Here is a 256,849-nt window from a genome sequence, read left to right as displayed (position 1 = left end):
TTCTTTCCTATCTCTTATCCTATTTTTCTCTTTTCTGACTGTCTGAGTTTCTGAGACTTAGTTTCTCATTTCTGACTGAGTTTTCATACCTGTCAATCATTTGTACATCAATTTCGACCAGTCTAATTTTCGCACCGAGTGGGATTCGAACCACCACCAAAGAAAGACCTTCAGATTCGGAAGCCAGCGCTCTATCCGTTGAGCCATCGCCGCACAGCAAAACCACGCAATTCATAACATATTATACCGAACTGGCAAAAGATGGGGGTAATATTATTATAATATGGGTAACAGTACCCCTTTTTTAAACCTGACTGAAATTCGAGCCGTTACTAGCAACCCTGCGGGCCCCAAGGCGCCGAGTATGCACCCGGCACAGTGACAAGCCGTTACTAGCAACCCTGACCCTACCTAACCCCCGGAAAAGTGACTATCAGCGATCCGTGGATAAAAAAAAAAAAAAAAATGAAGGTGACTATTGGCCATCCGATATAAGAGCATCCATCCTGAGGCTTACCATAATGGAAAACTACCCTGAAAATTTCAAGTCAATAGCTTTTCACAATCCTGAGAAAAGGCTGACAAGGTGCGCGAAAACCCCCTAAAACGTGTTTTGAGAAAACGGCGCAGAAAGTTGAAAATAGAGGTTTTTCTAAATTTTTCTGCGATACATAGACCGTTTTACAAAATTTTTGCTTTGGTTGACCAAAATGGATTGACACATAACTTTTAATGTTGAAAAGGTACCGTGAGTGGTCTTAAATCCGACAGCCCTGCCTAAATCCGATGGGGTCTTTCAAAGATACAAACTAAAATAAAAACAAACTTTTTGCTGTGACGCAATGATGATACCAAAGTGTCAACTAAACTGAGAGATTTGATACACTGAACCAATTGAACCAAAACATTAATTGCTTCTTATACAAAACATAATTTTTTATTACAAAATTGTTAACGTTTTAAACACGAGCAACTGATTCAGAATAATAGAGGTAATTATTTTTACAACTCGCACTTTTTTTATCACATTAATTGACACCTTGGCATTTTGGTCATCTTGTTAGATGTTTTATTCCGAGAGTTCTTGCAATATGGTTTATTGTTCAACTTGGAGAGAGAATGTTTGTAAACATAGAATTTTTTTTCATAGCTGTTATTTGGGGGGTCAGATATAGGCAGGGCTGTCGGATTTAGGACCACTCACGGTACTGGAAATACTAAAATAGTCCAAGTTTTTTGAAAAAAATGGCCTTCCACGTGCTCCGCTCCGGGAATCTCCAAGTATTTTGCGTCAACTCTGCGTACAACGCGTAAACATGGCTTTAAGTCAATAAAAGTGCATTTTCTCATCAAAAAAACTATTGCCAACAAAATATATCATCTTTGTCAGTTTGTGCTCTCTCAAATCTGTTTATATCATTTACAGTTGAATTTCAGTGTTGATCTTAGGGAAACGTGTCTTCAGGTTGAACGTCAATCATGCATAGTTTTACTCAATTTTCCAGGATCGCCTCTGGCGCCATGAGTGCCATGATTCATCAAAGACTAGATTTCCACTGGATTTAAGACTCATAATGGATACATCATTGAATGTGTTTGGTTCCTTGCTTCAAACTTTATTCAAAGTCTATAGTCCATCACTTTGAAAAGTTTTTTTCGGTGTACAAGTTTTACTGTTCGAAAACATCAGTTCGCAGAATCAAATTGTTGCTTTCACTCAAATTATAGGCTTCCAAAGCTTTCCCAGATGTGAGAAATGAAATGAAACATTCAATAATATCTTAATTCAATGTTAAAAACACAGCTGACTGCCTCCAAAGGAGAGAGTTATATCGGATCACCCAAAGTTACCTTCATTTTTTTATTTTTCATTTTTTTATTTTTTTATCCACGGATCGCTGATAGTCACCTTTCCGGGGGTTTTGTTGTTTGGAATTGATTAACTAACAGTTATAGTAGGGGGAAATTTGTTCGTTTTTTTGAGGTCGCTCGATTTTTTTAGTCAAAGCACTTGTTATACATTTTTGGAAAGCTAAAGGGTAGGGGAATCAAAATAACTTGGTTGCCAATTTTGTTTCGGACACTTTGGTATGATTTTCGGACAAATACGACGGTCTCGGTCAAAAATCATAGGGTGAAAAATTAGTGAAAATTTTAACTTGAGAAAACGGAGACCTGTTGTATATTTTTGGAAAGCTCTCAAAAAATTAAGATTAGTGATATATTGCGAGTATAGGTGATTTCAGTACCTAACTCGAGATATTGAGCTTCCGAAAGCGCTAAAACTGGACAAAACAGCTGTTTCTGGCTGAAAAACACTGAAAAACACTGTTTTTAAGGATTAAAATCTCGAGTTAGGTAAAGAATTTTACAAATTTCCCCCTACTATTAGGTAGGGTCAGGGTTGCTAGTAACGGCTTGTCACTGTACCGGGTGCATACTCGGCGCCTTGGGCCCCGCAGGGTTGTTAGTAACGGCTCGAATTTCAGTCAGGTTTAAAAAAGGGGTACTTTTACCCATATTATAATAACATTACCCCCGTCTTTTGCCAGTTCGGTATAATATGTTATGAATTGTGTGGATTTGATGTGCGGCGATGGCTCAATGGATAGAGTGCTGGCTTCCGAATCTGAAGATCTTTCTTTGGTGGTGGTTCGAATCCCGCTCGGGTCGAAAATTAGGTTGGTCGAAATTGATGGACAAATGATTGACAGGTACGAAAACTCAGTCAGAAATGAGAAACTAAGTCTCAGAAACTCAGAAACTCAGACAGTCAGAAAAGAGAAAGACAGGATCAGAGATAAGAAAATAAAATAAAAACATGAAGGTACTTTGGGTGATCCGATGTAACTCTTTCCGCCTCCAAAATGTGAATGTTTTTGAAAATACCACTTCTTCGGCTACCATCTTTAATTACGTCATCTTAAGAAATCCCGGGGAAAAAAGGCGGTATTGACTTAGACGCCCAAAAAGGGCGTAAAAAGAGCTTTCATTTGGTATGTCATGATGTTATGTTTAGAGCAGCCATACGGAAATGAGGCCCTAGCAACGGATGCGATTTCCCGTTGCTAAGGAGAAAATTGTATACCAGGGCTCATAAGAAACCCAATATATCGGCAGATATTTATGCTACGGCCTTGAAATTTTCAGGGTATGTTCAGGAAGGATAAAGGATCCTAAAAAGCCCTAAATCCCGAAATTGATAAATTTTTCACCAATTTTCAAAATCTCATATGACTACCCCTTAACTGTTTATTTTGCTGTTAAATGGAAAAAAAATAGTTTGAAAGTTGACAAAAAGGATCTTCATCATTCCTTGACTTTTAAAAGTAACTATTAAGTAGCAAATAAGGTCAATAAATGAGAAGTTTTTGCAGGTCGCGCGGACGGGAGGGGTGCTCTTTTTTAAGTGAACTAAACTTACCTTGCAAAACCAAGTGGATGTTCAGAGGTACGGAGGTAATCAAATTTGTCGAATTTGTCAAGAAAACAAATCAAAACTGGCCAAGAACCAACAACAAGCCATCTTTTGTAGATTTTTGCTTTTGTTTACTTTTGATGATTTCGACAGACGATTCGAATAAAAAAATGTCCAAGCATTCGTCGACGAATATCGTTCAATTTTTTAAGGCATCATTTACATTAGAAGAACTAAGATAAGAAAAGAAACAGCGTTTCGCGGGGCGGCCGGGTGTTGTGCTGCCGTGGGTTTTTATGGTGTGTTCGAGGTATTATAAGGCTTAAGACCCTGTCTCTTTTAGGGTTTTATCAGAGTGGCTCTTATTTTTGTTAGCAAGTTGCGAATTGAGGTAGAGTCTGGATCGCTTCGCAACCCTTATTACGAAATGAATTTATGAGCGAAGCAGTTTTGCTATATTGTGTGCACGTACCTTTAACTTCTATCCCAAGCGAAAATTTGCTATAAAATTTGCTATATAAATCACATCTTCAAACCGATGATTTTATCAAAATGACCTTGAATGGTTTGGCTTGAAGCCACGAAAACTTTCTCGGTTTGGTAGCTAGGACTGCGAAAGATGCCGTTTTAAAATGGTGTACCCTAGCAGTGAACAGCAACAAAATTACCAGAAGCCGAAACACGGAATTAGAATCTGAAGTTGATCAAATTACCGCGCGGGCGGCACGCGTCTAAGCAATCTAAGCAGTGGTTCTTCGGTTTTAAATGTAGGTCAATCAATGAAAGGTTTTTGCAAGTCGCGCGGGCGCGAGAGGAGTGCTCTTTTAGTGAACAAAACTTACCTTGCAAAACCAAGTGGATACACACCGATATTCTATGATAAAGAAGTACGGAGGTAATCAAATTTGTCGAATTTGTCAAGAAATAAATCAAAACTGCCCAAGAACTGCCCAAACAAGCCATCTTGGTACATTTTTGTTTTTGTTTTAATTTTATGTTTTGATGATTTCGACAGACGATTCGTGATTCGAATAAAAATGTTCGATCGTTCGAAGAATATCGTTCGATTTTACCATTTACACTAGAATAACTAGACGGAAAAAAGAGAGCGATTCGCGGAGGCGGCGGCGGGTGTTGTGCCGCCGTGGATTATGTGGTGTGTTTGGGGCTCTATAGCGGCTTTATTAGGGATTTTTAGAGTGTCTCTTATTTTGCTAGCAACTTGCGAATTGAGGTGGAGTCTGGATCGCTTCGCAACCCTTATACAATACGGCTAGTACAATTACGGCTAGTTTGCGATATAATCATCAAGGACGACATGGCAACATCGCGTCTTCGCCCCCCCAGCCGAATCGTAGGTCCAGTATAATGGTCAAAACAGCTACGTAAGAGATCGAATTTTCAAAATGGTAGGCGAGTAGTGGGTTTAGATTTCGCTATATGCACAGACCGCGCAAAGCAATTTTTTTCCCCGATAATTTTTCCTATCCATCATTCCGTGATTCAGGGGGTATTGGGTCAGGGTCAGGGTTGCTAGTAACGGCTTGTCACTGTGCCGGGTGCATACTCGGCGCCTTGGGCCCCGCAGGGTTGCTAGTAACGGCTCGAATTTCAGTCAGGTTTAAAAAAGGGGTACTTTTACCCATATTATAATAACATTACCCCCGTCCCGGTATAATGTGTTATGAATTGCGTGATTTTGCTGTGCGGCAATGGCTCAATGGATAGAGCGCTGGTTTCCGAATCTGAAGGTCTTTCTTTGGAGGTGGTTCGAATCCCACTCGGTGCGAAAATTAAATTGGTCGAAATTGATGGAAAAATGATTGACAGGTATGAACACTCAGTCAGAAATGAGAAACTAAGTCTCAGAAAGTAGAATAAACAGGTAAGGTGAAAGATAGGAAAGGGAAAATGGGCCTGCGCGCTCTGAGCATTTAGCGAAATGTGTGGGTTTGACAACACTTCAGTCGGGATTTGGTTTGGAAACACAAACTTTGTGTGCCCAAATTATCGAGAAGTATAATGATGGTCAGTGAATTGTAGAACTCGAAATATGTTCAAGAACTTGAAACAGAAGATTGCAGAGGGAGTGGAAGGTGTTAGTCCAGGTCGTCAAACTCCACTCCAAGCAAGCAGCAAACCAAAGAATCAAAACAACACACCATCAGCTGGAGCTTCAAATAGTATCTTATCAAACAACACACCACTTTCAACCAAGGCTGAGTCAGCTAGATCTGAAAGAAAAAGGGTAAGTATTTATTACTAATTTATTTCATTGTATATAGAGTCAAGAAAATGGAAATGGATGGGAATGATAGCTAAAAACAAATTTTACCAATGAAAAGAGCTGAAACCCTTACCTTTCCAACGATATATGGTAGTCCTGATAAAAATTTCAGGAAAGTGCCGAAAAATCGAAATTTCTTCTTTTTTCTTGATTTAAAGACGGCCCGTAGATTATCGAAAAGGCTACCCACGTGACAAACTAAAGTACTATCTTTCCCGCGTCGTATTATAAAAAAAACCGCGAGTCTATAACTAATCCAGCTCAATAGCGATAGCCATTTGAAAAATCATGGTCAAGGTCGACGGTGGTGCCACGAATTCCAAGTCGCCATTTTTTCACCTTGACAGTTACATCAATATGCCTTCTTACCTGTCTTTAAAAATATAAATAAAAGTAATCACGGAAAAGGACGCGAAAAAAAAAGACATAAGTGTGAGAACAGAGTAATCAAACTCGTTAGAAAAAGTACCATTAGAAGTCATAAAAAAATCAACCTAAATAAATGCAATCGAAATTCCAGAGAACTTCATAATTCCCCAAACAACATTACATCACTATGTCAAACTCCCATCACATAAATTTTACAATTACGTCAGAGTAGACTACGCTCGCCACCGAAGAGGTTTATTTGGAAAGGGTAATTATATTTTATTGTTCGCTTCTTTTTTAAAGATTTGCCGGGTTGGAAAAGTATGAATTTCTTTGTACATATTTTACCTACCCCAAATATTTAGGAGGCTGAGTTTTAAACGAATCGTCAAGTTGAAACGAACGATAAATGTATCAAGGTCTGTTTTATTTACCCCCTGGTGACTTAACAAAAGAGACTTAACTCGATGTTACAATCCAATTATTGAAAGTTTGTCTCGGCCTTTTTATAATGAGCGAGACATACGTTCTCTGATTACGCAATTTTCATATTGACATTTTCGAGGCATTTTGATGTAACTGCTTGATGTCTAATAAATGGTATATCTTTTTATTGAAGGTAGGTAATGGGATGGGGTTTTTTTCTTTGTTTTCTCTGATAAATTCTGAGTATTTAAAAAAAAAGAATGAACAAGTTTGGAGTTGTTAAGGATAAGTTATGATGAATGGAATGTTCTAATTTTGATTTTCGACTTGTACCACGCAAAAAATCCCGAAGAGTGCGCACCCTACCATAAAAACAGAGATACCGCAATGAAAAATAGATGGGCCGTATTTTGATATATAAGGGCTGCGCTGACGAACCGTCTACATAAATATGACAAAACAACGACCCGTTTGTCTGGGGACAAACAAATGTGAAAGTCATAAGTCAAAACCACTTATTTTAAAACTGTGCGAAACGAAGCACAAAAATCAATGTGGCTGGAATATCAATATCTGTAATTCATGATATTCATGATGTAATCTTTGAGCCTAAACAATAGATGTGACGTAACAACTTTTGCAAATTGTTCCGCTAACCTATTTTGTATTGAAACCGGGGGTTTACGAAAAAGAAAGCTTACTATCTTGTGACGTAATATAATAGAATTAAATATCTTTTGGAAATCTGTTGCAGATAATTAAAGAATTTCATTGAAAGAGTTTTTTCTTTGATTTGGAGTATTTGGACTTCTGTATTAAAATCTTTTCTTATTTTTTCCAGGGATCCTTGCTTGGAAAACATTGGGGAACGCATTTGTTTTGCCACCAATAATGGCGGCCAAATGTTTTGATTCGGAATGTCAATCAACGAAAAGATTACATAAGATTACATCATGAATATCATGAATACTGTAATATAGAAGAAAAATTACTTTCATCGATTTTTGGTATAATTATGTAAATGACGCTAAGAAAGGGGGGTGGGGGGGGTTCTTCAGATAGCGTCACAATGACGTTAGTTGCAGGAAAAATCGATATGCAAGTGACCCCTAAGAAAATTTGCGCAAGAAGAGTTCTGAAAATGACTTTCCTCTTTTAAAAACCTGTTATCTTCCATCACACAAAATTTCATTGAAACATGTTAGCTCATTAATTCAAAATCAATAGAAACATATCACCAGTAGTTGATATAAAAAAGTTTCCAGTCCGCGAACGATCCGAACACCATATTCAAAATGAAGACATTGCAACGTCAAAACATTCGATAGCGCTGGCGATCTCAATTAAAAAAGAAGACACCACATTGCCGCGCTTTTCAATGAGCAAAACTTGAAAAAGAAAATAAAAAAATGGACAACAAGAAAATATTTACAAAAATAAACAGCTGCAGTTGAGGAAAAAAAAGCTGAACTCTGCACTTGAGGTTGAAAAAACCGTCTGAACTTGCACCTGAAAACCTCAAATTTTGCACCTGCACTTGACTTTTTCTGAGTTGTGCACACAATCTGCAAACTGGAGAACGCTAACCGTTTACTTGACTCGCAAGCAAAAAATGCGCTGCAAAATTTCTAATGGGATTCATGAAATAATAAACCGGCCCCTTTTATAAACTATGAGAAATAACCTAAATTTTAAGGCATAGGTGAAAAGATTTGAACCAATCAAGCCAACCATGAAAACTAATTTGAAGATCAACTTCCCCAAAAAAAGATCCACGTGGGAGAAGAAACCCACCTAGATTCGCGCACCAACAAAAAGGCTATTTACCGGAAATTCAAACAATGAACTGTTTCAGCCCTGTGAATCCAGAATTGCCGAATGCCGACCTGAAAGCCGACATAAGTTGAGCTGAAGTCGGCTTTTATTTGCCGACGTAATTTACACTCTAATTGCGTGCCGACAAAAGAAATGTTTTGGGTCGGCAAAGCCGACCTAAAGAGGAAAAATATTATTTGTTAGGTTAATCTAATTGTGTTATCATTTGATAACACATGATAATCGAGCCTCATTCCATTCTCTTTATAAAACATAAAACTTATTAACACAATCATTAAGGATAGTTAAACTAACTGTAGGAAATTTATTGTCTTTGCCGACCTAAACAAGCTACTTAGGACGGCTTTGCCAACCTTAAATGACCTCTAGGTCGGCAAAATTTTGCCGGCCTACGCCCGGTTTTGGTCAGCACTTACGTGCCGATATGATTTTGTCTGAATTCACAGGGCTGCTGTTTACATGTGCAAAATTATTTTCACTTTAGTATGTTATTGTAATCAAGGCCTAACAAATCGAAGCCCTGTCTCAGGAATTGAATGAAAAAATTTGGTTGGTTGATTCTGGCCACTTCACGTTTAAAGCAATCGTCATTTTGTTTCATTTCAACTTTTAAGTTTAAATTTATTTTCTTGGGATCTTGAACTTGATTCAGGTAGCTCTCATCCTTGTTGTTGCAAATACATCATGTAGATGGCTGATGTTGTTTTTTCTGAAAGCTTGATTTCCTAGTGTGACTTACTGCCTTTGTGACTTACTGCCTCTAGCTTTAATTTTTTTTTATCTTACTAGGTACAAAGTGAATTCTTGTATCAATTTCTCTATTCTTAGGTGCCTAATAAATGGGGGTCAAGGAAAAATCTTTTTATAAACCGAGTGGAACCTAATTGCAAAGGTTTCAAAAATTGATAAACAGGGCAGGTTCTCATAAGGTCCAAGTGTGTTTAGAAAAATCGAAAAAATTAACTATCATTTTCTATTTCCATTTCTTTATTAGCATGAACCTTTTACAACTATTTTCGCTAATTGAACAAAAAATAAAGAAAAAATATTAAGTAATTTAAAGACTACAAAACAACTATATTATATTAAAAAATTTCTAAGACACTAAGTGTACAATTAAAAAAAAAAGAATTAATATTAAATAAATATATATGCTTTATTCAATGATTAAAAAGTCTAAAATCAAAAGTTTAAGATCGTAATGGGCTAGATTTAAGCAGATCTGAGAAGTTTAGTACCGGGTGACCCACGAAAAAGTTCAGACGTTTCCCGACATCTTGAGGCTGAACAAATGTCCCAAAGTGCTTGGAGTTTTGATATTTAGAAAGTAGATATCCTAACTTAAGATTTGAGTTATCACTTTTTAAATTTGACCAACTTGTTCTCTACTTATGAGCTTTTAAAGTCAAAATTCACTTTTCAGAAAGTGTAAAAAACACGTAAAAAAGAGGTATTAAATTTATGCAATCAATTAGAAAATCAGTTACAAATTGACTTATTTAACGAGTTTTATGACATTAATAATTAATAAAAACACCTTTAAAAGTAATTTTTGTTTAAAACAAGACTAGTTTTTATAAAAATTGGCGCTTTTGTAGATTTTTCAGATTTTTTTCAAAAACTGTATATCAAAAACGTCTAGAAATACCAAATTTGATACCCTTTTTTTACGTGTTTTTTACACTTTCCGAAAAGTGAATTTTGACTTTAAAAGCTCATAAGTAGAGAACAAATTGGTCAAATTTAAAAAGTGATAGCTCAAATTTTAAGTTAGGATATCTACTTTCTAAATATCTATACTCCAAGCACTTTGGGACATTTGTTTGGCCTCAAGACGTCAAGAAACGTCTGAACTTTTTCGTGGGTCACCCGGTAGTATATTGAAGCTGAATATGATTTCTCAGGATTGAACTAAGGATATGAAATTGCTAACAAAAACTAGGGAGTGAATAGTAGATAGATCTAAAAGAAATTTTGATTTTGCTCTGGAAAGATACAGTACACTATATACATACTATAAATAAGTAGTAGATTACATGAAAAAGGTATAAAATAAAAATATATATTTATGAAAAATAAACAATTTGTTCTTGAAATCAGAGGATTAAGATTTATCATTGAGGACCCCTCTGTAACAATTTTAAACAGATAAGCCGCACACAAGTTCTTAAAAATTTTATTCTTTGATGAACCTAACTTAGAGATTCATGCTATTATTTCTTTTTTTATGGGCTATGAATTTGAATTTCCCATGTCCAAATGATAGTTGAGAAAACAGTCAATCAATTGTTTTTACTTTTTCACTGGTATTACTTTGTTGGAAAAAAATGCAAGTTCCTAATCTTGTTTTAATTTTAGTAAGTAAAGTCAGCACTAAATTCGAATTTCCTTCTATAAATTTATTAAAGCAAAAAACTGCATCACAGGTCCAACCTGTCCTGTAATCATCAGATTATTTGAATAAAGAATGGGTCTCCTGTCTATAGGATGAACCCATCTTATTCACAAATGAGTTGCCTTTAATGCATTTCACAAATATCCCAATCAAGCAATGTTTATCAATAAATCTGAAATGAAAATTCTCTTTTCTATGATAGATATCCAGACCACAAACTCCAGTAGACAGTACACCTAGCACTCCAACAAGGACAGATTCTGAAAGAAGACCTTCCACCTCATCAAGGACACCTTCACGATCATCAAGTATCACTGATATTCGTTCAGACATTGAATCAGATGCAGAAACACCAAGGAAAATTGATCAACTTGGAAAACAAGAGTTGAAAGAAAAATACTTAAAACAAGAACAAACATTGAAAAGATTTCGACAAAAGTTCGCAGAAGTAAGAGCTTATTAAATTGACCAAAGTCATAACATATTATATAATACTAGCCGATATCCGGCGTGCAACTTAAGCTGTAGCTGAACGCACTAAAAGTCCTTTGAATGTTGGCTTAAAAAAACAATCAAATGAATAAAAAGATATCTTCAAAGTTTGACTCTAACCCTCTCCCCCTCCCCCGGAGATCTTTTTCTTGCTTCACTCGCATTAAATACGCCGTCCAGTTTTCGACAATTTGAGAAAATGTCATGGTAAAGAGGAGTGAAATGTAGAAATGACAATTCTTCAGGAAAAGCGGGAAAACCACAAAGAATAGTGCAACTTTGTTTTTATCAGATTTGAAAAGATAAATAAGTCAATTCTAAATTGCTTTTTTTAAACCATTGTTATAACTTTTCGAATTTAAACATGTAAAATGACGTACACAGTTTTTAACAGTATCAACCACTTGAATGTTTTTATATGAAGAAAGAGATGGACTAATTTCTGCTCTTGCTTTTTATCATCCTTTGAATGCTGTTATTGTTCAACAAACTTTTTAATTTTCATGTTTTGATTTACATTTGAAATGTTCTTTTCTATAAAAGAAACTTGTTTTGTTTTGAAAAAAATTCGAACGTCATTAATAAATACGATCGTTAAATACATTCAAAAAGATTTCAAACAAAAGAAAAGAGAAAAACAGGATCGGGCAAAGCTGGGCAGAAATTAAAATTACTAAATGTAGATGGGCCTTAAATTTCAAAACAAAGGTTGAATAAAGTCTAAACCAGGCTCTATCCGATTTGTCAATCAAAACAAACTTATCGAGAACAAAACATTGCTTGTGAAATCGAAAGTGGTCACACACAGACACGCAAAGCATCGCTATTAATATATAGATATATATATGATATGCACCAATGCAATGTCTTCCACAGCCCAACAGCTTATTGGTTGAAAGTGACGTATTGATTGATTTTATGTCACTTTCAACCGATCAGAAATGGAAGACATTGCAATGGTGCATATCATGAATACAAGTCTGTTTTCTTATATCTGCCAAGAGTGCTCGAAGATATCAGAGCTTGTTCAAATTAAAAGGAAGACTTTTTTTATAACATATTTATAGTTCATAGGTAATATTATATTATTTGTGTTAGATTGATTTGGCTTTAGTGTTCAGTTCTTTAGATTTTGTTCTCATACAAAGTTCTTTAAAGCTGGATTGTCAGGAGTCTGACACAAGTCTTATTCCTAAAGCTCTCAATCGACCCTTTTCAGTGTCAACTAAAAATTCTAAGGAATTCTAAACAATTATCTTAAACGAAGTTATTATTTTTTTCTTAGGTTGTTGATGCTTACAAAACTATTCAAAAGGATAAAGAAAAGTTAGAGGTATAAATCATAGTTTTGAGAGGAACCAAGACCCCCCTTTAGTGGTAACCCCCTTCTAAGGAAATACATAATATTCAAACTCTGCCTTTTAGGAAATTCTATATAAATTACAGTCAACTTTGCAATAGCGCAGCAGAAAATTTTTATTTTTTAAAGAGACAATTTTCAGATTTGTTCACTTAGTTTTATGAAGACCCTCCTTTAGGTAGGAAGTCACCCCTTAACAAGCAACCCCCTTAGGAAATTCAAACTTTAAACACCCCCTTCTATGGGTTTTATCAAAATGCAAGACCCCTCTAAATCTAGAAGAGAGTATTAACTATATAAATTCTTTATTTCAATTTTTTTAATTTTTTAGGCCACTTTGACTAATGGTCAAGATAAGCAATTAAGAAGAATTAAAGAACTGAAAGAGGTTACTTTACATTTTTTACATTTGCATTATCTTATCAGAATGTTCAAACAATATTTGATTATTTTTATAATTCTTATAATGTGTTATAATTTTTTTTTGTTTGTTATAGTATTGCTATTGATGACTCGTATAGAATTTTACTGGCTTGCCTCTACCAAATGAAAAAAAATTCTTTTCACATTTCCTCATCAAAGCTATGATGTACATAACTTCTACTACCTTTTTTTCATTGTGTAGACTATTCAATTAGAGCAAGAAGGAAAACGTCATTTGGAAGAAGTCCTTCGATTAAACTTGGATGAGAAAGATGACCAAATCAAAGTTTTGCAAACACAGGTTAGATATTTAAAATCTTTAGAATACTTCAAAATTAGATATTTTTGATTAAAAGTTTCTTCCATAAACCTTTTAATATGCATAACTTTTTAACGTCTCCAACAGGATACATCAACTCATCAACGATTATAAGGTCAGTTGTAATTCATGATGTCTATCATTTGAAAGTCATTTCGTAAAATATTCACTTTACTTTCTTTAGGTCCAACTATTGAAAACTCAGCAATACACTTCACCTGATGCTGAGAATGTAGGTAGTTTTAGCCTCTGAATCGAGACAACATTTAGAATCTAAAAACTGGCCTATACGACTTAAGATATTACATACTTGCTCCTGACATAATCTTTATTTGTCCTTAAAAACTTTCCTATATTGCTTGGAGAAATATTAACTCCACGAGGGAAAAAACAAACTATCGTGATGAGAGTTCTTGGCAACTGTTTTCTTTACTAAGTTATAAATTCACATGAAATGATTCTTCATCAATTGTTCTTTAGGCGACGAAAAGCGTAGCGGAAGATGCCAAAGCTTTGGAAGAGGTGAAGTTTTGATCTTTGATCATTCTTGGCTTGGTCTAATTAGAATTAAAATCTGAAACTGAAGTGAAATTATCTAATGAATTATCTGAAATATGGAGTTGATTGTCGATTTTTAAGTGTCATTCTCTTTATTAATAGATTATTGTTCAGAACTTTTAAGTTATTCTTTTATCTCCATAACATTTTATCTCCATAACATTCTAGCTATCGTCGCTGAAAGCAGAGGTTGCAGAATTGAAGGTGATTATTATTATTTTTGAGTCTTTTATGTTTTCTTAAAATTCTTCCACATAGGATTCTCTGATATGAGAAAATCATGCTTTTCTTGAGTCATCCTAAAATGAAATGGAGGTATATAAGTACAGTTGACTCTCGTTAATACGAAATTGAGCAGATATAAAAATTTGTTCGAACTACAGTTAGGCGAGACCAATTTAATTTGTTGTTCTACGGGCCCGACCGACCCTATTTTTGCTAAAACCAAAAAAATAATATTGAATTTCCACTACAATATATTTTACACACTAGTTATTTGTAAGAATCAAATTTGAATAAAGCTGAAAATTAATTCAAGAAATTCAAAAATTTAGAAAATCAAGCATTCCATACACTAAGATTTTATTACGATCTTCGTCGAAGATAAAAAAAGTGAATTTTTGATCCAGATATTTTTTGGAAAACATTTTCGGTACTTTACCAACCCTGATAAATGAAAAATTTATTCTTATTTTACCGACCGACCGACCCATATTTTGCTAACGATCTGCCCGTAGAACAACAAATTAAATTGGTCTTGCCTTACAGAGAGATTGGAATTATGGAAAGAATTCTTTATTCCCCTTGACGGGGACTGAGAATTTTTCTCGAATAATAAAAAGATTCGAATAAATGCGGTGTCATTAAATGTAATCGATTTTTCTCATTTCTAGGAAATCAACCAACAGTTGAATAATCTACTTTTGGCTGAACGAAGCACGCACGATGAAGAACAAACGCAAATGTATCTCAAGATTGAAGTCCTTCAACAGGAGTTGGAGAAGCGTGAAATCAATATGCTCAATCTCACCGAAGAGAAAGACAATCTTGACATGATGGTGGAGAATTTTCAAAACTCAAGTGGAAACCAGTCTGAATTAATGGCAGCCGCTGAACAGGAGAAGGAGAATATGAAAATGATTTACGCCGAGAAAGAAGCTACCATGAAAAATAATTTCGCTAATAAGGTATGGGATGTGTGCAAATCATATAAGCACTTTTTTATGTACAGGCGACTCTTGCTAAATTGAACTCAAGCAAGGAATCTTATTTCTTCGGAATACAGAAAGATTTGATTATAGAAGGTTTTTTGAGAGGGTTTCTCCTTGTCGGGGACTGGAAACAAAGTCAAATTATAGAAATATTCAAGTAAAAGAAGATCGAATAAGTGAGAGTTTACTATATTTTGATATTGAGAGAGTTTTTTGTCTGGTATAAAGTGTGCTATTTAAAATTTGTCTTAGATAAGAAGACTAAAACCTTTAGATCGCTAAGTACAGTACATCAACATGGCACCTTCACTTGAAATCCAAGATTTAAATGTTTTTGACGTAAGATTTTTGCAAAATCAAACAGGTAGTAGGATCTTGTGCAAATAACAGAATATCAAGAACGAGAATGATTTGATCAAACTTTTTTTTCATGATACATGAAGTATTGAAATAATATTGTCAATAATAAAGTAAAAAAATGACACTACAGTTGATCTTCAAGGGACCAAAATATTTATTCGAATTAGAGAAAGATTCGATGTGCAGTATTTACAGAGAGTAATTTTAAAAACCACTTTCCAGCTGAGGGGGCCAAAATTTTAGTTCAAGTTACAGAGAGATTCGAATAATAGAGATTCGAACTAGAGAGAGTTGACTGTTGATAAACTCATCTTCGTTTTTCTATCAGGTTCAAGAACTACAACGAGTATTAGAAGAGAACGAAAACCAAAAGGAGATTGGTAAAGAGTCGTTCACCAAACAACAACAAGAAGTCAACAAACTGCAAAATATCATCCGACAATTGGAAAATGATAAGCTATCAATGAATGAAAACCATGGACAGATCGTTTTCCGTATGTATTGTACTTTTCATGGTCTTCTACCGTATTTCTTTCTCTAAATTATATCACCATTTTTTATTTAATCAAGGATGCCGCCATTTTTGATCATAAGGTTCTATGTCACATTTTTTTCAAAAAATTAAGAGGCCTAAAAAATTTTACTATCGAATGGCACTGTAGACTTGAAAACTATTTATACTTTCTCTTTAATTATATTACCTTTTCATTGAATGTTATAGATTTTCTATTGTTATAAAAGATTTATTAAAGAGATAACTTCATTAAAAATTCATTACATACAAAGTAAATAAACAGACAGGTACTTTACAATAAAACAATAGGAAAGAAAAACCTAATATTTTGTGCAAGTGTGTGCACAAGAGGTTATCGTAGTTTGTTGTGTGAGATGTGTGGAGTGTAGTGTGTAGAAAGAAATTAGATGGGATATTTTTTTCAAATAGTTATTTCATGGATTATAGATATACTGACTTTTTCATTTCAGAAGGATATTTATATGATTATATGAACATAAAATTATGGTTACCAAATGCTCTACTACAACGAAATGCAAGACTGGGTATTCTTGTAGGCCACAAGCCACGAGCCTACTGGTAAAAGATATCTACATTTCATTTTTCTTTGAGCAAACGTAAAGAGGAACTGATGAATAACAAATCATGGATTCGCCCAATCGTGCTCACTGGACTCTAATAAAACATACAGTTTTATGTGAACACACAGTATTCTGAGTATAAATGTTTGACACAAAATCGCAAAAGGGCTTCACTCAACTGGGATTTAGGTCATTTAGACCCTGTTGTTCCAACAAAACATTCTAAGGAGCTTGACTGAGCTTGAAAATCGGTGTATCAACTACAAACACAAACTTGTAAGCCCCTTGTAAGCCTCCATCAAACGAAATGTTTGTATGTTAACTCGATTGACTTTTGCCTATTTCTGTCTATATCTAATCGTGTTTTTGCTTTGTGGACGTTTATGAGAGATCAAAACCTCCTGTATGTACTTTGATGATTCAAACCCTTGAAACACTAGCCCATCACGAGCTGCTTTCGTAAATAATGAGCAGTTGTAATTGTCGGCTACAATTTGGTTTTTAAAGTACGTTTTCAAAAGTGACCCAATCGAACGTCGCTTTTCTCAGTATCGCCAAATGAACAATGGTAAATTTTTGGTGCGTGAAATGATATTACTTTGGAGAGAATTCTAGCATTTTAAGCTTAAAAATCAAAGAGGGTGCTAACTTCTTGGAGGATGATATGAAATGATTACATGTATGAAATTTATGCTGATGAGGCTGTGAAGCTATGAAGTAGTAACCGTAGTAGTTCTGGTTTGCTTTTGCAGAGAAAAAGTGTTTGAAATACTTTGGGAGTCTGCAGGATCTGTGCCAAAGAGTGATGTCTTCCTTTTAATGTAGTATGGTTCAATGTGATATTATTGTTCCATTTTTGATTTGAATTTGGGTTTGACTTTGGCTCCCAACAGCCAGTTAAAAATAATCATGGAAGACTCATAATTCATCATTTTAAAGCTAAAAGAGCTCACAATAACTTGTCTTGCAGCCTCTCAAACACTCTCGTTTTTAAACATAATATTTTCATTCTCCGGTATTTATATTATTCTGTATTGTTTGTTGGATATTTTGTTTACTGTATTTTTCTTTGTGTATTATAAAAGAAGAAGAAAAATCTAAATATAAAAGAAACATGGTTTACAAGCTTGAAAAAACAAGCCAAAACCCTGAGTCTTTCCAGCAAATATGACCAAGATTATAATAGTAATAGTAATAAAGCAACAAATATTAGGCCTCTTAATTTTTTGAAAAAAATGTGACATATATGGCCGTATTTTTAGTAGGCCATGGGTTCTACTATAAAGTTGAGCTGCAATTTTATTTTTGTTTTACTTTCGTCTGTTTATGGATAAAGTATGAACAAAAATCGTTATGTGTTGTATTAACTTCCGAGCCGTGACTTTAAAAGATCTTATGTTTTAATCTCTTTTCAGAGTTGCAGAGTTACCATTTCTGTAAATCAAGGCTTTATGGTCTTTCCAAACATAAGGTTCCACTATTAATAGTTGGTTATTGATTATGTCTGTTTACCTGTACAAATTCTTATCAAAATCATTTCATCAACGTCTGAAAAACTCTTTTGTTTGATGTCTTTTCAGAGTTGCAGAACGACGTGAAGGATATGAATAATCAGATAGAATCGATCAAGGTAAGAAATCAAATGTTTCGGTTTCTTGAAACCATTAAACACGAGGTCCAAAACATCAAATAAACTCTTGTACGTTTGAAAAGATTTGTCTTTTCAATTTGTACAGTGGAACTTTTTATTACTCGAACGCTTACGGTTAACATGGAGATATTTTCGAGTTGTGGAAATTAAATTTTGAGTTATAGAAACTGAGGGTTCGTTAGATAAGGGGTCTAAAAACTTATTAAGGTTCGAGTTATATAGAGAATCTACTGTGTATACCAAAGCAGAGTTTTTTAAACCATAAATTTTATAATTTTAACCTAGTCAGTAGTTCTACAGTTGAAAAAATTAATGATTTTATCTTTTCTTTTATAGATTGCAAAGGACGAGCTTGCCAAGGAGCACCAATTAGCCAAAGAGGAGCTGTTGATTACCAAAGAACGTCTGAGCAAAGCCATTGAGGACACTGCATCTAAAGAAGGACAAGAAATAAGTAGATTGAATGCCGAAAATACTGAGATCCTTACGAAGCTGAAAGAGAATGGTGCAACTGTTGCAAGCCTTGGTGAATCAATCAAAACTAAAGAGCAGGAAGTTATGGATCTGAGTCAATCATTGAAAACCAAAGAAAATGAAATTCAGAATCTTAACCAAGCACTGCAATCTAAAGAGGCAGACCTTAACAAAGCTCGATCTGACATTGATAGATTCTCTGAAGATTTAGATTCGGTCAAGACGGATAAGAGCAACTTAGCAAGTGAATTTGAATCCTTTAGGAATGAATCTCGTGCTGAAAAAGAGCGTTTAAACCAGGAATTAGCATCTGCTAAACAACAATTGACAGAGCAGTTAGAAAGTCAAGAATCACAACACCAACAAAAGATAAACGAGATGGAGAAGAACAGGCTTGAAACTATCGATGAAATCACCAAGCAATATGAAACAACTTTAAAGACTAAGGAAGAGCAATACCGTGAGGAAATTCGATCTGCAATGAGTGAAAAGGATTCATCGGTCAATAGCCTAACAACTAGGTTAGAGGAGATGAGAAAACAAGAGCTTGAGGACCTGGAGAAAAGACACGCTTCTTTCTTAGAAGAAACACGGAACAGTTATGAGCAACAGATCCTAACCTTATCTCAAGAGCACGAAACGAGCCTGCGAGAGAAAAGTGACATGGTTGCTAAGCTACAAGAAGAAGGCAACACGAAGCATAAGAATCAGGGTGAAGAATTGAAAACCGCGGAGAAAAAATACCAAGATTTACAAGCGAATGTTACTAAGATGAAAGAGGAATTCAAAAAACGTTTGACTAAACTAAAGGAGACACACAAGGAGAGATTCTCTAAGCTGGATACAGAGTTGAAAGAAACACAAGCGAAATATGAAAACGAGAGGAAGGAAAAAGAACAGCTTGAAGCTCAACAATCAAATAATGTTACAGAGATGTCGAGGCAGCATGTTGAGGATAAGAATCTGCTGTTACAGGAGATAGAGAATAATAATGGGAAATTGGAGAAAATGAGCGAACTGATCGACCAAAGGGACTTGGAGATTTTGAATATGAGGACAGAGTTGGAGATGACTTGCCAAGAGAAAGATGCATTGAGTGAAAGTGTCAAGCTAAAGGAAACGGATATATTGAACACCAGTTTACAATTGACGGAATCGCAAAACCAACAGGACGCTAAACAGAAAGAGCTCCAAGAACTTCTACAATCGAAAGATGAGAGAATTTCTTATTTAGATGAAGAGATCAAAGCTATGACTGTTCGTAAAGAACAGCGAGACCTTTCGTTTGGCAATATACAGAATGAGTTACAGTCAGTTCAAGAGGAAATCAAAGTCCTTGAAACTCTAAAAGCCGGTAAGGTTAAACTCGAAGAAGAGCGTGCTCTACTTGAAAATGAAATCTCTGAATTGAAAGCACAGTTAGAAACAAAAACAATTGAATTGGGAACATTGCATGAAACTGTTTCAAATTTGCAAAGTGAAAAGAGTAGTTTGGAAGACACTTTGAGAGAGAAAACACGTGCTATCGAAGACTTTGAAAGTCGTGTATCTCATCTCGAAAAGGAGAATTCAAAATTAGGAGAAATCAAAGTCGAATTACAGAAACAAGTGACTAGTCATGAGCAGAGCGTGAACGAGTTAAACGTGCAGCTGCGTGATAAGGAACGTGAGACGACGCGTGTCACCGAAGACCGTGACGAACTTCGTGATAAGGTCAAGGAAAACGAAGAGGAACATCAAATGCTGGTTAAATCCTTAGAGCAACGGATCACGGATATGATTGAATCAAATAACGAGAACAGTATGTCTTTAGAAAACAAAGAACAAGAGATTCAACATAAATATGAAGAAAGAGAGGGAGAATATAAAACAAAACTTCTGGAAATGAAAAAGAAAGCCGAAATGAAAATAGGGAAAATGAAAAAAGATTTCAGTGAAAAGAATAGATTAAACGAAAACAAAATAGATGAACTGAACAATCGGGTTGTGGAATTGTCTTCTCAGATTAAAACGAATGTAGAGTTACATGAGAAATCTCAAAATGAATTTGCTGATAAAAATGAGGGGCAAGAGAGACAGATACACGATTTAGAAAATATTGTTGAAAGTTTAAAAACTGATATTATTACGAAAGAAGAACTGTTGAAAACTTCACAAAACGATTCAATCGAGAGTAATATACGTATCGAAGAATTGACGAGAACAATCGAGGATTTGAAATCGAATATGAAATCTAAAGAACAAACTTTAAAACAGAATGAGAAAACTATGAACGAGAAGAATAATACACGGCAACAAAGAATCGATGAATTATCGGGGGAAATCGAGGAACTTCGAACGACATTGAAGTCGAGAAACGAACAGCAAAGTTTGTATGTAAATGAAATTAATGAACTAAAGCGAACTATCGAAGAATTGAATACAAAGTTAACAGCAAACGAAGAACTATCGAAAAATGAGAAAACGAAACTCGAAGAAAGTCTACAAAATAAATCAAATGAAACCGAAAACACGTTAACATCGATTCGAAACGAGAAAGAATCGTTGCAAAACGATGTGGAACGATTAGAAAACGAGCTGTCAGAGAAATCGAAGAAGATTACAGAATTAGAGGAAACAGTGGAAAATTTTGTTGTTGGGAAGATGGACGCTCTGAAAACACAGAGGGAAGAATTAGAAGAGGAATTTCAAAACAAATTGAAGCAAGAATTAGAAGATAAAAACAAACAAGTCGAAATGACTGAAAAGAAACTCACTGCAAAGGTTTGTCGTAATTTTGTTTTTGGCTTTTTATTTTTCTAAGATAATAGGTTTACTTTTAAGAATGTAAAGATAGCGGTTAGGTTAGGTTATATCGTCTTATGCGGCTCAATACAGCTACAAACTTTTAAATAGCTTCCAAGTCTTTTACACATGTTTCAAAGCGCAGAAAAGCAAGAATATGTTTGTGAAACACTAATTTTATCCTAACATCATGTCAATGAGTTCTTTCTTGAAATTCCATCAGGTGGACGAGAAAGATTTTGAATACAGCTCCCAAGTGAAAGTGATGATGAAGGAATTCCAAAACCAACTCGCCAACAAAGAGAAAGAAATCCAAGAAGCTGTACAAGATGCAATTGAGATTGCTCAAAAAGTAAATGAATTGCATTTCCTACAATTTTCTTTGCACTCAAAACACTCTGTAAGAGATCTCATGCAGCCTCAGAAGATGGTTATTTTATTTCTTACATTAGTGAATATTATTGCCGACATCGTTTCAATACTCCAATCCTTCAAAATCTAGAGGAAAGGCTTTTAAAGGCCGGTCTCCACTTTCGTGCGAAATGGGCGACAGTTTTTTTCTTAACCTTTTTTTGCCTGAAGAAAAGATTACGTCATAAAGTTCCGTGCGAACAAAAAAGTAAAAGGAAGTTCTACATTTTTCATCCGTTACGTCAATTTCGACCAATGGAATTGCTTCATTTTTCAACCGACCAAAAAGGTTAAAACGTTTACGCTCATGTCGCGCGAAACTGGAGACTGACCTTTAGTTCAAAAAATCAATGCGATTCTTGTCGCAACTACTTAATCTTTTTTTTCGAGCTACCTTCCTTTTAAACAAAATGATGCTTCATATTGAACCACTATAGCCAGTACTGCTCCCAATAACATTACAAAATTTCAAGGTCCGTGAAATGATTAAGATCATAACAAGGAAGCCTCGTATAGTCTTTTAAATAAGATATCTTTGAGCTAATCCATCATGTTTCAAAAAAATACTTAGGATGAACGCAGACTTGTGGCCGAATACGAAGAACAAATTAACGAGTTGCAAAAAGAACTAACCTTACGCGAGAAAGATATGATCGAATTCCGCACGGAAAGCGAACACGGGCTACGTGAATTACAAGAGGAATTCAACACTTTAGAGGCTAGTCATCAAGATGAGGTGGTCAGGCTGGAGACGGATTATCATACGCGATTGGATGATCTAGTGAAACGTCATGAGAACGAGGTAATTTTTATCTTTTATCTTCTAATCCAATATGCCATTTCACAGTCGTAAAGCGTAATGGGTAATCAGGACCACTGCCCGCTAATGACGACTTACTATCGGTCCAAAGTTTTGAAAAAATTTGACGATTATTGCGTCTAGCAAACAGAAAGCCGTTACGGAGGCGCAATCAGTCCTGATTACCCATGATGCATTTCGACTGTGAAATGGCCTATTCATGATATGCTACTCTGGTGAAGAATTACTATTAAAATCATCTTTCTATACGCCCTGAGGGAGGGGGTACTAGGGACCTCCGAAAACTTTAGTGAAAAAGTGCCCCTCTCTAGAGACTTCTTAAAATTTTCTTCGATTTTTGAAAATTGGTTTACATTTTTACAATTTCTTTTCTCGAAATCAAAAACGTTTCCTAAAAATCGTGAATTTCCCGACTCCTTTGAAATTTTATCTTATCGTCCGCACATACCCAGCACCAATTTTTGCCTAAGTGCCCCCTGGCCAGTACGTCAGGAAACCAAAAACAGTCCAGTTACTGGTTTTTGTTGAAGCTTTAACCATTATGTATGAACATACCTCATTGTAATTGAAAGATTCTTAACGTTTGTTAATAAGGTTTTGCAAGCATCGAAAAAGGATGCCACTGTTCAAGATTTCGAGATCAAAATGCGTGAAGAAATGGAAGACAAACTGCGCGCGACCGAAGAACAACACCAAACTGAAATGCAAGCTCAAGAAAAGAAGTTCAAAATGCAAGCTAAGAAGAACAAAGAAGAATTTAGGAAATTGATGAACGAGCAGGGTGCAAATGGGGTATGTATGTTTTCTGGCCGACAGTTTTTTTAATTTCATAGACTAAAGTAGCTAGCGCACTCCGCTTGCTTGGCTGTCCTTACATAGCAGATATCATTAATTACAAAAGAAATAACAGAGGTCCTAAAAACGGAGCCTTGGGGCAGGCCAATCGTTTCTTCGCTGATAAAAGAAAATTGGACATCTTCAATATTTAACTACGTGGATGCTCAGTAATCTAGGACTTTCAGACAGTCTTTCAATTTTGTTCACGGGTTCCACGGCCATCTGGCTCGGCTTTCTATGGGCTACTGAACGAGACATTAAAAGGAGCGGGGATTCGAACCGTGGACTCTAACGGAGACTCTAACACTTTCGACCACTTGGCCATCGCTCCTTAAGTCATGGTTAACTTTTCAAATAGTTTTTGAAACCTTTTCACCTTTTCTTTTCAGTTTGATGGTGATGGAGAAAACAAACCCAAGGTATGCTTTTTTTGAAACATGTAATGATCATATGTCAGTGTTTAAGAGGAAGTTCTTTTGGCTCAGAATGCCTCCTCCTCCTCGTAGATTTAACGGTTTTGAAAGCTTTTTCCGTCTCAGATGGATTTCTGTCCCAGCGAAGTAGGCTTTTCCGTTTCAAAATTCTGCATAAGTCACCAAAATTTCAAGAATATGTGCTAATTTGATGTGTAAAATCCATTTCCTTCCCAGATGAAAAAGCTTGCTTTGACCAATAATTAGTTTTAGTGCAGACTATAATTATAAGACTTTATCAGAGTCATTTACTTTTTATACAAACATTTGGATATTATTTTCTTTAACTCTGAGTAATTAATTTTTCCACATTACAGTTGACATCGAATGCGGTTGCAGACTCAATGAATCAACCTCCAGAAAAACAAATGGTAGAGTTAGAGGTAGCTAAATTTTTAATCAGTCTTTTCTACCCATGAAAGTAGGCCATTATACTTTTTATTTGAGCGTCTCCTTTCCACCCGATCGTCTTGAAGTTTATATCTGATACCGTACAGTAGTTCTATTGGAATTTTCTCGAATGTCTAATGTTTTTGTTATGTATAATTTCTTACGTTTTATTCAGGCTCCATTGATGCCATTACTGTTAAAATTTCCAAGTCTGGTTATATATATTATATCGTTTGTTTTACAATTTCGAGAATTGACACATTAACACTTTAAACTTTTTAATTTTTAGTACCTGCGTAATATCCTATTTAACTACATGATGGGGAAACAAAAGTTGGTAAGTGGCGTTACAACTCCAACTTCATATATCATCATTGCTCAGTTGATTGTTCAAATAATTTCTTAATGAATTTGATATACAAATGGGTAAAGTTTACAATGGATATTCTCATTGATGGCAATTTTCCAAGAATTTTTTCTAAATGCAATTTTCCCTATCCTTTCTTATCATTTTTTTTCTTTTTCTTACAGCAAATGGCGAAAGTTTTGACTGCGCTTGTACACTTCCCACCCTCACAAGTCAAACAAATCATCGATAAAGTAGAAGAGCAAGAAACACAAGCGGTATGTGTGCTTGATTTTAACCCTTCAAACCCCGAAAGACGTGTATACACATTTTGAATTTACTAATATACCTAGTCCCATACTTAAGACTATAACTCCTAATCTCCTGATATAAAAGAGCTTTACCCGAATACTTTTAGAAAGAGTAAGCAAATGGTACCAATGGTACCAAAACCATTGTCTCTCAAGTTTCGAGCTTTTAAGTCAATTTTAAATTTCGGATTTAAAAAAAAGTTGGAAAGGTTAATAGAGAGGCATTTTACTTTTTTGGAGTATGGGTTCTTTACATCTTGACATTTTGAGATTTTTTACACTAGACAGCCAAGATCTTTTGAGATAATTTTTTCACTTACCAAATTTTCTTGTATGACTAATAATATCCTATTTTTTCAGCCTGCTAGTTGGGGAGGATACTTCTCTTATGGAAGTAAAAAATAACATACATAAACTTGACGTGACAGAGTAACACGACGGTTAGTTTTACAGTTCTTTTGATTTTGACTGCTCAATATATTTGAAACATTTGACGATACACTTTTTAATGAATTATGACTACTCTAAGACTGTAGACAGGTTCCATATTCTAAGGATATTATAACTATTCTATGGACATATATTCGGCAAAGGCATTGACAACCACATTGACATACCACCACTGAAATACAAACATTTGACGCTTTCATTTCTGACCCATTTGACCCTAGTGACTAAATCTAATCTCAAACCCAAGTTTTTAGCATCTAATGATGTTTTTGCTTCGATCCACCGTCCAATATAAACCCCGACCCCTATGTAACAATAGAACCCTGTGTCACAAACCCAGTTGGACAACGGTGAGAAAAAAACGCTGAAATTTCTACTTTTGTTTCACTTTTAGAAACAGGGGTGTATGATGATGGTGCTTTTAATCGTACTAAGTTATAGGTCACTGATTTTAGATGCTGTGGATTCTTACTTAACTTGTTTTATTTATATATATAAGTCATAAAACTTACCATAAAACAATTTTGAGTAATTATTCAAATATTTATTGCTTCTTTCTTACTATATCCAGGCACGAAGTAGTTCATGGCTGTAGTATTCTGTGAGCAAAGTTACAATGATGAATTACTGGTGGTATGGTACACACGTGTTGTAAATGACCAGTACATGGTGGTACATACTTATTATTATTCACATGATTGACTAATCCTGTTGAATCATGAATATCATGTCACATATCCGGTGGATTCTCCAAGCTGACATTGAGTCTGAAATGATGTCAATTCTCTGAATTAAGTTAACGGCAGCCTACAACAACAGAGATTTAGATTTGCATATTATTGCAATACCCTTGTAAGGAACAGCTAGAAAAGAATTCTGGATCGGAAATTGGCAGATAATAAGTTGAAAATGAATGCTTCAAATTCAATTACATTGTTTCCATGCATACACAATGCGTCATCTTCGCGAGTTTTAGTTTCTTTTATATTATGTTCAGTAATTTTCTTATGTTTTCTAATCGATCATATTTTTTTATATTTGGTGACTTGAATGATACATCAAGATGATGTTTTTGGGGGGTTTATTTAAGTGTGATGATGAGGGCAAAGTATGTCTCTTGACCTCCCCTGTGAATGATTGGCACGGTGCTTTGCTGCATACACGATTTTTTATAAGAACAAACTATATAAGAACACGAGGCTTCGGTAGCCAACATGTTAAGAACAAGTTAAGAACATTTTAAGGCTTTGGGGAGTTTAAAACAGCCGTTTTCTTAAGAAAATGGACAAAAATACTCTAAAACTAAAAAGGTTAAGAACACCCCAAGGCTTCAAAAATTTTGGATGTTCTTATAAAAAACACGTGTACAGTAGGACTTTAACATAAACTAGCAATTAGCTGTCGCTATGAATGCCCCGCCGATAGCAGATATTAGCCCAGAGGAACTTAGTCATGAAGAGAGCAAGGGAATCATAATCAGACTATAAATTGGTGAAATGAGTCTTCATAAAAAGTGCTCAATGTTACTAGAGCTGTTTAAAGTTAAGAAGCACGAGCCGATGCGGTTAAAATTTTCTCAGTAAGATCCATACATAACGAAAGTGTCAATCCAAAAAAAACATGTTTAATCTACCCTTTCTGATGCAAAGTGACTTAAATTAAAACCATTACAGGTTTCGCAACATATTAAGAACTAGAATGATATCAAAGTTGATTTTCTTCAATTACCAGATAGAAATCTAATAAAAACCCAAACATAAGAATGTGTACTGTGAAACTGAAAGTGCTTCCCTTTCATAAAGAATATACATAATGCAGATTAAAAGGTGAATTTGAAAATGAAATTGAATATAATTTCAGTCATTTGATTTGAAATTTAAAAAGTAAGTAACTTTGGACTGGTGGCATACTGTAGATATAATTTATTTGTATCAAAGGTTACTAAAAATTATCTGAAAAACTTTAACAATCTTTATACGTGTTTCTGCAAAAAGTTTTCAGTTAGAATAAAATTTCTTCATGGTTACTAAAGATATGAATTTGATAGTTGCTCTCAAAATTGCCAGGGGAATTTTCAGATACCGTGTCCTGTTGTAACCACCGTCAACATGGTTAAAAACTTTTCACTTCACAGGTAGGTACAACATTGTGTTTGTATTTTATTGGACGTCTGGTTCTAAAAAGTCAAAAAGTTTGTTCAGTTTTGATTTGAGCAAAGTATACTCCTGCGTTCAACATCAATACGGTACAATGTGCCGTGGTGGTATTAGTAGAGAGAGTGTTCGAGTGTGTTCATAATATGAGGCTGAAAATCTTCGGCGTACATTACATATCGAAGTACCGTTCTGACACAGTGACATAAACAGCATTTTCAAAGTTTGCTTTTTTAAGCTTCAATATTGGCGTAAAGAATTATTCACAAAATGGCATCAAATACTTCATAATCCATCGTTTTCGGGTTTTTTTCCGCTTCTGTTTACATTTTTCTGCTCGCTGCTTCCCATGCACAACCATTTTTTTTTGCTGTAACACTGTGCTTCAATGTCCACGAGAATGAATCAGTTCATGTTAGTCATAGTATATTTTCATTGGCATGTCTCACTCACTAAACCTTTTGTAAGAAACTCGATGTTGGTACCAGTTTTTGGCACGTTTTGGCGCAAGGCTTACTCTTTGAAAAATTACTTTCGGCGCATGCAATATCCATATAATTATAGGGTACTCTGGGTTTTGTCTTTCCCCCAAAAATTTCAATTTAATTTCCTTCAAAATGAAATCACTATATAGGTAAACAATATGAATTAACGGTCAATTTCCCTTTTGTCTATGCCTTTATAATATCAGCAGGGTTTCGTTAGAGCAGCGCATAACACTCTCTGTCTGTGTGTGTGTGTAGTCCATCGTCCATTCTGACAATTGTATAAGGTTTGATCTAATATCAGTAGTTTGATAGTTATTCATTCAGTAGCAAACAATGTCCCTCAAGTAAATCCAGTTGAGCAAATACGTTAAAAAGATATTAACCAAGCAAAAATAAAATCTTGTGCGCTGTTTGTTGTTTGTGAAAGCTTTTAGCTGTGTGGACTGGCAGTGCAGACGGGAAGCTACCTTCTCTGTCCGTGCATAGCTAGGAAATCAATACAAGTAGCAGCAAAAGAGATATCGCGCGCGAACATTTTTTAACCGCGCGCGGCCCGCTCAGAATCGGACGAAACATGAATATGAATATGAATATTTTTCTGGCGAGCAGGTCCGCTACGTGAAGCAACAAAAGCCCCTGCGGGGCAATTACGTCATGAACAATCCTTGTATCGTTCTCGAAGTAACGCTATGGCATTTGATTCCCAACAGATTTTATTATATTTGTCTTGGTAAAAATTGTTTCAAGACAAGGCTATTATTAATCATGAAGTAATTTATGAAAATGCCTCATAATGTATTTAAGAATAGATGTTCATATATATTTTTTTGTATTGTTAAGAAATTCATTTACACTATTTGTTATTACCTTAATTATAATATAGTTTATGCAATAATTTTTCAATTTTTAGGGGGATTTCAATTAATATTCATGGATGTATCCTACTTTATACAACACTCTTCGGACACTAAAATTACTTATTTTGAAAGTCTTCAAAATATTATCTTTGCTACCGCTTTTTCTATAGGGTCTATAGGCTACTGGCATCTTCTAACGGGTTCGTTCACCTGCAATTTTCTAGAGGTCTAGGGTTTTTGCATGAATCGAACTTCATTGTGAAAATATTTTGACATATCTTGAGAAGATAGGAGCTGGGAAACAATGTCTTTTTGTCTAAGATATTTAAACGTATGGTGGACTCACTTATAACTTCCAGAACATCAAAAATATTTGTTTTCCCATTTTCAAACGCTTATAAAATTTTCCTAGATGTCTTCTTAACTCTTGATCCACGTTTTAAAGCCCCTTGTGAACAAGTCTCCATAACTCTTTCTATAACTGACTGTTGAAGCTCGTCCCCGTGTATTTAAGGCTTTATTTACGATACTGATGGAAAATTATTTGGCGCTTAGTAAGTATCAAAAAGCTGATAATACTCAAAGAAGAAATATAGTTGGAAGTTATTGAAAGTTCACCATTAATACTTTCTTCCATCATTTTAGTATAGATAGTTATTTCAAATTACATTCCTCTTCAATAATTATTACAAAAAAAACAAAATCATTCACATACTTTTTGTTTTCAATGTCATAATTTGTATAATAAACTCTGACCCTTTGATCTAGCCGTCTATGTAGTGCTGCTGAATTGCTTCAATCTTCAATCGTGTTTTATTAAAAAAAATTCAAAACTAGAACTTTTATGTATCATCATGAATAATCGAATCGGTTTGACTGTAAAAAAGATTTGAGGGGATATTAGCTAAAGAAAGAGCATTTGAATTTTTTCCTACAAGTGTATATCCTATATCCTATTTTGACGTAGTTCTGTAGTTTAGGTGACCAGGCCATGTTATCGTCCGTTAAAAAAGGAAAAGTAAAGGCGGAAAATATTAGACGTGCGGGGTTTACAGCCGTTATTGCGGTAGACGGAAAAATAAATCGGTGATAGAGTTCTTAAATACCGTCATACCGACAAAGATTTGGGTCAAATACCGTAGTACCGTCGATAAAAGAAGCCTAATTACCTAAATACCGATACCGGTAGAAAATGAAATACCGTAATCCCGTCGTTTTTTTCTGGTAATTAATACCGATTTACCGGGGGAAAAAAGGCCCAATACCGTCGTACCGTAAAAGTGAAACCCCTCCCCCCCTCCTAGGGCCCCTCGTTCATTTTATATTTTGAACCAAAATAAACAACTGTCTTCCATAGCTCGTACCCATACTCCGACCGTTTTATTTTATTTTACTGGATTGACGTGTATCACATTTTCTGCGCCGTTTTTCAGGTGCTCTTCTGCTGTCACAAATTTGGGTGTTTTGGGAGATTCCAACTATTAAACTTTTGCTCTAGCTTTGCAAGTATAGGTATTAGATTTTAGACTAATATATGGAAGATGTGACCGCCCCTTTTTTTCCTTTATTAACTGCGAGCACGCTGCGTGTACACATACATGCCTAATCCATTTTATCCAACAGAACAGATGGCAGAATGGCGGTCGCCCCAAGCTAAAGCACCAAAAAAGGGGCGCTTTAGGATTTCCGAAAAAAATTTCCGGTTTCATTCCGAAACTCCGATACCAAATTCTGCGAAATCGAAAGAAATCATTTTTTTCTGGAATCGTCCATCTCAAGTCAAGTGGTTCTGAACAGCTGTACCTTCTGAACACAGTTAAACTTACTGGTGGCAAGGAGCTGGATTTATTTCTCTGTTTAATTTGATTTGAATGGGTATGTGTTCTGAAATCAATTTTAAAGGGGAAGAGCTCAACAAATTTGTCATTTTTATTTTTTTCCTGGTTTTTGCAGGTTCCATCAAGTCAACTTCTCTAAACTTGGGACGATTGATCGAAACATGGGACTGTTGATATATGGCCTGAATTTTCACTTATTGTTAAATCTCTTTAACAAGAAATTTGTTTTGATAACTCCACCAAGGTTATCAATCATACTTTCTGTCATAACATGTCACGATATCTTTCACTGATAGCGCGCGCCCTTTTCAATTTTTTTGCCTACTAATACGCCGTTCATTAACTCAAATCAAATGACTTTGGAGGTTCAGTGAAATGGGCCATTCCAGAATTTGTCTGTGACATACTGTAACAGGGGTGGACGATACAGGATTTCCGAGGGCAAAAGTTTTCACCATGAAAATTCAAAATTTCCAAGGCAAGAAGAGGAAAATGTATGAATTTTTCAAGGCAATTGAATTGAAAAAAGGCCAAAGGAAGTGGAATTTCTGATGCATTTTGCAAAATTACATGGATTTTTATCGGAATTTCCGACCACCACTGGAAAAAATTATTTCTGACAGTCTGAGTAGGCTACAGTATAAAAAATTTAAAAATGCACGGGGGGGGGGGGTAACAAATATTTTCTGGAATGGCCCAATGGTGGCCGAATTGTCGTCCCATGTTTTGTCAGATAGTCCTAGGTTAGAGCAGTTTACGATAATAATCAGTATAAAAATGAGAAAGAAAATACCGTGAGATTGGGTAACTTGCATCAGTGGAGGCTAACATGCATGGCCCTCAAAATAATGAATGACCTGGCTGGTCATTAAAATACAACTACGCANGCTCCGCTATTATACCTCTTACATTTTAACCCTGATCTGCTTTCATTATGCAACAGAGTCAATCCTGACTTGAGATCCCTCCAAACATGGTTGAAAGCGAATAAAATTTCCCTTAATGCAGGCAGTTAGGGAAACCATCCAGGATCTTGCCATTCTATACACCAGCAAAATGACACTTGTAAACTTGAGTTTCTTACCATTTCCCATCGAAAACAACCAAAACATTGCTACTTCCCAAAGCCGGAGACCAAAACAAATTATCTTCCAAGATTATGGCGCTCTTTTGGATCTATTGTTAAGGCCATCTAAAATGGTGGAAAGAGTTGTGGAAAGACAAAGGCGCCCGCTGCTTCAAGGGTGGTAAAGCCAAAACGCCCTATACGATCTTCCAACAGAAGGTGAGTTAGTTGTCGCGCAAGTTATGGCACGCACTCCATCTCAGCGCACAACGAACGGTGTTTCAGTAAATATCATTAATTATAAGAACATCTTATGTGCTTAACTTCAGTAAACCTCAAGTGCTTCAATGAAGATGAAGAAGGTAAGAAGATAAAAACTGCGCTGGATAATTTTCATTATAACAGTTTGGTCAATCATTGCTGAAAGTTTGAAAAAGTTTTTCCGATGCGAAAAAAGATTTCAGCCAATTAAAAGCATAGTGTGCTTATACTTACTTTGTTTGCTACATCGTCTAGGCTAAAAAAAGTGAGAAAAGACACGGACGCCATTTTTTAATGAGTGTTGTTATGATTTTTTTGATTGCGGCCGCGTACAGGAACTCGCCAAATGTTCCTAACTGGCAGGGAAAACAGAATTTTTAATCTTTAGAAATTGTCGCAAACCTCTTCCTTTCATCCCTTTTCTTAAAATCGGAGGTAAGAAAATCTTTCAAAGCTCCCATATCAAATATCTTGGTATTTTGATTGATTCGCATCTCAATTGGAAAGCTCACACCACTTTTTTGTCAGCCAAACTTGCTCGAGCAAATGGTATCTTATCTAAGCTCAGGCACTACGTTCCAACAAAAACTCTAGTTAACATCTACTTTGCTCTATTTCACTCTCATCTCCAATATGGTTGTCAGCTCTGGGGCTCTCTGTATACGTCTCTTAATATTTCATTTGTTCACAAATTCCTGAACAATAGATTACCCCAAGATCTTCTTAATTTTTTTGAATTTGTTCAGCTTGAAGCTGAAGGTGACGATAATCAAGGTACCAGAGGAGCAAGATTGAAGCTCCTTTTTGTTCCTTCCTACAATACCATTACTTTTGGTAACAAATCTTTTTCTAAAATCTGCATAATACAATGGAATAGTATTCAGCGATCTTATCCAAATATTACTCTGAGCTCATCTGATTCTAGCTTGTCAAATCTCTTGCCTTTACTCACTGCCTTGGGGAATACTGAGCACACCCCCTACCCACAGCTTATCTTTAATCCGTACCTAAATAAAAATTTTTCAAATTAATCTACTGAAATAATTTATGTATTTTACAATTGTTACTTGCACTTAGGTGGCCGCATCTTTAAGATTAGTCCAGGCTATAAGGCGGTCTCCTTCCTTTTTTATTTTGTGGATACCGTCTCATGTATTCTAAGTGTTCAAATGGTAAATAAATATTTACTTACTTACTTACTTACTCGAGCTCTACTCTACCATTTTTGTTTTATTTAACTTTGTATTTTAATGACCAGCCAGGTCATTCATTTGAGGGCTATGCATGTTAGCCTCCACTGATGCAAGTTACCCGATCTCACGGTATGTACTGTCCGATTTTTCAAATATATAAAAATCATGAAAAATCTCTAACTTCAGTTAAAAAGATGTTGAAAAAACCACCCCCTTTCTTTTTAAAATAGATCAATTTCTCTTTACAATTTTCAGAAAAAAATACACAATTAAATATGTCGTAAGAGACAGTTGTACATCAAAATGCCTCGAAAATGTCAATATGAAAATTGCGTAATCAGAGAACGTATGTCTCGCTCATTATAAAAAGGCCGAGACAAACTTTCAATAATTGGATTGTAACATCGAGTTAAGTCTCTTTTGTTAAGTCACCAGGGGGTAAATAAAACAGACCTTGATACATTTATCGTTCGTTTCAACTCGACGATTCGCTTGAAACTCAGCCTCCTAAATATTTGGTGTAGGTAAAATATGTACAAAGAAATTCATACTTTTCCAACCTGGCAAATCTTTAAAAAAGAAGCGAACAGTAAAATATAATTACCCTTTCCAAATAAACCTCTTCGGTGGCGAGTGTAGTCTACTCTGACGTAATTGTAAAATTTATGTGATGGGAGTTTGACATATGCTTGTACTCTCTGTGTATTTACATTCGTTGTAATGTAATGTTGTTTGGGGAATTATGCAGTTCTCTGGAAATTCCAATTGCATTTATTCAGGTTGATTTTTTATGACTTCTAATGGTACTTTTTCTAACGAGTTTAATTACTCTGTTCTCACACTTATGTCTTTTTTTTCGCGTCATTTTCCGTGATTACTTTTATTTATATTTTTGAAGACAGGTAAGAAGGCATATTGATGTAACTGAAAGATACATTAGCATAATACAAAAAGAAAACAGTTAGGAAATTAGTTAGTCTTTGTCCTTATAAATAGTAAATATAAATTTATTTATGTGCCTGCATTTCGCTATTATTTCCGACCTGGTATAATATTCAATAGTTCTTTTTTGTTTTTATACGTTAGGATTTCAAGTTTTTCATTAAGACATAATTGACAAGTTTTTGAAATGTTACTATATGCTTTGACTTGCGAAACAATGGACCATTCGATGCGAGGGACAACGTCCTTTGACTTTAATTTCTCTTTAAGGATTATGAAGTCACTGTATTCGAAAAATGGAACGAATTCAGTTTTAAGACTACATACAGTATGCTTTCAGAGTTCCTGTTTAAAATGAGAAATAAATACATAGAATAGTGTGCCTGGTAAATTGTGGATGATTTAGCTGGATAACAATAAAAGATCAAACAGAGAACAGAGTAATTAAACTCGTTAGAAAAAGTACCATTAGAAGTCATAAAAAATCAACCTGAATAAATGCAATCGGAATTTCCAGAGAACTTCATAATTCCCCAAACAACATTACATTACAACAAATGTAAATACACAAAAACACAAAAATATTTTCGAACTACAGTATATACAGTACTTTTTCAAACTTAATGTATGATAGCTCAAAATTCAACTTAGAGAATCCTCTATACTATAAAAAAAAGGATGAACGAAAAATTTAAATCCTGAATCTCACAATATCTTGACAAACCTGTAATGCTATATACTTTTTTGATGTACCCGGTATGTACCCGTTAAGTCTTTGTAGGCTAACCACGAATGAATACTAACTGCAATTGCAGTATACCGCAATTGAAGGATTTCCTTGACTGCTTTCTTTCAGCCAGTAATTTGTTATTCAATAGACCATTGCGTTCTCCCTAATGACTACCGTAATTTGGTCAAATGTTGACACTCCTCTTCTAATTCTGACACCCAGTTTTAGAGGTAGGAATAATGGGTAGGTTGGAATCACTGACTGAAACTTTTTTTCTTTGCTTATTGATTAGAGAGAAATAAATCTTTCGTCTATCAGTGATTCTGACTTTCCTATTATTCCTATCTCTAAAAAGGGGTGTCGACACTAGACCAACTTACAGTAATACAAATGAGATACATTATCTTGTTGTAGGTAACTGGTGTGTTTGTAAATGAGAAAACAATATGACGCTATTCTGCCTTTTTTAAATTTGGCCTGTCATTAAAAAGCATTTTGTTTTCATTGAAATTTTTTTTTTTAAGTTGATAAAAAATAACAAATAGACCTCTCCGGAGTTGAGAGTTACTATGTGAAGATGCCAGACCAAGATTATTATGATTTGCTTGGTGTATCAAAGAGTGTTAGTGATGCAGAACTAAAAAAAGCGTAAGTTTTAAATCTAGTGTTTATTTTGATTTAAAAGAATTTTTTGTTTAAAAGGGAATTATTCTTATCAATAAAATTTTAGGCTTAAATATTTTTAAGTAAGCTAAGGACAATTTCCTAGATATTTTAGCAGTCCTATCCTATCCAGAGTTTCAACTCAATCGAAGAATGTTTTCAGGGACTTTTTTGGGTGCATTACACATATGGCATATGCATTACTAGCAAATGGACAAAAGACTGACATTACAAGCAACTTGTAAGGAAAAATGAGTCAAAAATTGACAATTTTCAAAAGTTGAATTCAATGGAAATTATTGATATCCTCATAATTGAGGAATTCTGAGCAAAACACTATACAGGGTGTCTACGGGACCTTGAAAACCTTGAAAACCTTGGAAATGAACCACCCAACCTTGAAAACCTTGAAAACTATCAATTTTCTGGGAAAAACCTTGAAAACCTTGAAAAATCGTTAAAAACCTTGAAAAGCACTATCCAGACATTCGAAAAGTAAGAATAAGTAAAAAACCGCCTGCGGCGCTAAACCTTTATAACATTTAGAGAATTCCATATTTCCCTGTTTCTGTTGTGATTCTGTCGCAATGAATGCAACATATTCTTTTATCATTAGCTGAGTTTTTGTCACTAATTTCATGTTTGCATGAGGCCGTTCATCAATAAAATTTCGAAGATTCCTTAAAATAACTCTTTTGGAAATTGATTTTTGTAAAAAACAAAATCAAAAACAAGGCGTTTTTTAGCCATTTGAAAGAGTCAAAATCAAAATTTTCTCTCGTCGGCGCAAACCATGGTTGAGCCTCCTCGGTCACTGTAAACAATTGGTTTCGCTTCTATTTTTTTATTTCTACAGTTGGAAGACTAGGGAGCTAGATTATTTCTCTTTGTAGTATTGTTCTCGAGAGGGAGATAGGAATTTAAGGGCTCTGACCATAGTCCAAAAATTGATTTTGGTATTTGAGCATGAGTTATATTTCAGGTTCCTTAACACTTTTAACAAGGAATTGCCTTTATAAATTGCTTTTTAATCGAATCCCTTAAGAGTAATTAAGAATTTAATTGCAAAAATGACGTTATGAACTTTAAAAAGATGTTAATAATATGTTGCTTCACCCTCTTTTACAAAAAGTGCTTAGTTTTAATGGGTAATTAACTTTTTTGTTTCAAAATTTCTGTACACTGTCCGCAAAGAATTGAACTATTTTAAATTTTGCGGAAAGTTTTTCTAAAAAGATGTGTCAAAAGTTATGACTGTTTTTTTTAAGCAAAATCCAGATGAAAAATTGATGAAAAACCACTATTTTGAAGATGTCGAGACAAAGAAGCATTTTTACAAAAAAATTTTCCGCAAAAAATTTTTATTGTTCGGTAAAAGATACACCATCTACTGCGAAAAAATTTTCAAAATGTTTTTTCTTCGTCGGAACTAAGCTCTTCAAAGTTGAAATACTCTTCCTCGCAAAAGTTTTCATTTTCTTCTTCATCAAATTTTTTCAATGCAATTTTTGAATTTTCAGATTCAGAATAGTTTGTCTAACAGAAAATGTATAACATGCCATTATTTTGTTGGTTACATCAGTCAGAAAACACATTTTAAACACGGCAATTATGAAAAATTCACTATGGTCAGAGCCCTTAACTGTGGAAGTAATTCCCCGGGCACCAAAAGCGAATCAATTTTATTTGCTGTCCTCTATTCTGAAAAACTGAGTATCAAAAAAACCTTGAAAAGTGCCAAAGTTTTAGCCAAAAAACCTTGAAAAACCACTTAAAAATGACCAAAAAAACCTTGAAAACCTTGAAAATCCCGAAAAAAAATCCGTAGACACTCTGCTATACTACAACTGGCATGGTTGTTATTGACATCTTTAGCCCCAACGACCCCAACCTGTTTTGGGCTTTTTGGAGGGTGTAACCCCCCCCCAAAAAAAAAAAAACCTGCAGGGGGGCTGACGCTATGTTTTGGGCCCATATTCCTTTTGTATTCCTGACTCTATTTAAACATAAACATAAACATATTTAAACATAGAAAGAAATGTTCTTTGAACTTATTTTATTTACTTAATAATTACAATCTAGGAGTTACATCAAAGTCTTTAAAATGCTGTTCTAAATTTTTCTAGATATCGTAAACTTGCATTGAAATGGCATCCAGACAAAAATCCTGACAACAAGGAAGAAGCTGAACATCGATTCAAAGAAATCTCAGAAGCCTACGATGTTCTTTCTGACAGTTAGAAATTGATTCTTACTGTTTTTCTACGTTTTAAAAATCTTCTAAACAAACAATTTCTGTGATAAAATTTGTAAAGATTGGCTTTACAATCAGATTTGTTTAACAAAGCTAACAATTTTGTGTTTTATTTGCCAATTCAGGGGGTTCTGTCATGTGTTTGAATTATTTTTACATGTGTCATTTCACACAAGCTTTTACACTGCCATCTAATAATGAAATTCTGTTTTTTGCATCTTTCAGAGGACAAGAGATGTGTTTATGATTCTTATGGAAAGGAAGGCCTAAAAGGTAAACATTCACAAAAAAAATTTAAATCCAATCCTTTCAAAATTATGTAGATTCAAAATAATCCTCCTCTACTATGAATATACTTGTTGGTAGTTTTGAGTTTTTTTGTAGTTGGCAGTTTGTGATACTTCCTCTATTATGAGTAAACTCTTAGTAGGCAGCCTCGAACATGTTAACCTTATATTTTTGAGAGAGTCAAATTTTTTGAGAAAGTCATGACATATAGGATTAATTACACATTGTTAATACATCCCAGGTGGTACGGGTCAAAGTCGTGGTGGAGCAGGTCCTGGTTTTCAATCTTCACACTTTTTCCATGGTTTTGATGACCATGGAGGCCATGGTGGCTTCAGGTTTCGATCAGCAGATGAAATTTTCAGGTATATTTTAAATCATTTCATTTATCAGATAAAATCCCTTTCAATTTCAGAATTTCAATTGTCTGGAAATTTGAAGGTTTTCTTTTTTGAAATGACATCTGGACGTTTTTTTTTTCAAATTCATATCAATATTATAGTGTTTTTTTAATTCACAGTATTTTTTCTTAAGAATACGAGATGCAGGGATTTCATATAAAGTTATTAATTGTTAAGACGGTGTTTCCTCAAAAAGCAAGTATCCTTTGTGTTAACTTTCTTCTCTTCTAAAATCTCCAATACATTTAACCACCGTAAAGCCAAAAGGAAATGTTTCCGGAAATGTGGGTGACAAAAGAAAACTCACCTGGCAAGCCACAACATTTTTATTTACAATTTGAGATTTTTCTTACACTCTTTATTCTGCTTTTTAAGCAGAAATACTTATAACTTAAATGTGTGTGTTCTGCTTAGTTCGTTGACTTTTTTTGTAAGAATAGATTGTTTTTATAGCTCCAAAGCTCCACTTTAATGATACTGTGTAAAATATCACATCTTAATACACATTTTTTAATGAACAACCTGGAACAACATGTTTCTGAGGCTTGAGCCAATTTTTATTTTACTATTATGTGATATGATTAAAAAAAGTTTTTGTAGCCGAGTGACTCTCAAAAAAAGTTCATCCGGGTCTATTTCATTCTTTTATTTGTCATAATTAAAAAATTTTCATTTTTGTAGAGAATTCTTCGAGCATGATCCATTTGGAGATGATATTCTTTCCGACTTTTTTGGTAAGCTTAGTAATTCAAAATCACAATTCATCTCTTTTAAAATTGTTGGTTATTATAACACGTTTTTTTCTTTCATAAGTCTATCAATAATGTCAGTAAATTGCGGTGACGTAGAGCCAAATTGACACTATGTCTATAAGAATACAGGTACACAGGAATACCAGGTTGGGATTTTTCAAATTGACAAGAATAAGGGGTGAGAATAATAAAAGATAGGAATAATTCTGACTGAAGATACATTTATAAAGGTATGTTTTCTACTCTAGATACACAGACATAATAATAATGGTGAAAATAAGATCAAGATATACATAAGTCATTCTAAAAATAACCGTTCGAAAAAAGTTTCTCCTTAAATATTTTTCAGCGCAAATATTATATGAAAAATAAAAATATGCAAAGAAAATCTCAACCTTAGTTTGAGCAATTTCTTAAGAGTCAATTACCCTCAGGCAAAAAAAACAACAACACTATTCTCATAAAAATGGTGTTATTATTGAGCTTTCTTTTGAAATATAAGTTCAGCCATGCAGGGTGCCAAATTGCTTTTGTTTTTCAACCATAGGCCCATCAGTCAGACAACACCACAACCATCACCACCATCGAAGTAATGGTGGAGGTCATCGTTCTTCAAATTCGTCATCAAGCCGTCGCATGGATCCGTTTGGTGGGTTTGGTGGTTTTGGTGGATTTGGTGCAAGTCATTTTGGTGGTGGAGCTGGTTTTCATGACGATCCATTTTTTAGTGGAGGGTAACCTTTCTAATTTGGAAAAAGTTCCTACTTTTTTTTGCAAAATTCCTTTTGCCTTGCCCTCATATCAATCACCTTAAAATATCTACAAGTTTGATTAAAATTAAGGTAGTTGGTTTCTCTATTTTTGAATTGATTTAAATTTGTGTTCTGATAAATTTTTCATAAAAACTTTTTTTTTGAGAGGGACAAGTCATTCAGACACTTTATTTGAATCTCTGCGATTCCACTGGGAAAAGAATGAAAGATTTAAACTGGTGACATTGTTGTACACCAAACTCACATAATGAGGTCTTATTTTTTAACAGATATTAACTTTTAAATATTTCCATTGTTATGTTTTTAGAATGTCATCAAGCTCATTTTCATCTTCATCTTTTGGTGGTGGAAGGGGTGGAGGTAATCCTTACATTAATTCAAATTAATATACCCCCTGCCACAGTTTAAAATTACTTAAACTGAAAAGAAAGTTTTGCTTTCAAAGTTGAAGCCTGGAACTTTTTAAGAGTACCGTAACTTGGTCTAACATCCCTCATCTAATCCCGACACCCTTCTTTAGGACTGGGAATAATAGAAAGGTTAGAATCACCGGTGTCTAATTAGCGATCAAAGAGGAAAGAATATTTTTTTCAATCAGTGATTCCGACCTTATTTGTTTATCATATCCAAAAGAAGGGAATTAGTTGAGTGATGTCGACCTCATACCAACTTGCAGTACCAATTAAGTTTGATAATACACAAAAAGATCTGGATTATGATTTCATTTGAAATACTGAGTAAAAAAAGCAATTAATGAAAACTGTCACACCTTCAATTTCATTTAGGTTCTTTTAAATCTACGTCAACATCAACTCAAGTTATCAACGGAAGGTCTGTAACCACAAAGAAAGTGGTTGAAAACGGTCAAGAAACCGTTGAAGTGTATGAGAACAATGTATTGCAATCGCGCAGTGTAAATGGGGTGCCACAATTAACCAATGGCGGAGGTGGACATAGAAAGCGTCTAAAATAATTGTTGCTGTTGTATGATCTTGTCTTGTATTATCAATGATTATGGAATAATGTTATGTGTTGCTATTCTGCTTGTCCTGTGCAGATTTAACAAGGAAGTCTATTTGAGTTTTTAAGAAAAGTAAAAAAAGTTTTTTAACAAAGGTATTATTTAATTATATTTGTTGCATTACTCGTGGAAAAGGAGATTGGCATAAACAGTGGTCCTTTGTATCCTATGGTGAAATAGGATTTACATCAGCCATTGCTTTCTTCCATCGCTATAAATTGTAAGATACACAAAATTGTTGTTGTTGTGATAATAATAAAATTGTTGTTAAATTTATTATTGAAATTTATAATTAATAATTTTTTATTTCTTTGTCACCATTTGTCAAATGCGCTACATTTTGATGATTAAAGCAGTAAATTTAAATATCATTCAATTTTCTTTCCTTCAAAATACAGTTATAGCAGTTTCTGAACGTTAGAATGTGATTGAATCTCTCAAAGTTTATCAAAATAACAATTACTAAAAATTTGAATAAAGATTAGGCCATTCCAGGAATAGTCTGTATCTCCTATGTTGAGGAGGTGTAATGTCCAGGGTGGTCTGAAAAATAAAAAATCCAGGGTGGCCTGGTTTTTTGAATGATAAAATCCAAGGTGGTCAGTATAACGAGGTCGAAAATCCAGGGTGGTTCAAAGAAATGAGAGAAAAAATCCAATGGGGTCCTGAAAAATTGGAAAAGAATCCAGGGGGTCACCTTAAAAAAAAAAGATCTCCTCAACATAGGGGGGTACAAATTTTTTCTGGAATAGCCCAGTTAATGCCATATAGGAATACCACAGAGTACTATCACTGTAAATAATATTTTTCTTAAGTATAAGGAACGTAAGCTTCTTTCTTTATCTATTTTATGATTTATGAACCAATAAGTTTTCGTCTTGTAAATATAATTTTATGTTACGAATCCGCATTTACATTATTTTTAATTTTTATTCTCCCACTACTTTAAACAGTGTTACATCACAAGTATAGGAACATATATACTACCTTAAGGGAAGAAATTTTGGTGGAAGGCCGAAATCTCACATAGAATGCACCCCCCCTGAGCTTAGGGGGGGGGGGCTAAACCATTTTTGCTTGATTGGGGGCTGTATTTTTCAAAAAATACTGGGGGCTAGCTTGCTAGGAGGGGCTGATTGTTGTGTAATAGAACTGGGGGCAAAGATGATAGGTAACATATATTTTAAATTATGTTAAAAGTCTATGCTGTGGGGAAGGTTTTAACCCTCTTGAAAAAGTTTTTTGCCTGCAGTACAATAAATTCATTATTTCTTTGATATTTTGCTTTGTGCAGGCGGGGGCCATGTTTCTAGAATTTAGCCGGGGGCTATTTTCCTTAGCCCCCCCCCCCTGAAAAATGTCTCAGAGGGAATTTGATTTGATGGTTGGCTTAAAAAGTTGAAATTGGCAGGAATTTACTGCCTAAAATAGCACACGTTTGGGGGAATAAATGCAGTAACTTAAATTTGGTGGGAATTTAATTTGGCGAATGGCAGAGATAAATTAATTTTGGCAGATTTTGACCGATTCCACCAAATTTTCTTTCCGTCAAAATTTCTTCCTTACAGTAAGGTATTTTTCTTGAAATTCCCTTAGCAAACCCCTAAAGATTTTCTGTTTATTATAACATACATAGGTTAGTATAGCATTATGATTCACTGACTGTCTTAGGTCTTAGTGAGGTAAACGTCAAGCTTTATTCATAACTTGTGTTATTAATTTCAAAAGTCATTTGGGCATGTCCTTTAAACTTTTGTCAACTGTCAACTTTGTCTGTTATTGAAATTTTGTTTATCAGAGACGCTGTGTGTAGCTTTCAAATAGACTTTTTCAAATGTCTTCATTTTGTTTTTGTTTAAAACTCGAAAATTCTGACGTTCTTTTACAATAATGTAAACGTTGATTTAGGTTTTCAATTTTTAGCATACAGGGGGGGGGGAGTCTACACTTTCTTTTGCATGTGATTAACAAAAGGTATCCCAAAAGATATTATGTGGCGATATTGATACTTGATCAGCCTTACCTCTCTTTGAGATACCATTATATAATAGTCCTTGAAATAACTCCAACTCCCAATCCAAATTTCGTTTATTCGTGTTATTCTTATAATTTAACCTATATTCTTTTCGTATCATTACTTTTCAGATAAGATTTCTTAATTAGAATGTAAAGAGAAAAACTTATAACAAAACCTGCATCTTAAAAATGGCAGCCATGAGGCGAGTCTGTCTGGTTGGCTCAGGAAACTGGTAAATTATTCGTTTTTCAGATGTTTCTATTTTTTGAATTTCATACTATATCAACCTCGTTAACAACTGAAATATCTACCAATGCATCATTTTAACCTCTCACTATATTCAAAATTTCTTGAAAAGAGTTTTCGATTAATACTTATTAAACAGTTTTCATCAATACTATACTCTTTTGTCAACTGAGTTCTTCCAGATTTTAATGAATCAATTCTTTTATATTCAAGGGGTTCAGCCATTGCCAAGATCATCGGTAATAATGTAATGAAATCCAAACTATTTGAGAAGACGGTTAACATGTATGTTTATGAAGAGATGGTGGATGGACAGAAATTAACGGATATTATTAACAAACGTCATGAGAATGTCAAGTACTTACCTGGTGTCCAACTACCCTCCAACGTTGTAAGAATATTTCCGCTTTTTTTACTTTAGTTGAGCTAGAATCTGATAATGTCTGTCTGTCTGTCTGTCTGTCTGTCTGTCTGTCTGTCTGTCTGTCTGTCTGTCACAAAAACTTTAGAGCAGCCTGGAGACTTCAAAAGAGGTTCGTATCTGGCTGAAATTTGGCACACTTTGTTTCTTGGGTGAATATCTCTGCCTGTCTGCCTGTCTGTCTAATTTTTATTTTGGCAAGTTTCAAATTGCTCTTTAGGAAATTTGTCGTTCTTTTTGTCTATTTTTAGTAATACAGGATTTGTTACATAGACCCCTCTTCACCACTGGGTGAAATCATAGAATCAAAAATGAGGAGCTATATAATTTTTGCTAACGTTTAACGATTTTGGAAAAAACAAATTTGACTTTAAATACTATTTCTTTGTATTTCCAAGAATAAGCTCTTTTTTATCCCATAGGTCGCCATTCCAAGTTTGGTTGATGCTTGTAAAGACGCCAATGTTCTGGTCTTTGTTATCCCACATCAAGTTGGTTTCCTTTAGAATGTCATTCAGCCCTTTTCTATCTTCATTGATACCCAAAAGCCTATTTACATAGTTGATCATCCAAAATTTTTGAAACCTTCGGATGTTCTTAGCTTTTTGAGTTTTTAGCCTAAAAATGTTCTTGACATGTTCTTATTTTGACTATTTTCCTAAGAAATAGGGTGTTTTGAGTCTGCAAAGCCTTAAATGTTCTTAATTTGTTCTTAACATTTTGACCATCAAAGCCTTATGTTCTTATATAGTTTGTTCTTATAAAAAAACGTGTTTGCACCATTGCAATGTCTTCTGACATTACATCACGGACCCAATAGCTGATTGGTTGTAAGTCACGTAAAATCAGTCAATACGTCACTTTCAACCAATCAGCTGTTGGGTTCGTGGAAAACATTGAAATGGTGCATATCATGAATTGAGTTTGACAAGTTGTTTAAGTTTCCATACCTAGTGATGCGTTTTTGGTTCAAACGGTCATATGTAGTGAGTTCAGAACGCCGCATACATAAGTTCTCAATCACATAAAAGCTATTATTGATCTCTTTGTACTATTGCGGGTGCATTTTATTCAATTTCGTGAATGGATAAATAGCCTCTCATCACTTAACATATAGTTAACTGCATTTTTTTCTTTTATAGTTTGTGGATCGAATTTGCAATCAACTTAAAGGCAATTTAGCTCCCGATGCCGTTGGTGTTTCATTGATCAAAGTAAGAAATCGTTTGTTTACCACTTTGTGATAACATATTAAACTCACAATGTCCGTAGACGTAGAATGTGACAGATGCAATCATGGGCGAAATATATTGAGATTTTAGTGAATTTTAACGTTTTTTAGAATTTAAAGTTCGGGCGAGATTTGCTATTTTAGCACTTACACTTTCTTTCATTGAATATTTCGATTTTGGAGGGTTCGGTGGTTCGAGGGTTCTAAGCTATATTCCAAGCCTTATTAGAGAAAATTTGAGCTTTTAAATCCTAAGATCCTTAGGTCCTATGTCTTTTTAAGTCTTATGTTAAAACTCAGGGTTAAAATTATACTTTTCAACTGTACTTTAACGCGCTTAAAAATCATTTGTGGTGTTTAAAACTTCGCAGGGAAATCCCCTTTGTCTCAACTATTTTGTCCATGATTATAACTTTCATCTTAGTTTTCCCTAACCAGTACCACCAGTAGTTTTGGCCCAGTTCTTTATTTCACATTATTTGGGAAAATTTCAGGCTTAAATGTTTTAGAGGTATCCCTAATAATGCTTAAGTTGCTTTAATCAATCATATCAGTAATTTATGAAATCTGATACTCAGATTGTTTCTAATTGGTTCTTCAATTTAATGTATTTTTCCAGGGCTTGAGCCAATCATCCGTTGGTATTGAGAATATGTCAGATATCATTGGCCAACAACTTGACATCAATTGCAGTGCATTGATGGGTGCAAATATTGCCCACGAAGTGGCTGATGAACAATTTTGTGAATCTACAATTGGTATACATTTTCCACTTTAATAGAAAACAAAGTTTTTTGGTTGTTCCTACAATGGACTCTATAGAGTTCGAACTCGTGACTTTGAAATTTTCTCGATTTACAGGGAGATTTGAATTCCAATGAGGTTGTTTTTCTTGACGGGGAATGAGAGGAAGTTCGTATTATTAAAAGATTATTATTATTATTCAGAGCACTGTGTATCTCTCCTCTGCTTATGTTGGAAGGGTGATTCAGGCTGCATTGGAGTGTATTTTCTAAGCTATATAATGCTTCAAAGATCTCCCATTGGAAAGCTCGTTTGTTTAGATCAAAACATTTAAAGGAATGAAAAGTTGAAGGATTAAAACAAAAAAATTTAAAATTCATGAAACAATTTTAATTTTTCTCGAAGCTTTTTGGTGATTAATACCATCATCAGGAAAAATAGGGATGATGATTACTTTGAACTAGAAGAATTGATTGGGTGTTTATTTCACAAACTAATCGTAAATAGTTCTCACACCATCATAAATTGTTTGTTTTTCAATATCTTCTTTGTTGTCATCGTTATCTATATTTTCTGGTTCACCAACAATCTCACCACAGACTGATTGGTTCAATAATATATCTTCATTCAAACTCGTATCGTTTTCACAGTTGTTCGATATCCCATTTTCATGAGGTCCTTTTTCACTTTTGCTTTTTTGCTCCATTTCCAGGTCTGTTGTAGAAACAGCAGAATCTTTCCTTGACTGTAAATCAAAGCCTGGATTTTCAATTCTGGGAAGTTCTATTTCACTCATGTTTGTTTTATGCCTTTCTATATCTTTGGAATCAGAAACTGGTTTGGCCGGTCCTGCCAAGTCTTTTTTGCTCTCTTCTTCAACCAAAGAATGCTCGGTAATCTCTTTCCTTTTAGACTCCTTTAATAGGCCATCGTTTTTATCTAGAGCACCAAGATTTCTTGATGCTTCTTTACTCTCATCTTGTTGTTTCTTTCTTAAATCGTTTGAAGAACCATCTCTATCTTTTTTAATACCTTCAAACATTGGTTTACCCTCATTTCTTGGTTTATCTTTAACGTTCAAACGGAAAAGATGTTCACCGTATCGACTTCGCATCAATCCAACATAAATCCTCGGCATGATAAAACAAATCATGAAAACGAAGCCAGTGAACTGTGTACCACAACACAACATAATATAATCATGATAACTGCTTATAAACACATTCCCAATACCAACAGAGATGAGAAGCAATATAACACACAAACATCCTAATGTCAAGAATTGTCGCTCGTAAAAAGATTGTGGTTGGTTTCGCTCGCGGAACGCGAAGAACGAAGCGATAATCACTTTAAGAATAGGTACACATAATAAAACCAAACGTATAGAGGTTAAATCAACTTGACACCATCGTTTGATTGTATATTCATTAATGCGGCTAGCATTCTCCTGGCTAACTTGCGATCCTTCTTTTTCGAATAAAAGAACCAAAAAACCGATGTGGAGAATCATACCGATAATTAATAACATCATTTGAGTTAACGTATAATTCCCGTTAACCAACAAATTAGCATACTCCGTAATGGTCGTTTGTGCTTGCTGAGTCAACAATAAAAGAAACCAACTGAAAGCCATGAGGAGTATGAAAAACAAACAAGTTCGACTCACGCAAGCTCCTTCGGTCGGCTCGACAATCTGAGTAATTGCAAACAGATAGTTGAATATAATGACAAGACAAATCAAATCGTAGATTAAAGGAGATTGGTCATCTAGCGTAGCCAGGCGTCTGTATTTAAAGAAAAACGCAGCAACAACAAGACCAAAGACGAAACCAATAGTACTGATCGCAAACACCAATATACCGCGTAGTTCTTTGAGGCTGACCCATCGAATCGGTGTCTCTTTGCAATTGATATTATCATCAGTATGATTCCCATTGCCGCATTGTAGGCAAGTTTTTTGGTTAAGGCTGTTGCTATAGTTACGAACGCCAAGACATTTTTCACATTCCCAACAACATGTTGATTCTGTTGCATTCTTATAACGTTTAATAAAGCCTTTCTGGCAGTCAGTACTACATTGAGATTTGACAGTACTATTCGTTGTTGCATCCCACAAGATATACCGATTATCTATAGAAATATTTTTACTGTTGGACCAGCTCCCCATCCGATTGTTTTCCAGCAATTTTGTAACCTCGTTATATTGTAACAAGTTGAATCTATAGAATATACTTTCAGGATTGCCGGAGCGATCGAAAGTGAAAGGTTCACCGTTAGCATTGGTAAAATTAACGGTTTTCAAGCGATCAACGATATCTATAGGTTTACAATCACCAGGCGTCTTATCACAAGCTTGATGTATTGCAAGACCCATTGCATGTATCGAATCTATTACTAAGTTCCGGTAGCCACCTTCAGAATCAAACATGCCAGCAATATTACTGGTAGAAACAGTCACGTTCTCTTGGCAAGTGAATGATTGGTCTACGATGCCGGTGATGTTGCAACCATAATTTTGATAGACGAATGTACGTAACCACTCATCGCATTTGAATTCTTCCTGTATCTTTTTTTGGACAAATTCATTTCTCTTGTGCGTCATTAGTCCAGTATCGTACGAAAGTACTATCACGCGTCCCGAGGATTTCATTTTCAAAAGTTCTGGCGAACCACCTTCGTTCAATCTATGAGCAAAGCTTCCCCAGAAATTAACCCAGATCAGTGAAGAATCTGAATTCTTAATAAGCAGTTTCTGAGTCGCAAAACGAACAAACGCGACAACGATTTTCACTTTTGGTTTTTGTTTTAGGGTCTGTAGATATGTGACTACTTCAGATTCCTTTGTGTTAACAATATCGTCAATAAAGCCGTGATAACCCACACAAATTCTGCTATTACTGTTCATCAATTTGTTAAAATCTTTAAATGCCGTTCTTCCATATAAATTGTTTGAACCAATAAACGCGACATAAGTCCAGTTAAAACGTAACAACAGATCAAAGATGGCCTTCACACGTTTTTGGTCTGACGGAGCAGTACGGAAAAATGATCTCAACTCGCTTTTAGTTTGATCCAAAATATCACTTGTTGCAAGCCAGCTTACAATTGGTATTGAATCGACAGCTAATAGATTAGCCAAGGAATAAGTCGTGAAACTAGACTCTGTACCTATCACACCCAATATTCTTTTATTACTCAGACTATTATTCTCATTGACCATTCTTTCCAAACAATGTACACGGTTCTTATAGCAAAATGAGTTTTCATGATACTCTGAAATCGTCTCAAACGCGAACGACATAGTTCTGTTTACATGATCACAATTGGTGTCAACTTGTAACCCGAACGAACGATTGAATTTATTTTCGATCATCTGCAATGCATATCTTGAAGTGTACAATATAGACATAGCATATCTTGTTAACACATAATTACAATCGTAATTTGTAATGATTTGTATATTAAAATCGCCATCTTTTAAGAATGTTACACGATTTTCCGTTTTGGTGAATAATGTTTCATGTCTGTATGTTTTGTTGATAAATTCTAAAGTGTGGCACAATTGTCCTTCTTGGCTGACGACGACATTCATTCCTACATGTTCCAAGAAAAACAATAAAAGCATTGCCATTGTGAATTATTTTGCTCTCTGTTCAGATCATCTAGAAATCGACAAAATTTGGGTTTCGCTGTCGTTGTTTTTTCTCTGCTTTTGCTTTACGTTTTGATTTGAATATTTTTGATTTACTTACAGATGACTGTAGTGTATACGGCACCTAAATATTTGATTCATTAGATTGAAAATGTTTGAAAAGCTGTTTCGATTGATCGATTGATTGATTGATACTAAACTCAAACGTGCCATAAACATTCCATTGTATGAAATGCAGATACAAGTAGTCTTATTGAAAGTATTCATACCGAATTGTGAAAAATATCTAACTTCGGAGTTTCGGAAACGTTTTATCGATAATAAAAAGCAAAACCTAGTAGTAGGGGGCCAAACCTTATTTCAAATAGCCGTACGTTGTTGTAGTATACTATTTTGCTCAGAATTTCATGCTTTATGCGATGGTATCAATAGTTTCTGTTGAGCACGAGTTTCAAAAATCGCCAATTTTTTACCCATTTTTTGCCTTTACAGTTTTACCTGTAATGGCAGTCTTTTGCTAATAAAAATTTGCCAGGCCTTAGCAGCGGACCCCCCTCGCGAAAATAATGTCTTTAAATACATTCAACTTTCGAATTAAATTCATGTGGACGCGTCCTAGAAAAGTTGTCACGGATCCTAAGGTTTGGCCCCCTACTAAAGGGAGTTTTGCCAGTTTTTGTAAAGTACCGGGTTTGTCCGAAATAAGTTACCTTATTATGTGAAACCGTTCGACTCCTATCAATCTAAAGCATAAAGCAGATCCTGTTGGAAAGAGAAAAATTAACCTTAAATTTTGATGTGTGATTTATCAAATTTTGTCCACGACATCAAAAGTAATGCTGAAAAACATCAAAAATACCTATAGTAGCGAGTTTTAACAGAGAAATAACTGCATAAAACTTTATCCTTAGATACCTAAAATCAATAGAAATTCTACTGCCATTTTATTGGAAAAGATGACTTTGAGGCTGAAAAGAAACTGATTGAAGTGAATGTGAAACTAGACGATGCTATCGTCCGTTAGAGTGTCAGTAAACGCGGGAAAATGTATATGCGCAGAGTCAGGGTGCCAGGGTGGTTTACGGGAAAAAAAGTTAAACACCTCCGCTACTGCTTACTCCGCCTGGGCTAAACTCTATTTTCAAATTGATTCCCGCCTCCTAAATTATTCCCTTTTTAGAGATCTTGTGTAGACGTTAGGATCGTCTAATGTCTAACCCACTTATCGGACCTACCCCGGTGAGGTAGAAGTCTATAAATTGAACTGATGTTCCTTCGTTCGTTCGTTTGCCGTTCGTTTGCCGATTTTCATTGTTTTTTTTCCTGATATTTCTTTCTTTTTTCACGCAAAAACATTATTTATAGTAATGTCCACCATCCGGAACTTTCTATTTATTTTTTCCTACTCCCCCCCCCATCAACAATTAATGATGAAATTTAATGCATTTTCGCTAACCGCTTCTTATTACAGTCTCTCAGCATCTAGTTTTCTTTGGAACTGGAATTGATATAACCTCAAAATCAAAATAATAATGAAGACACCAAGGAGCCTTGATAAAAACACTCATGGTCTTAGGGAGTGGTCAAGAAGTATAATCTTAGAGGGGAGTGGATTGTAAAAAGAATTCACTCTCTTAAATGGTGGGGGCAAAGGTTTTCGCACCCCTTTTCTAAAATCCTCCACCCCCTCTAGTAGATACTTTATGCGGACCGCTTCCTAATGTTAGGCGAAGACAATTTCGATTAAAATATTTTTAATTCGTCGATTTCTTCTTTTGTCTCAAACTTCGCCTTCTTGTAGCTGGCTGATTCACAGTTTCAGCTTGACTTGTTTTCCCTTCGCTCTTTTCATGATTTGGTACAATTTCATCTACATGATCGTTTTTTAAATTTGCTGTTCGGCGACCTTTAGTCTAAAAAGAAAGTACAATGATCGTTTAATATCCCAAGAAAGGTCTTCGATTTTACTTTACTATAACTGTAACTGAGATTTGAATGCTGCTTAAAAAAAAACAAAAGGAGGTTTAAATAGCTAAAGATTTGGAAATATAGCTTTTTATTTAGCACAGGTATAGATTATTAAATCATTCTTTTAAAACTAGATTAACAAAGTACTAAGAAAACGATGGTTTAAGCCCTGTAAGGTATTTTAGACATTTACTCTTTATTAGGTAGTGATAAGCGTATTGTGAAGATATCAGAGATTAAGAATAGTCGAGACTGTCCAAAAAATTGTGTAAATGTGTGAATTACCTTGCGTTGTTTCTTCTTTTCTTTTCCAGTCTTCTTATTTTCTTCCTTTTCGTTGGCGTCACTCGATACAATGATACGATCAATCCAGCTTTGATCTTTCATTTCATCGCCCACCTCGATCTCAGCAGTCTTTTCATATGGTTGTGTCTCAACCGATTCGTCTTCAAGACTCGAAGTTGATTCTCGCCCTCGCTTGGGATGCTTCTTTTCATTACTTTCTTGAAGAATTGTATTGTCTTCTTTACTTTCAACACTTACGTCAATCAATATTTCTTCTTTAATAAGATTCTCTAGTGTCGTCGGGTCCGATAAAGCATTATCTTCACGACGGTAGATCATGTCAACAGTCTTCATGTCTACCGTTCCTCCTTCAATACTCCCATCAGGACTATCAATTTTCGTTTCGTCCGACACTTCCTCATTAACCCCCTGCTCCGAAAGAATACCCAATTTAGCATGAACTGGAAGACTAGAATCGAATTCCTTCGCCTCGTTCTCGTCAATCCCCACGTTGTGTAACAATACCGATGCACTGACAGAAATATCCTGATTTTCCTCACCATACAGCGCTGTTTGTTGCTTATTATCCACTATTGCGGAGAAGTCTCCATCCTGCATCTTATTCTCATCAATTTCATCACACGTTGAATATGGCTTATAAGTAAAAGTCTCTTTGCGATCCTCATCATTCGACAGTGCTGCTGGACAACTCTCAGAAATAGGATCTTCAACGATAGTATCTTCTTCCTCGTCAACCAAATCGTAGTAAGAAGTAGAATAATAAGGAGGTGTTAGAATGAACTCATCCACGTATTCTCCATACTCTTCTTCATCTCCTGATTCTTGGTCTCCACAATTCATAGAACTCAAATTGGAGGACTCTAAAACATTCAAAACATCTTTCTTTCGTTCGAGCGCGTGCTCAATTTCGAAATTTTCAACTACTTGATTTTCAACTGCCACATCAATATTATCACTCTTGTTCTTTGTAGTGTTAACTTCATCTCCATTACACAGAATCTCCTTGTCTCCAACTGTCAAAGCACATTCCTTTGCTTGGTGACCTCTAGCAGAACTCTCTTTTCCTTGTTGACCACAATGGTCAGTGACTTGCTTGTCCAGAACACGACAATGCTCTGACAATGATATTGCTCGGTGTATCTTCTTTTTGCCTTTTTCAGCAAATTTATCTTCCACGATTCGTATGTCAGGCTTAAACAAAATGTCAATGAATTGTTTAGCCTTTGACTCCTCCGGGTATTTCCTTGGATTCAAACCTGGAAAATGAAAGAAATTATTTATTCAAGTTTTACGGAGAAACTTAGTAAATAAACAAACGACTTTGTAAATAGCTACACTTCTGCCATTTAGCAGGTTAAAACTGAAAGACTTACCTGAAAATACTTTGTAAGGTCTCGCTTGCTTTCGATGGCTTCCTTTGTATTCCTCGAATACTTCCCTCGGGAAAAAGATTTGTTCATTCATTTTGCGCGTTCGACTTGACAAAATTATTTTGCTTTCTGGTGAAATTTGGAGACGGTTTTGTTTGAGGAAGCTTCTCCATTGCTCCTTTTCTTCGTCACTTTGTTTTGTGACGTCAGTTATTTTATATTTCTCATGATCATTTTTCATAGGCAATTTCACAGCATAGTCACAAAAAGAGAGATCTGGAAGCGCTCGGGCCGTCCTTAGTGTTTTTGCCTACGGCTCTTAGTGATGTTGAAAATCGAACGACGGCCCAATAAACATACAAAATCAAAACAAGCCAAGCGAGCGGGAGGCAAAAAGTTGGAAAATGGCTTCACCAGTATTATTTAGTGCAGATGATTTGGATGATTTGTTAAATTTTTAGAAGAGCTATCATTTGATTTGCTATCAGAAATGGGAGCATGCTCAAGGTGTGAAAATTTTTAGGCGTCAAATTTTTTTCTATTTTGAAGCTAAATAAAAGTTTTATGGCAAAAGCTCTATTACGAGGCCCCCCAGCGGTTCGCGTGATGGCGTGATTGGGACTTTTTTCTTGCGTGATGACGTGATTAGAGATTTTTTTGGCGTGATGGCACGCTTCAAGATTTTGGCGTGATGCGTGATAGGGCAAAAATTTGAGGCGTGATGCGTGATTTGGGCTATTTTTCTCTATTTTTTGCGTGATGACAAATTTTAGCGATTTTCGTGATGCGTGAATCTGACCTCCGAACAGAAACAGCCCCCTCCATAGGACGAATAGGGTTAAGGGATTTGAGGGTAAAACTTTTGATTTGGGTTCTTTGACACTGTTAACAAAAAACTGCCTTTTCAAGTTGTTTGGTAACTTATTCTGTCAAGTGTAATTAAGAATTTCATTAGAAAAATGACAGGTTCTTCTTTTTAGACATGGTAAGGTTGTGTTTGGGGACTTTCTCTCCATTTGTCTTATTTATCTCCATTTCTTAATATTTATCTATGTTTTTTTTTTAACTTTCTGTAATCATCAAAAGTTATGAAGAACGTTCGAAATTTTTTTTCCGGAAAATCGTTATTTTTGAGGAAAAAAGTGACTATAAAATCTCAAACTTATCATGACTTGAAACACCAGGTAATCCCAACTTTTGGTAATTTTAGTCACTTTTCAGGGTGGAAATGGCAAGGGTCCCAAATTTACCAGATATCTGACAGGTTCCATTTTTCAAACTCTAGTGGCATGTCCCCGTTGACCGTCAAGGGCAGTGCCCCCGGGGGGGGGGGTTGCCTCTGGAATCTCCTGCAGGTTTTGAGTAAATCGGTTTTAAGTTATTTGATTGAATTTATTCGGTGTCTCGTTACATTCGATTTATTTGATACTAACGGTTTCAGTGCGAAAAATTGATAGAGAAAATGTAGTTTCGCCTTTTTGAGACGAGAAAGCGTCCGTTTTGGATGTCAGCATTTTGTTTGAAATTTTCTCATAAAAATAACAACCTAACAGTTGGGTAGCCTGAGACCAGATTTGATTGTTTTCTGCACACCACGCTGAAGCTCGAAAGGGATGTGTGAAAACAAACAATCTGAAGAATATGCAATCTCGAAATCGTAAGGACCACGTTCGCGTCTAAAAGGACTAGAATCACAACAAAGTTGCGTGATTGTGTTTATGAATAGGACGCCGTATCAGTTTTTGACTTTCCGGCGCACAACAAGATTCTTGCGGGAGGACTATTTTCCTCAGATGTTTAATTTTCAAGTGTCTTCAGAGGTTTCCGTGCGCGTAAGAAAATTATGAAAAGCTGTTATCAGGTTAGGTAGCCCTGACTTAGTAGTATACAAAAAGTAAATTTCAATGTGTAGATGTGGAGTTTTATTGTCGATATTTTAGTTGAATTGGCAGTTTTTTCAGCAGAAAAAAATATGAAAATTAATGGTTTATGATTTTTGGCTTAATTGGCTTTTATGAAGGATTGAGTAGATCCAGTTTCCTAGTCTACTGTGTAGAGTACTCTCTAATTTTATGTGTTAAAAACTCTACAGGTTGGTGTTTTTGTTTGTATTAAGGTCGTGTGGGTGTGGTCCATCGTTGAGTTTTCGTGGACTTTTTTCGTAGGTAGTGTTTTCAAGGAAAGGATTTCGAGGTCTTCTGTCGAAAGTCTATCACTCAAACAAAGTTTTTGGCCCTTATTTTGATAACTTCTCGTGATAGGTGGGCCAAACTATTTGCTATAGTAGAGTCCTCTCTTTCGCTTTTGGGTTGTCAGAACCTTAGCATGCTAATTCTCTGTAGGGGGGATATCATATAAGTTTTCTTACCCGTCATGTCAAAATCTTCAATATCGCTAGTGCGTTTTATATCATTCATCATTCCTGCGTGTGTTCTGGAGGTAGGTGGTCTTGGAAAGGATAAGCTCGGTGAGGCATTTTCATGTGTGTTCTCTCAAGGCCTGGTTTCTTTTTCGTTTTTGTTTCAAGTCATGATTGGTTGATTGGAGTATGATGTAATCCCATTGGTTTAGTTTGCGTTTTAGGGGATGGTTTCCATTATTGTACGGGTGTTAAGCTATTTTGATTGGTTCACTTTTTTTAGTCTATTGTTTTGCTTTTGAGGGGTATTGTTTTTGAGTGATTATTTTCGCGTGTCCGCGTTTTAGGTATACCGTAGTTGTTGTTAGATACGTATGAAAAGTGTGGCTTTCTTGGGCGTCGTTATGTTTTCCATGTACATAGTAGAGCTCTGTCTTTTTTGTTGAGGGCGTGGGGCATGTATTTTTTCGCCCGATTTCGCTAAGTTGGTTGGTAAGCAAGTGGTAGAAAATGTAATAATGTGTAGGTCAAGTTAGGAGTAAATTTATTAGAAATATCTATTTATTTGAAAATATACTATTATTTCAAAATTGGTTTTATTTGAAAAACAGATTTACAAAGACAGTCAAATTTTTACTAAAATATTTATCCTGATGATATTTACAAGGTTGTTTTTCACCGAATTTGGTGTGAGTGATGATGTTTTTATGTTTTTATGTCTTTTGTATACAATAAATGGTTTTGTGGGAAAGGTGTATTTCAGTTCTTCATCATTATTTATGAGGTGCCAGTGTCTATGGAGTATTTGTTTCAAGGGAGCCAAGCTCTCATAGTATTCTACAATAAAGGGTAGGGGGTTGCTGTATTCACCGTTTTCACGGTTATTAGTGGTTTTATTTGGTATTCTCCTTTTGTGGAAATAGTCGTTTTGGCTAATGTTGTGAAGTTCCTTGAATTGTTCATTTATCAATGTCAGGGGGTAGCCCTGCTGTATTAATGTCGAGCCGAGTTCACTCAATTCTTTTTTCAAAATTCTGTCATCAGTTGTTAAAAGTCGGTACCTAAGCGCCTGTGTGTAGATGAAGTTTTCTTTGCTGTGGTTCGGGTGGTATGACGAGTAGTGTAAGAGTGATTTTGTATCTGTCGGTTTTTTATAAACCTTACTTTTAAATTCTTTTGTTGATTTGTCAGTGTATATTGTTGTGTCTAGAAAGTTGATTTGGTCGGGGGAATATTCGACAGTGAACTTGATGGTTGGGTGGATAGAATTTATGAGGGTTTCTAAATCTTTTAATTTCTGAAGGCTTCCAGCCCAAAGAATAAAGATGTCATCTAGAAATCTTACATAATCTTGTATGTATTCCAGAAATGGGTTTATGAGAATCTTTTCTTGTTATAATTTTCCGAGAAATAAGGTCCCGTACGGCGGCGCCATTTTGGTCCCCATCGCTGTCCCGAAGCGTTGGTGGTAGAGTGTTTCTTCAAAAATGAAGTAGTTGTTTTCTAGGACAAAAAGTGTCTCTAAAATTTTGTTGTTCGTTGTATAAGTAGGGAGTGACTTTTTATGTAATTTTGTATATTGGTGTATAAAGATTTGACATCAATAGTGAGGAGGTATTTTGTTTGTTTAGCCAGGTGTTTCTTTGTCATCAATCTTTTTTAAAAATCTTTTGTGTCTTTAATGGAGGAGTGTAAGTTTGGTGTTAGTGGCTGTATGCATTTTGTTAAGAATTGTGATACGTTTTCTGTTAACGAGTTCACAGACGATACAATGGGCCTTCCTAGAATTCCTTATTTGTGGATTTTAGGTAGGATATAGAAAAGGTTGATTCGTGGTTCATTTGGTGGTAGAAGATACTTAAAGGTGTCTTCGTTTAGTGGTAATGGTAAAGTATAGTTTCCAGGAGGGCAGTTAAATTTGTTTGGATATCTTTTAAATGATTAACTTCCGTCATTCCGTAAGAAGTTTTATCAGCCCGATGATCAAATACTTTTTGTTTGTAATACTCCTTGTCAAGGATTACAATAGAGCCGCTTTTGTCGGCTTTTTTAATAACAATTGATTTATTGGTACTCAGTCTTTTTAGTGCTTTATATTCATGATGTGTTAAGTTTTTTGGACCTACCCCGGTGGGGTGGAGGTCTTATAAATTAACCCATGTTCGTTCGTTAGTTAGTGTGTTAGTTACCAGCTTTTCTCGAGATTGGCTCATTAGTTTTTTCTGATTTTTAGCACAAAGGTGCATGACCATAAACCCTCGAATGTGACGGAGCCCGATTTTCGAGAAAAAAAAAATTTTGGGCAAATTTGGGCCAAAAAACGGCTTAAAAACGGGTTTTTTGGACTTTCTGAAAAATTGGATCATTAATTTTTTCTGATTTTTAGCATGAAAGTAGGGTACAATCATAGTTAAAGGATGGCTCAAGCAGATTTTTGCAAAAAAAAATTTTTGGCTCAAAAATCGCATTTTTATCTATAAGAACCACTTTTAATAAGAATACATCAATGTTCTTAGCCATATTATTATTATTATTTTTATTAGTTTTTTTTAAGATGAAAATGTCACGGTGGAGGGTAATGATTTGAGTTTTCTGTAAACACTTATTATTTTTTTGGCTGAAAAACGAATCTTGATCTATAAGAATCACTATTTATGAGCATAGATCAATATTATTAGCCAAATTGTTTTTTTATTATTATTTTTTCTAACAGAAGAAAATGTCACGGTAGAGTGCGACGGTTTGAGTTTTCTGGAAACCTTATTTATTAAGCTGTGCATTTTTCTGATAAAAGCGCTAAATAGTTTTTTTATTTCTTTTTCAAAAATCTTTTTCAATAGTGTTGATAGTTTCTCTCAATAGATATGCTTTCATTTTCTTTATTTTTTTGTATTTTGACCAGTTATGTCTTATGTGTTTCATTTTTTCAATGTTCACTGATTAGTTTGATAACCAGGTAGGTCCATAAAAGTATCGTTTGTTGTTGTTGGTCTCTTGTTGATTTTTTTCAAAAAACGGGTGAGGTCTGTGGATGTTTTTCGGAAGTAGGTTCCAATTTTTGGATTCTCTGGGATAGGAGCTATCCAGTTTGTTTTTCGAGATTTCGAAAAAAGTATCTTTGGGATATTCGCGTAAGTAAACATTGAATAGTTCGACATTAATTTTGCACCATGAAGCTGTGCGCAAGTGGGAAGTGAATGTTGAGCTGCTAGGGTATGACGAAGTGCTTTGTCGTACAGATAAACACTTTCAAACTTGTGTTTCCTGGCTATTGTGGCAATCTTCTTAAAATAGCTGAAGAGTTTGAGTTTTTTCAGGGTGGTAGTGTAGGTAGGCTTGGCAGTATGTGTTCCAGGCACAGATCCAGGAAGGATAGTCACGGATTTTTTATTTTGTTTGGTTCGGCTTGAGATAGAGATTGTTGTTGTCGTCGAGTTGGAAACCCAGTAGCTCGTTGCTGCAGTTGGTGGAGGCCAGAGGGGGCAATATTTCGTCGAAATCAACGTACTCATGTTTCTTTTTTTTGTTTAGGGTGTTAGTTTTAAGACCTGGTGGGCTGTAGGGATTACTATAATCAAATGTACCTTGTGTTGGTTGTTGTGAAAAGCTTTGTTGAAGGTCAAAACCAAAAACATTTTGCTGCTCTTCGATATTGGGCTCATCTTGTTCGTCATTTGTTATGGGAATGGCAGAATTCTTGTTTCTGTTTTTTTTGCTGAGTAAGTCTTGGGTTGTTTTGATCCTGTGTAATCCTCTTTCGATGGAGGTGAGTAGTGTTATTAATGTTGTTATTATTATGAATGTTGTTCTTAATTGTATCGGATTCGGTTCTCATTGATCGGAATTCCTTTAGTACGTCTGATAGCTGGATGTTGGTAGTGTCGGTAGGAGGGTTGAAATGTTCAAATAATCGTGTTTGTAGTTCGGGTAATAGTTGTAATCGATTTTTTTACCACCATGTGAGAGTTGCAGCTCTTTGAGTTTGTTTCGTAAACCAGTGACGGATAACTTCCCCTAGTAGGCTATGGAGTGGTCACGGTTGGTATGTTCGTTTGCGTTGGACTTCCTTGTAGGCATTGTTGTAGAATATATGTTTTCGTTAAACTAATGATTTCTTGAAAATAGTAAATTTGTAATAACTGAGAAAAAATCTCACGACCGAAGAGCAAGGTCGAAGAAGAAGAAACCACGCGGGGTCTGGGTTGAATAAACACCGGGACGAGAGGACTAGGGAGAGTCGCGGGCGGTCTCTTGTCTACCGCCACTAACCATAATTTCACTCCTTGGCCCGAAACTGCGATAGCGTGGTATGACGAAATTCTTTTGTTTCAGGTCAAATTATGCGTAAACCTTAGGGGCTTATATTTTGGGGAGACCTCTTTTATACCAAAATATACTTATATTTTCTTGCTCAGAATTTTCTAGCGATTCTAATGATATAACGGCATCCTGATTAATCTCCAAGCAGCTCTTCGTGCTCCACGCATGCGCTCTAAAGGGAATGGTTCTGCAAGAAGACCTGCGAAGGTTCTCGGGTTTTCTTTGATGACCGACACTCTGAAATTTCAGAGTACTTTTCACGATTCAATCGCGGCATTCGCATAAAATTTATTGATTTGCTCGGGCCGTCAAAGGATGCGTGGGGTAAAGAAAATCGATTCTACTGCGACCGTGGCTTTCTTGCTCCGAACGAAATCCAAGATGGCGCCTGAAATTCACGTTTTGGCTCTTGGTCAATGTTTTGATTTTTTGACTTATAACGGTTATAAGGAAAGTTCAATGTTTTAAATGTTGTTTATTTATTTGTGTAGCATACACCTACAGAAGTGGCTGCTCATACTTAGTGACCTAAAAGCTTTGAAAGACTGTTTTGAAAGCTGTATTTTGTACAACTGATTTTGCTTGGATGCTTTCTTATTTTTGTTCAAGATGAAGGCTCAAACACCAACCAAATTATTACAGGTATGTTCTCTTATGTAATGATTGCTTCTCTCTTGCTATCTGCTTGATTATTAGGAGGAATGAAGCATTTTATCAGAATAATTACAACTTAACGTGTGCGAAATGTCTGTCAGGCATTCAACCGAAAAAAAATTTGATTCAAACACTTAAGAGGTTGACTAGTTTAGGCTCTCTTTGTATTGTTGGATATTTGGATACTCTTTTTGGGTAAAATATTAGTGACATTTTATGTTTGTTGAGCTTTTTTAAGCGGTTTCGATGATCAGTTTTTTGGGTTGATACTTTTTACAATCAGACTTCAAAAACCTTTCATGAGAACTTTTTAATAGATTTGGAAGATAAACAAATACCAACTCTAAGTTCTGGGAATTTTTGGGTTTGAAAAGGTCTCAAAACTCCAAATTAAATGATATTGTTTATGATTTTGTAGCCATGATATGTTCAGGTGCTCAAAGGGCATTCCAGCAGAAAAATAGTTAGTATTTTTGACAGGCGAAGATTCATATTGTACAATTGTACATATTGTACAATTGCCTGTTATCATCTGAAAAAATTCTTGGAAAATATTCAATTTTTCAAAAGATACATAGGTTTTTGCTACCTAGTTCTTACAAAAAATTGTTTCCTATAAAATGATAAATAAATCTTGAAAACTGCGGGCCAATCGGATACCGGTATCTGGTCACGTGTCATAGTTTTTCCCAGACCCCGCCGAACGCGGTGTAAAATTCCGCTGAATAAACTTTTCAGGTCATCATTTCCCTTAGCAATGGTGATTGGTTATGAGATTACATCATGACCGCATAATTAGATTAAAAGCTTAAGTGCACGAAAATAAGAAATCAAATCTGTCTTTGATGAATTTCTATCAAATTTTTTAGAAAGAATTTGGTATCATTGTGATGAGAATTTTTCAGACTACAAGTTAGTGTAATATTTGTTACTGGATACTGAAAGTTTAAAAAGTAATGGATCAAAAACGAAAAACATAAAACTACTTTTATAAACACAACATATAGAAACCAGCCCTCTTCGCATGGCGAGCCGTTTTTTTTTTCTTAACTTTTTGTAACGACCAAATTAAAGCTAAAACAACGGAGTTTACAATAGACACGATCAGAACACTTCGGGTAATCAGAGAAGCATTTTTTCTATTCCATCCCATTTCTCTGGCTTAATGATAATGTCAAATTCTTATTACTAACAAGCTAGATTAATAATGTAGCCTCAAAACTAAAAATCTATTGTATGGAATCTCGCATTAATCTTTAATCGTGAAAATTGTTGTCTTAATAATATAATAATTAAAATGAATAATAGAGTATAGTGGATGAGGGTCTCGAGCGCTTAAAAGACAAATCAAAAATTATTATTCATTGGATAAAAAAAGTTATTTTATTTGAATTACTGAAATACACATGAAATTACAAAACTGCATAAAAAAGCTTAAATGCAAAACCAGCTTAATATCAGTGTTTGTGTTTAAACAATTCTAAATTTATACAAAGGAATTAACAATGCTCTCTGACATAAATGTGACATGCATATGAACTTTAATGCATCTCACTGACGTGCGAATCACTGAACATTAAAAATATTTTATTTACAAAATTATAGGTACAGGGAAAAATTAATTCTTGCACAAATCATCATTTATATGTTCATACAGCTCCTCGCCAGTCCCAAAAGTCTTAACATTCACAACACCGAAGCATTCTTCGCTCCAGTTCGATAAAAAATATCGGTAATAAAAATCTTGCCTTTTAATAAATTCTGGACATGCACCATCACCATCTAAAATATGGATGTAAACATGGCTTTTGTTCTTTTCCTTGATAAGGGGATGGTTTCTCCAAGCATACTTAGTGACGATCAAATGCCCGTCAGATGATGGCATTACGCCTTCAAAGTAAAGAGAAAAATGAATTTCTAGCGGGTCTTGATTTACTTTCGAACGATGGGCGTTTACTTTTCTTAAGATAGCCGACGCTATTGGAACATAAGTAAAACTTACACGATAAACAGTGACGAATATCTTTCGAACCTCCTTCATGCAATCATCAGTGAAAAAGTTTTTCTTAGACATGACCCAACGGTACGTCATATCGTACACATCGTAGTCCGGATTCTTAATGACATCGAAGAGTGTTTTAATGACAGGGTGTTGCAAAGAAAAACCATCGTAATAGTAATACACAGCATTTGTTTGAATATTTCGATTCAATGGAAGCCAATCTATTGGTTTATGATAAGTGAAAATCCTTAAAACAATAATTGTCCATTGTCTCTCGTTCTGTAATAACTCCAGATTTTTGAGAAAATCATTGGGATAATGGAATTTGAATGTGAGAAGGACAAGAGTTTGTTTAATGTTTACATCATTTCCCATGATCTTCTCATCGTAAAGCTGCTTTATTAGTTCGGCTATTCTATGCTTTTCGTTCTCAGATCGAGAGTATTTAAATTCAAAATTGTTTGTACGAAATTGAAATTGATTAATACTGTAGTTCTTTCTTAATCTCACTATGTCAAAACCGTTGAAGTAGTTCACCATAAAACATGCTTCGTTGTCAAGCAAATCGTTTAATCCTTGCTGGAAGAAATGATGACGAAAAGTATGATAGTAAGTATTCAAATCCTCGTTAATACTAATGAAGGTGACGTTCCTGAACTCGGAACAACTTAACATTGAAAAGTTTTGGAAATTCTGCACAACACCATTTGAAGCAGTAAAATAAATACATTCTGATAGAACGTATAACAGGATTGCAACAAACATGCTTGTCCTCTTCTTATTTTGCCTTTCAAACGTTTTCAGTATCGATGATTTATTACTGCAATGAATCTGATTTAAGGCTGATTGTTTTGTCCTCCTATAAAAATGCATATTTAAAAGAATACCTCATTCTTATCCCAAGTATGAAACTTAAGACAATCACTGTTTGTTGATTGAATAAAATGATTTGCTGTCTGCTTAATTACTTTTCAATTAAGGGCTCTGGTCATAGTGAAAAATCAATTTCAGAATTTGAAGATAAAACCTTATGTTTTCGCTTCTTTGACATGTTTAAGAACAAACTGCTTTTGAAAAAATGAATTTAAGTAATTAACTTATGAGTAATTAAGGAATAGGTGTGGTATGGACCTTAATAAAACGTCATAACGACGCTGTTCATATACTTTTCACAAAAAAGCCTAATCTCCTTTGGGAAATCATTTTATTGTTTCAAAATTTTTTTAAGTTAATGACAAATAATTTCTTTATTTAGATTTTTTCGGAAAAATTTTCTATTTGGCTACATCCCAAGTTATAGCTGTTTTCGTAGGGAAATTTAGTGGAGAAAATTGCCAAAAATTAGGTCTTTTGGTTTTTTGTTTGATTTTTTACCAAGATTAGGGCTTTGAAAGTCCAGAGCACTTAACTTGGAAGCAACAGTAGGAGGTTGCTGCCATGTTAATTAAACTCCCTCAATTAAAAGCTCGTTAAACAGACTGATGCGATGCGATATGATCACGTGGAAAAAAGGACGAAAAGTTATTTCTTATCATGTCTCATTTCTTAAATTGCGCATTGAAACCACAGATATCTGTAAAGCCCGAAGGCAACTTTAAGCTTTCTCCAGCAAAAAAAGTGAAGCAAAAATTTGACTTTTTGAATTTCGTGCCGATGGATAGGATCTAGCATTTTAATTGTTTTCGGAGCGCGAGATAAAAAAAAGTAGGCGGCAAACGCCATTTCACATCTCTCAAACCGGTGATATTGCATATTTTAGTCACGTGACTTTGGTAGGAAATCCTTCCAAACCTAGGCTTCACTTTTCGATAAAAGCCATTCGGGCTTTACAGATCTGTGATTGAAACCCATCCCCTTTAAGTGTGCTTTGCTTGTCATTTTTCAACGAATGCTTCCATTCTAACATACCTGTATTATAAACCGTTGAAATAGTCCAGGGAAAGTGTGCAAAAAAGGATGCAATTGTGCATTTTTAGCTAGTAAGTCTAAAATTTGGTACAGTAGTACCTTAGGGGTAGACTATGCTATAGTCTAAGACGAGTAGTTTCATATAAAAGGAACGACGGGAATTTTTTACGGGGTTGGCTGTTGTCTTAGACTATATCAATTTGGCAGAAAAGCGGAAATTTTGAATTTCATGGTTAGCGGTGTGATCGGCCGGTCCGGTTCGAACAAATGTAAACAAACAGTCGGGTCTGATCGGTAATTGCCCCCACCCAATTCTTGCTGCTAATACAGATTGACCCGACTGGAAAAATGATTCCAAAACATGACGACAAAAAGTTAATCTGTAGGTGTGGAAATTATTTGTGCAATTCTTTAGCATTTGAGTCTTGCCTCCTATTAGTTATAGTTTGTAACTTCTTTGCAACAAGGTGTTTTATGTAAATGGTTTGTTTTGAATTTACTTTTAACAAGCAGAACTCAGATTCAAGCAAGTATATATCATATTTTTTTCAAGAACAAAAAGAGAAAGTATTAGAGAACACCCCTGTGTCACAGACCCGGTGGACCCCCACCCCGGTGGAAAAATAGGCCAAAAAATCGTCCCCGGTGGAAAAAATACCCTACATTTTCAACCCCACTGGAAAATTGCCCTATGATTCTATCCCCATTGAAAATTGAATGGAAAAAATTGAACTCCAAAACCATCCCTACTGGAATTTTTGAGCTGGAAACAATAGATTTTCTATCCCCATTGGGATTTCGATAGAAATTTTCATCCCCACTGTGGGAAAAGGTTCCACCGGGGCACTGAGACAGGGGTGTTGAGCATTTTTCTTTTTGGACCTACCCCGGTGGGGTGGAGGTCCTATAAATTAACCCGTGTTCGTTAGTTCGTTCGTTCGTTCGTTCGTTCGTTAGTTACCAACTTTTCTCGAGATTGGCTCATTCAATTTTTCTGATTTTTTGCACAAAGGTGCATTACTATAAACCCTCGAATGTGACGGAGCCCGATTTTCGAAAAAAAATTTTTTCCGGCCGGTAGAACCGGAAATGTCCCGAAAAAAGCGGTTTTTTGAGATTTTCTCGAGATTTTATCATTAGTTTTTTGCGATTTTTTGCACATAGATGCACATTAGTACTGCCGAAAAGGTGTCGAAAAACCGTTTGCCGAAAAAAAAATTTTTTCCGGTCTGTAGAACCGGAAATGTGCCGGAAATCGTCGTTTTTTTCACATTTCCGTCACATATTTTTCAACTTATTTAATTGTTTCTTTACAGAAAAATGTTCTTTATGATGATGCCCAAAACTTAGCATCGTTTGATTTCCAAAAAAATCATCCTTTGAATCCGGAACTCCTTAAAAATCGCCGGAAACAGCCGAAAACCGGCGTAAAACAACGGTTTTCCTTCATTTTTTCAACTTATACTCGACAGATTTTCATGATTTTTTGCACAATGATGTAAAATGGCAATGCCCAAAATGTGACAGAGCCCAATTTTCGAAAAAAAAATTTTCCGGCCGGTAGAGAACCGGAAATGTCCCGAAAAAAAAGCGGTTTTTTTGAGATTTTCTCGAGATTTTATCATTAGTTCTTTGCGATTTTTTGCACATAGATGCACATTAGTACTGCCGAAAAGGTGTCGAAAACCGTTTGCCGAAAAAAAAATTTTTCCGGTCTGTAGAACCGGAAATGTGCCGGAAATCGTCGTTTTTTCACATTTCCGTCACATTTTTTCAACTTATTTAATTGTTTCTTTACAGAAAAATGTTCTTTATGATGATGCCCAAAACTTAGCATCGTTTGATTTCCAAAAAATTCATCCTTTGAATCCGGAACTCCTTAAAAATCGCCGGAACAGCCGAAAACCGGCGTAAAACGGTTTTCCTTCATTTTTTCAACTTATACTCGACAGATTTTCATGATTTTTCTTTCACCGTTAAACATCGATGCGTTTCTTAATTGCTTTCTCCGTTCCAATAGATATATAAATCGAAATTTAAAATTATACATTATTTCCATTAAATTCTAATTATTCGTTTTATAAATAGGTAGGTCCATTAAAGTATTACTTGTTTGTTTTTATTTTGAAAGACTCATCTTCTCGTAATGCAAACTTGTATCTGCCAGGTTTATCTCCAGTGTATATGGTATGTTTTGTCTGATTGCTCTAGGAAAATTTTATGAAGAGTGACATTTTTCAAATATCACTTCACAGCTTTTTTACAAATTAATGCATTATTTTTCTTTATCAATTTTTTTTAATTTTCATAAAAGGCATAATTGTTGGTTTTGATTTTTTGTCTACATATATAGTTTAGGCGAGACCAATATAATTTGTCGTTTTTTTTACAGACCGCAAGCTTTAGGTAAATTTTAGGTTTGGTCGTGGCGTGCCTGTAAACACAGACTCTATCCGCCGCGAAACATATTACGTTTTATAATATACAAACTATGTTATATCATAATAACATATTATACGGACGATAGCATCGTTTACCTTAGGGGGTATAAAACCTTCTAAGCCTCTGACCCACCATCGGAACACCTGTGTGTTTAGACCAGACCAGAATACCTCCCAGTTAAGAAAGAAATTTTTGTCTTCAAATATTCTTTTTCTTCAAAAACATGTCTATGATATACCGTTGGATTTGAAAAGGTATTTTCGCACTGATTCTAAAAATCATCAGCATACGTGATACACATGTATTTTTGGGCAGCTTGCTGAAGTCAATGTACGCTTGTGATTACCATTTCACTAAAAGTTACTGTTTTTGGTTGATCGACAAAAAGGCTGTTCTTTTTTGTTCTAACATGATAAACAAGTCATCTCCTCGGGTTTGGAATTGACTAGGTGGCTTGAAAGTGAAAATGACTTGGATCCACTTAAAGGTTCGACAACACACCATCCGAGCCTTGACTGGAATGCTTAAGGTCCTTCACCACAACTTGGTATGACCCTCAATAGTTCTTATGTCTTCGCACAATTGGAACCGATCAACAAACACTTCAAACCAATCCTTTAGCGATTTTGGTAAGTGGCGTAAGATTGAAGACAAGTGACTCCACTTCTTGACATTATCGCACGTTGGAACATCTTCTATGTCAACCGGAAATTCCCTTTGGGTATACAAACGCGTGGAAGTTTGATCAAGCTATCGCTTGTTGTAGAAGAGACGCAAAGATTTTCGATCAACTGGGACTTCTTGAGCACATAGTGTTTCTCGCAAACCCAAACTTTGCTCGATTCAATTTTTTTTATTAAATTTATCATCAACAATTCGGCCTTTCAAGATTTGAGCCAAAAATTTTGGTGGGGTTTTGAATAATCCATACTCAGTTTGAAGGCATTTTTAGACTCTCGTGAGCCTAAGTTTTTTAGGTTTAATATTCACTGAAAGGGAAAATAACAAACCATATAGATACTATCAACCTAAATATACTTTCTCTTCCTTCGTTTTGTATTTACTGTTTATGTGTATAAAATTATATATGCCTACCCTCTGAGTACCCTACCCTCTACACTGGCAGACTACTGCACTGGTGCATAAACTTTAAACTTAAATTCGATCTGAAAAGTAAGAAAACTATAAAACAAGATAAATTAAAGTTTTTGCTCGATATATATGATCCCTCCCAAGTCAATAACTTTTATTAACAACTCTAAAATAGGTGAGCTATTAACAAAAGTATACATTTATTTTGCAAAAGACAACCTCCTCCAAGCGAAAAAATCGGCCATATTTATTTACTTTCTGCAGGTCCGATGTCCTGGGCACTAGTATGTTCGTAAACAATAACATCGGCCAATCAGATCGCTTCGCGCTTTCAGACTATCTCTCTTCTTGTGACAGTCTTCTTGTTCACAGTCGCAAAGCGTAATAGGGGGCCAATAGGTAATCAGGACAATTACGCGCTAATGACGGCTTACTATTGGTCCAAAGTTTTGAAAAAAAATTAGGATTTTTGCGTCTAACCAACGGGAAACCGTTATCGGGGTGCAATCAGTCAAGAATACCCTTGCATGCCAATCCCTATCTGGTGTTGCCTTTGGTTGCTCGACGCTGCAAGGTAGTCAGAAGACAATCTTCACATGTTTTTCCTCCCCAACCATCTTATTTTTGCAATGGGGACATTAGTTTTTATGTATAGAAGAAGACTGAAAATGGTTCTTTAGTACGATATTTAAATCATTTCAGGATTCCTGTTAAAACTAGCTTGGCGTTTGAAAAAGGATCAAGGAACTTCTATTTTTTATAATTTCCCTTTCATTGCTTTTCGTCCTTGTAGGGTGTACGGAAGAGACTTTATGGCCAATGTGGAAAGAATTGTTTCACTGTTCCTACTTCAAGATAAATTGTGTCCGAGATGTTCATACTGTGGAGCTATGTGGTGCTCTGAAGGTCAGTGGAATATTTGTCGAAAAAACGGCCAAGAACATAAATACGCCCCCTTCTCGCAGACCCGGTAAGATTTTTCAGACAGTAGAGGTAAAAATAACGGACTGACACTCGATGGGATTGATATTCTCTTTTTTTGCTGGGGATTTGAATTCCATTGTTTTCAAATCAGAAATTCTTAAAGGAGAATTAAGAAAATTACCGGGAACGATATTTTTGCCAATTTTTCCAGTTGGAGGGGTCCCACCGGGTTTGCGAGAAAAAGCTGTATGAATATTAAAGCCCAAATTTCCGGGTTATTCTTGGCAGTTCTTGGTGCTATTTTGATGCCCAAAGGGCCAACTCAATGGATTAGTTTCTTTGTCCCTTCTATTAGAAAAAAACTTTGAACTGAAACTTCATGAAATCAACAATATAATTGATTGAAGTCGAGGCAATCCTTGATGAAACTTATACTTGGTACTCTGTATATCTTACGTTTATGCTGGTAATTTACGATAATGCATTTTGAGTTGGCCGTAGATGTTAGGTGGGGTACAAACATGATCATATGAAGTGCTTCCCGTGGCTTTATGCTACGATGATCAATATGTCGCATTTAGCTCTGAGTATTATCATTAAAGATTGTCTCGGCTTCACAGTCAATTATAGTATGTCAATATATCAAACGAAATCGGGGTACATTCAAATTTATATAACATAAGAAACTCACTGTTGCTCTCGTCTTCTCGGCCTAACTGTGGGTGTTTAATTTTTCTTTATACAGTGGAGTCTCCATAACTCGGACACAATTTGATCGAGTTAAGGAAATTCCGAGTTACGGAGTACGGTCTACGCATTGTTAACTGAACCATAAAAGTTTTTCGAGTTAAGGAGACATTCGAGTTACAGAGGTTTTTGCGTTTCTCTTAGAATGCGGTAGCTGTGGGCGCTGGAATCATCGATGCTTTAGAGTAAGAAATCTTCAAAATGTGTTTTTATAGGTAGCTTGATCAGATTCGTATTCTCTTTTCGGATCTTTCAGTGATTTATGCCTTTAAAGCAAGCTAAAATGTTATATAACGGGACATAGCAGAATGTAAAAAGTGTGAAAAATCACCAGATTTTGGTTGTTTTATCTCCTATCATAATTTAAAATTTATCCTTGAAACGTTACTAACAAGCTATAACCAAGTCCTAAGCTTTTTAAGATTTTTGATCAAACACTGGTTTGAACAATAGTTGAACCCAAACATAAACCGAATTAAATGAACTTCCCTTTTAGATTTGGAGACAACACCAAAGCTGCTGTCATTCGATTGGGTTTGATAGAAATGCGGCTATTCGCTAAACATTTCTTTTCCGGAGTCGAGGAAACAACTTTTTTCGAATCATGTGGATTGGCTGATCTTATAACTACTTGTTATGGTGGCCGGAACAGAAAAGTAGCGGAAGCGTTCGTACGCACCGGAAAGGTAAATACACGTCATCACAGTATCTTAAAGTAACTGATACAATTTTACAAATATGTGAAATTTAACAGTTTTGCGTGGGTATTTTACTTAGATGACTTTTAAGTAGGAAGAAAACTGACCCATGCACCCACTCAACCCACTTCATCCAGGCAACTTAGCCAGCCTCGTATTACAGTGGCGTCTCCATAACTCGAATTTGCTTATGGAGTAAGATTTTTAAGGCATTGTTAACTGAAGGGACCATAAAAGTTGTTGAGGAAACATTCGAGTTAAATAGACTCCACTGGAATACAAATAGAATTTTTTTTTATTAGATACAAAGTAGCTCACATCATGTCATCATGTTTTCTAGAATAATGTCTATATCGCCGTGTCAATTCAAGACAGCCTTAAGTCCATTTTTTCGATTTTGAGATAATTGACTTTAAAGGTTGAGATGTGTTGGACTTAAGGCTACACATTTTATGTCAATGTTTCATAGAAAATAAAATTTGCACTAAAATTTAGGACTTAAGGCTGTTATGTACTTATTTCTTGAATCGATTTCGGAAACTTAAAAAATATTATATAAAAAATATTTTCGTCTAGTCCTTAGAAGAATTAGAAGCTGAAATGTTGAACGGACAGAAATTGCAAGGACCTCATACTGCATTTCAAGTCTACCAATTACTCAAAGAAAAGAACATCGAAAAACAGTAAGTTCATATTGATTCTTTAACTTCTCAAGTGACATAAAATTGCATAACGTGGGAAACTCACACTTACACTTATCAGTAGAAAATTGGATTTTTGCCGGCGAATATTAACTGCCAAATAATTTTTGGTTACTATCCAGTCTAGGTTACTTTGAACATTGTTTCGTTTAAAATTGAAAAGCGCTAAATTTTGGGTTTAACGCAAAGGGTTGCAACAGAAAGTAAAACAAATGCAGAAATGACTCAGTTCATTGTGGTGAAAACACTACTTAATTCCTCTGAAAAAACGACGTTATCTAGTAAATAATTCGTCGGCAAAACTAACTACCGCGTCATTTCTCTAATCTAACACGCCCTCTTTAATGTATGTTGACTATTGAATTTGATAAATTTAGACGAATTCTAATTTTGATTTTGATTACTAAATTTTTCTTAAAGGAAAGAAAGGTCTTCGTTAAAAAAATAAGTAATATCTCGCTAGAAAGGTATTTTCGAGCGGCTGATTTTGAAGCATTTAAATGGTAAACCGATGTACGACGGTACACTATAAAGTGTTTGTATTATTTTCTATCCATATTTGGCTGAAGTATCTGTTTTTTGGACCTACCTGGAGGTCCTATAAATTATACTTTGTCCGTCCGTCCGTCCGTCCGTCCGTCCGTCCGTCCGTCCGTCCGTCTGTTACCAGCTTTTCTCGAGATTGGCTCATTAGTTTTTTCTGATTTTTGGCACAAAGATGCGTATTAGCAATGCCCAAAACATGACAGAGTTTGATTTTTGAGAAAAATTCTTTTCCGGCCGATAATGCCGGAAATATGCCGGAAATCGCCGTTTTTCTGGATTTTCATTGGGCTTTTTCCTTATAAATGGTTATTTTTTCATTCAAAAACATTATTAATAGGAATGCCCACCATCAAGCATGTTTCAATTTTCAATAAAATTTATTTTTGAAGCCGGAACTATTTAAAAATCGCCGGAACAACCTATTTTCGACGGAAAGACAGTATTTCTTGAATTTCTCGAGCTGTACTTTATATTTTTTTATGAAATTTTTCACACTGATGCAATATGACAATACCTAAAATGTGACGGAGCCCGATTTTCGAAAAAACATTTTTTCCGGCCGAAAATGCTGGAAATATGCCGGAAAAACCGGTTTTTTTACATTTTCATGAATTTTTTTCTGATTTTTTTGCAGAAAGATGCGTATTCGCAATGCTCAAAACATGGCTGAGTTCGATTTTTGAGAAATTTTTGTTGCCGTTTTGGCAGATTTTCATTAGATTTTTTTCCTTGTATTTCTATGTTTTTGACACAAAAACATTATTGATATCAATGCTCACCATCAAGCATGATTCAATTGTCAATAAAACTGATTTTTGCGACCAGAACTTTCTATTTATTTTTCCCTACAACCCTTCCCTCTCCCCTTATCAACAATCAATGATGAATTTATTGCGTTATGCATTTTCGCTAAACGCTATATTTTCTGACTGATTTTTTTCTCCTCGCATTGCTATCTAACTTTCATCATCAGGTAGGTCCATTCAGCATCTAGCTTGTTTAAATAGGTTTCCACTTTTCACCAGTGTGTCTTTTTTACTTTCGTTTTGTGTTTTCTTTTCTTAGGTTTCCACTTTTCACCAGTGTGTATCGTATTTGTTACGAAAATGAAGATCCTTCTCATTTGATTGATACTTTACGGGATCATTATTGATGGTGGTTGTGAAGATGGCTAATTGTTTGCATTGTGAATTGGAATGAAATTAACACTCGCTACACAACTACAGTTGACGCTCTTTAATTCGACGTCCTGTTACTATTCGATACGCTCCATTATTCGATAATATTGAAAGTTGTGATCAACAAGAAACTCTCATAAACAACGCTCTACTATTTGATAAGCTCCATGATTTGATAATATTGAAAGTCGCCGTCAACAAGAGATTCTTTTATATGACGCTCTACTACTGGATACGCTCCGACCCAATCCCCCTCGAAAATCGAATGAGAGAGCCTCAACTGTAAACATTAGTGTTCGGTCAACCACTGGTTTATGAAAAACATTAACTCTTAAAGATGCAGAAAACTCGTTCAATTGCGATTGAAATACCAAGTCCTGGACATTTGGTCATTGCTGACCACTTGACTTTTTTAAGGAGCAAAAACCGTTTTCTATGTATGAAAAAAGCTCTCAAGCTAAACAAGCTTTGGTGAAATCTTATAAAAGTTTTGAATTAAAAAAAGAAGAAATTGGAGGAAGGCTTAAGTGCCACCGGAAAAAATCTATTTCGCGTTTCGATTAATCTTTACTTTCTGTAAAAGGTTTCCAAAAACCGTCAAAATATTTTATTCTATGTTTGGTTTTTGAATATTGAAATCCTTGAAATCTAATGAAACTTTCATATCAGATTTGTTGCAGAACACTTTTATAAGTTTTGAATATTTTTCATATTTTGCATTGGCTTCAAATATAGTAATTATTTAAACAATACATTTTTGTGTCATTTGCTTTCCTCATAAATAGACTAGGTGGAAGTATGGTGCGTCCTTTTTTGCTCACATTAGAGCATTTCCCCTGAATTCCGAAGGTGCGTAAGCATACCCTAAACACCACAGTTTAGCTTTCCATTTAATTTAACTCATCTGAGGAAAGACTATGAGATTTTTTTTCGCGTAGAAATAACAACGCAAATTTTCAACATGAAGGTAATAAAGATAGATTGAGTGAAAACCTTTCGGTAATGACTTATCTAGATTTAATCATATAAATTTATTCATTCGTTCAAATCTTTTATAAATCCATTCAAACTTCAAGCGGCTTTCCTAACTTTGATGTACCATCATTGGAAGCAATTGCAATTGCAATTGCAATAAAATTCAGATTATAGCTTTATAAAAACAGAAAGAGGCTCTTCCGGACCCTTCCGTTAATTTAGAGCGTATGCGTGGAATGCGTTGAGCTATTTGGAGGTTAAGTTGAGTTTCGTTGTTTAATCTTTTTAGGCATGCGGAGCGTACCAAAAATAGCAATTTCATGTCCATTTCTCTTTATTTTGAATTGTTCGGATCGGGAAAATAATTCTAACATCAGGCCATAGTCACAAGAAAATTACCATAGTCAGGAATCGAACAATGGCGCATTGTTCTAGCTTATTCATCTCGATTTTACTCGGTCCCAGTCCGCGGGTGGTGGGTACATTTTGTAAACAAACCAAAATGGCGACGGGAAAGAGTGGGAAAATGGAAGAATATAGTCTGTATTTTTGGATGTTTAACTGGGTTTGAAAGTTCAATTCATCTGTTTTGATTTTTTTGAATGTCTGGAAAGGTTTTTTACTCATTTCATAAGCTGTTTGAAGTGGTGATCAAGAAAGAATAAACGATATTAGGTGTTTTTGTGTCACAATGTCAAGTATAACTAGAGTTAAAGAAGATGATTAGTTCTTTGATCCATTTTGATGTTTTCTTCCTCTAATTTATAAAGCTTATGGTGCATTTTTTTGTGAGATTTAACCCAGGGCTCTTCTTTAAAACAGTTTGACTGCCTTAGTGTGAAAATATTTTTAAGAAGAGACCTGTTTGCAAGTAAAATTCAACAGTAAACTTTCTCATATATGACTATTAATGGCTAGTTGGCTAGCATATTACATAGTCTGAACTTTGTTTATATTTTCTTTCATAACTAGTGAATATAAAAAGTGAATCAACTGTATCTGTGAAAGAAGAATATTGTCTTTCAAAATGCCTGGTCGTGGAAATGGGGCCCACTGTGCAATCTTTGGTTGTAGTACATGTCGAAAACACGGTCTTTCATTGTTCCGGCTCCCCACTGCAAAAAATGATCGATTTGCTCAATGGAGATCCGATATGATTAATTCGATTACAAAAGACAGGGTTGCTGATGCGGTTTTTAAGAACAAAGTTGAAAAAAACACAATCTTCATCTGTGAAAAACATTTCAGAGAAGAAGATATGTATCATTGTAAGTATAGATGAATAAATCTACAAATATTAATGAAGTTATGATGCAACATATAATGTCTTGGTTGGTCTAACAATATCTAAGTACGATAAATAATCCAAAAGTATGAAAATTCATACAAGTGCATGATCAGTTTTAGGTTTCACCTTTAATACCTAAGATAAATATTATAAAAGTATTTCAATTTTTCCCTCAGATCCTTCACGAAAAGAACTCAGAGCTGAAGCTTATCCTCTACCAACCCAAAATCTCCCTCAAAAGTCACTACCCATAGCAGACACACCACAGCGATCAACGACATCAATACAGAAACGAGATCAGTACCAGCAGTCCAATGATCAGGGTAGTATTGTTGATAAGAAATATAAAAACTTCCAAGATTTTGTCAAAAGAGCTGACAAATTGAAGCTCCCTCGTGGCTGGAAAATTACCCATCATGAACAGCTGACTGAAGTCGTCAAGGAGGATGAAAGTCTATCCATACCGGCCTTCCAAATATTCATCAACAGTAACACAGACTTGAGCATCAATCTACGTTGCTATGGCTGGTTGCTGCCAAAGGAATCACCAATTATGAAAGAAATTGATTCCTTAAATGACATTTACTTTACTTGTCCGATTATATTCAAGTTTTGGAAAGCTATCATCTTTGTAAAGGTATAAAATTCAAAATAACTTTTTTGTACTGGTATCATAAAAGGCCTAGACTATTATTATTATTATATACTGTCATTCTAAAAGATTTTCTTGGCATGTAGAGAAGTATACAATGATGGTAGGTTATTAAATTTGATTTAGTACTTATTTGAAGTCTAAAAATTTCTATGCTTTTTCTTCTATGTTCAGGGATCAATTTGGTCGAATTTCAGAAAGCCCATCATGTTACTCACCATGTGATTCCAAAGAAATTTAAATTTGAAGAGACTCTGGGTAGCAATCCATTGCATCAAGATGAATTTAAAAGGTCACAAAAGTGTCATATTTTGTTGAAAAATAAAGAAATATGTTCAGAATGCAGTAAATTTGAAATGAAACTACGCTTTGAAATTGGTCAGAAAAGGAAAGTATCTGAGACACCAGCATCAAACTTTGCTCCTCTGTCTGTGACATCAAAAGAACGAGTAGTGTTGACTCTTAAAGCCACCAGACAGGAAAATAAGAAATTGAAAGCTGAAAACGATAGATTGACAAAAACAATTACAAGAGGCTCTGCATAAAAAACTCTGTTGATGTTCAAGAAGATCTCAGTGATGATTTGATGAAAATTTTTGATGGAGTTCCCCAAGAGAACATTACACCTTTCATGCGACTTTTTTGGACTGAGCAAATGAAATATATCCGCTGTACGAACAAAAAGCAACTCAGATACCACCCGGCAATCATTAAATATTGTCTCAATATATGTGCAAAGTCATCTGCAGCATACAAACAATTGAAACTTGACCTTGAAAATGGCACCGGTGTCTTGGTGTTACCCTCTCAGAGAACTTTAAGACAATATCGTAACTATGTCAAACCTGAACATGGGTTTAATCCTCAGATTACAAAAGACCTTGCGGAAATGACAGCTGGTTTTTCTTCTGCTGACAAATATGTTAGTATTGTAATTGACGAGATGAAAGTACAGGAAGACCTGGTATGGGACCGAAGCAGTGGTGAACTGATTGGATTCCTTGATCTTGGCAATGAGAGCATGAACGAAAGCACTATCACAGATAGGGAAAAGTTAGCCTCTCACGTAATGGTATTTCTGGTGAAAAGCATTAAGAACAAATTGTCGTTTAGTTTTGCTAACTTTGCAACTGATGGAGCTTCAGCAGCACAAATTCACTTGCTCTTTTGGAAATGTGTTGCAATTTTGGAAATATCCTGCCAGCTGAAAGTTATTTGTACTGTTTCAGATGGTGCCTCAACAAATCGAAAATTCATAAAGATGAACAAGGTTTGAGTTCACTTCACTTGTTTTTCGTCTTTAAGAACTATTTTATTGGAATTTTCATTATTCTAACTTTGGCCCTTTTTAAGACATTTGTTTAGGTCAAATTTATAAGTTCTTTTTAAAACAAGTGTGTAAATTTTAAGGACCTGTCTTTTGGTTATTTGATTTTGGTGGGGAGAGATTATATTGCTAGCTAACTGGTTACAACAGTTGCTCAAGCTTTTTTTGGTAAATCTATGAAGTTTTCTATGAAATCGTAGAGGAGTGCTCTAATTTTAGTTCAAATAGTCTGATTTACTGTCCTTAACCATGATTTTCTCACTCAACTTTTTCAGGGTGTTGATGATGAGAAATGTACTGATGTAACTTACCGAACAAAGAACTTGTATGCACCAGATCGTTATATCTATTTTATTGCTGACCCACCCCATCTTATCAAGACAGCACGTAATGCATTATGGAAGTCAGGAAACGATATTTCTGGAAGATATATGTGGAATAACGGTACGTAAACATAGCTCGTAAACTTTAATTTAGGCTATTTGGGGGTACTTCTTGGTTTGTACCCTAATTTCATTGATTTAGCCCTTATTTTACTTAAAAATAGACAGTTCCAATTCCAGGCTCAGAATTGTTCTTGAATTTTTTTAGTGTTTTTTAGCCTGACATTGTGTTTATCAAATTGTTCTCATAAAAATTTTAAAAACTATATTTCACTTTTTAGAATGTTACCTATTTTGGAAACACATAAAGGATTTATTCTTTGAAGACCTCGAGTATGGCCTAAAATCCGTCACGCATCTTACGACAGAACACGTTATGCTGAACTCGTACTCAGTGATGAATGTCAAATTGGCAGCCAGTGTCTTGAGCGAAAGTACTTGTGTCAGCTTACAAGTATATGGTCCACCAGGAGCAAAAGAAACAGCTCTCTTTTGTCGCCAATTCGACAAGTTCTTTGATTGTTTTAACGTCAAAGACACCCAGCAAAGCAAAAAGAAGATCAAACCATTCTTGAAAAAATATGAAAGCGAAGATGATGTACGTTTTAATTGGCTGAATTCCTTTATTGCATATCTTGACGAGTGGAAACAAAATATTGCAAAGAGACCAGGCGAATTTACCCAGACTCAAAGGAACAATATGTTTATTTCTTTACCAACATATGAAGGAATCAAGATTTCAATTAAATCATTGCAGGAAATAATTCCTTATTTGTTGAGAAATGGATTTGATTACGTTTTAAGTGAAAATTTTTGTCAAGATGATCTTGAAAATTACTTTGGACGACAAAGGGCTATTGGAAGCCGTAAAACCAATCCTAATTCTCGAGACACTATTCGAAACGATCGGATCATAAAAAATCAATTAGATCCTAGACCTATCGAAGGTGGTAATTGTCCTGCATAAGAACAGTTGTAGATTTGATAATGAAAGCAAAGGTTCTTATATTCTTACATTTTATTTGTTATATTATTTGCATTTTAACTAGCAGTTTTCCAAAATCCTTACAGATTAGTGACCAGAAATTGCTGACTACTTAATGCTACACACAGAAAGTCTTCTTAAATTAATTGAAAAAATAATTTCTTTAATTAAACTAATGTTGATTCATTTTCTTCCAATTAGTACAGGAAAAAATCAAAGCTGCAATCTTTTAACAATTCACGGCGAAATTTCAATTTTTCACCGTAAATTACTGAAAGATTGCAGCTTTTCACCGTGAATTCATTAAAAAGTCTCGGTAAATTTTTTAGATTTTTTTCCCATGTAGTTTATTTTCCGGTTCCAATTTTTTTTGGTTCTCGTTGCTCTTTTTTAAGTTTTAAATCATATTTGAATTTTACTCTCTGAAAGTTCGAAAATTTGTCCCTCAAAATATAGTTCTTCATAAATATTTCACAGATTTTTGTTTGAACAGAACAGTTTTATTACATATATTATATATACTATTTGTTCAAACTGCATTATTTTTTTGTTAAGATTAAAAATAAAACAAAAAATAATCTAAACACAGGTACAACACACTTTATATTATTGAATCCTGATGTTATGAGGACTTCTTCTATCATTTTGAAATATCTAAAGCTATTTTCGGATAACTTAGCCCTGCTACATAAAATTCTTTGAAAAGCTTTTTACCTCTTACAGGGCTAAGGAAATTTCAAATTCTTTTACTTTAAATATTTTATCTTGCCTTAATACTGAAAAGTAATACAAAGTGAAATAATGATATGATTGTCAGTGGGGCTTTATGTATTTCTTTGGCAACTTGTTGACAGAAATTATATTATAGAGCAAACAAAATCATTAAAGATTTTTTCTTACAAAAAATCAACATCTGTAGATTCTCTCATTGATGAAAAATGAAGCTCCAACCGTTCTATTTTTCATTTTCTAGAATAAATAGCAAAAAGTTTAAAGAAACAATAATGTAAGAAAAGTAAGATGAAAACACTACAGTAACACATTCAGGGTATTTTGAATTTAAAAAAATAAAAAACAAACTGTACCCTTATAATCATAAAGGTTGGTGAGTCCAGTCAAAACACAGATTTGATCTGTAGCGTCACGCTTCACCTTCACAAAAAATTTCATAATTAAAAAAAAGTCATTTTGCATTATCATAATATACTAATAATGTTAAAAAAAGGAAAAAACTTTCAAAACAGGACAAAGCAATTTCATATTCATAATTTCCAACAGATTGCAAGTTTTTCAGCGGGAAAATTGTGTTGAGCGCCATTAGAGGAAGCATATTGGGAAAAAGAGATGACTGTACCCTTTTATCTTCCTTTCCTGCTCTTACAAAAGGAAGTTTTCTAAAAAAGTCCATTTCATGGAAGATCAGACATAGTCGGAAGTGCAGAAATAAATTTCTGTGAATTTTATTTTTTTCTATTTTTGCAAAAAAATCGTCAGCATTTCCATAAACCAGACTAAAAAAGTAATTGCCTAAATACTTTATAAAAAATATCAAATATACAAAATGTAATAGTTATTAATATATCAATATAACTAATTTTCTTTCTAACGATATATCAATATAACTAATTTTCCTTCTAACGAAGAAGCAAAACAAATAGTTTTTAAGCAAAATGCAAACACTTTCTGTTTTATTGCTGGGATAAAAAAAGTCACTTTCCAAATTTTTTTCAAAACTATTAAGTAAAGTATCTAAAAAAGTAACATTTCTTTGCAATTTTCTAATTGATAAAAGACTAAATACTAGGAATGAATACAATGATCTCTAAACAACAGTGTAAAATGTAATCAAAATATCAACATCAAGAAGTCAACAAACTGCCTTCAAATAATCAAAATAATATCTATCTAGCATGTAGATGGGTCATCATTGCTTGCCCTTTTCAGCTCCTCTCTCAGGGATTTCTGTCTATTTAATTTTAATGCTAGCTTGAATTTCTCCCTCACATTTTTAGCATAGGAATGTGCTCTGATTCTGATATAAAGACCAACAAGAGTATCAAGCAAATCGTATGCAAGATCTTTTGTAATGGCACTTTCATGTGATTTTAAGACTTTGTCAAAATTGATTCTGACCTCTATATTTTTCACACAATTTTGTTTGATTAATTTGTAATCAATTTTACGAACTGTCATTTTTTTCTTTTTAGTGAAATTTCTGAAAATCAATTCAACAGAGTGAAAAATAGCAATAGCTTCCTTTCGTGTATACCATAATCCTCCTCTATCTTTTGCGTGAATGAACTTTTGCTCCTCTGTAGCTTCAACTTTAAATTCACAAATCAAAGCTATCATTTGCTGGAAAGAAACTTTCCAATAGTTACGATTCTTTCTCAATTTAAGATAAATTTTATGGAACACGTGTCCGGTCAAATATTCTAAAGACTCGATTTCCCGTTTAGCCAAGACAACTTTTGTTTTATTTGTTTCCTGTGATGAAGATTCTTTTGGCTCTTGTAATGTAGCAAGGCAAAGTGCAGCTACTTCAAATAGGAATAATTGATATGCTTGAATGTTTGAAAATTTATTTTTGAGCTCATTGATGTATTTTTGATCTTCTTCTCTTTCCTTTTCTTTCCTTTGATCTTCTTCGTTTTGCTTCTTCGATTCCTTGCTATTATCTTTATCTTTCATCAGTGTGTCATTCTGAGTATTCAGCTTTTCTTTAAAGACTTGTAAGAAAAGTTCAAGATCCTTTTTTCTTTCAAATTTAAGAATATCGTCTTTCAATGTTCTGAAAAATGCCCGTCCCTGATCACCTGTAATTTCATCTGTTAAATTGAATCCTTCTCTGAACGTGGCTGGAAAATTTTCATCACTTTTAATGTTTTCCAGTGCCTTTTTCATGTTTTTCTTGATGTCAAGAGGGTGAAGGAGACGAGCAGCTTGTTGTGACTGTAGTTGTTCTATTTGTTGTTTTTCAAGTAAAACATCGTCAGGATGTTTTGCCTGTTTGTGTCGTTTGATCCCTCCCTTTGTCTTGCAGACTTTGTCACATCCTTGTACATCACATGCAAAACTTGACTCATTTGATAGACTAGAAAGCTATAATCAAACCATAAACTGTTGAAGTAAAGCTTACTCATTAATAATATATGATATACTATGTAAAATTGCATGCCCTCTTCAAAGAAACTCACTGGGTTGTGCTAATAAAGTGCTTAAGTAAATACATTTAAAAAGGATCTTTATAATTTTCCACCTCCACCTATACTCACCTCTATTAGGTAAGAAAAGTTAGGTAAGAATTTTATTATATAGGTACTTCTTCCAAACTACAAAACCCAACCTCCTAAAACAGTCTTATATTTCCAAGATACAAAAGTGCAAAGTATACTGGTATAAAAATAAAGGGAAAGTCACCTCAGATTCCATAGACTCTATTTCGTTTTTGATTTCGTCTACGTCATCAAAAACACCATTGTCCATCATTACTCCTATGGTTTCTAAATCAAAATGGTCTTGACCATCATCTTCTTTTCCAGTATCGAAAAAACCACTCTCCAATAATCCATAAACTTTGTCTAGTGTATAATAATCCTGCTCAAGAACCTCTTGTGCAGCCGCCATTTTGTTTGTTTATCCACTACCCGTGGACTGGGCCCGAATGTCTCAACATCAGAGCCGCGAAAACAAAAGGCCCATTGTTCGATTCCTGACTGATCAGGCTACTGTACTTTGGTGGTGAGATTTTTCAAATTTTTCAAGATGATAAAATTTTTCTGTTTTGTCAGCATATTTAAATTTTCTTCTCAATAAATTGTGTTGTGTGAATGGCATGTAGTATAGTATGATATATATTTTTTGTCTTCAAACTTTGCTCTTGTTAATGTTGTTCTCAGTCTCAGTTAAGGATTCAGAAAAAGCGGAGGAAATATTAATTTTGTATTTTAAATGACCATCCAGCCCACAGGCCAGGTCATTTGAGGGTATCTATGCATGTTTAGCCTCCACTGGATGCAAGTTTCCCGATCTCATGGTACTGACACTGTGGTATAAAAGTGGTCATCAACCTTGTAGGGGGTCAAAGCTTGTCAGTTACATAAAAAATGCCTCGAAAATGTACGAAAATGTCAATAGCAATAGGCGGCAATCACAAATATCTTTGTTTCGCGTCGCCCGACCGACTCTCGAAAATTAAGTAGAATTGAGTCGGTGAGTCGGTAAATTTGTCAGACTTTTTCTGTCATGACCTTTCCTTTATTCAAAAATTTTATTATTGTCGATTTTTTGTGCGAGCGATTTCTAGCGCATTCGCAGCATTTTGACTATGTTTATCATTAGAGTACCCTGCCCAGTTGGCGACCGAAATTTTTGGATTCGAATTTTTCACTTACTTTTAACTTTTTTGAAAATCCTTTTCAACCAACGGTTAGACAACTTTTAACATGTTCTTCGTGTTTGTTTTGATTTTTTATTTGAGGCGATCTTCTTAGAATAAAAAACTTTCGAAGCGAGCGGTACTAGTGCCCAGTTCCCGACCGACGTACCAGTCTGCGACCGATCGTTAAAAAGAGAAAATCAGTGCTCTACTTACAGGTAAGGTCATATTAATTGATCAGGATGATAAAAAAACTCATAAGCTTTCGAGTATTAAATTTATTTACACTCGTTCTTTTGTTTTAAAATAGCTCACTTACATTTCCCTTCGGCATGTTTTTTCAGAATTTTTCTTCAAGTCGCCATTTTTTTCTAAAGTTTGTTTTTGTTTTGTTTAGAAAGTGGCGGTCTATGGAGAGTCTTCATTTGATAAAAACGCGGGAATTTTTTATGCCTGTTTTTTTCTCTTCGCGTCTGGAATTTTTTGATCGCAATGTAGAGTCTTCTTTTTCATTTTTTGAGTTTGGTCGGTCGCAGACTGGACGTCAAATTTCGAAGCTGATTGCATCAACTTTTTTATCAATATTTCATACGAAGGAAACTGTATCGAGCTGATTTTTACAGAAATGCTTTCTAACATACTCATTGTTTTGGACAAGTATTTTTTGGCGTGGGAGTTGAAGCGTTTTTTCTTACGAAGCTTTTTTGTCCACAGGTAGCCATTTTTTATTTTTTTTGAAAAATCCGGCTTTTTCGTGTGCTTCCGTGCAAAGTTGGATCTTTCGGATTCTACTCGTTTTTTTCTAAAACCTTTTTTACACAGTACGGGAAATAGGTCAAGGCAGATAACTACCAAAAGAAATTCTCCAGAGGTTTGTTTTTGTATGACTTTTCTGGGTTCAAAGACGTTCGGTCGCCAACTAGACCGGTCGCCAACTGGGCAGGGGACTCTACATGCGCCATTTTGGGGTCGGAGGTCACAAGTTTAAACCACCCATTACAAGCGGTTGTTTTGGCTGCTGGCTGGACGACCCTCGACATGGCCCGAAAATTCTCGGGCCTCTTCGAGCCATGCTCGGGCCGAGAGACCCTATCAATTCTGTTGGCCCGAACATGACCCGAGTCATTCGGGCCATGTTCGGGCCAAGTTAAATGTTAAATTGATTCAGCATGTCCAGTCAAACAAAATAAGATTTGTCTGTTTTGTTTATATCGCTCAAAAAAACTTTACGAGCTTCCCGTGAACACGCTTCAGTTTAAAACCAGGACCAGTTTACTAGCAAATATTTCCACCCTAAGTATATTTATAACTATGTTTTCATACCAAATAAGACATTTAATATTTATATTATATGAATTTACAACATTCATATATTTAATATAATTAAGAGAAACCAAGTTTTTCTCAAAGAAAATGTTTAAAAAATTCAGTCCTGAAATTACACGCCTATTTAAATCATGTTTTCAAAAATTGGCCCGAGTGTGGCCCGTGCGTGGCCCGAACACGGCCCGAATTCTCGGGCCAGCTCGGGCCATACTCGGGCTTTACGCGAATTCCAATAAAAGTTTTGGCCCGAGAATTCTCGGGCCATGTCGAGGGTCGTCTGGCTGGCTGGCAGTTTACTCCGGTCGTGGCTTCTTCGTAAAGACGAAAGACAGATCTGGACTTATTTCGTACTTTCCAGTCTCTTGTTCGTAGTTTTTCTGACTTTCTGGTTCTGTGTGAGTTATTTACTATGTTTTCTAACTTACTGAATGACTTACCGACAGATGGCCACCGGTGGGATTCAAACCCACTAAATGCAAAGTTCCGCAGAGTTCCGATGTTTTGAAACCCAATGCCTTATCCACTGCGCCACGGATTCATGCCGAAAGAGCGTTTCTGACGGCTATTTATATTGTACAAACTACAGACCTGACTGTATTAAGAGAAAATCATAAAAGAGTGCTTTTTTCGAGCTCCAACCCTAACCCTAACTGATAATAACCAAATTCCTAGCCAATCTGATACGTAACCACACCCAAACCACACCCATACCCAACCCTACCAGGTCGACTGCAGGTCCTGACACTATTCCCGCATGCCGGATCCGAAAAATAGATACATGTCTTTCGCTTTTACGAAGAAGCCTTCACCGTTTACTCCAAGATTGCACTCAAAAAATGGACGGAAAAATGGAAACCCGAAAATTTTTATGACCGACCGACCGACTCACTTTTTAGACCCAACGAGGACGCAAAATGAACATATTTGTGATTGCCGCCATATGAAAATTGCATAATCAGAAAATGCTCATTATAAAAAGGCAGAGTCAAACTTTCAATAATTGGATTGTAACATCGAGTTAAAGTCTCTTTTGTTAAGTCAGCAGGGGGTAAATAAAACAGACCTTGATACATTTATCGTTCGTTTCAACTTGACGATGCGTTTAAAACTCAGCCAGTGGCGGCCTGGCAGGGGGTGCAGGGTGTGCAGTGCACCACCCAGAAAGATCTGAGAGGGGCGCCAAAAGAGCTTTTCAAGGGGGCGCCAAAATTTTGTTCATGTTTAATTGGGCAATTTGGCGCCCTTCGGCACGTTTATAGCGCCTTCTATGAGTACAATGTTAATTTTTTTCGCCTGCGGCGCTTTATTTTACCCTCTTACACCCTTTCTCTTTCATTTTTCAAAACTTCTATCAATATTGAATCAGAAGTAACAGAAGTGTTGTGTATCCACCGAGGGGGTTAAAGAGAATGCTCACCCCCAAAATGAGAGTTTGCCAAAATGATCAAAACTTGTTAATTCTCGCTGTGGTATTTGTGGTCTTATACTGACTAACTTTCTCCGTTTTAGAAGATCTTTTAGGGAGTTTGACCTTTCTTACATCAAATTTTTTTGCCTGCAGCGCCTAAATTACACGGAACCCTTCCTCCCAACTTCTGAATTTTTGGAGCCTCTTTCAGCCGAGCTTTCAGCCTTTGATCTTTAATGGAGAGTAAAGTAAGACCATCTCGCGTTTCAAAGATAATCAAATTGTCTCTGATAGTTTAATATTTTAACTTAATGATGGAGGGCGCAAATAAGGACAAAAATACCAGGGGGCGCCAATTTCAAAGTTTGCACCACCAAGAAATTTAAGCCAGGCCGCTACTGAACTCAGCCTCCTAAATATTTGGGGTAGGTAAAATATGTACAAAGAAATTCATACTTTTCCAACCCGGCGAATCTTTGAAAAAGAAGTGAACAATAAAATATAATTACCCTTTCCAAATAAACCTGTTCGGTGGCGAGCGTAGTCTACTCTGATGTAATTGTAAAATTTATGTGATGGGAGTTTGACATAGTAATGTAATGTTGTTTGGGGAATATGAAGCTCTCTGGAATTTCGATTGCATTTATTCAGGTTGATTTTTTATGACTTCTAATGGTACTTTTTCTAACGAGTTTGATTACTCTGTTCTCACACTTATGTCTTTTTTTTCGCGTCCTTTTACGTGATTACTTTTATTTATATTTTTAAAGACAGGTAAGAAGGCATATTGATGTAACTGCTTGTGCGCCCACGGCACTCGCTTTCCAAACGACGGTATGTGCCGCGCAGCAAAATCTGCTTTTCAAAATCGTACTCTTCTTACAGTGCAGTGCAGTTCAATGTGGCTGAAAAGGTACCCTTTCAGTGCATTTTCTCTTGATCTACCCAACCCTTTTAGTGCACTATATTTCTCAACTGTCTGCGTAAAAAAGAAGATTGGGAAATTTTCTGTTTCAAAGAAAAACTGAGAAAAATATTCTTGTCTTTCAATGGCTTTCATAATAATTTTACTTCAAGGTTAGAAACCAAGTATATCATGAAATATTGGTGATTCAAAAAGTGCGTAAGAATTAGGAGTGCGTGACGATTACCTGAGTTGACTATACCAAAGTGTCAACTAAACTGAGAGATTTGATACATTGAACCAAATGAACCAAAAAGAAATAGCAATAATTGCTTCTTATACAAAACATAATTTTTATTGCAATATGTACTACAATGTCATAAAATGACAACAGCAATAAAACAGCATCATAAAATGTAATTTTTTTTACGATTCACACTTTTTAGATTACCAACATAAATTGGCATCTTGACATTATAGCCATCTTGTTAGATTTTTTGTTTCAAGAGTTCTTGCAATAGTTTATCGTTCAACTTGGAGAGGGAATGTTTGTAAACATAGAATTTTTTTCATAACAGCTATTTGGGGGGTCAGAATTAGGCAGGGCTTTTGGGTTTAGGACCACTCACGGTAATGAGTGTCCCCCCCCCCCGGCAGTAACTTAACAAAAACAGGAATTTGAAAAAAAATCTTCAATCTTACATAACTCCAGGTATGAAAGGTTGTTTTTTTCAACTTCAAGAGAATTTATTCAGCTTTCTTTTGCAAAAAAGCCTTATCAAGATATGTCTTCTTTCAAAGTTTGGAAATAAGTGCTTGCGGCTGCTTGCGGGTGCGTTTTGTTCACAGCACTAACCTGGGTATCCAGACTCAAAATTTCAGAAAAAGAACTCCTACCTCACTCAACTTACAAAGTTTCTAAAATTTTAGAGTCTGGTGTAACTATGCTCACTGTGAGTGAACCCTTGTTGACAGACTATCAAAACTTTGGAAACCCAGACAGACACATGATTAACTTACCATAAAACCTCTTTTACAAACTCAAAAAACTTTCAAAACTAGATTGCAATATTTTGACATAATTTTCTTCAAGGTTCTTTTCTAGTCTTAGTGGTAAAATCTCAAAAGCCTAATTTCACCTGCTAAGAGAATCTTCAACTTCTATGAGTAAGAACCCCCACCCAATTCCCTCTTATTATTTCCTCTGCAATAATGTCAAAAACATTAGAATCAATTTGATTTGACTTGAGTTTCACAACAAGCATCAGCCAAAGTTGCTTCCTCGTTACCTGTTGGGGTCTGCTATTTCTGTCTCTGCAACCCTAATTTTCCCTAAAATTCAGTGAAAGTTGTGCTAATGACTTTCATATTCATATTGCAATTTAAGACATTTACCTAGTCTAGAACCACTAGGAAACAGTTTGTAAAATTTTGATAAAGCTGGATGCTAGGGGAAAACAATGTGTTGCTAAGGGAAAATTAGCTAAGTCTTGACGACTTATAAAGATTTTTGAAGATAAATTGTGCAAAATGGTATTAGAGCACATTGGTTTGAGTATGTGAATAGAGCAGTAAAAAATAGAACTTTTCTAATTTTACCTTTTTTTTGCAAAAATTCTAGGAATGAAAATAAAGGGATAATGATAATTGAATAGTATCCACTGATGATCCGCTACACTATTATAAAGCTAGAATTGCTTTGCATACTTTTTGCTTGAGAAAATGATTGACAGATTAAAGTTTTTCACCCGCCCGCGTTCTTGGCTCAATCCTCAAATGGTAGAATTAGCTGTGACATTTTGGTTTTCATGTTATCAGATCCAGATGCTGTTTTAAAGCTTTAGAGCTAGCCTGAGTAATGCGGCAGCATGGTTTGAAACCTTGCTGTTGCTTGTTAGGTCTGGCAAAAAAAGGTTATGTATTGCACAAAAAATAATCAAAATATGACATATAGTTATTGTGTAAAGCATTTCGATTGGCTTATACAACACAATATAGTCACAGATGTTTACATTTCTAATTTTGTCTATTTGTCTATGCATTTTTTGCCTTTGAAGTAGATATTACAAATCCTGTCCAATCCATCCATTCAGTCGATGTTTATGATTATGGTGTCACAAAGCCAGAAATGGTTGCGTTAATTTGTTGTTTTGGTCTGTGAAATTTTATTGGGGCCCCAAATTGACATATACCGGGTGCATCAAAAAAAAGTATACAACTTTGTCGAGATATTGTGAGCTTCAGGATTTAAATTTTTTGTTCATTCTTTTTTTATCGCATAGAGGATGCTCCAACTTGAATTTTGAGCTATTATACATTAAATTTGAAAAAGTAGTTCGAAAGTTATTTCCAAAAAACTGACTTTTTTTCCATGTCGAAATTTCAAAAAATCATTAAAAACAGCAATCACGCTATAAATAAGACAAAATGACAAAAACACAATTTTATTGGCTTTTTGATTCTTTTTTCTCCTATCTTATATTTTGCAAACGGTTTGTCCATCTTATTTACACGTCATGAATATTTTCAACACCAGCAAACTAAATACAGACCCAAGTTTGACAAACCTGTATCCTTTTTTTTGGTCACCCAGTATTGTGCAGGTCTGGGAAACCAGGGTTGATAAAAACTTTGAGATTTGTTGCGTGGAAATCAAATGTTTGCTTTTGGAAATATGTGAAAAAAGGTTGCATAATACTTATTTGCTTTAAAAGTTCTTTAGGATGGTTTGTTTTTCAAAAAGTTAAGAAGTTTTGCACCTGTGAAAAAATTAGGTTTAATCCGGTTTTCAAAAGCTCAAAACTCTTTTTGATTGCATCTAGAATGCAAGTAGCCTCCCTTGGAAAAATTGAGGAAAACTTAAAGAAATATGAAGAATCAATTGGGTTGGAATTTCATCCATTTTGCATAGGATGGTATAATGACAGAGTTAGCGGGAATTTTAAATTGGACTACCCCAAAGATACACTTGCTTTTTGTGTAATAAGTACTCCAAGCTTTTTCGAAAAGTCGTTTTTACCTTTTGTCAAAAACCATGAGTTTTGTATGAACGATCCTTTTGACCAATGTATGATCAGCAATTATCAGAATATCAAAGAAGATTTTGATGCAGCTATAGATGTTATTCATGACTTTGAACTACACTCAAATCGGAGACCAAAAATTTTGACTCAGACTGCAGGTCATGTATCTGGATCAGCGTTTTATTACCAAAGGAAGGATGTTGTTGATGAAAATAGTAGGTGGAACGGGAAAAAGGTATTTGGTGTGAGTAACCACCCAAAATATGGTGGGTGGTTTGGATTTCGTGGAGCACTTATTTTCAAAAACCACTCAGCATCATTTCTGGAATATAAGGAACCAGAAGATCTTTTATCAAATGAAAAGAAAATTGAGCTGCTGGAGAAATTTAATTTTAGTTGGCAAGACTGGACTTTTCGTGATGTTGCTAATGAGAGTGGTGAGAGATACTCAGATTTACAAAAACAATATTTCCGATGCAAACCATCTGAGCGGAAAGAACTTTTGAATGATTTTTTTCTTGAGAAGAGCTAGGCACTTTTTTTTTTATTAATATATATAGAGCTTGACATTTTTATAATGATACTAAAATATTTATGATGAAAAAAATAAACACACACACACAAAATCATTGACAATATAGATGAATGCTCAAAACGAATATTTTCTTTTTGTTTGTATACTCCTCTTGTCATTTATCTCTGTTTTGTTTATATGTTCTCTAACGTTTTTAGGTTGTGTGCTTTTTTCTTCAATATTTACAAAAAATAACTGTGTTGTCTTATTGCAGTCCTTATAGTTCTTTTGGTTCATTTTTCAGCATGATTATCAAACCAGTTCAAACAATTGATAAACACCAAGAACGTGTTTGGTGTGTTGCCTGGAGCCCAAAAGGAACACTACTAGCATCCTCTGGTGGTGATAAAACAATAAAAATCTGGGGCAAAGAAGGTGAAGAATGGACTTGTAAAGAAACATTGGATGACCAACACAACAGAACTATTCGTTCTATATCTTGGTCTCATTGTGGTAAGCTGTTAGCAGCTGCCAGTTTTGATTCAACTGTATCCATTTGGGATTGCAGCAGTGGCGAATTTGATTGTGTTGCCACCCTTGAGGGTCATGAAAATGAAGTTAAATCAGTTGATTGGAGTGTGTCTGGATCTTACTTAGCATCGTGCAGTCGTGATAAATCTGTTTGGGTTTGGGAAGTAGCTGATGAGGATTATGAATGTGCTAGTGTTCTATCCAAACACACACAAGATGTGAAAAAAGTTGTATGGCATCCGCATTTGGATGTGTTTGCATCCTGTAGTTATGATGATACAATACGGTTATTCAAAGAAGAGGACGATGACTGGGAATGTTATGATACATTAACTGGTCACACATCCACTATCTGGTCCATATCTTTTGATAAATCTGGTAATCGATTGGTGTCATGCTCTGATGATGGTTCTATGAAGATCTGGCAATGTTATTTACCCAATAATGCTGAAGGGATCACTACTATTGGTGGAGATCCTACTTGGAAATGTGTTTGTACGCTATCTGGGTTCCATACTCGGCCTATCTATGATGTTGATTGGAATAAAGAGAATGGTCTTATCGTTTCTGCAGGGGGTGATAATAATATCAAAGTCTTCAAGGAAGACCAAAGTGCCGGAAATAAGAATGAACCAGTTTTTGAATGCGTTGCATCCGTAGATAGAGCTCATTATCAAGATGTCAACAGTGTCAGGTGGTGCCCGACTGATCCCACACTGGTTGCTTCATGCTCGGACGATATGAATGTTAAGTTTTGGCGTGTTATTGATGAGGGGTGATGATGTGAATTACTTTTTGGAAATATAATTTTTTTAATGTTTTGATAACCCAAAAAATACATTTTACAGAAATAAATTTTTTGATTTTATTCTGTGTGAGTTCTCGTGTGTTAAAATACAATGGGAGGAACAGATTTATTCAATATTCCTGAAACTGACTTATCTTTTCAAAAACTTTTCTTTCCCATGAAATTTGACAATAATTTTTTCTCACTATGTCACAGGAATGATTTTTCTATTTTCATGATTCGCATTTTTTCAGTCAAATTTAAAGAGAGACAATATTAAAAAATGTTTACATAATTAATTGGTATCATTATTCAGTATCGTATGAAATAATGGCATGTTGTGGATATATTTTACGCAGGAATCTGTCAAGGAACATTTTAAGAGCAGCTCCTCGGTCATCACATACATTGGTTAGACTGTACAGTGAGAAGATTGAGAACACATGGAAAGATGGTGTTGTAGTTTATTCAACTTCTAAAGCAGCAAAACATAGAGTTAACAGTACGATCGGGCTGGAAAGTGAACGTAAAATTTCTTATAAACCTCTCATTATTGGTGCAATAACATTTACTGCATTGATGTATGCTATGTTTGTATATGATGGCGAAAAAAATGATGTTTTTATGCAGATCACACCGGAAAGTGTTAAGGAAAACTACTTAAAATCTATAAATCCTGACAATAAAATTGATGCCAAAGATGATAGTGATGAAAAGCAATGATTTTTGGATAGTATTTTGCTCTATTTTTGTTTGTATGTCATTTTATAGAATTTATAGATTATGCTACTTTTGAAAAATCATTCATTGTTGCGTCAGTTAGTTCAATGACCTTCCAAGCCGTTTTCTTGTTTGAAATGTCAATTTCCCTTATCACTCTCTTCAAAGAGAAACTCCCACAAAGTTTTACTCGATACAATTTACAAGTACTAGTTATTTACTTTTACCATAAATTTTTCTTATCAAATTTGATTGATCACTGAAAGACAGTCTTTTAAAAATCTGAAAAGTATGGGTTAGTCTATTGATTACGTAATTGTAAGAATGTTAATAAAAAATTCTTATCAGCAAATGAATACTTTAGTGATAAGCCATGTCTATTTTGATCACGTGTTTTATCTGATCCTATTTCAGCAGATAGAAAAAATATTTAAACTCTTACTTTTTATGAGATGTGAAAGAATGTCTGATAATCATATATAAGAGGCACTTTAAGGGAGTAAGAAAAATATTTTTTTACTGGTCAATTTTAAAGTAACTTTCTATATTCTGGATTTTTTATTTCGTGTTTTTTAAGATGTCACTGAAACGCACTTGCGATTATCTTTATATCAAAATTTTAACCGTAACAACTTGTTCTTTTATTTTTACAGAAAAATTGATAAAAAAAATAAAATAAAAAAAGGAGAATACAAAGTCGAGAAACTTTTTTTGCTGGTCCATACACCACACACTCACCAGACGTTGTCATTATCATCATGTTTGCACAAAAGTTGAAATCCAGTTGCAAATTCATTAGTGTCAGTTTTGGTTTCGTGACTGCTTTTGTGACACATCAATATCAACAAACGTTCGGTGAAAAGATAGATCAACATGTCAACAAGAACTTGGATGTTCTTCACCATTGGGTAGAATTGAGATCCAAAATGGCTTACGAGAAAACTGAATCATTCCTTATAAAGTATTGCCAGTGGCTGTCGAAATCAACTTTGTTTCATAAAATGGATATGACCTCATTGCTTATTTTCTTGGCTGAGAATCAAAACACAACATTTTTACATGGCATTTGTATTAAATTATTGTCAACTATTGAATTCCCACAGGACGTGGATATGGAGTATTATCTTAAGAAATGTGATTCCAACACATTGATTGGTTTAGCTAGATCACATGATGTTAACCTGAAATGGTTTTCAAATGAGGATATTTTACCAAGAGAGCTTACTGAGGAAAGTGGGTTTCAATTAAGTCGTGAAATCCAACAACTAATTCACGATATCCAGTCATCTTTAGAGAATGACGAAGACCCTGATAGCCAACCTCAATGCTCAACATGGCTTTTTCAGAAAGTCATCAACGAGCATTTACCAGATGAGCCAATACCAAATCTGATGAATGATTTATCTACAGGGCGTGATCACCATTCGTTGAGCCATGAAAAAACAGATGTTCTATCGACCAATATATTGTTTGATTATCTGAAAATCTTACGCCAGTTTACTGCTAATGATAAGGTTAGTTCCAATCCAGATTTAAGTGCATCTGTTCTTAACGTTGTTAGAGATATCGTTGCTTTTTATGACGATGAAGGCAACCCCGACCGAAAATCAGTGTTGGAGAAGTGTGGTAATATTGTTGCGAATCTCTCGTGTACTGATGCTAATCGAGAAGCTGTTATCCAGAGAGGATATCTACCGCTATTTATGAATTGGAAGTCGTCCACGGATAACACGTTGAAGATCGTAGCCGACCGCGCGCTGACCAACTTGGATTTTCAAACCAGTGTCAAGAAATTGTGTGATGGTATATATGTTTTGCATCCCAACTGTAGATCAGCAGATGAGGCGATTGTAGATGTTGTATTTGTTCATGGTATACAGGGAAGTCCTTTTCATACGTGGCGTCAAAGACAAGCTTTCGACCAAGCAATGTATACAGACTGCTGGCCTAAAGATTGGTTGCCGGAAGATTATCCGAATATACGAGTCATTGGCGTTCATTACGAGTCGTTTTTCTCCGATTGGTATTCTTCATGCCCTGTCGATAACGAGAAACGCTCGCTTGAAAATAAAGCAATAGCTATCAAAGAGAAACTAAAAGAATTCGGGGTTGGTGAGAGACCTATCGTTTGGGTAACTCATTCTCTGGGAGGGCTTATTACTAAACGGATGTTATCCTTGTCGAACTCCTGTGAAGACACGTCCAATTTCCTTTCCTCTACTAAAGGTCTCGTCTTTTACTCCGTTCCTCACCTTGGCTCGCCATTCGCTACAACGACCGGGCGTGCCCGTTTTGTGTTGTTTCCGTCAAAAGAGGTATCCGAAATTGAAGAAAATGCGGAAGGGTTGAAGAAATTGCATCAAGATTTCTCAGAATTGGCTAGGAAATTTAAAATCGAATGTTTAGATTTTGGTGAATCGAAACCGTATAAATTACCCTACGTCCAATATGCGCAAGTTATTGTACCGTCAACCTCATCCAATGTTGGTTACGGTCGGTTCATGTTGTTGGATTCAAATCACCAAGATGTGTGTAAACCAGTCAATAAGGTGGATCCAAGGTACTGGGAAGTTTCGGCAATGATAAGAAGGGTGTTACAAGAAAATGAGAAAACTGAAGATAATGAACTCTTCAAGTCGATGAGCACTGTAGAGTAATATGTCACGTGATTGTGAAACTTTTATTCATTTGCTCCAATTCAGGGGTATTATAATAAAGACTAGAGACTAGTATCATTTTATTTCATTTTTTTTGTCTCATACAGATAATGTAATTTGATACAAAGGCTATATTTTCTTGATTAAAACTTTTTGCGTATTTGGTAAAATCTGTTAAAATCATTCGAATTATCCAGCATCCACTATTTTTGATGATTTCTTTAAATCTGATTAAAAGTTTTTCCTTTAATCTTTGAATTGAAACCAGGGTAAATATTCTAGTGTTACTTGGTCTTGATGAATAATAATTGTAAAATTTGACAAATTGTCTTGAGTCTGAACTAAGCCCCAGAGGTTGATAACATTATTTCTATTCATCATTTAAAAAACTGAGCTTTACACAGACCCTTGAGACGACAGTCTCTCAATCTTGGTCAACCAACCGTTTTTGATTTGAGTTATAAGGATATATTTTTGCTGTATTTTTTGTTGTTTTGTGAAATAAAATTAACTGGGGCAAGAAGGGGTGGGGGTTCAATAATGAATAAAAAATGTAGAAAATATACCAGGGAGCTTATACGAATTTCGACCTGCAATAAGTTTTCTTTTCTTTTGTGTTTCCTCTTTTAACAAGCTTTATTTTTGTCAGCTGATCGCTAACTTTTATAGCTTAAAGAGAAGTTCGTAAAAGAAAATCGACACCATATAGAGACTAGATTTTGCTGGAAATATGGTCAGTTTGAAGGAATTTTTAGAACCCTGACTCGTTGAAATTGTTAAATACCATAAGTATATTTTATATTTATATTTATATTACTACATTATTTACAATAATGTATCCTTAAAATGTTGTAAATCAAATTTATTTTTTGTTATAAATAAGGTAACAGCTTTAATTTTATTTAAAAAAATCTAGTTTACCGGTACGCCTTTGTAAATAATACCGTTAGTCGCAATATTTATTCTGAACACAAAGAATTCTTATGAATATGTTACATTACTATGAACGGGGGCTTTTTCATATATGATGGGTTTAGTCGGAGATAGACCTCTTTTGGCTTTAATGGTCCTTTCCATTTTATACCTATACAGGGTGGTGGACGAGCTTTTCCAGGGGGTAATCCGAAGAAGAATTTCTTGGGGGTTTAAGGAAAGGTTTTCTATTTTTCCAGGGGGTAAAATACTTCCAGGGGGGGTAAAGACTGGTTTTAGTTCGTCCACCCTCACTTTAAAGGTGTGAAGAAGTATTTTTCCATGTTTTTTTTTTTGCAAATTTTGCCAATTTCCAGGGGTTGTCCACACATTTTTAAGAATTATTTCTTTTCTTCAAACGGTTCGTCCATTTTAAATGGAACAGCTAATTACACAATGGACTATTTGGATAATTTGACAATATTTGCCACCCTTTCCACTATACATAAACCAACTATGGACTTTATAGCAGCTTATAGCTTCCAACTTTATAGCAGACTTCAATTTTCCGGTTTGACCTTTAAAAGAATATAGTTGATCGAAATTTTACAAGAATAGGGCACTGCGGCGGGATCCCAATTATGAAATTTTACTACCCTAGAACTAAATCAAATATATTTCATTAACAGGTGAAAAATTTTCTACAGATTACTAATAGTTTTATGCTGCTTACAGCAACAATCATATCAGATGTACACTAGAACTAATAATATTTCCACGAATCAGTATCTATTTACACTCCTAAAATTTATGGTTTTCATTTTTAGTTAAAGTATAAATAAAAGAAAAATACTTCTACAAAAAACTTATGCTCCAACGAATTGTATGAAATTGTAGAAGAAGCGAAGAAACACTTTCATTTTCACGAATAACCAATATACAAGACACTGGGAATCAATTATGGATTTTCAAGTGCTTTTAGAGAAAACGCGTAAGTCTTATTTCGTTTAGTTTTACTTTTTTACATTCTGATCAGAGATTGTCTAGAGATTTTTAAAACACCCCCAATTCTGGAGATCCCCAGTTTTTTTAAATTTAGAAAATGATAGGCCGTTTCTGATACTTTCGGCTGTCGTACAATTGTTTTGTTTATTTACGCAGCTGCCATTGAGAGTTAAGGAAGGCGTTTTTCATTAAAACCCAGTTTACATGAAATAAAAAATCAAGTTTCTTAAGATATAGAAAAAAGGTTTCGCCCACAATCAGGCATTAATGGTTAATTCAAGATGGTAGACAAAAGTGACACCATACAGGCAGAATTGGCTAATAGCCAGGGGTTCTAAACACAACACCCCTGTCTCCATGACGCATTGAGAATTTTCCAAATTTTCATCGAGGTACATGATCTTTCGTCCATCACGGTCTATAAGTATTTTTGGACCTACCTCGGAGGTCCTTTAAATTAATCTACCGGGTGTGCCACAAATAAGTTACCCTCTTTGATTTGATATTGTAGGCAGTAGAAAAGAGATTTTTCAAAGATTGTTTCGGAATCATTCAGAGGAAAGCCTAACTTTTACTATTCAATTTACTTCATTGGTTCAAAAGTTATGTTCAAAAACCTAAAATGTCAGTTTAAAAATATGTCTTCGAAGCTTTCAGACCTTTGTTAATAGCTGGTGATAATCGTTTAATATAAAAAGTTTCTGGAAATTCTAATTGCCACCACGAAGTGCTATTAATTTCCTCAATGCTAAAATTATAAATAACAGCATGCTTAAATTACTCGAGAAACACATCAAATGATTTGTCAAATCATGGCTCTCATGACTTAAAACTTAATCTCAAAATTAGTACCTTACAAATTTTAAAATCTTACTGTGGTGTTGGTGGTTACTCACCATTTATTATAGTTGGACATCAACCAACAGGATCACTTCTTTATTTAATTATTCGACTAGAAGAACAATGTTAACCTGTGTTCACCTTTGAAATTGAGTTTGAGTGTGAATTTGAGATTCGTCATTTGTCATACAGAGGAATATTCAATGTTTTCCTATGATAAAAAGACCAATCTTAAAAACAGAACAGAATTGAAAGATCTTCAATTTTCCATGGCACTTATTTCGCGATTAAACCTTGATTTGTTTGAATTATTAAATTAATTTTTATTATTTTTTTTTTTTTCGAGTATGCAATATTATATTATGCATTATGTACAAATTTTACCTCATAAATAACTTCCAAGATGTTTAAAAAAAAGAAAAGAAAATCTATGTAAAAAAATACTAGTCCGGAGCCAGTCCCGGTATGGATCTTGATATTATCTCAAACGTAAGTAGTCAATAGTAATAATTTAGAAATTTTTCAATAAAGGAATTAAATTGCGCAAATAACCTCACAGTCACTCGAACTTTTCGTGAGTGAAGAGCTCTCCTCTGGTCTTTGTTCCATGGAGTTCTGCTGCCGCGGAGGCACAAGAGGACCGAACTCAATAGTGCAAAGTTCACCTTTCTTCTTACCCAAGTCGTTGTGACTGACAGGTTTTCGTCACGTTTTTCAGACAGAAGTTCACTAAGTCTCTTATAAAAACATTTTGTCTCTCTTCCCATGCCGCCCATGGCGGTGAAAACGATTGGCGTGAATGATCCGTGTTCGATTTGTAGGATACGGGAGCCGTACGTGCGTTTCTTTTCCCTTTCGTTGACATCGCATGCTTGGGAGATGCTGGAGTTCCTGAACCGTTTGGCGATTGGGTTGAAAACCCTTACGCCTTTTGGCCAGAAATCCAAAATCCCCTAGCAGCAATATCAAGACGGGCATTGTCTTGAGTGTTGGTAGATTTCATTTCAAAGTTCTCTCCTGACAGTGGAGTCAACGCTGGCTCAACTTTCACGTCTTTGCAGACTTGCGCCAGGAGGGACGCAGTAATGTCACGAATTTGGTTGTGGCGAAGAGTGACAAAGCCACCCTTCTTGCACGTCAGCGCGTGCTCCAAGTTGAACGAAGATCCACATACACAAACGTTTGGTAAACGATTTACTTGGTGACCGTATCGAATCTTGATCAGGTCCCAAAATGATTGCTTGTCGAGCTGGAAACCTTCGTCTTGAATGGGGAGTGTGGATAACCAGAGGGATGATCCAGGCTCGCGGTTGATTTCGAGGAGCTTTTTCATGTCGTCTTGTGATTGGTTCTTGATGTTTTTCCAACTTCTGTCGATGAGACTGTGTGCGTTTGAGTTTGAATGACGCTTTCAATTTCTTGATTTCATCTTTGTCGATTTCGTTTTCTTCTTGTTTGATAATGTTCTCACGGAGCTGTTCGGTGAGCAATTCTGAGTTTCGGAATTCGGATTCGGCCAGATCGCTGAACTTCGGAATTCCCAAACCACCTAGGCTTGGAGGGAGGGTAAACAACTCGCGCTCTACATTATTTGGATGAATTCCTCCTGTGATGGCTGGGATGAACTTGGTGGTGATGGTTTCGTCTAGCTTTGAGAGGTGGTGTTGAATGTTGGGGATGGTTCTCATGGTGAAGTTTAATTTGTGTTTGTAACCTGCCGTGAAGCAAGTGTAGGCTTCTTGAGGGGCGATTTTGGCAATCTCCGACAATAGCTCAATTTCGCCGATCCAGGTGCTGATCTTCTCAGTGACAAACTCATCGCGGTAGTCGTCTGAACCGATGGCAGCTCCGAGGTGTTTTTTTCCTTCGGTAGTGATGTGGATATTTGTGTCTTTGAATTCTTTTTGGGCTTGTTCTAGGTGTTGTGGTTTGACGATGATCCAAGTTTTGTCTGCGTGCTGGAAGTAGCCATATTTGGGGCCCCAGCGAAGTATCGTACCCCACATTCGTTTGAGCCCACGAATCGTACCGCCTCCGAATATGTCGTCAGCATATCCTGCTGCTCGAGTGTTGGTGTTACGTATCTCGCTAGCAGCGAAGAGAATCAAAGGGATTGTTGCGATAGCGTACAGCAGGCCGGCAATGGGATCACCCTGCGTGGTGCCTTCGGATGAACGGATTTCGACACCACCGAGGACGAAGAGTCTGGAGGGCGTATTGTAGCAATTGGAGGCAAATGTTGCGATTGAGGGGCAGATGACTTTTATGTTGTGTAAAAATGCTTCACGGTTGACTGCGTTGAAGGCGTTTGATGCGTCGACTAACATCACGGCTTCACACTCGTGTTTGTTGAATATCTCCCTGAGGGCGTGAATAGCGGCTTCACAACCTGCATCTTGGCCGGCACATACTTGCAATGAACCGACGGAATCGGTGATGTCTTGTTTGAGCAATCTTGATACTGTCTTGCCGATGATTCTCCGTAGTGTTTCGCCGATACCGATCGGTCTCAGGCCTGGGTTTTTGTTCAAGGGGATCAGCCGGCTGGAAAGGAAGGCTTCAAGAGATCCATCCGATTGGATAGTGGTGCATAGACGTTTCGTAAATTCAGCTAAAGACGTGCATAGATCGTTTGATTCGGTCTTAAAGCTGTTCGAACAAAGCATGCGTCGCCATCCATCGCCATCCAGTCCTGAAGGTCCTGCCCCTCCTTTTGTCCTCAATGCCGATTGTCTGATCATATCACCGTTGATTTCGTCGAATCTGACCGGGTGAAGTTTGATTGGCGTGTCGTCGAGGAGAATATCCGGATCGGCTGGCTCAGGTGGCGGATGTTTTTGTTTCAGCGCGTTCAATGTCGCATCATCGAGAGGAAGGATTCCGTTGCTCATGTTTTTGCTGAGTAGTTTTATTGCGCCGTTTACGTTGCCTTTCGACATTTTCTTGATGAACTCCTTTGTGATCTCTTTAACGGACGATCTATTGGTTTTAGACGACAGTAGGTGCCTTTGAATGGTCTCTCCTTCGTGTAGAAGATCGAAAAGGTCTCCCTTTTCCCATAGATCGAGGCGTTTTGAAAGTGCTGTTGCGTGCTCTTTAGATTTTGATTTGCGCGAAGGTTTCTGCAAAAGGAGGGCTGGCATAATCATGATTGCTTTCAGGGATATGGTTTTGATTGACGAATCTTCCACCCAGCTGTTGATGAGTCGACTGAGTTCGCGGATGAATCTTTTGCCAGCATTCCCGGATGGTAAACGAAATAGGTTTTGACGCCAAAAGACTATTTTCTCGTAGACGACGTTCAACATTTTGGTATACTCAGATCCTTTGTAATCTCCCCAGCGGAAGATTTCGGGTGGGTTGGGTTCGTCCGGTGGATCTGGGGGTTCTGGATTTGGGTTCTCTGCTGTTGACAAATCAGGAGGGCTGGTAAGGTCAGCGGTAGGGTTTGTTGACGACGAAGACGATTTTTTGGATGTGACGTCAGATAGTTTTACTGTTGATGGCAATGCAGGAGCTTCCGTCTGATTTTGAGGATTATTGGTGCATTTATTTTGATGGAGAGTTTTCCCTGGTTTCGATTTCAAAACTTTGCTGCACTCAAACCTGCTCTAGTTCTCGGATACCATTTTCGTCTCTGTGGTCGGTGGCGTGAACGCTTATCTTTCTCTCCGGAGAAAGATAAAGACAGAAAAGGCTGGAAATGCCGGAACACTTCAGAAAATCGGGGGGTCCCCTGTAATAGGCTTCCCGCAGAGCCCGAAATTTCCAGGAAGGAAAAGAGTACGAGAAGAAAGAGAACCGACTCACCAAGAAAAAGAGGGGCGAGTCGACGAGAATGGCTCTCTTTCTCAAAACTTTCAACAACTGGTTGAAAATTTGCGCGTTCACACCGAATATCGAATGTGATTAAGATTTGTTTGACGCACGGTATAATAACAAAGGCTGATGCGATATTTCGTGGTGGACGGTGGTTTCTAGAATTCGGAGCAACTTGAATATTTCGATCTCACCTCAAATTCCGCTTCTGGGATGGCGATTTCTCAACTTCGATTTTTTCCGTTCAGGAGCACCTTTCGTCAACCGTTAAATTAATTAAATTTCTAACAAACAAGAGAGGGGGTTGTATTGTATTGGAAAAATGTTAAAGTTTTGATAAAATTGGAGATAACTGCCATATTGTACCTCCAAGTACTCCAAAATTAAGTTACTCATAGACTAAAACCAGGCTTTTAGAGTAAAATAAGGGATTCTTTGCCAGCTTTTCAAACATCTATAAACAGGGGGGTGGTTCTGGGAAAAATCGAAAAATATTTTGGCAATATTTTTGCAAAAATTTAAATTTCTGCTAAAATTAAGGCCAAATCGAGCCAGTTTCACTTGATTATACAATATCATTTGAAACGTCTCGTGCAAGCATCCTTGAGTGCCTCTTGGTAGCTTACAACAAGGCTTGCACAGACCTGATGTTTTTTGTAAAGCTTGCAACATTTTGTGTGCGTAAAAACAACAAATTCAATTATGTCCGCGCTTACATAATGCAAAGTTTTCTTTTAAGTGGTTGACATTTTTTATTGGAAGAGGCATATTAGTTTAACCATCCTCTGACGTCAGTCTGGAGAGCTAAGCACTAAGAGTTGACGTTCTGAAAGTCAAGGCTTAAGTGATGCAACCCGATATCTAAAGTAAACTCGATACGAAAACGAAACGATCGGTTTCTGATCTGTCGTCGTTTTTCGTTATTACCGACGATAATCGTCAATGAAATTATTCACTACCGCTATAGTGTAGAATTCATCCAATCAGAATTGTTTTCGGTTAATGACTCTGACATTCTAATTAAATTATGCGTGGTCTTTCGATAGACATACGTAATATCTTCGTAACTGTCCAATCACAAACGTCGACTGTAAAGTAATTTAATATTTTGAGTAAATTATGTGCCGTCTTTCGATAATTATGCATAAATGTTACTTAATCAACCACTCGTGGTTTCTGACCGCAAATTTTTTAATATATTGAATAAATTATTTGCTATTTACGCATAAATCATAAAAACTCGGTAATAGCGAGTTTGATGTTTACTTTAGTGTTGAAGCCGTGTCTCAAGAGAACTCCTTGTTTACACTTAAATTTCTGAGGACCTTTAATAAACAAACGGTCAATTCCTGTCCTTAGTGCGTCAATTTACAAAGGTTTACGTTTAGGCTTGAATCACTCTCTCATAATATTTCGAAAGAGTTCCTTTTGAAGTGCCTAGTAATGTGCCTCATAAATGTTTATTCTGTCTCGAGTGCCTCCATAACATTTGGCATGTCCTGCACGTTAATTCTGCTACATGCGCCAAATGTCTCGTGAAAGACTGATTTGCTATTTTGCAATCTGCTTGATCATGTTTCATTTTGTTTATTGAGATCGCTGTCTTTTGAATTATGGAGTGTTGAGTTTTAGCATCATCTGAGCTTATCATTTCATTATTAATAATTTTTTACAGCTAGTTAGTTAGTTATTTCTAAAATTCGTTCCAAATCAAAGACAGACCATAAATCGAAAAATCCCCGCCAAAATTGGAATAAGAACTATCCCTTTCCAATCTACTGAAATCGGTTGTAAAGTAACGGATGTAAATTATGCCTGCTGATAAACAGGCTAGGGCGGAAATAAACGGGTTGTCCTAGTGTCCTAATAAGCGTGGAGAAAAATCGAAAATCAATAGACGGGGAAGGGGCGTTTATAATGCAACCAAGAGAACACTATCAACCACAACCCTTAAAGGTACATCTGGGTACATCTTTAACCTTTCTCAGGCAAGAAAAAGTGAAGCCTTAAAATATGTGCCGTATTTTTGACTACGGATTGAATCTAGCAATTCCTTTGCTTTAGATTGATATCCTTTTTCGAAATTTAGGTCTAAATTTTAGTTTCAATCTGTCATTTGTGTAAAAACTTGGCGGACCGCGCTAGGCGGCGCAACTTTTGAAGCCTGCCAAATCCTACCAAGGAGATTCGATTCTTGCACTTCGGGCTTATACTTCATTGGATTGAAAGGTATACGAAACTACTCCTGCGGACGTAAAGATTTTAATTTCGAAAGATTAGAAACTGATTATATAAATGGGCTATTCCAGAAAAAAAATTGTACCCCCTATGTTAAGGATGTCTTTTTCGGGAAAGGTGACACCCTGGATTTTTTTTTCAAATTTTCAAGACCCACCTGGATTTTTTGTCAATTTTAAGTCTACCCTGAATTTACTTCCTCAACATAAAGTTCTGCAGTCCCACAGTCAGACTTGGATCTTGAGTCCAAAATTCAAAAACCCTTTTGATTTTCAACCTTATTCTACTGACCACCCTTTATTATGCCTCCATTTTAACCCTGGATTTTCCTCCTCAACATATGGTAACCACCCTCGATTTTCTTCCTCAACATATGGTAACCACCCTGAATTTTCCTCCTCAACATATGATAACCACCCTGGATTTTCTTCCTCGACATATGATAACCACCCTGGCTTTCTATTTTCCATACCTCCCTGGTCGTCACACCTCCTCAACATAGGGGTTACAGACTATTTCTGGAATAGCCCAACAGAAGAGGAAGTGGCGGAGAAGCTTAGCGATTGTCGCGACGTTTTGACGCGATTAATTAACGGAATTCTAATTACTGGATATTATTTTCTCGGACACCAATTACACCATAAAATGATATCTTCTGTCAAGACTCTTTTACTGCAATTGTTCTTTTGAAGTGTATGATGGAGATCGGACATCTCAGAATGTGTAGGAGACAATCGATCTTTCCTTTCCAATTAGTCGCAACCATTCTATTTCAAAAAGAAAATAACAATATCTCCGAATTTCTGTCCTCGTGATTTTAATAAAAATTTATGGACAAAGTATTTTGATACACTTTTCTCGAGGGGCGCCAATGCCTTGCGGATCTTAGTTAGTCATTATATTAAATCTCAATGGACGTTCCCAAAAGACCGTTACGAATATTACTAATTTTGCATTGTATTTGTTGAAAAGATAATCAGAAGTGGAATTTTATCAAATAGAAGATAATAATTACATATCATTGTTATTTAAGAAGTTGATTTTTTTCATCTTCAATTTCCAAATGTTTTTATTTTTCAAAATAATGGTCCACTCCTTAATATCTTTTCAACGAGCACAAAACTGCTCTTCTATTATATTTCTATCAGAAGTTACAAGCAATTTTTGTCTCCGCTGTAAATTATTTTGTGACCAACTTTAGATTTACACTTCTGTTTCCTCCTTGAGAAAAAGTTCGTATTTTTGGTTCCTTGCGTTGACACCAAGTTTCTATCAAATACTGAGAAAGAAAGGGGGAGAGGGTTTTGAGCCATGTTTAAGGAGCTAAACCAACGAATAAGAGTTTCGGTAAAGCGATACGCTACTCTACTTCTCTAAAAAAAACATTATGAGGATGTTGAAGGAGTAGCTCATCCTTTTTCAACCCCCCAGCTTACAATTTATTTAGCGGCCCTGTTGATTTGAAGACGTGAATTTTCTTTGATATATTATACCTTCTCGACTAGATGGAATGTACGGACGAGATTTAGGCTTGTCGGTGAATTGTATACTGAAGACAGTATCGATATGCTGACACGATTTCCATTCTTAAATCAATTCTCTGTAAATATTATTCAGATAGGACATTTAGAATTTATTTAATGATGTAAGTACCAGTTATAGTACGCTCAAAAATCCAGTAATTGTCACTCATTGTAATCGCGTCGAAACAAACGTCCCAACCTAATAAAAGAAATAAAGTTTTTGGCTCACTGCCGCCTCCTCTAATCAAGTATGATTATCTTGTTCAGATTATGTACACGTTTTTTTATAAGAAAATCGAAAATTTTTGAAGCCTTCAGATCTGAACTTTTCGGGTTTCAAGCCTAAAAATGTTCTTAACATGTTCTTATTATCAGCATTTTTTGAGTATTTTTGTCCATTTTCATGAGAAAACAGGTGTTTTAGAACCCGCGAGGCCTTAGAATGTTCTTAACTTGTTCTTGGCCACCGAAGCCTTATGTTCTTACATAGTTTGTCCTTATAAGAAAAAGATTTATGTGGAAAGGTAAATAGATCATTAAAGATAATTGCTCGTCCTTTATAACGATGTAACGATAACTAACCACGAGAAAGTACTTTAATACCTTGACTAGGCTCTTGGATTTATAAGAATCAGTTAATTTTAAATTGCTGGGGTTCGGCTGTTCTAATCTTTTTGCACTTCGAGCCTCAAATTGTTAGAGTAATAAAAGCTTGAAACCCTCCCAGCCGGCACACAACGTCAAAATAACGTCCATTTGACATTCATAACGTCCAAATTACGTTATTTGAACGTTAAAACAACGTTGTGTGCCAGCTGGGCTATATTACTAGATTGATCATTCAGAATGATCATTTCAGGCTTTGTTATTAATTTTGATTGTTCTTATTAAACAACAAAAGATTTTGATACAATTCAACAACAAAGATTTTAATACAACTTCCTTTACTGGTTCTTTTAAAATTCAACCGCTTAGGGAATAATCTGTTTGCCTACACGTTATTTTTATAAGAACAAACTATATGAGAACATAAGGCTTCGATGGCCAAAATTTTAACAACAAGTTAAGAACCTTTCCGGATAGGGTATTGCAAAAAAATACTCACAAAATGGTGAAATTAAGAACATTCTAAGAACATTTTTAGGCTTAAAACTCAAAAAGTTAAGAACATTCGAAGCCTTCAAAAATTTTGGATGTTCTTATAAAAAAAACGTGTAGAACCCCTTAGTAGTTTTTTCATATTTTTAACTCCGTTTTGAATATTGATTGGTGATTAAGCGTGATTATTGCATCAAGAAAGATATTTGATTGCTAATTGGGGCCCTATTTGCCAGTGCTGTGTCAACCACATTTTAAGAAATTTGAAATCTGATTTTAATTGTCTAAGGTTCCTCACATTATCTCTGCTGCATCAATTTTTTATATAGTTGCGTCATCTTTTAATTATAAGCTAGCAATGACTTTAGCACCGAAAAATGAGATTGCCTTGACTTGACTAAACTATCTTTTTCATGAAAGCCTTGTAATTATTCAGTTTCAATTATATTATCACTGAAGGAAAAAAGAATAGGCTAACAAATGTTTCGCGTTTATGTGGAGTTTTATTTTTACTCTTAGGTGCCAAATAAACGACCCCCTGCTTGTTAATTTTTCGAAAATTTTCCAACCCCCCCGGTAATTAGGGGGGTCCGTTTATTAAAATTGTCGTTTATTCGAAACCCCCCTTTATTTGGAACTTAAGAGTACATTCATAAGAAAAATTCTTATATCAAATCAATAGCTTTAGGACCGGACCAACTCAATACCTATGTACGACGATTATTATTCTATTGTGTTATGTTTTGGACACAACACGATAACCATGAAATTAATTATCGCACTAATCTTTGCCATGGGTGACCCATGAATGAGTTACCTTCATTGACGTCATAAGGGAGATAAAAATGCCTGAGGCATATCAATGGAAAATGCAAAATTCAGCACAATTTTTTTTTCTTCTCTGTAAAATTATTAGGATTAAAGTGTACTTTAAATAAATACTTATCTTATTGATAAATCATAAAAAAAGTATTATTCTATACTAGTCTTGTTATATGGTATTAAATCCCTTTGAGATTATGTCGGAAGTGACAATGAAAATGCTCTTGTTTATTGAAAACACAACAGGATTAACTTTTTAGATTAAATGCCAAATGGTCAGGACAGAGAATAATGTTGTGATTACCAAGCAATAAACTCTAAAATAAATACACGTTTTTATAAGAACAAACTATATAAGAACATAAGGCATCGACAGCGAAAATGTTAAGAACAAGTTAAGAACATTTTAAGGCTTTGTGGACTTAAAAACACCATAATTCTTAGGAAAATGGACAAAATTGCTCAAAAAACGGTGAAAATAAGAACATGTTATAGGAACATTTTTAGGCTTAAAACTCAAAAAGCTAAGAACATTTGAAGGCTTCAAAAATTTTGGATGTTCTTATAAAAGAAAAGGGTATTAGACATTATATATTTCTGACGCATTAATCAAGCAAAAAATGAACGAAGATCTGTTTTTCTTCAAAATATTTTATATATATGCACGTAAATTTTATTGGGTCTAGACAGGACCCAAATTTCGCTCTAAAATGGGCTAAATATACTTTCTTGAAATTGATTCGGGTCATTGAGTTCTAAATTTAGAACGCTATAAGAACATAAGCCTTCGATGGCCAAAATATTAAGAACAAGCTAAGAACATTTTATGGCTTTGCAGTCTCTATAACACCTGATCTCTTAAGGAAAAAATCCTCACAAAATGGTCAACAAAACGTGTATTTACTGTAGTGTTCTTATTTCAGTTAAAATACGTAAAATCTGGGTTCTAATAAAAAAACTGTACTAGTAATTTAGTGTCGGTTTAAGTGAGATACATTTTTACCATAACTACCTTTTGAAATGTACATGGTCATATTAACTGATATTAGTTCAACCAATTAAAATGACAATCAATCTTCTTGTCATGCAAAATTAAAATGCAACATCATTAGGATGATTTTTAGTTCAGGGCTGCCTTTTTCGTGGTTTCCAATATCTCTAGGTTGACTTTTATATTCTACACGTTTCACAAGACCAAACCATAGAATTATTATCAGATAGAATGAATTCATGCTTTTCTCCTCAAAATGAAGCGTGTCTGTAAGGGGTCCCTTAGTTGCAATGGGAATTCAATTGCACGTGTGCAATGATAATGTCATTTCTTTGTTCTTATCCTATTTTAATTGCATATTTTCTCATGCTTGATTGGATTCTTTTGAATTCTCAAAAATTATGCACATAATTTGATTATTTTCAACTGGAAGTTTCGGGTACTTCGGTCCCCTCAATGCAAATAAGAATTACATATTTGAAATCAGCTCATTTTATAGATTCATCAGTGTTGAAAACTATTTGAAAACGCAATTCTAAGAAAAGAAATTTGGGTATCAAGTTTTCACCTAAATTAGTTATTCTTTCCGTATAGACTAAAATTGATTTTTTAATTTTAGGAGTTAAAATTGATGGAGTCACTAAATATCAGCTCCTAAAATTCCAGATTGTAAGGTAAAATAGATTTGTAAATATCAATCGTTTTCCAAAACTAAAAATTTCGTAACTGAGAAAAAATACGGTGCAAACATACCCTTATAAAGAGATTTCTATCCACGCATCAGATTTTGAGAAACTGTTTTTACGACCAATAATCACTTTTAACAAAGGGAATCTGAATAGATGACGAAGTAGCCAAAAAAAGTGAGATATTATTCTATCTGATAACAGTTCACTGACCAAACTACCGTCTACTAGAGTGGTTTTAGTGTTTTGGTTTTTTTTTATTTTCTAAATAATGCATCACGGCTCAAAAATCTTTTAAATCACGATCACGTTTTGACCTCTGATCACGCAATCACGAAAAAAAAATTCCAAAATCACGTAATCACGCTAGAAAAAAGTCCCTATCACGTCATCATGCAAACGGCTAGGGGGCCTCTTTAAAGGAGAATTTTATTGTGAACAATTTAGATATTATTAAAACCTTAAATTTTGGATTGATAATGACTAAATTGAACCATAAATTTGATATCCTCTACATTTTTCCCTCATCCTGCAGAAGTTTGCCCCGGGGGGCACTGGGTTTGCGGACTGACGGTATGTGCGGGCCAAAAATTGGCTTTTAAAATTGCACCCTTACAGTGCAGCAAAAATCAGTGAAAATCATACCCTTAGAGTGCATTTTCCCCCAAATTTTCGATCCCTTTCGTGCAAAAAATGGTCAAAATTCTAGCATTTTTGGTCAAAATATCTAAATTTTTCAAGAATTTTCTGAAATTTCTACCCTTACAGTGCATCTCTAGTTTTTCCGACCCTTACAGTGCATTTTAAACATATTGGAAAAGGTACCCTTAGGACCCGCACATACCCGTCAGTCCTTTTGCCCAGCTGCCCCCCCCGGGAAGTTTGCCCAGATTGTGATCAACATTTTTCATTTTTTAAGCCTTCTCAACTTAATTTGCATTCAAAAATATCATTCTTTTTAAGGTTTTGTTTTTAAATAAGAGTGAAGTCGTTTGCTTTCTCATCAATTTTAATCGTGTCCTGATATGAAATATGTGGCTGATATGAAACGGGAACACTTACAGTATGTAAAAATAAAACTCTTAAAAACAAAACCTTTACAGTACAGTACAGTAACTATTACATTTGACTTAAATCAAATTACTTACAATAATGGCTCACAGAATGGTGAAAATAAGAACATGTTAAGAACACTTTTAGGCTTGAAACGCAAAAACTTAAGGACCTCCTAAAGCTTCAAAAACTTTGGATGTTCTTGGAAAAAAACGTGTATCTCTAGAGTCCCCCTCCAAAAATTCAAAATTCTAATTCTTAAAGCTTTAGAGTAAAGTCTTGGGGACACGAGAAGTTTTTTTCGCGTTGGTGCAATGCAACATACTCCATCCCACCAACACAAGAAAAAAGTGCCTGTCCCATGGTTTCTTTTTTTGTTTCATGGGCTAAAAAGTGAGGAAAATACCCAAAAGACACACTTTTTATTGGTAGAAAGAAAAGTGGGGTAGAGACACGAGAAAGCGTTTCAGGTTGGTGGGATGGAGCATGTTGCATTGCACCAACGCGAAAAAAACTTTGTGAAAGTCGAGATCGTTAAAGCTCTCCACACATTCAGATTAAAATTCCTGCTTTGAGTAACCCTCGCGTAACACGGCGGGTTAGAGCTACTAACAATTTTGATCATAAGTAATCTTAGGTGCCAAATAAATGGAGGATTGGAAAAAAATTTCAAATTAAATAAACGGGGGGGGTTAATTAGCGGGGGTTGGAAAATTGACCTTTAAAACCCTAAAAAGGGTCAAAATAGACTAAATTTAGGCTTTTTAGAGTAAAACAAGGAACTTTCCTTTTGGTAACTGGGAATTTTTAAATAAACGAGGGGGGGTCCTTATAAGGTCAGAGGGGGTTGGAAAAAAATCGAAAAATTATCAAGTGGCGTTTATTTGGCACCTAATTTATAATTTTCAATTTGTGATTTTATTATCACTGTCCTTTATTGGGCTTTTATAGCAAAAAAGGTCTCTGTTGAGCAAGGTAACCTTTTGGTGACATACGCCCTTGGAGTTCTTACTGACAATACTTTAACCCTTTTAGGCTTAAATTTTTTTCTGGAATTTTTACAGGATTTCGAAAGTTACCCTCGTTGGATTTTTGGTTACTTTTGACGAATAGTTTTTAAAGTCGCGCTTTTTTCTAAGAAAGTTTCAGCAGTAAAACTTTTTAAAGGAGCTTCGGTTATTTGTTTATATCAACTGTCATTTAATATGAGGGAAAATCAAACTAAAACCATGCTAAATCACCTCTACAGATCCGAACGTAACTTAACAAAACGTGAAAATCATTCTCTATCTAAATCCATTCAATTGTTTCCCCGCACTCAATGGTATGGTTTCAAAAATATGGAAAAAATATTTCGATTAAATCTGTTCTACTGACTGTTCTTCTATATAATTTTGGGAGGGCCTTTCGACCTTTTAGATTATAAATTATTGTTTTTAATAAAGAGGTTGTCTAAAACGTTGGAAACACCGGAGGTTGATTTAGATTCGTAGACAGGAAACTATCAAAAATATTGATAAGAACAGAACTTGATTGTCGTTGGTGATTATTCGACCTATTTGCCACGGAAAACAATGAAGGTTCGACCTATTTGCCAGGTGTGAGCGACCACAGAGTTTACCATCACATTTAGCTTTATTTTCTGAAAAATATCAGAAATATAAGTGATATGTGTTTATTTTGAGTTGAAAAATGTATAATTATGAAAAACATCTTTGAAATATATTTTGATTATTCAACTGTGGTATTTAATGAAATCTAGTTCTTAAAAAAACTTTTAAAAAATCTCTGGCAAATACGTCGAGATCTTTCTTGTCGGCAAATGCCGACACCAGTAAAGAAATCGAAAATGCTCTTATCGGCATATGCCGACAGCGGCACGGAAAGGGTTAGCAGGTCTCGTGAAATCATATATATTATATATATTAATGGTCTCGATAAAGTTGATAGTAAGGTTGTGTGCAGTCGATTTAGGAGATTAAAAGTATTCTACTTCCTTGCTCTTCCTATCCGTGCTTTGCTGAGAGAAATTGCCATAACCCTTTACTTCCCAAATATTCCTGCTTCCCTCTCTGCGCTGCGAATAAACTAGAATACCAAAATATTAATCTTGTCTTGAAATCTTTTGTTGTTTTTCTTCTATTTGGTTTTTCATATTTTAGGAAAGCACATAGATAGTTGATATTTTAATACCCTGGACAAATTCGATGCTGGCCAACCTAAATCTTTACTTGAAGTTTTTAAAATTGTTACCCTAATGGTAGCACTACACAATGTGGGTGAAAAATTTCATTGAATTATAAATTGACTCATGTCGAGTGCTAACATTAACGTATCCACTTTTCAAAAAAATTCGATTAAAAAAAGCGAATATAGCTTGGTCCAGGTTTTAACAGTCAATGACTTAGATACGGAAATTAGGAAGCTTTACGCCTTTTAAGTAAAAATGAATTAGTTGTTTATTTCTCAGGTTTTAGTTTACTACATTATATCCACATTATCGATTTCGACATTTTGCACCATCACTGTCAAGAATGGTGAAAATGACAAAGATGATTTTTTAAAGGGGCATAATCAGATGCTTTTTAGATCCTTTGACCTGCAGATAGCATTTATTGTTTGAAGCTATATCAAAACTTTTTTATGTCTCTCTCTCTCTCTTTCTTTTCAAATCGACGAGAGATTTAAACCGAGATTTAAACTACCCAGTTTTAGTAAAAAAAGAGGGTATCATTTATAGTATAAACCGTCGTTTGAAGACCTGCATTTTTTTGAAATTTCATAATTTTGTTTTCAACTTATTATTAAATTATGAAAATATGCTCACTTTGTAGGACAGCCGGCAGCAAAAAAAAGCTGAAACCAATTCATTGGAGTGATTCCTAAAGTTTGGAGACAAGTAGCATTCTAGACTGAAATATTACCTTATCGGCCCTTTTTACGCTGGCCCTTATTTAATGGTTTTGTTTTTAAATAACAGTGATATCGTTTGCTTACTCATCAAATTTAATGTACAAGCTTTTTCACATTGAATTGACACGTATGTGGAGCAAGATTGGTAAGAAAGAGGAAAAGACATTTGTTGCTTATATCCGCACAATATCACAATAGGCAGACACTGTCCTGATATGAAATATATGTCTGATATGAAACGGGAACACTTGTGTAAAAACAAAACCTTGAAAGGTATACCTTCCCAATTTACGAAGAATTTACGCCAATAAAGACCATAGATAACGCTTAAACCTACAAAATCACCAAGCGGGCTTTGAAATATTTATTATGTAATTAATTAAATTGGTATTGAATTTCATATTTATTTTCGGTTGATATAACTGTTAAAATTTCTATTGAAAATCAAACTCTGAGAAATACTAGGCTAAAGAAAAAGAGCTTATAATATTCTATTCCTAATTACACTTTACATAGTTTAGAAATAAATGAACGCCGCTTTTAGGTTAAAAATCCAAACTTTTGGTCCATTTTTCTTACGTTCTTTAGTAATATTTCAACGAGAAGCTATTTTGTGCAATTTTTGAATACATTTATCAGTAGAAAATTGTCGGCAAAAATTGACGGCAAAAATTGACGATAAAATCGTTTGGTGACAACAATTTTCATCAACGTTAAATTTTTGCTTACGAATAATTTTATACTTTAGATATTCTTTGAAATTCTTTTCTTTTAAAACTGAAATTCTCAGGTGCTAAATCTTGGATTTATTCACAACAAAGAAAAAAAGATAAAAGATTAACGGAAATGTAATGATTGATCAATTTATTGGTGTTCCACTGTGTCTCTGAAAACCCGATATTACTCAGCACAACTTTATATTGATAAAATTTATGCTGGCATAAAATGACGGATATTTTTCCGACATTTTTTATGGATGAATTTTTTAACAACAGCATTAGTATTGAAAATAATTAGTCGAATTTTAGACATCGAAAACGACGTTATTTTTGCACGAGGGAGAAATAGTTATTCCTCCTTTTGTTTGCGAAAATGCTGTGTAAGGAAATGGTAGAGGATACGTTAAAGGATACGTTAAAGGATGTCCCTTAAGCAAATTCAAAATATTTAAAAATATCCACAATTTTCAAAGCCATCGGATATTTTTAACTTTTAGAGTTTTGAGCCTGAAAATGTTCCTTTTTTCACCAATTTCTTTATCATTTAGAATTATCAAGCAAAAATATAATTCAAATTTATATTTTCTGGTCAAATTTTATCATTAGTGAAGAAGATAGAATATGATGAAAGATGAAGATCAAAATAATTATAAGTTAAAATTTACTAAACCAATTTCTCTTTTTTACAATCTTTCCTTTGAGATTTTTCAACCCCGTTTTTCAGACATTCTGGTCTGAATTTTATCATAAAAAGGTAAGGCTTTAACGTTATAAAGCTTAAACGATAAATGGTAAGGAAAGATAATGAAAATAGTCTTTTGTCGACTGTTTCATCTTCTTTCAACGGAAAATAACTCCACGATACTTGTTAAAATTACGTGAAAAAAAATCCAGTTGAGTTTTTTCATGATTCAATCTTCAAAATAAATTTCTAAATACTTAAAAAGGCGTTAATTTCCTGAAAAATTGATACATTTTTTCGGGTCTGCAAATTATCATCTGTTAAAGTCACGTGGCAGCTAAAATTAAGTTTGCTTAGGTCACGTGTCGGCCTATGTCACATGCATCAATATTGAAACGTGGCATTGTGTATGGTAAGTTTTTGTTGGAAATCGTACCACCCAGTTTTGAAACACGAAATATTTGTTCTCTTTGATTGAATAATACCAAACGAAAACAAATGCTGAAAGAATAATTCCAAAAAAAAAAAACGAATCCAAAAATTTTGAAGTAGTTGATATTTGATTTCAACAAAGAATACATCGAACCAAAAGAGTTTCTAAACTCGAACAAAATGGTACACAACTTGAAAATAAAATGCAGTACAAACTGTAGCATTTCATTTTGTATTCAATCGTGAATAAACAAAACAAAAAAGAAAATATTTAGGTCTAAACAATTACCTTCGAAAGGAATTTCTTACAAATCTCCCAAAAATATTGTTTTCAAAAGCATTTGAATATTCAAATACACCATGAAATACATCAGTAAGATTTGTTGGCCACACAAAGTCTATATCGTACAGATTATCATAATTTCAAGCATACTCCAGTATAAATATTACAGTTTGTTTTGTTGAAATTTATCACATTGCTGCATTAGTATTTTATGAAAAATGTCATCCTTTTCGTTGTCCGTCTTCCCGTCAAAATAAAACAAATGATGTTTTTTTTTAAAGAAAAAAACTTTATTATCTAAAGTTTTGTATTTTAAAATAAAAGGGAACAAAGAAAACAGTAAGGAGAGAAATTCCAGGGGAAAGTAGTCATCAAAACTAAATAATGTTTCGACTTAATTTGCAACATGGAAACATTAAAAAAAATAAAAAACTATAGTTATTAATAATCGTGGATAAGGAACTTCTATGTCCTGACAAAATTTATAATTTTTTTACCAATTAAACCAAAAACTTCACCGAGAAATGTCCTGACCTGAAAAATATTATTGTTTGGTCTTGACGCTTAATTTAACGTTCGGATGCGGTTTAACCTTAACTTATTGATGTTGTTGCAATTCTATTGCATTTTATATGTCAGGAGTTCGAAGAAAAAACTATTTTCCAATGCATTTTTCTCCTTATTTCATCTTGCATTTCACTTGCTTAATTTCTTGTTGTTGGAAGGGTGATCGTTACAGACAGACTTCTTTGTTTGTATATTTTTCCTTATTATATCTAAAGCTTTATTAATAGTTATAGCACACAGTTTTTAACTTCAGAAAAGTTTACATTTTCTTTATGTGAAGAATATGTGATTATTTCAGTCAGTTTTCATAAGAATATTTAAAAGCGAAAATAATTACATTTATCAAGTTTGTGTATTTTTTATTTGAAGGCTACCATTTTTGTTGTTTTGTGTTTGTCTAAAGGTTATTTACGTATGCAGCTAAATAAGCACTTGTAACATATAACATTAACATTGATGTAAACATATTCTTTTTGAGACTTAGTTATTTTGTTTTGTTTACAAATATTCATCTATCGATTGAAAATTTTTGATACAAAAATGTATTTATCAAAAGCTTTTCCAGGTTATTGTCAATGCTGCTCTGTTTGAAGCAAGCCCAACTGTCAAAGCTCAAAAAGATAGATTGTGAATTACAATAAAGATTTGTTTTGATATCGATACTGAGTTTATATATTTACGTATCTTCATTTAAAGTTGCTAGACTAATTTAAAAGTTCTAAGTTTAGTGTGAGCGATTATTCAAAATTTTAAGAATAATGCTGGGTATTTGTAGTCAGCAGTGACAGACAATCGCCATGTCATCGATGAATGTTAGATCAAATTATTGTCGTTGTCAATTCTTAATTCTTAATTCATCTATATACAGGCTTGTTTAGAGCATATTAGTTTCTTTACATCAAAGTCAATGTGAGCATACAATTAGAAAGTTTTATTGATCTACATGAAATCGAATTTGAATTGCTGACCCGGTCATTAAAAGCATGACCTTCTGACCTTTTCACATTGTAAGAATATGTTTGTTGTTTTTCGTTAAATCTTATAATTTGTTTTGTAGTTTTCATTATCATCAATAGTTTATTAGATGTTTTTGATAATACCTTTGATATTATGACGAATGTTACACCATCAGATTGAAAAAAATATTTCTTTTGGAGATACGATATCAGAGTTGAGTTGAAAAGAATTTTGTTTTATTTTTTTTCAGAGCATCATTGGTACCTACATCATTGTCTCAATGTTATTTTTTGGCAAACGAAGATATTTTTAATGGACATTCATTGTCCTGACCTCATTAGACGATGTACAGTCATTCCACCTCCATATGTATATGAAAAAATTCAGAAACTTCTTTGCAAGTAATTCTTAGTGTCCCTTAACCGCCTTAACCAACAAATCCGAGTCAGAAGATGAAGCTTCTTTTTCGATTATTTTCTCCATCCCATCTGCTCACAACATCTTATCAATGTCCATGCCATCTAATGTTGACAAAGGTTACTACTGAAACCTAAAATACAACAAAACTTATTTTTCTTTCGGCGTCTCTTCTTAAACGGGTTCCACCCACTATGATATGCATATCCCTCTGGTGGCAGAGCTACTATAAACGACAAAGCCTGTAAAATGCGAATCTTACAACGCCGAAAAACAAAGGTGAAATGACGGTTGCACGAAACTCATAGAGAAATTCCAATTGTTTTCTGTTTGAAATATACTGACTGTATCTTGTGGAGTATCTTCTTTCTCTTAGATGTATCTTAGTAACCCCCTTAAAACAGCACTCAAAGACCGTAAATAATGTTGGACACAAAATATTTCAATGTTATTTTTAAATTGATATCTTTTTCTAAATCCTTTGTATATCCCGAATATTATTTACAAGTACTCTGATATTTACAGTCCATAATATAATACCTAAACTACATAAACATTACCTACAAATATAAATTTTCTCTTTGTTTTTTTTGTTGTTGTAACTTTTTCTGAAAATAATTTAGTTTTTTATAACGCGTCTTTGTAATGTTGTCGAAAAATTGTCTCTTTTTATTGGAAAGTATCAACAAGTGATGCTAAGATTGCTCTTTCACAAGCAGTTAACGAGTTTTGTCGTTCAATATAACTCGGTTGTGGGGAGTAACTCGGTTGTGGGGAGTAACTCTGTTGTGGTGAGTTACTCGATCTAGGTGAGAAGTCTTCTTCGGCAAAATAATCAGTGAAGTTAGAAGCTGAATACCCGTTTGGAACCTTTTGGTCATTTGATGACGAGTTGAATGCAGTTGGTTGGTAATTCGCGTTTAATGTTGGTAGATTGAAAACAGCATTTTGGTGGTGGTTATAAAAACGGTTTTGTATGTTGGCATTTGTAGTCTGTGTATTGAAAGACGAGTTTGAATTGTAAAGAGAGTTTGTTGATTGTTGTTGTGTATATGAATTCTGTTCTGCGTGCTGACATTGTGTGACACAGATTTCAAGTTCTTTTTTGATTTGGTCAATTTTGACTTGTTCATAGTCTTTGCTGTCATTGGTATAAGCAGAAGTGTTGTTGTTGATCCTGATGGTGTTGTTTGTGAGGAGGTTTCCATCAGAAGCTGTTGTGATAGTTGGTGGATTCATAATATCAATTGCTGTTGAGATATTGGCATAATCTTCTTCAGAGATGATGGATTGTGTGGAGGAATCTGTAGACGACATTGCTGGTGAAACCGGTGAAGGATTTGTTGATCTGCCAGCTCTGTTAGTTGATCTGATCACTGATCGCGTTTTGGGCGAATCGATAAATTTATAGGTGAATCGTTTACGTTCGACTTTCTCTAAGACGTCTTTACCGTAATAATATCGCATAGCTCTGGCGAATTTAGCCCAAGTCATTGTATTCTTGCCCTTACGTTGGCCCCATTCTTGAGCTAATCCTTCAGTGTCTTCGATTTTGAATTCCAGTTTTTCTCGATCAGTCCATCGGACGCAAGGTGTATGCTGGTCTTCCAGTAGGTTGAAGATGAAACTCCACAATGAGAGACGGTTGAAACATGGATATTCGTCTTCTATAATGAAAATTAAAAAAATTAAGTTTAGAAATTTTGCAATACGAAAAATGTAAGAGCGAATGCAACAATGCACGTTTTCCTCAATGCTTTTATATTGAAAAATAAGTTTATTATCATGGTTGACGAAGATGAGAGTATACGAAAGAACAACAAAATACATTGATACTAACCTATTGGAGGATACATTTGGTAGCACATTTTATTAACAGTATTAGCTGCTGAATAATGGTCTGTATTTAACATTGCTCGTAAGATAACTGACCGGTATCGAAGGATGTTACTCTCTTTTATATTGATGATCGATCAACCGAGACTACTATTGTCTTTTTTTTAATCCAAAAGAAATTTAAAAGCAATCTTTTAATAATTGACCGGTTTTAATTACTCTCCCCCCTTTTTTTAGCTTAACGATTCTCCTCTCTCTTTATCTATATTTATTCTTGAAATTTTGCTGCTTCGTCGTAAATCGAGCGTTTATAAACGATGTCTTTACCTCGCCGAGGTTGTTAAAGGTTTCGGAGGAAGATAATCACTTATATACTTTCTGACAAAACATCTTTTTGTTGATCGAACAATCTGATGACGTAGGAAATAAATAGCTTGACGTTTTGTAAATAACCACTCAAGAAAAAAACCCGAGTGTACGAATGAGTACCGAGAAACGACTTTGAAAAACGAGAATTATAGACATGCCTCTGAATGAATAATTACCATAAATCATAATTCGGATCTAAAAAAACGTAATAAATTATCTATTGTTATAAGATTAACCTATCATAGGCTTTTATAATTGATAATATATGTCATAATTTTTTACTTCCTCTTTAATTCATTCGTCATAAATTATGGCAGCCTGGGAAAGTCTTTAGGAAGTACCCCCACTGTTAAGTTTATCCTTTTTTTGTAAAAATGCATGCGCGGAGTATTTGTACGCGAGCCAAAGTGCACTTATCAAAATTTTATCGTAATTTTTGTACAAAGCAAACGAGCGCTTGCAAAGAATTCACCTCTTCTGCTGGTGTAAGCATTTATGCAGGTTTTTTGTGCCAAATTCTTGACTGCACCCATTCCGGGTCATTAAGAGAATACATAAACAAAAACTCCCCCTGCTAGATTTTTGATGTTTCAACCTCCTGTATGTAACTTTTGATCGTTATTTCACCACATTACGTCTAAGTTTGCCTGAAATGATGCTTTATTGATGCTTTTCAGCCAGATTGTTCTAGTTGAACTTTCTGTAGGCTGACATACTAGACGGCTAGATTCAGACAAGGAAAAAATAATAGGAGGGGCAAATTGTAGCTCAATAAACTACCTTAAGTGTATTAATTTTGGTGGGGATTAATTTTTGCGGATTTGGTTTTTGGTTTAAATCCACCCTGTCCATCAGGGCTGTGAGACAGGGGTGTAATAATAAACGATCTGGTCGAAACCTTCTGGTAGTTATGATCCTTGTTTGTCATCTTCCAAGTGAATATCCCTAAGACTCTTTACGGCGATTTTACCCACATATATCTTATATAAAACACTAGGTAGAGCTACTCTATCTTTTCCAAGCCAAGACAGGTGAAGCAAAATAATGTGTCATTTTTGCTGAAAGTAGGTCACAGTAGGTCAATATACCTTCAATTTTTCATAACGCTTTCATGTAACAAAGCCGTATAGACCGCCTTCCCACTGGAAAAGGTTTGCAAAAAAGAAGAAAAGTTATTCATTGGGTAAACGTTTTTTGGGTAGTAATCACACTAAACCAAGTTTCAATAACATATGATAAAAGTCATACCGATCTAGATCTTTAGCCGTCGATAATGTTGACATAAGCGAGTTTATGTATTTGCACTTTTGAGGACGGCAGAGTGACTGACGCGATTTGGAAAAACCCGCAGTTCTGACCTAGCAAAATCGAGGACAGTAAAGGTGCTGATATAGCGTCGTCCTCAGCTGGTCAGGATATAGTCAAATTAGAACTTACCGTCTCCGTCGCTGAAAAACACACATACATAAACTCGGTATAATGTTTCATGTGCGTAGAGATTACATTATAAATTTCGAGAATGTAGTTGCCAAAAAGAAACTGGAAATGCCTCGTTGACCAATTAACGTCTCTCAACATTATCAAATCAACAATCAATTAAGGTTGTGACAATGATATATTTAATTAGTTGCATTTGCGCATGCAAAACCAGGTCTGCTTCTGCATCACTATGATATAACTGTAAGAAATATTTGTTGTTTATCCAGTATAGATTATTTGGTCCTAACTAATAAGAAGGATGCTAAGTGGGTGGCTGATTATTGGTGATTGAAATTTAGACCTATTTTATAATTTTATGTCAGTACACAGGTATCACGCCAAATTATTTATTTTTACAAAGTAGCCAAATCCTCTTCGTTTGAAATCTGCTTGGCTTGATTCATCCTTGGTCTTCATCCTCAGTTCAATTTTCCTTTTCACTTAATTGATTTTGACCTAGAAATTGATTGTTGAAATAATTTTTTCGTACGAATTTTGAGAAGGTTGACTGATATTTTCATTGCATAGTTTTTAGTTCAAAGTTCTTCCCTTATGAAGAATACAAGTTCGTGTCATTTTTTTCAATACTCAGAATCTAAGTAAGTAAGTTTGCGACCGCAGTTGGAGGCGACCCGAAGGCTCCTCTGTCAACAGCTATATACCCGAAGGCGGGCGCCACTTTACCTCCTATTGGTTGCTCCACTTACCCTTGATCCTTCTCTTAATTGCCGAGTATCAAACTGAGAGGCATCAAGTACCATTTTTGTACTAAGGTACGAAGTCATGAAAGATTGAACTTATCTTGCGAACCGTAGCCGGATGCTCTACCACTGCACTACGGTCGCAAGAATTTAGAAACCTACATTATACGATATGGGTAAATCATCTCTATATCTCTATCGAACGTTAACATCTTGACTAAAACATTTGTATCTGTGATCTTTAGTGAGCAGAGTAGAAAGTTGACAAAGGGCAGCTCATTGACACAGTGAATATAAGACGATGAAAAAGATTTGTCAAGGATATTTGCAATTAGTTAGAGGTATTTCAAAAACTAGAATGATGGAGTTCCTTGTATTGATAAATGTTTTGAGCTAACAATAGTTAGCAAACACCTTTGTTTCAATGTTCGGCGAACTGCTTACGTTATGGACGCTAGTTATTTTGGAGGTATTTTGCCGAATGGGAGGGTGTTCGACCCATCAAAACATTTTATGTACGTTCAATATAGGTTGATTGTTGTCTGCTAGGTACTCATCATCCAAATGCAATCTGAGGTATGAGTTATCGGTCATGACTTGATTTCGATTGCTCATTGATCTAGTTATTGCCTTAATGAAGTATTTTAGTTCCTTACCACAGTTTTGGTTATGATGAATAACTGCTATTTGAATTTAATGTTTTTTATGATAACATAAATGGTTCATCAAAGTGCCTCTAGATGACCGAGAGACACTGACTAACCCTGATGAACGAGGGGTTTTTATTGCTGGAGCTCAGAAAATAGAGCTCTGACCAATACTATTTGTGAACCAATATTGAATTGGAAAGAAAAATTGAAATTGAAAGAAAAAACGATATGATAATTTTTAATCGGAAACTATTTTTACTTGCACCAAAGATTTTTTTCAGAAAATGAAATTTTACAACGTTTTGTGCGGCTTGTAGGGTAAGATAAGGTGTGGGAGGGCTGAAATTAGTAATTCGAGGAGAATTTTAGTTTCTCTTCTCTTTTGCCGCCCGTTTGCTGCAGAGCAGTCCAAAGGGTATTTCTAGATTTTACAAATAATGATAGTTTTAGAAAATAGTGTAGCATTCTTTAACCAGAGCCTCTATATCGCGAATGTCTCCTTAACTCGAACAAGTTTTATCATCCCTCCAGTTACCTCAACTCGAAATTTCCATAACTCGAACAAATGTGTGTTCCTCGTGCGGGTTCGAGTTATAGAGACTTCATTGTACTCTTTTGACCATTCAGATTAGAATTATAACACTACCCTGCTTGCGGTTAAAAAATGGGACATCAATTACGTACGTATTTTAAATTCCAAATTGCCAACTCGAATCGAAATTGTTTTCCCGAATACGTAACAGACTCCTATTTTCATTAGTGGCTGAAAATGCCTCATTACCTTTGATTATCATTAGTTCATCAGAGGTCAAGTAATTAAGTTGTGACATTTAATTATAGAAGCCGTATTTACGTATACAAAACTAAGTGTGCTCTTACTCAAGCACCAGTCTACATGATATAACTTTAGGGCTTACTCTACGGTGCCTAATAAAGAGGCCCCCCAATCACTTTTCAAATCACGCCATCACGCAAAAAGAAATCCAAAATCACGTTATCACGAGTTAAATTTCCTTTCTATCACGATTACGTTGATCAGGCTGGTTCTTCCGATCACGCAATCATGCACTTCAAAATCTTAAAACACGAAATCAAGAACATGGGTGGGCCTCTAATAAACGCACTCCCCATGATTGTGAATTTCTGGAACATTTTTCTAGCTGCCAGATGTAAGAAGTATACGTTCCATCTTTATAACAAATCGGGAGGTTCTTTGAAGATTAAAATGTCCTTAAAAAATCCTTTTGGGTAAAAAAAGAATTGATGATATCTCGTTTTACGTTTTTCATTTTTAGGACTGATCGGCTCTCGACTTCACGTGTGAATCTATTTTAGATTTAAAAATACACTATCATAGACGTTAGCAATATTTTTGGATGTACCAATAATATACTATTGATGTGCTTTCTTGGAAAATTCACCACAAATGCTGACTCCAGCGGTCTTGACATGATTTCTGATATTCTCGAAATATTTAATCGTAATTTCTAAATGGTTTTGACGTCTAAATATTGAAAACAATTTTGGCTTTTAACAAATTTTATACCCTTGTCTCACAAAACTGATAAAACGTTTTCCCACATTGGGGAAATCAAAAGCCCAATTGGGATAGAAATTCTATTGTTCCCAGCTCAACATATCCAGAGGGGATGGTTTTGCAATTTTTTCCATTACTTTCACATGGGGACAAAAAAGTCAATTTCCCAGTGGGGCTAAAACTGTAGGTTATTTGCACATAGAGACGAAATTTTTGCTAAATTTTCCAGTGGGGGGCAGGGGGGATTACCGCACACCGCCGGATCTGTGACACGGGGTTTACAAATAGAAACACAGGCGTTCCCTAAAGGAAGACCCGAGGAGAAAGAGTCGTTTGGATAGAAGAAAACGATTGGAAAGTGGGCTATGATTAACGAGATTAACGAGTTTCGGGGGTAATTTGGGTTGTCCCTATCCGGGGGTCAACTGATGCTTGTCCGGGGTTACCTCTTTTCCTTTATCATATTCAATTCTTTTCTGTAAAAGCCCATTCAGCCATTGAGGTCCTTGTTAGTAAGGTTCGGATTAACGTAAATCTTCTGTAATCCTGAGTGATTTTTTCCAAATATTGATTTTACTATTTTTGACACGAAAGTAGAACTTTACTTGGGCGTAAACCAACACGCAATACTCTTTTAAGAAGCTAAACGCGTCAATATTTCTGAAGGCTTGGCTACATGTTTACTTCTGATTTCACATTTGCAAACGTAAGAGTAATCACTGTTGCACGTTGACAAAGTGTTGCCCTTTCGCATTTTCGTAAAAAACCTTCGTGTTGACGTCACCTATAGAAGTTCACTCTCTATTCACACTCTCCATTAACAATGAAGAGATTTGCGAGTCTGTGAGTGATAGTGTTTTACAAGTGGTTACTACACGAATCAAAATAAACAATTTTGTACATTATTTGATATTACTTTCCTGATCATATTACATAAGAGTTTGTTGATTTTAAGTATTATACATAGTCCAGAGAGTAAACCTCCCATGGTACAGTTTGTAGAACAAAGAAACTACAAGAATATTGTTGACGTCAAGACAAAATATACAGTGACATGTCCAGCACGCGATTTTATGCTTTTCACGTGTTAACTAACAAATGTCACTGTGTTTCTCTTACTGCGCAATTTTTTGAAGGGTTAACATTGAAAAAGTAGAACGAAAATCAAACCCAGGAGAAAAATACTATCATGTTTGGAAGATGAAACGTTTCCTGCGATTCATTGTCATCAATGAATTATCCCATATTTTAATGAGAGTCCGAAATATCCCGCTCAATCCGAAAGATATTTGGCTACGTAGCCCTGAATTCAACTGCTAAATAGTTACCCACCTGAGATCTTCCATGTCTTTCCAAAAACAAACACTTTTATCAACGATGTTTGATGATTAAATTTGAAATTCAGTGACAAATATATTTCAAAGTGGAATTCCTTTTTGGTTAAAGGAATTTTTTTCTTTCATCACTTACTACTGGTGGCTGGCGTATTACATCATGTTCTGATAATAAGATGTTCTTTGACTATAACTTAATCAGGAATGAATGAATCATTAAAGATAGTAATGTAAGTGTCATTCGGGGAGGGGGGGGGTACTTAGGTAAAATGGGTACCGGGTATGTGCGAGCCATAAGGGTCTCTTTTTCACACCCTCGAAAGTCTCAAAGGGGTACAAAAACCGTTAAAACAAACTTTTTTCTCTGTAAGGTTCCAGAAATCACGAAATTCAAAATTTCCTCCCTCAAAGGGTCGTAATCTTCCAAAATTTGGACAAAAATCGAGTGAAAATCGACTAAAGTTTTAGAAAAGTCTCTTTTTGTTTCGGACATACCCGTCACCTCGCAAAACTCAAAAACTTTACTTCTCTCATCCTTTGAAACAACTAAAACACTAAATTTGGTAGTTTATGACTGTTGTGGCTACTTTTCTTTAGCTTCCTATCCTCTGTTACAGTGATAGTAAAGGCGGGAAAATATGGCGGTATGGCGTTATGGCGGTATACGGAGAAAAAATCGGCGGAAGACTGGCAAATTCTACCGACTATAAACTCTTTTCGGTAAAAAGCCCGTTCGCGAATTTTCTTCGGCTTTGGGCCTATTTCTTAGATAGTGTAATTTGTCTTACTGGCAACTTTGCGCACTGTTACAGATACTCACCCTTTACGCTGAGGCAGTACAAAAACTAGTCTGGATGTAAGGTCATAGGTACCTCTGCCAGAGAGGTTGAACTGTAGGATTTGGTGTTAGGCTAAAACCTACTCTAAAAGGTAATCTATAAGGGGGCACCCGGGGGAACCACAGGGAACTAGTTTATGAGCAATAATTTGGAATTTTGAAACGTTGGCCATGGAAAATAGAGGGAAAATTAGATTGACAGAATTCCGATTCCAACTTGGGTTAAATCTTTTTCCCATGTGTTACTTGAAGTGATTTTTAATGTGAAATGATTTGATCGATTTCAGCCAGTGGCGAAATTTTTTTTCTCTGATGGGTCAGCGATAAAAGGAGTATAATGCACTCCCTAGGTCTCGACCACTATCGCGCGTTAATCTCGTTGATTTGAATAGTAATAACGATTATATCTGTCTATAGTACAAGGTACGATCAACATATATGATTTAATTGAGTTAGTACCTCTCCTTGACGTCACTATGAAATGCAAATGTACAACAAGGCGATTATTAACCCTTTCCGTGCCGATGTCGTATATATCCGACATGCAAATTTTCACTCTACTTGCCAATGTCGGATATATCCGACATCAAATTTTTTTACCTAATTGCCGAGGCCTTTAAAAAAGAGGCAGCTCTATTGCCGAGAAATCAGCTTTTAGGAAAATGGTTTTCTTATTTGCCAATGTCGTATATATCCGACATAAAAAAATCCATAGTAGTAGTGAAAGTATATATTAAGTGCTCAAAAGATTTATTTCAGGTTTATTTTAGTCTATCATAAAAAATATATAAAACAAATGTCAAATACAAATGTCAAACATTGGCAAATAGGAATAAAATATCCTTGTCGTATATATACGACATGCGGCAACACGAGTTAAAATTTGCATGTCGTATATATACGACATCGGCAAATCAGGTTACTAAAAAAAATTACCCCTCGGCAAATGGATTGGGGTACAAAAACAAGGTACCGGCACGCAAAGGGTTAAATACTTCGAACTTGTATAGTATCCGGAATTCTTTACAAATTCCGTTAATCCTATCTAAACTTGTAATTTGCACATAGAAAAAAGTGCTGAACTGCACAAAATCAGTTTGCAGAATATTGCATCAAAATTCATCCTTAAAGGCTGGCTTGATTATCTTAGTACTTAAAAATTGAATGGCTTTTTATTTTCTAAATGTACGCGCGTTCAAATACGTCGGCATGACGCTAGACAAGAGAAGAAAAATTCCTCTACTAGTTTTTTTGCTTTGATGCTCTATATAGAGGATCACCTTATAATGGACCTAACTGGAGGTGTTTGAACTAAGTTTTGCCTATCCTAGTTTCCTTGTCAGCTGTTTTGATACCAGCTTTTCTTTGTTCTTAGGAATTGTTAATTGCTTACATTTTGATTGGTTACATTAATTTTTAAAATATTGAAGGCCAAAATGTTCCATTCTTTTTCTTTGCGTCTTTATCAGGTAGGTCCAATCAGCATCCAGCTTGTTATTTATAAAACATTTGCTGCTTAATCTTTCTAATCCATGCAATAGAGCTAGCAGGAGCCTATCGGCTGCATTCTACTCTACCAATACATTTATCTTATTTTTAGAGAGCTTTACGAGGTTCCACGTCAGTTGCCATTAAACATTGCCATAAGTAAACGTGGTTAATTTATTTGATTTATTCTATACTTTCCTTTATATTAAGGCCAATAATTAAGGATTTTTTACTCTCATGTATTTGTGAGAAATATTCTTTCAATCGAATATCAAGTAAAATGAGAATTGCTTTCCCAAGCAACTTTCAAAAAATGGTTTGGGCCTCGCCTAGTCTTTTACACGATACACTCATATTGAGCTGGGATTATCTCTTTATCGATTATACGAACTTATAGGTTAAAGTGCCAAAATTTCTCAATGTGTGTTTAATTGTTTTAAATCCTGTCAAGACCTGAAATTTTGTCCTTCCCTTAAAAAATTGATGCAAGCTAGGCACTTTTGAAAACAATACGTTTCCATGGATCCATAGGATAAATATTATGCTTTCAAGTACCATTTTCTAGCATTCGCCTCTGCTGGCACATCGTTTTAACGTTCTAAGGATGACATTAATTGGTCGTTATTGTAATCGTTAGGCCAGTTTAGGCCCCGTACTGAACTAATTTTTGCGGTTCGCAGTTCAAGATTTAATATTTAATATTTGCGGGAACTTAATTTTGCGGATTTCTCACTTGAAAGAAAATTAGAGCCGTACTGTGAATTATTTGACCTTTGTTTTTCGCATTTGAAAAATTTGGCGGGAACTTAATTTTGCGGTTTGGGCCTAAATCCTCAAAAACCGCAAAATTTAGTCCCCACAAAAATTAGTTCCCTTAAGGTACCTTTTATCGTTTTTCTTATTTCCACCTGTTCTTATTCGAAAACATTCACGGCGAACCCTGGGGGGGGCGGTACTAAAATCAAGGACATCATGATGTTTAGTGACCTGGTGGTATAGTATACCCAAAAAACTTTAAAATCCTTTTAGTGACATGCGGGGTACTAAAATACCAAAAAAGGTGGTATGCAGACTAAAATTTGCGAATATTTGTAGTAAATTGGTACAAAAATTGGTAATTTTCATCATTTTTGAATCTTTTTCAGATTTTTTTTCAGAATATTTGCTGTTTTTCAAAAATAAAATAAGATTTTTGCATTCATAGAAAATTCCCCGAGTTCAATTATTTTTGAATTCACTCAAATGTCTTTAATGTTAGCTCAATTAATTTAAAAGTATCAACAAAAATGAATATTATGTTGCAAAAATCAGCACTCTTGGGAAAAATGGTCCCGATAAGACAAAATTTATCCTGAAAATACCAAAATTGGGTGGTCTTTGTGTCTAAATTTTAGTGCATGAGTACTACAATACCACTTACTTAAAATGGGGTGGTGGTATGCAAAAAAATTTTGCGGAAACCTTTTTAGTACTCATATAATGTCTGAGATTTTAATACTGACCCCCCCCCCCATTGGCGAAAATTTAGCATGGTGTAGGTGTCAATAAAATCATTTTGTGATTTCCTGAAAGAAGGCCGACTGTTGACGACTCATCGGTAAAATGTAGTCAGCGATAGAACAAGATTTGAAACGGTTGTAGACCATGATTTTAATACGACGAAATCAGGAAACTTTTCTACTCGTTTTTTTATTAGAACATTCAAACAAAGTTTTTGGAGACTTCGGATGTTCTTAACTTTTTGGGTTTTCAGCCTAAAAATGTTCTTAACATTTTCTTATTTTCACCATTTTTTGATCATTTTTGTCCATTTTTCTAAGAAAACAGGTGTTTTAGAGTCTACAAGTCCTTAAAATGTTCTTAACTTATTGTTCTTTACTTTCGAAGCCCCTATGTTCTTTATATAGTTTTTTCTTATAAAAAAACGTGCACGACGAAATCAGGAAACTTTTCTATTCAAATCTTTGGACTTCAAGCAATAAATGAACGCAGGTCATTTTTTGATCAAAAATTCCAAAAGAATTACACACTAACAATTCAATGTGAATTATTTAAAATAACAATATATTAATTAATGGTATATCCACAATCATAGATTAGAAAATTAGTATAATTAAGGAGATGGCATTCTTGAAAACATTTGATGATGTTTCACTGCACTGATGAGAATTCATGATATTCATTACGTAATGTTTTCTACGGAAAAACCCCGGTTTTAGCCAGTAGTGGCAAATTTAAACTAGACAAAAGTTGTATAATGTTTCCCACTACTGGCTAAAACGGGGTTGTTTCCGTAGAAAACATTACGTCATGAATATCATGAATAAGCATAAACGACATATTATAAACTATGACATTTTTCTTGATACAGAACTGTATAGGTTTTCCACAATGAAGTATAAGCCCGAAGGGTTAGAAGCGAATCTCCTTGGTAGGATTTGAAGCCAACAAATCCTACCAAAGTTGCGCGGCCTTGAGCGGCTCGCCTGGTTTTTGCACAAATGCCAGTTTGAAACTAAAATTTACCGCTAAATTTCGGAAAAAAATATTACTCAAAAACAAAAGAATTGCTATATTAAATCCGTTGTCAAAAATACAGCGCATAGGCTTCATTTTTTCTTGCCTGAGAAAAGTTAAAGATTCGTTTCTAGCCCTTGGGACTTATACTTATACTTATACATTGGTTTTCCATCTGTTTCTTCTTTTCCCTTCTCTTGACAACACAACAGCTCATTTTTTATTATCGTAAAGATAAAAAGTAGAAGTCAATCTGTCGTCAAGAACAACAAAAATTGTCCCTTCATTGCAAGATGCAAGATAAATGATACACTCCAATCACCTATCCCCTGTCCTTATCCAAAATGACTACCCTTTTCAAAATTAGCAAACATTTCATTTGGTGTCCATATCATAGTTTTTAAAGTAAACTTTTCATTTTTGCTTTTAAGTATCCTTTGAAGACACCTTGGCACCACGAGTCGGATTTTCCTTTACCCCGACAGAAGTTCTCTAACTTAAATCGCAGACCACAGTCCTGGACACATTGTTGCCGTAATTCTGGCTTATCGCATTTTGGTCCACCGCCGACAGGAGCACCGTCGATAGTCTTCTTCTGGTCACAATGACTAAATCTCATCCTGCAGATGAACACACATCGTCTATCATGCTCAGCATCCGCTACATTGAAGAGGAATGCGAAATGACATACTGCAATCAATACCAAGATGTACCTATGAGAGATTAGAAATAGTGAGTCGTTAAGTTTTACTTTTACTTTCCTGTGAACTGTTTAAAATTACTTTAAGCCTAACAAAACCTCAAGGGAAATAGAGCTGAATAGTAACGGTTTTTTGGGATGTAAAGAAAAGTAGGGATTCTAATCCACTCATAAATTGCACGTAGCCTTCTTTAAGCTTTATATTGAAGTGGTTAATTCAAATCTCCTATAGGATCTGAAGACACTTTTTTCCTACATAAGTTGTGCCCACGGTCTGCATGCTTTTCCTACAAACGCTGGATTAGAAGTAACATTTACCACCAGAATTTGAAAATTCAAAACCCCAAAACAAATGAAAACGGTATATTCGATCTGTCTTCTGAAATGCATCGCAAATTTAAAGGCACCACATTTGCTTGCTTTAAAAAGGTTGATGGTTCGTCTCTAGCCTTTGACTAGCTCATGTGATACAAGTATATACAATACACTCGTGAAGTTTTCTACGTATGAGCTTCGCTCTCTGAGTGCCATGTTTAGATCGTGACGTATAGCAGTTTGCTGTTGTTAACCCTTGAAGTGCCACTGGCATAATACCTACGAGATTTTTTCGGCCCTGCGCCGGTAGGCGATTGGCATTTTTTCTTAGTTAGGGTGTGTACGCGAATTTGAAATCGCAAATATTTGAAAACTTGAAGTTACGGAGTGGTAGTTTTTTAGGGCTGGATATCTTTCAGTGGTGGTTTCCCTGCTTGTTTTAGCTTAGAAACCATCGCAAATTCTGCCTGTGGGTTTATACCATATCTGGCTTCCTAAGCAATTGCTACTGCTGTATAAACCAGAGGTTCAAATTACTGACCCCTTTCATGTCAATGCAGTTAAGAGGGTTTGAAGATCCGATTGTCCCTACAACACGTGGGATCAATCGATAGAATGTCTCAATGTCTTTAATACGAAGCTCACCCATGTAATACACTAGCGCTCTAACCCGCCAAACACTTCTCCATTTTAATTGAAACACAAAGGTTGTGGTTTGAAGGATTATCATTATAAAATTATATTTGGATGTTATTTTAATGTCATATTTTCATTGACTTGACAATTTTGGGTTTCTCTAAGCAACAAGAAATGTCTTAACTCGGAAACCTGGAGAGAGAAACCCGTTTGTTGAATCCGATCTTACCGGGTTTTGTGTCATGACGATGGCTTTAGCAACTGTATAACAGAGAGAAGAGTCTCTGTCCTTTTATCGTCATTGTTTGACGATTTATGTGTTAAATAGAATAGATATTGATTTTACGGTGTGTTCCAGGCCCGGGTATGGGGGGGGACTTAGACAAAAAGGGGTGTGGGGATTTGCTGCTAGTGGGTACTTTTCTTTTACCTCCATTATGGAGAATCCATCTCCTTTAGAAACACGTCACTTGGAACTTCCGGGGGTATTATCCTTGTCGACCGAGTGGAGTGTGCTGCTGAGGTCCGAAAAAATAGACCCTACGTTGTGGGACTCTTCCTTTTTTAAAACTTTTACAAAATTTGTGAATGGGACTGAAATACCATAGAAATCCAAGAAAAGCTGAATATCCTTGTCTTTGAAAACTACACAAAAAAGCGATGTCATATTTATGAAAATGAAATTGAAAACATTTGCAAAGTTCCTGAATGGTTTGACGTCACTTGGGTATGGTCTATTATTTCCCTTGTCTGTGTGCATTCCATTGAAATGAAATGTAACAAATCGCATCCTAAAATTTAGCATTCTTTTTACATTAAATGCAGTTTATTGAACATATTTCAAAGTTCCTGAATGTTGAGAAGAATAGGTTGACGTCATTTGGAAAAACCATTTCTCTTTAACCTGACTGGCTTTGGAAACTGTGGAAAATCGCTTTCTCGACAGATACGGATTCACATGACTGCAATACAACTTTTCGACCGTAGCCGCCAATTGCCGCGTGGGCATTTTTTTGTCCGTCTTACCACCATAAAACCGCCCCAGTCTTTTTTTCTATTATTGTCTATAGGTGCGAAAAAATAACTGGGACGGCCTTAGGGTGGTAAAAAATGAACGCGCGGCAATGGGCGGCTACGGGCGAAAAGGTGTATGGACTAGAAATGCAAAAACTCTGACACTTTTCATTCTCATAACTCGTAAAGAGTTGATCATTTTAAGCTTTGTTAACAGCGAAAGAGAGGAAAGTATATTGCCGGATTTTGGAAATTTCCAAGTCTTTAAGAATGCACTATGGTCTTACCTTTCAAAATACCAAATGCCAAAAACAAAGTGAGACCTGCATAGGCTGTATAAACTTCTTCTGATTCGGCAACACTGTGAAGTTACAACTTTACAAGTGCCTTTCGGAGTACCCCATCTTGAAGACTCTAACACTCACTTTTACAAGGGCAATGAATGCAAAATGTACAAGATCCACTTTTTCTGCAACTAGAAAATATCCTGAAAACGCAGATTTGAAAATTATTTGCTGACGTCATATAAAAAGTTGGACGATGATATCGTCCGTTACAGTGATAGTAAAGGCGGGAAAATATGGTCGTATACGGAAAAAAAAATCGGCAGGAGAGTTTCGAAGACTGGCAAACTCTACCGACTGTAAACTCTTTTCGGCAAAAAAAAACCGCTTGCGAATTTTCTTCGGCTTTGGGCTTATTTCTTAGATAGTGATTCGTTTTAGACTATGCATAGTCTAATAAGAAAATCTACACATACTGCTAAGTGTCCACTCTTTGAAACTGTAAAGAATAATATAAAGATCCTTCTCTTGCGTCATATTAGTGCAATACACATTATCTCATCCATGATGTGTAGGTGGAGAGAGGATATCTAAGACAACATGTCCAGGATTTCCTCATTTTCAATGATGTGAATTCTAATGAGAATACACCTCCCCTTTTATTCATGTCTGTGCGTGAATGCAGTTGGCGTTCCGGTAGTTGACATTGTAAGAAACACTGGCAAACGTTTTGGCTTATAAAGCTTCAAATTACTACAGCAGACTCTCCAACCAGTAGCGTAGACAAGGTCAAAATTTGTGAAGGAGAGCAGATTTTTGTGACACTGTAATTATTCTTTTATATTATGAATAGATAATCACAGTGTCATAAAAATCTGCTCTCCTACACAAATTTTGCGTCCCTCCTATCTACGCTAATGCGAACTTACTCGATTTTCTATTATTTGAATCTTTCTATGATTCGAAGTAAATAATTAGTCCCTTCAGTTGGAAAGCAATATGAAATACTCTCTGTAATTCGAATTTTTCTCTAATTCGGATACAGTTCTTGTTCCCTTGAAGATCGAATTGCTTTAAAAACTCTTTTATTTCTCGAAATAACATTTTTGATACGATTATTCTTATAGAAAATTAAAGGAAATTTTATCATGGATATCTCTCGCAAGTCAAATTAATTTCCATCCCCTTACTATTTGTGGACTTCCCATGTTCTTCTTTTTTCGTCATCAAGTTATTGTCTATTTGTCAGGAGAAACAATTGAAATTATCCTGTCACGTCTTCATACTTTTAATCAAGAATGTTGCTATTTTCTATAAATAACAATGTTTTATTTCTTGTGTTGAAATCATTCTTCCCCTATTTCGTTGGACCCTTTAGTACGTCACTCAACAACAAAATAAAGATTTCGCTAAGATACAGCTTTTCGATTTTTGCGGGATAATTTAGCAGTAGTGAGGTGACGTATGGTGGCAGGATGATGCCTCCCACATTTTTGGAGGAACTGAATGACAAGTGTCATAATGATACTGGATCGCTCATTTTAGCGTCGCTTTTCCTTCCCCTAAAATAGCAGTTTTTCAGTCCGAATTTCTCCCCCGCTTAGCTCGCGTACTTTCTTATCTAATATTCACTGGCAACGTGACGCCAAAATCCTTATTTCTACAATCGTTCTTGACAATCGTTCAGCGTGAAACTGACAGTAGTGTAATTTTTTACTGACAAATAAAATTATGATATTTCTACAATCATCAAAATTGACAACGGAGATGGTCCGCTGGTGAGGATCTCTTCTTTAGGCTCTGAAGATAGCTTACAGGGTCCCAAATTTACTAATTTCACGATGTGTATCTGACAAGTTCGGCTTTTGGTCATTTTAGACAACTTTTGGGGTGGCAAATAAACAATAGAGGATCCCAATTTTACCGAACATTCGTACCTGACAGCGTCCACTTTTCAAACTCCAATGGAGTCAGAATAAATACAAGGTGTATATAGACCTTTTCATAAATTACGTCACCAGCAACTCTTGCCTCGTGTTCAAAATATTCCTATGGTAATTGATTCCCAGAGGAGTTCCTAAGAAGTCTACTCTATATTTATACAAATAACGATTGAGCACTCAAGGAGTTTAATCACCTCACCTTGGTAATGGTTTCAAAACGAGACAATCTATGAAAAGGCCTCTCAAAACCAAAACTTTCTCTTCGCCCATTCAAGCTGATTTTCCCAACTTTTAGCGTATAAAACTTAAACTCCTAGATGTGTCATAGAAGAATACCTGCCTTAAGCTTCGATAAGATATAACAGTCGCAATTAAAACAGATTAAATTCTTTACCTGATCGCCATGTCTTTTCTTTCGTAGCGCTGGGATTGTGTTCTCTTCTCGAACTCGTGATTTATGATAGTGTAATATAGTAACAAAATATCACATCCAACATTTAAGGCAATATCGATTATTCAATAATGTATGTAGAATGAAAGAGATTGTCCCTATGGAATCCACCTCTGTTTGCTATTACGATATTTCTTCGTTGTGTTTCTTCTTGTGATATTCTACTGACTACTGTATCGTTGATTGCTCTCTTCTTCGTTTTAACAAGCAGTAATTATTTCTAACAGAGTATATTAGAAGGGTAGGAAAAATAATCTTCTAGATGATATTAACAGCCGTCCGTAAATTGTCCGTAAATGTGCTTGAATAAGAATAGTGTGTTTTCTTTCAAATTATCAACTTTGTTCGGTGTGTTTCTTTCTCAGTCCAGTATTTTGTGTTAAATGTTTTTTTTGTTCGTTGAGTTTTCTTGATTGTAGTTCTAGTGTGCGGTTGATCTCCTATGAGATTCTGTTCTGATCCACAGAACAGACACACCAGCTATGTGGTTTCACAACACATCTTTGAAACATTTTATATCAATTTCAAAATTTCCTCCAACTTTTATTTCAACCAATCAAAATGCAGTTTTTGTTTCTTCATTTTCCAAGCATTTGTATGACGTCAAAAAATTTGTTGTTTTTCTTCAGAAAAGAAGAATAAAAACACGTTAATGACAAAATTTTCTTCTTTTTTTCAAAAACAGATTTTCAAAATGGCGGATGGCTTTTGTTTTGCAAGTCAACCAAAATGATATTCTCATTTATTCGCATTATATTTTTACATCGGAAAATTAATTGAAAGGTGTCGCAAAAAATAAAAACCGGTAAAAATAACTGGCAGCATCGAAAAGTGATCAATCGAAAACTGGAACAGCCCCTGATTGGTTTTTAATGATCCGATTTTTCGAAATAATTCATTGCCTTTAGTTTAAAAAGAGATGACCTTTCCAATCTTTGTCAATGTCTTTCCTAATTATCAGTCTCTTCAAATAAAGATATTTTGGACCAACGGCGGATTTAAGACAATAGAGCAACTACGTTGGTAACATGCGGGGACAAGCTGGAGTTTTTACAAGCTCGAGTTTTTACAAGCTGTTATTTGATTTGGTTGGTCGTTAAGATGTAATAAAATAATCTTATTACTTTTTCTAAAGAACGCGTCATCTCTATCACTTTAAATGACCAATTAGTGAAGTATCTTGTAAAAACTCCAAGGCATCTCAACATGCGAAGGAGTGAAACGCTCGTTAAAAGACAATAAAATTACAATTGCAAATCTCTTTCTCCGATAAGTTCGACAGGGTCTAAAACCGCCTATGTAGAACTACACTCTGCTTGTCTTGTTAGAGCTTCAGAATGAAACATTCTTAAGCTATTCTTAACCCTTTCAGCATCTTCCTTTTTTTCATATGCGGAGCTTTGATCGTTAAGGGCTCTTCGTATCTCTGGATTGAGTAGTGCACTATGAAGTTGATATTTTGATCAATGATAGACAATTAGAAAAGAGGACGACCAGAATGTTTAAATGGCTCATGTATTAGGCGATTGACCTGGTATTTTTTGTCAAATAACGACAACTATGGTTATATGGTAAAATTGGTAGCTTTTGAGTTGAATTTTTGACCAGTGTTGGATCTTGACCAGCTGAGGCAATGTGCAGAATTTCAAAATTGTCACCTGCATGGTTGAATACTGGTTCATGTTGATGAAACTTTGACAGTGGTCCATATAAAGATTGGGCTTTTCCAGAAAAAAATTAAATATGGGGGGGGGATGGAGGATATAACATTTTTTGGAAATTTGCCTCCGGACTGTGACCCCACGGACAATTCAATCCAATTCAATTCAAAACTTATTCATTCGACTGCATATCATTAAAAATTTACATATTTAATTTTGTATAAATTAGGGAAGGGGATGCAGACCAGGAGTCCATCCAATAGACGTTGAATTCCATCCAGTAGGTAGGAGGTCTCAGCCCCCGAACAAGCATCAGTTGACCCTATGGACAATCAAAATTACCCTCAAACAGAGCAAAATTACCCCCGAACAGAGTAAGTTTACCCCCCGGACAAGGCAAATTTTGTAGATTTTTCACCACCTCCCGGACACTTTATCCTCCACCCCGCATGTACGGACATTTTCTGGAAGAGCCCATTAGGCCAAAAGAGAAAATTTGCTTTGACTGAATTTAAGATCTTAAATTCGAATTCTTAGGATCTGCTTTTTATTAATATTATCCGACCCCAAAATGTTGTTGTTCTTGTGATGAAATTTGTTCGTATTTGTTTATGACCAATTATCATGAATTGTTAAGAATTCTTTAGTAATTAAGATAGCGATAACTAAATTGATTTTATGTCATTGTTTTGCCATTTTATCAACATGAGTTTCTAAAAAACGTGATTTAAGTGCGACTGTTATATATTATCGAAGCTTAGGGAGGTATTCTTCTATGACACATCTAGGAGTTTAAGTTTTACACGCTAAAAGTTGGGAAAATTTACTTGATTGGGCGATTACTTTTGGTCAGTTAAATTTGATTTTAATTGAAAGTTGTTTTAGCAAGTATCACATATTGTACATCACTCGATCAAGACCTCCCAGGAAACAGAAATTTTGCAAAGCTAGTGTAATCAGATTCTAAATATTTTACACCAAAAAGCATCATTCTATGTATATGGATATTACACATTGTCAAAATGAGTTTCCACCATTTTTCTTTTGTTGTTAAAGATGCTACATATATGACGTCATTAACGTACACTGATTTTTCCACCGTGACGTACTTGTGATATCCGTTCAGGATCTGAAAAGGGAGGAATAGATAGTTGAAATGTCTTCAATCAGAATCTCTGTTGATGGTGTTCTTCTTATCTCTCCTAAAGTTTGGTTCTGATGAAGCCTTCGCATGTTTTAGTTCTTTCTTCTAGCAATTTTATATGAAATATTCTTTTTTTACCTCAAAGTAAATTTATGAAAATTATTTTTTCCAGGGTTAACTATTAGATTTCTAATATCTTGCAGGTATGATATGCTTTTGAAATCATCTTCTTCTTGATATTTCCTGCATTCTGTCATTTTTTCATCTTGCCATTTCTTTGCACATCAAAATAGAATGATGGCTTGATGAAACTTTCTAAACTGATAAAAATTTCGTCATTGATTTTTTTACAGTGTTATTGGTTTGGTATATTTTAATAAATTTACTCATCACTTACTGCTTAAATGTTTTTACAACCCTTGTTTTAACCCAGTTAGTTATATCTTGACGGTAAAGTTAGACAAAAAATCCCTCGGTGGATTAGAATTCCTATATTGATGACTCGGGTAAGTTATGGCACGTCTTAAAATTGCCATAATTTTTAGATCGCATTAGTCGACAGAAAATGACCAAACAAATGACTGAACATGAAGGGTACTATGATGTAGTTTCTAACCTGATGTGTAACCTAATTGTTTTTTAGCTGATTTTCGTGAAAAACCGCAAAAACCGATTATTACGTAATAATCGATGACGTCGTCAAAACTAAAAATTGAATTTCTCAAGAATGGTTTATCCAATTGTCTTCAAACTTTCAACAAAGATGTATCTTACTAAAGTCGATCATTTGAAAAAAAGGTTTTTCGAAATTTGGATGACGTCAGCAGAAAATAAGATTTTAGTTTTTTACTAATTTCTGCTGACGTCATCAAAATTTCGAAAAAATTTTTTTTCAAATGATCGACTTTAGTAAGATACATCTTTGGTGAAAGTTTGAAGACAATTGGATAAACCATTCTTAAGAAATTCAACTTTTAATTTTGAATTTGTACTTCAAAACCATCCCCACTGGAATTTTTAGCATTGGAACAATAGAATTTCTATCCCCATTGGGATTTCAGTAGGAATTTCATCCCCACTGAGGAAAAAAGTTCCACCGGGTCTGTAAGACACTTCTAAACCACGGTTTGAATAAAATATTTAACAAGAAAACCTGAGCGACGTGAAGACTTAGCAGAGTTTTGTTAGTGACAGTGTCATATTCCCCGAGGTAGAATCTCCATTTATAACTCCTTCTCATGTAAGTGCAGTGATTTCCCTATGCTAGGATAATGAATGAAGATGGTTCTTTACTGAGTTTATTTTCAGTTTTTTAGTTTATTTTTATTTTTTTCTGAGTTTCTTTTTACTTGATAGAGAAGAAAATTATTTTCACCAGTGCATTTTCATCTGAAGAATTCCATCCCATTTGTTGAAATCGAAATCTCATTAAATTGGAAAATCCTCCTCACAACCCTCATATTATTACGAAAACAAGAAATCACACACCTGTCATTCACTTCAATAATTATCTCCATTGTATACCTTGACCACCCCGGATAATTGTACAGGGTGTCCCTAATTAAAGTATCGAGTTTGAATATGCGATTGAGTAGAAAAGTTTGTGTGTGTTATCGCTAAAATATAAGAACGTTCTCCATCACACAGGCTTATTACAAAAGGTAGTTACAACGTATAAATTAATCGTAATGACAAAGAAAAAAGAGGGAGAGCTTAAAATACAATTTTGTGAACACGCACATAAAACTTTCTACTCAATCGCATGTTCAAACTCGATACTTTAATTAGGGACACCCTGTACATGACAGCTGCTATGCGATTGCCATTTATGCCATCAAAACACGTGATGTTAAAACTTTATCATTGTATTGCAATCGACTTACGAACACTTTCAGTTTTATAACTTGAAGTTACAATGGTAAAGTGACTTAACCGTGAATTGTCTACAGAATGGTGTGACCCACTTTCGTTTTCAAGGATTTTCTGTCGTTACAAAGCTGGCATTTTTCATTTGAAAGCGTTTTTGACAGCTGTAAACATCCATCCTTATAAAAATTGAAAAGTATATTGCTTGACTTATTGATAAAGAGATATTGATTTCATTGATAAAAGTAAAATGGAAATATTTGACAAAAAGTAATATTTGTATAATAATGCTAATACACGATGAACAAAAATATTTCTGTAAAATTCAATATTTTAGACTCAATACTCCCTGATATTTTACCTAACACAAGGCCTGACATATCTTTTGATTGTGAATATCTGACTCCCTTTTACATGACTTTTGAATAAGCTGAGAACTTCATAATCAGCGACAAAACTGGTAATGACATCGTTGTAACTCCAAACACCATGAACAAACTAGAAAACATTTTCCCAAGAGGTGTGGTAGGAGATATATCTCCGTATCCGAGAGTCAGAAACGTTTGTACGCCCCACCACATACTATCCGGGACGCTAATAAAGTGTGTATCCGGAGCATCTTTCTCCAGGAAGTATAATACACTTGCTCCGAACACGACAATTATGAATAAACATACAAAGAACAGTTGTAAGTCTTTCAAACTATCTTGAAAAATGATCATAACTGCTTTAAGGCGTCTGGAACATTTGACCAATCGAAATATTCGTAGAGCTCTAAAGAATCTAAAGAATTGTAAGATTTCTAAATATTTGTTATCTGTTTGGTGGTTGATATATAAATACGGTGGTATGCCGAATAAATCAATCCAATTTAAAGATGTAAATAGAAACCGTCTCCAATTTGGCGTACAAAAAGCACGTAGTGTAAATTCTAATAGAAACCACCCTGATAAAATTATTTCCATCATTAACCAAGGGTTTTTATCGATTTTGTTGGTTTCTGTTCCTGCGATTCCAGGGATGGTTTCTACACAGTTGATTACAATTGAAACGGTAATCGCTGCGATTTGGAAGATAGTCATTTTCATTGCCAGGCAAGAGGAGTAAGGGTTCTCGAAAATATTCCATATGCGTAGCCTTCTTGTTGAGTTATCATATTTCGTTGTGAATGATATATTTCTTAGACTGTGTACCAACTCTCTTCCCTCATTGGTTCTCATTGTTGCCATAGCTACCTCGGGTAAACAAAAGAACTCACATTCTTTCTCGAAGCAATCCACGCTGACGTTTTGAGGGCGCGACAAAGTACCATTTGATTGGTAGAAAAATAAAATAGCTTCAAAAGCATGGTGGTTTCTATTGAAAAAGTATTGGTTTAATTTGTGGCAATAATATTTGTTTCGTGACGTGGCACTACCTAATAACGTCTTCGGAAAACGTTGGATTGTTGAAACGTACGTTTCGTAAGTTTGACCACTGACATTGAATCGGATTCGTTCTTTTGTGTCCATCCTTTGTTGTTTTATCACTAAAAGAAATAGACGTAAGAACTTGTACTCTCTTTTTTAAATTTCAAAATTTTAGTCTGCAAAATATTCGAAAAAAAAACAATTCTACCGAAGTGCCACAACCCCACTCGTAGAACTAAGAGTTTTTTCTCTTCCAAATGAACTAAGAAGTACAAAATCGCCTAAAACTTTTAGAACAAAAATTATTTTTAGCATTTTCAAAGTTCTAGCAAATGAAGAGCCAAAGTAGAAAGTTATGTTATAAAGCCTAAGACAGCTCAATTATTTCAGTAAATTAATGATGATTCAATATTCCAGACGTGTATCTCATTAGTAGCCAAAGATGCCCGTTTCCTTCATGTCCTTCATGGAACGTTACTTGTCATGTAGATACACGTTTTTTATAAGAACAAACTATAAGAGCATAATGTTTCTATGGTCAAAAGTTAAGAACATTTCAGGCTTGAGATTCAAAAGATTTAAGAAGATCTGGAGGGTTCAAAGATTTTGGATGTTCTTATAAAGAAAACGTGTACCTCTGGCTCACGAAGTTTGAAAATCTCGCCCAACAATCAAATGGTTAGAAGGTCCACTAGATTCTCTTTTTGAAGTGACAATCGGGCAGATCCTGGTAAGGATAGATTTTAGGAGTGTCCACAATACACCTTTTTTTATAACAATATGCTTTATAAGAATGTTTATGATGTAATTGGCCAAACAATTAAGAATATGCTAAGAATAACACCATCATTGAATTTGGCAACCGAACCTAAAAATGCCGATTTTAGAGATTCTTAGAGCATTTTACCTGTAAATTGCCAATTATCTACCAGTAATGCTTGTTCGAGGTATGTATTACATGCTAGATTTAGGCTGTGGTGGATGCTAGCCTAAGAATATATATTTTAGGATGATTTTTCCCAAAAAATTAAGAATATCTATCATGAAATGAAAAAACACCATACTTATACAAAAAAGGGTACATATACTAGCTACCAAACCAACTAGTCCCTGACCTTTTCTATGATTTACCTGGTCTTTGTCTAAACTGTAGTATCTCTTCAGAGGCTTCATGTCTCCCTAGTTAGGGCCACTCTGAAAAGACGAACAAACTGCTTGCAGAAATGAAAACAAGTCTACCTTTTCATTCTTCAAAATACAAAAATCAATAAAATCGACTCCAGAGATTTCTTAAATCGAAGCCTTTTTCATTTATTCATTATCTTGTATTTTTACGAAAAATTTATCAACTGGTCGTCAAAATTTTGGGATAATGAATGATGATTTTGATGTTGTTTTTTTTTGATTCATTCTTTCATTATTTTCTCTAAATCTTGTGAAGAATACATATTATTGATAAGTGATATTTCATCCTAAGTGATTTCATTTTGGTGTAATAAGCTTATCAAATAATGAACTAAACATTGATTTGTTACTTAACACTTTAAGCCATTTTGGTTATCATTCTTTGAGAACATGATTCTTCTACAATACACGTTTTTTTTGTAAGAACATCCAAAATTTTGAAGCCTTCGGATGTTCTTAATTTTTTGAGTTTCAAGCCTAAAAATGTTCTTAACATTTTCTTATTTTCCCCATTTTTCATGTGCCATTTTCCTAAGAAATTGACTGTTTTCGAAATGTTCTGAACTTGTTCTTAACATTTTGGCCATCGAAGCCTTATGTTCTTATATAGTTTGTTCTTATAAAAAACGTGTACTGTTAAGTTATGCAATAGACAAAATAAGAAAAGTTGGGAGGCGAATTTTTCTCTGAATTGTGTTTTGCATAGAATTACTTAAAGGTAGTCCTAAGCTCTCAAGTTATCCGAGCGCCTCTGGAAGTTTTCAATAACAATCCAATTCGCCCAAAATAACGAAATCCACATTGTTTTTTTATAAGAATATCCAAAAATTTTGAAGCCTTAGGATGTTCTTAACTTTTTGAGTTTCAAGCCTAAAAATATTCTTAACATGTTCTTATTTTCATCATTTTTCATGTACTTTTATACATTTTTCTAAGAAATTGGCTGTTTTCTAGTCCGTGAAGCCTTAAAATGTTCTTAACTTGTTCTTAACACTTTGGCCATCGAAGCAATATGTTCTTATATAGTTTGTTCTTATAAAAATACGTATACGGTATTTTTAAGAACCGTCAGTTCTGTCTACATACCACCCAAATCCATTGTTTTATATTGACCTAAAATTTCTTCAGCTGTCAAACAAACCTTCTAAATAGAACTGGAATGGGTCAAATTTGGTTTTGAAAGCTTTTTTCAATGATTTTTGAAAACTATATCCTTTTTAGGATTAAAGGTATCGATCCTTGAATCGACAAACTTTTCCATCTTAGTGCAAATTAAAAGAGTTCACATCCCATACTCTGGTGCTCTAAATACACGGAAAAAAAAATCTTTTACCGTCTGCAAATATTCGGAAAAAAATCTATTCTACGTAAGTGCCACACCCCAACCAAAGGGCTAGATGGCGTACTTTAAGCCATCGCAGGCAAAAAAAATTGAATATCACAAAAAGTATTGTTGCTATTGTTTTTGAAAACCTGTGAAGCTTCTGAATTGGTCAAGCGCTGAAATTATATTGTAATGTTACGTGGCCTAGGTAGGATTTCCCACGGCACACTTTTCAGCCAAAGTTTATAAATCTATGAGCCCAACTCCCGGGCCAAGTTTTGAAATTATTTAATTTTTCTTTAAGGATGTACAGAAATTGAATAACGAGGAGGCAAAATGAAGAAATTCACTATGAGATAATCTCATTTGTAAAGAAATCATCAGATATTTCAATGTCGCCATACTTTTAATTTTCCGAATATTTTATCTTCATTTTAATATCTACACTGGTCTAATTATAAATATTAATGCGATTCTACCATTAATCTAGTTCGTCAATCAAAAATTATTGGTTCTAATTTTTATGGGGAATCTTTTTTTTTTCCATTTTCATTTCGATAAACTTTTTTCCATTTATCTACAAATAATCAACAGGCTTGAAAAACGGCTTAAAAATTCGGAAAATTTGGAAAAAAATCTAGTTAGATAGTCGAAGTTTAGATCTAGTCATCCAATAGCCATCCCATATGGTGATCTTCTAGAACTCGATCATACCAAGTGATACATTATCAACACAACACACTATTTATTGAACGAGCTATTCAAAACTTATGCAGCAATACTCCTTGTTATTCAAAGCATCAATACACCTTGTTATTCAAAGCAAGAAGAATGGGGACCAAAAAAAAATACAACACTTTGGAACCATACTGTTTTACAACATGTTAAATCATAGAAAAACAGTGTGTGTTATTCCTCCATATTTCCATTTTTATGTGTCCTTTTCTCCTTGTAACAATCTCATGTAACACTTTCTTTTCATTTGGGTCATCCTTTTTTATATCACTACTGGATATTTTTTTCAGCTCCTCCCTTTTCGTTGCAGATTTAACATCACAGTTGTCCCAGCTAGAACACAATGTTGTTTCTACGTCCATATAACGTCCATTAAGGTTGAAGAAAAGATGTGTGTCAGTTGATGTTATACAATGGTGACTCTCTTCTAACTTTCTTATCGCTTTCAGCTCGGAAACGCTTTTCCATTACTTTAACTCTCCTTAACTCCAACAAATTTGTGTTCACTCGATTTATAGAACAAATAAAACTATGTGGTCACGGCGCTAGCGCCTAAAACCGGGGGTTCACGGTTCCTGAAACCGGGGGTTCGCGGTTCCTAAAACTGGGGTGGTGCGGTCTGACGGACCAAAACTCAATGGGGATCGATATTACCATGTTTTTTATTGCTGGGGATTTGAATTACATTGTTTTCTAGCCAGAAAATTCAGTGGGGATGGGAAAAAATAGCACGTTATTTTGCAGTGAGGATTTGCTTATCTGATTATTTTCAACGGGGCCTAAAATCAGAGTATAATTTTTCACTGGGGACGATATTTTGGCCAATTTTTTCAGTGAAAAGGGTTCCCAGTGGGTCTGTGAGGAGGGGGTGTTGGAAACCCTTGTCGTATTCCTTCAACGCCTGTTTTTTGAAAAGTTTGCCAAAATTTTGTTAAAAAGTGACCCTGAATGGGACTGAATTTCTTAAATTTTCTCTAAATTTCTAGTCTTCTACGTTTTCCCAAATCTCCCGAAAAAATACCCTACAGAGAGACCTCTTCTTTTTTGGACCTACCCCGGTGAGATGGAGGTCCTATAAATTAACCTTTGTCCGTTCGTTCGTTCGTTCGTTCGTTATTAGCTTTCCTCGTGATTGGCTCATTAGTTTTTTCTGATTTTTTGCAAAAAGTTGTGTAACTATAAACCCTCGAATGTGACGGAGCCCGATTTTCGAAAAAAAAAATTTGGGGGCAAATTTGGGCCAAAAAACAGCTAAGGTTTTTTGGACTTTGTGAAAAATTGGATCATTAACTTTTTCAGATTTTTTGCATGAAAGTAGGGTACCATCATAGGTAAAATATGGCTCAAGCAGATTTTTTCAAAAAAATTTTGTTGGCCCGAAAAACGCATGTTTATCTATAAGAATCACTATTATTAAGCATACATCAATGTTCTTAGTTAAATTACTCAATTTTTTTATGAGATATATGTTTTTTTGCTCATGAGGGCTTACTTTTGAAGAATATGTGTGTTTAGACATGAAATTTTGGTTTCTTGACGTGTCTTTATAGAAAAACTGGCCAAATTCGATATCTATTTATAAGCACATTATCAATTACTTAGGTATTAGCTTTTCTCGAGATTGCCTCTTTGATTCTTTATGATTTTTTGCACAAAGATGCATAACTATAAACCCTCGAATGTGACGGAGCCCGACTTTCGGAAAAAAAATTTTTTTGGGCAAATTTGGGCCAAAAAACGGCTAAAAAACGGGTTTTTTGGTCTTTGTGAAAAATTGGATTATTAACTTTTTCTGATTTTTTGCATGAAAGTAGGGTGCCATCATAGGTAAAAAAAAATTTTCAAAAAAATTTTGTTGGCTCAAAAAACGCATGTTTATCTATAAGAATCACTATTAATAAGCATACATCAATGTTCTTAGCCAAATTACTCAATTTTTTGATGAGATAGATGTTTTTTTTGCTCATAAAGTCTTGAATATGAAAAAATATTTCAAGAGCATGAAATTTTGGTTTCTAAAAGTTTTTTTATAAGAAGCAAACGACTAATTTTGATACACGTTTTTTTTTTATAAGAACGTCAAAAATTTTCGAAGCCTTCGGATGTTCTTAGTTTTTTGGATTTGAAGCCTAAAAATGTTCTTAAAATGTTCTTATTTTCAGCATTTTTTGAGAATTTTGATGTAATTTCTTAAGAAAATGCATGTTTTTAAGTCTCCAAAGTTTTAGAATGTTCTTAGAATGTTCTTATATTTTTGGGCCTCGAAGCCTTATGTTCTTATATAGTTTGTTCTTATAAAAAAAAAACGTGTAGATCGTCACTATTTGTGTTCTGAATGATTGTTTAATGGTCACGCTCACGTAGATATCAATTATATATGTGTTAAATGCATAACCAGGTAGGTCCATAAAAGTATCACTTGTTATTTTGGTGTTTTTACGACCTTTCCATGTCTCATGGAGATGAAAAAGGCATCCTGGCCAGCGCCCAGTTTGGACTGTACGTGATGTGCGACCCTTGAGGATATTTATTTGCTACTTCAAGGGTCTTGAATTTTCGAGACTTGTGATCTTTCCGAACCCTAGAGCTTTTTCCTCAGTTTTATACCCATCGATGCTCAGAGTAACCCTGTTTGAGCATTTAATCATCGTCACGCCATTACAGCCGTACTTATAACCTTATAATAAAACTGTCAATTAAATAATGTAAACACTAATTAAATATTCAGCGCGCGTGAAAGAAAAGGAAAATAACCGACTAGAAGCTTTGAGGGAAGAAGCTTCTAGTCGTTGAAATTCAGAAAAGACACGCAACCTCGCCTCTTCGATTCTTTTTTTTTTGGATCTTGAATTTTTTGTATATGGGAAAATGGAATTGGGCGTCCGGGGGTTGTGAACACCGATATACCGTCAAGACCGACATCAAAGACTATCCATCTAATCCATAATATTTTGCCACCGCATTGCATGTTTAACACCGAAATATCACCACCCTTCTCTTCGAACACTGAAACATCGACGTAAAAAGGAAACAAAGGACTGATACTGCAGCTGCACTTAATCGTGGAAAATACACGCTTTTTTTATAAGAATGGTGTACATTCAATTCATTCAGCTCACTTCTGTTTCAAATGAGCCAGTAAAATTGTACCAAATCATTAATGGAAGTTTCAAAAAGTTACTTATATTGAGTTGATTTTAATAGGGGACGTGACAACAACCTTGGTCCATTGTAGTCTGTAGTACAAAAATGTTAAGAAAAGAAAAAATTGTTTTTCCTTATAGGCTCATGCTGGCACTTTAACTCACTTTTTTAATCAGGATTTTTTTCAAAATATTTAATTTCTTTCTCTGAATTAGATAGTCTTATTTCAAATGTTTCACAAGAAGTTTTATTAGTTTTATCTCTTATATTTTCAAAGAGTGAAAATGGAAATTAAATGTGACTATTGCAATGGTAAATGGTTTGAATTTCGATTTTTGCTTTGAAGATTTAAAGTGATAGTTGTGATAGTTGCATGAGCAAGCTTCTTTCGGCGCATTTGAGTACACATTTTTGAAAGAGGCTGACGAAAAAAGCTCTAAAACCACCGGCAAATTTATGGTTGACACAATTATTGAGAAATGATGTATTCGAAAAAGGATTCAATTTATTACCGATAGAGATTTGAAACAACTATTATGTATGTCCAAAGTGAGCTTTGCCGATGAATCCTTTGAATAAGGAGTATTCATAAAACACGAGTTTGAATTGAATATTGATGATAATTCAAGCCCCTCTCATATTCAATCTGATTTCGCACGAAAAACTTAAGAAAAATTTTGATAAAATACTTTTTGTTTTCTGGTTTTGTTCCTCTGATTTGGGGAAAATTTTGGTTTATAAGTTACAACAGCAAATAATCGAAGATGAGTTTCCGATCACATTTTCGATGTTCAAATTTGAAATTGAAACATGAAGAATCAAAAGATTTCTATATATCTACGGTAAGATTTGATTTTTTGAATTTTCACTAAATAAATTTCTTAAAATTTCATTCATATCGAAAAACGCTATACAGTAATAAGGCCCCATTAAAAGAAGAAATATTTTCAAACCCTGATTTAGGCGAGTCTTTTTTATTTTGTTGTTTTACGGGCCAAGCTACTTTAATGGGATAAATTTTTGCGGGGATTAAATTTCGCGGTTGAGCTCATCCGCGAAATTTTAAGATTTCGCGGGGATTAATTTTCGCGGATGGCACTATTGGGGGGCATTATTTTCTCGATTTTGTGACTTTTACTGTCAAATCATGCGTATTGGTTGTTGAAATACACATTATTTGCGCCTCTTTGATGCAAGTAACCATTCAAATAGTATTCATTTGACATATTTTGAGTTTTGTTTAGAAATATTTCGCGGATGGGCCTTTTTCAAATTTCCAATGGGACTTATCGAATCTCCTAAAAAAACTTCTACATCTTGACAAAAATGCAAAATATAGAAAATAAAAAGACACAAAAAGCTCGAATTCATGGATTAAATGAAAAATTGAACATAAAACTCTCAAAACCTTGGAAAAACACCAAAATCTTGAAAATTTGGCAGTCTGTAAAGCAATGAAAATAAAAATTTCACTCACATTTGAAGACTTGATCGAAACAGTTTCCAATCGAAAGTGGAAAATAATTTACAATTTGGGAGAGGCTTGTATCTCTATAGAGACTTAATCATACTTTTTTTTTACAGTGCTCGTGTATCAAACCAAAGATTCTGGTCATCATTCGTGGATTACTGGCAATCTATTGTATCACATTGCTCACTTTTAACATGATATATTACTTTCATCATCAACCCAACCCTTCAAGATGGTTCACTTTTTACGAGAATCTAACCTATATCATTCTTACATTATATTTGTCAATGGCTTTTATCGTAACTGGTGCTGAAGTTTTGACATTGCCTAAAAGTCCTGAGTCTAACAGGGTGGATTTAAGTTCGCCAGACCAATGGAATGAATACTCAATGGATCATTTAAGTCACGTGGATATCACCAAAAATGACCAGGATCCAAGCACAGCTGACCAGTATTCATCTTATTCGAGTTTTTCGTCGAAAATTCGCCAGCGACTCAGAAGACGGAAACATATGATGAACAGTGTCTTAACCGTTAACACTGGTTGCAAAATATTTTGGGTGCTCAGAAACATTGCTGCAACTTCAACAGTTGTATGTGTAGGTATCTATTGGCCATATCTACACAACTATAAAAAAGATTTCCAACTCAATTTGTCAGAGTATATTACCATAGACTCGCATGGCATCAATTTAGGTCTAGTCATAATAGACTTTCTACTAACTCGAACACCATTTCGCATTCTTCATTTCGTCCATCCGCTCATTTTCAATCTTCTATACATCATATTCAATTATCTATATTCAACAATGATTGGAGAAATCTACAAAGACATTGACTGGAGTAGCTCACCTCTGGTAACTACTGGTATATTTGCAGCTGTTTTAGTTTTCATGTTATTATCCCATTTTGCGCTCTTCTTATTACATTGCTGTGTGGTGTATGTGGACACAAAAACTAAGATTGGATTTTTCATTGTATTGTTTTGTCTACTATTCATTCTATTCCTAGTTTTCACTTTATTGATATAAACTTTTTTTCTATCGCACTAGAATCATAGAGGTATAAAGAAAACAGGAGTTGAATGTGTCGGTAATTGGTCGTTAAAGTCTTTTGATTTCTTTTATAAAATGTATCAAAAGAAATTCTAAGCTCGCCCGATGAAATAAGACTTTTTAGTAGAACTCAAGTTTGCTTTGAACATTCTAATAATCAGTATTGAAGATTCTAGCCTTTTAATATACGAAAATTAGATAAAACTTCGTCCACGAAACAAATTTATGTTCCATTTCGCTATCCGTTCAATTTTGTTTTGAAAAGATATTTTCTCAAGCCAGAAAATGAAAAGTTCTTTATAAGCACACACGATTTCAGACTCAATTTGTAGACATAAAGTCGCTGGAGAATTTTGGAGGAAAGTATCAAGCAATAGAGTTCACCTGAAAGAAAACATTGATCGAAAAATCTTATCATTTGATGAAGGATTGCCAAGTTTACAGGCCTTTTTTTAGTCCAAATATTTTCTTACACTGATATCAGAAACAATGAATCTCGTCTCATCTAATTTCTAAAGCTTAAATGAGCCAATAAGATTTAACCTATGGATAAAAGAGCTCATTAAAAATGCACGATATATGAGATTATGAGCATGCATACATCGTAACTTTTTTATAATCGTAGGGCGATTTTGGTTACAATAGCATACTTCTCCTGTCTTTCTTTATACCTCCATGCTAGAATACACACTTTTTTGTAAGAATACATAGAATGTGCACATAATGAAACTGACTAAGAAATTAAGAATATGCTAAGACTACCACGAATTGATAAAATGAACCTAAAAATGCCCTATTATTGGGCATTTTACCTATACTATAAATTACCTGATTTTGCTCAGGGCTATATAAAAGGATCCCACATGCCAAATATTACAACACATTTGATTATCCCTTTAAATCTCAAAAGTGCTTAGGAAATCCGGAGGCTTCTCGGGTAACTTGAATAAAGCATATCAAATAAATTTCAAGCCAATCCAAGAAGTATTTGTCCCTCTAAGCCATTTTTTCATGTGAAAATTCTCAATTTTACGTCTTGATTCGCGAAAGTTTATGCTCGCGAAAAATTATTTTTTCGTTAAATTCGCGAAAGTAAATGTCGTGAATTTCGCGATTTTTCGTCCTCGCGAAAATTTCTGCTCGCGAAAGTTTGTTGTACGCCTAAAGTATTATATTCTCTCTCAGATAGGGAATTATTCACTCTTGCTTTCAAAATATGGGACTGCAAAGTCTAATTTATAAGAAATACTTCATAAAAATATATAAGAGAAAACAAATCCTGAAAAGGTGCATCTTTAAAATTTGAAATTCAAATTAGAAAAAGAATGACACGATGTTCTTAAAAATAAGTCGATATTTCGATAGCCTTTACTGCATCATTATCAAAACAAGATTAAAAAATTGAAATTCTACAAACTAGCTTATGAAGAAAAATTGGTACATTGCTAAAAGAACTATTAAATACATTACACTTTATAAGAATATTCATGTTGAAATGGGCAAAAGATTAAGATAAGAATGATTACCATATTGGAATTTGGCAACAGACCTTAAGAATGCCATTTGTAGGGCATTTTTAAATGTAAATTGCCAACTATCCCCCAGCAACAAGACTCGAAACTTTCAAAAAATATCTTTTGAAGCTTCAGATACGTGTTATTTGCCAATTTTGGTTGAATTCGTATCTTAACCCAAGAATACTGTAAGAATATTTTAGGATGATAAATATCTCCCAAAGAGTTAAGAATATCCATGATGAAATGGAAAAATATAATTTTCATCATGACGTAATGTTTTATACGGAAGTACCAAAAAAAATTCCGAATGTTTGCCACTCGTTTTAAATCGAAACAATTCACTGTGCTTACCCAGACGCAAGACGTCACACAACGTCAAAACAACGTCCATGTGACATTCATAACGTCCAAATAACGTTATTTGAACATTAAAACAACGTTGTGTGCCAGCTGGGTACCCATAATAATATACTGCAGTACAGCTACTTTGAAAAATGACAAAACAAAGATGGCGTTTATTCACAAAAAACTTGCTTGCAATGTCTTTTCTAGCCGGGCAGCTTGGTTCGTCTCTCAAATTATTCAGAAATTTTAAGTTTTAGCCGAAATGTTTTCATTTGATTGTTGAGGGAACTTTCGGATTGTTATAGGTAAGTACGCTTAACTTTAGTGAAAAACACCCCAGGCTATTTTATTGGGTGATTCCATATAAAACATTAGGTCATGAATGTCATGAATATAAGTTATTTAACACTTTGAGATGTCCACAAGGGGGTGTAACAGCGAGCTTTTATCTCTAAGGTGTTTGTTATTAATTCGTAAGAAGTAGTTTTGCATGATATGGTTTGTTAAGAGATTACAATGTTAATTTATGGTCATACTATCATAATAAACACGGAATTCGTGTCGCCCTATTTTCATGTGAGTTTATTGCTGTGATACATTTTCTTAACTTAATATTTTATTAAATTGTCATTATAAAGTGGTTGGTTGGTAGTGTTCTCAGGTGATTGATGAATATGACTTTATGGTTTTCAATTGTCTTTCAAAGTAAAGTTAGTTTTTAAGTTTAATCATGAATATCAAGTTTTGGGGTTATTCTTTTCGTGCTGAAAAAATAGCTTAGGGCCTTGGTTGGTGGTCTAAAAAAGTCTAATGTAATAGTGGTGCCCTTTCTTAGTATTTTTGCCTTAAGGAAAAAAATACGTCACGGGGACAAATATGGTTAAAGGATAGGAGGACTTTTAAACCACCAAACGACTTTTAGTGCCTTCAGGTGCAGCTTAGCCGGTATCTGACTCGGTTACCGGCTATTTTCAATAAGAATATACTATAAGATATTTTAAGCCCATGGTTGTTGAAATTGTATGTTGCCATCAGCTAAATGTTGATTCAAACATAAATGATGTCCTTCAATGGGACATTCCCGAAACCTTGGCTTTGTGACATAATCACCCCAACTGCTAGCCTTTGAGGTGCCTCCCTGGGACCAATGTTTAGCATGACGCAACACATCGTAACCATAACGTGAACGTGCATAAAGCCCTGGATTCGCTATTTTGAGACCAATGATCGCGCATGCGTACTTTAGTATCGTTGCCATGGATACGGTTTTTCGGCAACAAGTGTCGGTACACTGGATTCAATTTCCATGGTTGGTACAAGTCTCCTATCACCAGATACCTGCCCCAGGCTTCCAACCGCCGGTTCCGTCCTTTCAGTCCAATATAACCACAACGATAGTCTTTGGTATCTGTGATTTTGGTCAAACATGGCTTGCCTAAATCTCTAGCAAAATACATCCCAACTTTCTTAAACTCGTCTTCGTGTTTGACTAAATCGGCGAAATCGGATGATCGGAATGCGAAATCTTGATCAAGTTCCCAGGGTAGCGTATCATCAAGTTTGACTGCTGACAACCCTGACCCATCCTGTTTTGTGTATCCGTAATTGTACCCAAATGAAAGAATAAACAACTATACGGGTCATATCAAAGATCTTAAATTGGTGCCTCTGTGCTTAATACTCAGCAACTAATGAGAAAGATAAAGAGAATGCAGTAAAATGCAGTAAAAGTATTGGCACCTTCTCCAATTTTTGGATAGACAACTATTGAAAGAGGAGCCTTCAGATCACCCTTGAATACGATTGCAAGTTTCATTTACTTGAGTCCGTAATTAGCTTTTTCTAGCTGTACATATACTTTTCTTTTGTCTTTCTAATTTAAAGCCCCCCCCTTGAAAAAGTAATTCAGAGTATGAATGATTTTTATGAAAATGAATATGAAAAATGAAGAAGAAAATGATCTATAGCAAACCAGCAAAAATCAGTAAGTTGTATACACGCTTTTTCTTTTATAAGAATAACTTCTATAAGAATATCAGGGTGAGATTTCGGGTTTAAAACAATAGGCCTATTGTTTAGAACATTAGAAAAATAAGAATAATGCTCACCCTCAACCAAAGTACACTATTCTTATAAAAGAAAAAGCGTGTAATCAGTGTATAGTAATTTCTTGCTCCCATGTATCGAATTCGTGACACGATAAAATAAATAGTATTTGATTCTTTTACAAAAAAAATCCAAACAATAAGTGTTTCAGAGGCCTGAAACACTTATTGTTTGGATTTTTTTTGCTACAAAACCAAGTAACGTGCAAAAGATAGAGAACGCGGAAAATTTTCAAAAAAAATGAATTCTAAAAATAAAGCGAATTGCTTGGATATGCGAGATTCGAAAAGTAATTCTGATAGCAACATACTAGGCCAGCATGTCCAAACAAAGAGACATTTAAGGCTAGTTTTGTTCAATAAAACAATACAACTCTTTATCTAAAATTCAAATAAGTTATATGCATAAATGGGCATCCATTTTTTACAATTCTCATCATTTCTGGTTTGAAAAACGACGAAATAAGGTAAGAGTCTTCTTTTGTAAATTCTCTTTCAAAAGGAAGACTAGATGAATTGGGCAAAATTATGTATGGGAAATTTCATTGTCGGTTTCTGAGGCCCTGTTTTCTCTTGTCCGAAATATATAGGTAGCGTCCAGGTTCACTAGTCAATGGCCACCAGGCTAGGCAAAACAACGTTTTCTTTGAAAAAAAGAAACATCAAAGTATTAGGTTTCTTTCTTGTATGAAGATTCTTAGCCCGAAAATTCCCAGTTCAGGGCAACACGTTTCACAGTCTCACTACTTTAAGATATTAATATTATATAGTCTTGTTATTTTTTAGAAACAATGGAAGGCTTGACTATCTTCGCTTTGGTCCTTGCACTGACCACTACTACCTTGGCAAATCCATGTTACGTCCATGGTTACTGCGGTGGAGAGGGTGGAGACGAAATGGAACCATCTAAGTCCTGGTCAGATACAGTCTACGATATGACACCCTGTTTCATCCGAAACTGCCCCAAAGGTGGAGACGAAATGGAACCATCTAAGTCCTGGTCAGATTCAGTCTACGATATGACACCCTGTTTCATCCGAAACTGCCCCAAAGGTGGAGACGAAATGGAAGATGGAAAATCAAACGATGACGACACACCTGAAGCCATCTGAAGCCTGTCGTAGTGACTATTTGAAAAATTTACTTTAACTTTAACTTTATTGTAGTAATTTCAATTTCACTTAGATCATTTGATAGAAAAAAATTGAAGTAGTTAAAATAACCACATCAATGTACAATTTTTTGACACCTCCCTGACCATTTCTGTTTTTTATAAAATATAATCCTACAACTGATCTCATTTAAACACCCCCAACCACCAAATATTCTCTCCTTCTCGACCAACTATCTCCTTCGTTAGTAGGACCTTTTCCAAGATCCACCATCGATTTCTAATAAATATTATCTTTATTAAAGAGTAGTGCGCAACGCACCGGGCTCAATTTCTTGACCTTCAAATTATTCAAGATTTTTAGCGCCAGATTTTAAGAAAACAAACGTGCTCAGCCGAATCCCGCCATTTGGGGAGTCTTTAGGCTGCCCAAAAAGTTTTAACCTCGTATTGGAAAACTAGTGCCCAGGCCCCAAAAAATCTAAATTTTTGAAAAATGAAGAAAAAAAACGTCACCAGATATTCAACCAAGGTGTGCCAAATCCGACCATCTTTGAAGTCTCCAGGCTGCCCCAAAGTATTTGGGATATACACACAGGCGAACACACAAAAAGGCATTCCCATTTCTAGTAGACTGCACGCATCTCCTCTGATATGTTTTGATATAGAGAATGCGTATATCGTGAATAAAATTCCCGCTCGAGAATTACCCCCGTCTTAGTGTTCTCGAGTTATAGAAACTTGATTAGCTAGATCTTTAGATTTCATTAAATTTGAATTAAAAATTTGAATGGCCAGAGATTAATACAATCATTGGAATTTTTAATCCTTTTAAAGGAAATTGAAACAGCTTACCTCAAATTTGGGATAACTCTAGGGTGGGGATTTTATACACGATTAGTATCACCTATATCAAAAAATATCAGAGGGGATGCATGCAGCATAAGATTCTAGGTCAACTGAAGGTTGAGAACACTTTCAAAAAATAAAATAGTTCCAAAAAAATCTATCAAAACGCCTTGCATTCAAATTCAAACAGCTTCAAGAAGACGATAATATCCTAGGTCATCGCGGCTAAAAAAAACTTGAGTAAAGTGTTGAAATATCTAAAACGTTATATCTGCAGGAGCAGACGCAAGAGTGAAAGAAGACACGACAAATTTGGTTATAATTTTTTCACACATTCCTTTTGTACCCAGTTTTTAGGGGTTAATTTCAAGTCTTGTTTGACTTTTGACGCTTTTAGTCCAGAAACAGTAATTTTCAAAACTAATTTTTCTCCATTTTTGGGGCGTGTCCGTTTTGGGGGCCATATACTGTATATAATTTGTTAAGATTAAGCTGTAAAGCGTTGACTGTAAATGGCAAGCGAAACAAACTTTAGTGCACATTTAAAGCTAATGGACTTTCATTGTTACTTTGTTAAGTAGATAGCAGACGGTTGGGTCCGCGATGTCCATGGAGAAGCAGAATGGCATTTTAGGGTTTGTTGTTAGACACATTGCACCACACCACACCGTAACAAAATATTCTCTATCTTTTCATTGATGCTGAAAAAACACTTTGTTTAGAAAATCATGATCTTTAACTTTCTATTTTTTACTCCTGGAAAGGACGCTGTGAGCAGGACGGATAGCCCAGAAATGGTGAGCGATAAGGGAAACCAGTGTATTAAGTTTTGGCATTTGTTTATTGGCTAACCACTCCTATACAAATGATTTTGGGGATAAAATATTTCCCATATTTGACAATAATTATAATGTATAAGATGGCCGCCTGCAACCATACTCGCAAGCCTTGAAGGGAGGGAGGGAGGTAAAAAAATGATTTTCTCTGTCTTCACTGTAAGATGAGCTTCTTAGCGAATGGAAGATCAGTGCTCGAAGTCATAGCTCTAAACCACCTATAGATTCTACCGAAAGGAGCAAATGCGACGAGGGCGTACTATGGGCGGACGGCCTACCAAAGCCACTAGCTAGATACGCTAAAGGGCGTGGCGTCGTAACAAAATAAAAGTTAAACTAAAACTTAACCTCTTAAATTAACATTTAATGCTCTACCCCCCCCCCAATAATTTTTGATAAATGCAGGGGGTCAAAATTACTGCGCCGTAAAGTCTTTTTTGAAATTAGGAACATTTGGTAAAAATTAGAGTTTTTTAAGTCAAACGTTTGATTGAGAGTAATATTAAGCTAGAACCTTTTTGTATGCGAAAAACTTTTTGATTATATTGATTATTTTTATTTTTCTCGCCTTTAATATCCATGTATGGGACGATAACATCGTCTACTATAAACCCTAAAATTTGACTAGCACCGATTTTCATGAAGAAAAAAAACAACATTGTGGGTGTGAGATCAGGCCATAAAGATAAAATTGGCAAGTAGATAAATAATAAAATCAGATACTTACTTATCAAACAGCTTATAAGAATTCATCAACATGAAATGAAGATCCCTCATACAAGCACGTGGTTTCAGCATGTTCGCCTTATTACCGCACCTAGAGTTCACTTCTTTGTAGTTGAATTCGTAATGCGTTTCACTTTGATCTTCATTGATAGCTATGATTTCCGAAATCTCATTCAAGGACGAGGACAACTCAAGCCATTGACGACGAGTTAGTTCCTTCGGAGAGTCCATATAAAATGTGTTTGTTTGACTCACAGTCGTGATCGTATTTAGATTATTAAGGTTGTATATCACGTGTAAGTAGAGCATGTGATCAGGACATGTTTTACGAATTTTGGTGCTTAACGTTGTCAAAAGGGTTTCTGTCTTCAAAGCGAATGGTCCATCGAAATAATCACACTGTATCCATAATTGGTTCTCCGAATGTCCACCATCATTGTGACTTATCGTATCATAACCATGTTGTGTTTTATATCATATTAGTTTCGACTGGTGACATCCTGAATGCCAATTACCATTTGGGTATCTAACAGCTCCGGAAATTACATCAACATGTCCACGGAGTAACGGCTTTAAAAATTGATTCCAATTAAAGCTCTTGTCGAAATTCCTTGCACCTCTTGTCAAAAACACATACGGTGTTGATACTTTTTGAATGACATTTATTAAAGTCAAACGGTTAATTTTGTCTGTTCTCCAGAAAGAGTTAACCATTCTAAACAAGGTAGCTTGACTTTGAGTTGTTTCAAATTCACGGCGGCAAGTTTTTCATTTGTTTTGTTATTCAATGCGACCAATATACGAGTCATTTTTGACCAATCTGGTTGGTGCCGATTCAAATCTGACAAGAAGGCTCATGTGTTATTCAAATCCTGAACTCCATTTAAAACCAATGTCACCTTTTGTCCAGAATTGTTTTTAGGAGTATGACCAAGGCTCAGACGATTTAACAATCGAACAATATCCGAAATTTCTCTACGCAGTTCATTGTTCCTTTCAAAACGTTTTGACTTTGAAAGTTGCCTCAAAAAATTATTCATTTCTTCAAAAATGGTTTTTTTCTTCTCGATCTCAATGCTATTAAACAGAGAGTACTTTCTACGATGTGTGATCGGAGATCTTTGTGATACTCGATTGGGTGTGGGTGTGTTATTGAATTGCTTGATTTTCATCATAACTTCACAGAAAACTATTGTACACATCAGTGTAAAGAAGAGCAATAATGATTGGCGGCGCCCATTCACTACAACCTTGCAATTATCCATCTCCAGAAGCACTTGTATGAGGTCTCAAGCATCGATTATCTTCTTTTTCGTCTCGTAAATATTCTTAAAAAGGCGCTCAAAGAGGCGTAGAAGTAATTATTGGCGTAATTAGTTATCAAAGCCGCCTTTTTGCGACCCTTATCTTTCAGTGCCCTCCCAAAAATTCGACCGCTAAGGGCACTTCTTAGCAAATAATTTTGAAACTAATCTAAATAAATAAATAAATTAAAACGTTAGTAAAGAATAAAGAGTAAGTACTCTCGGAAACCTAATAAACCCAATAAACGGGGAAAGGGTTTGAATAAGCGGGCTGAGTGGAAAGATTCTCAAAACGGGGGTCGGAATAAAACGTCCTGGGTGGAAACTTTTTGAAAAGGAGGCTAATACAGCAGAATTAGAGAAAAAAACTTTCAAAAAAATTTTCCTAAAAATTAATAAGCAGGGGGTTGGATCAAAGAGATAGAAAATAGAGGAGGTTGCACGTTTCTCTTTCTATTATACTATGTTAGTTATGATTATGAATAATTAATGAGGAAAGAAAAAAAGAGGGAAAAGTTTACGGAACCGACTAGATTGAGACAATCGGTGTTTCATTCAAAAAGATACTATCGACGCCGTAAAAAAGGTGTTTGAAAACGAAAGTAGAACGAGCAGAGAGACAAATCAAAAAAATGGTAAAATAATGGCTACTGTTTTCTTTGACAGCTCAAGTCTTTTGGAAATTTATTCTTAGATATTAGCTCTCTTGAAATATACTGTTCACTTTCTCACGTTCTAAAGAAAGGTTTACTTCAATGAGAGTCTATATAGCTGCAAATAAGGTAAGGTAAGTATAGGGAGAAATCTAGCATCAGTTGTCCATTTTAGCTTTTTTATGAGCTAAAAAATTTATATTTTTATACAAAAATCATAATATATTAAATCATATAATGTACTATCATCAAAAGGTAAATATCTACTAACAAATGTATTGAGATTGATAATTTTAGATCAGTTTGGACTGGTTTGGAGAGAAAAGAGAAGATATGCAGATATAAGATGATCAAAAACTTTAAGAGATTATAAACTTCAAAATTTTCACCTCATGTCACAGACTGTCACAAGTGTGAAGGTAAGAGGTATCCTTTCTGTCTTTATGTATGTGTATTTACTTTTTCTGCTTAATTATAAATTTTGTTTGAAACTTCACAAAAAACATTTGGAAATCCAAATCAAATCCAGCTAAAATCTAACAAAACAATTGAATAACAATAATTTAACAATAGAAAAATCAGAACGACCTGCCCATAACCATAAGTTGAGGTTGAGGTTGGCTGACTAAGACGACCACCCAAAGTGTAAAATCCAGGATATTCGAGAAGCAGCTCTTGCATCAATGAAGTGAATGTCTTGACTAAAGATGAAAAGTGAAAAAAGTCTGAATGAAAGAATAAAAGACAGAGAAATTGTTGGTTTTCTATTTTGAAAAAAAACCTCCAAGACATGCAAGGCCAGGAGCACTCACAGAAACATTGATTGCTTAAAAGTTAACATTGTACTATTTCATACTAAAAAAACTTTGAATGCAAAATCATTACAAACCTGTAGTTTGCAGCCCTTCAACAGTTTGAATAGCCAGGTACAGTCTCCTTTTTTCTTTCCTCTTTAGCAAGCCAGGTGTGGAAAGTGCCTCTGTTTTCCCACCTTTCAAAAATGTATTCGTCAGCCACTAAAATGATAAAAAGTTATAATTTGGTCACAACACACAAGTAAACTGTCAACATTATCTCTTATCAAATAAAAAATGCTCCTTTAAAATCATGAGATTTCTTTCACATATTGTATAATATGAAGTAGAATTATCTGGATAATAGTAACACCTAACCCTCCCCTTAAAGGGAACTAGCAGGTGGTGAGAATACCTACAAAAACTAATCCCATTGAAGAATATAGGATAAAAATGAAGAAACGTTTGTCTTTTGTTTTTATGTACTGTCTAGAAAAATTATTTAAAATTTCTGTTTATATCAAGCTAGTCATCAAACTAAAATCAGACTAAGAACAAGCAGACTTGTAGCTATAGACTAAATTATTTCAATGTCATGGACAACAACTGAATACATCATATCATGGGATTTTTATTGTCATAAAAAGCCATTTTATTTCAGACAGACCTAATTCTCAGACTTCACCTAGCATGGTCAAAAATAAGAAGGAAAAATACAAAAAAATGATAACTGTTGTATAATTATATGATTAGTAACATAAGCAAAATTTTTAAGTTAATATGGAAGTTACCTGAGCTGCAAGTTTAAATGTCATCCTATTTAGTCGATGTGTTCTCTTCTTAATTTGATCATGTAAAGCCCTGGGATTATGGTATTCTCGAACTCCCAGAGTTGTACCACACGGATCCAACTGATCGAGTGTTTGTCCAGCTAAAAGGAAAGGAGACCTTACAATTTCAATCATTTTTCTGAATTTCAACACCTGGTAGTGATAATACTATTTCAAACAAATCATATCAATAATAATATCTAAGGTATATTATCCTCTGGAAATAATAGACAAACCATTGATTTACAAAAGTTTTTGGTGCTTCTATTTCCATGAGAGTTTTCAAAATTGTTTTGTACTCACAAATGAAATAGAGCTTTCTATCCAAAGCACATCAGATTAATACTGAAGAAATGGACTTTATCTTCCTTATTCTTTGAGTTTATAAAATGAACGATTTGTACAATGCTCCATCAGATACCAAACACCTGACCTTCAAACTCAATATAATTCTAACACTTTAACAGCTCCCAGACTACAGGAAATAACTCATCACTTGAAGCATGCAGATGCAGTAGGGAAAAAACAAAAACAAAAGTAAATCCAGTGTAGATACCTCGTAAGTAGTACAATAAAAGCTAAAACATGTGAGGCCGATTTTCTTGCTTGTTGGCCCTCCTCATAACATTGCCTTTCCAACTTACAGATTTCCTCATTTATTTCACCCAATAATAAAACCAATAACAAAATATAAAGTCTTCAGCATCAATAATTAGACAAGCCACACGGTCTCTTTAATATTGTGAAATTTTTCTCCATCAACAAAATCTGCGAAACCACCAGTATCAATATCTGGTGTTGCTTTAACACGCTGAGTTGAGTTATGCTTGACTTTCTATTTCTTCCTACTTTTTCAGCTTGTGTGCTTCTGGGTGCCTTTCAACGCTGATTCAAACTTCGTACAAATAACTCTACACTTTTCACAGATTTTCTCAGGATGAAAATCAACAGAATCATTAGTATAACATCAACTCTCAAAGCATTGAAAGCATCAAAAGAAGTTGCCTCTTTAAGTTTTCTACGGTCTTTCTTTTTATGATGAATTGGCTTATCATGCACCGGCCGCATAATAATCTACACTACGTTTTTACTAAGCCAAACCAAAGGGTAGGTAGGTTTGTTCGATGAAATTCAAATTCTTCTTCTAAGAAGAAGACTTCCATCTCTTCCTTCAGTAATAAAAAAAATAAATCAAGAAGCAAACTTTTAGAAATTCACTGCCAGAGTGAAAATCAACAAGAACCTGAACCTAGGTAGTCAGTCGAGTTGAGTACATGAAAAATGGGCTGAACTCAAAGAGCCAGACCACAGTGAAAAGAGCCAGACCACACTAGAAACTTCAGATATACATACCTCAAGGCATCCTCTACCAAGGAAAATTATTCCCTACTTGAGAAAAAATGTCCATCTTTTCGATTTCGAGTGATTTCCATCAGTAGGTGCTGTTAGCTACTCAACAAGACAGGCCATCTTTCTTCGATGATAATTTCACTGTATCCTTGGTCAAAACGTAAACAAATCATTTGATTGGTTGAAATAAATATATCCAAAAGCATTTGAGATGTTTTAAACAATGTAGTACTTGCTGTAGACGTTGTTTTAGTCATAACTCGAATAGACATAACAAAAATAACAGCAGAAAAATCACCGCTTCGACCCGCCATGTTTGCTTCCTTCTCGATTGGCGGCATAACACAGCTCGCGTCAAAGGCGATTTTTCTTTGTTGCAAAACAAAGGAAATTGAATAGAAAACAAGAGTCGCCTGGCTTTAAAGCAGTTGCGTGCAACCTCCTCTATTTTCTATCTCTTTGGTTGGATTAGGAATGTCTAGGGGGAAATTTTTGAAAATTAATTAGCGGGGGAGGGGGTGTATACTTATTAGGTACCCGATAGTAAACCCGCTAATGTAAAGGTTTAGCTCAAACAGACATGTAAACACTATAAATAATTCCTTAGCTCTGGAATTTTACATAGAGAGGTAATATTTAAGCCCTTGGTTACCCATAGCAACGGCATTGTCACAAAAAGTCTATACATAAAAAATATTTATCGTGACGTTCCTTTCGAAATTCACTATTCTTGGCTCAGTTTGACAATCGTTTCACAATAGTTTTTGCTTCACAAAAGTTTGTATTAAAAGTATACGGCAAATCGATAGCTTTCTTCAGTTTTTTACATTTTGAGCTTTAAACTCCAGTCTTTTGGAATCCAGGAATCATTAAGCGGTCTTAATCAAGTCCTTGATTTGGATAAGTTTATGCGTGGACAACATTTCGTGAAAGACCATCTTTCATCAATTTTAGTATTTCTATGAATTTAATGATAAGGATCACAAAAAGCAAGCCTCAAGCCATCCAGAAGTTAATCACTGGCGTTTTTTCCTGTATACCAAGAAAAGCAGAAACTGCAGAACGATAATGCATACAAATGCACCAGTGAAATATAGAATCGAATGTCCAATATGATCTTTCCAATCCAGGAATTTATAAATGTTATCTCTAGTATAATACCAGTTGATCAGGTGGAAAATTAAGTAGGAGATACCAAAAGCTAACGGGTAGATAAAATGAAAAATGCGCCACGGGATTTTATTTAGTAGGAATTCAACTAATAAGAAAAAGGTGACGATCCCATGTCGATCGATAATAAAATAACTTCGGATATCGTTAAACGTAAGATTCTCTGATGAATCACGAATGAAAATCCAGTAAGCGATTGTTGACGTAATGCTATTAACCATGACCAGATTCTCAAGGAACCATAAGATTTGGAATCGCCATGGTAACGGCTCCTCAATATCAACTCCGTCATTTGTAGCAATATCTTCGTTTGATGGTTGACGGCTGCTGACTGATGGTTGATCTAGTTCGATATCATCGTACAGCTTTTGGTTGCTTCTGAAACGCCCTTCTGCTGGGATTTCTTCCACTGGTTCTTGATTTTTGTATCTGCAAAAAGGAAGTAATGACCCATTGTTTATTTTATAGTGTTGCAGAAAATACACGCTTTTTTTATAAGAATGATGTAAATCCATTTTATCATGGACATTCTTAACTTTTTTGGGAAAATCATCCTAAAATATTCTTCTACAGCATTCTTAGGTTTAGGATACTAATTGGACATTAGAATTTAGTACATACGACTTAAACATAAAACGGCCTTACTTAAGGGGTAATTGACAACTTCTAATTGAAAATGCTCTAAAAATGGCATTCTTAGCTTGAGTAGTAAAATTTCACGATGGTGATATTCTTAGCATTATTCTTAATTTTTTGGCCATTTTCATCATGGACATTCTTATAAAGTGTATTCTTATTAAAAAAAGCGTGTATCTTGGCCGTAGACTAATCTTTCCTATAGCTAGAGACTGGAGCTTTCTATTTTGTATGCCCCTCAGATTTAGTTTTTTTGACTTGGTGACGTGGTGCAGTAACGTAACATATTATTTAAAACCCGTTTTGGAAAAAACAAGTCTGAATCAATGTATGTCCGATTTGAAGTAGGGGTTCTTTCATCTTAGTATCGTGGTCTTAATCGGAATTATAGATTTCTTGGTTGTAATTTATAAAATAACTTGTTGGGCCATAAACTCTTTCTCTAGTTTACTGACCACGGGTGTCATTATGAAATAATGAAATAATTATGAACGTTTAATCAAAAGTGGCACTTGGTCTTTAGTGGTCCCCAACAACACTGGACAAACCATCAGATCGATTAATGACAAATAAAAAGTAATTACCTATCTTTCCGTCTTTGTTTCTTGGAATCATTGAATTTACATACTTTACAAACTTCCAAGAAACTGATGAAAAAGGCATACGAAAAGAAGAACGTCGCAATCATGTACACCCACGAGGAGTACAATTTAAACCATCTGTATCCATTGTGATCAAGAATGGAGAATCCCAAACTCAATGTCCAAAAGAAGATGCAGTAAACAGCACAGAAGAAACGGTAACCAACCACTGATAACGGATGGATGCATGGACACTAAGAAAAAATCAGGGGGAATGTGAAGAATCCAATTCATGATATTCATGACGTACTGTTTTCTACGGAAAGATCTCGGTTTTTGGCAGTAGTGGTAACTTTTGTCTAGCTTAAATTTGCCACTACTGGCTAAAACTGGGGTATTTCCGTAGAAAACATTACGTCATGAATATCATGAATTCATGAAACGTAATGTCATGTCATGACGTAAAATTTGGTTGGAGAGCAGATTTTTATGACACGGACAAAAAATAACAAGAAGCCGAAGCGGCGTGAAGGTCCAGCTGACGTGGCAATAACCGAATGTCGTTCGTACCGGGCTCCTTAAGTGACGCAAAAAAAAATTCCTTCCCATCCTCCACTCTGAGCTTCTAATCTTTGACACTTTCTTTGTATTGCTAAGTTTTGAAAGTTTTTGATGCATTTCCCGAAATTTCGAAACTTTTGCCGCTGATGGGATTCGAACTATATGATTCGAACGCCAGCGCCTTAACCACTCGGTCATCGAGTCACAACTGCATTAAGGAGTTCAAAGTTCCTTATAAACATGGTATTTACTCCAAACTCTACCCGGGAGCTTAAACCCTAACCAGGGGTTAACTCCCATCCCCAACCCTAGCCCTAACACTACCTGACCCTACCTGAAACAACCCTTTAATCTAACCGAGAAATTTGACTCTACTACCAATTCAATCCAAAACATAGGTCAAACATCGCGCGGGTTTAGCCTGGACTTGTTGATTTATTGCGCGCACAGGCCCCGACAAAGACAAAATCTTTTCGATCAGTTGCTTTTTAAAGGTCCATTCTGCTGCGCGCTGGACCAATTACCGTGTCATAAAAATATGATTTTGATTTTCATGACGTAATGTTTCATACGGAAGTAACCAAAATAGCCTGGGCGTTAGCCACTTGTATTATTGTTTAAATTCAAAATTAGTGGCGGCTCGGGTAAGTTATGGCATGTCTGAAAAACTGAAAATTACCATAATTTTTAGATCGCATTAGTCGACAGAAAATGACCAAACAAATGACTGAACTCGAAGGGTACTATGATGTAGTTTCTAACCTGATGTGTAACCTAATTGCTTTTTCGCTGATTTTCGCGAAAAACCGCAAAAACCGATTATTACGTAATAATCGATGACGTCACTAAAACTAAAAATTAAATTTCTCAAGAATGGTTTATCCAATTGTCTTCAAACTTTCACCAAGGATGTATCTTACTAAAGTCGATCATTTGAAAAAAAAATTGTTTCAAAATTTTGATGACGTCAGCAGAAATTAGTAAAAAACGAAAAATCCTATTTTCTGCTGACGTCATCAAAATTTTGAAAAATTATATTGTTGTTTTATTGATGTTTATCATAAGAGATTTCAAATAAAAGAATGTTTAAAACACAGCTTATTGGCCTAGGTTTCGAAAATCTCTATTGTTTCATTAAAACCTCAGTGCGCATGCGATGTATCCGGAGAATTTCACTATATAAATGAGAGCAGTGCTCATATCCTGAAGAGTAGGAGCTTTACACTCGAAACGAAGGAAGATATGACGTAGCCTAGTGAATTGTAAGGCTTAAGATGTTGAGGCTGTGAGAGAGAAGTACCCCCGGGGGGGGGCACTCAAGGTAAATGACCTACCAGACGTTCGGCCCTTAAGGGTAGGTTTTTCATAGTTCAGCTAGTGCACTGTAAGGGTAGGAAATTACAAAACTGCACTGAACTGCACTGTAAGGGTAGGAAATTGTGATAAAAGGCCAATTTTTTGGAAAAATTGGCACAAAATTGGTCAATTTTGGAGGAAAAATTCCACATTTTCTTGAAAAATTGCAAAAATTTTCAAAATTGGAGAAATTTTGAAAAAGTGCACTGTAAGGGTATGATTTTTCATGGAAATTCACTGCACTGTAAGGGTCCGATTTTAGAAGCCAAATTTTGGGCCGAACGTATGGTCGTTTTCAGATCGAGTTTTCCCCCCGGGGAAGTACCCTCGTTTATCAACTCACCTGTGCGTAGTAGAAATCAGTTGTCGGTTGATGTTGAAACATGAAATTCCAAAAATTATATTGCTCTCTAAATGTCTTCATCTTCTTTACTTTTTTTATACTTCAACAATTCAACAATTCTCTTATTATTCTTGTTGTTGCACGAAACTATCCCACCATTATCTTTCAATTTAATGTGTTCTGAAATCAAAGGTCTCGCTTCTTCATAACGTTTCAAGATCAAAGTCTATGGATACTTCTGTTTCTAATTCACAGTAATTTTCAGTTGCTCATTCAGTTGGAAAGTTTGTTCTGATTTTGCTTCTTGATTCTCCAAATACTCGTAAAGATTCACACTATCATACCATGTACCATATCTTATGACCTCTAACCAAGGTTCACATGAAAGAAATAACCAACAGCAGAAAAAGTCAATACATTTGAAAATGAAATTCTAAGAGATAGCGTTGCTCATACAATTTTGAATTGTTTTTTGAATAGGGGAGTAGGTTCATTGTTATGATGATATAAATCAAATGCTCATTTATATTTTAAATTATTCATAATAGTTCTTCATTTTGATTTTATTACAACATTTCATTCAGATACAGTTAGTGAGTCTCCAGTGTTACATTTTCCCCTCTGCATCTTCAATTATTTAAGGGCATATTTTTCGATGATTTTTTGCATGTTTTCTGTGAGAGATTAATATGGATAGGCGCAGTTTAAATCGACTTATACACTCGCAAACTCAAAGATTTAGTAGGTTTTGTTTTTACATTAGTGTTCCCGTTTCATATAGACACATATTTTATACCAGGACAGTGTCTGCCTATTGTTATATTATGCTGATATAAGCAAAAAATGTTTTTCTTTTCCTATTTCTGGCCAATCTTGCTCCACATCCGTGTCAATCCAATGTGAAAAAACTTGTGAATTAAAATTGATGAGTAAGCAAACGATATCACTCTTATTTAAAAACAAAACCTTTAACTTTAGTAAGTTTTCGAAAAACTTGGTAAAAACTTGGTAAACATATACTCTTTATCTCTAAGCATTTGTTTGGTGTCAAATTATGACCGAGTGAGCTGCTTGAGAATTTACGGCACGCTTGAGGATTTACGGCACGCGTCGACCTATTGCGGCGGAGAGGGGGTTGTATTTTTACGATGTGACGGGATTTGCCCTATTTTAGTACGGTTTTACGAGATTTGACGAAAAAAGAGACGGGAAAACGGTATTTTAAAATCAGACCGTGACGAGACCAATTTAATTTGTTGTTCTACGGGCAGATCGTTAGAAAAATATGGGTCGGTCGGTCGGTAAAATAAGAATAAATTTTTCATTTATCAGGGTTGGTAAGGTACCGGTAAGGTAATTTTGAAACAGAAACAAAAAAGTCTGTCATCGTAAGAGTGTATATCAGATCTTACAAAAGTAACTTTCCAGGGAGTAACCAATCAATCCCTTAGTTGGCGACAAATCATCGATTTAAATATTTCATTAAGTTTCTTTTTGATTACCCGCAGTTTCTTTGAATATTTCATTATTTTGAATCGAAATAATAACATTTCCTTATAGAATTCCCAGTTTTATTATCTGGAATAGTATATAATAATAATCTCTTTTTGAGAAAGATAGTAACCCCTATGTACTGAATCCAAAATTACTTATGATTGATAGTGTTAAATGTAAGGTGTTCTGTACAACCCTGGCCAAAAGTAAATGGAATTCTACTTATACACTTATTCTACTGTTTTTCTGGCTCCTCTCCCCTTACACCTCTCTACAATGTTGCTGAGTCAAGTTGGACTGAAATTCAACATTGTATAGGTGGAGTCGGAGAGGGGGAACTTGTGAATTCATGGTCCGTTTTGTAGACAAAACCGTTTGTATTATTATTTGTAAGTATGGACCTTGTGTACCTTGTGCTTGTTTTGGACAAAGACACGATATAATAATTTGCTTTTCTTCATGGATTTTAACTACAAACCATTTGATTTTGACCAGATTTGGGTTCTTTTATTAGTTAAAAATTGAAAATATCAGGAAATTTTATCATATATCGATGCCTCCATGAACTCTTTCATTGTTTGGCATAACATGTCAATTGAAAGACTCGCCTCTCGAAAGAGCGGCCAATTACAGTTGTTTATGTAATGATCTAACGAAAAGGGGTCAGCTTTCGCGGTCAGCCCTGGTCACCGCCAACTCAGCGAATGAGTAGCTTGGGTTAGGTAATCTGATGTAGGCAGTAACTATAGACTGGAGTCGTTTATAATGCGTGTAATACAGTAGTGTAGGCGTTTTATGATATTACGATTATTGTTACGGGACTTAGTTTTTATAAACTAAAATTGTTCCCTCCATCACTTTTTGCTTTATTTCTACTATGTCTGGATTAGTCATCTGGCTTGCTAGACTAGGCGGTAACTTACTAGGAGCAGAGAGTAGGTGTAGCACTCCATCTCAGTATTCGAGGTCCAGGTCTACCGCAAATAGAAAAGGAAATAGACTCCTACACTCCCAGTTCTGCCGACAGCCACCAGATGAATGTACTTACTTGCTTACTGACCATACAGACACCCCTGATGTCTCACAGCCCCGGTGAGATTTTTTTCTTCAATGGGGATAAAAACTCCTATTGAAATCCCAATGGGGACTAGAAATTTTATTGTTCCAAGGTTAAAATATCCAATGGGATAGGTTTGGAGTGCAATTTTTAAACATTGAATTTCGAATGGGGATAAAATCAAGTGGGGCTGAATTTTCAGGGTATTTTCCCACCGGGGACAAAATTTTTGCCAAATTTTCCAGCGGGTCTGTGACACAGGGGTGTATACAGCAAACTTGTAGAAAGAGGATCTATAACAGCACCCCTGTTTCTGTGACCATAGTAAGAACATGGACGTTTCTAATTATGAATAAAGATCTAAACGTACAAGAATTGGGAAAAACCTTGCTTTCTAGTTTTAGTGTGTATAGCCTTTCAAATTCTAATTTTCAGCTCGAAAATTAAGTAGGTATACCATTTCTCAAAGTTCTCAATATTTTGCGTACTTTCATAACAGATCATCGATTCTGCACACACCACGCTCTGTTTTAAAGAGCATTATATATGGCGAATGTGATGATCAGACCTGGTTGTTCAGCCAAAACAATTTAAACCGCGTTGCTAAAAAAAAACGAAAACGAAAGTGAAAGTGATTGTGTTCTAATGTTTATGTTTATGATTGATGTTTATTTTGGTGTGATTGTTTTGGTTTAACCAATCAAAACACTCAAACACTTATTCAATTTTTATCCCACAGATCTTCTTACGGAGACACGACCGAAGAATCTGATTGGAGATCATGAATTTTAGCGTAGTTTTCATTTGGCATAAATTTCCAGGGTTTTTTTCTCATCGGGGAGAATTCTTGGGCATTTGAAGACACAAAAATAGAATTAGCTTGCATTTGTATATGTGGTGATATATCATAAGGACACTCCCTTCTCACAACTCGGAGGTTGATATAATCAGGTTTTTTATGACTGGGGATTTGAATTCCATTGTTTTTGAGCCAGAAAATTCAGTGAGGATGAAAAAAGTAGTACAAAATTTGCAGTTAGGATTGGCTTATCTGATTTTCATTGGAACAAAAATTAGAGGATAATTTTCCACTAGGGACGATATTTTGGCCAATATTTTTCATAAGAAAAAAACGATATAGAACATTAGGCTTCGATGGCAAAAATATTAAAAACAAGTTAAGAACATTTTAAGACTTTTATGGACTCTAAAGCACTCAAATTCTTTAAATTAAAAAAAATTGCACAAAATGGAGAAATTGAGAATATTTTTTTAACGTTTCTAGTAACATCCGAAGGCTTTTGGACTTTTGGACTTTTCTATACGCGAAGAGAGTTATTGTATTCTTTTTGCCAACTAAGGGTTTACACGTTTAATTAGTTAGTTAAAAAAACTCTGATTTCATCAAAAGTTATTGAAACTTATACAAAATAAACCGACAAGGGAGATTTAACTAAATCTTGCTGTGGACTTTTTTGAATTTTCATTTAAGCTTAGTTCAATCGCAGGGAGATTATCTCAATACTATATGTATTCACTGTATGAAAAAATCTTTTGTTATTGTAATATAGTCGCCTCAAGTTTAGTTTTTCAAAAAAAAATCTGTCGTTTGGTTTTTTCATATCTTTAATAAATTAATCTGAACTCGATGGAAAACAATCTTCAATTGATTTTTTGCTTAGTAAAAAGGTCTCCTTTCTTTACCTAACGTATTAGTTTTGCTTTTGCTTGGTTTATGAAATGAGTATATAGAAAAAGATTCATACATTTTCATAGCAGATTGTCTATTCTGTATACACCACGCACTGCTCATAAGGTATGTGGCGAATATGACAATCTGACGTTTTTCTCCAGCTAAAAATACAATCAAAGGCGTTTTAATTTTGACTTGAAAACGAAAGTGAAAGTGAATGGGTTCTAATGTTTTTGTTTATGATTGATTTTTGTTTCGATGCGATTGTTTTGCTTTACCCAATTATTACAAAAGCTCATTTAATATTCATCCTAAGCCAGGATGAAAAAAAAGATCAAAGCGGTCCGCCAAGCTGACAGATTCGCTTACGGAGCCATGGTCTTTTTGGGGGAATGGGGCGATATGTTTCAAGAGCAGTGTATCAGAATCTGCTCAGATATTTGGTATTTGCTTGTTATTCGTGCTTCACCATTCATTGGTTGCAGCACTGTGGAAAAGCAATTTGACAGATTTGATCACTCTTGAAGACTAAGGGAAGTCGCAAGATTTTGGGTTTTTGCCTTATTCATTTCGGTGGGATTTTCTTTGTAACTTTCAAAGTCACCCCGTTGGGGTTTAAAATACCATCGAGGAACTGAGAGCAGTGTGTTAAAGTTGTCTTTGAAATCATCGTGATTTACTTATCCTCAATCTCCTCAATCTCCAGAGCCAATGGTACCACTTTTTTATTACTGATGACTTTTGTGATCGCTATCAGAATCATCGAAAAACGTACTAAGGAACTAGATACGAGTTTGACTTATAATACTTGGTTTACAATCTGTGTGGGATTGGCTCCATCTCGAATGCTTTGAGGGGACCAGTTCTTTTGTGCAGAGACTTTAGTTTTTAATAGATAGTGAACATTCTAAATTAACATGGATAAAATAACATCAATAATCAAAATCAAAGAAAATCTACTAATTTATTAAAGTACCAACTCTTTTAGATTGACACGCCAGTCGGGCTGGAACGGTATTACGCGGGAAAAGTGAGTGTAGGAAGAAATTTTGTCGGCGGCAAGGGCTGAATCAGCATTCTCTCACGCTCTCCTACACAGCTCTTATCTTAGCAAACGCCCGTCGCCTTTATGATCCCGCCCTCTGGACATGATCAATTAACAGACTAGTTTGCTAGTCTAACACTCTCTCAAAAACCCGAAAAAGCTTGACTTTGAATGAGGTCCTATATAAGTTATGAAACAAGAAAAATTCGTGACTTTAGATTTTATTAGGTTAGGGAAGGAGACTTGTTCTTTCAATATCAAAGAAGTATTGAAAAAGTTCTTATCTTCAAAATCTGTTGGCGGTTAAGGTTTGCAACCAGCTATCTGCGACCGTTTCACTTTATAAACTTTCAAAATCTGTTTCAAGCGGGGTTCGAGCTACTCTGTACCAGAGCTTATCTCACGATTATCGTAGCGTAGTACACGACAATGAATTTCTTTTGTAGGTATAAGTGTAGTGTATGACTTAATGAGACTTAAAAATTGGTCGCTTTTTCTTTGGAAAAAATCTATTTGACGTATCTTGGCCGGGAGGGGGTATCCAAGAAAGTGGGTTTTCTTGTAAATGTAATGTATGAATATCGCCTTTATACGATAGACATTAGATATTCTACTTCGGTTGTTAAACTGTCGAAAATTTCTTTTAAAATCAATTCATTCCATGGGTGTTCAGTAAAAGAAGTGATAATTTTTATATCCTAATCGCACTTTAATTCCTTTAAAATTCTTTTCGCTAAGCGAGAGAAAAAAACTAAATAGTCGCACTAAGCTAGGATTCGGCGAGCGTTAGAGGATGTTTTCATATATTCTATAGGCTATGGAATTTTAATCTATGAACTTTTATTTTGAAATACACCTTGATTCTACTAGGCTTATCCATCGAGCACTCTTTTTCAAAATATGATTCACCTTGATTGGTTTACTATAATGCATATACTCGAGAAAGCGCTCTTAATCGACTCTTAATTCATGATTCATGACATAATGTTTTCTACAGAAAGACCCTGGTTTTTGCAAGTATTGGCAAATTTTCTACAACTTTTGTCTAGTTTAAATTTGCTGCTACTGGCTAAAACCGGGGTATTTCCGTAGAAAACATTACGTCATGAATGGCATGAATGGACAGTGAAAAAGCTAGTGTTGTGAAACACATTATTTTCCCTGCGTCAGCTCGTCACCATTTCTTTTGTCAGCTGAAATGCTTGGTGGGAAAGGTTTATTGCATTTCTGTTGATTCAGTTTTTTGATACTGTTATAAAAACATTATAAAAAATATGGACGTGCTAAAAGGATCATTCAGCTTTACCTTTTATCGGTTTAAAGTAAACTCAGTGAAGGTTAAACGCAAGGTCGTTTTATGGTTTAAGAAATCATATCAGCATTCTTTTCAGTCATAAAAATGTATCGACAGATTGTTCTCAACAAAATTAAAGCCAATTACAGTAGCGTAGACAGAAGTGAAGTAACATTTGCTTAGGAGAGCATTTTTAATGACAAAGTAATTATGTTTTGATACCACGAATAGGTAAGTGCTTTTTGTAAAAATCTATTCTACGCAAATGTTCCTTCACCCCTTACACATATGAAACTGTTTGTTGATGTTGCAAAAAACGATGGAGAATATTTCCTTACAATTGTTTGTTTTGATGATTATTTTTCCCTTCAATAATGCAATGCAGTGTTCTTTCATAGCGATTCAGACCTTAATCCAATCGTTAACCTGGCTTTATGGTATTTTGGAAGATCTATTGCTATTGGATCATTTTAATAGATTTCAGATCTATATTTTAATAAAGATGCCTTTAGGATTAAAAGTCTGTGATTTTTTGGGGGAATTTCGTTGTCTACAGTCAACATGTAAGAGTACTACAAATGTTTGGGAGGGTGTTAGAGTAGTCCGTGATGCAATTTCCGTCGTAAATTGATTTTTAGAGAATAACTTTTGATTTGCCCATTCATTGCTCTTAACTTACCAAAATTTATCGAGGAGTTTATGTCATTTTTCGTCAAAATTTGGGGTTAGGAGCTCGTCTGACGGTGAAAACAGCCCTGTGACGTCACATAAGGATTGAGACAAATCAAGGCACTGCTTCAACCTGTATATCTTACAGAGTAATTATTCGTGTGCATAAGATCTCAGACTTTTCATAAAATGAACAATTACCTTTTTTTTAGCTTTACAAGCCTATAACCCTAAAGAATGACCTACACATACCTTATTACACAAATATTACTAGGCAAGTATTCAACGGCCTTGAAATTAACACGCAAAAAATTAACACGAATTTTATTTACTTTTTCAAGGACACCACGACTGGTTTTAATTAAGGGGGTTTTTAGTAACACGAAATTTTTCAATGACTAGTAATATTCGTGTAATAAGGTAGTTAGTGCTATGCATCTTGAATAAGAATAAAACCTTTGACCTCATTAATAAAAACAACACTGGAAATTTCATAAACAAATCCTAATCGGCTTATGACACATTTTTGACAGTCCATTAAAGGAGACAAAATTCTCTATTTTTTCACAATTTTTTTTATGAAAGGTAGCCATTGATGACTAATGATCTATGAAGGAATTTGAACGGATATCCACGGGGAAGTGTTGTCCTGCACCTTTTTAGTGAAGGAATAAGCGTAGGACAATCCTCTTCCGTATTGCTTTTTGAAATTATGTCTGGTGCTTGAATAGCATAAACGAGGAATGATATTGAAACATTTGAGAAAGTGATAAAAGAAGTGCAGCAATCAAAAACATATTGTTGTTTCCTATATAATGTATCAAGTACTGCTGTGGTTGTGGCAAGCAGCTTTGATTAGTTTGGTCAAAAAATGTTTTTATCGCACTCTAGAATTGCTATGTTTTGTTTTTTCGAATTTCACCTTTCATATTATGGTAAGATATTGCACCACTCAGTCTAGTCTAGAAGTCAAAAACACCGATATTCGCCAATTGTTTCGAGGGTAAATTAAGAGTGATTACTGGTGTCTTTGGACAATAATAAACTCTAAGGAATCAAATAAAAAAGGGTAATTCCAGTAATTCTTGTCTTAACCTATGCGTATCTTTTATTTTTTCAGAAAGGATAAAGATAAAAGTTACTTACTTTCCTTTAGGAAGTTTCTATGGATTAAAAATTGAGAGTTTGTTTCTTGAGGATACACTAGAACTGATACAATTGAAGATACAATATTTTACTTCCATTGGAAGGCATATTTTGTCTGTCAATCTCGTATTTTTGGTGTCACCATGGAGATTGGCAATGATAAAGATTCAAACCTGAATGTAACAGATCCTTGGTCTTTAGCCACCAAGAAGTCTCCTTCAAATGAGAAACAACAACCATTGAACCGTATAGTGAAAAACTGTATTTCTTTTCCATCTTCAATAAACGCTATACAAAATCAAGAAACAAGCGCCATTCAAACAATGGACTATAAACAATGCACTAACTCAACGTCAACAAGACTCCAAACTTCCAAACTCACAACATACTCACATCAAAATTATAACAGGAATTCAAAAGGTCGGACGTTATTAGATTCTAGAACTGGACATACTATTTTAACAAACAGTACAACACACTCACCAATCGTCTCCGTAAAGATTCATTCATCAAACTCATTATATCATCCAAGATGCTCACAACAGAACCAAAGAGAATCTACGAGCACTTACACTGAAAAGATTCAAACTTTTAAAAAATTGATCAACAAAAGAAAACCATACTGGAAGCAACCAAAGACATTATTACCATACCACAACAATCACCATATCTTAGAATCTCAATTATCAATAAAGGACCATTTATTACACCAAAGTTACCAGAAACGTAAAACACTTTTACCAACTCCTCGAAAAACCTTATTGGAACCAGCCAGAGAATTACAACCGTTGATGCCGGAACTTCAGAATAGTAATTTTACAGACACACATTTAATGATGATACGAGCTATCAAATTGGGTATCAAACATAAAATTGATTCCTAAAAACACAGCTATTCGTCGTTTTACTCTGGGGGTACCTAATAGCCGTCACCCCCGCTGATTATTCGAAAATTTTCCACCCAGGACATTGTTATTCCAAACCCCCCCGCTTATTAAAATATTTTTGAAAGTCCCCTCTTTTGTTGTATTAGCCTCCTTTAAAAAGATTTACCACCCATAATTTCTATTCCGACCCCCCCCCTGCTTATTAAGTTTTGAGATTTTTCCAACCCCCCCTTATTCCAACCCTCCCGACTATTAGGTACCCGAGAGTAATCACTAGGTTACTACAGTGGAGTCTCCATAACTCGAACACGCACTGGGAACACAATTTTGTTCGAGTTAAGGAAATTTCGAGTTATGGAAGGTGTACACAATGCTTGGTTAACAGAAGGGATGATAAAACTTTTTCTCGAGTGAAGGAGACGTTCGAGTTATATACAGGTTCGAGTTAAAGAGAATCCAACTGCAGTACTTGGCCATCTTTATTAGACGCTATTCGCTACAGGTCACTTCTTGTTATTCATGACGTAATCTTTTATACCGAACACCCGAAAAACATTTTGATTTAGAACAATGAAACTGTTGTCATACGCGTTTTTGTGTGTTTCCATATAAAACATTACGTCATCAATATCAAGAATTGAATTTCACGGTAGAAAAGAAAAAAAGGGAATCAGGACCAATGGTCTCTTCCTATTGGTTAAACATTTTGTAGTTTTTTCACCTGCCCAGTGTGGAATCGGCTCTGATTACCCATGATCCATTTCGAACTTGAATTGGCCCATATTATCAAGAATCTTTCAGTGGCGTGGTGGGAAAATTTTTCTGGGGTGGCCAAGCAGAATTTGGCGCCCTTTTTGGAGATTTTTTTGTTTTCGGTGCCCTCTCTCTATATACATTTAGTAGAAGAGTGTGCGAGCGAAGCGAGCCAAAGAAATTTTAAGGTGATAAGGGGCGCGATTTTTGGCTTTTCAGTTGCCAATCTTTTGATAGGGGCGTCTGGAAAATCCTTCTTGGCGCCCCTTCTCAAAAGGGCTCCGCTGGTGGGGCCTGGCCCACCTGGCCCCCCTTGCCACCACGCCACTGATCTTTATATTTATTGGAATGATTAAAAAACTGTAAATAATACCATCTTTTACACTATATCCATCACAATTAATTAAAAATAAATATAATGTTCATTTAACCCGTGTCATATATTATTATGATATTAGGCGAGACAAATTTAATTTGTTGTTTTACGGGTCAAGCTACCCCAAAAAGAGGGTCGGTCGGTCGGCGAAAAAAATAAAAAAAAAGTAAAATTTGACCCAGTAAAATCTCCTTAAAAGGCAGCAAAAACTACCAACTCTTGACAAAAATCCGAAATAGAAAATAAAAAAACACAAAAAGCTCGAATTCATTGATAAAATGAAAAATCGAACACAAAATTCTCAGAACCTTGGAAAAACTACCAAAATTTAGCAAATTTGGCAATCTGTTATGCAATGAAAACAAAAATGTACCACCAAAATTTATTTTATTCTTATTTCGATTTTTGAGATTTCAGGGTCGGTCGGACCCGTAAAACAATTAATCAAATTGGTCTCGCCTTATGATATAAAATAGTTGTATATTATAAAACGTAATAAATTGCGCGGCGTATAAAACGTAATAAATTGCGCGGCGGAAAATAGAGACTCTCCAACTATTTTCGCCCGCGTGGACAAAATTTCCGCCCGACTGCTAATTTCCGTGTTTGAGGTTATTTTTTTATTATTCGAATTCGTCCTAGACTATAGCGCATAGTCTAGTAACATTGCTTTGTTCTGATATTTGACCATTGAGTTTAAAGCCCGAAAGGGATAGACCTGAATCTTATTCGATATTTTCCGAATCAAGGAAAAGTGACGCCTTAAGATTTGCGCCGCTTTATGAGACGAGGGATAGAATTTAGCGCTTTCTATATTTTAGAGGGGAGAATATTTTGAAATCCAGGGATAGAGTCTACTTCCAATCCGACTTTTGTGTGAAAACCGCACGGGTCATGCGTATTTGGGTTGTGAAAAAGTTGCTTTATTTTCCTTTAAAGACATTTTTCTTCAATCAGTGACAAAATACTTGGCACAAAAGGGAAATTCACCGGGGTGTTTTGAAACCACAATCGATTTGTAAGTGCTCTAAAGTAGGTTGTAAGGGTAGAGTTTTAACTCTGAGTTTTAACATGAGACTTTAGACTTAACACCTTAGGATCTGAGGATCCAAAAGTTCAAAAATGGTCCAGTAGCGCTTGAAATATAGCCTAGAAACCAATAAATCCCTGCTAGATCGTAATAATCGATGAAATCAAGTCGAGGGCCAAAAATTGACATTCTCGCTCGAACTTCAATTTTCGAAAAATGGTTAATTAGCCAAAAGTGCAAATATATTATGGCACGGATTGTTCCCTTCACGCTTAAACTTGAACTTGTGTTACAGTCTTACAACAATATTTGATTACTGTGTTTGAACAAAGATCGTAAACTTGTCAAACAGTGACACGCAAAATTGGGATGTCATTTAAAACAATTTGTCAAAACATTGTCCCAGGTGGAAAATTTTACTCTCATTCTTGTCCTCACTGCAAGTTTTTGTGCCATTTTTTCCATCCCTACTGAATTTTCTTGGTAGAAAACAATGGAATTCAAATCCCCAGTCATGAGCAAAATGGGAATATTAACCCCCATCGAGTTTTGGTCCGCTATTTTTACCCCCGTTGGGTGAAAAAATCTCACTGGGTCTGTGAGAAGGGCGGGATGTCATTTAAAGTATACTTCTTTACTAATCCAGCTAAATAATGTTATCCATATTAAAGTGTTATGAATGTTAGTGTTTTCATGTTATCTTTCCAACTGCATGGATTTTATTGTCAGTTTTACATAGTAATTTCTTTATGTCGTTAGCATACTCAGCTTTGAACGCCTCCACTTCATAATTCGATTACCTTTCCAATTCGTCGAAATTGACAAACTTTTGATACAGCTCGAATTTGTAATACAACTCTTTGTCGAAGTACATTGAAGAATATTGAAATGTCAATCTTTTACAAACTGTATGTTTTCCAAAAAATCACATTAAAACAAAAATAAACAAAGGGGAATAAGAACCTGGCGATCACATCCAAAGTCGCCGGCTTCCCTGTCACCGGATAATATTTAAAGAAATACGGCATTTTGTTTTTATCAACTTTTGGTTTTTTCCATTGCTCCTTTTTGGCCAATGAGTAATGTACTGTTCGCCCTGTGTTGTCTATTTCACAGACTAGATCTCCTTGTAAGACATTTGCATCCAAACGGCTGATCTTTCGGCGTAATACATGGTGAGTGTGCTTCTGAAATAAGAAATTAAATTAAAGTTACTTTCTATACACCTTTTCGACCGTAATCGCGCGGTCAGGCGCGTGCTACTTTATTATTTAATTTACCACCGTCAACTATCGATCCAATCCTTTTTTACACTTTTGTCTATTGTCTTTAAGTGCAAAAAAAGGACTGGAACAATTTTAGGGTGGTAAAACGGACAAAAAATTCCCGTGCAGCAATTGGCAGCTACGGACGAAAAGGTGTATTTTGCATTGTTATGTTGGGCAGGCGAGGCTTTTCTTTCCTTGATAGGCTTTTTGTTTAATTGCGTCACGAGAAAGTCCTTCCTCATCACTTTCGAAAAGAAATTTCAGAATCCTTCTTTTCATCAAATTATGATTGATCTAAAGTTCTAATGGGAGATAATCACTTCACAATCCTTTCTTGGAGGATTCCGATATCCTTCTTTAAACCTGGGAATAATAAAAGATCGGAATTGCTGATAGCTAATAAAGAGTCGGGGAAAAGGTTTCTCTTTTTTCAATAAGTGATTCCGGCCTTTCTAAATCTTACTTTATGAAGGTTGTCGGAATTACATGAGGGATGAATAGACCAATTTACGGAAGGGTCTGGTCTATGAAATTTTAATCCAAGTTGGCTACCATAAATATTTGCCCACTGTAAAGACCAAGGGGGCTGTCTTTCCAAAGAGCACCTTTTCAACACGAGGGTAAAAACTTTTTCCGCAATAGACAAGTAATGAAAACTTTTCAAAATATGAAAATGGTAGATACATACCGGTAACTGATTTCGTAAACTATTTTCTCGTTTCAATGTGTCTTTACCAGATTGCTTTTTCACCGATTTCGTTTTCAGAGAATCAAAATCAAAATTCAAAACAATGGTGAATTCGACCAGAGTTAACATAATGAATAGGAACGATACTATGAAATAGTAGTCAACAGCTTTTGGATAATTGACACGTGGCAGCTGACGATTCACTGAGCCCCAGAAAGCACAGATTGTTAGCATCGTTGTTACGCATAATGCTGGGAAAAAAAGAATTAGACAAATGGTAAGAGTTGTTTTCATTAGTCTACACAATAGACAGCTCTAGGCTTTTTTAATCCTTACTTTTGGTCTATAGACACTGCTGTGCTATGGGCGGCCACTAGTGACCCCCACCGGGGATTCACTTTTTAGTGGGGTAGCTTTCGAAACTCTCTATTGTTTCATCAAAACCTCAGTGCGCATGCGATGTATCCGAAGCAATTCAATATTCAAAACAAGAGCAGTGCGCATATCCCGAAGAGTAGGAGTTTTACACCCGAAACGAGCCTAGCTTTCATCTGATCAAGACCCAAATACAATGGAGTCTCAATAACTCGAACACGCACGGAGAACACAAAATTTGTTCGAGTTATGGAGTAAGGTTTGTAAAGCATTGTGAACTGCGAAGGGACAACTTGTTATAGAGCTTCGAGTCATGAAAACGATACCTCGATATATATCTTTCTTTTCGTTAATGGCTTTCAGTCTGGTGGCATTTCTATCAAAAGCGACACCTTTTGAATGCACTAACTAATTTTCGTAGGAAAAATCTAAAGTTACAGAATTCGGTGCATACATTGAGAATTAGTTCTGCAAAATAAATATTTACTAATAATTCGTTAAGAAAATGAAAAAAAGATGTTCACCCTGAAAATAGGTTCTGAAAAATTGCATTTTTGTCAGAGTAAATCGACAATATCAACTATGAAACCTCCAAATACGTTTTAAACAAGTTTGAATTTGACTCGATTTTAATTTTTGTCTGTTTTATTTGTTGGTCTAGTAGTTAAAAAGGCTCAAGATTTAGCAGTGAACATATAAGTAGTCTGTGCCAGAGTACTTCAGAGGTTTATATTTTATATCTGTTTATGACTCTGTTTATATCTGTTTCGACTTATGACAGCAAAGAGTTTGAAATTTCCCTAGAGATTTTTGAATCTGTTACATAGATAACCTGATAGGGACCGACCGCCGATAAGATAAAAATAAAGATTTCAACCTACCGACTCTAGCAGAGACACAGTTCTTGTGAATCCACAGTGAAACCCACGATACCGACACAATAGCGGTGGCTGGGAAAAACAACTGGATGATGGTCACTGAAATCTGTCGAGCAAATGTAAATGTTACCACCAATTCTGAAAACGTGCCTAAAAAGATGAAATATAAATGAAATACGCACGAAAAAATTCAAGGATGAAAATAAAACCATATTATTCTAGCCTTAAAACCTATCCCACGCGAGGACTTCAACGATACATATTTGACGCTCTCATAACAAGAAATACAACTATACAATCAAATCATGGGGGTTTGTAGGGGTTCGAAATACCGTTTTCCCCTCAAAATTTTTGCCGAATCCCGGAATCCCAAAAATTGAAAAAAATAATAACACTGTCACGCCGGTTTGTACAGCCTCAAATACCGGCATAATGACAAAAAATAAGGCCAAATACCGTCACCGTCTGATTTTAAAATACCGTTTTCCCGTCTTTTTTTCGTCAAATCCCGTAATACCGTACTAAAAAAGGGCCAATCCCGTCACACCGTAAAAGTACAACCCCCCCCCCCCCCAATCATGGGAAAGAATGTTTAAGACATAGCAAATTGCAGTAAGATTGTAGAAAACAGACCCCCTTACCCCATTGCAATGTTCAGTGTGCACCGCCAACCCACCGTTCATTGAACATTGAAAATGGGGGAAAAGGGGAAATTTGCTTTTGTTTTGCAATTTATGTCCATGACTGTAGCTGCGACACTGAATGGTGTAGAAATGAATATACCTAAATCTGAGAAGTTAGCATTTCTTCTGAGGTTGTATGCACTTTTGACAGTATATTGAGCCATTTCTTCTGACTGTATGCTAACCTTGTCTTGTTTCCATTTGTATTCCAAATGTTCTTTCAAGTATGCATCTAAAGAAGGTAATTTTATAACGTGAGACTGAAATCTGGCAAATTATCTGAAGAATAGATATTAACCCCTCTTGCAGACCATGCCATACTTTTTTTAAAGTTACTATTTTAAGCCATAAAAACTATTATTCTCCCCAATTTAGATAACTTTTTAAGGTGTTTTGAGGGTGTAAAACGTGAAAAATTTTCCTCCTCGCCCAAACATGGTGGACGATATTTTTTTCTCCAAAATATTGGCCCCCACGACTCAAAATAGCTCGCTGGGGCCCATTAAGGACCCACTAAGTTATTGCACTTTAATCCTGTTTTCAGCAATAACTCAGAGAAATTAAACGAAAATTCTAAACGGATATTTTCAAAAGAAATGAAAACCATTCGTGGATGTGAGGAAATGGAGCTATTCCCCTTCCCTTGGAATTAAACGAACGATAAAATGAGCGACACTAGTGTTTTGAGTTGATTGATTTCTTAAACTTGTGTCAAGCTTTATGCTATGTCTTTCGAAGCAAAGTTGTTGGAGGGTGATCTCTCCGAGAAAAGCCTTTTAACGATCACAAGTAAATATACATCACATGGTGATATAGGAGGAACTTACAACTATTGATGACCAAAGAACAGCTTTGGATATCCATCGGGTAATTCCGAAAATCCATTTTGCATTTCGATATCACGGTGATTCTAGAAATAAGAAAGCCTTGATAAATGACCTTCCGTATTGTAAATTCCCTCGTGACATCAACGAAAAACGTTTGATTGGAAGGATTAAGGCGGGGGAAGCAGCAATTGCATTTTCAAGCTGTTTAAATTGACAAATCGATTAAGGTCTAACATCAACTAATTTTACTAACCCCATCCTCAAATGTTGAATTGATAGTATAGCAATATAATACCTGCTTCCCCAAAACACTGTTCCATTTGGGTAAATATCCAATTTCTCATTGTTGGTCGTCACTTTATGTTTGCGTGTTTTGACTGAATTTGAAATCACCGTATCTGGTGTCCATATGAAATCAGTCGGTATTTTCCGCCCTAATAAGGGCGTTAATACCGTCCCGGCTTTATGCTGTAAACGATAGTCTTGCCAGGTTTGTCGGAAATATAAATCAGTGGCAAATGTCTAAAAGTAGTTTTGATACAAAAATAAGAAAGTCTCTAATATAAACACCACTCGTAATTTGTTTTTGACTTTTGCAACAGTATCGTAGGACCAACTCCTTAATTCTCGCGACTAAACCCCCTCTCGGCAACAAGGTCACCTGCTGTTATCTGATTCTATTATCTGATTATTATGGAATATTTATTACGCTGATGGGTTATAAAAAGTCCTTCGTTATCAATTAAGCATATTATTTTTAGAATATTTTGATGGGATAAACTTTCGCGGGGATCAAATCTCGCGGGATCTCGCAGAATTAAATCCCAATGGAAATCAGGTCTTATTTGCAAAGTAATTTTTGAGAAAAACTCAAAAAAATTTTAAAATAATGTCTACTGGCATCAAAGAAGCGCTTATGATGGGTATTTCGACAACCAACATTCATAATTTGGCGTAAAAAAGCTCAAAATTCTACAGTGCCATTCGCAAAATTAATCTTGAAATTTCGCGGATGAGCTCAACCGTGAAATATGATTCCTGCGAAAATTTATCTCATTTAAGTATTCTAAAAATAAGAACAATTTTCGGCTATATTTCAAAGTTTATTGATTCTTATAAAAAAACATTCAAACGTGAGAATACCATTCCTCTCTCATTGATTGCACCGAACGCCATAACAGTCAAATCCACTGTCACCACGATTGGTTTCCCTAGTAACAAACAAAAACATACAAATATTCTACTATGTAGAGATCTCAGATGTGCTCGTGATCAATTTTTCTCTATTTCTTCTAAAAGCTCTACAATCCTGGCCATGATATTTGGAAAAATGAAATTTAAACTGCCTTGAATATAGGTAATGTATTCGAAATTTGGAATTTTACCCGTTGAAATACAACAGAATAGAAAATTTACAAATGCCGATAGATAATTCTGGTCTGAAAAAGGGGACCTCCCCCCCCCCTAAATCGAAAGCAATCTCCCTTGCTCCCTGAGGAATAATTTGACCAATTTTATAATATACAATCTAAAATTACCTGTATAATTTGGTCGAATATTTTTATCATATTGATTGAGCAAGTGATCAAAATTTTGAGCCAAAAATATTTCTTCTCGGTCTATTTTTTCTTCCTTTGTCTCTTTAGTGGTTGAGTTTAACTTTGGCCTGAAACATAATTTTGAAAAATATATATATTCTAAAATCCATTCACACTAACTTTTGTTTTGCCTGTTATTTATCAACGAATGCTTCAGTTGTAACATTTGTACACCGTTAAAAAGATAATTAAGAGCACTATAATTTTTGAGAAAAATATGACTAAGAAGATTTTGAAGATGAAAAAAGAAGAAGAAAAAGAATACATATCCGTTAGTGCTAGAAACATTTTGGCACAGAGATACTCTGAAGCCTACTAACACCCCTGTCTCACAGCCCCGGGAAAATTTTTTTCCTCAGTTGGGATAAAAACTCCTTTTAAAATCTCAATGGGGATAGAAATTATATTGTTCCAAGGTTAAAAATCTAGTGGGGATGGTTTTGGAGTGCAATTTTAAGCATTGAATTTCCAGTGGGGCTGAGGTCCCAGCGGGTCTGTGACACAGGGGTGTGCTATACAGTCTTTTTTCCTTGCATCAAAAGTTATAGCCTATAGAAAGTAGCGTTGGAGTCAAAAAACCCGTTTTTAGTTGTTTTTTATCACTCGAGTGGGCTACCCTCCAAGGCCTACTTTCTATATGTAACGATTCAAAATATTTTTCTCTTTTATTGCATCCCATCTCAAGATGGAAAGATTAAACAAAAATCTATCCCTGGTAGAACTGATTGAAACTTTTATAACACCCCCTTCTCACAGATCCACTGGGATCCCTTCCCACTGAAAAAATTGGCCAAAATATTGTCCCCCGTTGAAAATTATGCTAAAATTTTTGTCCCATTATATTCTCACTGCTAAATATTATATTATTTTTCCCATCCCCACTGAATTTTCTGAATTGAAAACAATGGATATAAAAATATGGGAATATCAATCCCAATCGAGTTCCATTCCGTTATTTTTACTCCCACTAGCTGAAAAAATCCTGTCGGGTCCCTGAGAAGGGGATGTATTCTTAAGACATACCTGTTACAATTCACAAACCAGAAAAAACAAAGGCCCATAAAAACCAAAAGAACTTGATTATTGTGAAGCATTTTATCCTTTTTTGCCGCTAGTTACACTTCTTCTAAAATATCAAACTTTTCCTTTTTTTCCTCCTATCGCTCAAAATATTAACAACTTAGTCCTATCCCATCTCCCTAATAAATAAGGCTTTTTGAATATAAAATGAGCCCAAGAAAGAATACTTATTGATCTGATTTGAATGGAATGAACAAAAAGTTGATTAAAATAATTTAAGAAAGTATTTATAAATGTTTAAATTTAATTATATGTATTATTTATACATGAATGATACTACGTTAGTTATTTATTGAATGACTCAAAACAATTTTAAAAGTTTTAAAAATTTTGAAAACACTAAAAATATTTGTTAACATAATTTTAGGCATCATCTATCTAGCCTAACCATTCAATTTGGACACTTTGCGACTGTTTCCTCTCGTATTCACGTCGTGTATGCATATGATGGGCCATCTGATAACTGTCAGATAAGGGAGGTTAATTTCTGGTGAAACTGTGATCTTTAAAAAACTTTTTTTTCTTTATTTCCTACCCTTGTAAAAACTGCTTCTAAGTTTTGCAGTTGTTTTACCAATTCTCTACTCGTATACCTTTTAGAGAATCTTTGGAAGGTGAAGCTTATACCCCTTAAAAAAGCCTTTGGGACTTGAGTTGTTCTGTACACGCTTGTTTTTTAAGAACGAATAAATTTTGGCTGATCCTGAGATTATTCTTAAATTTCTATTGTCCCAAACAATATAGAACTTTTGTTCTGAGGACCTAGATTTGAATCTGGTGTTCTCTCATATATTTGTTTATATGAATAAAAAAGCGTGTAACTACTTTTTAAACTTGTTGTTACCATCCTTTTAACCCCGTGTAATTCTCTCATGAAATTGAATTTAATGAAAATGATTCTTCCTTTAAATCTATGATATAATTTCTATCTAAAACTATATTGGGCTTTTCCAGAAAAAATTCGTTCATGGGGGGTGGAGGATATATTATTTTTTCTGTGATCTACCCCTGGACATTTCGATTTTTCACCCCCTGGACACGTGTTTTACCCCTGGACAAGCATCAAGTTGACCCCCTGGACACAAATATTTACCCCTGGACACCGCAGATTTACCCCATGGACATGGCAGTTTTTCAGGGTTTTTTCAATACCCCTGGACAATATATCCTCCACCCCCCATGAATGGTTTTTTTCTGGAAGAGCCCATTTATAATGTTTCAACTATATACAATTCTTCCGTTATGGTTCGGGAAATACTAAAAGATTATAAAATTTTACATACAGGGTGTCCCGTAAAGAAGTCCTGTGTCGGAACACCATCACGAGTAAAAAGGCAGGACTGTTTTTCGGGACATCGCGTATAATATGCTAATAAATGAATTAAATATCAAACAAAATTTCACAAACTATATTTCCTGGCGTGGGTCACCGTGAAAAAAATTGACTTGAATGCACTCGATCTAAAACTACCGTATGTGAGGACAATAATTAGGTTCCAAAAATTGAACCCTTACATTGCAGAAAAAAAGTAGTCAAATTTAAGTAGATTTGCGTAAAATATTGACCCTTGCGATGGAAGTTAAAGTTAAAGAGTTAAAAATGGTCAGATTTTCCCAAAATTCTTTTGCCCATTTTTACACCCTAACAGTGGCCTTTCTCTCATTCCGACCCTTACAGTAAGTACGCTTGGAGAAGCTTGAAAACGCACCCTTAAGAAAGGGTCGCTCACCTTGAGTGCCCCCAGCACGGGGCTTGAATGAAAATCCACCAAATTACAATATTGTGCAGTAGTTTTTTAAACTACCAAACATACTTTTATGCAATTTTAGTAACATCGATAATGACATCCAAAAAATATGTACGTTACGTAGATTTTGTTGCATAATGAGTAAAAAACTCTAAAAAATTAGTTCAAAATACTCCATAACTTTTTGTAATAAGACTTGGTCGTCCCAGTCCCATCTCTCCAGCTCCTCTGCCATCTTTGGTATGAACATACGTATGACGTAATACGCGTGTGGGTATGGGCCATCAAGTCCACGGTTTTTTATGTCTGTGATTATACTGAGTGTTTGAATAGAAGGTGGATGTTCATTTTGTCGCCCAAACCTCTTGTGGGGACACGCGGATTGCCTGGAATGTTAAAGATAAGGTTGAGTTTGATAAGATTTTAAGAAACTTGAAACTCATCCCAAACGGATGACGTTCTTTTTTTGATATTCTTGATGTTGATCCTTACAGAGTTAGTCGAAAAGACCAACTACAGCTTGCTTGAATAATAGAACTACTAAAGACACCCCTGTCTCACAGCCCCGGTGGAAATATTTTCCTCAGTGGGGATAAAAATTCCAATTGAAATCCAAATGGGAATAGAAATTCTATTGTTCCAAGGTTAAAAAAGTAGTGATAGTGGAGTGGAGTGGAGTGCAATTTTCACGTTACGGATGTTATAGGCGTTAGATGGACGTTGTTTTAACACATCTTCTGTATAGCTGTCTTTCCAATCAGCTTCTAAAAAAACCCATTACGATCAAACAAATGCAACGCTGAAAACATCGAGAACCAATACTAAATTTGAAATTTTGCTATGTATTTTGATCCTTCATTCTTTGATCCCAAATAACCTAAAAACGCTCCTAAGGTCAGTGGTACAGAGTCTTACAATATCAGTTTACCTTTCATTAGCCTCCATAGATCTGTGTTTGACACCCGAGATGTCGGGTGTCAACTTCGGAGAGAATTTTTAAAGCCGTTTTTAAAATCAAAAAACCCACGAAATCAAATCTTGGTTTCAACAAAATTTTACCAGATTTCAATTCAACCTCTATGAGAGTGTAATTTTATCAAAATAAATTTTTGACTTGTGTGGTTACGTTTCAGTAAATTTTTCATATATACATACAAAATATTATTTTAGCCAATATGGGATAAAAAATTTAACACGTTGTCTTTCAAGGTGAGGGATAAGCGAAATACAATGGATTACCATAAAAGAAGTTTTTTTTTCTTCTTCTTAACTCAATCGCAAAATTCTTCCATTTTGCCCTCAAAATCTCATGAATTATCAAACATTCAATAAGAAATTATATATTGAAAGTAACCTAGTATCATAGACAAATATAAAAAGTTTGCTCATCGTCAAATAATTTTGAAAGAATAAGTAATACAAGTTTTTTTCTATAAGAAAATCCAAGATTTTTGAATTCTTCGGATGTTCTTAACTTTTTGAAATTTAAGCCTAAAAATGTTCTTAACAAACATATTTACTTTTCATAGGGGGCGCCAAAATCCGCCAAATCAAGATTGACTACAATTACCTCGCGAGTTTGCTAGAATTTTAGTCAACCCACCACGCTACTGATCCTTAACAGTTTTCTATATGAGAACGTTTGATTTTTGTTTGCAACAATGGTATTTTTTTGACTTTCTCATTCATCTTATTGTCTTAGCATTTTTTTTACTCTACTGTGTATAAGAACATAAGGCTATCATGACCAAAATATTAAGAACAACAACGGATTCTAAAACACTAAATTTCAAAAGTATTCACAAAATGGTGAAAATAAGAACACTTATGTATTTTTCATGTATTACAGTAATTTGGGATTAAGAACATTTTAGGCTTAAAACTCGAAAAGTTAAGAACATCTACTAGTAAGGGCTTCAAAAATTTTCGAAGTTCTTATAAAAAAATTCATATGATCAAGAATGTTTTCTTGGGTAAAACTATTTTAGCCTGAATCTACCCCCATTAGATAAAAAGTATGCCAAAGCCCCAAGAACCGTCCGTCTTTATCGGTGAATTTGTCTTTTATCTCTATGCAAAAATACCTCACAGAAATCTTAAAATAAAGAATCTTTAGCAAGCAAGCAATTTTATCCGGGGGAATAAGGTTAGATGGAATTAGGCCGGTAAATCAAACCTTTATCGTTTCAATAGCCGATTTACTACTGTTCTTTTGAAGCCAGTTAGGTACTATAACATGCTTCAAGGGACGTATATCAATCAACAGGCGCGCCTCTCGATCAAGAAACGATTTGGACCTAATTCTTCAATTAAATTTAGCGTTATTTAATTTAAAGTTAGATAGAAATTTACAAGCTCGATTGTCCGAGAAAATATTTTGATCCGCATCCCGCAACTGCAATCCGCGAATCTATTGAAAACCGCTCCTCGATCGATATGAAAGTGATGATTATCTGCATTGAGTTTCAAACCCAAATCTAGAGTGGAATCTCAAACTTCTTCCAAGTAAGAAAGTGAAGCCTTGCTGTACTTCGGATGACGGACTGCATTAATTTACATCTTTGTTGTCATCATAGTATTCGGCAAAGTATCTCCGCGGCTTTCTTATACTATGTTGTTATGTTTTATTTTTTTCAAATTCTACAATCAGTGCCATAACATATTGGCAATTTTGGTAATTTTACCATTTTTCGAGAATTGAAGTTCGAGCGAGAATGTCAATTTCGTGGAGAATTTCCTTTTTGTGCCAAGTATTTTTTCACTGATTGTAGTTCCTATCCAGTATTTTTATGAAAACCACGCGGGCTGCGTAATTATTTTGTAGAGATAAGAATCCCTTTGAGTTTACAGCCCCAAAGGGGTTAGAGATTAATTTTTAACCTTTCTCAAGCAAGAAAAAGTGAAGCTTTAATATTTGCACCGCACTTAGAATTGCGGTTTGAATCTAGCCCTTTCTTCGTTTTTAAGCGGAATATTCTTCGAAATCTGGCGTTTGTGTGATAACCACGCGGACCACGCGTTTTGTGTGGGAAATCAGTGGCTTCATCTCCAATCCAGGAGTTTTGGGTCTAGCCCCTTCGGGGTTTTGAATTCAATGAAAAATGATACATAAGAGATTCGACTACGTTAATTCCTTATTAGTTTGACTATTGAGTGAAGAGTAGTCTAAACCTAGCCTAGTGAGGAATCCAAAAAATGCGTTTTTGATGATGGTCGAAATAACCGAAAATAGTGATACAAGATACCCTAAACATAAACAAGGGGAAACAATAAAGGAGACAAATGTATAATTGTGAAATGAGATATCTTGACTATAAAATGAAACGTAAGAAAGTGTGTTGGTTTTGGCGTGATATTTGGGGATGCATCGAGAGATAAATCTTCTTAAAGCCTATAACCGCGGACGGTTGTGAAGACCGCAGCGAGAGCCTGAGCCGTGACATGGGTATGAGCCTATCTGATCTGATGTATCAGAACTAGATGGGGTTTACGTAGTAACCCACACCCCCTAAACTGTAAGTACTAAGGTCCTAGCCTACAAGTAAAAAACTTAAGCCTTACAACAAGAGCCGGAGCTGTGATGTTGTTTAACCCCAAAGAGTGCAACGAGAGCCGGAGCCGTGACGCTGTTCTAAGAGGAGTAAATTAAAGAAAAAAAATCAAAAAAATCAAAACCTAAGCCTACAACGAAAGCCGGAGCCGTGTGACGTTGTTCTGAGGGTAACGGATCGATGAGAAAAGAGGAAAAAAAGGAAGAAAACGACCCAAAAAAAGCAAACTAAGTAGCGCGTGAAAAACCAGGAAAAAACGCTGGGACTAGGATTGATCGAAACGACTTGGTGCGTGTGTCTTCTTGCCGTCGTCGGTGATGGTTGATCTGAAAATAGAAGAGAAAAATATGGCAGCGAAAGGAAACATGTACAAGCAAATGGCGCATAAGAATAATTTGAGGGTGCCAGGGAGGCAAAAATATCTGTTTTGACTGTATGAGAGGATGAGATCAATGACCGAGCTCAAACGCTGCAAGTCGGAGTCCGTGGGATTGGGACGAGTAGAAGCGGGCGTGCAGTTTTAACCCGCCATATAATGTCGGGTGTTTGATTTGCTGATTGCGGAATTAACATGAGCTAAAATTTAGCTCTAATTATTAATTTATTATGTCAATGTTTCACGATTTTACGCCACCGTTTGCAAACGGTGATCTATGATCTACTGATTACATTCCATTGTAAAGCTATCATCGAGGTGCGCTTTTGGGAATTGGAATTCTAAATTCAAACATTGAATTTGTACATGAACTGGAGAGGGCGAGAATAATATTTGATGAACTTGTGAGAGAAAGTCATTCTTTGGATAAAGATGCAGTGTTCACAAGTTTTAGTAATTTCCATTGCAGCTTCCTTCATATTCCATGGGATTCAATCGAGACCTCTTACAGATAGAGAAATTGGTAAGATAAACTTACTTATTTGTGTTCTATTTTATTTTAGAATTACATAAATCGAAGTGGGCTTCGTGATTCTTTGAGTTCTCAATTTTGAAGTTTAGAATATTTTTTTCAGAGACTCTTAAATTTCAAAAGAAAATAAGGTATGGCAAAGCCTGATTTTTGCAGTACAGATAAAAAAGCGGAAAACTAAAAAATTAAATCTGAAGTAAAAAGTTAACAAAATATTTTAGCCTCAGAATATTTTTGATATAATTCTTTAAATATTGAGCCTTTTAAAGTAATTTTATATTTTATTTCATTTGGTTGTGTGTTGTCAGTCTTTAGAAAATTGCTACCTCTGTCTCGACTAGCCGGTATGAACTTTGAGGGGTAGAATGCATGTCTTGTATTAGGACTAGGGAAAAAACATTTTTTACTTTCTTGGTGATGGTACCCACCAGATTTCTACGACACAATGTCAGAATTATAAAAACTAATCCATTCTCCAACAGCAAAATATTTTCAAGAATTGGACCCAAATTATATAAAAATCGATAATATTTGATGTGGGATAATATCATTCAAAGTTTCAAAAACGTCAGCATCTTTCTATCTTTTGTTCAATTTTGAATTTTTCGGAGAGTTGACCGTAAGTATAATCCCTCCGGAACACAGAGACTTCATCATATTTAATATTTTAAGATTCTTATGGTTTTCCTTTTACAGTAAAGGTGTTGAATGATGTACTTCAAGATTACTCCAGAACGTTGACAGCACAAGACCATTCGAATGACGGATTTGCCAATTTGGCCGACCCTGGAGTTGCAGTACGTGGCCCAGATGATCCACTCGAATTCTTTGTCATTAAAAAGGATGGAACATCATCAAACACAGATAATCGATTAACTAAAATCACATCGACACGTCCGACATTATCAACCAATGTTGCCTCTTCTACATCGACCGATACAGTAACGACTTCTCGACCAAAGACATCTCGAGCTACGATATCTCAATCTACGATATCTCGATCGACAACATCTCGACCAACGACATCTCGACCAACGACATCTCGACCAACGACCTCTCGACCAACGACCTCTCGACCAACGACCTCTCGACCAACGACCTCTCGACCAACGACATCTCAACCGACGACATCTCAGCCAACAACCTCTCAACCAACGACATCTCAGCCAACAACATCTCAGCCAACAACATCTCGACCGACGACTTCTCAAACAACGACTTCTCGACCAACCACATCTCGACCAACGACATCAACTGACATCACAATTACAAAAGAAACAACCGCCCCTAAGACGCGCCCAACCACCCCAAACAAGGCACCCATTGGACAAAAGTTTCGCCAAATTACCATGAATTGTGGACCTGGTGACAAAGAAGGACAATATGTCTCCGGTGAAGCCAATAGTGTTGTTGTTAATATTAATGTTTATAAAAAGTGAATATTTAGTTTCTTACTCGTGTATAGAATTTTGTTTGTTAATTTTCCTGAAGAATAAGAATCATTTAAAACTTTGCAGTTCTTTTATCTCCGTTCGTTTAATTTGTATGTATTTTTTCGGAATTAAAGTAATGAAATTTATTTTTCAATACTGGCAGTTTCATGTTTTTACAAACAATCCTCAGTTGAAAAGTATGTATTTTTTCCAAATTTTGTCGACTACATGCAGGGAATGGCGAACAGACATTGAAAATATCCTCCTTTCGAGCACTCTTAAGAATCTTCTTATCCATTTCTGCAATTTGAGGCTGGAATTATCTCCAGTTTATTAGGTTTTTGCCAAGATTGTACCTAGTGTTCGAAATCACGTGAAAATTATCAATTATCAATTATTATCAATAACTTTCCTTCAGCCAGGCATCGCCCTCCGTCCTGGTCTGGGAGTCCATTTTTCTCCATTGAATACACTCGATATGCATAAATTTATTGTTGTCCTCGTTTTCAAATAGATTTCATTGCTATAAAACTACATACAGTATATGGCCCCCAAAACGGAGACGGCCCCCAAAACGGAGGTTTTCATTAAAATGAAGATTCTGACTTGTAGATTTATCAGAATTAAACGATTTTTGTTTATTTTGAAAGAGTGATGGTTATACTTAAAAATGAGCATGTTTTTGCTGGTTTAAGACTGATTCTAAATAACATATTTGCGTCTGAAAGAAATATTTTAACACCAAAATTAGGTAACAATTGCATATAACTCACTCTAGCTCCTTGGATATTGAAAATAAGTTATGAAAACGGGGTATAGGAAACTTTCTACACCTAATGCAGTTCAGAAAATGCAAATACATTTGTGACTTTAGAAGCTGGGTAAAAGATATAGCATCTTGAAGGTCAACCAGTATTTTGGAGTCAAAAATCAGCATTGACAAAACCGAAAATTCTAAATATGAGAAAAAGAAAAAATCTTGGAATTCCATTCCTATCACCTTGAGTTAATAGTTTATAACAAAAAATTATCATTATATATCAAATTTTTCGCTGAATCAGCAAAAACGACAAATTCTGTCATTTTTTTGCAAAATATAGGAGAAAAATATCTTTAAAGCTTAATATTTTCAGTTTCAGTTAAGCTTTTTTTCTAAAGTTTTCACAGCTTATTCCATACATGAATGGAACTATTTTCAAAAGAGATTGGTTTTCAAAAACTTGATTAAGACGTTGTTAAATCAAAATTGTCATTTTGAAAATTTCTAAATTTTCAGTTTGGACTTTGCAATATCGAAAATCTTGAAATATTTCATAAAAATCATAAATTTTACATCCATCGGGTCGTAAATTTAAGGGAAAACACATACATGTTCATAGTTTTTCCCCCAATTACCACTGGGCTTAATAATTTGATTTTAACTACACCTCCGTTTTGGGGGCCCCAAACCTGCATTTTGACAACCAGGGGTATACTGTAAAAATTTTATCAAGTAAATTTATGCCCAAAACCCTCTAAATCATATTTCATTGGGAATTTAAATAGGTGTAAATGTATAATTTCATAGCAATGAAATCTGTTTGAAAACGAGGACAACAATAAATTTATGCATCTCGAGAAGAGTGTATTTCATGTAGAAATGAAATCCAAGTCATGAAATTGTAGGAATTTTCTTCCAGGGAATGAAATTTTGGGCAAATTTCGGTGTATAAAATAATGTTGCCGATTATACTTTTTGAGATATTGTTATTTAGTAATTTTTATTGACATTTGTGCACAAAGCTAATTAGCTAATTAATTTCAAATAATAAAACCAAAGGAAAAATTCATCAAAAATTAGGAAAAAAACAACTCAAAACATTTCTATCCCTGGCAGATATAATAAATTCCTAATGTGATACAATATTTAATATTTTAGAAATTATTTTTGAACTTTTCTTCTTTTTTGGACAGTAGTGCTCATCAATGGATATACAAGAATAACAGGTAATTATTCTAAGTTAATTTTTTAAGTTTGAAAATAAGAAACGGTGAAGGTTGAACCGATCCCAAAATAATTAGCGTTTAGTGAAACTCCAGTTATTCACGAATGAATTTTATCTTATTGAACAATATCCTCACTGGGTTGCTTAAAGATGCTTAGAAATGAACGAAACAGATGAGATTGAGTTTCTAGATACTTAGATACTTTGATAATTGGTCATTTGAATAAAAATGACGCGCTCTTTAGAAAAAGTAACAATATTGTTTTATAACTGGTTAACGACCAACCAAATCAAATAAGAGAGCTTGTAAAAACTCAATCTCGTTCCGAACGAAAGGGGTATTTTTCCAATTATTAGATACTGTTAAACTCAGCTATCGGTATGAAAAACAACATGAAATAGAAGGGAGTAAAATTTATTTGTTTCCATATAAGCACAAAGTCAACACTCCATCTCATTGTTTCAATATTCTTCTCCTTCATCACTTTCATCATCCCCTGGTTGACTATCTGCACCAACTTCTTCGTAATCTTTCTCCAAGGCGGCTAGATCCTCACGAGCTTCTGAAAACTCTCCTTCCTCCATACCTAGAAGAATCGAACAATATATAATATAGGTAGTTTACATCATTACATCATTAAAAAGTAGGGCAAAATAGGAATTTCACAAGCAATTTTGATATTAAGCTGGGGTTTTAAGTCTCCATAATCCGAACACGCACAGGCGTGAAACAAATTAGTTCGAGTTAAGGAATTTTGAGTTATGTTTATAAGGCATTGGTAAATGAAGGTAGCATAGGACCTTTTGGAGCTAATAAGACACCACTGTAAGGAAGTTTTGAAAAAATGATTATTCGAGGTCGTCCATGCCTTATAACCTATACCTAGTATGGTGTTGAGAGGGTAAAAGAAGGGAAGTTATACCAGACAACAATAAAGCATAAAACAATTTCCACCCACCTTGGGTGTTGTTAAAAAGAGCTTGACATTTCTTACCTTCGCCGACATACCAATGTACAAAAGCACGTTTAGCATACATTAAATCGAACTTATGATCAAGACGAGCCCAGGCTTCAGCAATAGCAGTTGTATTGGACAACATACAAACAGCTCTTGGAACTTTAGCGAGATCACCACCAGGAACAGCTGTCGGTGGTTGATAGTTGATTCCAATCTTGAATCCAGTTGGACACCAGTCGACAAATTGTATGGTTCGTTTTGTTTTGACGTGTGCGATAGCGGCGTTGACGTCTTTTGGGATGACATCACCACGGTAAAGTAAACAGCATGCCATATATTTGCCATGTCTCGGATCGCATTTCACCATTTGGTTCTCAGGATCGAAACATTTATTGGTGATCTCCGATACTGTGTTCTGCTCGTGGTATGCTTTCTCAGCAGATATGACCGGAGCATATGTCGCCATTGGAAAATGAATTCTTGGGTAAGGTACCAAATTAGTTTGGAATTCGTTCAAATCGACATTCAAGGCGCCATCGAATCTCAACGATGCAGTGATGGAGGAGACGATTTGACCAATCAAGCGATTCAAGTTACTATAAGTTGGGCGATCAATATCCAAGTTTCGACGACATATATCGTAGATGGCTTCGTTATCGACCATAAATGTACAATCAGTATGTTCTAAAGTGGTGTGTGTGGTCAAGATGGAGTTGTATGGTTCAACGACAGCTGTGGAGACTTGTGGTGCTGGATAGATAGCAAATTCCAGTTTTGATTTTTTACCATATTCAATTGAGATTCTGAAAAGATAATACGTTTTCAATTATGTAGGATTTTTCAGATTTGCCTTTCAAGTTTTACTGGAAAAGGATTTGGTCCCGTTTATTTCCTAGGTTTCTTAATACTTACTTACGTAGCTCTGTAATTCCATTGCTCTGACGAGAAATTTTTAACGGCCTTTTGAAGCTTTAAAGAATTGAATTTCTCCATTTCACTGCAAACTTTATACCTTATCGGCCCTTCTTACACCGACCCTTATTGGCGTTATTTATTTTTGGGCTTGTGGTGTAATAAGGGCCGGCGTAAAAGGGACCGGCGTTAAATTAGAGCCGGCGTAAAAAAAGGCCGATAAGGTAGGTACTTTAGTCCTATTTTTTTTCTTCAAATATTGGTCCATACAATTATTGCATTACCTTTCCATCAATAATGAAGTGAATCCAGACCCGGTCCCTCCACCAAACGAATGAAACAACAAGAATCCTTGAAGACCAGTGCATTGATCGGCTAACAAACGAATCCGATCTAATAACCGATCGATAACTTGTTTCCCGATTGTATAATGTCCTCGAGCGTAATTATTGGCGGCATCTTCTTTATCGGAAATGAGTTGTTCCGGATGGAATAAGGTGCGGTATGTACCGGTACGGATTTCATCTATAAGCAGGTATTTTGAGAGTGAATAAATTATGTAAGTGTACACAAACTTGAGATGAAAAAGGAAAATTATGATTTCCCTCTCCATTCTTCTCTACTTCCATACACCCCTGTCTCACAGCCACGGTGGAAATTTTTCCTCAGTGGGGATAAAAATTCCTATTCAAATCCCAATGCGGATAAAAGATATATTGTTCCAAGGTTTAAAAATCCAACGGGCATGATTTTGGAGTGCGCAATTTTTAAACAATGAATTTCGAATTTCCAAATCTAACACATAGTATCTACTGTTCACATGTACTAGTTTCCCAGCTGGCATAAAAAAGTCATAAAAATTTCCGTCAGGCGTCCCTAACAAACGTTAGGTAAACGTTAAAACCCGGGGGGGGGGGGTACTAGGGTTGGTGAATGAGGGGTATGTGCGGACGGGACCTCCGAAAATCGACCAATAGCAAGAGAGAGACTGATTTTTGCTGAAAAGGTGACCCTTAGAGAGACTTTTTGAATTTTTTTTTTTTTTTTTTTTTTTGTTTTTTTTCGATTTTCGAAAAAAGTCATATCCCTTTATTACAAATTTTCTCTGTAAATCAAAAAATTTCCTAAAAATCCTGAATTTTCCGACCCTTAGAGAGACTTTGAAAGGTGAAAAAACTGACCCTTACCATCCGCACATACCCATCATCCATCCATCACCCCCCCCCGGGCGTTAAAACAACATTGTTTGCCAGTTGGGTTGGGTATTTTTATGGGGCATCCCATTTAACTCAATTTATTTACCGACAACAGTTGGTTCCAAGTCACAAAAGATAGCACGTGGTACATGTTTGCCCGTTCCAGTCTCACTGAAGAACGTGCTGAAGGAATCATCTGCTTTGCCTGCTCCCTCGCCTTCACTCATTGTTCCATCAGGTTGTAAACCATGTTCCAAACAGTATAATTCCCAACAGGCATTACCCATTTGGATACCGGCTTGACCGAGGTGGATTGAAATACATTCTCTCTATTAGAAGAAAAGTTTAGATGAATGAAAGTTACACACCCCTGTATCACGCCATAGACTTCAACACGATTACCGTTAAGCAGGAATAATCCAATCGGAAGGCTACATTAAAGGGCCATTTCCAATGGGGATAGGCATTTTAAACTCTAATGGAACTGTTGCTAACATTTGGATACCGGCTTGACCGAGGTGGACTGAAATACATTCTCTCTATTAGAAAAAAAGTTTAGATGAATGAAAATTTACACACACTTGACTTATGTCACAGACCAACTGAAAGAGTCTGCTAAAAATCGGTTGTTCCGTTAAGAAATGTGTAAGTCCAATCGGAAGGCTATATTTAAGGCAGATTTTAAACCTTCGTACCAAATTATTGTCGATTTTGGTTCAAACTTTTGAAAATCACAACCTTTTGAGAGGTATTGTCGATTTTTGTTAACTTGGAGTCTTTTCAGAGAATAAGCCGAGCAAGCTCGACCTGGTAAGGAAAGAGAATGTATTGGTTTTTTTGTAACTTTTAGAGATTTTTGAGGGTGTAAAAATGGGACCCCTATGGCTTACATATACCCTCCCCCCCTCTGGGGGAACTTAGGAGTGATTTCTAATTTGTTTCTATGTCAAACTATACAATGTCATATATTTGGATCAAGAAGGACATTGTATCGGATAAGTTTTGAATCTCTTCCCCATCTCTTCTTTAACTGTTTAAAAAAAGACCTTTCTTAAAAGGTATACTGATCCAAAAATCTTATCTAAATTTTTCGCCTTGGCGATTTTTATCAACCACTAATCTAAAATAGTTGAAAAAAAGTGAAGATGAAAATATGTGTTATTTTGATTAACAGTAATACTAATTATACCTAGACGGAAACCCCCGTTATTCACTGTAAGCAAAATTATTCACTACATGCTTTTTCAATCAATATTATTTTTACGCTTTTTAACTTGGTTTCCGAAATTTGAAGAAAACAAAATGACTGTTCGGAAAAGAATCAGTTTGAACTCGAAGCGATAAAGAACTGAAATAAATGATGACAGCGAACTATAATGAAAACAAAAAAATTTGAAACACGTTTAGGAAGATTACTTTCACAGTTTGTAACAGCGTACTTATTTTATCAGCTCAGTCAAAATATTTATTTGAAAAATTCGTCATCTTATCGTCGATAATTATAAATTTCAACCATCGTTTTTATTTTGGTTCATTATCATAAATTTAAAAAATCTATCATTTTCAAAAAATAGTAAAATTTCAAAGGGGTGTGGCCTTTATTCTTTTTTTCGATATCAAGTCAGGGTAAATTTAATTTTTACTCGGTTCTCAAATTTTGAAAGAAAATGGGCGTGGTCGCCATATAAACATTTCTTGAAATTATTCTCATCCTGTTCTTATTGTTAGTTCAAAATTTATGTATTCTAGGCTTGATATACTCCCTCTGTTCTTAATTAAGTTTAAGGCTCGGGTACCACGGTACCACGCCTTCATATTAAATCTCGTTTGAATATTATTCTTTACTTAAAAGATGGATATTTATACAATAAAAGAATTAAAAGCAGACGCCTCGATACATCACCGGCCACGCCCTTAAATATTACAACGATATTGGAGTATGATATAAAACGAAAGTTAAACTTACCATTTTGATAGAATTCTTTTAAAACGTATTGTCTGTGTAATCACTAGATATTTGTTTTGTGAAAATTTCTTTCCCTGATCTGTACTCCACTTTGTAGCGTGAATGCAACGATATGCTACCGCGTGTCTGCTTACTAGACCTGCCAACTAAATTAAAATTATTTTGGTTTTTCGAGAAAAAAAAACAGCATCCCAAATTTAAAAACTTTTGAAAATAAAACTCTATGATGGAGAGCGGAATCAATTAAAATTCACATATGAAAATCTATAGTGAAAGATTTTATCCTCTTCTTCTTTTGTTTAAAATGAAAGATTTTCATGCGAAATAGGAGTGCACTGTAAGACTCGGTCGACGCGACAAAATTAAACATATGTAGTGTGAAATCGAAAGAGATCAGGGGGATTGGTGAGAGAGAAAAGGGCGTAGTTTTCCTTTAATATATTATTTTCTTTTTGAACTATTCTTATGTAGAAAAGGAATATAGTTGACTAATCATAACATAGCAAAAAATCTGAGATAAATAAATCGTTTGGAAAAAATCACTTCAATAGTTTAGCTATCAACTTCTTTTCCTTTTCCTTTTTTCAATACGCTATAGATTTTTTGTATTAAAAAGTGCAGACCAGTAAAATAGACTAAAGAAAAAAAAACATAATCTTCAATGGTAAAAACACGGAATATTTATGAAATAAATAACAATCAAAGAAAAATAGAAAAATAATTAGTGGAAAATCGATTCCTTTTTATTTATTATTGTTGGATCAGCAAAAAAAGAATACTGCCAATCTTATCCTCCCTCTTCTTTTCAATGATTGGAATATTTTATCGGAAAATTAAAATTTCATACGCCTATTTTTCACTCAATCAATAATTATCCTTTTCTTCTTTATCAATGTTTTGGAGAATTTTGTCGGTTTATACATGGTTTATATCACCAACTCTTTAGCAGGCATGTGCTTTAAAAAGAATCGAGCTCTAGAAAGAATTCGAAATCCGAAAAACCCTCTTTTAAAAATTTGTTATTCAAATTGTTGTTTTTTAAAGGCCAAGCTCCTCAGAAAAATTGAGGGTCTGCCGAAAAACTGTCCTACTCTCGGGTACCTAATAGCCGTCCCCCCCGCTTAATAATTTTCCAACCAGGACATTCTTATTCCAACCCCCCCCCGCTTATTGATTTTTGGGAAAATGTTTCTGAAAGTTCCCTCTTTTGTCCTAATTCTGCTGTATTAGCCTCCTTTTCAAAAGTTTTCTACCCAGGACATTTTTATTCCAACCCCCCTGCTTATTAAGTTTTGAATTTTTTTCCAACCCCCCCGCTTATTCCAAACCCCCCCCGGCTATTAAGTACCCGAGAGTAATTGACATCCAAAAATACTAATGAGAATCTTAATAGAAACGTATGATAACTCGTCAATATAATAGAAAATAGAAAATTTACAATTAATTCGATTATTGTAAAGAATTTTATTTGTGAAATTTCTTCCAAAATTATTTGTCGCAAAATTTTGCGCTTGTTTGAACTCTCTCTTAAAGAACTACCATATAGTTCCACAAGTGGATTAAATTTTAACGATTTCTCGAAAATTTGGGCTGTTTTCGTGAAGTTACGTCGTCGCGAAAAATCTAAATCATGACTTGATCCAAAACGTTCAGATAATGTAAGTAATTTTGTGAAAAAGACACCGATTTGCGAAATCGTTTCCACGCAAAAAAACAGATTATTCTTGATATGCGTAAGTCAAGATGACGTCATATTTTTTAACAGAAGCACCCAAAAAAGCCGGTTTTTGTCCTCCGTGTTTCTATTTTTAGTAACAGAGAGTAGTCAAATCCCGGCTTTTTAGGGTGTTTCCGCTAGAAAAATGACTTACGCATATCAAGAATTGATCGGAAAATTTAGCAACAAATTTGAGCGAAAAAAGGTCAAAAATATATATACAAAAGATTTCCAAGAACTTTACTAAGGGAAAACAATTTTTAAATGTAAATGTTTTTTTCTGCCGTTACCCAAAATTTGGATTCCAAACGATTTGGTCAAATAAAAGTTTTTACACTGTTAGTTATTTTCATCAGTAACTGTCAACTGTATCGCCTGTGAAGCTTCACAATTATTCTTCTTTACTTCTAATGTATAAATTCCGTCATGTTTTTTCTTACTTACGTTATCAATAGTCAACACCATATCTGTCATACCAGGCGGCTCGCTTTCGTTCGTTTCCGTATATATTTCACCAGTTTCTTCCACCAATTTCCCGTCGTATATCCATTTGATTTCTGAATTCAATTCATATGAAACTTTGAATGAAACACTTTCTCCTTGTGAGGCTTTGAATGTCAGTTGTCTTTTCCTGTCTCTGTTTATTCGTGGCGGACCTATAATTATAATTTATTTATGATCATATTTATGCCATATTACAGAATTGACAAGAAGAAACACTGAGAATATAGCCAACAATCTACGCTGAAACGCGAGAAGCGAAACGAAGTTAATTTTAACGGTCGACCAGACATATCAATTTCTAATTTATTCTGGTTCGACTTCTCAGTATTCCTCCGGAAGGAACCTTATATAAAAAGAAAACTTTATATTTCATAAAATCTTGCTAACTTGACATGAGCCTTGCGATTTTTATTAAGTTTGATAAATATGCATCGTTCCCAGTAACGCTCAACGCCCAATGCCTAACACATAGATTTATAAAGCTCCAAGGGCCAAATGGAGTGCTTTTGCTGAAAAGTGTGCCGTGGTTAGGTAGGAAATCCCATCTAAATCACGTGACATTACAATAGAATTTCAGCGCTCGACCAATCAGAAGCTTCGCAGGTTCTCGAAAACAATAGCAACAATACTTTTTTCCAATATTCACTTTTTTTGCCTGCGATGGCTGGCTTAAAGCACGACATCTAGCCCTTCGGGATTTATATCTATTGTCTAACCCTGAGAAGAATATCAATCAGTTCTCTCTGGTTCCCTCTGTCTTTGTCCTGGCTTGGGTTAACTTACGTAAGTATTTGACTTCAACGGCAGATTCCAATGTATTATCATGCTTCGACCAAACTGCTCTTATGAACACTCTCTCTTCAGAAAATTCTTCCAAATCTAAAACTTTCACGGATTTGCCATCTTGTGCCATCTCAAAAATCCTATGTTTTTCCAAAACGCTTATCCAATCCTCATCTGGTATGTCTTTCGCAGTCTTCTTTTTATTTTTTGGATCGTCATTCTTAAGAGTGGTAAAATACCATTTGATGGAGTCGGGTGTAAAATCTACCTTGCCTTTTATTATTAACCTGGAAAAAAGAAATTAGATTTTTTAAGATAAAAAGTACAGTCTGTTTCACAAGATTTAAAATTCTATCTAAATTTAATCACACTTCAAATCAGCACTTTTATTGTTTCAGTCTGCAAGTTACATGTTTTTTTTTATAAGCAAGTGTATGCCCCTTGGTCAGGCTCGTGTATGCTTAAGTTCTCAAAGCATCCAGGCGGGATCCAGGCATAGTTTATGCTTATTATATGCTTAAGAATTATGCTTATGATTCACCCCAAGCCAAGTTTTTTAATGAAATTTCAGAAATTTTGTAAAAAAATTGTTCAGGTTTAGGGAGCAGTGGAATGTAGCTAGCCATGGATGTCTTATTTTTTACTTGACCTCTACCAAATCAGATAAAAATGAAACAAAAACAGATAAAAATGACCACTTTGTGACCAAATATTTTAGGCTGACATATATGCTCATGTTATGCTTAGGAATTCTGCAAATCTGAGCCTTCATATGCTCATAAGCGTTATGCTTATAAAAAAAAAACATGCATGTGAATTCATCTAATTTGAAAGCAACTTGAACAAAAATACTCAATCGCACTATTCGAATGTAAGTGAAGATTGTAACCACTGAAGAGTAAGAATTATAACACGAAATTTATTGATTCTATCTAGCCCTCGACGAACATATATTCCTGGAGGTTCAGGAACTTTATATAGATACTTTTTTAAAACTTGACAAGTTTTCTTTACTTTTAGTTATAGCTTCACTTTCACTTTTCTTTAATGCACTCGAAAATTTGATGAAGTCAGCATTACTTGTAAGTAGACCCAAATTTTCAAAGCAAATGAAAACATTCTCTTTTAAGTTACAAAATATCCTTGCGACAGATGGTAGATAATTAGATTAGAAATCGCTTCAAATATGTGAATAATAGTTCGAATAACCGAGAGTGTTTTTTGCCTGAGTTGGGTAAATAGAGCCAAGGGAAAACAGGAAAACGACATCTCGCTTCGAATAAACGAGAGTCTACTTTAGTCCCACTGACCTTTAAATACCCTGGACCAAGTTTCTCAATCCCCGCCAAACAAAATCTTTGATCGAAGTTTTTTGAAAGTGGTATCCAAATGGCGGCACTACTCTATAGCGGTGTAAATGCATCGAGAACGCTAGATATACTTTTACTCGAAAACCTTTGATGATGTAGCACCGTTAGACGTTAATTTTTAACACTGCAATGGTTTCTTTACGGGTACCAATTCAAAAAAATTTCGACCAAAGATGGCGGATATTCATGATATGCACCATTGCAATGTCTTCCACGGACCCAACAGCTGATTGGTTGAAGGTGACGCATTGACTGATTTTACGTCACTTTCAACCAATCAATTGTTGGGTCCGTGGAAGACATTGCAATGGTGCATATCATGAATAGCTCGGTCCAGGGATATATAAAGGACAGTGTTTAGTCCCAATTATTAGTGCTCGAATGTCAATGAAATGATTATAATTTAACCTTACTTTGCCACCGTTTTATAAGCAGGACAATAACTAATAGGTGATTGGATAGTTATACTGGGTGGTACTTCGAGCTGGATTCGGAATGTATGTTTGAAATGTATCTTTTGTAAGGAACTCATTCCTTCCCTGAATTTGTAGCTGAAAAAATAATTGTTAGCAATTCAAAAAAAAAAACCTGAAAATCCATGCTATGATTCATTCTTTTATATCTGAAAAAGCTAATCAAATTTCAGAAAACAAAAAACTTTTCCCAAATCATATGACAACAATCAAATGATCAATGAATTTTAACACCCAAAATCCTAAAAGACAAAAGACAAAAGAAACCAAATTTCACTAGAGACACATATATTTTAATGGGATAAACTTTCGCGGGTACTTAATTTCGCGGATGAGGCCCTTCCAAATTTACGTTTGGACTTAATTTCGCGGATTTTCGCAGATGACACCCAAATCCATGAAATTTAATCCCTGCTTAAGTTTATTCCATTAAAGTACTGATGGTGAAACGAATAGCATGCTTTAGGTTATGAGTTTGAATTTCCAAGGTCCTAATGACGGTTGAAAACACAGACAATCAAATTCTGTTATTCTTTCACTCTGGTCACACTTTTAATTTTAGTAAGTGAGGACAGCGCTAAATTCGAATTTCCCACTATGAATTCTAATCTGTCCTGTATTCATGACATTCATGACGTGATTTTTTCTACGGAAAAACCCCGGTTTTAGCCAGTAGTGGCAAATTTAAACTAGACAAAAGCTGTATAAAATTTGACATTACTGGCTAAAATAGGGTTCTTTCCGTAGAAAACATTACGTCATGAATATCATCAATATCAGATTATAAACATACAGGACGAGTCTCCCATCTATGCAAAAAGTGAATAGATATTTTTATTTCTTTTCCTGAAAAATAAACATTATATCAGAAGCGTAATTTTAGCTTCTTTTTCAAAATAAGGAAAACTGAGCCTGTTTTCCAATATGCTTATAAAAAACAAGCATGTACGCCCCTCCATTATAGAACCTCGGATATACAGTTGAACATTTTCATTTTAGCGTCAAATTCGCGAAAGTAAAAAATTCAGACTTGTAATTGATTGACTTACTTGAGAGTATAATTACCGCCAACGGCCTGCTTTGCATTTTTAATTACAAGATAATTAATTTTTGGTGTATCACGTCGTTCAATATCAACTGCTTGCAGAAACATTTGTTGCTTGATGCCTCTGTTAGCAACGGTAATATACAACGTTCTCTCGTCCGTAATGGTGGTGCCGAAATGGATAAACTTAATTTTAGCAATTTGACCGTCCCGAACATTAAAAACTCTTGGGATTCTTGAAGTTGTTTTGAAGTTTATTTCTTCCATTTCGTTGATGAACATAATCCATACCTTGAATTAGAAGAAAAAGCAGAATTTACATTTTTTTCGCGGTTACTAAATTTTCGCGTGTAAATTCGCGAGTTTTAAGGCAAAATTTCGCAAAAATTATTAGTACTATTTAAATTTTTCGAACAACACAAAATCGCGAAATTAAATCTACGAGAAGATTTTCAAAATAGGCAAAAATCCTATTTTTTTTAAATAGAGGCAAAGGTGAATTCTTCTTAAGGGATCAGTGTTATTTTGTTACAATTTTGATATATTTTTTGCAAATTATACTTATTTTTCAAGCGAACGAAGTCAGTCTTTTTCTTGATTTAACCCTGAATTCTGTAAAATATTCTCAGTTTAATGAACCGAGAAATTTAATTTACGCGAAAAATTCCAGAAAGTGGCAATCGCGAAATTTAGTACTCGCGAAAAACTTTTCTCAGAAAAATTGTATGCAAAATAAGATATACACTTAAAAACTCTATTTTAACGGGTATCTAAAATTTTCGCAAATTGCAAGTTTTTTTAGGAGAAACTTGTTTCCTGTGTATTAAATTTACGACTGACTTAAGTTACATTTTTTTCAAAAAGGCTCGATGAAACAATAACATTTTTCTTGAAAACACGGCTTAGTGGATGTAAAAATAGATAAAGTATAACAAAATTAATTCCACAGTGCAATCATAGGTGGTGGCTACACGTAGCCGGGGTAAAATTCACCCGGGGTGAAAATCATTTTGGGATACACGTCGGCGAAAGGCAGGGTGAAAACCCTTTTTTCAAATCGGGGTGAAAATTTTAACTTATTTTCACCTCGGCGTGAAAACCTAATAAAATAAAAACAGACGCACATTTCTTTTCAACCCGGGGTGAAAAAGAAATTGTGTATACATGTAAAAATCTGCAAAATTTTGCAAAGAAAATCCTCAAAAAAAATTTCACTCAGTCCTCAGGACCGGGGTGAAATCAACCCCGCCTAAAAACGATTTCACCCCACCTATATACGTGTATACAGAAACAGTGTTTTCCTTATAAACCGGAGTGAATTTCACCCCGGCTACGTGTAACCACCGTCTGTTAAAAATTGGATATATTTCGCGTGAACTACATTTCGCAAAAAGGCCTCTTTTTTACTCAATTTCTTTAAAATATTTGCGAAGAAAATCTTTTCCCGAAAATCGCAAAAAAGAAAATCCTAGCGAATTGGAATCCATTAAAGGTTTTTTTACATAAGTGTTCCCGTTTCATATCAGGCACATATTTTATATCAGGAAAGTGTCTGCCTATTGTTATATTATGCTGATATAAGCAAAAAATGTTGTTTTTTCCTCCTTCTGATTATTCTTGGATTAATCCAATGTGAAGAAACTTGCAAATTAAAATTGATGAATAAGCAAATGATTTCACTCTTATCTAAAAACAAAATCTTTAACACTAATATTTACCGTTCTGACCACGCATTGTGGTAACATACATTCCGCCCAATCAAAATAATCGTCAAAGTTATCATCTATGTCATCATCTTCCCCTTTAGTGAATTTGTGATTAACTTTACTGAAGGCCTTCCGTACACACACAACTTTCGATTTCAAATCTTTATCTTTTAGTTTAAGTCCATGTATACCGTCAGCCCATTTCTCGCCTTTCCTAAAAAAGATATTTGATTGATTGGATAAATGAGTTTCAAGGGGACACTTTTGATATTCTTTTTTTTGCTTTGCCTCAGTTTTCGTACACGAAATTGTATTGATCCCTTAATCCAGTGTAAGGATAAATTCTTTTCAAATCATATGAATCAGTAAAGGCAAAATCAAATCTATTCCTTGCAGCTACACATTTTTCAAAAAAACAATATATTATAAGTACAATAGGTAATGGCCAAAATATTAAGAAAATTTTTAAGCTTCGCAGTTTCTTAGGGATATGGACATAGATACTCACAAAATGGTGAAAATAAGAACATGTTAAAGAACTTTAGCCTTTAAGAATTTTAGGCTTAATACTCAAAATGTTTAGAACATTCTGAAGGCTTCAAAGATTTTTTGATGTTCTTATAAAAAAAACGTGTAAATATGCTATGTATGATGCCAGGGATTTGTAAACGCACCCCTCCTTTTCAATTGTCAAGATAATCTGTTTTTACAACGCTTAGGGGGACTGGAATTAGATTATCTGATTTTTACGACCCTTAGTGGGGTTTTGAAGATCCAAAAAAGGAACCCTTAAGGGCGGCACAATACCCGTACCCTCTTTTTGCCTAGGTACACCCCCTGGGGTTAGTGGTTATGTATCAAGATTGGTAACTGTCTTTTGGAAATACATAATGGGCTGCGAATTCAATCAAAATTGAATTCTGATTTTAATATAGGGGATGCGCATTGTGGATTAGATACACCTTTCCCTAATTCGTAAAATTAATGCGCGTGCATTATTTTGATGCTCTCCATCATTTGGGCTCTTGAGGTAGACAAACTCGACAACTCGGAAAGTTGGTTTTTTGAGCTTTTCTTAAAAAGTTCTGTCGAACAAAATCCCCTCAAATCTTAGTATGTTCAATATTCATGATATTATACCACTCTGAAAATCTTTTGCCAAAAGAAGATCGCTATCAAAAGTTAGAAGCTGAAAACCCACTTTCCCTAACCCCTCGCAGGCAAAAATGCGTTCGTTGTTGTGTGCCAGCTGGGAGTCATTATCAAGTCTTATCAAGTTTGTGTAGTAGGTAGGTAACCCCGAATGGGCTTTTCCAGAAAAAAATTGGGGGTGGAAGATTCCAGTGATTTACCCCCGGACAAAGTGACTTTTGGACCCCCGAACAAGGCAAATTTTGAGGATTTTTTGCTACCCCCTGGATAATATATCCTCCACCCCCCCCCATGTACGGACATTTTCTGGAAGAGTCGAATTTGTGGTAGCTCTCAGATGGGAATTTTATACACAATACGAATCTCCTATATAATAAAATATCATACAGAGGACTTACTGACAATAGTTTTTCTTCCATCTTCCATCTTCACCTTTATAACATCTCAAGTGTATCTTTCGTCCTTTAGCATTGGTGTAAGTATCTTTTGTAATGTCGTTCTTACGATGTTTTGCTCGCCAGTGATCAAACCAAAGCTTCTTTCCATGATACCCTTACAGTAAAACAAGAAAGTTTACGATCGCCAAAACGGTTAAAAGATTTTAGACCTAATAAAGTAAAGAAAAAATTTGATCCAAAAAAAATACATCGAAGCTGCCGGAACTTGGGAACTACGGGAGCTTTTGACTTGAAGTGAAGTTATGGTTCATTTGAGACAGTTTAAAAAATGCCAGTTTGGTTGCGTGTATGGTTTGTAATTCACGGACTGGTTAAGTCTTTATATTCAACGCTCACTTTCAGATTAACACTGGCTTAAATTTGATGAAATTCCATAAGCTTGTTACCGTCTCAATCACATTACAATTCAAAGAGTCAAAGATGGAGGGCATAATATTCCTTTGTTAAAGGTTTTGTTTTTAAATAAGAGTGATATCCTTTGCTTATTGCCACCGGGGAGGAATTCTAAAGCTTCTGAGGATGGCGTTCATAGCTTCACGCAGAAGGAAGTTGGGCAAACATCTCATAATTTTGCGCGTTTATAAGTATTTTAGTTCCGCTTAACGGTAGCATTCTTATCTTACGGTCTCTCTATTGTTTTATCATCATCAAAAAGACTTTTCCGGAGTTATTTTGATCTGATTACTCATTTTGAAATGTCAGTTTGTCTTTTTCTTATCCCTGGAGAGTTAAATGAATCTTAGGAAATTCCCTTTTCTGGGAAATTCCCTTTTTATACCAGACTCTATCCGCCGCGAAACATATTACGTTTTATAATATACAAACTATGTTATATCATAATAACATATTATACGGACAATAGCATCGTCTAGGTGGTTACCCGTACTGTTTCTTCTATTTATACTTTTATATATATTGCATTATATAACAAAAAACAAACCCGAAAAGTGGGCCACACACACAAAAAAACCTGAAAAGACCAGAACGACAAGAAACTGAAAAGACTCGAAAGATAAAAAGTAAAATAACAATCTATAAAATGTTTTCTGGGGTGAATATTTTTCCCCGTGATCCACGTAAACACCTTACGGTTGAACGTAAAAGTGAAAAGCAAATCAGTGTTCTCAATTGCGTTTTTTACGGTGCGACGTCAAAAAGGGCCAAAAATAGTCAAACGCCCACACTTTAAGTTTGAAAGACTTTTGAACGCCATGGTGTCAATCCAATGTGAAAAAGCTTGTGAATTAAAATTGATGAGTAAGCAACGATATCATTCTTATTTAAAAACAAAACCTTTAATTCTGTTTCAACTCTAAAAAAGTTCAAAACAACGACTTTGTTACTTTGATGTAATGGTGATATGTGATGCTTTTCAAAACTTTTCTAATCTTTTTCTGAAAATTGCTGCATACAGGCAATAAAAATCAAGCAAAGTCCAAGACTAAATCTTCTCATAAACCGAAAAAAAGGTTATAGGCATGGTGACGAGGTTGCTGGTTTATAGAAGATATTCTAGACAATATTCTTCAGATGATCTTCTTATAAAGGTCAAAAAGTTCAAAAATCTCAGCTACAAAATGTTCATTCAAAAAATGGCATTTAATTGAAAATATAATTTAACAGTCTTCTGTTATTATGAGAAAGTTGAACCTTACCTGGATAATTCCCAAAGCCGTCTCCAAAAATGCAATTAGGACATGTTCTAACAGCACAAAAATTTTCATGATCGACATTATCTTCCCAGTCAGAGCCTGGCGTCCATTCGCCATCAACACAATATGGTTGGTATTTACGGAAAGCTCGGCAATAGTTATGTCTACCACGCATATCATAATCATCTCTTACAAATTCATCGTGATGGTTGTGCGAGTAAGGAGTATCACTTGCCCAATGCTTACAAATGCCACCATTGGTATTTGTACTGATGTAACCACGATACGCTCCAGCTAAAAAAATACATTAGGCGAAAATAAAAAAATGTAGTGTTTCCGGAATGCGGGTGAAGGAAAAAAGCTCTCATGCGGCCGGCCGGAAAAAATTTTTTTACTATTTTTTGATAACTTAAGATTGTTGAAATATAACTTTAAAGATAGAATATCTAACTAAACGACGTTTGATAGCTTTGAACAGTCAACTTGATTTTCTTTATGGGGAACCATATAGATGAACCCATAGTATGCGGCCGGGTTAGAAAAACTTTTTTTTTCATCCGGCCGGTTTCCGGAAACACTATATTTTTTATTTTCGCCTTAAGGAAAGAAATTTTGGCTAGAATTTAATTTGGCAGATGGCTGAAAAAGCTTTTTCATAATTTGGCTGATCAGGGAAAAAGCTAATCTTGACGAGAATTTGATTGGGTGGATGATGGATTTTTAAATCTGAAATCAGTGTGAAAACATTGATATCTGGTGTAAACTGTGAAAAATCGGACATAAAAAGAAAAAAATTTAATTTGGCAGGAATTTAATTTGGCAGATGGCCGAAAAAAATTAATTTGACTAAAGTCTATTCACGATAAGTGAACACTCTTTTTTCTTTTACCTATAACTTTTGAAGGAATTCTTCAACAGGGTGTCTACTGATTTTTTTTTCAGGATTTTAAAGGTTTTCAAGGTTTTTTTGGTCATTTTTAAGTGGTTTTTCAAGGTTTTTAGGCAAAAATTTTGGTACTTTTCAAGGTTTTTTGATAATCAGTTGGCACGGCGCTCAGATAAGATTTGTAAGATACTACTAGTAGACATTGTGAAAAACAAATATTCGGAGGCAAATAGAAATCAGAAATAACTTATAGACTTAAAAACCGTAGGTGCAGCGAGAAATAAGACCTTTAAGTCGAACACATACAGTGCAGAAAAAATCTAGCCAAATTTGAGAAAATTTGGGGAAAAATCTGCCCTTATGGTGCATTCTTGAAAATTATTGACATTTTAAGACAAAATATGGTCAAATTTACCAAATTTTACACCTTTTGAGTGCACTTTTTCTTGTCTTTGCTGATTTAGACCCTTACAGTGCACTATGGGAAGCATGGAAAAAGGACCCTATAGAGCCACATGTATGGTGGCTCGTTTATCTTGAGTGCTTTCCCTAGTTGTAGAGCAATTAGTGCCATAGAAATTCTATTTCTCTTTTGTTAGTTGCGCTGGAAACCTCGTCATACATTTGATAGACATCAAATCAGTTTCCAGAGGGGTCAAGACCAACCCTCCTTAGACAGGAAGACCCCCCCCTAAGGTAGGAAGACCACTTACTCAATAGGTATCCACCCGGGGGGGGGGGGGCACTCATATGGTCCGACCTCGACATGTGCCGCCCTTAAGGGTAGGTTTATCGAGACCCTGAAAATGCACTGTAAGGGTGTACTTTTGATAGGGTGCACTACAAAGGTCTTCTTTTAGCTGGGTATGCTTGGGGACCAATAAATTACAAGTCTGGCAGTCAATATCTCATGTATCTTTATAGTTTTGATTTTCACCTATTTTGAATTGTTTTGCACATTATGTCAACATCTCAGGCTCATTTTTAGACGGCTTCAACAAAATAAGATTTGAAATCAAACTACACTATAAGGGTCAGAAACGTTCGGTAAAATGCTTTGTAAGGGTACCCTTTCACTGCTCAAGAGCTGAACTGTAGGGGTCTGATTTTGGAAGCTATTTTTTTGGTGGCACACGCCGTTGTTTAGAAATCGACCCCCGGGGTATCCTCCCTTAGGAAATACTTTCGAAAATTCAGACCCCCTTAGGAAACTCTAAAGAAGTTTTAGTCCGACCCCCTTAATGCAATGACTTTGACCCAACATTGTAAAGGCAACTTTGTAGCGCCGCAGGCAAACTTTTTCAAAAAAAGCTACCTTTACGTAGGAAGACCCCCATCTAACTGGCAACCCCCCTTTGGAAATTCAAGCTTTTAACACTCGCCCCTTGTCTGGGTTTCATCGAAATCTGAAACTATGAAACTACAAGGAATGTCTCCAAGGATGTCGTAAAAAGACAAAGTCTTAGAATTTCTATATGGCACTAATTTCCATGCAATAAGCATGTTTTTGTCTCACCACTTTCTTTGCCCACCTGTATATAACGATAAAAACTAAAATACTAAAATTAGTATACAGTAATGAATGAGAAAAGCCTAGCTAGTATTAAAAAATAAGAGCATTACAAATCAAAACTAATCAGAACCCTTTATGAGTTACTGGAAAAACTTGGCAGAACCAATGACAATCGATAGAATGATGAAAAAACCTAGTTCATTGAAAGGCTAGTAGAAGGATGGAGATACCTTGCTTTGCCATACTAGAAAAGAACCTAGACTAGTTATGATACTTCTTCCTATTCATGAAAATTGAATAGGAAGAAGTGCTTTTCAAGGTTTGTAACTATTTTTCAAGGTTTTCAAGGTTTTTCCAAGAAAATTGATAGTTTTCAAGGTTTTCAAGGTTAGGTGGTTCATTTTTCAAGGTTTTCAAGGTTTTTCCAAGAAAATTTATAGTTTTCAAGGTTCTCAAGGTTTTCAAGGTCCCGTAGACACCCTGTTCAATCTTCATAAATTTGGTATCGTTAGAGAGATATTTGTGAGTGGAACAATTTAAAATCGAAAAGTCTTTTAAAAAATTCTAAAAATGAAGATGAAAATGAAGAAGAAAAAAATGAAGATCTCGTAGAAAAGTGCTATAACCATCATTTTCACTTAAGTAAATCCTTGATCATCGAACGTCATCACTGTAAAAAAAATTCTAAAAAATGATAATTCAGTCAAAAGATATCAAACAAAGTTATAAGCTGATTGACGTCTAAAAACCCTGTTTTCTGCTGTTTTTTGGGGTCAATCACTTATTAACTTTGTATTATAACTTTATATTGAATAAATATTTCAGTGAAATTTCTTCACAGTGATGACCTCCTAAGATCAAAGAATCTCTCCAGTCAGTGAAAATGAAAGTTATAGCACTTTTCTACAAGATCTTCATTTATTTCTTCTTCATTTTCATCTTCATTTTTAGAATTTTTTTAAAGACTTTTTGATTTCAAATTGTTCTACTAACTGATATCTTTCAGTCGGATTTCAAACAAATCCACCAAATCCGCCAAATTTTCTTCCCGTCAAAATTTCCTCCCTTAAGGTAGAAACATTCTTGGCGGATTTAACTTTAACGATTTTCAAAAGAACTTAGTCATCGTGGAATTTTTTTAAATCATGATTTTTTCTGTAACCCTTAGTATAGGAAAATTATGTAAAAAATTCTGTAAAAAATTCATGTAAAGATTTACTCAGTTAGGTTGGATGCCCGTGGGGTACTAGGTTTACGAGGTAACGAGTATGTCCGAGCCAAAAATCGAAAATCGATACTTAGAGAGAGGAAAAGTTGGCGTTTTTGGGACTCTTAGAGAGATTTTCTCAAAAGTTTTGTCGATTTTTACTCGATTTTAGCCAAAAACATGACCCTTTGAGAGGGGATTTGATTTTCGTGAATTTTCGTGATTCCATCATTCCATTGACCAGCATCATTGATTCCAGCATTGTATTGACCAGCACCATTGATTCCATCATTGCATTGACCAGCACCATTGATTCCATCATTGCATTGACCAGCACCATTGATTCCATCATTACATTGACCAACACCATTGATTCCATCATTGCATTGACCAGCACCATTGATTCCATCATTGCATTGACCAGCACCATTGATTCCATCATTGCATTGACCAGCACCATTGATTCCATCATTGTATTGACCAGCATCATTGATTTCATCATTACATTGACCAGGGGGGGGGTCAAGCAGTTAATCCAAAACACTATGCCTGTTTTTACCGTGGTGGTCCATTTTCAAATTTTGAAAAATATAGTTAATCCAAGAGTGGATTAACTGCCAAAGGGGTGGTCTCTGAAAGAATTCTGGGAAAAAAAAGTGGACTAACTGCATTTTCTGTCATTCTGTAAAATTCATTTATTCTGATTCATGCTCGTTTTTGCCTCTTCTTCTGTCTTTAAAACGTCAAACTGCATCAGAGTCTTGCTTTAACTTTCTCCTGCTTTGTTTACAAATTCCGTTTTCACTAATTTTCAAGCTGTTATAAAATCGGGTGATTCGCCCCTTTTTTGTAAACAAAAATCCGATTAAAACAGATTAGAAATGGTAGACAATTTGCGAAATTTCAGGTGGAACAGCCTGCTTGCGAGCTTGTATAACCTTTTTATCAAAATGGTTTGTTTTAAACCAGCTTTTACTTAATATATACTTAATAGAACATATGTTTTACTACCTGTCAATAGAAATATTTCTCACAGAAAAAAATCTCACAAAAAAATGTCAATTTGAAAAAATTATAGGGTGAGTGGGGCACCTAACCCCAATCAAGTTCTACATCGTTGGGAACACTTAAAGATTGGGTTTGCAGCCTAGTTAAAACCACAAAATCTAACTAGATCTAAACTGACTTTGAATGTTGATTTAAAAAATGAGATATTTGAATCTTTTTTGAGGTATGCATATAACGTTTGCTATATTTTGTTATTTACTGCCTTTTATCATTTTGCTGTTTTGATCTATTTTCTTACCTGTTCATACTAGATTTAGATATTTTTTCTTTAGATTTTATATTTTCATAGCTATTCATGTCTTTAAAAGAAATGCATTGAAAATTACTTAGAAAGTCCACCAACATCAATTAAAATAACTTAATGCATGCCAAAATGCCCCGGTGGACTGTTTTAGGGGGTGGTATACAAAGATTGTGACTGAAAAACCGTAAATCCAGTGTGGGTTAAGTGTCAGAATGGGTGGGTGGTCCTAAATATCATCCAAAATCAGTTACTACGGATGATGTTCTGGATTAACTGCTTGACCCCCCCTGCATTGACCAGCACCATTGATTCCATCATTGTATTGACCAGTTCCATTGATTCCATCATTGCATTGACCAGCACCATTGATTCCATCATTGAATTGACCAGCACCATTGATTCCATCATTGCATTGACCAGCACCATTGATTCCATCATTGCATTGACCAGCACCATTGATTCCATCATTGTATTGACCAGCACCATTGATTCCATCATTGAATTGACCAGCACCATTGATTCCATCATTGCATTGACCAGCACCATTGATTCCATCATTGCATGACCAGCACCATTGATTTCATCATTGTATTGACCAGCACCATTGATTCCATCATTGCATTGACCAGCACCATTGATTCCATCATTGCATTGACCAGCACCATTGATTCCATCATTGCATTGACCAACACCATTGATTCACCAAAGCCGTCAAATCTTTCAGTTTATTCACAAACACCAATTTACAATAAAAACGATTGGATTTATTATCTCCACAGTCATATTCACCAGAACGATCAGATCCTGCTGTACAATCATCAGATTTCCAAAATTCTTGAATAGATTAACCAGAGTCGTTAGGTTCTCCCAAAATCACCGGAACCATTAGCTCTGGCGCAGAAATTTACAAATTTTGATAGTTCGACACCTCAGGGCCACCATTTTCAGCTTTTTCCCCATCGTTACTTCGTTACTTTTTTGTTACCCCTCGTTACTTACGTTACTTCATCGTTACCGACCGTTGCTTCATCGTTACCTGTCGTTACCTACTGTTACTTGTTGTTACCTATCGTTACCTACCGTTACCACTTTTAGTAACAACGAGTAAAACAGGCTTTTTAGGGGTCAATCAGCTATAAACATTGTTTGATATCTTTTGACTGAATGAATAATTTTGAAAAATCATTTTTGAAATTTTTCAAAACAATTTTTACTTCAAATTATCCCACTCATTAATATCTTTCCAACTGTGCAAAATTTATTATGATTGAAGAAATCCTTAAAAGGTTATAGACAAAACAAAAAAGAGTGCTATCTTATCGTGAACATTATTTACTTTTGTTAAAATTAATTGTTGTATTTTCGATAGACTTACGAAAAACGTTTGATCAGCAACAATCAGCGCAGTATTTCTTGTAAATTAGCATTTATAATCATCTTTACGCGTCAATCTATGTTGATGACGCGTAAAGATGATTATAAATGCTAATTTGTGTCATATGTTTGACTGGCATTTACATTTCTAATCGATAATTGGTTTTCTTTGGCTAATTTAGGGGTATCAGAAGTTCACTCGGGGACGTACTTGTATAATCTTTGATATGTAAACATTAACATAACATTAACAATAAATATACACGTTTTTTTTTTATAAGGAACACGTTGAGGCTTAAACTTGAGGCTGAAAATGGTCTGAGAAATAAGGTATTTTTAAGGAACTGCTCAGGCTGAGAATAAAAAATCAAGTTAAGGAACAGCAAGAGTTCAATTTGAACTTGCACACATTTACAACAACCTAAATAAAAAGACGGAAAATATTGCTGAAACGCCTTTCAATATGTCAAAAAGACAAAAAATGCTGATAAAGAAGCTACACACTTAGCAAATCCAACTTAACAGTTAAGTAACTAAGGAACTCGATAAGGAACTTTGAAGATGAAACTCTCTGGCAAAATAAGGAACTCCAGGCTCGGAGGCAAGTTAAGGTTCCTTATAAAAAAAAATGTGTAACGTAAAGTAATTTCAAAATAGTTTTTTCCTGTAATTATGTATACCATGCGAAATTGCGCAAAGATTAGTACCTTTAAAAGTGGGGGGCGTACGGGACTTCGTAATACCGATATACCGATCACTTTTTCTCTCAATTACCGATATACCGATAATTATTTCGTTCAAATACCGATACCGATCAATTTTTCCCCATTTTTTAGGTACTCGTCCCCCGGAGGGGGTACTTAGGCAAAAATGGGTGCTTGGTATGTGTGGACGATAAAGGTCGGGTTTTTCATCATCCAAAATTCTCTATAACAATTACCAAACTGTAGCATGTTGGATAGGTACAAGCTGGTAAGCAAAAGTAGAATTTTGGCTTAAGGTGCCCCTTGTAGGCTTATTCTGGCGCCCCTTTTGGTCGCATTGGTATACCGAAATTTGAACTTAAAATTTAGGTCATTTTAGAAACATTTAGGAAATGCGAGCGAAGCGAGTAAGAAAAATTTGCGACATTGTTCATCGAGATGGATTGAGTAAAGCCTAGCAGAGGCGTAGCCACGAGTTTTCGTTTCGGGGGGGGGGCGAGATAAGAAAAATTTTGACCTTTTTTAGGGGAAATTTTCAGAGAAAGTTTTTCAGAGTAAATTTTTGCTCCAAGCAAGCTCAAAGTTAGCGAGAATAAGGTCACAAAAAGTGTAGAAAGCATAACATTTCATGTTGCAGAGAGTCTGTTTTGTAATCTTGGCGCCGCAGGCGAAAATTTTGGTCTAAGAAATATCAAGCAGCTTAAAGGAGGCCTTAAAAAGGTCAGAGGTAGCCAGAAAAAAAGTCACAAAAACTACAAACACCTTCACATTCTGTTGTTCCATTTCTTCACAAACTTTGACCTTTTTGGTCAATTATTTTCTTTTTTGGTGGGGGGCGATCAATTACAGTTTAGGGTAATTTCAAGATTTTGGTGTTCAAAAAAGCTCAACTTGCAGAGGCGGGGCCCCCTGTCAAAACGCCAATGGATCGAAAATTGGAGCTTATGAAAGAGTATAACGTCAATTTAGAGAGCGTCAACTGTATTCACGGCAGAAAAATGGTCATTCACGTGTCAAGCAGACCCCTGGCTGAGCCTCTTACCTTATCAAAATTGCAGCAATGATTTTTCAAATCGGCGCCCCTGAGTGTTCCTTAATTTGTACTAATTTACGTATGACGAGGGAGGGATTATTTAGTAGATCAGCGCTCAGAACATATCGTTCATATATTCGAATAGTAAAGGAGGCTTAAGCCAAATAGAAAATCAACCAAATAACATAAACTCTAAAAAAGCCATGAATTTGATACTTATTTTGTTTTAAATTTTGTGTTCACCAAATACACTCTTCTCGAGAAAGCATTGCTGGCCTCGTTCGCAAGCAGAATAATTATTCAACATTCAATTTACGTAGACGTAAATGCTTTCCCAAAAGGAAGTTATCAGTTTTAAAACAAAAGCACGCACATATACAAAAGATAATTACATGTCAAATGACGTTGAGTTACTTATGCAACAATATTTGAAAACGAGGCCTGCAATGCTTATTTATGCATCTCGAGAAGAGTGTATTGGTACATTGTGAAGAACTTTATTGCAAGCGAAGCGAGCGAAAAAAATTGCAAGATTTTAAAATTTATCTCACCAAATTTGGTCTTGGGGCGCAATGGCTCGTGATCTTTGATACCGATGGTTGACCGAAAATACCGAAATACCGACATAAAAATGGGTCTTTTACCGATACCGAGATGATTTAGAAATACCGAGTACCGATCATTTTTTTCCTGTAATACCGATTTACCGATCTAAAAAAAGGCCAACACCGATGTACCGATATCCCGTACGCCCCCCCCTCCTTAAAAGCAATCAAACAAATCAATAGTATCTTTTTCTTTCATGAATTAGAATTTTCAAAAATTTCCAATAAAGCTTTGATCCCGAAATACCGATAAGAAATACCTCGCTAAAAAAATTTAGTGCATATGAAAAATTTAGGGCACGTGAAAATTTTCGTGAGCACTAGGTCACTAGAAGCACGTAAAAAAACTAGGGCACGTGAGGCACGTGATTTAGCAGACTCTGAAAGCTTTTTAATTTTATTTTTTTTTCACACATTTAAAGGTCCAAAGGTCGGTAAAATTTTCAAGATTCAGAAGGTTTTGATTTTTGCCTGACCACGCGATAGATTTTTTTTTCATGAATCCTTGCAACCAAGTTCTAGTTTTGAGCCTTTTTAGAGATAGTTTATTAGAGTTTATGACACAATGTGTTTAGAAATTTCTTGTTGTTTATTCTAGTTCAATAGAACTTTGTTCTAAATTCTCAAAAGGCAAAATATATAAGTTAGAATTAAAATTGAATATGCTGGCTACATTTAATACCACCGCAGCGAGCGAGGAGGCACTCGTAGCTTTACGCAAGATATACTGGATTACGCGACTTCTTTTGTTGTTTGTTGCAGTTTCCGTACTTAGTCTGATTCTAAACTCACTACGAGACTAATTCCTTGAGTCGTTGTATGCTGTAGTGTGCACCCCCCCCCCCCCAGAATAGTGGGGGGGTTTGCTGATTTGGGTCGAAACAAGTTAAGGTGGGAGTTAATTTCTTTAGGTGGGACTTTGGGTGTTTTGGAAAAAAGTTAAAATAAAATTTCTTATTTTCAGATTTTATGATATATTTTTTTAATATATTTCATAAATAATTTTTTACCATGCTAAACTTTTTCTTTTTATTATTACAGGTCATTTGATGTTTGAATAAATATCTTTGATAATGATTTTTTTTTTACTTTTGCTTACCTTATTACACTTATATAACTAGTCAAGTAAAAGTACGCGGGTAAAATGAGTGCGAGAATTTATTAACGCGAAAGGCAGGGATTTCGAAAATAGCCACGGCTCGAATTTTGTTTAAACATTTGTAATTAACGCGAGGTAAGCAATTCGCGTTAATAACATGAGTAGTTATATAAGTGTAATAAGGTATTTTGAGAAGCACCAAAATGTAAGAAATGGAACTATACATATACGAATAATTACCACAGTAAAATAATGATAAAAACAAGACTTATATAATGTGAACAATACGCATGAAATATTTTTGCTCTTATTTTTAACAATCATAATCGTATATTTTATTTTGCATAAGCTGAGAGCCTTAATATATCTGCTTTTTAAATGTATATAATAGACATATTAATATATCATATGTAATATATTGCATCTTCATATTACGGTAAAGAAATTTTGTTTTGTTTCTCAAATTAGTATATTTTTTTTTGTTTTTAGCTGGGATCTGGGAGTCTGGGCTGAAGGTGGGAATTTTAGGATAAGGTGGGACCTGAATTTTCAGGTGGGACCTGGAACCCCCTTGCACACTATTTGCTGCCCTTCAGATACAAGATATAATCCGTGCTAAAAAATCGATCTTCTGTAAAATTTAAACATTAACTTACCAGCATCAAAATAGCACTCTAGCATATCATCACGGCAAATAGCTTTTGGATGTTGGCAAATGACAGGATGAAACGGCTTGGATATGGAGCTTTTCATTATCATTGTCACCCAAACAATTTTCAAAATCACACTCGATCCATAGTGAATGTGACAAATTGAAATGCTCATATCCCAAATATTTTTTGTTTGTTGGATCTGAAATTGGAGTCAAAAAAAGGAAGTGAAAATTAATATTTCTTAAAACAAATTTTAGTGGTGCGTCTACTTGGATATCCAGGCTAGTAAAAAGCATGCTAAATTTTGATACCATTCCTGTCACAAATTTTTTCCAGGCGACCTCTATTATTAAGTGGTTTGAACCACCCAGGAAACTATGGCCTTTATCTTGAGTACCCCCTGGGCTCTATAAGGCTAACACCTCTGCCTCTACCCGCTGGGACCTCAGTTCCAATGGAAAATTAGGCAAAGATTTTGTCCCCAGTGGGAGAATACCCCGGGGGGGTACCCTGAGTATCAGAGGTTGAGTTTTCAAAGAATATAATCAACCTCTGAAGACCAATAAGAGAAATTTTATCGTTCATCTGTCAATCACTATGTACAGGGTCCCTAATTAAAGTATCGAGTCGAAACACAACTATGAGTAGAAAGTTTTATGTGCGTGTTCACAAAATTGTATTTTAAGCTCTCCCTCTTTTTTCTTTGTCATTACGATTAATTTATACGTTGTAACTACCTTTTGTAATAAGCCTGTGTGATGGAGAACGTTCTTATATTTTAGCGATAACACACACAAACTTTTCTACTCAATGGCATGTTCAAACTCGATACTTTAATTAGGGACACCCTGTAGAAAGAATCAAAGATGAAGGGCAAATATTACCATATTAATGTCTAGCAGACTGTATCAGTATGCAGTTTACTATTTACGAATTCCCCAGAAACCTCTAAGTGTAATTGAAATGAGTTGCTTTCGAAAGAAATCTTTTACGTGATCCCCAAATGTATAACAGTAATTACTAACTATTAATTATGGAAATGTCACTTTAATTGAATCGAAAATCATCAGCATTTCAATATATGAATTCTTATCCCCTGAAGAAAAAAATTCCACTCGGGCTATGAGACAGGTTTGTTCTACAGGGTGTCCCTAATTAAAGTATCGAGTTTGAACATGCGATTGAGTAGAAAAGTTTGTGTGTGTTATCGCTAAAATATAAGAACGTTCTCCATCACACAGGCTTATTACAAAAGGTAGTTACAACGTATAAATTAATCGTAATGACAAAGAAAAAAGAGGGAGAGCTTAAAATCCGGAGGGGGGGGGGGCACTCAAGGGAAATGACCTACCAGACGTTCGGCCCTTAAGGGTAGGTTTTTCATAGTTCAGCTAGTTGCACTGTAAGGGTAGGAAATTACACAACTGCACTGAACTGCACTGTAAGGGTAGGAAATTGTGATAAAAGGCTAATTTTTTGCTAAAATTGGCACAAAATTGGTCAATTTTGGAGGAAAAATTCCACATTTTCTTGGAAAGTTGCAAAAATTTTGGCGAGAAATTTTGAAAAAATGCACTGTAAGGGTATGATTTTTCATGGAAATTCACTGCACTGTAAGGGTCCGCTTTTAGAAGCCTAATTTTGGGCCGAACGTATGGTCGTTTTCAGATCGAGTGCCCCTTTCTACTCAATCGCATGTTCAAACTCGATACTTTAATTAGGGACACCCTGTATGGATCTATCTAACCCTTCCCTATACCTATACCTACCCCTAACCCTATACTTCCTTCGGTACAAAATTTGAATATGATTAAAAAAATGATACTCACATATCTTATCCATGGTTCTTTCTTTTTGTCCTCAATGGTAGCCGGTAAAGAGACTGTAAAAGGTCCACCAAACTTCCGATACATAAACCATTTATAATAAGTAGCTCCTGGAAATCTGCAATTCATCTCGTATTTCATTAAGACATTCATCGGCATATCAACATAACGAACCACAGTTGTAATTTGGTCGTTCTTGGAAACAAATTGCCCTAATTCTATATCCAATATAGGTTCTTGAGGTCTAGTCCCAGTTTCCGGAGTGTCATAACACGAACAGTAATAAATAATACAAAATAATGTATTTAAAAATAAACTTCTCATTTTTTGAATCACCTAATGCTGTAATGGCACGTCTTACATTTCTGTTTTGATTTCTCTTTTCTTCCTCCTCACAATATTTTGTTTTGTTAGCTTTCGAATGTTTGGTCAAAACTTTTTGATGTCACTGCAGTGTTAATCGAATCTTTTTTTAAAAAGCGCGAAAGTCAAATATCAAAATTTGTGGAGGGTGCGAATATTGGTGCGAATACGAATTCATGATATTCATGATGTAATCTTTGCGCCTAAACACTTTTTGATAAATAACGAGATTGCTCACGGGAATTTTTGACCCGCATTCCGCGCGATCGTGTTTAATCGCCCGCGCGTGTACGCTCTGTGAATTCTGTCTGCTGTATATGGGTACTGTATGCCAGAAAAAGCTCCTCTCCTCAGTCTTTTGAGACTTTAAAAAGATTGGAGAGTGTACTAACCCCCCAGATTGAAATTCTCGAGGAAATTCTACAGGGTTAACAGCCTGTTTGTGTTGCAGTCCCACTAAAGAGTCATGAAAATTCCCTGAAAATCTCGATGGAGTAGTGATCGGCTTGTCGGCTCCCGCATGTTGGAAACGATCTAAAATCATTTTTTAAGAAGTTAATACCTTGACAGGGTAAATAAAATTATACAGATCATGGCAAATAAAATCATCGCCCTCATTGTCTGGTTATTTATAACGCTTGAGGGCCGAGCGGATAAGGCGATGCGCTGAGATACATGCGGATGATGTTTTTGAGAGTTCAAATCCTATACGGTGCGTTGAAGTTTGTGTTTTTTTGTCAGCATTGGCCAAACTTTTTCTGGTTTTTATGATCTCTTATTGATATTTTTGAAAATTCCCGTTATAATTCTAAGAAACAAAAACTTTGACTACAGTACAGTTTGACTCAAGTACAGTATTTCAAAATGGATCAGGCTGGTTAGCGGGTAAGAGTCAAGAGTTAAGAGTCATGACTTTCCCTTCTCTTGAAAATCCAGTATTCCAAAACTTTCAACTAAAAAAATGCATGAAAATTGATTTTCGTCTTTTCTATTATCCTACAATCACTTTTTTCAGAACCACCAGTGAAAAAAAGGAAAACTAACTGCTAAAAAATGATTGACAGGTCTAAAAAATGATTGACAGGTCTAAAAAGTGATTGACAGGTCTAAAAAGTGATTGACAGGTGCGGGTTTGCTCGCGCGGGCTAGAAATTCCCGTGAGCAATCTCGTTATTTATCACAATGTGCCTAAACAACTTTGCCGCCATTATTGGTGGCAAAAAATTTGGCCCGCTAACCTATTTTGTATTGAAACCGGGGGTTTACGAAAAAGAAAGCTTAATATCATTTTCCTATTTGCCGATGATACGAAGATAGTCAAAGAGATCAACTACTCAATCGAGGATTCTTTGACAATCCAACAGGACATCATTGAACTGGAAAATTGGTCGAGAAAATGGCTTTTAAAATTCCATCCAGATAATTGCCATGTACTAACTCTCGGGAAATTCGAGAACATCATCCATGCACACCCGAGTTCACACCCATACTCGTTAGATGGAAACCAACTTGAACACGTTTCCCTTGAAAAGGATCTAGGTGTGCTGATCGACTCCGATATTACACCTTTGAAGAGCACATATCGAAACAGGTCAAGAAAGCAAACTCAATTCTCGGTGTGATCAGAAGAACACCCCTGTCTCTGTGCCCCAGTGGGTGTAAAACATCCAGTGGGGTGGGATGTGAAAAATCTGAAATTCACTGGGGTGCAAGATGTTTCCGTAAAAATTGAGTGGGGTGACCAATTTTTGCTTGATTATCACTGGAGTGAAGAAAATCTTTCTGAAAGTTTATTCTGAGGTAGAGTAGCTAGTAGTGCTAGTCAAATGTTAAATAATAAAATGTAGTGCGGAGTCGTTGTTACACCATCTCTGAGGCTACTGGTAGGGAATATATTTTTCAACTGCGTTGAAACGGTGAGGTATAAGACATTTTGATCATAAAAACACGAAACATCATCCATTACTAACAATAGGGCAATATACCTCGATCGAGAGACGAATCCCGTTTGGGAGACGAATCCCGTTTGCAAGAGCGACATTCATTTAACGTCCATACAACGTCAATCTTGAAGTGAAAAAGGGGGGACATTGGGGCAAAAGGGGAAGCTAAAAAATGGATCAATGGAAAGATAAATGAATTTTTTCTACTTTTGACCGAATGATTTTAAAATTGACCGACAAAATTTTAAAATATTCTACTTTGAAAATTTTTCATCAGCTTTTCCAAGCAAGAATATTTTTACGCGAATTCACGCAGACAGTATCACCACAGAGTTTGATTAGCAGGATTGTCTCCCAATCGGGAGACTTTGCCCTACTGACTAGAATTAACTGCATAAATTAAAAGGACTTTCTTGTATACTCATACTTTATAAATTTTAGATTTTTGACTCTCTTGTGTAGGCTCCTTTTTTACGAATTTTGCTACTTTGAAAAAAAAACAAAACAATTTCAATTAATTTATTTATGTCCTATCAAATTTCATGCTTCATTTTAATTTAACCCAGCAACTTGCATATTCATGAATTTTTCTCTAGTCATCAAGCCTACCTGAAGGTCATCGTTATTTTCGCTTCTGATTTACGAACTTGAATGATCGACCCACGACCGACCTATTTTTTGAGAAAAGCTTGACTGAAAAACGGAAAAACATTTTGCTCTTGCCTTTTTATTATTAAAGATAGGAGAACTTTCATACATATCGGATATATTCTAGACCATTTGTTTAGATCATAAATTACTACTACTTTTGACGACGCGGTGATATGGACAATTATACATTTTTGATTGCGAGCGAAGCGAGCAAAAAAATTGAGCCTTTTTGTGCATTTCGTTAATTCAAAAAGTTGATTCCATAAGAGTAGGGAGATTTTAATGGGGTGAATCTTTTGAGAATTCTACTGGGGTACGTCAAAATCATAAAATTTTGAGTGGGGTATGTGCGGATTCTTCGTATCTTTCAATGGGGTCATTTTCCGTTACAGTATTCCAGTGGGGTGAGTGATTTATCTACTGGGGTGAAAAAATGGGCGATTTTTGGGAATATTTTTCACTGGGGTGACGAGTGGGGTGGACCCCACTGGGTCACAGAGGCAGGGGTGTAGAAGAGGCTTCGAGGAATTATGTCCCAGGACACTTTACACACTGTATACCACCTTTGTTCGACCTCATTTGGAATATGCTCAATCTGTATGGTCACCTAGATTGTGTAAGCACGTCAACCTACTTGAAGGGGTTCAAAGGCGTGCAACAAGAATGGTACATCGTCTACGAAATTTAACATACGAGCAGCGCCTGCGAAAACTGGACTTACCATCTCTTGAATTTAGGAGACAATTTGGCGACATGGTTCAAATATACAAACACCTTCACTTCTATGACAAAAATACCATCGTCAAAAAGTTTTCTCGCCGAACTCGTCCCCATCGTAAACATGATTACGAATTGATCCCTAATTTCTCAGATGATGGATTAAGGGGTGTGCAAACAAAATCATTTTATTATAGATGCATATCGGCGTGGAACCAGCTCTCAAAAAATGTTGTTAATGCTAAGTCAATCAAGGATTGCATGGATAAAGCACCCGTTACGTTACGATTCAAGATCACTTTTGTAATCATTATGTAGATAGACCGGTTTAGAGGCCCTAGTGTGCCTGGACTGTAAACAGTGGCGTTGTGGGAAAATTTTTCTGGAGGGGCCAAAGTCAATTTTTTTTCAAATGGCGCCCCCCCCCCCAATTTTCCAAAGTGGCGCCCTACCCATCAGTTTTAAAACTTTTACTAATTCATTTGCCTAGGTATAATGAGGGAAGGAAATATTTAGTGGATAAGAGGAGATATATCTTTGATGGATTGAAAAGGGAAAAACAAGCCCCACCATGGTTGGGGCCGACTAGAAAATTTTTGAAAATCGACTGCCAAGATACCCTAAATCACTAAATAAAAATAGACAAATTTGACACTTGCTAGTGTGCAATGTGTAATACGAGCGAAGCGAAAATTGATGTTTTATAATTTCAATATTGTTGTCAGCAAATTGGTCTTGGGGCGCAGTTAAATTTTCATTTAAAATAATGCTATATTGTATGCAAAAAAACTTGTAAATTAGCTAGGTTGGAAAGATGAAGTTACCAATTAACTCTATTGCGAGCGAAGCGAGCGAAAAATTGCAAGCATTTTAAAATTAACTCAGTAAAATTGGTTCTGGGGCGCAGTTTAAGGCACATAAAGTATGATTTTTAATATAGAGTTTTAAAAATCTCTTTTGGCGCCCCATGCTCTTCGGCGCCCCTTCAAAAAAGCTCCGCTGGGGGCCCCCGGCCCCCCCTGCCACAACGCCACTGACTGTAAATCCTTTGATAAAATAAAATTAAAAAAAATATATATCTGGTGACGTAATATAATAGAATTAAATATCTTTTGGAAATCTATTGTAGATAATTAAAGAATTTCAATGAAAGATTTTCTTCTTTGATTTGGAGTATTTGGACTTCTGTATCCGGGGGGGGGGGGGGGTACTAGGGCAAGATGGGTTACGGGGATGCTCCGCTGGTCAGGGTACCTTTTTAACCTCCACAAGTCCCAGGTAGGGTCGCAAAAACACCAAAATAGAAAAATCAGTCCCTCGTAGGGTGCCTAATGTTTTGATTCAGAGTGTTAATCAACGAAAAGATTACATCATGAATATCAAGAATAGACAAATCCTCCTGTTGAAAATCATTACGGCTGGAATAGCTATATAAATATAAATATATTTAAGGAAGTGTTGAATTCAATGAAGCTAATGAAAATAGTGAAAAGTAGTCTTCGACGATACGTCAGGACCGCTAAAAGTCTCAAAAGAATATGGCGATATAACCAAAATGAGTAACAACCAACGAACAACTTTACAATGCATATGATGATCTTTTAAAATGACCGATTTAATCTCAAATTATTGTCATATTTTCGGGGGGGGGGGCTACTTAGGCACAAATGGGTGGATTTCAGCGTGGACAAAAATCGGAGTAGTTTCGCTGGCAAAGTTAGAGGAGGTCCCACCGGGTCAGTGAGAAAGGGGTATTTTTGGTGTCTTACATCGTATAACCGTATATTGAAAAGCGAAAAGTAGTCTTCCTGATGACTCCAGCCTTCTATATATCTACATTACCCAAATAGAATCTTGACCTGAGGATATTTGGTTCGATAATACTTTTTTGGGAGAACAAATTCCATTACTGTTTACGTTTACAAACTTTTTAATAAATAAATAAAATCCCACCACTATAATAAATGAGTGTTGCCAAAGTCATTTTTATTTCTTGGGAAAAAATACCACACAGGTTTATGTGAACCTCTTAAAGAAAGTTCTCAAGCTTTCCGTATGCAAATTATTTATTGTGCAAATGGATACACATCATATCAACGTTTATCTAACGTTATAACTTATATGGGCGTTGTCGTTGATTGATGTTGTTCGAATCGAATAATTATCGTTTTACTTGCAAACCAGCGTGGATGAAAATGTACACGTTTTTTATAAGAAAGTTTTAAAGCCTTCGAAAGTTCTTAAGTTTTTGATTTTTCTTTATGTGTTAATGTTTTTATTTTCACCTTTGGTGAGTGTGGTCTACTTTCTTTTGAGAGAGTGCACTACAAGGCCCGGGGGGGACTCCAGGTAAGAGACCTACCGGACGTGCGGCCCTTAAGGGTAGGTTTTTTGGACTTTGAAAAGTTCACTGTAAGGGTTGTTTGTGAGCAAGTGGGAAAAAGTGCACCGTAAGGGTGTAAAATTTGAGAAAATACCAAATTTTGATGGGACTGCTGAATCGCAAGTTTGACAGTAAAAATCTGATGTATCTTTATAGTTTTGACTTGCACCCATTTTGATTTGTTTTTCATATTGTGTTAACATTTCAGGCTCATTTTTGGGTGACCTCGGCAAAATAAGATATGCAATAAAAACTACACTGCAAGGGTGAGAAATGTTCGGTAAGAAGAGCTGTACTGTAAGGGTTCGATTCTGAAAGCCAAATTTTGTCCGCACATGCCTTCGTTTAGAAATTGAGTACCCCTCCTCCGGGCATAGCGTTCTTAACTTGTTCTATAATATTTGGGACAGTGAAGCCTTATGTTCTTATATAGTTTGTTCTGATAAAAAAGTGCGGCAGTGAATGAGGGTATTGTCTCTAAATATCTCATATGTGGTAAACAACACTCTTAACCTGAAGAATTTCAATCAGCGCTGCTTAGAATCAACTCGAAAATCAACCTGTTTGTTTTTTTGTTAAAATTCTCAGGATAATGTGTTCTATTGTGTGTTGTATGCGTCAAACACGCTTTAAGAGGAGGTACCCTATAAGTGAACCAAGAAAAAAACCCTGGAGTGCTTTGGTAGACCGCAAAAATTTACTTGGCATACAATTAAAAGACCTTCTTTACTGGCATTGATGTTTATTTATAGTAAAACGTTTCTCATAAGATTCTCACACGAGTTATAATACTTTCAGTACTACGGTCCTTTTCTATTTTTTTTGTGAAAGTTCAAACTTTAAAAGCTTATATCTCCGATTCTAGAAGGAGTTAGAAGCTTGCTCATAGCTCGTTGGATAGCTTAGAGTCTCCTTTGGTTCTGGGCTTCTACGGCGCCACTGCGCAGACCTGACTGGAATGACGGAAAGGTGCCTAGTGGTAAAACTTCAAATCAATTCGCTAGAGGACAGAATATAAAGTAAAACAGGGTAAAATTTCGAAGTTCTTTGATCGCTCGTTGACCAAAAATGGTCAAAAACGATCAAAATCTCAAAAAGTGGATTTTTGTCCAATTTTTGCATTTTTTGACTTTTTGACTTAAAATCTCGCTGTAAAGACTCATTTTTGAATTTCTTTTTGCTTGACCAAGAATCACAATCTTATTCCAACGAGTTAGACCAAAAATGACGATTTCTAGTTCAAGCTGGGCATTACAGGAGGGCTTCGCCCTGCTATATAGCCCATGTCCAATATACTCGACATTGACACTCACAAAGGGTTAAAAGAACTATTTTTTCAATGATGCTGTATAATTTAGTCAAAATATCTAAAAGTAACACTGGTGTGATGACTAGCCTCTTTTGTAAAGCCATTTTCATTAAATTCATAACATTTTAAAAGTTTTCAGGGCACAAAAATAACATAATCGTATGCTGAGCCAAAAAAAGTTTATTAATTTGTATAAAAAAGGGTTGTTGTAATTTTCTCCTCCCTCTCTTAGTGAAAAATCAAGGGCCGATCTCAGATGGCTTTGTAAAATCTTTATTTATCTTTACAAAGATTACTCAAAATCGCTGTTTTCTCAGAGGGCAGGTATATAGATGGTGTGAGTGGGTGATAGCCATTAAGAGAGGGGTAAAGAACCCTTTCAGTACACTATGTAAGCACTAGAAAGATTTTCATCCTTATTTCCTATTTCTAATTGTTCAAAAATCTTAATTGTTAAGGTTTTTACCCTTAATAGTGAGTAAACTACACCCCCTTCTTACAGACCTGGTGGGTTTTTTTCAGCTAGTGGGGATAAAAGTAACGAACTGAAACTCGATGGGGATTGATATTCCGATATTTTTTATGACTGGGGGTTTCAATTCTTTTGTTTTCAAGTAAGCATTATATTTTGTAGTGAAGAATGGTTTATTAGATCATTTTAAGTGTGGACAAAAGTTTGAGGATGACTTTAACTTGTTTTTTGTATTCGTGTTTGTGTAGGGATGTAAAAAATAACAACAATATTGCAAGAAATTTAAGAAGATTAAGGGGATCAGCCGAATGATTTTGCAAGACAATAATATTATTACACCTTTTTTATTTACATATCCTCAAACGGATATAAATGACTAATCTTGTCAGTTATTACAACGAATCTTTAGGACTTATGGTTTGGGTATGATTTTTTAAAAGGATCAATTTTTCACCATAACACCTTACCGTCAATATAAGACCACCCAACTTTGAAGGTTTAAGCTTTGGGGCATGTGTCGAAAACAGGAGACGTCGAAAAAAATTTGAATGTGAGATCTCTTATCAAAAGAAATTGAAATTCATACAAGGCATTTTATTTTTTTTATTTTTATTTTTTATTTTATTTATTTGATAAAGCAGGTTAAAAAAACGCAGACTAAGCTGATGTGGACCTCCTTTCAAAATATAGCTTATCATGATCAAAAAGGAGCCTATCACATTATCACGCAAAAAAAAAAATGCAAAAACTCATTTTTACAAGGCATGTAAGCTTTTTGTCTAATGGACTAATGAACTAGGGTATTTGAAACTAACCTATTTTCCCCACCGGGAAAGACACAGTTCAGGAAGAAACCTTTTAAAAGATTTTTATTTTTCAATAATTAGGAACTTTGGTGATTGCGATGATTGATGATAAATTACTATTAAAGCGAGTAACATCTTTTATCCTTTCAACCAGAACTGTTCGTCTCAATGTCAAAGGATATCAAATCAAAGATTTTTTTGATAAGATACAGGACTCTTAGACTGGAAAATATAAAAGTAGCGTGGTAGGTCAACGGAAATTCGGGCAAACTGGGGAGGCAATTTTAGAAGATTTTTGTAAAAATAACGCGAGCAAAGCGAGCCCGAAAACTTTTCGGTAATTTCTCTATTTTTGGTCGAAAACTGCCAATTCAAAGGTTTAAAGAAAGCAAAGGGGCACCAAAATTAGTAATTAGAGGCGTCTTTTTTCGCCCTTTATATTTTGGTGCACCCCCAAGAAATCAGCCGCTGGGGGTTCGGTGCCTCCCTGTCACCATGCTACTGAATAGTAAATGAATAAGACAACAGATGGAAATATTTAGAAATAAATTGATAAATGTATATCTATAAAATCTTGAGTAATTATAATTTTGAAAAAAAAATATAAGCTGAGAATATTTTAGATGAATTATTTGTACAGGTTTCGATCAAAGTTTTTACCCCAGAGGGGGGCATTAACCTTGACAGCCATTAACAGCCGACAGGGACGTGCCGCCGGAGTTTGAAAAAGTGAACCCTGTCAGATATGAATGTTTGGAAAATTGGGGACCCTACCAAATCGAAAAATCGATCTTCCCATTTTCACCCTAAAAAGTCGCAAAAATGGCTATAAAGTTTTTTAGAATTTTTCCATCCTGAAAGTTGAAGTTTTTTGCTGTCGGTAGGTTTATTCTCTCTGTTTTGTAACCTTTATGTTTGAGCTGTAGGCATTTTGAGGTATTACAATTTTACTTGTAAAAATATATAATAATCAGATATCTGAAAAAAAGTTTTTTACGCTATTCTTCACTTCTTTGAATGCAAATTGTCCACTTGCGCCATTTAATCGACATTGTTTTTATTCCATATTGCCATTATAGCTGGTTCACAAAAATATTTATAATTTTCATTTAATGTCATTGGTGTTAGTTGGGCGTTGTTTTCAAGTTCTATCTCAGGTTGGTATATCCATCAATGGATTCGAATTATACTTCAATATTGTTTCTGCAGTACAGGCAAGTTAAGCCAAGTTTTTGTCAATCGTTGTACTTCTTTTTAGTTAATTCCAAGCTTAATGATTATTATACGATTCGGTTTGGTTTTTAGCTAGTTAAGTTCATATCCTCATGATAGTGATAAAGTTTCTAGATTGCAAGATCCGTACCAGCTGTGAAAGAATGACTGCGTTTCATGCTGCGTCTGAATGACGGTTGGTTGTAACGGAAAGGTGATTGAATGGTCTTTTGGCGCGGCGACGATAATCCGTCCCCATCTCTCATTTCCATAAGAGAATAACGTAACTCTAATAATTCATCATGTAAGACATCGAAGGAGTCACTCATATTTTTGATGTGGGATAACATCTCGACATGGGACACTGCATTCTTCTCCATGATATCTTGCATATTAACGAAAGGGTGTCTGACGCTTTTGAAAATCTTGATGGCGGTTAAATAACGTAGTTTCATGATAAATCGAAGGGCTATTTTGTAACGCTCACGGATTTGTTGGTGTATTTTAACATCTGCCATTTCGTTGTTATGATGAGAAGCGCCATTATTTTTTCCATGGGGATGATGATTTGACGATGTCTTAGACTCGGTACGCTGGTATTTGCTTTGCCGTGATTTTGGTATTAAGATAGCATCCCGGCTAATTATATTCGATTGTGACATGGCAGATGTATCAGTACCTCGTCCAATGATTTTGCCTAATCTTTTAATGCCTTCTTCCAAGGGATTATGGTTATTGTTGTTCAGCATTGGAACAAAGTATTTGTCCATTCGTGGTGATTCGGTTTTACGTATGAAATCACCGTTCCGGGAGCGTATCCCGTCGGATGAAAAGACGGGCGGAAACATTGTTCCCATGTCATAATTTCCTTTCGCGATTTCCGATTTCATCATTTGTTCCAAAGTCTGTTCTTTTGGTGTTTCGTAATCATCTTTTAACATAGGTAGTAAATATTTCCACGTACCTTCCGAATCTTTATGTCCCTTACGTAATGCGTAATTACGCCATGCCGTTTGTATGAGATACGCAGCTGGACTACGTACTTTCACGTACCGTTTCTCTTTTTTCTGTTTGGCTACTTGTAAAGCGAAACCGGAACCCAGAATACCAGCAGGTAGGGAGAAAAACGCACAACCGATTAAAGCGAAGACAGCTGTAAAAACTTTCCCCGCCCACGTAATAGGTGATATATCACCGTAGCCTACCGAAGTTACTGTTATAACGGCCCAGTACAGACCATTTGCCATATTGTTAATAGTAACTTCACTTAAAGTCTCGTTTGAAGAAGATGTTGGTGTTGGGTCTGGTACATCAGCTGCTGTCTTCTCCAAAGGCTCAGTATGTTTCTCAACTAAATAAACAATGTATGTAGCTGAAAACATAATGACAAATCCGACAAAATAAACAGTGATTAGTTCCTTTGAATGTTCTTTGACAACGTTACCCATAGTCCGGAAATCACCACGTTGACGGTCAATACGTAAGATACGGAAGACTTGCATGAAACGCGTAACACGTAGAATAGCGAAATAAGATCCATTGATCTGCATCACAAAAGTGGTAATAGTGGATAGGATGACGAATATATCGATTAACATATAGATGGAAAATAAAAACCGTAAATGTCCTCTGGTTCCTTGGTAACGCGAGATATAACTACAAGACCAGAGACGTAAACCAAATTCTCCAAAAAACCATATCAGTAAGAAAAGTTCGTAGTAAAACATAACTGAAATCATTTTATCTTCCATCTCCTCAATAGTTGAAAGGACACTAACAACCAGACTACCAACAATTAACATCAATGATGTAAAATGGTAAATCACTGCGAAACGCGTGTTTGGTCTTTCCAATAAGAAGTAGACCCATTTTTTGGCTGTATTATAATTGATTTCAGGTTTTTCTTCAAAATCTGCAGATATCAAATACGGTGTTTTCTCTTTGATAACTGGTGCTTCATTCTTGGATACTATGATAGTATCCAGATGTATATTTTCACTCATTCCTCAGCAATCAATCTCTCCTGACGAATATATGTTTTGTCACAACTTCGCTCAAGTCACGAATGACGCATGTATAGTTTTTTGAATTCACCTTTTTATTTATACCTCACGATAACAAACAAAGGTAAAAGATACTTTAGTAAGCAAAACAAAAATTTTGCTGATGGTCTGATAAGGACCCACTTGTGAATTTATATTTTTAAAACAACAATAAAGACTGTCTTTTCTTCTGGTACATTGGGAAACCTCAAAAGGACATTATTTGGATGTCCACCAAAACCAAGAGTAATCACAATTACAATTCATGACATTGTAATATAAAGGAGTTGATGTTCCTTATTGTATTTCTTTACAAGTTTGCATTTACATTCATCATCATTTTTCGTGGTAATCTTCGATCGTTTACAGAACAGGATAATAAAACCTTATAATCCTCGATCTCGTTTTTTGTTTTTTTCGTTATTAAGTAAATTTGTAGAGTTTACATGCTACTAGGGCCTTTTTACCCATGGATTTCTCACTAATCACATTTTTTAATTATATTCCGCATCAACGAAGGAGTATATAATTTTGGAAGGGTTTCATGCTATCTTTGACCTAAAAACACTCTCCTACTTAGGGATAATTGAATTCTAAGCTCTCCACTAAAAGGGTGTTTGATTCCCCCCTAAGTTCTCATTTGTATAGAACCCCTGAACTCACCGTTCCCTCTTTTCATTTCTATGATTTACTCATCAAGGGAAATTTAAAAAGAAAAATAACAAAAATATAAAAATTAAAATGTTAACGAGTTTTCTTATTTTCAATTTTATCAATAATATTTTTCAAATTCCTTGATTAAGATAAGGAAAGTTTAGGAAGGAAAATTTGAAAAAGATAAGGTTTACCACATCCAATTTCCTTATTTGACCAAGTTGCTAAACTCGTATCCCTTCATTTTTCGTAGAATATCTTTCATTTTTATGTTTTTCAAAATGGGAATTGAAGAGCAAACAGACCTCTTTGAAATCATTCAAATTTGGTTGGTTCATTCCCTTGAATTAGACTTGACCTAGCTTATAAAATCACAGTATACAAGCTAATCTACCTGTCATGTGCTACAATTTATGAAAACCTGATGAACATGCTAAAAAAGATAAGGAATCAATTCCGAGAAGGGGTTGAAATATCGCGCTGAAAATTACTTGTTTCTTCTGCTTTAATTCCAGAATATTGAATTATTACTGAATTTGAAGAAGGTCAAAGCTCCATTTATTGATCCATATATAGAAAATTTTTCGAACATCTAATGGTATTTTTGTCTTGATTATCCGTCCAATATATTGATGCATATATACTTTATACAAACCTGATAACAAATGGTGTGTTACAGACTTAAACTATATGCCAATTCAGTGAAAAAGCTGAATTCTACGTCCTAATAAAACTGCGACAAATTCTATCTGTTGGTATTCAATTCCTTAATTTAAGAGGTAATTCTAATATTATCAAATACTGATTTTCACTTTAAAATTGAAGTTACTTATTTTTAGAATAGGCGAAATATCCCTGATTTATTCAAGCATGGAGGTATAAAGAAACCAGAAATAATTTTCTGGCTGGAGAAAACATTCAAAACAAAATTTAATGGATGACAAAATTGAACGCAAACTTATTTCGTGGAGCTAAATTTTATTTTATTATCGTATATTAGAAGGCTAGAAATCTTCTATGCTGATAGTAAGAATGTTCAGAGCAAACTTGAGTTCTACTAAAAAGTCGTATTTCATCGGGCGAGCCTAGAATTTCTTTTGAATTATTACATAAAAGAAATCAAAAGACTTTAACGACCAATTACCGACAAATTCATCTCCTGTCTTTCTTTATACCTCTATGATTCAAGGTAGGTTACTCGGTCTGTAGCTTTATTTTAGCTCTATTCAATTCCGGTTATACCGATGTCTCTTTTGAATAAACTTTGAATATAACTAGAGATTACTTAACATACACGTATTTTTCTTTATTAGAACCCAGTTTATAAGAACATTCACGCTAAAATTCGTCGAAAAATTAAGACAATCGTAAGAACATGCCCAGCCTCAGTTTGGAAAAAAATGACAAGAAACTACATTTTTTCCTCTTTTCAAGCAGTTTTAACCCAACTTAGACACCCCTGTCTCAGTGTCCCGGTGGAACCTTTTCCCTCAGTGGGGATGAAAATTTCTATCGAAATCCCAATGGGGATAGAAAATAATATTGATATAGTTCAACTCGGGACCTCGGGACCTCGGGACCTCGGGACCTGGGGGTGTGGGTTTTTTGGGTGAAGAGAACATAGCTCAACTCGGGACCTCGGGACCTGGGCTGTTTATTTTTTTTGGAGAGAATATTGATATAGTTCAACTCGGGACTTCGGAACTTGGGGTTAGAGAATGTTTTGGAGGAATAACATATCGGGTGTGCTTGTTCTGTAAAATACACTCAAAGAAAATCGCATCCCAGATTGTGTAAAAACTCCAACTCATCCGATTTTAAGTGCTTTTTATTTGCATGATATCGTCGATTTAGAGTAGACTGAAAAATTAAGAACACATTTAAGAGGCTGAAAATTGGTAAAAAAATAAGCACATCCAGGCTCAGCCAAACTTTAGGTGTTCTAATTAAAAAAAAACGTGTATACACACTTGAGGGTATATTTATTTATTTTAGGAGAAATCCTACATTCTAGAATATAGGTATTAGTGCAAATAAAAGTTAACAGCTCTCCTCAACACTCTTTAAGTGTCTATACTTTCAACAGGTAATTTCAATTTCATAGGGTATGACTCAAAAAGGCGCTTTACTTTTGAAATGGGAACCTCTATTGTGAAAAGAATTTGGTCATTACACGTTTTTTTCATAAGAACATCCAAAATTTTTCAACTTGGATATTCTTAACTTTTTGAGTTTTAAGCCTAAAAATGTTCTTGAGATGTTCTTGTTTTCGCCATTTTTTGAGTATTTTTGTCCATTTTCTTAAGAAATTGGGTGTTTTGTAGTCCGCAAAGCCTTAAAATGTTCTTAACATGTTCTTAACATTTTGGCTATCGAAGCCTTATGTTCTTATAAACGTTGGTTTTTGAGTACTTTCTCTTTATAAGATCATGAAATTTGACTTAAACCTAAGAACATATTGACGATAATCAGATTACAGAAATAAGTGAAAAAATGCAAATGTCAGCCGTAAGTGAATATTAAGAGAATGCGATAATTTCGAGAAATGGAGAAACCAGGGATATGATAAAGTCAAATTATACTGGTTCTTCAGAAAAACGTGAACGAATGAAAGAAGCTTATTGGTTTCAATTATAAATGATAATATTTTAGTAAAGACAAAAGTTTTACATTAAATTGACAATGAATATATATAGGAAAGAAAATATTACTTGAAATGATAATTGCATAGAAAATATGTTATAGAACCGTTTATTACCATACTGATATAACCTTGTCACAGTCGTAATCTTTGAATATGGCGAGCTCGTTGAAGGTGGTAAAGGTCAAATAAAAATAAATTTTTTGGGGAAAATCATCCTGAAACAGCATTTCTATGACGACCCCCACGTTTTATGTCTGGTGACAAAAATTACAAAATCTTTGATAGGGCAAATTTATGAAATGACCGTAATATTACCCCCTGTAATAAATCATGTTACCTCCAGAGTACAGACCCTGCTGTATATTATTATCCCTTACAATTGGAATGAGCTGGAGTTTTTATAAGATACTTCACTAATTGGTCATTTGAAGTGATAGAGATGACGCGTTCTTTAGAAAAAGTAATAATTACTGGTTAACGACCAACCAAATCAAATAAGAGCTTGTAAAAACTCCAGCTAGTCCCTTACAATTAGTTCTCCCAATGAGGCGCAAAAGACTAGCAAATAAGTGTTTATTTGCTTCACATTATAGATGCACATACATCTAATATTAACGGCCGCAATCTCGGGCAAAAGATCTGTAAACTTTTCAAAAATTCTTTAATATAGTGCCTTTTTGACACCTGGGAAATTCCCCAAATGAACCATAAGTGGTTATTTGGCAGAAGACACCTATACAGGCTTGCTAGCAGTCCTTGTGGTTTTTAGACTTCCAAAGACTGAAAATGACTGAAAATGACTGAAAATGGGTGAACTTCAGCCACACATGTGGTGGGTGCACCAGAGAGCTCTGAAAAGTTGTTTATGATTGATCAAACCATCTCAATAATATGGTCTAATAGATGTTTTCTCGAAAAAGTTGAAGAGCAAAACTCATTGAACCCTCAATATCTTCAATCTCAGACAAATAGCCTGAAGACTTTGCAAAAATTCATTTCCTTCAATGTCGAGTGAATTTGGCATATGGAATTGTTACCCAAACTCTTCAAATACAATAAAAACAACATTGGTCCTGGTAAAAATGGTTTTTCAGAGCTTATTTTGAAATTTTTCATGCATTTTTGAAAAGTCTACAACCTTTTTGTCCGGAATTGCAATTTCGTCTCGAATTTCTATGCACCACGGCTTAGAATCTCAATGCCCTCCCCTTATCGAAAGACGTGGGTAAACAAAAAAAAGGTTATACTTAGTTTATAGCATTGCAAAATGTTCGCTGCCTATTTAATTGGGTCAAATCAGATTCACTAAATGATTTGATCCTTTGTACATTCTTTTTCTTTTTTGTCGATTGTCCCTCTCGGATCTCTTCCATTGTGTATCTTAGCTCTAAAAGCTCTTGTTGCAGATTATTGATTGTTTCTCTCATTCCTTTAATGTTGGCTAACATCTCCACATGCGACATTGCATTCTTTTCCATCAGATCTTGCATATTAACGAATGGATGTCTCTTACTTTTGAACGATTTGATTGCAATTCTATAGTGTAATTTAAGGATGAAACGATAGATCGTCTTATATCGTCGATGTATGTTCTCCTGTATGCTTTCTTTATTACCATTTTGATGAAGTAGCCTAATGGTCTCTCGGCAGAAGGTTGATTTCTTGTCCGGTGATGCTGATAATTTTTGATATCCTTTTCTCGGCAACATGACATCTTCTTTCTTCAAAACATCTGCACGGTTATTATTCCGTTTCGTGACAATTTTCCCGATTTTCTTGATTCCTTCTTCTAAATGGATTAACGGATTCGAAACTGGTGAACACGGTGTTTGTATAGCGGCTTGATATTTCTGAACTTGCGTTTCTGCATCTGGTCGTATTTTGGAGATTTTGGGTAAAGAGAATCGACGCGTGCGTGGCTTTAGGGGTGGTGAAGGTAAACGGTTCGGAAATTTTTCAGTTAGCAAAGGAATCAACCCCTCTGTTTCATCATCCTCATCATTGTCACGAAGTTTTGATAAAAGAAAGTTCCAAGTTGCTTCAAACTTATCATTACCTTTTTGCAAAGCATAATTTCGCCACATTGTTTGAATAAGATAAGCAGCAGGATTCCGTACTTTAATGTAACGTTTTTCTTTCTTTTGTTGCAGTGCGAATCCCGTACCCAAAATGCCGGCCGGTAAAGAGAAGAAGGCACATCCGATCAAAGCGAAAAATGCGCAGAAGAGTTTGCCAGCCCAAGTTACGGGAGCAAAATCACCATATCCTACTGAAGTGACCGTAATGGCAGCCCAATAGAGTCCGTCCGCCATATTATTAATGGATACCTCCTCTCTAAGTTTGTCATCATTTTGACTGATATGTTTCTCACATAAGTATACCAAATAGGTAGCCGAAAACATCAGTACAAATCCTACAAAATATACAGTGATTAATTCTTTGCAGTGCTTCCGTACAACGTTTCCCATTGTCCGTATATCTCCACGTTGCCGGTCTACTCTCAGTATACGGAAACTTGCATGAATCGAGTTACACGAAGAATGGTTGCAAATGAGTTACCATTGACTTGCATTAGCAGTGTGATAGCCGTTGATAAAATCACAAAAATATCAATCATCATATATAGAGACATCAAAAAGTTGAGTCGACCTTTAATACCTTGATATCTTGAGATATAACCACACGACCATAATCGGAATGCGAATTCTAACGAAAACCAAACTAATAAAAACATTTCGAACTTGATAACAACACCATGCAACGCTTTTTCAAGACTTTCAATCGTATGCAGTACACCAACTATAAGGCTACCAGTTATCAGTAAAAGCGATATTGAATGATACATGACCGCCCATTTCGTATTTGGGCGCTCGAGCAAGCAAAACATCCATTTTTTCATGACTCGATAGTTTAGAGGTAATTGTTCTTCCTCATATTCAAGAAGAGATGCCTTTTTCTCCATCTTCCAGAATTTTCTGAGAAACAATTTATCCTTATATATGCTGTTTGATCAAATGTTTACCACGGTGTTATGTTTTCACAGGGTGTTGACTGAATCTGGAAATTCTCCCCGTTAAGTTTCTAATGAAGACTTCACCCTACTGTGAAGTGACATGTAGAGTTATCCTTCCGTTATCTCCGTATGTTGCCCTTCCTCTTCTAATTTTGATCAGAATGTCATGGATTCCTGCTTTTTATATGTTACATTTCCCAGTGTTGAAGATGAAATTTTCTATTGATAATCTCAACCTTTCCGCTAATGGGATAGAGATATTTCCTCGATAATAATAACGTTTTAATCGTCTTTGAGTCGTTCTCCGTCCCTAATAGAATCACTATTTTCTCTATTATTATGTCTATAGTTGTTTTTCTACCTTTTTCACTAAATTATATACCCAAAGAGAAGAAAAAGTAATCATTTTTAGTCCTTTTTTACGTTTTGCCCACTTGCTGATTTTGTTTTGGGCTTGATTTTTTCTCCTTAGTTTTCCATTTATAGTTTCATATAGAGATAGCAAAATTTTATTGAGAAAAATATTAGAAAAAAAACAACAAAGAGATAGATAACACAGCACAATGAAAAAATAAAATACAAAAAAAAGAAAAAAAAGTAACTCACAAAAAAATTCTGGAAAAGTTATTAATTTTTTTTAACACTGAAAATTTGTAACAAAATGGAAAATAGAAGATTTGGCCCACGATAACATTGAGAAAAAACATTGAACAAAAAAGGAGATTAAATTTCAAAATCCCGATTGATGTTAAATATGCTTATTTTAAGTCTTAACATCAACAAAGAAAAGCTTTGCCCTCTTCTGCAGAAAAAGAACAAGGGAACGACGGGAAAATGAATTCTAAATTAATATTTTCTGTGTTTATTGAAACCTTAAACAAGAGCCACAAAGATGTGGTTAAATATTTCCTCCAATAGCTCAGAGCATAGATTGTAGTCGCAGTCGAACCCCACAGATTATCCTAAAGCCCCAACTTAGTAACTTAAATTTATTAAAGCCTTTATATTAAGCAATATCCGATGCAAAACAAAATACAACCATATTCCTGCTAAAAATTGTCGTTATTTCATAGACATGTTCACAGATGATATAAGTCTAAAAACTTGTTAAAAAATTGCATGCAAATGATAACCATTTTAACACAAAAATAAATGTATTTTATTCAACTAATATTGGTTTTTACCTTCATTAAGGAAATAAAATCTTAGATTTACAAGTTGATATTATTCTAAGACTCATCTGAGTAAGAAAGTGCCAAAATATCTTGAGACTGTCTACTAAGGGACTAATATAGAAATATGGCAATATGAATTTGGGAGATATCGAAATATGTTGTACACATTAGTTTTATATGAAAAACTTCCTTGTCATCAATATTTTAAAAAGCACCCATATTATACCATCCACAAATAAAAAGTTACTTAAAAATGGATCTCCTTCTTTACAGATTTAGATTTCCAGTGCACAACATCTGTTACATTAGTATTCATGTGATAATATACCAAATTGTCAACCTTGAAATTGTCACATTTAGTTACAGTATTGCTAAATATTTACAACACTTTCCAGCATACTTTTTTGTGAAATTTGTGTCTTGATAAACTAAACTCCATGACATTTGTATCATTGATCATTAAATCACATCTTGGAACAATAGAGTTCCTTGGTTCAATTATTGCAAGAATGTTGTTAATCTTTGTTCATATTCTCATTATGTGCAACATTATCATTACATCATTGCCAGCAAGTTACATTGTATTGTCAGCTTTAGAGGTCGTCAAACTTTGTTGAATTTGTAATCCTGGTACCTGAATGTGAAAAGAAAGAAAAATTCAAAATTTCATAATGGGAAATAATCTCTTTACAGTAATCAATGCCAAATGTGTGGTCATTCGCTGAAATCTCTCAAAAAAAAAGACTTTAAAAAAGTGAGACTCTGCTTGATGGTTTGAGCTATGTTTGCCATGCATATATACTGAGCCATTAAAGAAGTTTACGAGAACGTACAAAAAGAACCCAGGGTACGTACAATAAGGTACACTGGGAACATACAATAAGTTTGACGGGAAACATACATAAGGTTCACGGGGAACATACAATAAGGTTCACAGGGAACGTACAATAAGGTACAAGGGGAACGTACAATAAGGTACAAGGGGAACGTACAATAGACCTTTTTTCAAAGAGCCCACCCTGTTGAATAATTATGTAGTCCAGCAGAAAAACAATGATAAAACCATGCATAATTATTACAATATGCATGATACAGTAATTATGCATGGCTCTATCATTGTTTTTATGGCTGGAGTACATAATTATTCAACAGGACGTCCTCTTTGAAAAAAGGTCTATAAGGTACAAGGGGAACGTACAATAAGGTACACGAGGAACGTACAATAAGGTACACGAGGAACGTACAATAAGGTTCACGGGGAACATAAAATAAGGTTCACGGGGAACATACAATAAGGTACACTGGGAACCTACACTGGGAACATACAATAAAATACACTGGGAACATACAATAAGGTAGAAGAGAACATAAAATAAGGTTCACGGGGAACGTATAATAAGGTACAAGCCAGTATGGTATTTTCGAAAGCAAATTTAGCCAAATGGAAGCTAAAAATCGATGGATTATGGAGTCATTCACGCCAAGCTGGAATTATTACTTTACGCCAACTGAAAATCAAACAATCTTTGTAAGTGCCCTTACGCCAATGCGCCAAAAACGTTTCAGTTGTACGCTGAAGAACTTCAGCGTTAGTTCAATAATAGTACAATAAAGGTACACAGGGAACCTACAGGGAACGTACAATAAGGTATATACACGGGGAACATACAATAAGGTACTGGGGAACGTACAATAAGGTACATGGGGTACGTACAATAATTTATACGGGGAACTGCACAATAAGATACACTGGAACGTACCATAAGATACACAGGGAGCGTACAAAAAGGTACCCAGGAACACACAAAAAGGACCAACGGAGAGCGTACAAAAGGTACCCTGAAAGCATTCAAAAAGGACCATGGGTAGTGTACAAAAAGGAAAACGTACCAAAGGATCCCAGAGAGCGCACAAAAGATACAAGGGAGGGGAGCATACAAAAAGGTAAACAGGGAGTAAAAGCATCTATTATGATATATTTTCTTTTTAGTATCTGGCATCAAGGCTAAAAATGGGGCACTGAGAAGAGTACAAGCTTTTCCAAGTTTTGACCATTAATATCTAGACAATATATACATGATGGAAATCAGAAAGAAATTTATGCTCACCTTCTTCTCAAGTCAAGATAGGAATGGTTTGGATTTCCATGTGTTTCAGCTTCTTTCTCCACCCTTCTTCTTCTCCTTATGGGAAAGACAATAAATTCAGCACACATGAGAGAAACTCAGGCAGTCCTCTGAGCTTTACACACAATCATTTGTTTTATGAAAAGCTGGTAAAAACAAACCCCTGGCTGCCATATTTTGATAGATTGATACTATTTTTTTCCCCGCTAAATCTTCGCGACGATTTTTAGTCACGTGACTGAAGAGCCTAGTCATAATGTGCAGCACGAATAAAGAAAACATTAACATCGAAAATGGAAAAGGAAAAAGGCCGTTTTAATAAATATTCCCCTATAGTAGGGAAATATTTAAAAATATTCCCCTATATAGTAGTAGGGAAATATTTAAAAATAATTTAATCTCATGTTTAGGGAAAACGTTGAAAAAGAATAAAGAAATTAATGTGAACATGTGAAAATTATTTAAAAAATCCCTGTAAACGATAAAAAATTTTCCTGTTGAATTGAAGGTACCGCAATTCCATAAGATTACGACATAATTGTAATCATATCGACTTAATTTCGATGAAAAAATTTCGGTAGCGTTGTAAGGGCTCTTCTTTTTTCCAGGGTATATTTGTATAAGCCCATTTTTTTCTCACTGTCCCGCCCGCTAAAGCTCAGCAACAATCACCTGACAATCATCCGATTGCTAAGGCCAATTTCAAAATTCATTGCCGCAGAGCGTCTGTTGTCATTCTGATTTGAGATTTTCAAACCCGCTGCTGCGATGGAGTGTGAGTGGAGAGGGAGACAAACAGATAATACGTACTACAAATAGATACTTACTTTATCTCACTTTCAAGAAATGCAATCCATATACAAATTCAATAAGATATTTGGGAAATACAAAGATAAGATTTTCATGGGATGCAACTGAGTTAGGGACTCATTTTCCAAGTTCCTGTAGATTTCTTTCTCGTAAGGTTCGGGTAAGGTTGCATCAATAAGGGAAAAAATATCCAACACTCGTGTTTACTTTGCACGATGGTATGTAGCCCGGGGGGGGGGGTGGGAGGGGTCACTGACCTTGACGACCGACGGGGATGTGCCGCTGGAGTTTCAAAAGTCGATCCTGTCAGAAATGAAATTTGATGAAAGATAGACCCTGTCAGAAGAAAAATCCGATGAAAAACCTACCCTGTCAGATTCTACTGTGGAAAACCTATTCCCTGTCAGATTCTACCCTGAAAAACCTACCCTGTCAGATTCTATGTTAAAAACCTACTCTTTATACACGTTTTTCGCGTGTTTCGTAAAGTATAACGTGATATCAACATTTACAGGCTAAAAAACTACAGCATTGCATAAACATTAAACCTCAATACCTGGAAAACCGACCAAAAGAATCGACGACGAGAGTTATGAAATTACAAAGTAAACATATCTTTAATATTATTCAAAATCATCACTCTCTACTTCCACAAAATGTGTTTCAAAGCTAGAAAGGTCATACAAGAACAAATAGGACGCTAATAAAGTTTCAAAAAGCGTAATAATGATACGTAGATAAATTTCAGATATCCGTTTCCAGGATTACCGTAGGATCGCATAAGATTCCGATTCCCGCTCTAGCATTACTGGCGCTTTTCCGGGATCATTCCGCTAGTTTTCCCGGGCATACCGGCAGAAAAAAGTGAATCAATCCAAGCTGGCAAATCATAAAACGCAAAAAAGGAGTAATGTTTTGATTATTTTTATAATCGGCCAACTTGTTTCATTATTTTCAACTAGTCGGAACTAACTATCATCTGTTTTCAAGTGGCAAGTGGAATGTTATAGCAGGAATCGGAATCTTATGTGATCCTACGGTAAGGTTCTCAAAATCAGAACTGATGAAGTCTAGGTTTGAAAGGATTATTTTGCAAGTATAAGCTTTAAAACGACGCTTTTACAAAGAGGACGAGAGGATGTCAATGAGACTAATACAGAAGAGTTGAGAGTATTGTTCTGTTCTACAGCTGTTCTAAGCCTACAGTAGAATGTCTCAACGATATGAGAAGAAACAAAACATAACAGTTGAAATAAAAAATCTGAATCAAAATCTGGAAACAATGTTGTTAGTACCACTATTCAGCTGGACATTTATTCTAAATAGTTCAATAAAGGTATCTTTGAAATTAGCCTCGATCCCTTTAAGAGGGCGCAATGGCGGGCGTGTGGTGCGAGACAACAGCAGCAAAGCGCCTGTGTTGGCCGTGTGATAAGTATTTGCAAAAAGCTGTTTGTCCCTCGCAGGGGTCTGCTCACCGCCGCGTCAAAACGATTTGCAAAAGAACCCTACATTGTCTACATGCAAAAACGGCGAAAACAGACCCTGTCAGATACACATCATGAAATTGCGCCCCTATCAGATCAGGATTTTGCAATTTTAGACACCCTGCCAGTAATTCTGCAACACTGAAAAAGGTACCCTGACCAGCGGCACGGTCCCATACCTATTTTTGCCTAAGTGCCTCCCCGGGGTATGTAGTCCATGTACTATCTCAAAAGTAATTTATTCAGGATTGACAGTCGAACGGAAAGTTAACTTAACTCCCGAACGGGAAGATATTCCCGATTATGTTTCGAAAAAATCTTGGCAACCAAACGGGAAGATAGAGAATTCTTCCTAATTTGGAAGATCTGCCGGTTTAGGAAGGTTTGAATTCTTCAAAACAGAAACGGCGAAACAGACTTCCCGATTCAGAAGAAAATCCTTCTAAAATTCAGAAAATCGTTGCCTCAATATGAACACAAGCATCTTTTTGAAAATCTGCTGTTCACGTATATTCAACCTAGAAATTTTGATCTGTTGGTCTCAATGCTGGAAAAATCCTACTCCTAGAAATTCATCTCTGTTGTTCTTCGATTCCTGAGACCCTAGTTTTGTACCCTGTCCCATAGAAAATTTGACCTGCTGTTCTTGGGTTTGTACCCCGGGGGGGTACTAGGTTTGCGAGGTGACGGGTATGTCCGAGCCAAAAATCGAAAATCGACCCTTTGAGAGACAAAATTTTGGTGATTTATGGACCCTTTGAGAGACTTTTTCCTAAATTTTGGTCCATTTTTTTCAAATTTTGGTTTGATTTTCACCAAATTTTGGTCAAAATTCTTGGAAATCATGACCCTTTGAGAGAGAAATTTTTGATTTTTGTGATTTTGGGACCCTTTCAGAGACTAACTTTTGAATTTGTACCCCTTTGAGAGACTTTTGAGGAATGAGAAAAGGTACCCTTATGGCTTGCACATACCCGGCACCCATTTTGCCTAAGTACCCCCCCCCCGGGGTTTGTACCCTGTCTAAGTGTCTCAAAAATTTTGATCTGCTGTTTTTTGTCTGCACCCTGTCTCACTGTCTCAAAAAATTGATCTGCTGTTCATGGGTTTGTACCCCTATCTCAATGTCTAGAAAATATAATCTGCTATTCTTCAAAAATATCCCGACAGTCTGTACCTTGTCACTCTTGTCTCATGAAAATAACGAAACGAAACAGCAGATGGATAAAATATTCATTATAAATTTATGTTCACCGATGACGTCATTACCTAGAAAATGCTATCTGTTGGTCACTGATGACGTTATCACCTGTATGTATAATAGAACAACATACAGTATGTTTTGAAGTAAATTGACCCTCCTAGAAAATGAGACCTGCTGTTCACTTTTTCATAAAAAACCGTCTCCTAGCAAAAAACAGCAGATATTTTGTAAAAATGGCTCGTGTCGAATGCTTCTGATATGAAGCACTTCATTTGTCGTTTTTCAATCAAACTGTTAACATGACAAATGTTTGATCACGTTTGATGACGTCATAGCTCGGCTTTTTGCTAACTCGGTTTTCTAACTCGGTTTTTCTAACTCGGGAATTCCGAGCCTCGTTATGACGGGTGACGGGTGGCTCGCGGGCGCCAGAGAGTGCTTACTCTTGGTACCACACCTGACTCTAGGCTTTGTCTTCATCTTGCCATTTTCTTTTTCTTTGTATAATTGTTTGTTTGAATGTTTTGTTGTTTTGTATCATATTTGTTGGTATTGTCGGTCGAGCAATTGGGGTGTGATGATGTTTCAGCTTTTGCTGAGATTATGTTGAGGGTAGTGTTTTGATCCATGAGAGATTTTCAAACTTTTCTTAGATATAATAGTGAGGTTAAGTATACCGGGATAATCACGACGACGGACGAAAAATATAATAGGCTAGTGGAAATACGAAATTTGATTGGTTGAAACTCACTAGCCTGTTAAATTTTCGTTCGTCGTCGTGATGTTACCGATTTACTTAACCTCACTAATTATAAAGACACTACGGAGGAGGAAATATCTGGCGAGATGGAGTTTGCGAAAGACCACTATCAAATCTTTATACAGAAGATCTTATTTTGAAAAATTTCAATGGTGGTGCACTTGGCAAATCCCAAACACGCGATTGTTTATTTCTTTTGTCGGGTCCGTCTGTAAAATGCTATAACAAATCCATATTATAATTTTAACGCCCTCATTCTTACAAGTCATCTCTGATATTATGAGCTCGTAATATGTAATGCTGTAAATAACATCTTAAGTTAGAGCCCGGCTGAATATATGAAAGTGGTGTGGTCTGATGCGGTGCAGAGAGTTATCGTCTCCTTGGTCTCTTGTCTTTGATTATTGTGCATAGTAAACAGTTTAAACAAACGTCCTTCGACCTTCCATTCAACAGGTTTCACCAATTTTAATTTTTTATATAGCGATATTTATTTTGAAGGCTTTTTGTCCCTAAGTTCTCATCTTTTCATTTCTTTTATGTTTTAAATGGCCTGTTTTCATTCTACATTCATCGTGCGGCCAATATGTTTGGTTTTTCCAAAGGAAAAAAGGTATAGGGGGCTTTATAGCCTGGGAATCCATGCTATGTAGACAGGCAGCTGATTACATTAAAAAAAGTGAATAAGTGAAAATTCGAGGGACAAATATTGAGTACTTATTTTGAAATCTTTATAGTAGTCGCGCGGCTGAGGTCGAAAAACGTTTCATTTCGTGATACATCTTTTAGATTCCAAAAAAAACAACGGAAACTCGCGAATTAGTATGTGTAGATTACAAAATCAAAAAGTTTCCACGATATTATGTGCAAGTAACGAGTAATTGGCGATTTTTTGCGTTTCCAGGCAAAATTGCAAGGCCTGGAAATTCATGATTTTTGGGGGGTCTTCAAATTAAAAAAAAGACCTATATCACATGATAGAGCTCTTGAAACTGAGCAAAAAAGTGTATTACACCAAAGTCCCAACTTCTCTAGATCAAAATTTATTGGCCTATTTGTGGTAAAAAACTGATGGAAAACAGGGAATTTCCCCACAATCTGCATTAATTTATGCAAAATTAAACACCTTTTTGACCACAAATAGGCCCATAACTTTTGATCTAGAGAAGTTGGGACTTTGGTATAATACACTTTTTGAAACCAAATGTTTCATTTTTCCGTGAACTTTGAACCCTTCAAACTTTTTTTCTATATATGCTAAAGCGTTCCGGTTTTTACTAAATGAAAGCCCGTGATCTTAGCTTTCCAGCGGTATGTATAAACACTGTGGACACGGGCTAGACGGCAAATTGGTAAAATGCCGAAAGTTTTGCAACATTTTGAAAATTGTTTGCCGACGGGAGAAAAACATTTTGCAACTATCGATGAACAAATGTGTCTGGAAAAGGAGGAAAATGTATTATTAGGCTGAAACTTTGTATGTTTATCAGAAAAAGGGTGAGGAATTAAAAAATCACATTCGCCTGCATTCGTGGGCTTAATTTAGTTCTTTCATTTTCATGTATTTTTTTTCACTTTTTTGCTTCTTTTGCATGGGAATGTCCCAAAAAAAAGTTTTTATTTCTGCCGAAATGGATTTTCTTTTCATTTGGGGTTTCTCCTTTCAGAAAAAACTTATTCTTTAGGGGTCACTCACATATTGATTCTTCCCACGACTAACGTCAAATTGACGCGTCTGGCAACTTTCTGAAAAAAAGAAATTATCTCCATTATTTTTTAAATGTAAACTGCCTGAGCAAGCCGTAGCGAAATTAAAGATGGCTGACAAAACAACAATGAAAGTGAAGGAGAAAATTTTCATCGATTTTTGATAATTTTTGAACTTTGACGTTAAGAGGTGGGGGTGGGGGGTTTTCAAATAAGCGTCAATTTGACGTTAGTCGTGGGAAGAATCGATATGTGAGTGACCCCTTATATACTCATAAGTTTTTGTTCCTCCATTTCCAGAGGCCCCTTGAAAATGGGTCCTACCACCTTTTTTGACTCATTTCAACCTTTTCCAAGCTACTTTTCTTCAAAAACAAAAATAAAACAGTGCAATGTCTTCTTTTTAAAAAAATTAATCTGATAAATATACTAAATATTTTACAAATATTTTTATATAATAATATTCTAACACCATCAAAGAATTCTCCCTCCAAATTTCAGGTCTCTAGCTACACTAGAAAAAGATAAATGCAAAATTGAAGAAGCATGACTGGAAAATTTCTTTTTTTTCTTTTTTGACACATTTTTCGAATTTTTCCAAGCTATTTTCCTAACCTTTTTTTTGACATTTTTAGTCAAATTTTTGACACTAAAATTTGAATATCTTTACAACCACTTATCCTCTGGAGGCCTATGACCCCTCATTTTCTTTCTTTTTCAAAGCTCTACAAGATAGGATAGGTTTTGAAAAAAAAAATTAAAATTTGAAAAATCTTCTGGAGTTGCTATTTATTATAGTTTAGAGAGTCAGAAAAATTTACTCGGCGTGTTTAAAAATCTTTGCCGGACGTGTCCGAGAATAATTTATTAATTGATGACGTCACAAGCAAAAGTGAAAAATTGATGTTGCAAAATTTCAAAGTTTTATTATACCATTTGAAGCGTTTTTTATGTAGATTTCAAATCACATCAATCTTAATAAGGGGTCACTCACATATCGATTCTTCCCACGACTTACGTCAAATTGACGCTAATTTGAAAACCCCCCCCCACCCCCACCTCTTAACGTCAAAGTTCAAAAATTTGAATATGAAAATTTATTGAGGTCCGTAGCTCTTCTATGACGTCATTTTTGAAAAAATGCCTCATTTTATAAGGAATTACAATCTCAATTTTCTCGAGTTAGGCTGAGAAATATACCCGTTTAATTGTCTTCTATATAGTTTTTGACGAGCTTTCGAATGGTGTAAATTGTTTTTCGATTTGATGACTTTTAGGATCAGTAGGTATATGGGAACAAGAAAAGTCAACTCGACGTTTGTCCCAAAGTCGTCCAGATTTTAGATGTTGTCAGCTGCCTGTCTAATGATTTCTTCTTTGATAAACTGATGGCAAAATGTATAGCATGGTACGGGCTGATAGTTTGAATTTCCCAGATCCTAAAAACGGTTGAAAACATAGCCAATCAAATTTTGTTATTCTTTTAATGGTCACACTTTCTTAGAGAAAGCGCAAGTTTCAAAATTTGGTTTTTATTTTAGTAAGTGAGGACAGCGCTAAATTCGAATTTCCCACTGTAAAAAATGTGAGTCCAATATTGGACTCACAGCTCGAACCCGTCTTGTGTACATCAAATTATAAAAAAACACACGACGGGTCTCCTGTCTCCCTTTACTGAAGGGGGCATTAGGCTGGGACTATTTTTCAAAAGATATGGGCAAAAAAAGGCGCTTTTTTGGGTGATAATTAACATTTTACTTAGAACCTTTAAATTCTCTTACCCCAGCCCAGTCAGGATTAGCCTGGGTATCCAGACTCAAAATTTCAGAAAAAACACTTTTACCTCAACATACAAAGTTTCTAAAATTTTAGAGTCATGGTGCAACTGTAAAAGTCTGATACAGTTTGAATGGCACTTTCTGGGAGTGAACCCTTGTTGACAGAATCTCAAAACTTTGGAAACCCAGGCAGACACACATACAGTCAGGGCCTCCTTGGTCTTTTATAATGTTAGTTCGGATAGAATAAAAACATACCTGATCAACACAACCAAACCTTCTGTCTTGCGTTTACTCTTTCCTTCCCAACAACTTTCGCTTTTGCTTATGTAGGTTTTAAAATCCACAAGTAATGAACCTCTTATAGCTTTATCTGAATAAATCTGGTTGAAAACCTTCTGTCAGATTTTATTCCGTACTTGTTGTCCAGGTATGAACAAACACTACTAGGTCAAAAAACATTGATTAGGCCCATGTTCAATGTTTTTCATTGACTGTTAGCAAGTTTTATTGACTGTCGAATGCAAATTATTGACAAAAAATATTTTACATTGGCTGTCAATCAATTTTCTTGAAAACTAATAGAATATATTGACGGTCAATATTAACAGTCAATTTTTTGCATTGACTTTTCATTACTTATATTGACAATCGATACAAAACATTGACTTTAAAAAGGGGAAATATTGACAGTCGATTAAAAATATTATTTGTCAATAATTTGCTCTTGACAGTCAATAAAACTTGCTGAAAGTCAATGAAAAACATTGAACATGGGCCTAATCAATGTTTTATGGCTTGGTAGTGAATGAACTACGCAGCTGCTAGCTTACTCTACCATTTTAGAATCTCATATTTGTGGTTCAAGTAATTTTGACAAGTTACTCGCCCACAGAATCAGAATCCAGACGTTTCTCGCATATTCGTTTGCCGTAGGGTAAAAATGAGAAATGCGAAATTGATTAGGCAAAATCTTTTTGAAAAATCACCCTACAAGGTTTGACTGCATCTTTTTATTCCACGAAGCAATTGCTTCCAAATAAAAAAATATATTAACAATGAATGGTTCAGCTTTCTAGAAATCCAAACTTGAATAGCATAGCTTTTACCAAAAAATAGCACTTTAGGATCAGAAACAGTCAAAAACCAGCTATGAGTTACAGTAATTTGTTCCTTCCATGTTTTGATCTGAAATTTTCAAGAGAGGTGTGGCCAACATAGTTCCCTTGCTTATAATTTATAAGCAAAGTAAAAGTTGTATTTGTATTTTTAGGTATTGCAGTACCCATTCCATTTAATTTATTCTTAAGATTTTTTAGTATAACACTACATCACTAAACAACACAATGTCTGAAACTGACCCCCTGGCAAAATTGGATCATAAACAGTGTCCTTTGCAGGCTGTCCTAGCCTAAATCCAAACAATAATTCTCCAAACAAAAGAAGAATTTCCAAAGAAGGGTTATTAATTAATAAGTTGTTGGGCAATGATACTGAAAATGCTTTTCTCCAAAATCATAGCTAGAATTGTCAGCATATATTCCTTAATTTTCCTGTTCATGTTAAGAAACGATATTTTACTGCTTACAATACACACATGTCAACAAAAAGATTTTAACAGGGATAGATGTTACTGGGTTTAACATAACAAACATTCTGAATTTTATCTAGGGTTTACCAATCAAATAGAACTACAATGGGAAAAAAGAAGACAGTAGCGAGCGATGAAAACATTGCTCTTGATGTTGAAAAACAAGAAGAATTCAACAAAAACCTTGAAGAACTCAATGACGAAGAAATAGATTATGGAACGATCTATGTTGGTCATCTTCCAAGAGGGTTTTATGAGGATGAAATGAAGGCTTATTTTTCTCAATTTGGTACAGTCAGTAAGGTGCGTCTAGCCAGAAGTAAAAAAAACTGGTGGCTATAAGGGATATGGGTATGTTCAATTCACCAATTCAGATGTTGCAAAGATTGCTGCTGATGCGATGAATAATTATTTGATGTTTGATAGACTTTTGAAATGTCAGTATGTGGCTGAGGAAGATTTGCATCCCGCTATTTGGAAAGGTTACAACAAGAAATTTGTTTGGGCAGATCGTACCAAGAAACACAAGAAACTGTACAATAGAACAAGGACTGAAGATCAATTAAAGAAAACAGCTGACAAGCTGATCAAAAAGGATAACACACGTCGTAAGAAGCTGTTGGAACTTGGCATCAATTATGAGTTTGGTGGCTATGAGGGGGCAATGAAGAAGAAAAAGGTTGCTAAGACACCTAAGACGAAAACAGCCAAATCCAAAATTTCAAAGAAAACTCCTAAAAAAGAGTTGTCAGAGGCTGCTCTCTAAAAACCCTTTTTGATGAAAATCTGGAGTTTTTTAACTGAATGAAAATATCTATATTGAAATGTTTTCAAATTACTAGAGCTGTGTGTCCCATGCTAATCATGGAGGTCAATTTGTGAAAATCTAACATGACCTTTAAAACGTGTTATAATGATTTAGGTCATGCAGTATCTTATTACATTTTTAAATAGTGTTTTTTATTGTATCTGAAAAAAAAAACAATCTCTGGACTTGATATTATAAAGTTTTTGAACGTTTTGTTATTGAACTATTTTTTATTATCATATGACATAAGGTTTCTCTCTTATTTGCAAAAAAGAGGGCCAGTATACAGTATGGTCAAAATTACACCAATCTAGCTTTGTTGCAAAAATGATGTTGTTGATAATTTGTTTTATGCTCTTCTAAATCTCTTTTTGATATTCAGGGTGAACGTCTTGAAGTGTAATGTTCCTTTATATTGCAATAACTATTGAGTTTTATGCACCTTGATAATTAATTTATGGTTCTCTTTTTTCTAAATAGAACGTTTTTGCCCTTTATTCCTTTGTCTTATTTTGTGATAATCTGCTTTTATTCCAACACAAAATGTTATAGATTACAAAGTATAGATTGGTGAAATTTTGAATTTTTTTTCTTCCTTTTTTGCTTCAAGCTTTTGTGCAAATTTCTAAATAATTCAAGGCTTGAGATATATAGTTTGGCTTGGGGTAAAATTAGTTTGTGTTTATTTCTTGAACTCTATATTTTTTAGCTGCTAACATTTATCTTATTTTCAGGAAAAAAAAGTTAAAAGGAATATAAAAATGGAAGCTATATCAAGCATAATATGGAATGATGATTTCTGGCTTCCAGAAGGATTCACATGGAAAGATCTTGAAATGACTCCCGGTGGTATACGCCATCCACAATTCTCAGATCTTTATTACGTACCAATCATCGCACTGGTTTTATTACTCATTAGAATCATCTTTGAAAGGTATTTCCAATCAAGTTACTGATTTTAACAATCATAATAATGTCAACAAAATGGCTGCAAATTATTTGCTTAATATTTTTCTATTCTGTATTCATTAGAATAATCTTTGAAAGGTATTTCCAATCAAGTTACTGATTTTAACAATCATAATAATGTCAACAAAATGGCTGCAAATTATTTGCTCAATATTTTTTTATTGACACTTCATTCACAAAAACGAAACAGCTTGATATATCTGTCTAAATTCATATGTAGGGCATTTCATTGAGCTTCATCAGGCCAGAGTTGAATTCAATCAATTTTATCTTTATAGTAGAACTTATACTTATTAGAGTTTAAAAAGCATAATTGTTTTTTAGATTTATTGCCCTCCCGTTCTGTGTATATCTTGGCATCACAAACACGACCTCTAAATATGAGCAAAATGCAATTTGTGAGAAAGTTTTCAAAGAAGTGACAGCAAACCCAAAGAAAGAACACATTGATGGATTAATCAAACAACTTGGGTGGAGTCAAGGAAGGGTACAAAGATGGTTTCGCAAAAGGAGAAAGGCCAACCAATTACCGTTATTGAAGAAAGCCACTGAGAGTTGTTGGAGATGTGTTTTTTACTTTTGGTTGTTTTGTTTTGGAGGGTACACCATCTTGCCAACTGATTGGTTTTATGATACACGTCAATGGATGATTGGTTATATTAGAGAAGTAAATTTCACTTTCAGAAAATAAGGCTTTATAATATGTAAGATGATCCATATCATGGAAGCCAAGTTGGAGATTAGGAATGGGCAACTCTAGAAAAAATAAAAGTATTAAAAATCTTATAAATCTACTGTGTCCAAGAGACAAAAGGAAATGTTGAGGGTAATCATTGAACAGAAACCAGCAATAATATATATCCTTCACAATGGTTTCTCACAGTAGAGTTTACAGTGTAATTATCCTCGAAACTTAAGACATCTGATGGACCACTTCGGTCATCTGGTTTGAGAGCTTCTTTGGTTTACCTTTTGACATTGATA

General features: G+C 35.2%; 21 protein-coding genes and 2 long non-coding RNA genes across 26 annotated transcripts; 10 read left to right on the top strand and 13 right to left on the bottom strand.

Annotated features, from left to right (window-relative positions):
- The first annotated feature begins 5,364 nt into the window (after positions 1-5,364).
- Positions 5,365-26,412, top strand: LOC136807670 (golgin subfamily A member 4-like). 2 transcript variants are annotated; one of them, XM_067064264.1, is made up of 21 exons: positions 5,365-5,666; positions 10,934-11,179; positions 12,509-12,556; positions 12,915-12,971; positions 13,209-13,307; positions 13,510-13,557; positions 13,806-13,847; positions 14,052-14,087; positions 14,777-15,070; positions 15,783-15,948; positions 18,130-18,179; positions 18,537-21,437; positions 21,682-21,810; positions 22,441-22,671; positions 23,284-23,481; positions 23,916-23,945; positions 24,317-24,382; positions 24,679-24,726; positions 24,921-25,013; positions 25,407-25,486; positions 26,068-26,412. In XM_067064264.1, exons 1-20 carry the CDS (start codon positions 5,472-5,474, stop codon positions 25,449-25,451), a joined length of 5,022 nt encoding a protein of 1,673 aa, XP_066920365.1. In that variant the 5' UTR covers positions 5,365-5,471; the 3' UTR covers positions 25,452-25,486; positions 26,068-26,412. The 2 variants fall into 2 exon arrangements, with proteins under 2 accessions (XP_066920365.1, XP_066920366.1); XM_067064265.1 differs by lacking the exon at positions 25,407-25,486.
- Positions 26,413-35,542: 9,130 nt separating this feature from the next.
- Positions 35,543-41,589, top strand: LOC136807665 (dnaJ homolog subfamily B member 6-like). Its single transcript, XM_067064260.1, has 8 exons — positions 35,543-35,672; positions 37,814-37,923; positions 38,167-38,214; positions 38,471-38,594; positions 39,312-39,364; positions 39,930-40,116; positions 40,463-40,515; positions 40,941-41,589. Exons 1-8 carry the CDS (start codon positions 35,602-35,604, stop codon positions 41,126-41,128), a joined length of 834 nt encoding a protein of 277 aa, XP_066920361.1. The 5' UTR covers positions 35,543-35,601; the 3' UTR covers positions 41,129-41,589.
- A 1,723-nt stretch (positions 41,590-43,312) lies between these two features.
- LOC136807664 (glycerol-3-phosphate dehydrogenase [NAD(+)], cytoplasmic-like) lies at positions 43,313-73,284 on the top strand. Its single transcript, XM_067064258.1, has 10 exons — positions 43,313-43,425; positions 43,653-43,830; positions 44,283-44,351; positions 45,003-45,074; positions 45,711-45,849; positions 68,702-68,814; positions 69,724-69,764; positions 70,076-70,265; positions 70,854-70,960; positions 72,590-73,284. The coding sequence occupies exons 1-10, from the start codon at positions 43,382-43,384 to the stop codon at positions 72,675-72,677; spliced, it is 1,041 nt and encodes a 346-aa protein (XP_066920359.1). The 5' UTR covers positions 43,313-43,381; the 3' UTR covers positions 72,678-73,284.
- LOC136807662 (metabotropic glutamate receptor 5-like) lies at positions 46,258-49,698 on the bottom strand. Its single transcript, XM_067064256.1, has one exon. It carries the CDS (start codon positions 49,464-49,466, stop codon positions 46,329-46,331), a length of 3,138 nt encoding a protein of 1,045 aa, XP_066920357.1. The 5' UTR covers positions 49,467-49,698; the 3' UTR covers positions 46,258-46,328.
- On the bottom strand, positions 51,231-53,294 carry LOC136807663 (uncharacterized). The gene is made up of 3 exons (XM_067064257.1): positions 53,135-53,294; positions 51,741-53,017; positions 51,231-51,400 (listed from the first exon to the last, which is right to left on the bottom strand). The coding sequence occupies exons 1-3, from the start codon at positions 53,223-53,225 to the stop codon at positions 51,242-51,244; spliced, it is 1,527 nt and encodes a 508-aa protein (XP_066920358.1). The 5' UTR covers positions 53,226-53,294; the 3' UTR covers positions 51,231-51,241.
- A 6,933-nt stretch (positions 73,285-80,217) lies between the features above and the next one.
- On the bottom strand, positions 80,218-81,939 carry LOC136807812 (uncharacterized). The gene is made up of 2 exons (XM_067064434.1): positions 81,733-81,939; positions 80,218-81,414 (listed from the first exon to the last, which is right to left on the bottom strand). The coding sequence occupies exons 1-2, from the start codon at positions 81,937-81,939 to the stop codon at positions 80,218-80,220; spliced, it is 1,404 nt and encodes a 467-aa protein (XP_066920535.1).
- Positions 81,940-88,906: 6,967 nt separating this feature from the next.
- On the top strand, positions 88,907-90,010 carry LOC136807661 (cyanocobalamin reductase / alkylcobalamin dealkylase-like). The gene has a single exon (XM_067064255.1). It carries the CDS (start codon positions 89,152-89,154, stop codon positions 89,881-89,883), a length of 732 nt encoding a protein of 243 aa, XP_066920356.1. The 5' UTR covers positions 88,907-89,151; the 3' UTR covers positions 89,884-90,010.
- A 121-nt stretch (positions 90,011-90,131) lies between these two features.
- Positions 90,132-91,251, top strand: LOC136807660 (probable cytosolic iron-sulfur protein assembly protein CIAO1 homolog). The gene has a single exon (XM_067064254.1). The coding sequence runs from the start codon at positions 90,171-90,173 to the stop codon at positions 91,173-91,175; it is 1,005 nt and encodes a 334-aa protein (XP_066920355.1). The 5' UTR covers positions 90,132-90,170; the 3' UTR covers positions 91,176-91,251.
- Positions 91,252-92,568: 1,317 nt separating this feature from the next.
- LOC136807659 (protein SERAC1-like) lies at positions 92,569-95,567 on the top strand. Its single transcript, XM_067064252.1, has one exon. The coding sequence runs from the start codon at positions 92,662-92,664 to the stop codon at positions 94,558-94,560; it is 1,899 nt and encodes a 632-aa protein (XP_066920353.1). The 5' UTR covers positions 92,569-92,661; the 3' UTR covers positions 94,561-95,567.
- A 21,393-nt stretch (positions 95,568-116,960) lies between these two features.
- LOC136807653 (uncharacterized) lies at positions 116,961-118,714 on the bottom strand. The gene is made up of 2 exons (XM_067064247.1): positions 118,358-118,714; positions 116,961-118,184 (listed from the first exon to the last, which is right to left on the bottom strand). Exons 1-2 carry the CDS (start codon positions 118,428-118,430, stop codon positions 117,187-117,189), a joined length of 1,071 nt encoding a protein of 356 aa, XP_066920348.1. The 5' UTR covers positions 118,431-118,714; the 3' UTR covers positions 116,961-117,186.
- A 10,046-nt stretch (positions 118,715-128,760) lies between these two features.
- Positions 128,761-135,157, bottom strand: LOC136807658 (uncharacterized). The gene is made up of 2 exons (XR_010846703.1): positions 134,553-135,157; positions 128,761-129,979 (listed from the first exon to the last, which is right to left on the bottom strand). It is a non-coding gene; the product is annotated as an uncharacterized lncRNA (long non-coding RNA).
- Positions 135,158-139,497: 4,340 nt separating this feature from the next.
- LOC136807793 (potassium voltage-gated channel subfamily A member 1-like) lies at positions 139,498-140,804 on the bottom strand. The gene has a single exon (XM_067064418.1). The coding sequence runs from the start codon at positions 140,789-140,791 to the stop codon at positions 139,691-139,693; it is 1,101 nt and encodes a 366-aa protein (XP_066920519.1). The 5' UTR covers positions 140,792-140,804; the 3' UTR covers positions 139,498-139,690.
- Positions 140,805-147,806: 7,002 nt separating this feature from the next.
- LOC136807792 (uncharacterized) lies at positions 147,807-149,644 on the top strand. The gene is made up of 2 exons (XM_067064417.1): positions 147,807-147,919; positions 148,662-149,644. The coding sequence occupies exons 1-2, from the start codon at positions 147,842-147,844 to the stop codon at positions 149,577-149,579; spliced, it is 996 nt and encodes a 331-aa protein (XP_066920518.1). The 5' UTR covers positions 147,807-147,841; the 3' UTR covers positions 149,580-149,644.
- A 9,669-nt stretch (positions 149,645-159,313) lies between these two features.
- Positions 159,314-162,403, bottom strand: LOC136807652 (uncharacterized). 2 transcript variants are annotated; one of them, XR_010846701.1, is made up of 4 exons: positions 162,027-162,403; positions 160,635-160,774; positions 159,939-160,065; positions 159,314-159,750 (listed from the first exon to the last, which is right to left on the bottom strand). It is a non-coding gene; the product is annotated as an uncharacterized lncRNA (long non-coding RNA). The 2 variants fall into 2 exon arrangements; XR_010846702.1 differs by lacking the exon at positions 162,027-162,403 and adding an exon at positions 161,230-161,253.
- A 328-nt stretch (positions 162,404-162,731) lies between these two features.
- Positions 162,732-167,090, bottom strand: LOC136807651 (uncharacterized). Of its 2 annotated transcripts, XR_010846700.1 has the most exons (4): positions 166,671-167,090; positions 164,414-164,664; positions 162,945-163,622; positions 162,732-162,913 (listed from the first exon to the last, which is right to left on the bottom strand). XR_010846700.1 is itself a non-coding variant. In XM_067064245.1 (3 exons), exons 1-3 carry the CDS (start codon positions 166,749-166,751, stop codon positions 163,040-163,042), a joined length of 915 nt encoding a protein of 304 aa, XP_066920346.1. In that variant the 5' UTR covers positions 166,752-167,090; the 3' UTR covers positions 162,732-163,039. The 2 variants fall into 2 exon arrangements, 1 of the variants encoding a protein (XP_066920346.1); XM_067064245.1 differs by having other exon boundaries at positions 162,732-163,622.
- Positions 167,091-178,011: 10,921 nt separating this feature from the next.
- Positions 178,012-185,617, bottom strand: LOC136807657 (gamma-aminobutyric acid receptor subunit rho-1-like). Its single transcript, XM_067064251.1, has 9 exons — positions 185,455-185,617; positions 184,372-184,499; positions 183,977-184,044; positions 183,129-183,355; positions 182,834-182,916; positions 182,107-182,238; positions 181,327-181,473; positions 180,071-180,321; positions 178,012-179,301 (listed from the first exon to the last, which is right to left on the bottom strand). Exons 1-9 carry the CDS (start codon positions 185,523-185,525, stop codon positions 179,014-179,016), a joined length of 1,395 nt encoding a protein of 464 aa, XP_066920352.1. The 5' UTR covers positions 185,526-185,617; the 3' UTR covers positions 178,012-179,013.
- A 5,946-nt stretch (positions 185,618-191,563) lies between these two features.
- LOC136807656 (salivary glue protein Sgs-3-like) lies at positions 191,564-193,232 on the top strand. The gene is made up of 2 exons (XM_067064250.1): positions 191,564-191,709; positions 192,415-193,232. The coding sequence occupies exons 1-2, from the start codon at positions 191,619-191,621 to the stop codon at positions 193,155-193,157; spliced, it is 834 nt and encodes a 277-aa protein (XP_066920351.1). The 5' UTR covers positions 191,564-191,618; the 3' UTR covers positions 193,158-193,232.
- A 1,664-nt stretch (positions 193,233-194,896) lies between these two features.
- Positions 194,897-200,341, bottom strand: LOC136807655 (tubulin alpha-1C chain-like). Its single transcript, XM_067064249.1, has 5 exons — positions 200,170-200,341; positions 198,310-198,532; positions 197,292-197,532; positions 196,132-196,898; positions 194,897-195,723 (listed from the first exon to the last, which is right to left on the bottom strand). Exons 1-5 carry the CDS (start codon positions 200,170-200,172, stop codon positions 195,599-195,601), a joined length of 1,359 nt encoding a protein of 452 aa, XP_066920350.1. The 5' UTR covers positions 200,173-200,341; the 3' UTR covers positions 194,897-195,598.
- A 1,594-nt stretch (positions 200,342-201,935) lies between these two features.
- On the bottom strand, positions 201,936-223,640 carry LOC136807654 (uncharacterized). Its single transcript, XM_067064248.1, has 9 exons — positions 223,245-223,640; positions 221,419-221,614; positions 211,033-211,323; positions 209,318-209,471; positions 207,780-207,981; positions 206,066-206,352; positions 204,957-205,094; positions 203,174-203,460; positions 201,936-202,542 (listed from the first exon to the last, which is right to left on the bottom strand). Exons 1-9 carry the CDS (start codon positions 223,563-223,565, stop codon positions 202,226-202,228), a joined length of 2,193 nt encoding a protein of 730 aa, XP_066920349.1. The 5' UTR covers positions 223,566-223,640; the 3' UTR covers positions 201,936-202,225.
- An 8,780-nt stretch (positions 223,641-232,420) lies between these two features.
- Positions 232,421-235,355, bottom strand: LOC136807650 (potassium voltage-gated channel subfamily KQT member 2-like). Its single transcript, XM_067064244.1, has 2 exons — positions 232,793-235,355; positions 232,421-232,759 (listed from the first exon to the last, which is right to left on the bottom strand). Exon 1 carries the CDS (start codon positions 235,098-235,100, stop codon positions 233,229-233,231), a length of 1,872 nt encoding a protein of 623 aa, XP_066920345.1. The 5' UTR covers positions 235,101-235,355; the 3' UTR covers positions 232,421-232,759; positions 232,793-233,228.
- A 3,810-nt stretch (positions 235,356-239,165) lies between these two features.
- LOC136807649 (potassium voltage-gated channel subfamily KQT member 2-like) lies at positions 239,166-241,884 on the bottom strand. The gene is given in 2 exon segments (XM_067064243.1): positions 239,166-240,949; positions 240,952-241,884. Coding segments are annotated over 2 exon segments (1,713 nt in total). The 5' UTR covers positions 241,400-241,884; the 3' UTR covers positions 239,166-239,684.
- Positions 241,885-254,193: 12,309 nt separating this feature from the next.
- LOC136807811 (MKI67 FHA domain-interacting nucleolar phosphoprotein-like) lies at positions 254,194-254,854 on the top strand. Its single transcript, XM_067064433.1, has 2 exons — positions 254,194-254,377; positions 254,463-254,854. Exons 1-2 carry the CDS (start codon positions 254,194-254,196, stop codon positions 254,852-254,854), a joined length of 576 nt encoding a protein of 191 aa, XP_066920534.1.
- An 803-nt stretch (positions 254,855-255,657) lies between these two features.
- LOC136807810 (ceramide synthase 6-like) lies at positions 255,658-256,352 on the top strand (the record flags this gene model as incomplete). The annotated part of the gene is made up of 2 exons (XM_067064432.1): positions 255,658-255,830; positions 256,190-256,352. Coding segments are annotated over exons 1-2 (336 nt in total), but the record flags the coding sequence as incomplete, so codon positions are not given.
- Positions 256,353-256,849: the final 497 nt, after the last annotated feature.

The sequence above is a fragment of the Clytia hemisphaerica genome, unplaced genomic scaffold (assembly GCF_902728285.1).
Source record: "Clytia hemisphaerica strain Z4C2 unplaced genomic scaffold, Clytia hemisphaerica genome assembly, whole genome shotgun sequence".
Lineage (NCBI taxonomy): Eukaryota > Metazoa > Cnidaria > Hydrozoa > Leptothecata > Clytiidae > Clytia > Clytia hemisphaerica.
The sequence above is the reverse complement of the archived record's forward strand: the minus strand, read 5'-3'. Positions and strand labels throughout refer to the sequence as shown.

Coding starts and splice junctions, on each gene's coding strand:
- LOC136807670 (XM_067064264.1), top strand. CDS start 5,472: ATGTTCAAGAACTTGAAACAGAAGATTGCAGAGGGAGTGGAAGGTGTT. Junction 13,558..13,805: donor CTTCACCTGATGCTGAGAAT/GTAGGTAGTTTT, acceptor ATTGTTCTTTAG/GCGACGAAAAGCGTAGCGGA. Junction 23,946..24,316: donor ATGGAGAAAACAAACCCAAG/GTATGCTTTTTT, acceptor TCCACATTACAG/TTGACATCGAATGCGGTTGC.
- LOC136807665 (XM_067064260.1), top strand. CDS start 35,602: ATGCCAGACCAAGATTATTATGATTTGCTTGGTGTATCAAAGAGTGTT. Junction 38,215..38,470: donor TGGAAAGGAAGGCCTAAAAG/GTAAACATTCAC, acceptor AATACATCCCAG/GTGGTACGGGTCAAAGTCGT. Junction 39,365..39,929: donor TATTCTTTCCGACTTTTTTG/GTAAGCTTAGTA, acceptor TTTCAACCATAG/GCCCATCAGTCAGACAACAC.
- LOC136807664 (XM_067064258.1), top strand. CDS start 43,382: ATGGCAGCCATGAGGCGAGTCTGTCTGGTTGGCTCAGGAAACTG. Junction 45,850..68,701: donor ATTTTGTGAATCTACAATTG/GTATACATTTTC, acceptor TCGTCCTTGTAG/GGTGTACGGAAGAGACTTTA. Junction 68,815..69,723: donor AGCTATGTGGTGCTCTGAAG/GTCAGTGGAATA, acceptor CGTTTCTCTTAG/AATGCGGTAGCTGTGGGCGC.
- LOC136807662 (XM_067064256.1), bottom strand. CDS start 49,466: ATGGCAATGCTTTTATTGTTTTTCTTGGAACATGTAGGAATGAATGTC.
- LOC136807663 (XM_067064257.1), bottom strand. CDS start 53,225: ATGAATGAACAAATCTTTTTCCCGAGGGAAGTATTCGAGGAATACAAA. Junction 53,018..53,134: donor ACCTTACAAAGTATTTTCAG/GTAAGTCTTTCA, acceptor TTCATTTTCCAG/GTTTGAATCCAAGGAAATAC. Junction 51,401..51,740: donor AAAAGAAGAAACAACGCAAG/GTAATTCACACA, acceptor CTTTCTTTTTAG/ACTAAAGGTCGCCGAACAGC.
- LOC136807812 (XM_067064434.1), bottom strand. CDS start 81,939: ATGGCGGCTGCACAAGAGGTTCTTGAGCAGGATTATTATACACTAGAC. Junction 81,415..81,732: donor TAGAGTCTATGGAATCTGAG/GTGACTTTCCCT, acceptor GTTTGATTATAG/CTTTCTAGTCTATCAAATGA.
- LOC136807661 (XM_067064255.1), top strand. CDS start 89,152: ATGCAAGTAGCCTCCCTTGGAAAAATTGAGGAAAACTTAAAGAAATAT.
- LOC136807660 (XM_067064254.1), top strand. CDS start 90,171: ATGATTATCAAACCAGTTCAAACAATTGATAAACACCAAGAACGTGTT.
- LOC136807659 (XM_067064252.1), top strand. CDS start 92,662: ATGTTTGCACAAAAGTTGAAATCCAGTTGCAAATTCATTAGTGTCAGT.
- LOC136807653 (XM_067064247.1), bottom strand. CDS start 118,430: ATGTTAAATACAGACCATTATTCAGCAGCTAATACTGTTAATAAAATG. Junction 118,185..118,357: donor CCAAATGTATCCTCCAATAG/GTTAGTATCAAT, acceptor TTTTCATTATAG/AAGACGAATATCCATGTTTC.
- LOC136807793 (XM_067064418.1), bottom strand. CDS start 140,791: ATGGACACAAAAGAACGAATCCGATTCAATGTCAGTGGTCAAACTTAC.
- LOC136807792 (XM_067064417.1), top strand. CDS start 147,842: ATGAGTTTCCGATCACATTTTCGATGTTCAAATTTGAAATTGAAACAT. Junction 147,920..148,661: donor AAGATTTCTATATATCTACG/GTAAGATTTGAT, acceptor TTTTTTTTACAG/TGCTCGTGTATCAAACCAAA.
- LOC136807651 (XM_067064245.1), bottom strand. CDS start 166,751: ATGAAGACATTTAGAGAGCAATATAATTTTTGGAATTTCATGTTTCAA. Junction 164,665..166,670: donor CTGATTTCTACTACGCACAG/GTGAGTTGATAA, acceptor ATTTTTTCTTAG/TGTCCATGCATCCATCCGTT. Junction 163,623..164,413: donor AAACAAAGACGGAAAGATAG/GTAATTACTTTT, acceptor TCCTTTTTGCAG/ATACAAAAATCAAGAACCAG.
- LOC136807657 (XM_067064251.1), bottom strand. CDS start 185,525: ATGCTTCACAATAATCAAGTTCTTTTGGTTTTTATGGGCCTTTGTTTT. Junction 184,045..184,371: donor TATTCGACCAAATTATACAG/GTAATTTTAGAT, acceptor GTTTGTTACTAG/GGAAACCAATCGTGGTGACA. Junction 181,474..182,106: donor TGCTAACTTCTCAGATTTAG/GTATATTCATTT, acceptor TCATCTTTTTAG/GCACGTTTTCAGAATTGGTG.
- LOC136807656 (XM_067064250.1), top strand. CDS start 191,619: ATGCAGTGTTCACAAGTTTTAGTAATTTCCATTGCAGCTTCCTTCATA. Junction 191,710..192,414: donor TCTTACAGATAGAGAAATTG/GTAAGATAAACT, acceptor TTCCTTTTACAG/TAAAGGTGTTGAATGATGTA.
- LOC136807655 (XM_067064249.1), bottom strand. Junction 196,899..197,291: donor ACTTCATTATTGATGGAAAG/GTAATGCAATAA, acceptor TTATCTTTTCAG/AATCTCAATTGAATATGGTA. Junction 195,724..196,131: donor ACATTGGTATGTCGGCGAAG/GTAAGAAATGTC, acceptor CGATTCTTCTAG/GTATGGAGGAAGGAGAGTTT.
- LOC136807654 (XM_067064248.1), bottom strand. CDS start 223,565: ATGAGAAGTTTATTTTTAAATACATTATTTTGTATTATTTATTACTGT. Junction 211,324..221,418: donor AGAGTGCTATTTTGATGCTG/GTAAGTTAATGT, acceptor GTATTTTTTTAG/CTGGAGCGTATCGTGGTTAC. Junction 205,095..206,065: donor GGCGGTAATTATACTCTCAA/GTAAGTCAATCA, acceptor TTATTTTTTCAG/CTACAAATTCAGGGAAGGAA.
- LOC136807650 (XM_067064244.1), bottom strand. CDS start 235,100: ATGAGTGAAAATATACATCTGGATACTATCATAGTATCCAAGAATGAA.
- LOC136807811 (XM_067064433.1), top strand. CDS start 254,194: ATGGGAAAAAAGAAGACAGTAGCGAGCGATGAAAACATTGCTCTTGAT. Junction 254,378..254,462: donor GGCTTATTTTTCTCAATTTG/GTACAGTCAGTA, acceptor TCACCAATTCAG/ATGTTGCAAAGATTGCTGCT.